General features: G+C 42.4%; 3 protein-coding genes across 5 annotated transcripts; 1 reads left to right on the top strand and 2 right to left on the bottom strand.

Annotated features, from left to right (window-relative positions):
* The first annotated feature begins 3069 nt into the window (after nucleotides 1-3069).
* Nucleotides 3070-12587, top strand: ICA1L (islet cell autoantigen 1 like). Its single transcript, XM_044432149.1, has 7 exons — nucleotides 3070-3217; nucleotides 5808-5969; nucleotides 7907-7946; nucleotides 7982-8029; nucleotides 9903-10101; nucleotides 10641-10766; nucleotides 12459-12587. Exons 1-7 carry the CDS (start codon nucleotides 3070-3072, stop codon nucleotides 12585-12587), a joined length of 852 nt encoding a protein of 283 aa, XP_044288084.1.
* A 33340-nt stretch (nucleotides 12588-45927) lies between these two features.
* On the bottom strand, nucleotides 45928-83030 carry FAM117B (family with sequence similarity 117 member B). 2 transcript variants are annotated; one of them, XM_044432084.1, is made up of 8 exons: nucleotides 82968-83030; nucleotides 65419-65570; nucleotides 62661-62753; nucleotides 60753-60866; nucleotides 59502-59645; nucleotides 57795-58020; nucleotides 56977-57097; nucleotides 45928-50905 (listed from the first exon to the last, which is right to left on the bottom strand). In XM_044432084.1, exons 2-8 carry the CDS (start codon nucleotides 65437-65439, stop codon nucleotides 50587-50589), a joined length of 1038 nt encoding a protein of 345 aa, XP_044288019.1. In that variant the 5' UTR covers nucleotides 65440-65570; nucleotides 82968-83030; the 3' UTR covers nucleotides 45928-50586. The 2 variants fall into 2 exon arrangements, with proteins under 2 accessions (XP_044288019.1, XP_044288020.1); XM_044432085.1 differs by lacking the exon at nucleotides 82968-83030 and adding an exon at nucleotides 82664-82719.
* Nucleotides 83031-94468: 11438 nt separating this feature from the next.
* Nucleotides 94469-211409, bottom strand: BMPR2 (bone morphogenetic protein receptor type 2). Of its 2 annotated transcripts, none has more exons than XM_044431688.1 (13): nucleotides 210414-211409; nucleotides 155458-155631; nucleotides 154097-154273; nucleotides 120477-120587; nucleotides 119237-119328; nucleotides 117644-117874; nucleotides 115977-116091; nucleotides 113904-114064; nucleotides 111358-111505; nucleotides 107628-107764; nucleotides 105995-106167; nucleotides 103541-104820; nucleotides 94469-102532 (listed from the first exon to the last, which is right to left on the bottom strand). In XM_044431688.1, exons 1-13 carry the CDS (start codon nucleotides 210487-210489, stop codon nucleotides 102282-102284), a joined length of 3126 nt encoding a protein of 1041 aa, XP_044287623.1. In that variant the 5' UTR covers nucleotides 210490-211409; the 3' UTR covers nucleotides 94469-102281. The 2 variants fall into 2 exon arrangements, with proteins under 2 accessions (XP_044287623.1, XP_044287624.1); XM_044431689.1 differs by lacking the exon at nucleotides 94469-102532 and adding an exon at nucleotides 102647-103200 and having other exon boundaries at nucleotides 210414-211408.
* Nucleotides 211410-241139: the final 29730 nt, after the last annotated feature.

The raw sequence follows: 241139 nt of genomic DNA, 5'->3' as shown, positions 1-241139 counted from the left end.
CCATTTATTTTATACATGCTCTCCAACCATATTTTAAATGGTGAGGAACTTGACCAATGGGTAACTGGCTCCTCCAGAGGTAACCAAGAATGGGAGTAAGGATAATTAGATGGGAAAGACTGATGATAAGAAGGTGGGAGGATGAGGAAAAATAGGCCTGCCAACATTGTGTTCCCTCAGGCACAGCATTTCCCATGTGGCCGGTTCAGCACTGCATTTGGTATTTCTTCCAGCATAGACAAATGCATGGTCCAGTCAGTTAGGTGTTTTGCTCTATATATTACTGAAAATGAGCTGTTTTCCATTTCATTCTGCCTGATGAAGAGTTCATTTTCCATGCATCTATGAGAGTTATTCTAAAGATACCTCCTCTATTTTGCATCTTACACATAAGTAACTGTCATGAAACTATGTAATGGCAAGCTAAAGAGTGATCAGTGATCCAAAATTTTCAGCTTACAGAGGAGTTACTCCCAATTGCAAATGCAGTTGGCATGTGTGCAAAGACTTAATATATTTAAAAATACTTTTTCCCAAGAAAATACTATTTTAACCTTATGCATATGTAACATTGTATGTGACACATGGAAAGCAAAGGTGCAACAAATACTTGTGAAGAATAGTTGTACTTATGTAATATTCATTGGAAAACCATGACCTCAAGTACTGCCCTTTATATATGGAACCACTTTGCCTGATTTAACACCTGAAGGGGGTTATTGCATATGTGCTTCACTTGTGATACATTGTAAGTTCTGCTGGGAACCATTTGCCTTGAAAGATAGCCCTGTTGATTGCAGTGGTACTTCCTTGTAGGTAAGTACTGTATGTTACAGCATATCACCAATATGCATATTAGAAGCCACCATCTATTAAAATGGATGGGAAAATCTAACCCTTTACACGCCAGTAATTAACAGTGTGATCCTATGCCTATGTGGATAGAAAAAAAGTTCTACAACTCCTAATATGCCCTGGCTGGAGAATGCTGGGAATTGTAGGGCTTTTTTCTGTTTGTACATAGGATCACACTCTTAAGGTTTTAATACTGCACAGGGAATGACTATCACTAAGCCAAGGCTGAGAACATGTAGTTTCCCAGATGTTGTGCTCAATGAACTGAAGGTCTTGCAGCTCTTGCTAGATTTGAGCATATCTCTTACAACTGTCAGAGTTGTATGGTTGCTTCTCTAGGTACATGCACTGCTAATATTATTTGAGATGGAAGTGTTTAATCCTTCCCCTCTTTTCAGTTTTCCCCACTTTTTTGAGTATCAAAGGAGATGGTAACAATTACTGTACATTGATGTGTTTTACGATAGAAATGTTCCCTTTGTTAAAGTTTTTCAAAAGTTAGACTGCACCTCCACAACCATTAGCCAATGTAGTCCATAGTGAAAGATTATGAGAATTGCAGTCCAACATCCTTTGGATGGCCACACATTCTCATCAAAGTCAAAATGTGTTCAGAAAATCACTGGTCTGTTTTAAGCCATTTATTTCAGTTAGAAGACTCTACAAGCAACCTCTGGGGCCTTCCTCCAAATGCCAATTCAGTGGAAGGCTTGAAGGGTGGCGGCATAGGAGTGTTTATTTCTCTGGGGCAGCCCCCTTCTATGCCACAGCCTCACCACTGCATCCTGCCTGGCATGAAACTTGCCATCTTTTTGGTACCAGGTCTCGAGAGACCTTTATGCAGAGGCCTTTAAAGATGAGATACCCAAGGGCTGATTACCCACCCATTATGTTTTTACACAGACATTCCTTGTTTTATGTTTTTAGCCGCTTTAAACTTTATAATGTTAATCTGATTTTGTATTTTATTACAGTTTATTGTTTTATGGATTGTTAGGGGTTACAGAAATGCAATAATACTATACGAACACTTTAAAAAACCAATACAGATTTCTTTTTAATAACTTGGCATGGTGATCCCTCTCCTTTTAATCTCCCACCCTCCCTTCAACGCTGTCTGAAATGTTTTATTTATTTATTTATTTGGAATACTTATATGCTGCCCCATTTGCAAAAGCCTCGGGGCAGCTTCCAATGCAAATAACTATACAAATATATAAAAATCTGGAGACATCCTGGCATAAATATAAAATCAATAAATAAATTCAACAATTAAAATAACATTTAAATAAAAAGGTCTTGGCCTGGAGCCGAAAAACAAATAACAACGGCGCCAGGCGGACCTCTCTGGGGAGCGCATTCCATAAGTGAGGCGCCACCGCAGAGAAGGCCCTCCTCTGGGTACTCACTCTCCTAATATCTTTCACGGAGGGTTCCCGGAGAAGGGCCTCTGCCGTCGATCTCAAGGGGTGGGAGGGCAGATATGGACGCAAGCGCTCCTTTAGATAACCAGGACCCAAGCCGTTAAGGGCTTTATAGGTGATACCCAGCACCTTGAACTGGGCCCGGACTTCAATGGGGAGCCAGTGAAGCTGACGGAGGACTGGGGTTATATGAGAACAACGCCCAGTCCCCGTCAGCAACCTGGCAGCTCTATTTTGCACCATCTGAAGTATCCGGACCGTCTTCAAGGGCATCCCCACGTAGAGCGTTACAGAAGTCTAATCGGAAAGTTACCAATGCATGTGTCACATGTGTTTCAGTTTACGTAGGGTTGATATTTTACTTTCCTTTGAAACGCTTTCAGATTCTACGAACGACAGATTTTAAATGACACCTGAAACCCATTTTACCCTTTCCTAAAAGTTCTTCGCGCCGCCTTTCGATGGTCTCGGATCCCTCCGCGCCGCCTGCCCCGCTGCGCCTGGAAAGAAAAGGCTGGGCGGGCTGCCGGTCGCCACCCGAGCCTTCCTTTTCCTTCCCCCGCAGCGGCGGCGCCGCCTTCCGCGCCTCGGACTTCGCCAGAGAGCGCGGGGAAGGAGCGGGGGCTGGGGACGTTGCTTGAGGCGGACGGGGAAGGCGGCCCCACCGAGAGAGGGCGGCGGGGGGCGGGCAAGGCTCGTTCGTCGCCCTGGCCGCCGCTCGCGCTCTTCGGCTTGCCCCAGAGCCGCTCACAATGTCGCTGCTACCACCGCCGCCGCGCTGAGGCACGAGATGAACTTGTACCGCCCGCCGAGGCCGGCAGCGCCTCTGACAGGTGACGGGCGATGGGCCTGCGGAGGGAGGCGTGGCGGATGGGAAGCGGCGACGGCGGGGGGCGGGGGCGTTGGCTTGGGGAACCGCCTCCCTGCGCGGCAGGATGGTGAGCGGGGAGGGAAGGTGCGCGCCCCGTGACGGTGTCTCTCCCCCTCCCCCCCCGCGCGCAGGCCGTTTGTTTAATGGGGCGGGAGGGAAAGGAGCCGTTGCGCTGCGCGTGGGCTTCCAGCACGGACAAGGCGAGGCGACTGCTGGAAGTGACTTGAATGCTCACGCGCACACGCGCGTTCCCGCCCATGCCTGTGTCCAGACAACACGATGACCCGCAGTCTACGGTCGAGCTGCAGCCTGGGCAATCTTAATGTCTGAAGGCTGTTAAGATAACGACCCGTGACGAACAATCCCATAGTTAACTACTCAGCCCTAAACCAGGAGTCGCCTTCATGTGTTGTTATGACTCGTTAGGACGGCCGGTTCAGGCAATGGAACAATCCACATTTGAGCAACAGCCCTCACTTCAACAGTGAGCCACGCATACTATCTGAATCCAATCTAAACTATCCAAAGGGTAGTATAGTAGTATATGCATCACTGTCATTTCTTCCTTGTCACAAGTTTTCTGCACCAAATAGCTTTCATAAAATGTAGCCCTCAGGCATTATATGCAGTCTGGAGCCATCAACGAAGAGCTAGTTTGTTTTGAATTGCAGCATTTCTCCACTGCCTTTCTGAAAAAAACAGGGTAGATTACGGAATTTTTTTTTAAGTAACAAACAGATCACATTATAGTAAAATGTTGAAAACTGTAACAGTTTTAAAAGCCATTTAAAAAAAAAGTTGTTTCACCTTTGTGTGAAGGAGGGGGGGCAAGCTGAGAAAGCCACCTGTGAAAGGATGTCTATTAGAAAGATGTGTGCACATTCTCCATGTGTTTACATTCTTTGAAGTTGTTTTTGGAAATTGATGTCCGTTGTCTTTTCCCGCACCTCCCACAGCTTCATGCTTTTGCATTGAACCACAGTACCTTTACGGTACAGTCCTATGCATACCGAGACAGAAAAAATACTACAACTCCCAACATCTAGCCAGCCATGGGAGCATTTTTTCCCAGTCTAAATACTCACAAAGTGTAGTAAATCCTATAACTGTGCTGGCACCTTTGCTTTTTTTCATTCCCCCCACCCAAACTGACCAACAAAGTTGCATGTAATGCAAGTCTTCAAGCTGTGCAAGTTTCTCAGTCTCCTCCCTACAGAAGTGCTTTCTTGAGCAAGTATCCGTGTGGAGGATAGTGAGTTGATCCAAACTGTTACGAAGTCACTTACCACAAGACAGCAGGGGACCCGCAGCCTCCCATGTGTAGCTGGAGCACATCTTTCCTCTTACCTAACTACTGCCCGTGCTGGCTTGGACTGATGGGAGAAAATGGCTAAGGGTGCAATTCTGAAGGTGCAGTTCTATGAAGGCTTAAACTGCAAAAAGTTCTTCAAATCCTAGCATGTCCCAGTATGGCTGACAGGACACTGGGGTTTGTAGGATTTTTTCCATCTAAATGTGCATAGGATTGCACCCTTAACCTACTTACCTAAGCCCCAGTGAACTCAGTGGGGCCCCTCTGAGTTCCTATACAAACATGTATAGGATTGCAATGTAGGCTTAATGTGTTTGTGGAACGCCCTAACCTTGCCCTGTTCTGAAATACTGTGTTCAGTTGGGAGGGATGGGGCTAGCTTAATGCTAGAGATAGTTAAGCTATATACATAGTCTTTCCAACCCAAGCATAACCTTTCTTTTGATAATGGGCAGGCATACGTAAGATGATTTAATACAGAAAAAGAAGTACTATGACATTCTGTGGAACATTGTTCCACATTTGCAGAGATTGTAATCTGAAGTAGCTCTTCAATGATGTAATTTCCAAGATGATCACAGTAAACAATGGCATCTATCTGACATGGAAAACTGAGCTGATCAAGTTAAACCAAGCCAGGATATCAAATAGCTGGGCATCACATCCAAAGGCAATCTAGGACTACAGTTTGTAAACTGTGTATTTCCTTTCAACCACTATAATGTTGTTATGTGCTATCAAGTTGTTTCCAACTGATGGTAACCCTATGAATGAATGCCCTTCAAAATGTCCTGTCCTTGATAGTGCTGCCTTGTTCTTGTAAACTCAAGGCTGTGGCTCATCTTCTTCTGCTTTCAATTTTCCCTAGTATGATGGTCTTCTCCATTGATTTTCTCATCCAGCACCGTCTTTCAAATGCATCAATTTTCTTCTTGTCATCTTTCTCCACTGTCTGGCTTTCACAACCATCCATAGTGATCTGAAATATAATAGTGTGGATGACCTTGGCTCTGTTCTTCAGTGAAAACTCTTTACACTTAATAATCTTCTCTAATTCCTTAACTGCTGCTCTTTCAAGTTTCAGTCTTCTAATTTTTTTGGCTGAAGACTCCATTTGAATTGAAGATTCAGCAGAGGTATGCAAATTTTTTCAGTTTCAATTTCTTCATGGTTGATATTAAAATTGTGTATTTTTTCAGCAGTCATGATTTTTACTTTCCCTAATGTTCAGCTGCAGTCCTGCTTTTGCACTTTATTCTTTGATTTTAAAGTACAGGTTGTGGTTTGCAAGTTTGTTTTTGATTGATTGATTGATTGATTTGTATCCTGCCTTTTTCCTACAAAGGGCTCAAGGCAGCTTACAATGACAGTGATTGCTTTACCATTTATGCTGAATTGGTCAAATTATATGGTAACAAACCTTTCATTTTCAAGGTTTTTCACAGCATTCAGATTACCTGCATTGATCTTCTAAAGACGATTTTAAAATACCAACAGAGACGTAAAGGTAACATTGACAAAATGTACTTTAGATACTATTCTGTATTCAGTGATTGGACATTAAAATTTTATCCTTTATTATTCATACTACTTAACATAAGGAGTTATACATACTTTGTCTGCATTTGCAATTACTATCAACCAATTACTATCAAGTAATGACATTAAACAGAATAATCCTGAACCAAATTAAATAAGAAGTTAGATCCATTGAATGGCACAGAACCAGTCTAAATCTAAAAAGGCTATCCATTCTTGGCTCCCAGAATAAATTATTTCTGCTTGGGAACTGGGTAAAACAGTCCCTTTGTTTGTTCTTTTAAATGTTTGAAACATCTAATGGATTGGAATTGAATACTTGGAGAACCCAGTTCCTTTTTTTTTTAGTAATCATAAACCTGTTGACATTTTCTACTTCCAGGTGTGACAAGTAACAAGGACAGGGTAGTTGTGAAAAACAAACAAAGGAAAAAAACATTTCAAACAGGCAGCAGAGAGCACAATGAAAAAATTAGGTTGAACTCAAGTGACTTTTTAATTGTATGGCAATTTGATCTTATCAGATGTCTAGAGTAGTGACCAATTTGCTTTTTGTTGTGTTGATTTTATTTTACGAGGCATTTTTAACCTTTATATTTCTGTGTGAACATACACATTCTGATATGTGCAATATGGCAGCAGAAAAACATTTTGGCAAGTATGCCAAAAAGTCCAAAGTTTTCTTTCGGCATTAGTGCATCACTGAAGAGGTAGGAAAGAAGCCAGTTCCAGTTGTCTGGCTTACAAAATCTCTTGCTTCTGTCCAAATGTATACTACTCATTCCTGCTCCCTGTGACATTTGGCTGTTTATCACATGTGTCAGCCCTCCCCAAAGTCCTCCAAATGTTTCGGACTTCGATTCCTAACAACCCCAGACATTATGGCCAATGCTTAGGGATGTTGGAAGTTGTAGTACAAAGCATCAGGGAACCAGTTTGTGGGAAGGCTTGTCAACGATAATAACATCAATAAATAAACTTTATTGGTTTTAATTTTGTTTGGAATGTGTACTTGGGAGTATAGATCTCTGAAAGATTAGTATTTCTGCTGTGAACACAGGTACAAAGCAGAACATGCATACCTTGCAATGGACTTCATCTAGTTTCATGCAAGTGGATTCTCACAAGAGACCTCCTCTTCCTATCCTCCCAACCCTGAACATTCTCCAAATCTGCCCCAAGGTATACTCCAACACTCTGAAACAGACTTAGGATGGGGGTAGGTTTGCAAGGGAGGAGGAATTTGTTTCATTAGTGCTAGGAGATGGACATCATTGGATACAACCCAATAAAAACAACCAAAAGCAACTGAAAAAATGACTATCATTGCATTATGTTGACTATATTGCATGTTTCTAGAGCCTTTGTTTTTCCTAACAGAGGAGAAATTGACCATTCCACATCAAAGACAATTTTAACACATATTGGATATAGTCCAATGGAAATGTTGATCTTTTGATTGATACTGTGTTCAGTGAGTGAAATAGACCCATTCTTAAACCATCCCCAACAAAATCTGTAGGATATAACTTTGGACCTATTGTGCTCACTATGAGTAAGTCAGAACTTTGTATTATTTAAAGCTGCTACTTCACTCTTTTATTGTGTTACACATTGGGTATGTGGAGAAGATTCCATATTAGTGAGATAAAACTTGCATATCAGGTAAGATTCACTTTTGACAAGAATATCTGTTAGAAACAGTATCAAGCCTTTTTGTTCTGTGTGAAACAGTCATGTGGGTGTGAAAACTTTCATGGACAATTCTCCAGTAAAAGATAATATGTCATCTAGTTTACTGTGTAATGCACTTATGATAAAAAATTTACCATTTCCTGTTCCCATTTAACCTGTATGGATATACTAAAAATGTCAAATGACTAATTTTGCCTATTTTCTTAGTAGCCGTATCTGAACAGGAAGATGAACTAGGGCTCTTCTTAAAGTTTTAAGCAGATGGGGTGAAGCTCAAATTGACAGAATGACTGATGCCACTGGCCAGGCCTTCTCTTGTTCTTCTCAACAAAGGTTTGTTTGGAGTGGTGTTGGGTGAAATCTAATGATGTTTTTCTGCTGATAAACCTGCTTCCCCTGCAGCCTTCTTCATGCCTTCAAGTTCTTCTTGGAAGAATTGCGGGACTCTCTGGAGCAGAGTTCAGGGAGCACAGGAGGAATGCATGAGTGGTTGCACAATCTTGCATTCTTCCCATTGTGTTCAGTGTGATTGTTCTAAAATAATACTCAGCATATGTAGCAAACACTGCAGCAACACCAATGACTGAAATGGGATAGCAGATTTATAAAAGTTGAGTGAAACTACAATTGTTCACTTCAGCATTACTTTAGTACTTGTCATGAAAAGTTAGCTATGCTTAAATGTTGAGAGCAAATTTATAAATAAGAATACTGTGGATTTATTTAACTGTACAATATTCTGGCTTTTTTAAACAAGACATTAAGCATGCAGGGAGACTTGAAACCACAGTAAGTGCATTTTTGTATTTTCTTTCCATCACTGTTAGTGTTCCCACATCCCATATATCTAGCAACAAGCTATTTTTGTAACACTGGACAGATGCTATACTGACTTCTTGTTTCTTTAGATCAGTTCATTCAGCTGAGCATGTTGTATTGAACTCTGCATCGTTTTGAGCCCTAACGCTTAAATTATTTTTCTTGTCAGGGTTACTTTTTCCCAACTCTTTTTCAGTAAAATGTGACATAAAAGATTTGTGATCAGCATCCCTTACAATAACTATTTTACTTTAGTTTTTACCAGTGCTTTTTTTGTAAGAAAAAAGGTGCTGGAACTCATGAAATTATTTACCTTTCTCACATAGTCAATCACTGTACACACACCCACACACGTCAATTGTGTAATGAAACATAACAGTCGCCGCCCACAGTAAGCACTCAGTGCGCGACCACATGAGCAATCACAAGCTGAGCAGCGCCATCACAACCAGCACAGACGAAGTACGCATGCATTGGATTCGACATACGAGCAGCCCGCATGCACCGTTTTAATGATTTTGCTGCTGACCTGCTACGCTCGACAGGGTGATTCAAATCCACATAGACCAAACATCAAATTTTCAAAAGTTATTTTTAAAACTTGGAAAATCTGTTGAAAAAAGGTGCCAGAACTCCATTCCGGTGCGTTCTATGACAAAAAAAGCACTGGTTTTTACTAATTTAAAGGCCCATATGGCTGCTTTGAAGACTGGGGAAGTAGCACCCTGGGAAGAAGATGTTTTAGCTTAGTCAAAAGGTTAAATACTTTCTCTCAGAAAGCCAATTTTCTAATCTTCAAAGGAGCCAAACCAAGTTGCTAAATTAGTAAAAGGAAAGGAGAAAATGGGTTATCCTAGCCATGAATTTCATATGTTGCATCTAATTTGACTTTCCAGTGTCTGAACAATGCTTACTCAACTCAGGTGCAATCCTAGATACAGTGAAGGGGACAATTAATTGTATTTAAGAGATTGGATGCAGGCCATGGGATCATGGGCCACTTCCTAATCACCCTCAGGGAACATTAAAGATTTGCTGCTGTCTGTGGCTGCTACTGTCCATCTCAGATATACCTGTCCATTGAGATTGAGCTGCAATTAAAGTAGTTTTTTTTTAAATAAACAGATTTGTAGATTATAATCTATGTGCTACAAACTTAGTGATTTTCAGTGTGAACAATATTATTTTATATAGGAAGTTTTTGGTTGCAGTTGTGCTTATGTATCCAAACAAACATTACTATTGTGTCACAGAAAGGACAATAAAAGTGTTGATTAGTTGTATCATATTGAAACATATAACAGGAAATTCTAATTGTTCTGTCTGTCCTCTACTGTCACCACATAACGTTGGTGCTTTCACTTCTCTCTCCTCCTTTTATCTTCAGGCTAGCTCTTTGCACTACTTTATCACGCTTTGGACAAGAACATGCAACATTTAGTCAGAGGGCTATGGCTGACACCTTGCTCACAATCACTCGAATGGAGCAGGCATGCATGGAGTACAGAGGGGCTTTGCTGTGGATGAAGGATGCTTCACAAGAATTAAACCCTGACACCTGCAAGCAAATGGAGAAGTTCAGAAAAGTATATATTACCAGTGCAGAGGTGTTGCAGAGCCTGCTTCTTCTGGGGAGAGTATTAGAGGAGAGACTGTATATAAGTCTCAGGCACATGCATGATCCTGAACCCCCTTTCCATTCCCCTCACCACAGTGGAAAGCAAGCCATATAACTGGGGCTCCTGTCTTATTTGGATTTCCCTGGCTATGCAAGATAAAACCTCTTTTGAGTTAAAGTGAAGCAATATGGATTCCTCTTTATATAACAGTAATACTTTTAACTCCTATAGGAATAATGAAATATACCTTCTTGATTAACCACTACATACTTTTGTTTTTCTTTGTGTGAACAGACAATCCTTCAGTCTAGTATGTGACAAGACCAGCACTCCCCTGCTTGGGTATCAGGTCCCAGTACTGACATAAGGGTAGTTGTATCCTCACACTTGTGTTGGGCATAATATTATAGGCAGTTGTGTTTTTATAGAGGTTGCTATGGTGGGACCAGCTAGTATTTTTTTTTATGTGTCCACTTTAAATATAAATTCCACTTTTATTTTTCTAGGTGCAGATGCTAGTAAGAAACACCAAAAACCAGTTTGGTAAGCTGAATATGGATGTTTGTCAGAAGGTGGACCTTCTAGGGGCTAGTCGCTGTAATATGCTGTCACATTGTCTTGCTGTCTATCAGGTATATGCTCCAGTTTCTTAGGGAGAATGTAACATTGATGAAGACTCTCTGAGGTTGAACATATTTGGTTTACTGAGTGTGACTTCCATTTTCATAAGCTGTATATATGAAGATGTATAAGACAGATCAATTGATGGAGGTAGAAAGGATTTCTTAGAGTAGTCATGGTGCACTTCCCCAGCTCACTTCGTAATAAGCACAGTTTTTCTGAGCTCTCTCTGACAAGACAATACTCCCTTAAGGCCTGGGCATAAATTAAATTACCAGAAATATCCTTTGCTACCAGAGTGTATGAGAACTGTAGTTTCCCATACTGCTTGGCCCAGCTAATTAACCTGGGAGGTATTCAGAACTATAATTCTGATGTATCTGAGCTAGAGTATATATTTGAGCAGTACTGGTTTGCTGTTATCACTAATCAAGAGATCCAAAATTTAGTATATGTGTTAATGCACCAATTGTTAGAAATGTCTCAAATAGGGGCATTTGTCTATTTCGCCTTCAAAAGGATAGATTTTCTATATTACCCCAAGATAATAGGCAAATATTCTTAATAACAGTGCAAGGAGCATTTAAGTGGGATGTTGCTGCTAGTCTCCCTCAAAAGTTGCCCTTCATGTGCTGTAGTTAAGCTTTTAGAAGGCCTTGGCAGATGCCAGTTGATGGTTTAAAAAAACCCTAATTGCAGTACATTTTGGGGGTGAAATCACTCCTGGGGAGGGGAGGGTTAACCATCCCCTCCTCACTGCTGTGACCTTAAAAAATTGTCTGATTGCATTGTAATCAGGCTTTTCAAAGGCCTGACTGACAGTAGTGGTGCATTTTAGGGAGTGAGGGCTCTTGTGTGTGCAGTGAGGTCAGGGGTGAGCAAGCATATCAGGGTGAAATCATCTCACTGCTGGCATGTGCTCTTTAAAATGTTTGCCAGAGCCAATTCAATCCTCAAGCTGTGAAATGTTCTCTAGGCCTCTCTTGTTCTTATGTTTTGTTTTCTAGAGTATCTCCACATGCTTTCTTTTTCAAAGTTCCTGCACAGTATCTTATTCAATTAGCATGCCATTTTACCTTGGACCTATTTCCTCTTGTACATCTCCTTTACACCAAAGTTAATTTCACAATCTTCCCAGTTGTTGGTCATATATGGTTATGGCATCCTCCAAACTAATCAAGCAAATTCACTTTGTCCCCTTATAATTGCAGGTACATGGCATGAGCTGTCAAATGCAGTTTATTTTCCAGTTAGGCCTTAGCATGAGTGAGACTGCGCTTCAGCTAGTTTCTTAACAACAGCTGCGAAGACTTGACCCAAACCATCTGCAGCAGAGATCTTGCCAGAAAGCAAGATTAAAGCACAACAAGCTGCACTATGCTTTGCCAGTGCAAACTGGTACTGCATTTCTACCATCTTTCATTTAGATAAGCCATTGCATCATTCACTGGAGACTGATGATCTAGGATCATCTTATGCATATATCTGAAACATGAGTTTGGGTGGGTTTCCTCAAGATGCTTAGTTAGGCCATCAGGTACTTTTTTTACCAAGTCTGCTGCTTCTTCAGAGTCAAATATATGATATCATTTAACCCTTTCATTGTCCATTGCAATGCATCCATGTGGAAAAATATCAATATATATGTTTGCTAAAAATCACATTTATATTATAATCTGTGTATGTTACTTTGCTTCTCTTAGAGGACCTTTTTGCATTTCTGTGAGAAGACTGCTCAAAAGATGTCTGAAATCTATGTAGGCTTTCCATGTTTCCATTCTGGTCATCATGCTGCATCTGAGGTGAAGATATTTTCTTTGATATGCAAATAAAGTGAAATACCAACTCTGGAAACATGGCAGAATTCATTTGGAACTGTGTTTCCAAGTTTGCTTTCAGCTTACCTTAAAACATACTTTTGTAGAATTCATCATGTTACATGCATGTTAAGATTTTCAAGTGTACATTTAAAACAACTTAGGCCAAAAGGGCATATTCTAGAGGAGTGTAAGGCCACTGCCTTCCTATGTCTCTTCAAGACCATCTAGTTGAAAAGCCATCTGATATGCTGCCATCACAATAATGCCTCCCTGTTTCTGCCCTTGTGCCATTTCATTGGTTGTTGCTTTGTGAAGCAGAGGTGTAAAAATGTGAAGCGATCCAAATTTTATGTAAAGTTAGTTATCCTATTTCAGTTATGATAAAATCTGGATCTAGTCCACTAATATATCATGTTTTTCCACATCTACATATAATACCTGTCCACATCTCTACTTGTAACATGTTGTTTGGGCGTCAGCTATATTCATCTCAGAAAGTAGTGTGTGAAGCAGCCCTAACTTATCTTGCATGTATATTAGTAAATGACTAACAGTCTATTTTGGAAAGACAGCAAACCTATTTGGCTGGTGGGGACATGGCTACCATGATATTCTTCCTTGTTCTTTTGAGCTGCTAGCCTTGCCTACATCTGAAGGAAGCTAGTCCAATTTGCAGGGATATATTCTATTGATTAAAACGGTGCTGGAACAATAGCACCTTCAAACAATAAAATTACAATCCTATATTGGAGTTGTTTCAGCAGCACTCAAGACATTTCACCCCAGTGCCAGATACACTGGCAGGACTCCCCTGATACCGTGATGGAACTTCCTGCTGGTGGACCAGTTTCACCAGTGAAGACGCAGAAACAGAATGCCAAGAAAGGCGTAGGGTGATATGGGCATCATTTAAACCAATGCTGGATTTGGTGAGAGAAATTTCCCTCCTTGTGACTTCAGTGGCGGATAAACGCACACTTTTCCAGTGCCAACAATCACCCTGCTCACAGCAACACAACACAACATCAGTTACAGTGTAACGGCCTCCAGTGACAGCACAGTATGGTCACCACACAGGGAGACCAGACACTGCATGGGTAAATCTCACTGGCCCTGTATCCTGAGCACTTGAAACATACAAGAGGGAAGTCTGGTGAGGGGAGCTCTGGTGAATGAGCCGGGGCTGAGTTTGTAGGGTTGCTCCCATTGATTGTCAGGGAAAGGCTGATTGGGTCCTGATGCTGGGTGCTGGCATGTAGATTGTAGTACTTAATGTACTTTGGAGCCATTTCTGCAGGGTTACCTGGGGCTCTTGGGAGCTGTGTGCTTGCTGCCCATGGTATGGCTGTTCACATCTAGGAGGCACACGCAGGAGAAGCTCAGTGTCATTATGGCCACTCCCACTGCAGATTAGCTAACAAGAGTAGGCATCCTCTAGTCTAGATAGAGGATGTGGGCATTGTCTCCATAGTGCCCTGGGAGTGATAAGGAGTCACAATGTTGTCAAGTGCTGGTAGGCTGGGGGTTTTCTTTCCTCTGTCTGGGCTATCCTGGATTGCACAACTATCGGAATGGTAGTTCTGATGTAGTTGCCACATATGAGCATAACTGCCATATAGTATCACTCTAAAAGTGTCCCAAAATAAGTGGATATCTAGTGAGATCCAATTATGATGGGTAAGGACTCTTATGATTGCTTATTGTTTATTGCTTTTAGTTTAAAGAGGCTTTATTTAAATATTCTGGATTACCAAGATTTTTAATTCAAAACCATTTTTTAGTACTTGCAATTTTAAAAGGTTCTAGAGAAAATATTTAGAAAATGCAACAGATTTGGGTCACATGATAAGTTATGCTTGAGTAGAAAAGTTTATAAAATTAATATTTAATTATAATAATCATATTCATTCATTTTAAACAATATTTTAATGAGCAGTTGCAGTCTACTGAAGAATCTAAAGCAAATGCCAAGGGAAATGTTACTTCTACAAACCTGGAAAAGTAAGTTGCATAATCCATCGCTTGCATCTCACATGAGGGTGTGTAGCAGCAGCCAAGGAAGGAGCAGTGCTGGCACCTCTAACCTGGACAGAGGGCTCGAATCTCAGGCCCACAAAGCACAGTTGCCCACCTGGTGTGTCAACCTTGCTCTCCATGATCCCACAGATAGTAGAATACCCATTCCCCTATCACCACCCCTTTTCTTTTTTGCCTCTGATCATTTGGTTCTTTCCCATCTTGAGCATTCCCCTCCACCCATTCTAAAATGTTGAAACCCCTCTCCTTAGCCTTAGCTACTGGGACCAAGAGCTGCAAGAGCGCCTGGGCACCTTTGTACTTGTCTGCTGGAGCAGCACAGGGCCACCAGTGCCACAGACTGTCCCCAGCAAGCCCCACCTGCTGCTGTTGAGGAGCAAAAAGGTGCTCGGCTCCTGGGCACCTTTTGCTCATCAGCTGGAGTGGCATTTGGCCAGCAGCCTAGCTGGGAGAATCTATCAGGCTGGCATCCCCAGATCACTCTAGCTGATGAGTGCCTCAGGAAGAGAGTGGGATGAGACGGTGGCCTTGTGAATGCTCACCACAATCACGCCCATGCCATTGCTGGGATCTGGACTGGAAGCGGGGAGGGAGGGCTCCAAGTGGCCAGAGGGCCACAGAACAAGGCCTTGGCAGCTGCATGTTCAACTGCCCTGCTCTAAATGATGTTAGACTGCAACTTTCATAAGCAGTAGTCTGCATGCGCAGTGGTCAGGAATGATGGGGCCTATAGTCCAACATCATCAGCGGGGTGTAGGTTTCTTTGGAATTTTATTTCTGTTATTTTCTCTTTGCTTCTCTGCAAGAGCCTGAAAACAGTCACTCATGCCCTGGTAACATCCAGGATAGATTACTGCAATGTGCTCTATGAAGGGCTGCCCTTGAAGATGGTCCAGAAATTGCAACTGGTACAAAATCAAGCAGGAAGAAGGGTAACGGGTGTGTCTTTTAGGTTCTGTTTGTTTTTGGTGGAAAAGAGTTTTTGAATTTAGGTTGAAGAGTTTTGCCATGTTTTTCAGGGCAATTTCTATGAAAATGGCCTATGTCACAGCAGCATAATATAGGCCTAACTAAGGAACCTGCAAAATTTCAGAAGGGTAGATGCACAGACTAGGATGTTGTTACCAGGAATGAAAAATGGTTGAAGACTCGCTTGCTTTCTGTTGAGCGGGTGCCAAAGTCAGAGAAAGTATAATAGGGCAGAGATAGATGATGATTATGGAACATACAGTGGCAAAGGATTTGAACACTTAGCATTTTCCAAGCAAGCCCTCAATTTGGCACACTTTTAGGTCTTACATATTCCATCAAAACTCTTTAAACCTTCCTGTTCCTGGAAGAGAGGATGAGCAAACTCCCTCCCGCTAGTATTTTCCTTCTATGGAGAGGCTGGGCTGAAATGAATCAATTTTTGGAATCAAACTGTCTGTTCTCTGAATCCAAATTACGAATAAAGCTATGGTTTGTTTTAAGAGACTCCAGCTTTGATTCTGGCATCTCCCAAGTCTGTTCAAATCAGTCTTAATGTAGTTCTGAATGTTCCAAATTCAAAGCACAGAACTATCAAATATGTGCACATCACTGAAAAAACTGAAATTATCTAAGAGGTTAGCAGGTCATAATCCTTTGCTGGTGGGACTGAAATCTCCAACATTTGGAATGAGGTGTCATTTCTCTTTACAGCAGGGAAGGTGAGCTTTGACACCCCCCCTCCACCACCACCCACTGCATAAGTGCCACTAGTATTTGGAAATTAGTCCACACCAGCATTGCAAAATGATTAGACCATCACCCATCATCAGGGTAGAAAAGTATTTCAAATTACTAGGTGCTGGAAACAAATGTTTAGGTCACTATGTTTTTTCAGCCCTACAAAGACTGTAAATCAGTCTTTGCCACTGTGCATGGCCTGTTTATGCTGCTTCCGCATTGTATAATCTTCCAGTTGTGCTGAACTAAGCATAGATTTATTGTGGGTTAAAGCAACCCAAAGTTAACCAGTTCTTAGGTTAATTGTTGGCTGCTTAATGTACGATTGACCTGTAGTGTGTGGTTTCAGCAATTGATCAAACCAATCAGAGGTTGATTATTCTAACTGGAGCTAGCACATTTTGTGAATATGCTGTGCAAATTGTGGGCTAATTAGCATATGATTTTCTGCTGTTATGTGCAAACTTTTCCACAAAACTACAAATACACAGAGCCTAAAATAATAGGAACTTGGTGCTAAGTTGTATGAAAGCAGAAAGAAAACTTGTTGCCTGAGTTCTTCTAGTGCTAAAACTAGAATAGTAACAACTTTCTGTTCACTTAGTAGAAAACATTCAGAACATTTTTTAAAACAAAGTTTATTCATCTCAGCTACGTACCACAGAATTACCTCATACTTGGCCGATGGATTATGCATGCACCAACTGTTGCGGTATACAGATCCCTTTTTAAAAACTAACCAGATCCTCAGTTGTGCACTCTTAACCACTGCACTACAGTGACTCCATGTACAATTCTTTTGTAAACTAAAGAATTGAAGGGCATGGGATAAAAATCAAATGCATGATTATAGACTCATTAAAATACATGAATGTTAATACACAATTAAACACTTTCATGAGTTAAGTAATCTCAAGGAGAAGAACAAATTGTTACTGCTTTACCACAATTTTTATTTCAGAATTGTCAGATTGTTTGGAAGATTTTGAGAGTGATTTTTCTTTCCTGGAGAATTTACCAAAGCCCAGTTCTTCAAGAACAGATAGTATAACGGACAAATCATATCAAACTCTGTTTGATAGTCCTTATATGAATCTGCCTGTTCAAGGACCAGCTGTAGAGATAGAGTCCCTGGCTAATGCACACAGATTTCTGCCTTCATAACTCCTTGATGTTAGTCTTCATAATGCTGAAGAATTCAGTTGTAAGTAACAGGTTTCTTTTAAGTGCAAACAACCCAAGGTCATATACATCTGTTTGAAGTAAGTGGAAGTACACTGTTCAGAGAGTAAAGTTCTACTGAGCCGGTTGAACTAAAAAAGGGTATTTTCAGGATCAACATTTTAAAATTTAGATTAATACCCACCCAGGCTGCCAAAAACACACATTGGCTTGAGTATCATTTCTAGGGGATTTCCAGTTCAGGCAGTTTATGCAAGCGGACCTTGTTGAATTTAGGCAGCCGCATCATGTGCTCCTAATTATGGCTAGGTTCTTTTTCTAAGAAGCTGAGCGTCAGGAGCTCTATATACCTGAGCAAACATGAGGAAGTTTGTGAGGGTTTGTGAATAACATTTCTTTCATTTTTTGTTACATTGCACAACACAATCTGTCACAGGAAGCAAGATACATCGAGCGGCTGGGTCACTGGAATCCAGATTGCATTCCTAAAGGTGGATTTTCCCCCCTCACCAACCACTTGGAGAACCTGCAATGTGTAGTAGTGTTCATTTTACCCATGGTGGGTTGGTGTGCTGTTTGAACATGGACAACTCTCCCCATTGTGGGTAGCAATGAGTGAGCTGCTCTGCAAAAGTGGCAAAACATTTGCAAGCCACAGCCAATGCCAACCACCTCACTGATGCCCAAGTGGTTTAGTGGGGCAACTGATACCAACTTTTCTCTAGACTTGTCATAATTGGGAGCTGTTTTGGGTCTGTGGCTCCCCCCACTTCCCCTATTTTTTTGTGGGGAGATCACTTTTCATGATCTTTATTTTGTTACCCCTTTCAAAGTACCCAAGCAAAATATTGGAGGGATGTATGTAGTTCACCATCTCTCTCCCCCTCCCTCCCCCACTCTTTTTAAGGTCTTGTGCCCCAAATGTGTGCAAATACACATATTTTAATTAATTAGAATAACAATATTTTGGAAGTTCAATTTGCCACATTTCTGCAGATGCAAAAATTGCAAACTTCACCTGGGTAGTGTCCTGGGTGATACCTTCTGGCAAAATGTAGCAGGTACCAAGCATGGATTTGATCCAGATAGACTTCAAATAGTTTTTTCCCCTCCTTTTTGCCCTTGACTTGACTGCTGTCAAAATGTGAGCTTTTGTTTCAAAGCAAAGAAGTGTGTGATCTTTGCATGTGAAAAGGCAGCACTGGGATTCTCAAGGTTCATGGTGTTCCTCTGATAGGTTGCAGTGCCCTCAACTTTTCAACCATCAGGGAACACAAAAAACCTGAGGAAGATAACTCCCTCCACCCACTTTTCATAAGCAAAGATCACTTATGTCTTTGTTTTGAATTGGCAGCACATTGTTTGAAAATCATCAAGGCAAAGCAAAATGCAGAACCCTTATTTGGAGCCTCTCTGGGCAAATGTCCATCGTTGACCCCAGGGGCATTTTGACAGCAGGGTGCCCCTGCACAAGGACATTACCCAGGGGATGATTCCTATTTTATGCCTACAGAAATGTGCACACCTACACTTCTGGAATTGCTCAATTCCAGCATTTTTCTTAAAACAAATGAACAAAAATAATTGCACATGGTTACACTCCTTTGGAAGACTGTGTTCAGTTCTGGGGAGCTGCTTGACTTAGCCCTTCAGCTAGAAGCCATGGTCAAGAGTGCCTGTTATCGGCTTCAGCTGATTTGCTCACTGCATCCCTTCCTAGCAGGAAATCACCTGAAAACAGTAGTGCATGTGCTGTTAACTCCTAAGCTTGATTTCTGCAATGCACTCTACATAGGGCTACCCTTGTACCTAACTGCAGCTAGCACAAAACATGGCTGTCAGGTTGGTCTCTGGGACATCATGGAAAGACCATATATCACCAATATTACAGCTCTGCAATTGCTGCACATACATTTTTGGATACAGTACGTGTTGGTAATTACCTTCATGGCTTGGGTCCAAAATAGCTCCAAGAATTATTTGCCTCTATATTTCACCTTGTTTGCTAATGTCTTCTGGGAATTATTTGAAGTTTGCTTCTCCAAGATTAATGTCAACTACCCAGAGGACTTTTTCAGTGGTTGCCTCTGAACTATGAAATTGCCTACCAGGGGAGATGCAACGGATCCCAGATTGCTACTTTCAAGCAGGAGTTAAAAGATGCATCTCCCCTGACAGGCCTTCCCAGATTAGTTTCTAGAATTGTTTTTTATATATATATTTGTTTTTAGTCTAAATTTGAATTGTTGTTGTTTTTAATCTCTCGTATGCTGCTCAGAATCTACAGGAATGGTATACCAGAGATGGTATATAGAAATAAATAAATTAGCCCACCCAGTGTACTAATTGGGCTCTTTGGAGGGGCTGTCAGTGGCTGTCAAAATAAAGACAGCTTTTTTGGGTCTCTTTAAAAAAAAAGGCAAAACAAGGAAAAAAGTAACCATAAGCAGAGTTCACTGGGATAACAGCTGACAGGAGGAGGAGAGGGGTGACAACCTACAATGAGCCCCATCATCTTTTGGGCACACCATAGGTTGTTTTTGCAACAACCAGCCCACCATGGCTTATTGACTAAATAAGTTGGCATGATGTACAGACTCATCCAATAACTTAAAAATATGCGGCCTTTGAAAAGTAAAAGAAAGGTAAACCTGACTACCATAATGTACCTGGCTGCTTCTTTCTGAAATCAGCAGTTTAAAGAAAAGCAGGCAAATATATTCCAAGTCTTTTTATCTTGTCTAGGGAAAAAATATAAGTACCCTTATATTCTTTCCAGCATGGGGTAAAAGCATCTAGTGGTAAAGGGAAATTTTTGTATAAAAATGGCACAAGAAGGGAGGAAGCTCTTCTACTTAGCACACTGGTCTTTCACTTTAAACCACTGACTCAACAAATGCATTATATGAAAAATCAGTTCCCAGGAAAAATAACAGAATCACATGTAATATGGATTTCATCTCTGACTGACTTGGGGCACCATCCACTGACTCTATCAGGAACGGCTAATTAACCTAAAGGAACAAGCTTTTAGAGTAGTTAATTTATTTCTCAAGTTTTGCGCATGTCAGTCAAATGAGTAATTCAACTTCCACCCTATTGCAGCTTGGAGAGTAGTGACAGAGGCATGTTAGCGTGGTTCAGTGCTTTTGCAGATCTGGATCCCCTTTCAGATCCAGATGCTGTTGGACACCCAGATGATGACCTCCTCACTGCATGATTAAGGTTAACCCAACCATATCTTTGGATTTTCTGGGCCTTTTTAATGCTAGAAATACTTAAGTTATGAATTACTAAGGGACTGGTCCTACTGTGCCCACCCTCGATGCACTTAAGCCTTTTCCTTAGAGCTTACATGTACTCAATACCCTGAATGAGGCAAAATGGTGATTATATCCACCACTGCTGCATCTTGTACCTCGATTTTCATCTAGCTGACTACCTTCAGTGATGGGGAGGGAAGGAGGCTGGGAGTCTGATAAGAGCAGGTATAAGTGCTGACCCCAGTCCATTCCACTCCTCACTCCCCAGCATGCCCTGTTTACTCCCTTCAGCTCTCATTTGTGACCTCACCAGAGATAGCCAGCATGGTTCTTTCCATGCCAGCTACATACAGGAGCAGACAGGGGTTCAGCCTTTAGAGAACTAGCTCCAAGATTGGAGGATCTGGGAATTGGCTTCCATATGGTCCTATAACCCATTGGACAACATTGGGAGGCTATAGGATTATGCCTGTAATATTTTACAGCATGTTTCAGTTGTGTATATATAGTGGTGAAATCAGGATTTCATGTATAATTTCCTCTTTTGTACATTAATTCAACAGAGGTCAATGAAAGCTATTGACCTACATGTTGCTTTCAAATTCCTAGTAGTCTGCTAGTTTGTCCTAGCGGCATTGTTATGTGCATTATCTTTCTTAATTTGTTGATCAGCATTTTCCTTCATTTGACTCTATTACACCTGTGCTTAGATTTCAGCTAGCACAGGGGACACACATACAATATACCCAAAACTGCATTCATGCTGTACTTATGTGACACCACAGATCTATCAGTGTCTTGCAGTAGTCCAAGTTCAGCTTGCTTAAGGTGCTGCAGCATCTCAATATGGAAAGTGACTGGGAGCAGACACATTTCCCTGCACAGCCTTTCTCTAATCATAATTGCACTTCAGAATTAGTTTCCCCTTGCAAACAGTTCCAAATGTATGTTTACTTTCAAAAAGCCTTATTTCTTAGTAACAGTCTTTTTGCAATTAAATGTAAACATGCATATAACATGTATATTAACTCCTTTTAAAAGTGAGCAACACTTTGAGATGCATTCTATTTTGTGAGTTGAGCTTGAATGTAGAAATTTGTTAGTCTCCACTTTCCAATTCATTTTATCTCATGCAAAGAAGACGACGAAATCTGTCAAGTGGCTGTCAAAACTTAACAGATTTCTTCTGAAACACAGAACCCAATCTCTCAAATAAAATGGGCCACTTTATATGTCATTGGGTTGTAATCATTTGTTTGTCACATTTCCTCACCACAGCAAAAGGATTAGAGAGGATTTCCAGAACCGTGGAGAAGCATGTTGTTATAGTTGACTACTTATAGTGTTGGGTTAAGCCTTTACTCTTCTTAATCTATGGCAGCATTATAGCAAATCCCTTACGTGCAGACAGTAAACAAGTTAGCAATATGGCATCAGTCTCACTTCTGTTGTTTTGATGTCTGGTTCCTTTTTTATTGTGTTCTCAGGCAGAGCAACCCTATACCCCAGTTTCATGGAAAGTGGGAGGATGCACTGCTACTGTGCCAGGGCAGAAACCACTATAACCTATACAATTTTGACTTGGGAGGGGAAACTATCAGAAAATACGTAAATGACATAAAAACAGTATGCACACCCACAATACTGTGGAAAGGCTGCCAATGGATGGTACTGCCTGCATGCCATTTCCCCACACGTCAACAAAGCATGTACAGCCCATTACTTTCACATGCACACAGGATGCAAGACAGAGCTGGGTTTGCACAAAAGGACAACCCATTGTGGCTGACAAGCTGCACTAGATTGTGCAAACCCAGACCACTGCCCATAGGATGAATTAGAAGTGACCCATGGCTTGTTACAGGGGTTGTGCTATCGATTATGTGTTGTTGTAGTGTCTGAACCCAGGCAACTGACCCTCCTGAGGGTATCAGGAAGTGGTGAACTTCCTTTGCTGATCTTGCCACTCTCTCCTGTACCACCACTGGTGCTAGCATCCCCTCAAGTGCCTCAGTGGGACTTTGGGAGTGATCATCACTGGCTTGCTGCCCCATGCCATGATCAGATGTCCTTTTTGCTCAGTGCAACTTTTTTCCCTTTCCCTGTTTCCGCAGCAGAAAACAAAGAAGTGTTTGGCAAAAAGTGCTGCCAAATAGGCAGCTGGCTCCCTCAAAGTGCTCAAATGTGCAGACATTTTTTAAAGTTAAGAGTTCAACAACTAGGGAAGTCAGTAGTTACCCAGGTTGAAAATAGGAGGCCTTGTTCTGGTGAGAAGGGTTGGAGTAAGTTGTGGTCAAAATGCAGCAGGTATCAATCCTGGCCATTGACCCACAGGACCTTTTAAGGGGGACCAGAGTTTGACAGCTTGCTTTCAAACACTTTTTTCCCCAGAAAATGACATGGGATGCTCTTTTGAATGTTCCTGAGCAGCTAAAGTCTCAGCAAAAGTAAAACATGACAGGATTGTAGCGTATACATATCACTCTACCCCCTTTCACTCACAGGAATTGCAATTATATCCCACCTTTCCTCTGTGAGGAACCCTGGACAGCTTACATAGCTCCATTCTATCCTCACAAAAATCACTTTATCTCTGTAAGGCAGATAAAGCTGAAAGTGAGTGACTGGCCCAGAATAGCTCAGTGACCTTCATGGCTGGGTGAGGCCAAGAACTGGATTGCACAGGTCCCCAGTCCGACACTCCACCAGACTACCTCTCCTTTGCCTTTGCCTTTTTTTTACAGCTTGCCCTTTGGCAGCTCTTAAGAGAAAGTGAAAGGGGGGAAAACCTTGGCCCTGTCCAGGGTTCATGCCTAGGGTTGGTGCGTGCTGCTTTCTGACAAAAGTACTCTGCCTCCCACTGCCATTCCCAGAGTTACCAAGCTGAGGGTTCTCAGTATGGCAGTTAGAGAAGGGTGGCTAAAAGTAAATAATCTTTGCACATATTATGCATGAATAAATAATTTTAAAATATTGGCAATCCCTCCAAAGTGTCAGTTGGGCATGCTGGAGGTGTTGTTGGTGGCCGTCCAAACAGCTGTTAAGCCAGACATTGTTGCTAGTTGCGAAGTCGCGTTCAACCCATTGCAACCCCATGGACAACATTCTTCCAGATCTTCCTGTCCTCCACCACTCCCCGGAGTCCACTTAAGCTCACACCAGCTGCTTCAATGACTCCATCTAGCCACCACATCCTCTGCCGTCCCCTTCTTCTTTTGCTGTCAATTGTTCCCAGCATTAGGGTCTTCTCCAGGGAGTCCTTCCTTCTCATTGGATGGCCAAAGTATTTGAGTTTCATCTTCAGTATCTGGCCTTCTAAAGAGCAGTCAGGGTTGATCGCCTCTAAGACTGACTGGTTGAATCTCCTTGCAGTCCAAGGGACTCACAGGAGTCTCCTCCAGCACCACAATTCAAAGACCTCAATTCTTCGGCCCTCAGCCTTCCTTATGGTCCAGCTTTCACATCCGTACATTGCAACTGGGAAAACCATAGCCTTGACTATACACACTTTTGTCGGCAGGGTAATGTCTCTGCTTTTTACTATGCTGTCTAGGTTTGCCATAGCTTTCCTCCCAAGGAGCAAGCGTCTTTTAATGTCTTGGCTGCAATCCCCGTCTGCAGTGATCTTGGAGCCCAGGAAAATAAAATCTGTCACTACTTTCATTTCTTCCCCATCTATTTACCAGGAAGTGATAGGACCGGATGCCATGATCTTAGTTTTCTTTATGTTGAATTTCAAGCCAACTTTTGCATTCTCCTGTTTCACCCGCATCAAGAGGCTCTTTAGTTCCTCTTCATTTTCTGCCATTAGAGTGGTATCATCTGCATATCTGAGGTAGTTGATATTTCTCCCAGTAATCTTAATTCCAACTGGTGATTCATCTAGCCCTCCCATTCTCATGATGTGCTCTGCATATAAGTTAAACAGACAGGGCGACAGTATACAAACTTGCCAAACTCCTTTCTCAATTTTGAACCAATCAGTGGTCCCATGTCCAGTTCTCACTGTTGCTTCTTTACCCACATATGGGTTTCTCAGGGGACAGGTAAGATGGTCTAGTACTCCCATCTTTTTAAGAACTTGCCACAATTTGTTGTGATCCACACAATCAAAACCTTTAGCATAGTCAATGAAGCAGAAGTAGATGTTTTTCTGGAACTTTCTAGTTTTCTCCATGATCCAGCGTACATTGGCAATTTGATCTCTAGTTCCTCTGCCTCTTCGAAACCCTGCCTGTACTTCTGGTAGTTCTCGGTCCACATACCGCTGGAGCCTAGCTTGTAGGATTTTGAGCATAACTTTGCTAGCGTGTGAAATGGGTGCGGTAGTTCTAACATTCATTGGCATTGCCCTTCTTTGGAATTGGAATGTTTACTGACCTTTTCCAATCCTGTGGCCATTGTTGAGTTTCCCAAATTTGCTGGCATATTGAGTGTAGCACTTTTACTGCATCATCTTTTAGGATTTTGAATAGCTCTGCTGGAATATTGTCACCTCCACTAGCTTTGTTGATGCTCAGACTTCCTAAGGCCCATTTGACTTCACATTCCAGGATGTCTAGCTCAAGGTCAGCGACCACCCCATCGTGGTTATCAGGGATGTTAAGCTCTTTCTTGTATAGTTCTGTGTAATCTTGCTAGCTCTTAATCTCTTCTGTCTCCTGCCATTTTTGTCCTTATCATGCCCATTTTGGCATGAAAGGTTCCCTTCATATCTCCAATTTTCTGGAAGAGATCTCTAGTCTTCCCTAGTCTATTGTTTTTTTCTACACTGTTCATTTAAGAAGGCATTCTTATCTCTTCTAGTTATTCTCTGGAATTATGCATTCAGTTGGATGTATCTTTCTCTTTCTCCCTTGCCTTTCGCTTCCCTTCTTTCCTCAGCTATTTGTAAAGCTTCCTCAGACAGCCATTTTGCTTTCTTGCATTTCTTTTTCTTTGGGATGGTTTTAGTTGCTAACTCTTGTACAATGTTGTGAACCTCCGTCCATAGTTCTTCAGACCCTCTGTCTATCAGATCTAATTCCTTAAATCTATTTGTCACCTCTACTGTATATTCATCAGGATATGATTTAGGTCATACCTGAGTGGCCTAGTGCTTTTCCCTACTTTCTTCAATTTAAGCCTCAATTTTGCGACAAGAAGCTCATGATCTGAGCCACAGTCAGCTCCTGGTCTTGTTCTTACTGAGTGTATAGAGCTTCTCCATCTTTGGCTACAGAGCACATATTCAGTCTGGTTTCTGTGTTGACCGTCTGGTGATGTCCATGTGTAGAGTTGTCTCTTGGGTTGTTGGAAAAGAGTGTTTGCTATGACCAGCGTGTTCTCTTGACAAAATTCTGCCAGCCTTTGCCCTGCTTCATTTTGTACTCCAAGGCCAAACTCGCCTGTTATTCCAGTTAACTTTTGGCTTCCTACTTTAGCGTTCCAATCCTCCATGATGATAAGGACATCATATTTATTGTTGTAAGCCGCCCCAAGGCTTCGGCGAATGGGGCGGCATAAAAATGTTTAAATAAATAAATAAATAAATAAATAATCATTTTTGGTGTTATTTCTAGAAGGTGTTGTAGGCCTTCATAGAACTGGTCAGCTTCATCCTCTTCAGCATCAATGGTTGGGACATAGACTGTGATGTTGAATGGTTTTTCTTGGATTCGAATTGAGATCATTCTGTCATTTTGGAGATTTTATCCCAGTACTGCTTTTCCTATTCTTTTATTGACTATGAAGGCTACTCCATTTCTTCTGAGGGATTCTTGCCTGACCGTCCTTTCGGCTTTGACCCAGTTGCTTCATTCTTTCTGGCACTACTAGTACTAGCCCTGTGCTCTTCCCCAGTAGCACATTGGACACCTTCCGACCTGAGGGGCTCATCTTTCAGTGCCATATGGTTTTGCCCTTTAGAACTGTCCATGGGATTTTCATGGCAAGGGTACTGGAGTGGGTTGTCATTTCCTTCTCCAGTGGATCACCTTTTGTCAGAGCTCTCAACTATGACCTGTCCGTCTTGGGTGCCCCTGTACGGCACAGCTCATAGCTTCACTGTGCTACACAAGCCCCTTCACCATGGCAAGGCAGTGATCCATGAAGGGGAAGCCAGACATTACAATCTCTAAAAAAAAAACGGGGGGGGGGGGTGCCGGCAAAAAACAGTGTGCAATTGCAATGAGGACGGCAGCAAGCCTGTGCTAGCTTCTCCTAAGTGTCACTTGGGCAATTGTCGAGTACTGGCATTAGCAAGCACTAAGGCAAACTTTGCAAGAGCAGCAACAGGCCTTTCACCATTTTCTAACTCTTGGCTGTTAAAGGGAGGGGCACAGTTGCCTGGAACTGGATGACAGAACAATCCATTGTGAGTACAACCACTCCTAAAAACCCATAGGTTGTCAGGGCAGCTTAATGCCCTCAAGCCACCCTCTGGATATACATCTGGATTTACACAGCACAATGAGCTACCTCATCCAGTCAATCCATGGCCAGAGCTCCCAGAAAGGGAGAACTGGCATTTGTTTTAATGAAAATAAGTTTCTACATTATGTCTCAGGTATAAAATCTTATTACCAAGTTCTTTCAATGGCCAGCCAGTTTGTACATACTTAATACAAATCAAGAATTTGCAGAATGTGAAGATATTAAGCTAGTTTATACAGCTTCCTCCCCCTCCCTCCCCGGAACACCTGCCGCACCTCACTGCCGCCGCTGCCAGACCTGAGGCGCACTGCCGAGCCGGGGGCCAGCTGATGCCGCTCCCGTGGCCACCGCTGGGCCACCCTGGGGACGGAGGATGCCAGGGCCACGCCAGGGCCACCGTCGACGGTGCGGAGGAGGGCGCCGCCATCTCGCCACCAGGCGGGTTTCTGCGCCCCTCTCTGCTCCCCCACTACTGGCGTCGGTGAGAGCAATGCCGGATTGGGGCGGGGCGCGTGGGCGGGCTCCGGCTTAACCCGCCAGATGCAGCCTGGGGCCAGCGGCCTCTGGCTGGCGGCCAAAGGGCGACGGCCAAAGGGCAGTCGCCGCTGTTTGTGGCCGTTCATGGCCGTGTGGGGCTGGGCTGGCGGGGGGGGGGGGGGGCTAGGTTGGTGGGTGGAATTTTGTATCGGTGGGGTAGATGGGGAGTTTTTTACTGTTTTAAAGTTTTATTGTATTTTAATTTGTTTTTATGGAGTCGTCCCTGGCCATGTCGACGGTTGAGTTTCCTGGGGAGTGTGTGGGCACCGCCATTGGGGTGGTCATGGGCAATGGACGTTACAGTGGTGGGGGCTTAACATGTCCGCGTAGAAGAAGGAGGGACAGATGGTTGACACCTGTCCCTCCTTCTGGTTCTGCCCCCAGCCAGAGGGTTCCAGGTAGTCTTGTCAACTGCCCCTTGGGCCTGATGGTGCTGCTGCTTAATGCCAGGTCGGTCCACAATAAATCTTCCCTCATCCATGACTTGATTGTGGATGAGGGGGCTGACCTGGCTTGCATAACGGAGACCTGGGTGGGAGGGGGGGATGTTGCCCTCTCTCAAATGTGCCCGCCCGGCCAACAGTCTCCCTGCCTCAGCTGACGGAGATCGTCTCAGACCTGGTGATGAGAACCCCCAGGATGTTGGTCTGGCCAGGGCAATTTAATTTATATTGTTAATTTATATTATTCTATTGAAGTTTATTTATGGTTGTGAGCCGCCTCGAGGCTTCGGCGAATGGGGCGGCATAGAAGTCTCCTAAATAAATAAATATTGAAGCTCTTTAGTGACCCTGTAAGAAATGGAATCAAGTTAACCATATGAGGATATTATAGAAGGAATGCTACTATGTGTCTAACTGACCTTACGGCTACTGTGAGGCAGCTATTTCTTCAGAGTCACAAAGGTGAGCAAGATACCTGGCAGAATTGAATCCATTACTCTCATATGAAAACCAGGTGCTTTGCTCTGAACAAGAAAAGCCATTAATCCTGACAAGTGAGCAATAGTTTAATACATATCCTATCTTGACAAGATGCCAGGCAAGCAGTAATCACATCTGGGAATGCAAGTATCTTTATTTTCTATGTACTGTTTAACTATGGTACAACCACAGAATCTAATTTCTTGAAGTCAGTAAAGTCAAAGGAGTGGTCTTATTTCTTTCTCCTCTTGGGCACAGCAAAGAACAAACCAGCCTCAATTTAAGCAGGCTTTTTCTCCTGGCCAATAAATAGGCATATGAAGAACACAACTGGTTGGCTTGGCTTCCATGTTATTTTAACAACCGTAACATGGTAGATAGCAGCTGGAGCCCAGCCTCCCTTAACAGTTACTAAGATAACTTGAGCCTTGAAAGATCAGCACTCATACATTAGGAAAGTGGTTGCCTCTTAGTTTAGGGCTCTAGTTTCTCATCACTGATCACATATAGGCCAGCATGTGATATTCAAGTGCGGTGCGTTTGTAATCTCTTAGCTGCTAGTTATGGGACCCACACATTTGCTTTTTATTAAATAAATAAAAACTTCCATACCCTGGCCAGGAAAGAGTTTTCTTGCTTGCAAAGCTTCTCCAAGGTACTGAGGGAGTCACCAGTTTTTGACTGATGTAGTTCAATTCTAAAATCTGAAGTGTCAAACTTTTTCTTCTTTTGTGCTTCATTATTTCTTCCTGGTTTATGCCAGAAATATATTGTGCAGACTATAGTTCTGCCCGTATTATCCTTGTAATTTGATCTTGCCCAGAGTCATGAAAATGTGGAATTTCAGATATGGCTGCCACCCTCACTACTTCAGCTGACAAGAAATTACTGGTAAATATTTCCCCATAATTCTAAAATTCATAGACTGCTTTGTGTGCAGTTGTGAAATCAATACTAAGCTTAGACTTGGCTCAATTTCTCTAACCATCACTCTCTTCCCTATTTTTTTCAAGTTGAGAAAAGAATGAGGAAATAGCACATTTTATCTCACTTTGTCAATAAGCAATTGCTTTTAGGAGGCAAGAGTATACCATGTTTTAATACAAGGATCATCCAAGCAGAAATATTATGTCCTTTTTCAGTATATGCCTTTTTATTAGACACAATAAAGCTTCTCATATATTAGCATATGTACACTATGGCATATGTAAGTACCACTAATCCTTACAAACTCTCTAAAACAATTTGGTCATTCTTGCATATTGTAGAAGCAGAACAGCAGCAGAGAGAAAGTATCTGGTATAAGCAACTCCAGATCTAAGATGTGGAAACCCAGGTTCTTAAAGAGAGAGGCAGAGTTAAAGGAATGTCCTTCTACAAATTTAAGTGATTGTTACAGGAGGTCACCATCCATTATCTAGTGTGGTTTTGCTGAAAAACAACACAGGGTTAAAAAAACCCTTTAGTGTTTAGAGCTAAATGGAGTGGTTGATGTAAGAAAAGGGCATGTGTTCTTTCAAACTTTATTTGCTGATCTTGCATCACATGTGAACCCATGTTTGGTTCACACCTGCCCCCCCCCCAAGAGGAAAAATGGAAGCAACATGCTATTTCATTTGAAATATTTATTGAAAGTGTGCAAGTCCCATAAAGGTGAGTAAAATGTTTTTGTAAAAAAATTCAATAATTCAATAAAATTTCTTGCAGTTATAGGTCTTACATCAATCATTAAAATAAGAACAATAGAAAAACAAGAAATGCCCAAACACACGGGGTGTGCATTGAGGGTTTTTTTAAAAAAATCTTCCATACTTAAACATCATTGGCCTTTTACAAACATAGCACATAGCCATACAATTTACCAAGTTAGGTGTGGATTTCTCTATAATGTCATTATCCCTAGTACAGTCTCTAGCAGGAGGTGACCCTGGAAGGGCAATTCATCACATGTCAGTGGCAGTCAACTGCTGTGATAAGAGCCACATTAAATGATATTCAGACAGTCTGTGTGCTAGGAAAGCTCATTTAAACATAGCCAAGTACGGCAGTGATGCCAAAACAAGATAATGAAACCTAAAATCAAAGAAAAGAGTCATGCTCTGTAACTAACCGGACACTGAAAGTTACTTTTTATCTGCAAAGGAAATGTAACTTACACAGCTGAGAACTTTCTGGTGCCCCAAATGTATAATAGTTGATTATCCAGTCATAGTTTAATTAGTTTTAATGTGAAATGCTGATGGTCAGCACCAGCTTGAAACTTACTCAAAGATGGTATAGCCAGAACATCTAGTCTAAAACCATACCCCTGTCTCTTCCAGTTGGCCCGCTTGTTTTCACTAAAAACTTACATTGACTATAAACATAGGCATTTAACCAAAGGGAAATTTACTATTCTTTTTCAGATGAGGAGGAAGAATGTCTCCAAAGGAAGCTTTAAAAAAATAGCCAGGTGAATGCCTGCTTTTATATAACCATCTAGGTTCAAGCAAAATGTTAGGCTATGGCAGCATACATGAGAGCTGTTATTGTTTCTGTAATAATCCTAAGGCATTTGAGGCCTAAACTTGAGCATGGGTGCTCAAACTATGGCCCGCGGGATGAATTTGGCCTGCCATGGCCATCCATCCGGCCCGCACCACTGCTTGCCGCCCGTGCCCGCTGTGCAGGCGGGGAAGCAGTGGCTTGCTCACTCGGAGATGCTTGCCGCTGCCTCGCACCCTGAGCAGCAGTCCCTGGCCCCACAGCCATCCTACTACTTAAATCCACTATTGGATGCCCCTAAAGAATTTCCATCCCAGGCTGAATTGCATGATAAGTTTGCTCAGCAACTAAGGACTATGCAGTAGAAGGCAAACACCATTTTTCCATATGAAAGCATTCTGAGCTTCTGCCTCTCCACCTGCACATAAGCTAGCATTTTAAAGCAACATGTGGGTAATCATAGCCTTGCTTGTGACTTTAATAACAAAATACCAAAATAGATTAAGTAAAGAAAACTTTTTGCCTTTTTAAAGAGAGCCTCTCAGTGTGCATTCTAACAGGTTCAGGTGCAAGGAACAGCCTCCTAACTAAATTCACTGTATAATGCTTACATCTGTTGAACCTGCACATAACCAAATACACAGCAGATTCTCAACAGGTTTGAGAGAGAGAATCCTTTATTGGATTGGTTTTTGACATGGCTTTGGTTATCATTTGATTTTGTTGCATTTAAGGGTTGAAGAATCCCTTTTCTTGTTTGCATCACAAAAGGCTGAGTATTTCTAAGTTTCTGAGAAATTTGAAGTAGAGAAGAAAACCTCAATTTTAAAATAAGGGACATTTTTTCCTCTCTGATTGGGAAGACAGAAAGGGCCAGCTGAGTTGTTTCTCCTATGCCAATTGAGAACTATTGTTTCCAATTGCTCCTTGGGTGAGGGAGTAGGCCTGCTAGCCATAGTGACTAATGCCCTGAAGAATTTCCTGTTGCTGATTCTGAGAAAAGCAAGTTGCTTATCTGTAACTGTCCTCCTTCAAGTAGTCACCTGTACATTCACACATAAGGGCTTTTACACCTGCAGAGAGCCTAGTGTCGGGAGGCTCTTATAGCGAAGTGTTTGTTGGGGGGCACGCACACAGTGGTTCAAATGGACATGGTGGGCCAGATAAATGGGCATGGCGGGATGACTCTGGCCCCCAGGCCATAGTTTGAGGACCCATGTCCTTTGGAGAACATCATGGAACTCTGGACTGAGGGGAAGGTGAAAGGGTTCCAGCCCAGTCTGGCCCTGAGCATCCATGGAGAGTAGAGGCATTTGTTGGCAATGATGACAGCAAGTGGGCCAGAGGTTAGTTTGTATGAATGCACAGATGACTGCTCAAAAAACAAGTTACAGATATGCAACCTGCCTTTCTTCTTTGTGGCCTCCGTGCATCACACATACGGGAGACTAGCTAGTTTACTATGTGAAGGAAGGAGGATGCTATCAGGAGGAGGACCACCCTGTCTAAGGTGCATTCTGCCCTCATATGGGCATCCAGTCAATAGTGTTGGTCAGCCATTAAGGGTGTAGACCAAGTGCAAACTGCATACAATCCACAAGGTGAGGATAACTGTGGACCTGGCTAGTGCTCTTGTGGAGTGAGTGCTCATGTGGAGTGAGTCTTGGGTTGCATGGTGAGTTGAAGGCTGCCATCTTGTATGTGAGGCAGATGGTGTTGGAGACCCACTTGGACAGTCTCTGTGAGGAGAGTGGGTCGCTGTTTTTTCCCTGCCAGAGAGGATGAACAGTGGGGGGAAAGTGGTGAAATGGTTCAGTCCTTGATTTGTAAAAGACGAGATCCCTGCTGGTATGGGCTAGATTCCACTGGAGGGATAATAATGGGGTAAAGAAAGCAAGAAGGACAATGTCCTGGCTGAGGTGGCCTGATGAAATGGGACACAGGTTTCTGACAGCTGGGTGAATTCAGCCCTGATTCTGTGAGATGAGGTCCTGGCTGCATGGTGGGTGGAGACCCCCAGGACAGTTGAATGAGGCAGATGAACCATAGCTTTCAGGGCCACCAGGGTATGACGACAATGCAGTTTGCCCTGTCCCTCCTGATCTTGGTGACTGTCTGGTGATCTGGGGGAATGGAGGGAAGTTGTGGAACAGGGTTCTGCTATGTCAGAGGAGAAAGACATCCCCCAGGGAGCTAGTTCCCTGCCCAGTGTTGGAGCAGAACTGGGGGAACATTGCACTGTGGACTGTTGCAGAAAGACCCACTGACAGGGCCCCCCTATCTGTGGTGGTGAACATGGAGGACTACCTCATTCAGCTCCCACTCTGTGTGTCAAGAGTTGTGCGGCTGTGCCCATTACGTAGATTGCTGTGATCTTGATGTTCCTGGCAAGGTACCAATACCATTATGTCTATGACCAGCCAGGTGAAAGGTTTGGACCATGCGCTTCAGATAAAACATCACAGTTGTGTTGACCATGGCAATCTGAACATGGCAGCTGTGTAGGGAGATTTGGAATGAGATCAGTGTCTTGCATACGGGAAACATTTCCAGCAAGTTGATGTGGCACCTGATCTCCCCATGGTCCCAGGACCCCTGGGTTTGCAAGTGGCCATAGTGTGCCCCCCAGCTTGGAGGCATCTATGATGACGACGGCAGTTACAGTTGGTTCTGCAAGAAGGAAGCTGATCCCATTTGTGAGGTTGTGTGGGGCAGTCCACCACAGTAAGCTGCTCTGAGGTTAGGATGTTCATGATGGAGTTACATGGATTACTTCTGTGTGGTAAGCATGGATGAACCACAGCTGCAGAGGTCTCACCTGCAGTTTGGCGAAATGGACTGCTGCTGTTGTGGCTGCTGTGAGGCCAAGAAGCTTCTGTGCAGTGATGACTGCTAGACTGTGTAGTGCTGCTGCCTTGGGTTCTGGCAGAAAGGCTTTTGCTTGTAGTTAAGTTGAGGCAGGCCCCTATGAAAAGCATGGGCTGGCAGGGGAGAACAGATTCTTTGTAATTTAGGCGCAGTTGAAAGGTTTGCAGTCAAGAGCAGGTGGTACAGACTGAGGCTGTAGTTCAGTCACAGATGGGGCCACCAGGAATCAGTCATTGAAACAGGGGAAGTCCTATTCTCTGTGAAGCACATGCCACTGCCAGGCATTTTGTGAAGATCCGGGGGGAGGGGGGGCAGTGGAGAGGCCAAGTGGAAGGACGGATAATGGAAAAATCTCTTCCCCAATCTGGAAGTATAAGAAGTGTCTGCAATTGTGGTCTATGGTGACAAGGGTCTAAGGCAACAAGGCAACTCTAAGGACAATGGGATTGAACCAGTCTTCCTGCTGCAACAGAGGATGTTCTCCAGGGTGACCATCCTGAATTTCTTGGGAGCAATACATCAGTTGATGCCTCTGAGGTCTAGGATTCTTCTGAGTCTCCCATCCTGCTTTGGTGCTGTAAAGTATCAAGAGTAGAACCTTCTCAACTTCTCAACTGGTTGGAATGGACCCTCTTGAAAGCCCTCTGACAGCAGTGTTGGGGACAGGGGTGTGCTTTTGGTTGCACTGAGAGGTGGGGGGGGGTATCAAACTAGATCATGTAACCTCTTTCCATGATGGACAGGACCCACTAGTCTGAAGTTACTGCATCCCATGCAGGAATGAACCAAGCAAGGCACCTGTCAAAGTTGATACGGGAAGGAGGGGTGGTAGAGCCCACTGGTAGGGGTATTCCTCACTTGCACTCGTCCCCTTCTGTGCACTTTGGTGCCTTTCTAAAGCAGAACAGGAAACACCTCTTCTGGGGGGTTGCCTGGGGCCTCAGAGTGGTCAATGTATGGGTACCTCCCCTGTTGCTGAACAGAGGTCCCAAGCTGCTCATGTGGTGGAGGCTGGTTGTTGGAACCCCATCCTCCTGGCTGTGGATCTTTGGAGACAGTCCATTCTCTCATCAGTTTGTGTGCTGAAAAGACCTTCCCCATATAGAAAGGAAGGTCTTCAATGCATGCATGGGATTCTTGTGGCAGTCCAGCTGAGTGGAGCCAGGTGTGCCTGTGAATGGCCACTGTACCCATCATGGCCTTGGCACTGCAGTCCACAAGGTGCCTGGCTGCCTCAATCTGGCACTTTGATAGCTTGGAGGCCTCTGAATGGGAAATGTGTGATGCACCCCAAGCTTATTGGGCAGATACTTGCTCACAGCATCCATTTTCTCTCATAAACAGAGCTAGTACCTATCCTTAACGGCCTCATAATGAGAGACCCTGAGGCCCAGGACAAAGGCAGGTTGTTTACCTATAACTCATTCTTGAAGTGGTCATCTGTGCATTCACACATGTGGGTGCTGTGTCTGCGCAGTGCCTGTTTTCGGAAAGATTCAGCTCTAATGGTTTTTTGGTGGGAACTCTGCTTCCACTCTCCTTGTACAAATAGGCAGAGTCCCCACCATCTCGCCAGTCAGTTGAAGACCGCCCACTCAACCCAGCAGATACCGGCAAAGAAATGTAAGTTGAAGAGAAGATGAAATCGTGAAATATGATCCCAGTCACCAACACCAATGCGGGGCCAGCGGGGGGGGGGGGTTGTGTGAATGCACAGATGACCACTCGAAGAATGATAGTTACCTTTCTTTGCTGTGGTCTCTGTGCATCACACGTTTGATTAGCAAGTTTACGCACCAGGAGGCAGGACAGTGTCACATTTCAGGAATAGTAGGGAGGATGGCACGGCCAGGAAGCAGTACAATTGAAACCTGTGTTACATTGGTCAAAACCGCTTTATGAAAGCTCATAGACTCAATCGTGTATTAGTTTTGCATAAGCAAGTAGAGTAGGAGGTAATTATGGTCCTGATGGAGTGTCCCTTTGAGTGATGGGTAAGAAAAGTTTGCAAGTTAGGAGAATTAGATGATATGATCCCCATTGATAGATGTCACCTTGTCATGCTCAGAGTATTCAATGAACAGAGGCTTGGTTTTTCTAAATGACTTGGTTTGGGACCAAGATGGTTCTCTCAGGCACATTTACTCTGAAAAAAATAGTGTTCCCAGCAGGCCAGTCACTGGAATACTTCAGCTAGGAAAAATGGAATAGGACTCCAGTTCTATTTTGTTGATTTTTGGAACTGGGACCATGATCAAAAGGGACAGTCAGGGGCAGTATAGGTGACGTTCTTGAACCAATGCTAGGTGAACTCAAGAGAAGCATTTGCCAGGAATATTTTCAGTAACAAAGGATGAGATAGTGGGAGGTTTGGAGACGATCAGATAGCACCACAGTTCCAATCCTAAATGGTGCCAGTGAATGACCCAGTGGTGTTATTCCCAAGAGTTGCACGGCAGCCTCTGGGGAACCAAAGTCTTTGGGTTCCGGGGGAAAGAATGGTTGGAAAACTGTTTGGAGAAGCTGAAACTTAATGGAACTGATGGAGGTGGTGCAGCGGGAGTGTAGTTTGTGGCCTAGTTTGACACAACATGCAAACCTGCTCCAGCTTAGCTTGGAGCATACAGCATGATGGAAGAAGATTGAAGCTTCCTTAATGTAACAAGGTAAGGCTGTTAATGGCTGTAATGTATGTAAGACATTCCCATTTTGAACTGTAGGATCACTTGCATTTGCCCTCAACGTATTTTGCAGGACGAATTGTATACACGGATGTAAATTTGTTGGTACCAAGGTAGTTGTCAATGGCGAAGCTGTTGTCGGTATTGATAGTTTGTCAGCGCCAAGGTGGTTATCAATACCAAAAAGGCTGTTGGTACCGAGGAAGTTGTTGGTCCCAAAGTCAGTGTGTAAGGTATGCCATCAATTTCAGAGTGTATGATTTGGAATAGGTGATGAGGGAATCAGGGTGACAGAAGTATTCATCAGTCTGCTCTTCACTTACAATAGTACTGACTAAATTGGATTTAAGTAAACATGGATCTGCTGGGGGAGACCGCTTCTTTCTACTCAGTACTGGGGAGATGCCTGCTCGTGTACCAATCCTGTGGTTGCTAGACTAATTGGAGTATGGTTGAAAAGCTGAAACTTAATGGCATTGATGGAAGAAGGAGATATGCTAATGGGATTGATGTTGCCTCTCTTAATTTATTCACGTAGAACACTGCTCGGCATATTGTCCACTGCTATCTGCTGAATGGTCTGTACCTCCAAGATAGTTTGGAAGGCATGGAGAGCAGTGGACATCATTAGCAACTCTAGACAGTCAATATGCCTATTTCGTGAGTATGCGAGATATCTTAAGTCAGGATTGATACACGGTGGATCTCACATCCAGTCAGGGATGCATCACTATCTAGAGTGGCAGTCGGGTTCGATGGTCAGCACGGTGTCTCTTAGGTCACGTTGGTTTTGACCATCGACCAGGATAGTGTGAGTTGACGATAGCATGGGGGTAGAACTGCGGTTGAACCATAGCTGTAACAGTCTGATCTGCAGCTCGGATTCATATAAAATGGACATTCTCAGGATAGGAAGGGGCAAATGTCCCTGTCTCTATTTGGTAGTCTGGTAGCTCGAGGAGAAACCAAGCACGGCAGCCAAATTCATGAAGAGGGTGTAGTCTCAAACCTAATTCCAGATCTGTGTTCTATAATAAATGGGCAGATCTCTTATATGTTTTATTGAAGCCTTCGGTAGCGTAACAGGGCTGGGGCGGGAGGATGTTGTATGTTGTACTTTGACACCATGAACCTAGGAAGTGTCTATGTGTCAGGTAAAAGCCTTTCGGAAGTCGATTTGTTTTTGTCCCAAGATGTGAAGCAATTGCAATTGTCTTTGAGCAACAGAAGAATATTTTGGAGCATGGTCATTCTGAGTTCAGTAGTTTGGGTCGGTTGACTCCATGTTGGTATAAGATGAGGCAAACGTCCCTGTGTTTATTTGGTACAGCAAGTTTAGAATGGGGCAAATGTCCTTATCCCTATTCAGTACCATGATATAGTTGGAGTAGATACTGTGCATGCAGGTGGGACTGGTGAAAATGGTGCAGTGGTATATAGTTAAATGGACCTATGGGTCAGGTGTGCTGGCCTCCTATTTGGGATAGATTATATCATAATCTATCCTCAAATGAGGGAGGTGAGGCCATGATTGTTAGGGAAGATTTGTGGCATCTGTGGCATTGAGGATACCAGTACAGACGCACTGGTTGGAGAAGGTTTTGGATGCAGTGAGTGCCCATCTCTCTTCGGTTCCGTGAAAGAGTTTGAGTAGAACCCATGCATGCAGGCTGGACTGGCAAAGACAATACAGTTTCACACTCGATTTGTATCTGTGCTGTAGTTAGGAGATCCTATCAATCAGATGTGATGTGCTCCCATGTGGGGAGATGATGTTGCAGTCTACCCCAGAATGTAAGAGGATGGTTTGAAGAAAGGGGAAGTTCATGAGACCCATTAGCAGTAGCATCTGTCAGTGTTGAGGCGCTTCGCAGGTTGTTGGGATCAGCAGGGACAGGTAGGTCGTTGGTTGAATGGTTGGCGACCCATGGGGTACCCTTACTGGTATGGTTGGAAGGTGCGGTATTGACTCTGCCTGTTCCATGGCTACCTATGAGTTCACTGATAAGAGGGTCCCCATCCCATTTTGCGAGCGGTAAGGCACACTTTGTGGATTGACTCCAGCTTCCCATCTGTGTGCATGTGAAAGAGACTGGTGGCATATTTTCCACCCTATGCTTAGTCTCCTGGGGGAGATTGCCAGCTCAGAGCCACGCATGTTGTTTGAGGGTGATTGTACTGACAAGCACCCTGGAGTTGCAGTTGACACGATGCCTCACCATTGCTAGCTGTTGCTTGGAAAGCTGGATTGCCTCCCCGATGAAGAGTCTGGCCAAGTCACTTTGTTGGGCAGGGAGGAATGCAGCAAGTGACTCCATTTTTTTCCACAAAAAGTACTGATAGCGGGCCACAGTGGCCTCATAATTGGAGATTTGAAGTCCAAGGCCCATGGCAGAGTAGATCCGGCAAGACCCCATGTCAATTTTTCATCCCTCACAATCGGTCAGTGTAGTGTTCTCCGGTCTGTCAACCCTGAGTGGATTTGGTGACCACCGAATTAGGATGAGGATGTCACAGTAGAAATGGGATGCCCTGTTCCTTGACCTTATACATTGACTCAAGACGCTGTGAGGTGGGATGTGTCTGGTTTGGTACTTGCCATGGATTCCAACATCACCTGACGTAAGGCCATTATGAATGGCAGAGCCACAGGAACCACGTCCTCTGTCCTGATAATATCACAGACGTTGTCTGAATTCTGCTCCGTATGTTGTTGGATATCAATGGAGTTGGACATACAGACTAGCAGTTCGAAGAAGCGTTCCATACTTTTGCCAGGCAATCCTGGGCTTTGAGTCAATATGACAAGGTCAGGGGATGTCAATGCCTGTTCTGTGTTCTCCGAATCCAATTCTGAAAAGCGGCACTTGAAGAGGATGAACGAGCCAGGGATTCTTCTGGATGAGCAGTAGCGGTCACTGAGGTAGATGGAAGATTCTGAGCTGTTGGTGGTGTTTCGGGGGTCGTCTTTGATGCATTGGTGGTGGTGGTGGACATGGGAATCTGTAGGGGTGGTAGTATTCTCATCGATATCCAGCCCTCTGGTCTGAAACCTCCATATGGAGGTGGCATCCAGTATCGGCTTCTTTGTGGATGTGCAAGGTTGGTGCCGAAAGGAAGAGAAGGCTGGTGTGTCGATCCCGATGAGGGGTCTGGGGATAAATGTCCATAGAGGGTTGGAGGATGGATTGGTTCCTGATGGTCGTGGACTGATTGCAACGCACATTGGGAAGGTACTGGTGAGTGAGCAACTCCCTAATCTCTCCGTCTGATACTGGTTCCAGGGCTTGAGACTCAACTGAGTTGGATCTAGGTCTCAGTGATGCCCATGGAGAGGGGCTCTGTACGCAACTTGGAGATGGTTGCAGTGTTTTCTGGACCGACGGTGGACTGATCGGAGGTACATTTGGTACCAAGGCACTCAGTCCCATCACATGCAGGAATGGTGAGTCCTTGTGAGCATGTTTCTTATGTTTCCTCTCTGCCGTATCCTTTTGGGGATGCTTTGTCTTCATAGTCTCTTTGGTCTCGAGATGTTTTCTTTTCTCCTTTCGCTTTTTAGGAAATTGAGATCATCTGGAGTACTTTTTCTTGGTTTTAGCATTATCCCCTTGTTTGGTATGGGGAGGAGCGTGCTCGGTGGAGGCAGAAGGGCTGGTAGGTGGAGCCACGGTAGCCTCTCTCATCACCATTAAAACTTGGTCCCACAGCAGCTTTTTGAGGCCATTTTCCTGGTTCTTGCGAGCATGACAAGTCAAGGCCTGGCAGTGAACACATTTGACTATGTGATGGCCCTTGCTGAGACAGAGCAGGCAGTGAATGAGGATCAGTAGACAACATTTTCACTCTGCACTAAGTGCACTTTTGGAAGGCTGCTTGCTGCACCATTGAAGAAGTGAAAGGAAAATAGGTTAAGACAGACAATAGTGAGATTTTTATATTAATTTTTTTTTGGTGGGGGTGTTGTGAGGGGAAGGGGGTAAGGGAAAAGGTAGTTTGTGTGGTAAGGATAGGGTGTTGAGGACATAGTATTTAGGATCAAGTTATAAGAAAAGTCTTAAATTGTGAGGGAATGATAGTAAAGAGAATCCGAGGCACAGTGAATGGCAGTCAAAAGCAGACTGGCAAGAGGGCAGGGACGCCACCCATTTGTACGGGGGAGAGGGAGCGGAGTTTCCCCAAAAACCGTTAGACCTGAGAGAAACTTTTCAAAAACAGGCACTGCACAGGCACAGCACCCATGTGTGTGATGCACAGAGACAAAGACGAAGAATGCTGCATAGATCTGCCTTGCTAGGCTGTCCAGACAATGTCTCCCATGGTCAACTGGAACTGAGTGTTTTCTTTAACCTAATGACGAGTTCAGTCTCGGGTGCTGGAAAAGAATGAGACATCCCTCTCCAGCACCTGGTACATCAACTCAACCTTCCTTAGTATTGAAGGATGCCGCAGAGGACTTCCAGGACTGCATCAGCATTTGGAGTAGGAATGGCCACTGGCGCAGAGCCCAGGGCATTGAAAACTGGATTGATGGCCTGGTCCTGCTGCTGCTCAGTTTCTCATCCCAGGTCCATAGCCATACTCAGCATGTGCTCCACAACGCTCCCCCTCTCATCTGAAGGGGATGTTGGGTCCTGTTTGAACACTGTGGTATTCAGGGTCAGCTCTGATGGTCAGCAGGGGCTTGTGCAGTACCTTTTCCTGTGCTTTGATGCAGCAGCCATCTGTTTTGGCTGTTTCAAAGCCTTTCACGCCACATGACTGCTCACAGAGGTGGAAGCACTGCCTTGTCCTTTCTTTGAGGACTCCACTTGCAGGGTCCTCTTCCATAATTCAGGTTTAAGCCAATTGACCTGGTGCTTGTGGTTTTGTTTTGTGATGGCCTGGCAGTGCGCCCAGGTCTCCGCAACATGTCCCTCACCCAGACACATAAGGCAGAGGGATGCCCATCAGATGGGGACATCTTGCTAACGTAACTCAAGTAGTTGCAGAAAGCTGCCACTGACGTAGATGGAAAAGGCAGCGGAGAGGAAGGGGAGAAGGTAGAAAGTCAAGGGCAACTCAGGAGAGGGCGAGGAGCAGTGATAGGAAAGTGGGTAGAACATTTTTCTTTGCAGATTTTGTTTGTTTGAAAAAGAGTGAAATGGATTTTGAAGAGAAGGGAGTGAAGTGAGGGTTGTTTGGAGTAAGGAGTGAGGGGAAAAAACCAAAAGAACGCAAAATGCAAAAGGTAGAGAGAGTGAAACAATTCCCAATCTAGGCAAGATTGCGGTCAAAAAGGAACTGAAGGGATGGGCAGGAGCCCCTCTCCATACTTCCTGGGAACAGGAAGGGGAGGGGCTTCCACTCAAATAAATGCTTAGCTTCCCCACAAGAGGTTCTGTGCAGGTACAAAAGCCCATGTGTGTGAGGCTCAGACACCATGCAGAACAAGAAGGCAGGACATGTGGCAGCAAAATTGGCTGCTGGTCCAAGTTTTATCTGACGTGGAAGATAAAATGATGCTGCATAGGCCTGAGGAAATCTAGGAAGTGAGGGGAGATCATTGCAAGAAGTAGAGAAGTCAGACTTTAACTGTTTGCCTCAAAACAGCAGAAAATCAATAAATCTACATTAGCCTCCTCCTCACTGTATAGCACACAATGGCTGGAAAGGATTTTCCAGTGATAATGACCTGCAAAGTGGTAGTGACCTGGCTGCACTCTTAGAAGAAAAGGTGTGAGTGCTTAAGCACCAGGGGTCCACCCTCCAAGGAGTGAAGAGTTCATAGACAGAGTGGTGGAACTGCAACAGCAAGAGGCACCAGAGATGCAAAAGCAACAGCAGGTTGAAGCACAGATAGAAAATGTCAAGTTGAGGAAAGCCAATGAAAAGGCAACTCCCTGGAGAAGAGGAACAAGGGCAGAAGAATCAGACACTCTGCTTTTGTTGTGCCACTGGAGGAAAGTAATTGCTTTCAGCTGCCAGAGGACACCACCGGTGGACAGCTGGTGGAGGAAGAATTACAAAAGAACCTGGGCAACAGGGAGCAAGATGCAGAGAGACAATTGACCCAGACAGAAGAAAAGACTCCCATGACTGATGCCCAAGTGTGTTGCAAGTACCCATGGACTTGCCAGGAATGTGGGCTTCCTGGAGCTTGGATTGGAGATGTAACTGAGAGATTGCCAATGCTCATAAAGCCCTCAGACACATACCTTTTTTCTAATCCACATGCCAATAAATGAGACTGCCAAAGGGAGCTACAAAGAAACCACATCAGATTTTAAAGCTTTGGAAAAGAAACTAAAGAACCTTGGGGCCCAGAGAGTCTTCTCATCCATCCTCCCAAGTTCTTGGAAGGTAAACAGAAAGGAAAAGGAAAGTATTCCAGGTGAACAACTGGCTATGAAGGTGGTGCCAAAATGAGAGATTCAGATTCTGGGACTACAGTCTACACTACTTGAAAGAAAGGGATGGATTGCACTGCATGAGAGCTGCGGAAAGAATGAACCATGAAGAATTTCATCAGGAGGGCTTTAAACTGAATCCTACTGGGGAGGGCGATGAGGGCTTGGAGGCAACAGAGGATGAAGGCTTATCCACCTTAACAGAGAGAAGAGCTCCAGTTGCACCCCAGAACAGTTCTCTCAATAACAGGAAAGAAGCACACCATAAAGCACATGGGCTTTGGTATCTATACAGCAAGGCCCAGAGTATGGGAAACTAACCGATGAACTTGAACTCTTAATACATGAAGGCAATACAATCTGATAGATATTATTGAAATTTGGTGGGACTCAAGGGTATAACCTATTCAAAAAGAGAAGAAATAGGAAAGGAGATGGAGTTGAATTAAATATTAAAAATGCTTATCCTTGCACAGAAATATAGGAAGATGTACCTAGTAGTCCTGTCAAGAGCATCTGGGTAAAAATTACTGCATCAAGGAGTAAAATGAACATAATAGTTGGAGTCTACTACAGACCACCCAACTGAGGAGAAGATAAGGATGACACTTTTGTTAAGCAAATTTCCAGTATTTCAAAGAAGTGAGAGGAGGTAGTGATGGGCGACTTCAATTACCCGGATATCTGGTGGGAGACAAATTCTGGTAGAAGTGGCCCCTGCAAGAAATTCTTGACATGCATGGTGAATCACTTTTCTTCTACAGGAAGTAGAGGAAGAACTGGAGGATCAGCTATCCTTGATTTAATACTATAACTACTAGAGATGACTCAGTAGATAAAGTGGAAGGTATGGAATCATTGGAGAAAGTGACCACAATGTACTTGAGTTCTTGATTTTAAAGGAAGCAAAAATGGAATGTAGCCATTCACATACTCTGGATTTGGGGAAAGGTAATTTTAATAAATTCAGGACAATGATTATTAGCAAGGTCCTGTGGCAAATGACCCTAAGGAAAAAATAGAGTCCAAGATTAAAAAAAAAAAACCTTTAAAAAGGAAAATGTTAAAGGCACAATTCCTACAAAAACAAAAGATAGCTGACAGAAGAAACCAACGTGGCTCCACAAAAAAAGTTGAGTTAGACTAAAATTGAAAAAGAACATGTATGGGAAGTGGAAGGAAGGCCAGGCAACAAAAGAAGAGCACAGACAGGTGACACAGAAGTGCAAGAAGCAGATCAGGAAGGCTAAAGCAGAGAATGAGCTAGCAAGGGATGCTTAAAAGGTACAAAAAACCTTTTCTGGGGTTTGTGCACAGTAAAATGCAGGGAAAAGAAATGGTGGTTCAGATTCTTAGTGGGGAGGACAAATTGATAATAAACAAAGAAAAGGCCAGAGCAAAATTCCTACTTTTTGGAAAAAGGTCTATTTTTGGAAAAAGTTCATACACCTGGAAAGTTCATTTCCGGGTCTATGAACTGCCCCTACTCACTGGCAGAAATGAAACACAAACTGAAGTGTCAAGATTGAAGTTTGAGATTAAGAAACAAATAGTCAAGGAGCACCTGATTTCTTTGAATAAGTTCAAATCTGATGAACTGCATCCAAGATGGATAAAGGAAGTGGCAGAATAAGTCTTAGAACCACTACCTATTATCTTTGAGAAATCGTGGAGGAGGTGTGAAAGGCCAGAGGACTGGAGGAGGGCTAATGTTGACCCTATCTTCAAAAAGGGCAAAAAAGGAGGATCCTGGGAACTACAGACCAATTAGTCTGGCATCAAATCTCTGGGAAAACTCTGGAGAAGATAATAAAGATGTCAGTCTGTAAGCATCTTGAAGATAATGGAATAATTACTAAATGCCAGCAAGGATTTCTCAAGAACACAATCTTTAACAAGTTAATCTGGTCTCACTTTTTTATCAGGTAACATCTCTTGTGAACTGTGGGAATGCTATGGACATAATATAACCTGACTTCAGCAAAGCTTCTGACAAAGTGCCCATGACACTGTGAGCAGGAAACCAGCTAGAAGTGGGCTAGATTGAACAACTGTCAGGTGGATCCATATTTGGCTCCAGAATCACAGAGTGCCTCTCAATAGCACCTTCTCAGACTGGTGAGAGGTAATGAGTGGGGTACAATGGGATTCATGCCTGGGATTGGTGCTTTTTGACATTTTTATTAGTGACTTGGACAAAGCAGTCCAAGGAATGCTTATTAAATGTGTAGATGACACAAAACTGGGTGAGATAGCTAATACACTAAGTCAAAAACAAAATTCAAAGTAACCTTGGTAGACTAGAGCACTGGGCTGAAAGCAACAGAATGAAATTCAGTAGAGACTAATGTCAAGTTTTATGCCTATGAAAAGGGAACCAAATGCACAGTTACACGATGGGTGATACTTGGCTCAACAACACTGCAAGTAAGAAGGATCTGGGATTTGTAGATCACAACAGGAATGAGTCAACAATGTGATGTGGCTGTAAAAAAAAAAGGCCAACTACTATATTGGGCTGCATTAATGTAAGTATAGCTTCCAAATCACACTGGGTACCAATTTCCCTCTATTCAGCATTAGTTAGGCCTCATCTTGAATACTGTGTCCAGTTCTAGGCACCACACTTCAAGAAAGATGCAAACGAACTGAAAAAAATTCAGAGGAGGGCAACAAGGATGATCTGGGGACTGGAAACAAAGCCCTGAGAAGAGAGATTGAAAGAACTGGGCATGTTCAGCCTTGAAATGACTGAGGGAGATATGATAGCTCTCTTCAAGTATTTGAAAGGCTGTCACACAGAGGAGGGCCAGGATCTCTTCTCAAGCAGCACGGAGTTCAAGACACAGAATAATGGCTTAAGTTACAGGAAGCCAGATTCTGGCTGGACATCAAGAAAAACTTCCTGTTGGAGTACTATGGCAATGGAAACAGTTACCCAGGGAGCTGGGAGTTTCTCCCACACTGGAGGCATTCAAGAGACAGCTGGTCAGCCATCTAAGGGGAATGCTTCAACCTGGTATCTTGTGTTGGACAGGGGGTTGGAGTTAATGGCCCTGTAGGCCCATTCTAGCTCTCCTATATCATCATCAGGAAGATTGGGTGAATCCAGTGATAGGAATCTTTCACTTGCCCATGACTACAGAAGGATCTATTTCCCCAGCCCCCCAGGCCTTTCTCCTTCTTCATCTGAGCTGGGATTAGAAGAAAGCAACCATTCCCTTACTCCCCTCTCCAAGCGATTTCCTAGTTTGGAAACAGTTAAGAAGCGGAAATATATAGAAAGTAAGTGTTTGCCCTACTCCCTCTTTCTCTGTAGCTGCATTTCCGAGAGTACCCAGCCCCTCTCCTGTCCCTTGTGGAGCTGTAAAAAGGGGGAAGTTTTCCCACAGACCTAAGCAGGTTTGAAGGGTGGCAAATGGAAGCTGCACTCCTCTCCAAGCCAAGTTGTGGGCTAAAGAAGTAGCTTAGAGGCTTTGCCTGTGTCCTCCTTCCTCCATCACCCTCTTAATGTGGCAGGGGACCTGGGCATGGCACACACAGACAGATTTGCATCATACTGATCATGTATAAAACATGGCACAAATAGCGTATTTCTCAAAAAGATACATACCCACCACTGATTTGACAAAATTACATCACAATTACCTTTATATACAAACCTGGAAATCATGACAGCTGAAAAGAATGAATTTGGTCTCCGTATTTTGAACCAGCTAAAGCTGGATTTTAATTCTTCGATAAGGTTCCCCTTCTTGTACTTTTAACTTCTTCTAGTAACCTCCTCCTTAACTTCCCAGCTCTTGCAATGGTTGGCTTAATTGCTCTGATGTCACAGAGAAATAAAGGCAAACCAGACCAGGTAGCTAAGCATTAAACCAAACTTCAGAGAACTCCATGCTAAAGAATACTAAGCAACTTACTTGCTGTGGGCAGCCAATACCTTGCTGGTGCAAATCAGTCAAGCAGCTCATTTGCTTTTAAGGGGAAATTTACCAGATAAATATTTGCTGCTTATGGTATGCAATTCAACTTCATTTTTCCATTATTTGTTCAAGTTATAACAACCACGAGAGCAAAGAAACACTGTTCCTTTAAGCTGGAGTGTCAGCTTTTTAATACACACCTGGAGACCAGCCTGAAGTGCCTTGAGGGTCACCGGTCACTCATCTTTGTTCCAGCAGAAGTGAAGGCAGAAAAAAATCACATTAAAGAAGCTTTGCACTGAACATATTTTACTGTAATCAAAGCACCTCTTAGCGCAAGCCATTAAAACAATGAATCATGAGGAATTTTGAGGGCCTAAATTGTTATAAAATTCCAAATTGAAATCTGGCTTTTAAGTACCTAACAGGAACATTAGTAGTTACCAAAAGGTTCCTTCTTCATTGTTGCATGGAAGACATCTCACAGATGTCCAGGAAAAATGGGGGCCACATAACTACACTTTTGAGTATCCCATGGTTCCTTGTCACTTCTATCCATGGCTATAGCTCAAAAGAAAAGTGTACCGATTGATCTTGTTGGGGTAAAAATGAGACACACAGAGAAGCAGAAAATACTGCATTACAATTATTAGTGTTCCATCAAAAGGTATGACCGGTAGATGCAGAGACATAACCTTATCCATGGTGACAAGGTAGGTTTGCTAAAAATCATACGGTGTGTTGGGTTGTCTTCTGCACTGTTACCCAGGAAAAGCCTTTGCAATAAGCACCAATGTTCCATGCTTTGGGTTGGTATGGGGAAGGCATCCCACAGTGGGATATGATAAAACTAATATCCAGTTGAGGTGGGAGCGGAATTTTGGGTGAAGTAATCTCCAGTTTAAGTGCCTGCAGAATTCCCCCTGCAAAGCGTACACCAGCCTGCATGTGTCGATTTCATTACATCCAGAGAAAGAACTTGAATTTGCTCAGGTCACGGCCTTGCACATTTCTGCTAAGGGCATGTTGGCACTTCAGGCCACCAAAGAGGCCGCTGACTTGAGTGTGCTGTGCCCCTGACAGGTTTCACAAGGGAAGATGGCTGAAAGTTGGAATGGGAATTTGAAGACGGCAGATGGGGAGGTGGAGGGCACAAAAAAGCTTTCTGTCCTGAGCAAAAAGCAAGGGCAACCTGGCATGGCAGAGCGTGGAAGCAAGAGGTAGCTCAGCTGCTTGGTTGTGTGGCCTCTGCTTTTGTCGGACACAGTGGGGAGACGACCCCCCCCATGGGATGCCTCTCTTACACCAAGTTGGAGAATAGAAAGATTTCCTGAGGTTACCACAGTCAAGCAACAATAAGTTGCTCTTTGACAGGAGAAGTTAATATGAAAAGCAGGTTTAAACAAAATGCAAGTCTCTCCCCTCCATAAAAGCAGCTCACCTACCCATGTTTCACAAAGCCGGAACATTAGTAAGAAACCTGATGGGGGTCTACAAAAGTCAGATACAACAGATCTATGACATCATTTGAAAGATGACCTAGTTTTTCCTAGGATATTATTTGCCAGCATCCAGCATATTTGCTTCTGACTGAACAAAAGCTCTGCTCTCTTAATCTGAGTGCTGAATGCAACAAAACAGGTAGTCCTGGGACTTGATATGCCAGCAATTAAATCCATGGAATGGGGGTGAAACCATCTTGCTACACTTACTATGTTTGAAAGCAGAGTAACACTGCAGGAACAAAGATACAGTGACAATACAGGACCAAGGTACAAAACAATTAACACTTTGAAAAGTATTCCAGAGGCATAGCCTTGTTAATCCATTGCAGCAAATACAACTAAATCTTGAGGTACCTTAAAGACTAACACATATACTGTAGCATAACCATTTGTGAGTCAAAGCTCACCACTTTGTTTGACAGACCCAGGGGTTGCCTAGCTGTGTAGAAACGTATACCTCGACAACACCGTTTTAAAAACATAATGGAAACAACAAGTAAACACAGGAGATGGTGCATAAAGCAAGCAAAAATGAATGAAAAACCCAAGAAGGTACAACCTACCTCAAACTAATGAAGAAAAGACGGCTGGCACCCGAGTGCTGCCATGCCTAGTCCAAAGTGAGTCACACTGATGCTGCAAATACTTCTGTTCGTTTGAAGGTACCAGGGAAGTGTGACTGTTTCGAGGTAACTTTTTCTTAAATGCATAGGTTTGCCCAGTTCATTCTGATCAATTTTGTATCCACAATCCCACTGATCTGAAATTACTTAGCCCACCTGCCACGAAATTTGCAACTTCAGAGATGTTTTGAAATTCAGCCTCTAAGCAGCTGCTCTAGCACACGCTGTGCTATTGATTTCATCTCAGTAAAAACACTCTTGAAACCAGATGAGTTCAGAACCCTTCACAAGCAATTTAGTAACATCGATTTCTTCCTATTTTTGATCATTACACAATTATAATCTGATAAAAGGATCACAAAAGAAATGAAATGTGTCACATCTGCAGAACAATACTAAGAATCAAACAGTTCTTCGCTTAACATTCTAACAATATTGCTAGTCAAAAAGGAGACTATGCCCACTGAAATAATCTGTGTTTACAAACATCATGCCTGACAAACGCTTACCCTCAACAGACCCACAAAACAGTACTTTGACAAGCAGGAAGAACCATGCATGGCCATTTCAAGATCATATGACTACAGGGTTTATATAGTACAGTGTCAAGACATGACAAGATCAGTATATGTCAAAGGCAATTCAAGATTTTGACAGTGACACAAGAAACCAAGGTCTCCCAAGAGGCACTGATGTGACATTTAGTTGGCAGTTCTGGGGAGAGAGGAAGGGAATACAGTTCTGAAACACAAGACTGAAAACAGCTCGTTATAGTATTTGCAGAATGGCTCTCAAATTTGATTTCCAGACAGGTGATTCTATGCATGTTTTTACCCCACACCCAACAAATATCTACCAATATTGCTTTTCTTTTTAGCCTGATGTTAAGCTTATCTGGGAGAAGGAGGGAAATCGAGTGGATCAAACGAGAGAACACTGGAACGTTTTGATCCTTTGGTCCGAATGGCAGAACTGATGTGGCAAGAAAAGTGTGTTCATGATACTCTCCACAGTGCATTAAACCCCACTCCAGATTCGTAATTTTTTTCTACGAATAGGCCTTGCAGTGTCATTTGCTTGTTTTTCCCTTGCAAATCCTTTGCTAAGAGCTGGTATGTCTTGATTTTTTTCCTTGTTTAAAAGTTTAAACTGGGACCCAAGGCATCAGGAAAAAGTGGTTCCTCCAATTGTAAAGAAGTGCGGGTATCAATTTTCCTTTTGTACCAAAGCTTTTTTAAAAAAGTGCAGGCAGAGATTGAACTTGAGCCTTCTCAAGACTCATGTAACTGTTTTTCCACCACTTCTTTCTTAGATCCCCTACCACGCTAACAGTCGTGGTTGTGGAGATCAAGATACTAGTTAGGACTTGTTTATGGAATTGCCAGCAATTATGATGCAAACAGATGCGATTCTGAAGGCTTAATCACAGCTAACTTCAACAAAATTTTCAAAAGTTAACGAAGCCAAGTTTATCCTTCAGTTTCTTCACTGTGTCCTGACTGCTGCAGCACAGACAGCTGTGGCATGACTTTGTTTGTAGCACGAGAAAGCCGCTCTTGGTCTGTGCTTGCTGTCAGGGAGGCCACAGAAATGGGCTGCAGCAGAGCCGGCGTCATACCAGACGTGACGGTCAGGTTGTGGGCAGCACCCTTGAGCGTAAGATCCTGTGTGGGAAGGAGTGGCTTGAGGATGCTGACAAGGCAGAAAGCGGAGCCACTTTTTGGAATGAAGTTTACTTTGTTCTTGTCAGGACAGTAAAATGCTGGAATCTCATGCAAGGGCTTTGGCCTACAAACAAAGGACATTGTCACCACAAGAGAGAGAGCGATTCCCATTATCTTTAGCTTACCCTAACTTTTCAAGACCAAGGTTTGGACCTGTGAATTGTTAAAGAAACACTGAACATTAAATACATGAAAGGTATGCAAGCGCATTTGTATAACAGGATTGCTTCAGGGATCTGCTTGTCTCATGCCTGTCTTGAAAACTGGAATCCTGAGTGGCAGGATTCAGCTTCTCTTGCTTCAAACTATTCATTTCTGGCTACTTGATTTGTGTTTATAGTTAAGACATAGCACTGGGCACCTACACATATTAACATACACATGCGTACTCACAAAAATACCTTTTGGATACTGTGCCCTCTCCCTAGATCTAGTGTGAGTGTTGAAGACCTGAGGCCTAACTTACTAACAGACAAATATTTGGAGGCACATAAATGTTCTGGATCACTGCCCCAACTAGTAAGTTCTTGCCTCTCCTTTCTGCCTATGTACAGGATCTATCTGGGAAGGAATCTGGGATTTCATACAGAGGAGAACAAAATTTCTTGTCCCTCAGAGTAGAAGGCTGAGATTTGCCTTCTCCAGCTAGTGTCCACCAGATATTTAGGACTTCAGCTTTCCTACATCATGGTCAGCATGGCTAAAGGACAGGAATCCTGGGAGTTGCAAACCAAAATATCTGGGAAGCAGCACACTGAGGGAGGAAGGGTTCCTTAGAGTTTTATGCAGATACACACATGCAGAGGGGGAGGGGGTAGGTTTCATTGAAATAACATCAGACTTCAAAGCTCTAGGGAGGATATTAAGAAACACTGGGGGCCAGATAGTCATCTCAATCCTACCAGTACATGGAAGAGGAACTGTTAGGGAAAGAAAAATCTTTCAAGTGAATGACCAGCTATGGTGATGCCATAAAGGGAGATTTGGATTCTGGGACCACAAGCTAAGCTTCCTGGAAGATGAACTATTGGCAAATGATGGGCTGCACCTCACAAAGAATGGGAAGCAGATGTTTGGCCACTACATGAAAAACTTCATCAGGAGAGCTTTAAACTAAAACCTATAGGGGAAGGAGATGTGTAGCATGGCGCACCATCACCTGGCAAAGACTCATATATTTCAACAGAAAGAAAACCTCAAGCAGGGCCCAACACCAGTCTCCCAAAAAATGTAGGAAGAAAACCAGGGCACAGCGAGAATGAACTTTGATGTTTCTACACCAATGCCCAGAGTGTGGGAAACAAACAACATGAACTTGAGCTCATAGTACATGAGGGCAATTATGATCTTATAGGAATAACTGAAACTTGGTGGGATGACTCACATGACCGGAACTCTACAACTGATAGATACAACTGGTTCAAGAAAAATAGGAAGGACAAAAAGGGAGCTGGAGTTGTACTATCTGTGAGAGACACATATTTGCACAGAAATACAAGAAGAGGAACTTAGTAGCCACACTGAAAGCTTCTGGCTAAATTTAAAGGGAACAAAAAAATAAGAAAAACATAGTTATTGGCATCTATTACCAACCACCTGGTCAAAAAGAGGACAAGGATGCAACCTTCAAAAAGCAACTTGCCAGCATTTCCAAGAATGATGTAGTCACCATGGGGGACTTCAATTTCCCTGATATATGCTGGGAGACAAATTCTGCCAAGGATGGCCCCTTCAAGAGATTCCTGACATGTGTTGCCAACAACTTTCTCCAGCAGAAAGTAGAGGAAGGTACGAGAGGATCAGCTATCCTCAATTTAATAGTAACAGGGATGGCCTGGTACACAAAATAACAGCTGTTGGAACTCTAGGGGAAAGTGACCATGTGATATTTGAATTCTCAATTATAAAGGAGACAAAGCGTAACTAGAGCCAAACAAGCATCCTGTACTTCAAGAAAGCCAACTTTAACGAAATCAGAAAAATGGTAAGTGAAATGTTATGGCAACACATCCTTAAGGGGAAAGGAGTCCAAGAGGGGTAGGAAATCTTGAAAAAGAAGATTCTTCAAGCACAACTACAAACAATTCCATAAGAAAAAAGTGTAGAAGACAGCAGAGGAACCCCACATGGCTGCACAAAAAGTTAAGTGACAGCCTGAAAGAAAACAAGAACATGTACAGGAAGTGGAAGCAGGGCCAGGCCACAAAAGAAGAATAACAACAAATCGCAAGGAATTGCAAGAATAGCATCAGGAAGGCTAAAGCAGAAACTGAATTGAGAATAGCAAGGGATGCTATTGAGAATAGGAATAGGAATTGAGAATAGCAAGGGAAGACAAGAAAGCCTTCTTCAGATACATCCAGAACTAAAGACATGAGAAAGAAAAGGGTGTTCAGCACTTAAAGCAGATGGCAGAATGACAACAGAAGACAAGGAAAAGGCAGAGGAGCTCAATTCCTACTTCACCTCAGTCTTCTCCCACAAGGAAATCTGCAATCAAGAGGAAGTTCAAGCTGGAAGTGAGAGATGGGAGGCCAAGACTGAAAAATGGCCAAGGAATACCTAAATAGAATAAACACTTTTAAATCTCCAGAGCCTGATGAACTCCATTCCAGACTCATAAAAGAGCTAGCGAAGGAACTCTCAGAACCACTGGCTATCATCTTCGATAAATCTTGGAAAACAGGAGATGTGCCAGACAACTGGAGAAGGGTTAATGTCCTCCCTATCTTCAAAAAGGGGAAAAAAGATGAACCTGGGAACTATAGACCAGTTAGTCTGACATCAATCCCTGGAAAAATTCTGGAGCAAATTATTAAAAAATCCATCTGCAAGCATCTTGAAGAAAATGCAGTGATCAATAGAAGCCAGCATGGATTTAACAAAAATAAATCCTGTCAGACTAATTTAATCTCATTTTTTTTACTGTGTTACCTCCCAAATGGACAAAGGGAACACCATGGACATAATCTACCTAGACCTTAGCAAAGCTTTTGACATAGTGCCACACAACACTCTGATAAGCAAATTAGCAAAAACTGGACTGGATAGAAAAACTATTGTTGTTGTTAGTTGCAAAGCTGTGTCTGACCCATCATGACCCCATGGACAACATTCCTCCAGTCCTTCCTGTCCTCCACCATCATGCAAAGTCCACTTAAGCTCACACCGACAGAAAAACTATTAGGTGCATCCAAAATTGTCTGCTAAATCGGACACAAACAATGTTCATCAATCACACCTTCTCAAATTGGATGGAGGTAACTAGTTGGGTGCCACAGGGTTTAGTCATCTAAACATCTCTTCAACATCTTTTATTATTTAGATGAGGAAAGGAAAGATAATCAGATTTGCAGATGATCCAAAATTGGGTGGAACAGCATACATCCTAGAAGACAGAATGAAGATCCAGGGCGAACTTGATAAACTTAAACACTGGGCTCAAAGTAACAGAATGAGATTCAGTAAGGACAAGTGTCAAGTCCTCCACCTAGGAAAAAGAAACCAAAGGCGGGGAATATGTGGCTCAACAGAACTGAAACAGAAAAAGATCTTGGAGTAATTGTGACAATAGGCTAAACATGAGCCAACAATGTGATGCAGCTGCCAAAAGGGCAAATGCTATTTCGGGATGCATTAACAGAAGTATTACTTCCACATCACGAGAAGTAGTCATTCCTCTATACTCTTCAGTACTCAGACCCCACCTGGAATACTGTGTCCAGTTCTGGGCACCAAGATTTAAGAAAGATGCAGAAAAATTAGAAAGGATCCAGAGGAGGGCAACAAAAATGATCCAGGGTTTGGAAAAACTGCCCTATGAGGAAAGACTGAGAGAACTAGGTATGTTCAGCCTTGAGAAGACTGAGTGGGGACATGATATCCCTTTATAAGTACCTCAAAGGCTGTCACAAAGAGGAATGTCAAGATCTCTTCTTGCTGATGCCAGAGTGTAGGACATGGAATAATCAATTCAAGTTGCGACAATCTAGATTCAGGCTGGACATCAGGAAAAGCTTCCTCACTGTCAGAGCTATACGACAGTGAAATCAGCTGCCTAGAGAGGTGGCGGGCTCTCCCAAACTACAGACATCCAAAAAGAAAATGGACAGCCATCTGAGTGGGATGGTGTAACTTGGTGTCCTGCAACAACAGGGGGTTGGACTCGGTGACTTTCAAGGCCCCTTCCAACCCTACTATTCTGATTCTATGACTGTCAAGGAGCCCTTGGTCCAGCAGCTAACTCTTCAAAATGTTCCTAGCTCTGTTCTTATGCAGCTTTGGATGCAGCAAATCTCAAGTGACTGGGACACCTTGTACAGAGAGAAACATTTGTATAAACAAGAAGATTCACAATTTAATTCTATGTTAAGTGCTTTAAGCTTGGCCTAGTAACTATTCTCCCTGTTTTCTTAGCCTTCCCTCCCTCCTGGTGCTTCACTTCAGGACTCCCTTCCATTCTGCTACCCCCTGGTTTTCCTATTTCCTCAGCAAGTCAGCCTTCCATCCACAGTACACCTGCTTGACCCTTGCTGTCCGGCTGTGTTCTTTCCCTCACCCAAACTTCCATTTGGAGGCAACACACACTCTTGTGCTCAGTGCCAGAGGCATTTGCTCTTTGATTTCTCCCTGACAGCTCTGAGAAGTTCTCTTCTGTCCCTTGGGACATTTTAAAATAGCTCTTGATTGTGAAACAGGAACGTATCAATCCAGACAATGAGATGCTTTGTTCTACCCTTCATGCAACTCCTACCTTTGCCCATCCTATGGTTCTTTGTTTTCCTTTCCTCTCACTGAACTTTCTGTGAAACTAAGGTACTATGGGGTTCTTCCTTTTAGGTTTCTTTCCCCTAATTTGTTTTTTTAACATATCTGCAAACCTCCAGGTTTCCCTGAATCTGCTGATACGTCTCAAGTGTGGCTTGTGCAGTTTTAGCTCACAAGCACAGGAAGTCTCCAATCCGCAGTAGAAGGAACAAGCAGGAACACACGTGTTCCAGGTGGTGCCATGTATCCCTTGCAAATCTTTGGAACAAACAAAAGTTCACATTTACAACAGAAGCCCACACTTTGACTTGCATCCTATTTCATTTGGTAAAATGCCTTTGATTCCTTCCCAAATAAGAAAAGGGACAGCTGTTCTGCTGGAAGTCAAGTGGGCCATTAGGCTTCATCCTGCAACTTCAGTGCTTGATCTGGCTTGTGAGGTGGCCTGAAGAGCAATTTGAGTAGCTGTATCTCTGGCAGGCAACAATACTGCTTCACAAGGCTGCTGTAAGCTCCTCTCTCACTATAGCCACCCTGTCTGAAAAATGTGTGTAGACAGAATTACACAGCAGGGGTCTTGCATCCTACTCTCTCAGCCCCACCTTTAATGTGGGGATGAAAACGGACGCTATGGCAGGCTGTTCTCTCAGCTTCAGCCTAGCTATGCACAAACACATGTGGGTTCTCCTGTTCCAGCTGCCCCAATCTTCTGCCCTGCTTCCTGCCCAGCTGCCTCTTGCTCTTCCCCCCTCACTCAGACAGACAACGTTCCATGCCGCCAAACTATTATGGAAGCTATTTGGAGCTTTTTCATTCTTAAGGTTTGTTACTTAAGATTTTTTTTTGCTGCCTGCAAACATTGAGGATAGCATGAGTCTGCTGGTATTGCTCACTTGTGCATTAGAAAATGACCTGAACTGATGATAACATCATGCAGGATCAACAAGTATTTTCAGCCCATGGGCACTTTTCAAATTTCCCTTTTAATGGGTTATGGGCATGAGCACAGAATGGCTACTCTGAAGGTGTATCCTCCCCCTCAGAAAGCACAGGCTGGGGGGGGGGGATACACACACCCCACAGCCCCTATGTCAATAATGGAGTGATGTCTCCATGGATTTCCTCCAAAGGGCAGAGGACTTGCATTCCCCAAGATGGACTGCAAAACAACTCTAAATAAACACTGCACTGCAAGTTGAAAAAATGATAGAGTCAAGTGTATAAGTTGTTCACTATAGTTCTGGCTTTATTGAAACTCACATATTTCTGAAAGAAAAACTACCTAGATTGATTTGTAAAGCAAAGCTCAGGCAGAGGGTCTGCTGAAATAGAAGACTTTCAAGAAATATGAAGTGCAGCAATACTTACAAGCTTTCTTCAAACACTTTCACCTTCTCACAGCCCTCAGGAGGTTCACGTTTGAACATGTAGCTGTTGTTGGGCTTTGGTGAGGTGGCATATTTGGGTAAGGGAGAATTGTTTCCATTTTCTGTAGGGAACAAAATGTCTCTTAAACATACCAAAGAAAAATTAAATCCTTTGCCTTTCCAATTCCTCCCCACAACTACTAGCAGCGATTGATACTTCTAAAAAGCTAAATCAAGTTTGTCCTCTAAGCACAAAACACCCTCTTACTGGTATTCTTCAAACATTTCTGAGGTGTGTGTATACACCCCCCCACACCCTCCTATCACCATGTTATGGCTGTTAACATGGCCTCTAGAGTTTTGGGCACTACAATTCTAAGCTAAGGCACAGTGTTCCATGCTTAAGTACACTGCTCACAGACGTATATCCATTCATTTTTAATGCAGGAATGGTTATTCAGCTTCCTTTCCTCACATAATCAACCTTCTGCTTCCATGTGTACATTTATGTCATATTGCATCAACCCCGTCTTATTACTAGCTAAACCACATCAAGTTTTATGAACGAGTATGGAAATAAGGCAACAAATGGGTAGACTAAAGGTAGGTAAAGGCAGGTATGACTAAAGGCTTGTTTAAAAAAGCAGAGAAACCAGAAGCACAGCTCCGGCAATGAGGAAGAAGTAGCCACCCTCCTTGTTCAGTACTGTAACTCTCCATCCCTAGCTCCTACTTCAAAACAAGGGTCTTGCTCTAAGGCCAAGCTTAGTGCCTGCACTATAATCGAGTCATTCTACAGAGCCCTTTCTGCAGGAATACCTTTATCTCTGGGGTCCACAAGCAGGTCATCGGCAGAGCATGGGCTTTCCTCACTGCCCTCATGAGAGATGGCCAGGAAGGAGCTGGGGGACACGGACTGGGGTCTGCTGCCGCTGTTGCTGCCCTTCTCGGCTCCCCCAGGAGTCTGCGTATCGATGCTGCGGGTGCTGCTGCTGCGCTGCACCAAAGGGGGTGGTGCTCGATGCCCATCTGGAATATCTTGTGGCTGTTAAGTAAGAACATATTATATACTTCTTGCCATGCAGCAGACTACTAATCTTGTCTGGGAAAGAACTATGTTACATGTTAACAGACTTTAGCCCCTTGTATTAATAAAGCTCTTTAGCAGTAGATTATTTTTCAGACTCCAAGAGATGTCCAGGAAAAAACTGGAAGCCAAACTTAAGGAGATTTGGGGTCTGCTCCAGCATTCCAAGAAGAGGAATGAACACACACACTCTTAAGAGGATTTAAAAAGCATGATCCTGTACAAGAAGGGACCAGACTGACTGAAGTAGGATTCCTTATGAATGACCCTTTCTTAATTTTTCCTTGCTTTCCTTTTCCTTAAACAGGTGCTGATTTCAGAAATTTGCATAGACATATATTTGGTCTTGGAAGTATCATGCACATCCAGTGGAAGACATCAGCGATGATGACTGGGTTCACACAACATGACAACCAACCACTGTTCGTTATAGTTGGTTGCTTGCTATTGTGTGAACCCAGTCATGGTGACCAACATTGTGGTCACCTTGCTTCCTTTTCACATGCATTTGCAGCCTCTCAATTTGCTTTATTTTCTGGATTATGACTTCCTCGCTTTGCCTTAGTAAGCAGCAGTGCTTAAGCTGCTCAGTGACTTGGGAGGTGTTTTTCTCTTTCTCCAACACAACAGCACCTATTCTCTGTGTTCCTTTTATTAAAAATCATTCTGCTGACCAGGAATAAATTGGAGGGAATGAATGGAGAAAATGGGATAAAAGCAGGTTCTGTGACAGGAGGTGGAATGGGGGGCAAGAATTGCAGTGGATGAATCTTACAGTGGGGGAAAGATGAAAAGTGTAGCATTAATTCAGTATGTGGGGGTGGTGATATGAGTTATGCCTTGCATTCGGAGGAGGAAGGGAAAGTACATAGCTGACCAATGGATACCAGGACTTTTTTCATAGTTAGGGCACATGTTCTTGGGAAATGATGGCTCATAAAGGAAGACAGGTACAAAACGAACAATCTGGTGTGGTACTTAAAGTGCTCGACTGAGGACCTGGGAGATCTGGGTTCTAGTCCCCACTTAGTCATGGAGATAACTGGGTGACATTCATTCACAGGGTTGTTGTTGTGAGGATAAAAATGAAGCTATGCAAGTCACCTTGGGTTCCTCACAAGGGAGAAAGCCAGGATACAAAGATGTAATCCTCAACATCATCATCAGAACCATAACTGTCCGTCAGGCCCAGTGTGGTACAACAGGAGATAAGACCCCCATCCATGGTAATATTCAACGTGTGCTTGTCATGATACATGAACATGTCCAATGGGTGATATGTTAGTGTCTTCTGCTGCAAAAAATTCTCCACCATTTGCATGATAACTTCAGTACCTTCACTGCTTGCTAGTCTTTCATGCTCAGTACACATGGATAGTGAGAGGAGTTAACTGCCAAAAAAGAGGCACCAATACCTATTTGGTTGGTAGTGTACTTACAATAAGTTGTTCTTCTTTCTCTCCTGTCTCCTTTATGATTATTTCAATCTCTTGATTCAGCCCCTCTATGCTGTTACGGAAACGTGACCCAGTGGACTTGGCGATTGGCATCACTGGGACTAGCATACTCTTTGGAACAGGAGCCTGGAAATCCCCCCCACAAAAAGGTAAAAGGAAAAAAAAAAGATTCCTGTAGTTTACAACAGGAAAACTAGTCATATGATTCCTTCTGAGTTCTTATCCTGTGCAGATGGCAAACTGAAACCCTGCCTGATGGCAAATTTGAGGTGAGCTACTACAATTTATTTTACTTCTCCAGAGGATTTTTTTATGTATGCCCTTTTCTCCTTGAATTCCTTATAGGTTTAAAAAAATACACTGGTATTCTATCAGTTCAACTGCTGACATACTTAACCTATAAAACCTCCAAAGCAAGTTGCTAAGCTGGTTAGGAGGCTGGCCAGGAAGTGAGGACTCAGCATTTAGAATGCTAGCTTTAAAAATCCATAGCTAACTGTTGTTGCATGTCAAATGCTGTACACATCTGTTGGTAAAGGTTCACCCGTGGAACTATGAAAAGGAAATAACATGAAAGAAAGTATCTCACTAGGATCAGCATCTCAAGAAGTTCTAGAACAAACCATGAGCTCCCTTCACTGGCAACCTAGATCCTCCGAGAGCCCAGCCCTAGTGAGCTAAAAACATTATGGATCTGCCCCACCAGCTCAACACTTCCATTCAATTTTCTCCTCAATATGGTGCCATCAATTTGGAGACTTTACTAGTGAGTGATATCAAATGCAGAGAGCCGGTAAGCCCACTGGAGCTGATTTCTGGCCTGCAGTCAGAAGGAGACAATCTCACTGTGCTAGCTGATGACAGCTAGCATGATGCAGGTTTCAAGGCACAGTGTCTGCCAAAGGCTCAAAACTAAACACATATTTGGATGAAGCATTGAGGTGCCATGGCTTGTTTTATCTGCAAAGGTATCACTCTTCAAATCTTAAGTCTTTCTCCCCTACTACAGTTACACTTGAAATGCCATACTCCCAACCTATAAGAGGCAAATCTGAAGCAGCCTGTTCAGCAGGAAAGCCAATTGTCTTTAATTCTGCTAGGATTTTCATCTTCTTTTAGTGCTGGTAAGCACCGGACATTTGATAGAATTCCTTCCTGCCACACAATGGTTGAAATACTTTTAACTTCCCAAGCACTAACCCTTACAAACTTTTTATTGTGTTAGGTTCTTACCTGACATTGGTTAATAGCTGCATGGTTACCGTGGAATGGAGACTGCCGTTCCTTGTCCCGATGATGCCTACTACTGTGCTTACTCCTTTGCAGCTGCTGACGTAGCTTGGCAATCTGAAAGGAAAAACCTTTTAGAGAGCCCCATAAAGCAGAATGGACATTCTGAATAGATATGTCAAAATTTATATTAAGTAATATCAAGTACACTTGCAACATTGCTAATGTTAGCACAAGCTTCTTTCACAGGCATAACACATTTACGCTGTCCAAGGCAGGAACAAGCATGTCTAACGCACCAGCAGCATCATTCACAGACCCACCTCCTACCCTCAGTCTAGGCTGGGAATGGAAGCAGAGCTAAGATCCGCCTTGGCTTTGACAAGTGTGAAGAACCCCACCTTCATTGTCGTGTTGTGCAGACAGAAGGCAGGCTGGGGGCAGCTGGGGATGCTGGAAAATTCCAAAATGGATTCAAATGGCTTTGGACTGCTATGTAGCTGGCCTGCTGGGTCCGCTGCAGACCAGCCTCTTGAGTCATGCAGACTATGTTTCTAATTTTCTGAAGTGGTATACAAATTTAGTTGTACTAAAGTATGAAAGTAACTGGGAAATATGCTAATATGTCTGCCTTTTAAAAAAACTTTTATACATTTCTGATCTCTCTTTGGCCTCCAATGCATAGCATTCTTTTTTGTTTATTTTGCTCACTTGATTGTACCTGGAGATCAGAAAAATACCCCAAATGTTCAACAACAATCAGAATTAAGCAAATTCACATACATTTTCAAAGGTGAAAAATATCTGATTTTGTCTGAACAAAATCTGTATAACCCTAAGAGCATCATCAGTCATTTCCATTCCATATAGGTGGATGGCCCATGTATAATCTGTCACCTCAGTCTAGCTCCAAATGTTACAAAGGTATTGCTGACATTGCTACCTGTGGTGAGCAAGAAGCCATGCTCAGGCAACCTGAGATGGGGCAGGTTTTTTGTGTGGAACAAAATCCCATGACTGCCTTATATCGGCACCATCTGATCAAAGTTTTGCAGTACCTGTGCTTTTAGCAGGGTCTATTTCTTGGGAGTCACTTCTCCCTGTGAAGACAGGCAGCCTCAAAGGCCCTGTGCAGACTGTCAGGATTCCCAGTCACACTAGACACCCTGGTGTGCAAATACTGCAAGTTTGCTTTGACTTATCAGAAATAAGCTACCTTGTTCAGTTACATGATGATTCTAATACTAGAAGTTAAAGAAATGAAAGCTACAACATGGGATTAAAGAACTGTTTTGGGTGATGCTTTTGCAGACATTTTCACAGTTATGACAGTATAATGAAAATGGCAACTCTCATCTGTTTAGCACACCATACTCCACATGACTTATGTCCAGCTCCCTATTACATTTTTCACTTTATCCAACCCTTGCTGCATGATTCTCTTCTTAGTTTTTACACTGGGCCGGCAGAGGTGTCTGTTATCAGATTAAGAGTCAGTGGTTGCCCGTAGCAGCAGGAGTGTTTCAAGAGGACTTCTGCTCTGGGGATCCTCCTGGCAGTTTAGGGAGAGAGGGAATTTTGGAACCCCCCCCCTCCCCTCTGAAGCCTCTTGCTCACTCTGAAAATCTGCTTTGGAGGGCTGGAGGATCTTCCATCACAACATGGGAGGTGACACAAGAGGCTAGAAGGGGAAGAAGAAATCAGCCAAAATTGTTCCCACTTACACCAGCAAGATCCCTCAGTTGGATTAAAAGCCTTCCATGCCCAAAAGGCTACTAAGGGCCTCATCCTGCAAATGCACAAAGAATGAATAGCTGCCACTTTGGTTTACTCAGAAGCAGGGAGTGCATGCATGCATGTGGCAAGCAGGCAGGCATCTTGACACAAGTACAGTTAAATGTAATTCTCAACCTCTTTCAGTTGGTCTGTGCTGCCCCAAGATGCTGAACGCTTATGAGATCCTTTCTTCTTTTCCAAGTATTCTTCAGCCCAAGCACTTTCAGTCTAAAAGAAAGAAAGAGAAAGGAGTAATTACATTTTCTAAAGAGTAAATGTGTTTGAGGTACGCCCAATCAAAATAAATGTTTAAATTAAAAAAAATCAGATCTTAACAAGTCAATTATTAACAAAACTTTGCTTTGGAATAATCTGGCTTAAAATGAAATCTGAATTTAAAATAAATGTATGTTAAAGTACACAAATTCTAGCACCTTAAAACCAAACACACAATAGAAAACATGAGTTAAAGACAGAGTTTGAATATACAACATACCAAATCAGGGCACAATTACCTGACAAACACAGGCAAGAGTTATAAATGCAATGCAACAAAATTATGTATTTTGTTTATCAAAATATCATAATTATTATAAGACTATCAAAAGTCATACATGAGCATTTACTTTTAATCTCACAAGGAGAAACTGCTCTACTACTACCCTCTGATTCTAAAATTTCTGGGTTCTTAATCTATCTTCAAGTGCTCCTGAACAGGATTCCTGCATATGTAAAACTATGCAAAACATAAACCTTAATTTCATAACTGCAGTGTAAGCCGATATAAAGCATACGAGTTGCATATTTAGAGGGGTTTCAACAGGACACATAACAGCTTAATTTTGTGGCAAAAGTGTAATTGTTATAGCAATCAATCAATAAAGAAGCTCCTTAGGAAATAAATGAATTATATTAGAAAACTGATTTAAATCAATTATTTATATGCCTTTTTTCTTAGTTATTGAAATCAATTAACTGACCACACAGAACACAGTTAAACTACAGAGTTTATTCCCACAACCCGGATGGCTTCAAAAGAGTCAAAAATCATGGAGGGCAAAGCTATCAATAGCTACTAATTAGTATGTTTCCCTGTACCAGTCACTGGAGAATGCTAGTGAAGGATGCTTCTGCCCCCATGCCCTGCTTGTCGGTTTCCCAGAGGTATCTGGTTGGTCACTAATGAAATAGCAGGTTGGACTAGATCGCAGCAAGGCTCTTCTATTCTTAATCAAGTCACCTTGTCTAAAACCTTTTGTACAAAAAGAGGATCAGTGAGCTGAAGTGAGAGTCCTCAGTTTTAGCATTCTGACCAGGGACATTTTGAATTTCCACGAATAGTTCTGCTGTTAAATTCAGGTTTTGAAAGCTGGTACATATATGTGGATGTACTGCATACACATACTGCAATATGTCCTCCACTGGGCAATCCTTGGTCAGGTACAGTGGCACCTTGGTTTACGAACGCTTCTGTTTGCGAACAAATTGGTTTGCGAACAGAAAGCTTGGCAAAATTTTGCCTCCGTTCTGAGCTCCGCATCGGGCTACAGCAGAAGCCTAAGATGATGCCGTAGCCAAAAGGGAGAGCATGACATGAGGGGGAGTCATGAGGGAGCACTTGCCTCGGTTGAGGCCTTCCTGGCTGCTCACCACCGCCCTGCTTCCAAGCCGGAGGAAGGTCCCCTTGCAGGCACTCACTTGGCTTCAGCAGGGGGAGCAGGAGGCTGGAGAGGCGGGCACAGCACATCTCCCCCGACTGGGAGAGGGCCATGAGGAGGGAGGCAAGGGCTGCTTTCCATGGGCCGAGGCGAGGTACAGGGCTGCAGCCAGCAGAGCAGGGCACCTCCCACCTCTTCCCACCATGGGGGGAAGAAGCATGGTGGCCACTCAATGGCAGCAGCAGCTTGCCCTGAGAAGGCCGCAGTGGAGGCACGGAAGCCACAGCCCTGCTCCCACTCTGCCTCAGCCCATCTGTCCCCGGGCTTGGCGAGGTGGCCGCGGCTTGGTACACAGCCCAGGGACATGGCTCATGTTTTTGTGGTTTAAAAAAAAATACATATTTATTTAAAACTTTTATATGCTATCCTTTATGTATAACATAAACTATGGTTCAAAATGGATTAACCTTATTTACACTGAACTTTATGGGGAAATTTGACTCGGTTCACGACCAATTTGGTTCATGACCAGAACTGTGTAACGAATTAAGTTTGTGAACCAAGGTACCACTGTACATGTAAAGACACTAATCACACATGTTAAACTGTGGAATTTGCTGCCACAGCAACTGGTGATGGCCACCAATCTGGATAGCTTTAGGAAAGGACTGGATAGATTCATGAGGAGGCAATTGGTGGCTACTTGCCTGGCTGTGTGCTACCTCCTTCACCAGAGGTGGCATGACTGCATATACCAGTTGCTTGGGCAGGCAGAAGTCTTAAGTCCATTCTGTGGGTGGCTGGTTTACCACCCTGTGTAGAAAGCGCTGGACTAGATGGATCTTTGGTCTGAACCAGCACGGCTTTTCTTATGTTCTTATGCCTATTCAATTACATGCAACTGTAAAAATCATCACAGCTCCAGAAAGGGCCACCACATTTACGGATTCCTCAACTGGGCGGAGACAATGTACTTCAAACACGATGTCTGGGTAGATTGCTGCAGCTGTGAGGCAACAGATATTTATTCATCTGCTACCTCCCATGAGCTTTCTCTGAATCTAGCTCACAATGACAGGTTCCCATTTGACTTAATTTTTAAAAACAAACTTTCAGAAGGCAGTGATTTAAACAATTATTATGTGGAGGGAGGCTTTCAAATATCTCAAATACAAAAACTGTATAAAACATCCTCCCTGAAGGGAGACGCTTTCTTAGTGCACATACAAACTTACCTGGGTGGCTTTGTCCCTCATGCAAGGGGTGGCTTGCCCATGATTATCACGGGGCCATTGTCCAGCAAGGTAGGGTGCAGCAAGTATATCCAGTGATGGGGTACGGCGAGCAATACTGGAAGGGCTTGAAGATGGTGGTCGTGGTTTATCAACTAAAAATAATAATAAAACATGGATACATGTCTTCATGAATTAAGCTTAAAACTGGGCAATTGTTGTTTTAAAGGACTTTTATATTTTGAAATCCGTAGCAGGTAAAACATGTAAGGACATTTTGTACATGAACACTTTTGTCCCCTGCAAAATTTGGAAATTGGGAGGGGGCTGTGTAAGAACTCAGGGCAAAAGCATTTTCTCCTTCAGAGGGAGAACAATTTTTTGTACTCACTGGCATCAGCTGTTGCATGGATGGGAAAAAGATTACATTTAACTAGGTTTCAACTGTTAAACAGAGTGGAAAAATCTCCATCTGAGCAGCCAGATGCAAGCAGACAAAAAAGAAACTCATGACTTAAGCCAAGAAATACCATTCATTAGGCATCCTTCTCCCAAGGGCTTTCTTGCATTTAATAGAATAACCTTGGTTTTTTGCAGGTTCTTAAACAGATCTTTATTAAGCAGCCCAACTGTGCAAAAAGGCTCTACATATAAAAAGTTTATCATATATCCATCCTGAAGTACATATACACTAACCATTATGTGACACCATTCAAGCAAACACAGCAAAGTAATACAGTGGATTTTCCCAGCAGCACACATTGCTACTTATGTTTGAACCAGATTTTCTAAATGCTGCTCAGACAGACCATCACACTGTAAGGTTTCCTTGGGCAATAAATGTTACAAGTTGGCTTTATATTTATTTAAACTTGTCAGATTACATTTGATAGCAAAAAAACTGTAGAACCAAAGTAGATTATACATATAACTTTTTACTACTGTCTGCATTAATATCTTACCACTGCTAAACTATTATTATTATTATTTTCTGCCTTTTTCTTAGGACAGATGATCATTTAAAATAGTATATGTTACTTGCCTTGGATTTCTAATTTGCTTCAGCTGCATTTATTTCCATTAAAAATAACACTATTTAAATTAAACCTGGATGTTGATCAGTGAGATATTTTTTTCAGTAAGGGTACATAGGATTGAAGCCTTACCATTTCAGTAAGTGATTTTGCACAGAGTTTTTCCCTAATTCCCAGTGAAGTAAATTCGAAGTGCATCAATTCATGGACTACAGAGGGAACAGAACTCAACAAAAAACAAAACAAAACAAAGCAAAACCCTCCCTTCCACTCAAGGAAGTCTCTGTTAGAGAATTCCACAAGTGGAAGAACAAATTGGATAGGTAGAAAAGCCATAATTCTAAAGTACAAAATGCATGTACACTAAAAGAACAAAGGTTTTGAATTATGCTTTTAGGTCACAGGCAGAGTATTTAGTTGCTATAAACTAGTACAATCTTGTTGTTAGAAAGTTAATCAAACTGGTGATTTAAAATCATTTTTATGTAAATCAATCTAAACTTTGCTGCTAAAATTGCTAATTTTCAATCCATCTGAATGAGAATACTAAAATGTCGGTGGACCTTTCTGAAAAATTAAAAGCTATTTTTTAAATCCAGCTGCATGATTTTATTAAATTGGGATTAAAGAAGTGTTTGTTGCACTAACACACACCAAAGTTCAAATTAGGACAGATAAATGATCAAATAATATTTTAGATTATCTGTCTTTTAGCTAGTCAGTTCATTGCATTTCAAAGTAGCTTAATATAATCCTAATATAGGTGATTGAAATAATGAAGTGTAAGATAAATTAAAATCTAATCCTTATTAGAAATACAATCCATGATTGACATTAAAGGAGCAGAATCAAAATAGCTTCAAATACAGGGTGGGAAGAAATAAATGAATTTAAGAAACAAAATAACTGAATTTTAAATTTTTAACCTGTGGAAGGATTCCATTTTGAAAACAATAGTTTAAAAATCTATGTTAAACACAATGTGTTTACCCAAAGTTTATGATCTCTTGACGTTGAACCCATGAACCAATATCTGACATAATTACTATTTTGCCACTGTACAAAGAATAGCCCATGGGAAAACTATCTGTTTTTGGGATGATGACAAGAATTATAATTATGGAACAGACCAAGTTGTATGTTTATTCTACAGGAGCATAGGACTGTCAAAATGATCAGAAGGCACTAGAAAGTAGTCCATGCTCCAGAAGATATAATCATATATTCTAGGGATGTGAGAGGAATCCAATAAGAAGTAAAAATCTGACAGATTTTCTCAGCTCACCTCACTGATTCCACCCACCCAATATATTCACTTCATTTTTTAAAAAATGGGCAACAATTTGCACAATATTGCTTTTAAAAGTTAGGGAAATTTGTATTCAGGTCTCTGCCCCTCACCCCAGTTTGTGTGAATTACAGAGACGAGACCCAAATTTTGCCCAAAACTGAAACTGACTCCTAGAGAATTCAAGATGGCCAAGATGGGGTATATGCAAATGCAGTGAGAAAAGGATGCTTCCATTACTTCTTACATTAAATGCAACAACAACAACAACACTTGGAATCTAACAAGTCAGGTTGAATTTGCATAATGCATGCAATTTGCACTAACTATGCTTATTTTATATTGTTAATTTGTTTTATATTGTTAATTTATAGTATTTTAATTGATTTATTTGTGAGCCGCTTCGAGGCTTCGGTGAATGGGGCGGCACAGAAATTTTATAAATAAATAAATATGCTAAAAATATGCCATTCCCAGTTCCAAACCTGCACAAATATCTCAAGCAATTTAAATGAAGTTGACCCCCTCTCTGACATAGTCTGTCTTTGAACACAGCATTCAAATTATGAATATTTATGACAAATACATCCTATTTCATGGAGAAAACAGATAGCTCTCCAGCTGCTATAATCTGGGCACTTGCACACCAACCAATTGTCCTCCTGTTCACCATTTTTGATGTGTAGAGAGGGGTCCAGGGAGAGAAAAAAAGAGCCTATCCTTTTGAAATAAAATGTGGATGTTTTGCTTCTCATTGCTATCCTAGTGCACCAAGTTAATGCAGAAGACACAATTAGTGCATCACATATAATATGGACTTTTTCTGAAGTGGTAAAACGTCAATGACATCTATAAGAAAAAGTAAGATGACCCAGTTCACAAGATCAAACATCCTACTATGGCTTATTTAAGCCATAAAACATGGCTTGTTTTAGAGTTACATGAGAGTTGGTTTAACTCTCACATTATTTAAGCTAAGTTCATTGCATGCACCAGTTCAATACATCACTCCAAGTGCTATATAGGTTGTTTGTAGCCTTTACCATGCAATTATGGATTTGTTTGTTTGTGAAAACTATATAAATTGCAAATATGAAACTAGATTACAAATAAATTATTAAATTGGTCTTTTGGGGGGGTACATCTAAATCCTTCACTTTAACACAAATGTAACTATTCACCAAATGATACCAAGCAGAATTAATAGTATCATGATCAGAGCCATTCTTTCTGAAAACAAAAATAATCACCAAAAAATCACTATCACCACAAATGAAAGTCACTATCAAGGGACCTCATTCAGGTAAACACAACAGGACTTTAAACTTTTTCCCCTTTCATAAAATGCTTCCTAAAACCTGAAAGCCCTGAAATCTTGAAAAAACACACAATAGAGCTCTGTTAAAGATACAGGACTTCTCACAGAGCTCTCTGGAATACTGTGATCAAATGGCCAATTTACCAATATTTTCTAACCTAGAAAATAATTTCACATAACTTGTTGCACACAACCCAGAATATTGGCACACCATTACATGTGGAGAAACTACATATTGTACATTTGACACTTTTCCTTTCAGAAAAATACATATACAGGTAAAGCTAGGGCTAAGAAATCCACATCAGCTATGGGTAACTGTAAGAAACTGCATATTTAACCACAAAACCAAAGGTATTTTTTTCTGAATCCATCCGATGTTGTCTTATCTGGTTCCCTAAACTGTTTGGGAATATATCATAAAAGGGATGCTTGCATCCCTTCTAACTGTGTAGTACTTTCATTGTTATTTCTCTTCTTGTGTTGTTACGAGTACTTAGCCCCCCAATCCTTTCCCACAGCTGCTCAGCTGCTAGCTTCACATGATGTGACCTACATAACAAGAGATGCACTTGCTTAAAAGTCAGCAGAGAACAGCTGGGCTGATGAACAATGGCAGTATTTCAGCAACCTCTTAATTTTATTAGGCCTAATTACACAATGGCCAAGGGTTATAAAAGTATTCAGTGCTTTCTTAGCCTGAAATTGTACTCTTGTAGGATAATCAACTTACTTGTCTTCTATTGATGAAGACACCACTTAATTTAGCAAATACAATTGCAAAGACACAATGTTAATCTATAAAAATATGAATATATGTACACAAACACTGTGGAGTAACCAAGAAACTGGTCATAATTTCTATTTATCTGAGTTAGACTGACTAATCTAGAAATTCACATACTTCTTCCTAGATATTTGCAATCAGAGTAACCTCTCTGTAGTTAAAAAACCTATGGACAAAAATACACACTAAATTAAGCCACTGTACTGGCCACTAACACAGGCTTTAAAAAATGTGTATCATTTCATTCTGCCACCAAAATACTCTTTAAAGAGCTCATATACAATACTTCAAATATTCATATACCATAAGTATTTTATGGATAAGCGAACTAGTTAAGCTACTTGTGAATTGATTATTTTTGTATACTTATTTCCAGCTACAACACATAATTGTATAATAACTTATACAGATGATGGAGCATTTATTATCACTTTCTGGAACTAAACTGACCTGATCCACCCCCAACTAATATGCATGTTAGCTTTCTGATTATGTGCTTTGCCAAATTTTGTGATGCAATTTGCTGCTTAATAGCAAACCAAAATGCACAACTTGCCATAAAATATACATGAATGTTTATGCTGATATGGGGCAGTGAGGACAGGCAGAAACAGACATGGACTGGAAATAGTCTGATCTATCCATTCATTCATTACATTTCTATACAGTGAAAGGTCTCTATGCAGTTCACAAAAATCAAGAACTAAAATACAACATAATAAAACATAATATAAAAAGTCAACATATGAAATTTAGAACTAATTGAGACAGCTAAAAACAATTCACACTAGAATATTAGGACTCAGTAAAATAGAGAGTAGAGTGAAATCTTAACTTGGCACCCAAAATATGGCCATGTCATTACTAGTCAGAATGCACTGGGAAGGAAATTCCACAATCGGGGCCACCACTGAGAAGGCCCTCTTCTATTAACTGGCTCCTCCAACAGCCTATCAAAATGGAAGTATTTTGCCAGCCTCCATAGAAAGGGCACCAGCACAGAAAAAAACATGCTTGGCATAGCCAAATTAACATCAGAAAAGCAAGGCATTAAATGCTCCATTATTTTTTTAGTGGAGCAACCCATAATTTTGATGATTTCCAAAGAACAGCAGAGTTCAGTGGACCACCAACAGCCAAGCAGAGTCCAATAATGGATAAAGCACCCATTCTGTTTCAAAGTGTTAGCCTTTTCTACAATTTCAAATTCTCTACATTTTACTAATTCTGAAACATTCCATTCACACCGTAAAATCTGTTTTATTATGAGTTTCTAATAGCTTCAAGATGGAAAGTGTATCTGCCCAAACAAAAAACCTAGAATATACATAAAAGCATTCAAACAAACATATTTAATTGCTCTCTGGCAGCACTGAACACTGGCTGGCATCTAGATGTGTACATAAATATTTATCTCTTTCACTCTACTTTGGAATACACAAAGAGAAATTGTCATTTTGTAGTCAGCTGGGCTACATTAACTGGGCTACATCTGGAAAGCAACAGCTAGACAGGTACACACTTCTATATAAAATTATTGGAAAAGTGTATACAAAATATAAAATTCATAACAGAATACAGCAAAGTATAGTATAGTGACAAAACAAATTTAAAAGCATCACACTCACAACTTACACAGAAAGACAGAGGTTTCTTCTTGTAAACAAACCAACAAGCACAGTCTAATACACATGCCCACACATTCTGATTCTAGTAGTCTTCAGTGACACATTAGGATTAGGCAGACTTCTTCAGAACAAACCTAGAAAGCATAGTACCTGATTATCAGGGCACAAATGCTTAATGTTAGTATATCTATTCATTTAGTAGTAAATAGAATTTATCGTATAATAAAAATACTGTTAAATGTCCCAGTATAAGCAACCATACAGTGGTACCTTGGGTCACGAACTTAATCCGTTCCAGGACTCTGGTCGTGACCCAAATTGGTCATGAGCCAAGTCAAATTTCCCCATAAGGTTCAATGTAAATAAGGTTAATCCATTCTGTAACTATTTTTTTAATCAGAAAAATGTGAAGCAAAGTGACAAAGAACAACAAAGATCGCAGCCATCCACTCCCCCAGCCCCAAGCACGGCCATCTCCCCACCCTCCCCAGCACGACTGCGATTGCACCTGTCATCCCTGAATACGCCAGTCATCCCGGTGCACTGGGGGAGGGGGAGAGATGGGCGCAATCACGGGCCCGCTCAGTGGGGGAGACAGGCATGATTGTGCTGGGGGGGGGGGGAGATGGCTAAGATTGCAGTTGCGCTCGTGCAGGAAAGACGGGCGTGATCTCGGCTGTCTCCCCATTCGGTGGGGAGGGGGAGATGGTAGCAATCACGGTCACCACCCAATGCGGAGTTTGCAGTCTAAGTCAAAATTTTTATGAAATTTTTGTTTGCAACCCGATTTGGCTGTGAACTGAGGTGTTTGTGAGCTGAGGTACCACTGTACTTCCAATAAAAATTTCCAATCAGTTCTGATTTATTTGGTAAAGATAAGACAAATAACCCTGTGGGTTCATTCCATAATCTAATAACAGTATTAATCTGTGCTCAGATTAACGTACAGTCCCCACAGTGCCATTTTTACTGCAATGTTTGTTCACCACCCCATACCTTGTCACAATGTTATATTACTGTTTCATTCCACAATTTTTTATTTTTTGTTGACTTTGCAACTTTCATTCTGATCTTGTAAATTGAAGTTTCAGTTTGTGTCATTTGTGTGCTAATCTGGTAAAAGATACTAACCTCTTCTGTGTGTATCCTATCATGACCTCTTTAAAGGCAGTAATCCAGAACAGTCTTCAACTACCAAAAAACATGCCAGGCTGCTTAAAATGCCAGTGCACAAGACATCCTGACAGCAGAGTGACCATGGAAACTTGTCAAAGTTAGGTTACCATCTAATATCAAAATTGATGGCAACAGTCATTTTTCCTTACTGCTTCTGTGAATGGCAGCTGTCCCACTAAAACAGGGATGTGGAAGCTTCAGCACAGCTGCTCCACAACCAGCCCATGGAGCTTCCTTTGCCCCCCTCAGGGGTGGGACTTGCCTTCCAAGCCTTGCCTCCTGGAGCGCATTCCTTAGTTGCAGACTGGAGATGACTGCAGGAATTCAGATGCAATTCTGTGCCTCTCTCAGTATGGAGATCGGCAAACTGGCAGGACTGTGGAGTGATTTCAGCACACCTGTTCACACCCACTGACAACATCTGGCCCACAGAAGACCCGGTGGAAAGTAATTCAGCCCTCCACCTTATCCTGGATTTGCACTCCTGCACTAAAAATTGAAAAAGCATTGGCTAGGGGTAGCTAGCTGAAACATCTCGTTTATACTTAAAACTTCTACATGTTCTTGACCCATCAATCAGTTTACCTTTCTCAGCACAGGCAAGCAAAGCACCAGTTAGTGATGGAGATACACTGAAAGATACATGGTACCAAGGATTCCATGTGTTGGTTTTAACCTGCTAGTTGGTGTACAAAGAAACCAGCTTTTATTTATTTCAAGCATTTATAAAATATTTACATCTAAAGGTTTTATGTATGAAATTACATTTTTGCATATGCCAGTAATTATTTGCAGTTGCAAATATAACAACTCACAATATGCCATGCAATCCATGTTCAAGTAAGTATCTAGTTCTTTAGGAGACAGATTTTAATTGCCATGAAGTGAAAAGGGAAGCTTTCCATCCTACATCACCTGTCAATTCTTCAGAAGTCTCCAAAACAGATCTATTTTCATTCCACTAGTCCCAGCTTCACTGACTGGCTTCAATGGACCAAACAGCAACCTATTAAAGCATACCTTCCATATTTCTATGAATCAGTGAATGTGGAATCTTGGCAAATCCTATAAGACTTCAAGTATAAAGCAGTAGACTTAGTAAAAGATCAGAGCCAACTTTGCAAAATTAGCTTTAACAAATCAGGACACTTTTTATGGGCCTAAAGTTTTTTATGTGTTTCAAGCCAAAATCCCATAGTGCTAGGAGTATGTGATTTACATGTGTGAGTGGGAGTACTATTTGGATGTTTGTCCAGGAATATGTAGAGTATTCATATCTGTAGTCGACAAAGAAAGCAATGACGAGAAGGTGTTTTCATACTGAATAAGCATTTAGCTTTGCAGACCAGGGAGAAAACTTCTATGTAACAAAAAATCTGTTTAATTTAGAGCACAAAATGAAGAAGGCATGGAAGAAATCAATGTAGCTCTGCAACTGGGGCACAAAAGTTGCACGTTTTACCTCCTAATGAGCTAGCTTCCACAAACAAATAATCACTGATATATCATATTAGGAAAGAAAAAGATGCAGGGCAATGTATGCAATGCTTTCCAAAAACCCAGAAAAGCTGGTATCTATGTCTACTTTCTCAAATGCAAAGGATTTAGGATGTCAGGACTTTAAATCTAGGCAGGGATATAAGTGTTAGCAGGACCGAATGATCACTCAAATGCCAACTTTTGCACCTTGATTTAAACAAATATTTCGTAGGTGTCCAAACAAACTTATCTGCCCTGAATTACATAGATTAACCTTTATGACATAGACTGAAACTCCCACATCACCTTGAGCAGGAGTGACCAGAAAGCAGGTCAAGACTGCTGACAGATCTTGGGGTTATTTGTAGTGGAACAGCAAGAGTTTCGGTTGTTTAACAATAGCAACACCACAATAGTTTCCATCTAAACTAGGATCATGAAATGAAGAAAGGTAATAACAACAGAAATGAACTGGTGTGTAAGCAGACAATGACCTCAGTTCAATTCTGGTTCTGAAAACTGGCGACTTAGAATGGGCTCAGAGGCACCTTATCATTTAATTTTATGACTTTTGTATCTATTCCTGGTTGGTGGGTCCTGGGAGTTGTGTTTTTAAAACATATCTGACAAACCTAAAGTCTGATTTAATGTAACCAAAGGCAGCTATCTAAAACTAGACAAAAATGCACCTTAAATTACTATTAATAGTTTGAGTTAACTTCTTCCATCAAAAAGCAGTAATTGCAGCAATCTCGGTGGACCAGTTATATTGTGTGTTCCCATTATGTTGTGTTAGTCATTTTATTTTAAGCTATGTATAATTTGTTGCTATGGCTGAAGCAGGGGATGTAAATCTAACATTTTTAGTGTTGTGACCCATTATACAGCAAAAGTGCTGGCAGTGGTCAAGAATGTATCACCCTTTAGCTATTTTTAACATGTCTTATAATAAATAAACATGCCCTTACAATGCAGACCTTTCAAAGGAGATAATGCCACCTGGAATTCATGCTCATCCTGATTTCAAAGTATTTAATTATATTCACAAACAGCCTTTAAATAAATGGGATGTCCTTAAACATCAATGCTGTATTATATTAAAATTATTACTAACCAACTTCAATGAAGGCCTCCAAATGCTTAATATTTTCATCAAACACACATCTCACCACCATAGAAGTGCTATAAAACATACAGCATCCAAAATAACACTCTTTTATAAGTGAATACTAGAAGTCCAGAAGCCCCCAGACATCAATTAGCAGAATGTTGTGCTTTCCAGTCACCTAAAGGCCAACCAGGAAGAAATGAGGCAGACCTCACTGAAGATCAATTCCATAAACTAGGTGCCACTAGTAAGAAAACCATGTACTCTATTTCTACCAACACTCAGAAAACATGAGGAAACAGTACAGGGCCTCCACAGCTGATGGAGAGATTCCATTTAGGAAGTTGTGGTCTTCAAAAATATCCTGAGCTCAGAGCATCCAAGGGTTTTGGATTGGGGTCAGTAACCAACTCTAGTGGCAGGCAAAGAATGTGTTTTGCAACTGATGTACACATTCAAATCAGCCTGTGCTGGTTAATACCCTGTATCAGTCATATTGTGAACCAGCTGTACTTTGAGCAGTTTTCTTAGAACATTTCCACACATTCCTGTTGTGTACAGCTGCAATCATTCAGACCACTAGGTCATCTAAGAAAGGGTACAGTGGGTGAGCCAGCCTAAGCTGTTAGATTGTGCAGGGATGGTGGTGCAGCTGTCCAAGTATGAACCTATTCATACATTATGCAGCATAAAAATGCAATAAATAAAACCATGGTCTTGGCCACTGCTTGCATCAAATCATCAAGTAGTACAGGATCCAAAATTATGTCTATGCTGTAAACTTCAGCCTTAGAGTGCAATCTCATTCAGCATACCTATACACCTACTCGTGGACGATGCATTTACTTGGTCTACAGTACCTTTGATTTGTTAGAATTAAGTTTGCTTATTTGCCCTCCTCCATTCCAACACTAACTACAGAAGAGAGCTTGCAAACAAGAGTTGTCTCAGATTCATTTTTCACTGTCTTCCGGATATTTGATCAGCAAACCAATCCAGAAGGATTATATGTTTAATGGCTGGTTAAGCCACCAAAAATAAAGCTAAACATTTTTTAAAATAGCAATCAGACAGTTATTGCTGTAATATTTTGAAAGAGAAAACAGATCTTAAAACAGCTTTTACAGTTAGCCAGAAATTCAAGTAGGCAGTGTAAACAAGAAAAAAAAAATCTGAATCTTGTTTAGATTGGTTTCCTACTTAAGGCAAGCACAAGAATATATTACAGGTCATCCTAGCCTTTTGGCATTGCAGCTTCCAGAAACCTTTTCAGCTGAGCTTATTTTATACCTGAAGTCTGAGTGCTCTGCAGCTCTCCATCCTTCTTACTCCTACCTTTCCTACTTGCTGGTTTGTGTTTTCAAAGAGCTCTGAGCATCTTGACCATACATTTGCCAAACCACCACCACATTTTCCTCCCAAACTGGGTACTGAAGTCTTACTCAGAACAACTGCTGGAACAATCCCCTTACATCTCTACATCTATTAAGGTCTGGAGAAACACCAATAGCCCCCCATGCTTTCTGCTTGATGTGGTGGTCCAGTTGTCACAGGAAATATGGTGAGCAAAAATGTTGAAGTTTAGAAGGAGGCTGAAAAAATCAGCCAGGATATACAACATTTCCCAGAGCAGGTCATCCAAACTCAAGACAATCTTATCTGTCTCAAAACCATGCTGGAAGCAGGACCGAAAGGGATCTAGAAAATCTCAGTTATCCAAGAATCCTTGGCACTGAGTGACTACTATCTAGAACATCTTGCTTAAGATTGAAGACTGGACAGAAATTGTTAAATTGTGCAACACTTACAGGGACTTCTCACTCACATCCTGAAAGCTATCTATGGTTAAAATAGCATTCAATCAGAATGAGTGAGAGTGATTTTATCTACAAAGTATTTCATAAACTGATCCAAGAAAGCCACAAAGAAATTCTGGAGGCAACTGGTCCCTAAGCACTCAGAGCAGCTCTGCTGGATGGCATTGTGTGCACAAAGAGGTATGTTTTCTTTGTCTCTGAAACTGACAGAGACAAGATTCTAAAATAAACTCTAGGTCATTTGGTCTCTTGAATGTTTCAGCAACACTAGGTTGGTTTCCTGTTCAGGTCCAACTCATGAATAAATAAACTTCTTGGTTTTCCAGCTCTCATCTCTGATAGCCTTCTTTTTTTGTCCCATTATATTATGTCTTTTGCTTGTCCTGCTCCAACAGCCTCAGGTTTCCAAATATCTCCTCTTTAAAAGAGTTACAGCTCTGTCCCTTGCTGCACCCTCATACCTGAAATTGTCTTCCAGTATGTCTCAAACCTTCAAGTTCCTCAAAACTCCCCTTTTCTACGAAAACTTTTGGAATATCACTTTAATTGCAAGCCATGAAAACGTAATTATCACATATTCTTTGCCTGCTCATCCTTTCATCCACTCTCATCTCCTCTGATGTTCTCCTGGATATTTTAGATTGCAAGTCATTTCAACACCTGTAGAACCTATTTAATATGGACAGTGCTTAAATATATAAAATGGCAGTATCAACAGGGAGTAACTGCATGCTACCTCCAGGGGCTATATGGCTTGGTACCAATCCAGCTGAAAGACTGTCTTCTGTGTCAAACAAGCCTGCCCAGGCTTTAAGATCTTTGAGGGAGACCCTTTTCTCAGTACCACCACCTTCAAAGGCATATCTGATGAGCCAGTCAATTATTGTAGTTAGGGCAGGGATCTCAAACTCGCAGCCCACAGGCCAATTGCCGGGACAGGCGGGGCACGGGGGAGGGGCCCTGTTGCCTTCAAAGCGCCGGCAGCACCCTGGCCGGCCGTGGGATGAATGGCCCACCACCACCGTGGTGGTGGAATACGTGATGTGGCCCAGCCTCACCCAGACTCTACTTCCAGCGGCCCCCAGGTAAGTTGAGTTTGAGACCCCTGAGTTAGGGGGTTGTACTGAGGATCAAGGAGATCCTGGTTCTAGTCCCCACTGAGCCATGAAGCTCACCAGGTAACAGTGGGTCAGTCATGGGACTCTCAAACTTATCTACCTCACAGGGTTGTTGTTGCTATAAGGATAAAATAAGCTGCTTTGAGTTCCTTGCAAGACGGATGGGATATAAATGCAATGTGAAGATGACAAAAGAAAGGGCCTTCTCCTTGCCAAGGAAGGCTAGGCTGGCTCCTGCTCTGCTGTCCTGTCACTAGACAAAGACTTTGGTTTATAAACTGGACTGTTGGGTTGGGCAGTAGTTTTTTTTTAAACCTGGTTCACATATTACAGTGGCAAAGCATGGGTTGTTTAACCCACAATTTGCAGGAATGCATTTTATGTCCAAACCATTTCCACTTTCTGATCACAGGTTGCGAGTCTATCATCCAAATGTGGACACTTCAAGTTGATTCTGAGTTAAGATACTTCACAACCTGTAATCAAAGATTGTTTACAGAAAGCAGATAAAGCTCCTGCATAACACACCTCCCAACAAACTGCGAGTTAGGGAACAATTTGTCACTCTGATGAAAAAAATTAGCTGACATTTTGATTTTCATGTATTTATTTTATTACTTTTAAGTGCCGATTCTGTTCTTAGGTTTGTTAGCTACCTTGAACACCATTTCCTTGGTGGAAAGGCAGGGTATAAAATAAACAAACAAGGTTCTAAACATTAGATGCTCGGAAATAACAGCAGAAAATATCTATTACCATTGGGTCCTGCTTGTGGGCTTCTTGCTTACACCAAGTTGGCCACTGGCCACAGACCGACAGACTGTCTATCCCAGCTGGGTTCTCATGTACTTTATTCTGTAGCTCATATACAGAAATATGAACTACAAATGTCCTACATTTTAGCTCAGCATGTAGAGTGGACCCAGTTTTATATCTGAATCTTGGTTTGGTTCCAAGATCTAGCTGCATCAATGCAACTAATCAAAGCAACATACCAATAACCCCTAAAATCTCTTGAGCAGCTTTTCAACAGAGTCCCACTGAATATAGGAAGATAAAATACTTAATCCTTTCAAAAAGACACCAGAAATAGTATCTATTTGTGTAAACTATAGTACTGTAGTACTACAGTACAATTTTCAGATTTGCCAAGTTACCATGATAGCTTATGCAGAGTCACACTTACAGGAGAGGTTAAAGCAACAATAGACAAACTTACACATTTGTTCTTGCTCAGAAACTAATAAATTAATCCATGCAAGCTTAGAGGAGAATACTCCTTTAATTCTAGATCTTGTTCTGTGTACCTAAATTTTTGCACATGTGCAATGTTAAACTGAATCTTGGGAACTGTAGACTGGAATATTGTAATGAATCATGCATCATGTTATATAATCCTTCTTGATTAGTTGTTTCTACATGGCAAATAAACATGTTGAATACAAAAGCCATCTAATGTAAGGAGAATATAACATATGCAAGTGTTTCTTTGAACATAACTGGTTTGAGGAAAGAGTTCAAACACCAACCATTCCCTAAGGGGTTAAAGTGATGACATATTTCTTCCAGAAAGAAAAGAGTTAAATCAAATAACTCACTTGTACAAAAATGTCATAGTTAAGATTTAGATTTCACATGCTTTGCAACCTGCAATCTATTGTGAAAATAACGAATTCATAAGACAAAGGTGAGCATTATAAACACGAGTTTTGACCAGTGAGCCAACTAATTATGAAAGCTGACAACAGATGGCACGGTATCAAAATAACAGATGTCATCAAGAATTCAGTCCAAAATGTCAACCCAAAACATACCTCCACCACATAAATTTTAGTGAAGCAATATACACTTTAGCCATTTCAATCTTGCATCTTCATTTTTCTGTCAAACAAGGCATTTTGATAGCTATACTGCTTCATACAGAAAATCTGCATGCAACAAAAACATCACCTGTAAAATTATGTGATTGGCAATTTAATTAAAAAGTAGGTGGAACAATATTATACTTTGCCTTTCTAACAGCACTTTTGTCAAGTGTGTGTGTGTGTGTGTGTGTGTGTGTATATATATATCAATAAAAGGAAGACTTCAGGACACAAAGTTTTCTGAACAATGGACGCAAGAATACATTTCTTGATGGATATGCATCAAATCTGAACAAAGCCCAAGCAGAACTTGAAGTATTTCTGCTGCTTCCTGAGGCAAAGCAGTGTCAGAACTAAAGCTGCCTCAGGGCAAGGTTTCATTACCAAATCATGCTTCGAGACAAAGACATTCTGTAGCTTCTCCAAATAGTGTATTTCAGTTTCATATCTTTACACTCCTGATAAGCCACAAGCAGGCAGTATTGCTGAACAACTGATAGGTCCACCTTCTAATACCAGGGTGTATTTTATCAGAAGTACCAATCACTCTGCTTTCAGGAAAGGCAAGGATGGGCCAGTAAGATGGCCACTGTTCCCTTGCACTTATCCTGAAATGATGTAGCCTTTTCACCAAGGGAGATGCATGCTTTTCCTACAAATAGCTCCAAAACAAACACACACAAGGACATATGAGAGGAAGCAAATGAAGCAGCCTTTTCTAAAATTTGAAGTCTCATTCCATGTGAACTACTACACCTATCCTTCTGAAACTTTGCAGCTTCTTTCCTAAGGACAACTCAAAGCTGTCAGCCATTTTCAGAGCTATGGCCCACTAAGAACATAAGGCTGTTAAGTTTATTCTTTTTGGGACAGCATTAAATTTCAAGACTGTTCTTGCACAAAAATACTCCTTACCTAGAAACCTAAAACTTGGCATGCTTGATACTCTCAAAAAGGGCAGCTATCCAAGTAAATTTCACAATTTTGATACATTTGATACCTGCAAATATGCAAGTCTGGCAAAACAAAAAGAGAGAAAATTTCTGGCCATTGTTAATTTCCTGTACAAGTCAGCATTTCCAAATCTTGGCCCAGGTTCAGTACCCACCGAAGGAAACAGTCTCTGAATTAGTTTGATCAGAATCAGACCAGTTTCCCAAAAACAAATCTGGGAGGTGGTCCACATCTCTACTTTCCAGTTCTTCTGTGGCATATACTCTTAGGAACCTGCTGTTTTCAACAGTTTGATACTATGGCTGTGTACAAAAAAACTACCATTGAGTTCAATGGTGCTTATCCATAAGAGTATATGCAGCCTGATCCGGACAATTTTTCTCATATATCAGGACCAGGGTGAAGTTATCAAATTGTCCATAAGATAGTAATGCTCAGAATGAAGACATTTCAACTGTTTCACCAGTAAGGCATTGCAAGTATACCTAGAATAACTCACAATTTTTTTTCCTAGTCAGCCTACCCATGCATGCCTATTTAGTTATAGGCAAGCAGGGAAGGGGAGAGAAAGAACTTCTCCAATTTACAGATGCTATCCTGCTGGCAACACCTGTTACTTCTGACCAAAGGTGGATGTTCGTAAGCTTGCACTAATGCTAGCATTATACAAAATAAAATTCTCTCTCTCACTATATAAAAAATGCTTGTCTTTTCTTGGCATTCACTGGGCTAACATACAGTTGCCAAGATGTGTCTCATATTTAAATAGGAATGTGCGGGGTTCTCCAGGCATTATTATTGTCTCTGATATCTTATACTGTGGATCTTCACTGTAGGAAGTGGAAGCTCTACTCCACTAACACTCTTTCTCTGGATAGATTGCACAGAATAATACTGAATGAACTAAATGTGTGGTCTTTTGATTCCCTGGGGTTAATATTTAAGTTACACCTGCAAAAAACCATAACCCTGTTTTCTACAGACCTAAAGTCATTCTAGACACAAGGAGACATGACCATGTGAACACTCAAGGCAATTTTCTTAACTTAGGGAGAAGCACTACTGAAATAAAGTTTAAGTACTTCTATACAGAGGTCAATCTTTTACATATCACATAGAACTATAACTCACTTAAGTCAAAACTTCAAAATAATAAGGGCTAGGTATTCTGAAGAATAACTTACATGTTAGGACACATTACCTGGGAGATCTACCACATGTGAAAGTATAATGACACAACTTTGATGGAATTCTCAGGGCTACAAAACTGTTCCCTCTCTCCTGTTCCCCTTCTGCATAATTATGCTAGGCTTGAGAGATAACGGGAGGAAATCCACATCCCCTTTCATGACATAGTAGCTGCCCTTCTTAAGTAAGAACTCTTTCACTACCACCTTCTTTCCACTAGCATTTGTAAAGTTTACCAACACTTGTGAAATTGCATTGAAATCAGACATGTCTAGACATGTCCTTTCACTCCCTTTCCCCTTACTCTTTTCAGACATAACAAGTGTTTCACAGCACTTTACCTCCAGGTTGCTGCCTACCAAACCCCAAAGCCCCCCCCCGCCCCCGCCTTAGGATGTTCGAGAATCATTAGTCCCCAGTAGCGACCAAGTCAAAGCAAGAGAGCAGAATAAGTCACACGATCTACAAATAGTAAGAGGTGAACGAACCTCCTCCCCACAAAAAAGTCCGGAGTATACGGGAGAGCCGGGACGAGAAGCGCCCAAAGTCCTCTGCACCTCGTGGTCAGCTCACAGGCAGGCTCTCCAAGGAAGGCTGAGCGAGCGGGGATTCCGATCTCCCCCGTACAAAAGGCAAGCTCCCCAACACTCCGCATCTGCCAGCTCGGACTTCCCTCCATTACTACCTGGGCGACCAGTCCCCCCCCACCCCGCAAAATCGGATCCTCTCGGTATCCGTCTCCCCTTTCGCGGCCTCTGGATCACCCCGCCCTTCCTGCCCCGGCATCCTCACCTTTACACACAGGCGAGCTGGGGCTCTTCCTTTCCGGAGAGGCCCTGCTCTGCTCCGGAGACCGCCGCCGCTGGCGGTGTCGGATCCTTCCCCCGGCGGCGGCGGCGACAGAGCAGGCGCTGCTCTCGGGCACGGGCGGCGAAACCGGCGACGCACAAGGGGAGGGGGGCGACCGCGGCGGCGGGGGAGGCGGCGGCAGCGGGTGCGGGCGAGGGGGGCTGCCGCGCGCTCCTCCCCCGCCGCCTGCGCGCGTGGGGCTGCCGCGCGCGGAGTTCGTTGACGACGGCGACGGCGACGGCGAGAGCGGGAGGGTTGTCGCGGCGGCACAGCAGGCGCTGCCGCCCACTCCTGCTGGCGTCTGCGTGGCCACGGCCGGGCTGCCGCTGGTGTTACTACTGGTGCTGCCACCACGCGCGCCGGCGCTGCAGCCGTTACCAGGCGTTGGGCTGGCAGTCCGCGAGGAAGGTGGAGGCGGCGGCGGCGGCTGTGGCGGTGTCTGCGCTGCCGCCGCCGCCGCGCGAGGAGTGCCGCCGCCGCCCCTCGTGGGGCTGCCGTGCTGTTTGAGCTGGAAAGGCACCGTAGCCCGCATGGGCTGCAGGCGGCTGCTGTTGGTGCTGGCCGCCCCGCCTGCTGTTCCCGCCGCCGCCGTAGATGCTGCTGCTGCCGCCGCCGCCCCCCCTCCCCCCAGGGAGGTGGCTGGGGTCGGGGAGCCGCTGCGCCTCACGCGCGGGTGAGAAGACATGCTTGTCGGTCGGTCGGTCGGCCGGTCCGTGAGACGCAGGAACGGGTGCCGTGAAGGGGCAAATTTTCGCTTAGGCGAGGGGGAAACAAAACACCCCCCCCCCCGCCTCTCCTCAACGTATCCTCACACACGGGGAGACACTCGTGAGGCTTCTCCAGCCGATGCGATCGCTCCGGCCGCCTCATCAACAATAGTGGCCACACCAGCCTCTCCCATTGGAGGCGCGTCAACTCCTTTCCTGCCGCTACAGTGTCCTGATTGGCTGGGAGGCGTGGCCTGGGTCGCTGGGCTGAATGCGGATGGGCTAAGCTTAAAGGGACAATGCGGGGATTGCGCTCCTCGTGAAGAACGCGGGCGGCGGAGTGACAGGGCGAGGGTCGGGCTCCTTGCATACACTTTCTCGTTGAACCCGTGTGCCAGCCTGCTATCACGCTCTGTGTTTGTGGACACCCACACGTGGGCGCGAAAAACCAGGTAGCATCATTCATTCTGTGGTACTGAGGACACTGCCGGATCCGTTTAAGTAAGAGTCACGCACTGGACACCTCGTGCCATCCTTGTAGTTCAGCGATTGTACAATGGAAGAAAGGAACTTTTTGCATCTGTCCTAGACAGGCAAGTTAAGTCCAGCTTTAAATAGAGGCCCAACCACTCTTTCTCCACCGCAGGGGTATTTAAAAGGCAGTGGAGCGGCAACTACACACGTTTGTTTTCCCAAATTCCAACGTTTTACTCACGATCATAAAGATAAAGGTAAAAGTAAAGGTTTCCCCTTGACGTTAAGTCCCGTCTTGCCTGACTCTAGGGGGCGGTGCTCATCTCTGTCTCCTAGCCGAGGGAGCCAGCGTTTGTCCACAGACAGTCTCCGTGGTCATGTGGCCGGCATGACTAAACACCAAAGTGCAAGGGGAACGCGTGTACCTTTTTATCTACTTGCATTTGCATGCTTTTGAACTGCAAGGTTGACAGGAGCTGGGACAGAGCAACTGGAGCTCATCCCGTTGTGCAGATTCAAACCGGCGACCTTTCGATCAACCAACCCAGCAGCACAGCATTTTAAACCACTGCGCCACCTGCATCCCCAATTCCCAGTATCATAGACACTCCAAAAATGCAACTCTGGCAAATTGTGAGCCTTCTAAAGAGCTTCAGCTATTGGGAGGTGTAGAAATAAAATTAATACTACCAATAAGCATGGGTCCTGATTCTTCATCCTAGGACAGGACATTGGAAGGATCATGTACATTAGGCAAGTGTGTGTATAGATGTGCAACACCTGCAAGAGTTGATTGTGGGTAGGGGCCCAGCATTTTACATAAATGTATGCAGCATCTTGCATATTTGGATGCTCTAACAATAAAATATGTTGCCAATGGACAGAAGATGAGCTGAGCTGTGCAGATTGAGATGGGCATATTTATAGCTTGGAAGTAAAAATTACTAAATTGAAGCTGTTGTACTGTGGTCACATCATGAGAAGTCAAGACTCACTGGGTAAGACAATCATGCTACGGCAGAAGAAGAGAAGGAAGACCAACTATGAGACAGATCAATTCCATAAGGGAAGCCACAGCCTTGAGTTTACAAGGGCCAAGAAAGATGACATTTTGGGGGGCATTTGTTCATGGAGTCAGCATAAGTTGGAGATGGTTTGAGGGCAGGCAACAACAACAAAGTTATGGTTGCTACCTCATGCTGCATTCAGAAATACTTTGGCAAGAGATGGTTAAAACACATTTCTTAAAGTTACATCTCTGTGGAAACTTCCCAGAAGCAAATTTAATGTAGTAGGAAGTGAAAGAAGGTACACAGTATTTCTTCTTGAAAGCTTTTGACAATATTAACATTACTTGTAAGGCTGTAAATAGAACAAAGTTTGAAACAAATTACATGTCCAAGGACAACTCATGATTTTTGTCCAAGCAAGAGTATGAATCTGGATTGCCTGTGCTTGAGTCTCTACAAAGCTGTGCCTCGAAACAGAGCCATTTATTTCATGTTCTCAGTCCACCCTCAAGTAGCTCTAGATGAACACCAGCCTCCATATGTGACAAAGAGCACACAGATGCATGTCCTTGATAACTTTTTTATTTTTAACCTGCCTTGTCATAGAAGTTTGTCAAAGTCACACTGACCTACCAAAATATTTGCCCATTGGCCTATTAAACAAATGCCCTGGGACTATGCTCAGACTTGCTTCTCTGATCTTGGATCACTCCCCTATCAGTTTGCAGTGCACATGCATTTATCATCTAGCTACCAATCAGCCGCCACTGGCTCCTCAGCCAGTTCCTGCCCTTGGAGGGTCCAGCTCTGATCCACTAGTTCCCACCTCCAGAGGCAAAGGACAAGGGTGCAGCTGAGTCACATCTGTGGCAGCAGGCAGCTTTATTGAACAGGGCTTGGGGGCTGCAACTCCACTCCTTCCTCAAAGTTTTCCAACCAACTAATTGCTGAGTAGGGGTCTAATCCTTGCAGTTAGGATCTTTAATCTCTACTTACTTACACAAAGGTATGTTGTGCCTTTCAAAACACGACAGTCCTCCCCAACCTGGTGTCCTCCAGGTATGATAAACTACAGCTCCCATCACTCCCAGGCAACATGGCTGACACATCTGGAAGGCACCAGGTTGGGGAAGACTTCTACAAAGAATCCTAAACCAAGTGCAGAAATAGATCCACCCCCATACTGCCGATGTGTGAGTGCCTAAGGCTACAACCCTTTCCCACAGCAGATATTTGTCTGTGGACTAATTCTCAGGCTAAGGAAGGGGTGTGGGACTAGGAAGCATGAGAGGAATCAAGCCAACAGGTTCAAACCTGATTGAGAAGGAACACAATCCATTTCTCACGCCCCAATTTCAGCTCCTTGTATGCCTCCTGCCACAACAAGAAGGAAAGGAAAGGAAAGCTGCCTACTTGCTGCCACCGCAGCAGCTCATAGCAACTATGTGCACTTTCCCCCGTAACCTTCCAGAAACTCGAGGTAACATCTGAGCCTCATATAACTTGATGGTTTGAGGCAGTGGGCTGCCCAAGACAAGTTAGTGAGCTTCACAGCTGAAGAAGACTTGAATTTCCTTCCAAACCCATCAATACTTGAATCATTGTGTTACAAGTATAAATATCCTGTCCCAATCATTTTCTGCCTCTCTATCAATCAGAAAGATGCATTCTGCTTTAAAGCACCTCTTCAATTCCCGCTTTTCAGCAAAACCTTTCCCACATCACTTCCATGTCATCCATTCCCACATGATAAACCTGTCTAATGCTCCACTTGTCTCGAACTCAGTACCTTGGACTCCACACACACCATCATTCTCTGCCTATGCCCAGTTTGTCCAAAGCTGTCGACTTCATGCTACATGCCACAACAAGTGCAGTTTACACGTGCACACCCCCCTGTCTGGAATAGATACGTTTTTCCATCTTCCCACACAAGCCATGAATGGGCAGTGTGGGAAGATTTGCTTTTTGAATGCAAGCAAGTGTATGTCTGGCATATAAAACAAAGTTGGCGGGGGGGGGGGGACCCAAACTGTTTTTAGGAGGCTTTCTTTTCCTTCCTTCCTTCCTTCCTTCCTTCCTTCCTTCCTTCCTTCCTTCCTTCCTCAGTACATTAATCCATCAATTTCTAAGCTGAAGAAATAAGTGAGAACACTACCCTATGCTTGCTTAGCCAGAAATAAGTGCTTCAGTTCCCAGCCTTACCCAGCCAGCATGTTGGGACTTGTAGGCCTTCATTTCTCTCTACACATGCACAGATTTCCCTATCGTTTCAACAATTCACAACAAATCATATTCAACTATAGCATGTGACCATACATTTCTTTGTGTTTTGATTGGTGTCATGAAAAGCTGGGGCTCTTGTGTGCTGAAGTTTACCACATTGTGTGTGGTTAATCAGTGCTGGTTTGGCATGGAAGAAATGCCATTTTTGCTCCTTTTTTGTTTGCAATGTGCTGAGAAGATTGTGGGAAGCTGAGATCTCAGGAGGTGTCATAACTTTTAAGTGGTTTTGTTTTTAGGATTGTGGTTTAAATCCACAGAAGAGCTGTTTGTGCTGGTAGCAGAAACTGAAAGTGGGCTTGTAACGGACCAAAGAACTGTTTTGACAATTAAGATAGTTCATGACTGCTGTTATAAAGAAACGTGGGAAAGAAGGTAGGAGAAGCAACTCCTATAGATCGTTTTATCTACAGTGCAGTTCTGGCTGCCAAGACAGTGCAGTGACTGTCCTAGAGCAATAACAATTTTCTCATGACACAGAGATTGGAAGAACTTCAAACCCTTATCCATGGCACTGCGCCAATGTTTCTTCACTTTAGTACTACATGATAAACATAGCAGGGGGCAGAGGGTCAAAATCAATCCAGTCCAGTGTCCAGCTTGGCCCTACAATTCCTTGGTTCGATTGATGAGTGTGGAGTGGCGCAGCATGGCCTGAGTGTGGCCTCTGGAGAGTGAACTCTTACACCCACAACAGCTGGGCTTTACTCCCCCAGTTTGGAGCAAACTCCCTGCTTACGGTCACATCACTCATTTCTGCACTATCTCACTAGGTCCATTTCACCACTTTTTGCTACTACAACACTGGACGGAACAATAACCTTTGTGGAGAATGAACTGACTTCAGCGTTCGGGTACTTCATTTTCTACTTTTCTGAAGGACGCTGCCCAAGAGCTAAAGCTACTGCTAGTTCAACTGGTGCACATTCACAGCGATTAGGAGCCAGATCCTTCCAGACACCGACTCCAGCTTTGTTGACGCTCCTTGGTGCTGTGTGAGTTCCTCACTGTGTTTTACAACGTGGCTTTCTTTGCTGCAGCAATGGTTTTACCCAGCAAAGGCCCTAACCTTCCACTACCACTCCAGGGCAAGGGTAGTGGTCATGGCTTCAAGTAGGGAAGGGGGATAAGTGAGGAGGCGTCTTCAGAGGTTTTCATACATATTTATCGGAAGGGAATGGTCCTGGATTTCATCAGATGGGAGGCAAGAAGTAGAGGGTAGGAATGAATCATTTTGTCTACGGGACCAAGGCCAGCCCTACCAGAATGAGGCAGCTGCATTCAGTGACGAGGTGCTGGAGGACAAAATTGTGCTTGCCATACAGCCTGCCCTGCCAGCAAAAATTAGCCTGTACTCCTCAGGTATACAGAGCTTGCTGTCTCCTCAATGGTATTGGAGAGAAGGTCCAGCTGCCAGTCAGGTTGGGTATGGGACTTGGAAAGGGGCCACATTTATTCTTCACCTCAAGCAGAAAAAAGTCTTGAGCCCGCTCTGAATGGAAGAATGTAAATGGTGGGATACCCCCCCCCCCCGGCCCCCCCTGCCCAGGCTCTGAATTGGGACTGGTGCTATTCAGCAAGTTATTTGGAGTTGGTAGTGAAAGGCAAGGTAACCAACATTGCAGACTACGCAATTCCTAGGGCACTTCCTAATGTTGTCACAGTGTTACTGTAAACCAGTGCTAGTACAATGCTTAGAGCTGCTGAGCAAAGGAGAAAAGGGGCACATCACCCCTTTTCTCCTTTGCCAAGGATAGACCTTAATGAGGGTGTACAATCATTGGTTTCCACTGGTGCACCAGCTGTAGTGCTAGCACTGTAATCACATGGGATACTGCTCTTAGATTGCGCATAGTGTCAAGGTTTTCTTTAAACAGAACAGCCAGGGAGATTTAGGGCCAAACAAGGCATTCTGGAATCTCCACACTTCTGCTGCAGTTCTTGTCCATGTTTCTCTGTTGAGGAGAGGGCCTACGATTTTTGCCAGCAGGAGCTGGGGGAAGAAAAGTAGTATGGGGAGGGTGATTTCAAGCAGACAAATGTTGGGAGGGAAAGGGGCTACAGATCTGTCCCCTGTTGATCTCTGGCATGGGTAAGCCCTCCCTTTCCTGCTTTCAGGAACAAAACAAACCCTTTTGGGAAAGTGAGTGCATCTCTCCCACAGAACCTTTATTCAGGCAAAGCAAAATACGTGGAGATAAAACATCCAAATCCTATACAGGAATAAGGATATCACGCACTTAAAAAAGCATTCTTGGGAAGCATTACAGAAGGTAGGCAGAACAAAATATTAGGTCAGTGTGGCGTAATAGCTGAAAAGAAAAACACAAATGCCACGATGACAATGTATCCATCTGTAAATAACCCAGTTTAGAATACTGAGTGCCATTTTTGTCACTTCATGTTTTTAGAAACAGAGCTGAGGAAGACGTGAAATAACAGCTCCACTTAGCTCACTCTTAACCATCTATTGTGTAAAATAAGTAACAGTGGGAGGTGTGGGTTTTAGTTTTAGTTTTTTCATAGATGAACATTTGTTTAAAATCTGCTACTTGCAGATTTGTTGTAAACTGCATTTTATAGAAAGACTGATCATAGATTTCATGTGGAATTGATGGTTCTGTGCAGAATTCTATCAGCACAATATAATCTTCTCTTAAGCAGATACAGATTTAAGACCCCTTGATTGTTATTCTCCAAATAATTTGACACACTATATATTTCCAAGGAAAAATTTGACCCAGCTGTCTCAGATGCCCTTCGCCAAGCAGCGGGGGTCATCCAGCTTTCATCAGCTAGCTTGTGGATAAAATACCTGACATTTTTATCAGGGTGGTTCTTGCCCAGTACCCTATTAATTCTGTCTAATTCCCGTTGAAAATTGTTTCACATCCCACTAATCTGCTAGATCAGTGGTTCTGAGCCCTTTATTGAAAACTAGCCAAATCCTTTGTTTAAAAAAAATCAGTCTGTTTGGAGAAATGCCTATTAGAAAGGCATTTTGGTCTTATGACGGCTAGACATGCGATGGAGTGTGAAAAGATCGTACATTAAAGATAGGAGATGCTAGCCTTCCATTCCAAAGAAACACTATGTGAGCTGAGCTGTGAGACAGATGGGGAGAGCCTCTTTCCACCCGGGGCTGCATCCAGTGTGGAAGGAGCATCCAGGGGCTGCCTGTCCATGGGACTAGGGCTGAAGGCAAAAGGTGCAAAGCCAAACGTATACACACCCCTCCACATATTGTAGCCCACAGTTTTTACTGACAGCACCTAAGCCTTACAAGAGGCATTTCAGTCTTTCAGAATCAGGGGGAAATGCAGGACAAATGCCAGGAAACCCCTAGATCATGGGTCCTCAAACTACGGCCTGCGGGCTGGATGCGGCCCACCACGCCCATTTATCCAGTCCGCCTCAGAGGTTTTGGACTCCCCGTGCCCACCGCTGCCTCCCGCCTCACCACACAGGTAGTGAGGTGGTGGCTTGCTCACTCAGAGATGGTTTTGGACTCACTCGGAGATCTCTGAGCAAGCAAGCTGCCACGCACGCCCAATGCCTCACCGGCCCACGCCTGTCGCCGCCACTGCCTTTCAACTGGCCTCCTGTTGAAAAAGTTTGAGGACCCTGCCCTAGATTATCAGTGGTCAGGGAAAAGGTAGGCCCTGCGAAGGGGACATGGCCATCTGGGGGATGTTGGAGAAATGCGTTGGGACTCCAGGAGGGTCCCCTGGGCCTGAGGTCTTTAAAAATATGGTTTGTAATACTATCAAGAGCCACTGAGAAGACCAAAATTATGTTCTGGCCTTTCTGTCTTTAGATACTGAACACTGATTAAAACAACAGCATTTTTGGTACTGAAGCATCGCCCAAAACCAGCCCCGATCAGTGCTCATCTGCTTGCCTTGAGCTAGCATCCACTTCAAACTCCAAGCTGCACCATGGGACCCGCTTCCAGAAGCCCCTAAGTTTTGGGGACAGAGCCCAGTGATAAAAAGGTGGAGCCAAGCAGTAGGTGGGTAGAATCAATGCATGACTTTAAAATAGCTGCTGCTGCCATCTTGATTTCCCAGGAATGCCTCTGGGCAGCTTGTCCTTTGTGAGTAGTAAGGCCCATTTTTATGGTTGTGTTCAGTGCAGTTTCAAATTTTGAAAAATGATCACAGGCCGCAAAGGCTGCCTGCCACTGAACAAGGCCAAGACAGATCACTCTTATGCAGGCTAGACTCTAGTTGTGTCACTAGCAAAAAAGGAAGGACCAAAGGGTAGGCAGTCTTGTGACCTGTGGATGATTTGACTATAGCTCCCAGAAGCCCAAGCTAGCATGGTCAATGGCCAAGAATCACTGAATTTGTAGTCTAAGAACATGTTCCGCTGGCATGTCAGCATGCAGCCATCCCTTTGCCCTAGAAAGGTGGACTACAGGCTGTGCCAAGTAATGGGTTTTGCAAATGATGGCTGAATGAGGGCATCTTTTATCACACAGGCAGGCATAGGAAAAAGAGATTCTCAAGTATTCATAAAATGTAAAGTGCAATATTGGGAGACCAAGAAGCAAACAGTTGGGCCGCAAAGCTTGGATTCACAGGGCTCTCAATGTGTTCTGTTTGGGACAGGTGGGAGAGAAATGGGAATCTAATGTTTTGTGCAAATGACAAGCCTGGTTGACTAACAGTTGTTTAAGGGTTTCCTCTTGCTCCCTTATTTAGCATGTGAGCTCATCAAGAAAGGAACTATCTTGGGTAAAAAAACCCGCTGAGAACAATAGTCTACTGATACAACATGTACAACAATTGTAGGGCTTTTTCCCTTGAAAACTTAACTTTTAACACAACTGGATATGGAAATAGACCAGAACTCTCATTGGGGTTATTTGATCCTAATCACTCACAGATGATTTAGTCCTTTGCTTTATCTTATGCCTGCATTTGTTACCATTTTTAAGCCGCTTGAGACAAATAGAAATGTATGCAAAAGGGGGTCAAATGTTCAAATGCACAATGTTAGGCAAATAGAAATCTATTTAGACACCTGGAGTAGTGCTCTTAATGGCAAATATCTGGTTCAGATCTTGCCTGAGGCAAGCCGCTGGCTTAGTTCAGACACTACCCCAATCAAAAGCATGAGGTAACTTTGAAGCCTGAATTTTGACAGAACATGGCTGTGGTTAGCACAAATGTTGGATGTGAAGGCTGAGCTAAGCCAATCTCCAAGATCACATGATCACTGGGAAGGTGGGGAGGAGAAATAATGGCTTCTTTCCCCTGCCCACCACATACCAGTTTCTAGGCCTGGATCTCTGTGTGTGTAAGAAGAGCCCCCCCCCCCGCCCCCACCAGCAGGTAATATACACACAGCAGCTGTTAAAAATACTTCTCCCTCTCCAGGTCTGGGCCTGCCAGTTGTGTGCTGTGCAAGTTAATTACCCTCGAGGCACTTCACTTCCTTGAGACTGGCAAGGTGTACTGTGGTGGCTGGCTTCAAAGCCACGTCGGAACCGATGGCTTGTTCTAGGGTGGCTTGTGGCCACCCTCTTCTGTATGTCTTGCTGGGTTAGGCAGATTGCACTGATCAGAGGGAGCTAACGGAGGGAGGGGAGACCTATAGAACAAAGCAGACTGTGAAAATCCATGTATTAAGTCTGTTGGTTGATGGCTTTTCATTGGTGAAACCTTAGCGTGTCCTTGGAAAAGAAACATCAAAGGTAGGGGAGAAAGAGGGATTGACCTGCTTGAGCCTGCCAATATTCTGGAAGAGATTACATGCTTTGAGGTGAAAATACTCTCCTGTGCAGTGTACAGTGGGGTTTTCCTGTTCCCTCTCTGCTTGGGACTTGCAGCCATCTAGGGCTCTATAGCACATCAAGGAAATACCTCAGGAGTAGAGCAACAAAGGCATCCCTTATCCTCCCCCCCCACACACACCACACCTCAAATTCCCCTCCCAAGCATAACTTGGTCACCTCACCTTTGCGGTACATGCATTGCTGATCGCCCATGCTGGACTAATGTTGCACAAATAGACATCACTTTCATGGCAGGCTTGAACCCCATGCCTGAGATTTCCCACATGCTTTTTGGTTAGCCTCAAAGTCCCTCAATCTGCTCCATTGCTTGGATAGTGGTGCAGAAGTTTTCACCCTTCACCATATTGCCCATGAAAGTCCAATAACTCTGGAGGGGAAGGCTGGTGGAACAGAACTCCACGGGCATCTCCTCCTTCTGGCAAAGTTGAGCCTGGGCTTGAAAAGGCTCACAGTCCATTGCCCATCCTCTAGAACAAGAGCAGGAAAAGACAGATCTTTTGGACTGCATCTCTCAGAAGTTCCTGTGCGCATGAGCAATGCTCATCAAAGCTGAAAGTTGAAGTCTAACACATCTGGAGAATGACTGTGATTGTCTGGATAGTTCAGACTCTATACCTGATTTAAAATGATTGAACAGCTGAATGTGTGCTCAGGTTCATGGCATTATCTTGAGCCTCTACCTCCATTAAGGGAGCTACTGGGCTGAAAAGGTGTTACTTTAGGTGTCCGCCTGAAATGACTATTTTTTCTAAAGTACCACCAACAAAATATATCATTACTCACCTATTCACACATGGCTGTGCTCATCATCACATACAGCAAGGAATTGCAATCTTGCAATTTACAAAAGCATCTCACCTGATTTCCTGGAAGTAATTCTTACTCACCGCAGGCACCCATGTGAGTACTATTAATAAACTTGATTTACTACTGGTACAACAACATAGAAAAATGATCAAAAGGACTAGCAGAAGCTGTATGTGGATGATATAGAAATCTGTATCCGGCCACATTTTTTGCAACCTACTCTTCCATTATTGAAGGCAGAAGAAAGAAAACTACTGACAAATAATAAACAAAGAGATTTTCATGCCATGTTTTGAATAGTAAGCAGTGACATCTGCTGGTCAGAGCACTGAGTTGTTTAGTACACAAAAAACAGCACACTTTCATGAAGGTGATTTTTATTAAATGGATTAATGCATCATTTTACAGCAAGCCTCCTCCCCGCCCCACCAAACCTAAAGAATAGGTTTTTAATGTTCTGATCCAATTTCTTTTTATCAATACAGTCTCTTTATATAGGGTCATATATAAATGAAGCATTCTGTTACAAGTATTCATAGAAAACTCTGAAGTGGCTTTCAATAATGTCAGCTTTCATAGAGGCATCCACAGATGCCACCGTGGCATCCAAACCATGATAAAAAAGCGTTAAGTTTCATTCGTAGTCACACTATCTGCAATATGCAACTTAAAAGAGCATAGTAAGGTACTGGGGCAAACTTATACAGAAGTAGTAAAACTGATCATTTATAAATTCAGCAGTGAGAGGCTACATTAACAGAAAGCATTAGCTGTCAAGACAACACCGAGAAGACTAGCGTTCTTGGGCTCCTCTTCCCCTCTAGGTAACTTGCTTTAGAGGTGACTGTTGTGTAGCTTAGTCTTTTTCCCAGTTAGAGAATATTCATGAATTCATAGTTAAACTTCTGCTATCACCACTTAGTGCTGGGCCACTGTCCCAATACAGCATGTAGCTGAAATGGAGTCCTAAATCTGTAGCCACTGACTTGCCTGCCAAGACAACATGTTTCCTCTCGTCTGAAAATGCCAACTAGAAACACAGTTCAGTTGTGGTGTAAGCTACACCAACTAATACAGAACAAAGAGGGGGTTGTCAGTTTCTTTTGCAACCTAAATTTGATTTTTTTCATGGACAAAGTCTAAGTGCTGCAGATGATAAGGATACAGCTCCAAAAATTCCAAAGATACATTATATATTGTCATGTTGGTGCTAAATAGATATTAAATAGTAACAGATGTCCAAAGATCTAGAACAGGAGGGTTACCAAAACAAAATCAAGTGCTTTCAAACCATCTAGAAAATATTGTTACACTGAAGTCATAGAGGAAAGAAAAAACAGTGCACACTTCAGGCACAATTCTATGCAGGTTTAGACAGAAAAAAAGTCTACAACTCCCTACATAGCTGGATGGGGCCTGCTGGGAGTTTTAGGCTGCTTTTCTATCTAAACTAGCAAAAGATTGCACACTTTCCGATTTCTTACTGGATCTTGCATTAATCTGTGTGCTGAGGTTTGAGTTGAGGAGGTGCACTCAATTCAGATGTAATCAAGTTTTTTATCCTCTGCATTTTACTTCTTCTTTAGCCATGGTACATCATGCAATTACTGTACATAAGGCAACCAAGTTTCCAGGCCACTTGGTGCCTATGTAAATGGCAGCCCTACAATTTCATGTCACAATAAATGTGCTAACCTTTAAAGAATCACATGACCCTTTGCTGTTTTGCTCCCATTCAGAATTTTATGAAGTGGCTGTCTAGATGGATCCTCGAAGTGGTCTTGCAATGCAAGCACTATTCAATCAGTCAACTAGGTATGTGTCAGCAGAGCACTGATGAACGGTATTTGATTTCTGTCTTTAAACATTTAGTATGAGTACTCATAGCTCAGGTAGTGTGAGACCAGTCCTCTTAACCAGTGTCGTTCATGAAGTTCAAATTCCAAAGAACAAGGAAGTACAAGCAAGTTGTCTAAAATGGAACTTTAACAAGTTGCCTGTCTGGGTGATGCTTGTAGGACTTTTTTTCTGTCCAGTGATGCATAGGATTATACCCTAAATGATCCTCTTTAACACTGAACAGGATTTTTAAAAAAGGGAATAGGAGAATGGGCTATTGTGTTTTCATTTGTGTTATGGTTTTATTCAAAGAAATGAAAATGTAACAGCCAGAATAAGCCAAAGGTGGCAACCTTAGTGAGTGCTTAAACTGGGGCAGTCATAAAAGACTCTTCAAGTTGAATGTCATGTTGCTCATACATCCAAGTGAAAAATGAGAAATAGCTCCTGCTTGTTCCAGATGTCCTACAGACTAAGAGGCCCAAAAGTACAAAGCAGCAACTGTGAGGTTGTTATTCATTTGTGCACAGGATCCAGAGGGTTTTCCTCAAGGGAACACTTCTCTTTCAGAGATGTCACATTTCATCAGGACTTAAATTGCAAATTGTTGCTGAAAAAATTTCCCTGGCTAGCAAGATCTTTGGAATTGAGGCTGTTTTCTGTAATATGGTTGAGTGAGTGTCAGGAAAGCCATTGGAAAATGTTTCAGACATGCTACAACTTTAATTCTAGTGCTCAGCCTGTACTGGAGATGAAATTGACTCCTCACTTCAGTGCCCCATATAATTTCTCCCTTAACCTCACACAGTTATGAACTTAATCCTTGTCTAGTAGCCACTTTCTCCATTTAAACTGCAGCCTTAAGCTATTTATCTTACTACAGGGAAAAGATATGGGGGTTCTGTATCTTTTCCCCTACAAGAGAAAAGCAAGCCAAGTTAATGATAAGGTTTGAAGTGGATTATTTAATAAGTAGGCTATGGTTCAAAATTAATTTGCAGCTCAAGTCAGATGCAATAAGTAAGTAATGAAAGTAGTACAAGTGACTAAGCCACTCATTTTAGGCTTAGTATTCTGACAGCATATCATACAAAATGTTTCCAAAGATTGCAATAACTTGCGGTGTGTGTTAACTGGAAAATGCACTGAAAGACATACAAAGTATGATCAAAACAAAGGACAAATTATTCTTCCTTATATAGATGGATGGAATAGGTTTTTATGAACTTTATATAAATAGGCATATTACATTGCTTTATTACATCAGGGATAATAATGTGTAAGAATACAACACAAGGAGAAGCCCTTACCAATGCCATTGAAGTGAAAGGACTTGCCACTAATACACCACAAATAACTGCTAGTAGACAGTTTCTTTCACAGATATGCATATGTGATGTTTTCCCATTTTTCCCCTAAACTACAGGCATCAAGGATTAGAAATGATTTGGGGAAACACTGTTGGTACTGCAGAATATGTACACAGACCTGTAACTTTTGCGCTTGTTCACTGAAATAAAAGCAATATGAACTTTCACCACTGAACAGAACAACTTCCTAGATTCAAATGAAATGGCAAAGGCAGCATGAGTTACTACATCTCTTAAATCTAACACAAAATGCATGCTTTTTACACTGATTTTCCATGAATTCAACACTTGATAGCCGTATCTTTTCTTTTCAATCCTTTGCTTGCTTATACAACGTAAACACAACTACAATAGTGCAAACACATAACATGTGCACTATTTCTCTTCCCCTGAATTAGTATGGGTAAATATTTTCCTTTGGGGAAATTTACAGGGCAAAAGATGAGCCTGCCTTACTAGAAAAATAAATATTCTCTGACTTGCTTAGTAATGGAACATAGACACCTTGCTGGTATCCATTTTTAGATATCTGCTCTTTCAAAATGGAAAAAGAATTAATCTTTCAATGAAGTACTTTCTTACTCCAAAACATTAGTGTATAGAAGCCCTTGCTATATACTCATAAATGACTCTTTACTGATAGAGTACTATCAATATAATTTTATGGTAGAGTGTAGACATGCTTTTTCTGATAACTGGGCAAAGATCACTGGGGCTAAATGTCTACGGTGTTAATTATCAGTGCACTGGAGATTATGAATGAAATTAATTCTCTTGAACAGGGATATTCAATCTCTTTCAGCTTGAGGACCACATTCAATTTTGGAAGAACTCTTGGGGAGTGGGGTGTTACAGTCATGGCTGAGCTAAAAGCTGAAGGAGATAGTATCGCAGAGAAAAGGAACAGGGGTGCAAACAATACTTGTACAATGTCACTTAAAGCTCTCACTGCCAGCAACCAAGCCTTAGGAGGGACATTTCAGCCAAAGTCAGGAAACTACCATATGATCTGTTCAAGTGGCAGAAAGGGGGTAACTGAGAAAGCCTGGAGGACTGGACTGGAACCCCAGTCGGGCCCTATTTGGCCCACAGAGCTAAAGCACAAAATCCCTGCACTTGAGCATTCAAAAGATTGCACTGAAGCATGTGGATCTGTGACATCAGTGCAACTGCAAAGTAGCCCAGCGATCATTGTCAGCATATCATTACATACTCCAGTTTTTCTTGCCCTTTCTGTTGAGTTCTAAGTAGCCTCGTCTAATAGTTTGCTAATTTTTGTGGAATTTGGGACGTCCCAGCCAAGGCCTTTGCCAGCAACCTCCCCACTGTGACTGCTCTGGACCACTACTTTTTCATTTTGACTGAGGAGCTTGATGAACACTCCTAGGGGGTCGGGTGGTGGGGGAGAGATTAAAGCCACCCTCTGCCAGTGGTCATAGTCAGCAGCCCGTCTTTTACTTTTGAGCTGTGGGGTGGGGAAGGTTACCAGGGCACCTAAACGATTTGTAGCCTGCACAGAGCAAACAGGCTGCCCACATGTGGTCTTAGAGAGGGGTACAGAACCTCTTTCAGCTCAAGGACTGAATTCCATTTTGGAGACGCTCTCGGGCACTGCACTTCAGTGATGTGTAGAGCTAATGGGGCAAGGCTAAACCAAATCAGCATATCCTAACATAAAGTTCTTACTGTCAGAAACTAAGTCTTAGGAGCGCCATGGGGAGATAGACTGTACCCAAACCATGAAGCAGTTGGCTAGGGAGAATAGGGGTGGTCATGGGAAGGTGCATGGCCATCTGGAGAACCTCGGGGGGAGGGGGCGGGACTTGTTGCCTGGGCATGAGGTTGTACATCCTTGGCCTAGGAGTGCACACTGTGAGATGCTGTCCAACGTTTAGAGAGGAAATGGTGATGATTCTGGCCTTGAACAAAAATACCCAGGCCAGAGATGCTCCTGACCCAAAAGGGAGCTCAAGTGGTTAAGTCCACCTGGAGGCCCTCAATGCTGCAGGCATGGATTGATCCACAAGTTGCTCTCCTGGTGAATCCCCCCTGCTACTGACTTTGCTACCTCCCAGTGTAAACCGCATTCCTGTCAATGGGAAGTGTGACTGGAAAAATTCGGAGCTCATTGGGTGCATAGCTTTTTCTAACTAAAGTACCTTAAGCTTGTCCTTAAGGATGAAGCAACCACTTAGCTGATGCCTACAGCCAGCAGAAGACATAAATTGCCTCTGCCTGAAGCAAAGCAACAAATGAAAGCCCTTTCACAAAGAGATAGCAATGGATATTCTCTATAAGACCCAGGAATGGCCATTATGTTTTGGCAGACAAGGCAGAAAATGTCTCTCTCCTTGCTGGCAGTAAAAATGGCATAGTATTAGTTTGCTTTTTAAAGGTTGCCCAGTCTTACTCCCAGAGTTAGCCCTGAGGCACAGCCTTCTCACTGTGCCTAGAGGTGGGGCTAGTCCTTCCAATGTCTCAAACCTTCGTCGGCTGTTTCCATTTAGAACTTGGCATTGAGGAATTCATAGCTTTAAAGCTGTGAAACAGTTCTCCATAAAATAGCCTCAAAAATATTAACTAGGTACCCAATGCCCCCCACCCCAAGTTTAACATTGTGAAATGACTGAATTTTTGATGTGGAAACTGAATGACACACTAAATGACCCTATTCTAAAACCAAGAAAGAATAAATTATGGTCAGGTCAAAATATATGTACACTGCAAGAGTTTGGGCCCCAGCTTTCTAATAGAATAGGCATGCAATGGCCAGGAAGGGCATGCAAGATCTGCAGTGATACTTAATAATGATGTACGATGACACTGAAGAGAGTAATGTGAGTGGGAAAGTGACAGATTTTTAAAATGAGTAGTGGTCCATGAAGGGCTAAAAAAAGGGGGCTTCTACCATAGGTATCATATGATGCAAACAGAAGTCTTATCTCATGGAAAACTTTAAATATTAATCAAAATTATGATGGATTTTAGATGCTGTCTCCAATATCCTGGTCCAGAATTTCATCTCATTTAGATCACTTTAATTAACTACTTTCATTTGCAAATGAACTGGATTATCCATGTAATACCAACATTCACTCTAATCATCTGTATCTGAGTATCTTTTATGAACTCTAAGCACAGTTTTCAAGACCTAAGAGTGGGAAAAAATTGGGGACTACAGAAGTAAGGAAATAAATTCTTCAGAAGTCTAAAAAAATAAATTAACCAATCTAGCAGAAATGTGCATAAGGAAGTGCTTTAAAAAGTTTGATATGTGTAGACCAAATATCTATTTAAGCCAGCCCTGGATCATGATGAAACAAATCAATCTTGTGTTCAGAACCGTATCATGCTAGGTGCTATTTACTTATATAAATATGCATTTTGAAATGTTACACAAGCCTGAACAACAACTGAGACAAAAGGCTTCATGCTGGGACAAGGATCAGAAAGCAAATATCTAGCAGTTTCTGTCTAGGTAGATGTTTCTACTGTCTTTCAAAAGTGGTACATAATTGGCCAGACATGCACAAATATGCAGTGTTTCATATATTCTGAATGTTTCCCCAAGAAAAAAAATTGATGTTTTCATGGTAGGCATGAGTAGTGTTCTAAAGGGGCAACTGATGCACAGGGCAAGGTTTTGTAAGAAATGCATCTTTTTGATTACACTCTAAAATAACCAATTGCATACCAAAAACCTGATGCAATACTAATCTAGACCATTTGGGAAGTGAAAATAACAGAGGTATAGGAATCCGTGAAAGTCCGTGTTTTAACTCTTCTGCTTAAAAAGCTTTTTTAGCAACCAACCTACAGTGACATTTTAAGATAACTTATCATGATTAGACAAAATTGAACTTTTCAATATGCAACAAAGGCATTCATTAAGGAAAGATGTACATAAACACAAACCATACTTAACAGTCAAATTGTATAAAAGGTAAAATGAAAAGCGGTCAACAGCTGGAGCTACTTAACGTACACAATAGCTGCAATTCTTGCATGCATCTTGGCTTTATGAAAGATACCACAGAGCTCTCTCCAAGGCAGAGCTTTCTTAGGCTGTAAAACCTGCCAATGGGAGGCAGGTTTGTTAAGAATCAGACTTATTGGACTGGTAACTACCTCCACTGGTTGTACAAACTGACCTTTGGTTCCTTTCATTTTGTTCAACACTTGCATCATCCATTAAGAAGAAAACTGAAAACAGCTAATTTGGAAGGATGAAAGAACATTTTTTGTTCTGGTTTATTTTTTTTTTAAGAGCCCTTTTAAGGCAGGGAAAATCATACATTAACTGTGACCTTGGAGCACACATATTGATACAAGCAGCTGCTTCAAGCAGAGTTCACAGTTAAAAGCTCAGGCTGCCAAATTATGAGATTAAAAGATCCCAACACCTTTTAATTCCAAAAGGGAGAGTGTGTTGTAGTGTTGGAACACAAACCAGGTACTGTAGACTATTGCACATTTCAACATAACACAAGTGAAAAATAGAGAGTTCAAAAGATAATACACTCTGTCACACAGAAACATACAAGTGAGCTTGTGCACAGAACCCAAAACATGAATAGCAGACACCACTGTAGCCCATTGGCTTATGTGTTTAGTGACCTTTAGAAACCGGTCCAAACTGATTATCAGCAATACATTTTTTTGTTTTTGTTTTTTAAAAAAAATATTTTGAGACCACAGCATTTGATACATTTATATATAATTCTGTGGTCAAGGACAGACAGATGTAACTTTGCAATACTAAATAAAAAGTGCAAAAATGTTAAAAAAAAGAACAAAATTAAAAATATGGAAGCATAAGCTAAAAAATTGTCTGCATAGCTGAAATCTATTTAAAGCAAGTCCTTGGTAAGGGATGCTGACAGGAGAAAGCAGTTTTTTAAAAAAAAGTCTTCTGCATGTTTAACAGAATGCAACAATGTCATTTTTGTCAGCTTTTAAACAATTCACAGACAGTTCACTCCCGTATCCTTTGACACCATCGTTGTGGCAGTACCTCCTTCTACAAGATAAACAGCTGTGCTGGACTTAGAACTAACCACTCGATCGTTGCCATTGTTGTTGACCTCACAGTCAAGCGGCTCTGTAGATATGACCCATGTTGAGGGGCGCCACCGCTTAAGGGAATATGGTGTTTTCACACGTTTCTTGATCTTTTCTCCTGAGCCGGGTTTGCCATCTAGGGATGACTCGCTTACTAAAAAAGGAAGAAAGCACAAGATGTCATATAGAAAGAAGGAGCACAAAGGCTGAAGCAGTGCAAGGGAAAAGGCAAAAGCAGCAGACGCCAAAGCAGTCTACTTCAACTGACCTCATCTTGGCAACCAGCAACAGTCAAAGAATATGAAAAAACTAAAGTGCAGGTCTAGATTTAGTTGCCTCTTATGTAATGGTGTTATTTCCCTTGGATTTAGAACTGATTTGTAGTTTCCATTAGAGCAACTATTGAACAAACACTGCAAAAAGGAGTGTTCTCTTGCATCTACTCTTGCTGAGAGGAGTATTGCACAATCAGCAAAAAGTCTTCCCTTTGTGCCTTCCAAACATGTTGAGACTGCAGCACCCAAATTCCCATCAATGGCCTTGGAAGTCTGGGAGTTGTGGTCCAAATGCTTCTGAAGGCCACCAGGTAAGGCTGAGCAAAAACAGTACAACTCTAGCCAGACTCTAGCATATTCCAGTATTTTTTAAAATCATCACCACACACTGCTAGCATGTCAAGAAATAAGGTTCTCACCTTGCCTTCCCCATAACATCATTTTCTGTATGCAGATTTTTTTTAAACTGGGAAACTCCAATACTTAACCTGCTACCTGCAGTCTCAAATGCTAGAGCCCAGCCAAAGAAATCCCACGTGATCATATCCTAAGAAAATGAATGAGATGCATAAGCCTGTATCAGTACTTGTTAAAACAGCAATCGGAAAGGCCATTTGAAAATGAGGTCCTGATTCCTCTTTGTGTCTTAAATCTGCTGTAGCAATGAAGATGACGTTGGCAAGCAAGGATCAGAAACTAGGGTTTGAAGCAGATGTAGACTTTGTGCTTTGGGTTGGCGGGATTCTTGAATGAGCCAACAGCACTTACAGCCAAAGCACTGCCCTGAAGGTACAACTAAGGACTGGAATGCGGTACTGTCCAGTCAACATGTTTAATCCTGAGAAACATCAATCAATATTCACCAATAAATTCCCACCAGAACTTACACTGCGTACTACAGCCATCCAAGGTATTTGTTGCTGACAGATCCAGTGAGTTAGGCCTCTGTGCTCTTCTAGTCTGGGTTTGTCCAGAATTTGGTGTCATCCTCTGGTTGCCAAAAGTCGAAACTCCTTGCCCTGGACACGGGTTACTGTTGTTGTTGTTGGCATTTGTTCGGCCGTTATCCAGGGACCGTTCTCTCCTGTCAACTAGACGATCCAGAATGCCTTCATCCTGGCTCACTTGCTGCTCCCTTCTCAATAAGGGTTCGTGTTCGTCGGGGCTTGAGTTGATGTTCAGACGAGTGTCCTCTCCGCTGAACTGGTTCTGCAACATCTCCTGGGCCCTGTGTGCCCCTGAGCCCGTCGCCTGGCCTGATGGCATTGTGCCATTGGCATATTGGGCTGCAGCAGCATGAGCGTTTATTGCATGGCTCCTTCCTGCTACTTCATTGGTGGTAACGGTCACCACATGAGGTTCTGCAGCATTGATAGTGTTCATCTTAGCGACTCCAGTTTCTACTTGCTTCAAGTTTGATTTGTGCTTCCCTCCAAATTTCAGCCGGGGCTCTTTTGTCGAGTTTTTGGTGCTTAAGGGTAGGCTAGTAGGCCTCTTTGGGAGGTTCTGCTGCTTGGGAAGAGGGTAGACCTGAGCAGGCTGGACATCTGGAATCAGACATGCTTGACCATTGCCAGCTTGCGTGAAGTCCTGCTGCCCCGTTGCTTCTACAGCCAGTTTTATCAGTGGGTACAACAAGCTGGAACTAGTGCTGCTGAGCGGATCTGGCCCACTGAACTGCTTCAGGGAATGCTCCATCAGGTTCTCATCAGAGCTCTCCTTTAAGTTCTTGTCGACTTCCTTTGGATCCAGCTTGTTGGTCTCCAAGTCCTCCTCTGTTAGCTGCAGGCAAACAGGAGTTGGCCCAAGTGGCTGCACGCCATTTGCAGCACCAAGGTTTGTTTCACCTGAGTAAGGCATCTCGGATATGGTGGTCATGCCAGTGCTTGGGGTGAGGCCAGTTGTGTTGGTGGTGGTGGTGTTTGTTGACAAGCTTGTGACGCTCGTCTCAGGGCTAGGAATACGGGCTTGTGCTTGCTGCCGCTCGTAGTTAATGGAGTTTCTGTTCTTCTCCCCAAGCGTCAGTGGTGTGCTTGACATGGAAAGCTCAGAGGAAATGTTCTTCACTATGCTGTCAGTGTGGTGAATGGAGTCCTCAATGTAAGATGAGGAAGAGTAATCTTGATATGGTCTGATCTTTGGCACACGCCTATGGTGTGACAGATTTCTTTAAAAAAGAAAGCAAAAACATAGTAGGATTATGGGTGATTATACTATTTCCCCATAAAAGTGTCTGAAGTGTATCACTATTCCAGGAGTTTTGTTCTGTGAATGGCACTAGCCCTATGTTAAATGCCTCAGATTTGTGTTTTTCGGGGATGATATACTCACCATTTTAGCTGACACAGGCCGATTATAATTTTTGTTCATGATTATCCCACTTACAATAAAGTTGTTCTTCCATGCTTTTAAGAAGTGGGAACAGGGATATTACCAGGCATGGCTAGTGCTAGTTTGGCCATGTCTGGAAATATCCTCCGTGATCATGAGACAGTTGCACCTTCTGTGCATGAGACCTGTGGATGTCAGTCCGCCTTTAGAATGATGCAGGCAGTGATCTTTTCCGGATTACTAGGCCACTGGAGTCGGATGTTTGCTCTATCACGACAAGTAGTCTTTTCTCATATTCTTTGAGAACAAAGCCAGGTTTTAAAAAAGTTGTACAGTGTAATGGTTTTATAAATGAAGATTCATTTTGTCAAAATATGTATATTAATTTTTGACTTCACACCATGCCAAAGGTAGGGCAAGAAGGGCCCTTGCAGGTGACTGCTTGGAGTAAGCAGCTATTGCATGTCTGCCTTTATGTGACATGCTTGCAAATCCCCTTTCAGTCTCAGGTTGGGATATTCTATATACAGATACTCTATACATAGAGGGTGAGGGAAAAGAGGAGAATATCCTTTTTTTTAAAAAAAATTAAATGCAGCATCTGTGCAACTGGGGTTCATTTTCCCTGCCCCTTTTCCCCCTAAGAATGTGGGCAGAAGTGCAGGCACATGAGATGACAATTCTGGAACTGATTGCATCACAAAAAATATTCAGTAAGGCCTGTAATGCCTGCACAAACCCTTTCCACAAAGCCATCACAACAACCATGGGGAGATTATCTGCAAGAATAATCAACATTTTCCCAGGCACAAAAACACTGTGATTAGAACACTGGGAGAATATGATATACCTGAGTTCAAGCACAACATCAAGGAAAGGAATGTGAACAGAAAACAACAAGTACGAAGCCAACAGACAGTACACATGGTAAAAATGCCCCTATCATCCCTACTGCACAGGTTTTTAGCAAACAGAGCAAGAATGAGCACTGTATGTTTGGTACTACATACCTCTCATTCTGCATAGCTGTAGACATAGGGTTAACTGTTGGGCTGACAGATTTATTCCTCTCCCAGATCATCATGAGTTCAGCCATCCTCTCTTCCGCACACTGGGCTGTCAGCCGAGCTTCAGCATCTTGATCCCAACAGTCTTCGATTGTCTCTTTTAGTGACCTCACAGCCTGCAGAGTAAAACACATTTCCTGTGCCTTTCTTCAACAGAATGCCAATACCAAACCATCATAAAATTGATTCTTAAATATTCTATATCCTGAAGCGACAGGTAATGTTGCTTATTAAGATTACAAAAAGAGCCATGCTGGATCAAAGCAAAGGGCCATCTAGTTTGCACAGCAGCCACTGAAATGCCTACAGGAAGCCCACATGTTAATTGAGTGCACCAAGCACTGAGAAGCATCTCCTGGAGGTAGCCTAGCACCATCCTGATGCAGAGATCATCAAAGCCCTCTTTTCCATGAATGTGTGTAATCGCCTTTAAAGTGACCTGAGTTGGTGGCTATCGCTGCATCCTGTGAAAGTGAATTCCACAGTTTAACTAGGCACTGTGTGAAAAAGCACTTTTGTCTGTCCTGAAACTCGCACTGTTTGCCCTCATCTGATTCCCTCAAATTCTAACGTTAGAAGAAAAGGAGAAAAGCTCAATACACTTTTTCCAAACTTGACATAACTGGTAGTTTTATCATATACAATGCACCTCTTTCTTTCCTTTTTCCTAAACTAATCCAAGCATTGTAAACATTCATCAGAAGGGAAGAGCTTAAATTCCTCAATCATTTTGGTTGCCCTTTCCTGCAGCATTGTAATTCTAAGACAGCTTTTAACAGCACAATTCTATGTACCTTTACTCAGAGGTAAGCACAAGTGTGTATAGCAAGGGTGGAGAACCACTGGCTGTCCAGAGGTTCTCCATTTGTTTGGTTATTTCCAGTCCTATTGGAAACAAAGCAGCTATAATTATAGAGAATGAGAGTTCTTACATCTGTTTGCTTCTGTTCATTAATTAAGAAACAGAGTAGGCAAAACAGATTTTCATTAAACTAATAAAAAAAATTGCATGATTATTTACTGTATTTTTCACCATGTGTGAGATAATTCCGCCAGCTTTAGATGGGGGTGGGGGGGAATGAAGGGTCAAATCTGGGACATCCTGGGGAAGCAAAGGGCCCTTGGATCTGCCCCCAGAACAACCTGTTTTAATTCCTGCCATTGACAGAAACATCACAAACATTACTTGCCCATGCAACTTTCCCTTCAGCATGCTGGGTGCTGCTGGAGAAGACATGCCACCTAATCAATGAAGGGGTTCATCCACCCATCCTAACCCATTCAGACAGTAGATTCAGGGGTTAGCACTGAGCTCTTAACCTCCTATGATAAAATCTATTTAAAAATATGCAGAGATAATTTAAATATCACAATAATTAAAACTGAACATAGCATGCACCACTGAAATGCATCCTGAAATGTTCAGGAAAATCTTAATGTTGTTCAAAAGCTGCAATAGTAACCCATTGTATCAAGCTCCTGAACAGCAACCTTCTGAACAGAGGCTTACATTTTAAATGTGTCGAATGAAAAAACACAAACAAAAAACCAACAGCATGCATCTAGCTGCTCTCACCAAGCTGTTCTCTTTCCAGGCCTCTGGGAATTTTGGTCGTTGCTTTTCCCTTGAAACAAGGACTTGCATATCTTCAAAAGTGGGGTGGTTTCCAACTTCCGTTTGGAATGCTGTCTGGAATTCTGGAACTGATTCTCCTATTGCAGAGAGCATTGTTTAAAGTGTTGTATAATAAAACAACCAAAAAAGGTGGGCAGGTGAAATAAAATGAAATGACTTGGCTCTGAAATACCAGGGCACAGCAGGAAGGTGTCTGCTGTATTTTCTCCCCTTGTACCAAGACCAGGATTTGGTGGGGAATAGGCATATATGCAGTTTTGGCTGCAGCTTATCCAGCTCTTTATCTGCTTAAACCTATATAGTTGGGTGACTGGAAGTAGTGAACACTTCTCTCAATCTTATCCTCACAACAACATTGTGAGGTAGGTGGGGCTGAGAGTCTGCAACTGGCTCAAAGTCACCCAGTGGGCTCCATGGCTGAGCGGGGACTAGAACCCAGATCCTCTGAGTCCCAGTTCTGCACTTTTAACCACTACACCACTAGCTCTCATTTACAGGTGTTCACTTCCCTGGAAACTACAAGGATGAAGAGTGGCTTAAAAATGTTTGAAAAATAAATCAAGTAAATGAGCTCTCTTTGAAAACGACTTGTTATGTACCACAGCCCTTAACAGGAGGGTTCATTTTTGGGAATCCAAATGGCCTGACAGAGGAGCATTGTGGTATTATTTGGGGATCACAGGACAGGGAAGGTTTAAGAGAAACAAATGGAGATGTGGACACCATTTCTGTTTATCCCCCCCAAATTCCTGATTCTTTCCATGTGTGATGCACAGAGGCCATGATGAAAAAGGCTAAATTTCTCTTCGCCTTACCTAAACCATTCCTTAGAGCACAGGGAAGGTATTAGTCTCATGGTACACACCCCTTCCAAGGCTAATGCCCACCTTTAGAATAGTGTAAGTTGTTACAGAATCAAGTAGACCAGCTTTCCCTTACTTCATTTCCTCCAAACTGATACTCTCAATATTCCACAGATCCCAGAAGCCACCAAGCACAAGTTCTTGGATAGTTTTGTTATGTGTGTATGTATTTAAATTTAGGAAAAATATACTTCTGCATATCTCTGAAGCACATCTTCCCAACCCCTAATATGCAGAAATCACAACCTTATCATTAGGCTGCCAGATTCCACTAGTGACCAGATCACCTAAGCCTGATATTAAAAGGAATAATTTAAAGGAGACACTTAACGATAGAAATTATGAATATCAACTTTCAGAAAAGAAAAAAGTGATTTCAAAATTTATTATATTCACTCCTAAGTCACGTTTATCCCAGTGGTGTTGGAGTAGCTTGTCTATACATGTCAATGGAATCTTACACATTTGCTGAGATAATTGAATAATAATATCTGAGTGCTGCAAACATGTAATGCCCAACCCACAAGCAAATACAACCACAAAAAATCAAGAACATCCTGAGCAACAGAAATTGTAAAAATACTGAAAGGAACCCAGCTCCTTCATCCTCTCCAATAATCCCAACTAGTCTAAGGAGCTCTTTGACTCTGCGTTTTAGATGGCCAAAGATCAGTAACAACCACATAAATATTCTTTTTGCCTCTTCTTTTGCCCAGTGTGGAAATTCCTTCTCTTGGAATCACACATGGAATTTATTCGAAAAACGTAACATGAACTAGATAAGTTTACATGATGTGCATCTCTACAAAAACTTCAAAAGTTTAGAACTCAGACATTAGCTTAATTTCCCCCTCATTATCACACAAGCACCTTGTAACATATTCTGTCCAAAAACCTTCCTTTTTCAAGATGTGGGAGTTTCAGGTGCATATTCACATGGAACCTTCCCATTCTGATTTGCCTTGGAAACAAAATATAAACATACTACAAAGTGCAGAGCTTCCAATCTCCCTGATCTGCTATGTGCACAACAGTTTGTGTATGTGCTACCTACGCTTGTAGGGACTGACTATACTAGAACTGACACCACAGTGCCTCCCAACAAACCTCATGGGGACATGTCGATGGTGTCTATTCAGCTGCACTGCCAGTAAGCATGTAAGCTTTCCTTAATACCTAAAGCTTATCAGGCAGGATTAAGTTATTATGAACCAAGTGTACATATGTCACCATAAAGCACAAAATCACTGTGCAACACTAGATGGCACTGAGATCTCTGTAATGAATAAACAAGAGAGCTGTGTAGGGATGTATGAGGAATCCAATGGGAGAGTGGTTGACAATCTAATGGATTTCCACAATTCAGGCCTGGGTTCTGGTTTGATAACTCTGTGCTGGTGCTGATTCACTGTGGTGCAAATTCACCCAGTGTGCAGACTTCCAGCTCTAGGACAGATAGCAAATTGCATATTTTGGACCACTAATAAAATAAGCACCTGAAAATCATGCAGTTTTAGTGCATTTCTGCAGAATCAGTCAATCAATGCAAACTGATCTTATGCAAATTGGCCACTTCTGCACAAATTAAGCTGGAGCCACATTAATTTGGGGGTGTTTATTTGTGCATTAGTAGTCAAAAATGTGTGCAAATCATGATTCATCTTAGAATGAAGTATGGGAAACCCTCCTCCTCCTCCTACCTCAAAGTCAAAGTGGGCTGGCAATCTGTTGAGATGAAAGAAGTCAGATTTCCATGTTTTGGTACTTTAACTCTAACCTGCATCTTAACTCCAATTCTTAACACTCAAGTATAAGCCTACATTTCAACAACATGCGCAAAGGCACACTCGGGACGTTCTTATGGACCACTCCCATGGCTTTTCCAATTGAGGATAGTTTCAGGCCTCAGCACATGCCTAAAGACCCAGGTTTTCTGAAACTTAACTCTATGCTGAGGCTTAATCCCAAGTTGCAAGCCCAGATACAATGCCTCAACAGCCAGTCAGACAGCATGCACAGAAGTGGCACTCGGAATGCTCTTCCTGACTCCTCGCTTTGTTTGCCGAATCTGGACTATTTTCGGGCCCCTGGACATGCATAAGGACATAGGTTTTCCTAATTGTAACTTGAATCTTAGTCCCAATGCTAACCCCTACACAAAATTACTTTACATTCAGGCAGCATGCATCAAGGGAAACCTCAGGGTGTTCTTGTTGAATGGTCAATCTTTCTGCCCAACTGAGGCTACTTTCAGGCCCCTGAACATGTATAGGAACCTACGTTTTCCCAACTCCAACCCTACCTTGGAGCTTAACCCCAATCCTGACACTTGCACTACTTCCAATTTGCTGTGGCTCAAGTTCAGGCAGCTCCTGGACTTCCATCTGTAAGATGGAACACAAGTTTTAACTGCTAATGAAATTTGCACAAGTTCGTATCTGAAGGTCCTGTAGATCTACCTGATTTGTGCAAATTCCACCGATATGTGCAAATTATGATTTTATGCAAATTGGCCAATTTTGCACAAATCATGCTAGAGCCGTTGTGCATATTTCTTTCCAGCATTTATTTGTGCATATTTCATTAGCAGTTAAACAAGGGTCCATTTCAGAGACAGAAGTCTGCAGGGGGGAAAACCCTGGTTTTCTTCTGATCTTTCTGAGCTAAAAGAAGCTGGATTTCTTCTCTCAGTACATCTCAGGAGCTGGGCTTTACCCCAGAGTTACAGCTTCCCATTTAATAACAATAACACAAGAGCACCAGCAGATATAAGTAGAGTTGGAGAATTTCAGTAATTCTTCTATTACCTGGGAACAGGTCTGTGCATCTCATAAAAATCTCCCAGTAGATTAAACCTAGTGCATACATATCTACTTGCTTCAGAGCAGACTCACAATCCCTCAGGTTCACTGCTCCTTCCAGCACTTCAGGGGCCATATAGCGGATTGTTCCAACCTGCAGAAACATGTTGTGACATTCTTATAGTAGCACAGTATGTATGAAATCCTCTTTAAGCACCTACCTTTTAAAGTAATTCAACAACAAAAAAAAGGTTTTCAGTTATGTTCACTTTCATTCTGAAGATGGCATTAGAACAAACATAAATGCATTTCAAGGCCATCTGCCCACCCCCACCATTTCTATTAACTGCATTTAAAGTAACATTCATGCCCCTTTTATTGTGTCCTCATTCTGAATAGACATCTTTAGCTGCATGCTCTGATACTCAAACAGAATTTTGATGGAACAACCAAGATCAGAAAGAAACAGAGGAATGCTTCATTTAAAAGTCCAGTATTTCCTTGACCTGAGAACTGATAGCAAAGCCCCTCTCATTTGCAGCAGGTGCAGGGCAACAGCTGCACGCAGGGTAAACATCCTTAAAAGAATGTTATTCATTCATTTGTTCTTATACTGGATGACAGGATTAGGTAAGTTATCCCCACCACCCCCACTTAGCAATATGAAACACCAGTAGCTGTTTCTCACCTTAAAAAGAAAAGGGTAATTGCCTCTTACAACATTTTGTATTATGTCTCTACTATTTGGAAAAGATAAATTGGAAAATGGCTTTCTGGGGGGAATTACTATCCTTTAGATCCGTAATTTTCAACCTTTTTACAGTTGGGGACCAGCAAAAATAAAAAAGTTATTTCAGGGACCGCTGGGGCAGAAATAAAAAGCATTATATACATAATATAGTATTTTGGGCATGAATTTTTAAATATAGTACCAATTTTTTTCCTAAAATAACCAGAAACTGCATTAAATTGCTAATAAAACAATAAAATATTGAAATTAAATGTAATTGAATACAACTGAAATTTTTAGAGAGCAATATGTAATTCAAATAAGGCTACTGAAAAAATCTGCTGTTGCTTCTTTTCAAGAATACTTGATCAAAAATTTACAATAGCAAAATATAAAATCAATATAAATGCAATACTATACTCATAGCAAATACAAATTCAAATGCGATATCAACAGCAGAGCAATATAAAATCAAACAAAGTTATTTAATACAATACAATTCATAATGTTAAATACTGAAATACAACAACCCCCGCCACTCAAACCTCCATACACACCAGCACAGACTGGCTGAGAAAATACTCTCAGCACAATCCCACCTCAAGTGTTTCCTTTCCCAGCAGAGAAAGGAAGATGCCGGGTCTCAAGTCCCCGCCCAGAGGGTGACCTGGCATGGCGTGGCTCCCATCGAGCTGCCTTTGCCCTCCCTGGGGAGGACTCTGCAGCGGGAGCACAGCGAGCCCCACACTGGTCCTGGTAAGTGAGAGGTCCCCATCATGCATGCACACGACAGCGGCTCTTTCATGGACTGGCAGAAATGCCAGCAGACTGGTGGCAGTCTGCAGACCAGCGGTTAAAAACCACTGCTTTCGATTACCTTTAAGCTGAAACCAACATTCTCTGGAAATACATTGAGGCCACTTTGCATTTTTCTATACCTTGAGTTAAAAAGTAGAAATATATTATTTCTCAATGTTCCCTTTTCAGATTCAGACACAAATTCACTACCCGAAGAAGGGGTAGAAAAACCTTCATCTCTCAGGTTAAAGAGACAGTCATTGCTGGAGGTGCTGGAAGGTCTGTCAACTTATGCAAGCAAGTTAATGAACAACGGAATCTTGTCACTTCTAGGGCACTGCTACTTCTTTGGCATCCCGTCAGGATCTGACAACCATATGAAGAGTGAACTAACAGACTACATCAATCTAAACTGATAAGCATCTTTCTTATCTCTAAACTCTTCTGTGCCAGTCACTAGAGAGGAAGGGTTGTTGTTGCTAACGTGGTTACTTTCAGGTGTGTTGAGAGGAACTCATTTGGAAACACACAAATCACTTTGGGGCACCTGCAGGACTGTCAGCAGCATCTTCTTAAGAATACTTGCATGCACGAAACTGGCTTTGATGCTGGAAAGGGGAAGGGGAGCTGCTGTCCTTCCAGCCCCTGCATCTATTAGTAATCAACATACCTTCAACTTGGTAGAAGGAGAAACACCCCCCCATACAGCCCTATTAAGATTATATACATTTACTATGTCAGGTATGAAGGACTCACACAACGTTCCTCTTCAGAATATTTATAACCAACAAGCAGGAAAGGATTGGGTTATGTCTGAATATTCAGATGCAAAAGCTGCCTCTTGAAGCATGTGCAAGTCCCCCTTATCAAAGTTTAAAATCAATCAATTCTCTATTCACCAAGTGGGTATATAGCTGTTACATCCAGTCTGTTCAGTTTTCTGAAAATAGTTCTAAAATCCATTTGTCTCCTATAGTGCATGATTAAACGATGTCCAACCTTTGCACCCCCTTTTCAGACTCACCTCACTAATTGCAGCATTGTCCTCCTCACCTGGGCGCACCAGTCTATTTCCTGTCAGCTTCATGGAGAGGCCAAAATCACTTATGACGCATGTTCCATCATTCTTCACCAATACATTACGGCTGTTCAAATCACGGTGGGAGATGGCAGGCTTGTAGTGATCTGTAGGAATTTAGGAACTTACTTTTTTGGAATTCCTAGGGTTTTCCTCCATATAACTCAGAATACAGGTCCTCCAAGAAAGCCACAATTTTCCTTGCATACAGTGAGACTCTATGGGAGTGTTTGCCTACTGTACTGTATAAGTGATCTTTAATATTTAAAAGGTGATAAAATCACCCTCCTTTGTCCCATACAGAAAAGGCCTACCTCAGAAAGCCATAGTAGTATGACTTCTACCACATCATCATTGGCACTTAAATTTTCACCATTTTAAAGAAGTAAATTTTCCTCCTGTGCAAGAGAGGCAAAGTACCCTAGGTGCTTCTGTTCAGGCAATTTAGAAAGATCAACATTGTGTACTGTGCACATATACAGGGAACTGTCCACCCAAAAAAAGAGGAGCAGGATTATGTTTCAAAGATGTCTGTATGCTCTGGAAGAAGGGTTAGAATAAGTTAACATCTTCAGCTTGTGGAGCTGTTATTAATTTCACCTCTTCAGCCAAAGAGTCAAGTTAACTGTAGGAGCTTAGCTGCAGGAACGGCTGAGCTGAGCTTCTGAAGGCAATCTGGTATGTTTCTATAATGTGGAATGGATGACATTCTTTTCCATTTATAAATCATTAAGTTGTAGATTCACTTTCTGTGGTTTTGCTTTCTGTTCTATAATTTCATACTGCTATGTTTTTATTCCCTATGTAAGTTCTATGCATTGATGAAAATTGCTTTGGAAAGGTAATGACTGTTTCAAAAATGAATCAATATGGCAAATTTTACTATTTTACATTCCAGATCTAAGAATTACATAATCAGAATTATTTCAAAATACAATGAACTGAGTGAGCATTACAATGAAGAAATATCTATATTGGTACTGCAGTAAGTAACACAAGTATCTTGCTTTTTTGTTTTACAAAGGAAAGCATGGGCCTAAGTCATCTATACAAAAGTTGCACAGTGAAAATATGGCAAAAAGAGTGGTCCCTATTATTTTTCCTGTAGTGCTAAAAGTTAATTAGCTCCTTCATGTGCCTTGATCCAGGAAATGTGGTTATCTGGCACAGAAACATTGTTTAACACAGGGAAGTGCCTCATCCTGCCTAATCTTGGAAGCTAAGCAAGGTTAAGTCTGATTGAAATCTGGATGGATGACTTAAAAACGTTGTGAACCATCCTGAGAGCTTTGGCTACAGGCAGTATACAGTAAACTGCCTGTAAGATGATGATGATGATAGCAGCTCCAAGTTTCTCTAAAAGTATTCTATACACGTACAGAAAACACCCAAGACATCTTAAAATGCATACATTCTGTTTGTCACCACCTTCTCTGTGCATTTTTCTTAGGCTTCATACTTGTTTTTCATTAATATGTGAAATACTTTGCTTATATACATTCGTTACATGATGTATCTAAGACAATGTATAGGAAATTAAGACACCTCTCAGCATTTACTAGTTCCAAATGCAAAGGCCAATAACATATTATTATTATTATTATTATTATTATTACTATTACTATTACTATTATTATTATTATTATTATATTTAAAACTTTTGCATGCCATTCCTTATGCATGGCATCTCAGGACGGCTTACAATACTCAAAATCAGAATATAATAAAACCATCACATCTATAAATAAATAACCCAGTAACAACAAAAAATTAAATCAAAATCAAAGTGATTGTCAAAACGTTAAAATACTATTTTTTAAAATGAAAATTAAATAAAAAGGTTTTGACCTGGTGCTGAAAAGAATATAAAAGTGTACATTGACAGAACAGTTTATTTCTGGTATAGAAATGTTTGCCCCAATTAAACACACACACAAATCTCTACAAGTCTAAAAATTCTACCACATGACACACAATCCACAATTATCATCTTGAAAACCTGTCTCCTTCTGGCCTTACCTCCTCGAGGTAATTCTGTGTGAAGATATGCCAGGCCTCTAGTTACAGAGTGTGCCAAATGACAGGAGCTCACCCAGTCACTTGCATGAAGGCTCAAATATCTGCTCAATGAACCCTTGAAAGAGAAAAAGGACAGTACACTTCATTAGGTTTATTAGCTAAGTTAGTCCCTTATGAAAGCTTTTAGCTAGCTTATATTTCCAGTATGCCATTTCAGTATTTGTAAACATTGTGGGGCTGCAGTTACTAAGAAGAGAACAAGGCTAATGCATTTGTGGTTACTGTTGATGCTGTCTAAGCATAGCACAAAGAACCCCCCAATATACCTTCGCCTTTCCAGATGCATTTCATGACAGTAAAGGAAATACATATTTCCATGGGGCGAATAATTAAAATCAGGAGACATCAGCTGCAAGCAGATGAGAAGACTCTGTGCCTGTATTGTTTTGCATGCCACTCATGGGACATGCAATGAAGTTTTGCACCAGACCTCTGTGCAAAAGTTCAACCATCAAGCTATTTCATTGTGCAAAAGCACCTATCAGGTTTGCATTATAAAAAAACTATCCTAAACTAGGAACATCCCCTGAAGCATTGTTAAATCAGTTATTACAAAATAAAAGAATATGGCACAACTGCGACTCTGTCTAAAGAAGGCTCCTCACCAAAACTCAGGAACAGGTATGGTGGACATTAGCCAGGAAGCGACTCAGGGGCCAATGGGAATGCTGAAGAAATGGACAGGTCCAGAGCTGAGTACTTCCCTGGTCTGATGAGGCCCAAACTGATTTTTTTTGGCTTTGTTCCAAAATATTATGTATGGCGCAAACCCTGAAAACACTAACTCCTTAGTGATGTTTGGTGATGGCAACATCATGTTTTGAGTATGCTTTTCCCTGGCATGAACTGGGACACTAGACAGGACTGGGGCCAAATAAAGGGTAATTCTAGAGGAAAACCTATTTCAGTCTGCAAAGGATGTGGGACTGCGGCAGAGGTTGACCTTCCAGCAAGACAAAGACATTGAATACACAGCTGAAGTGGACTGGCTTAAAATCAAAACCCAGAAAGTTTTAGAATGACTTAATCAGACGTTAATCCAAATGAAAATTTGTGATAGGATTTAAAAATGCTGTCCCCCAGTGGTCCCTATCCAACCTGACAGGCTGGAGCAGTTTTGTGAGAAGGAATGGGCAAACACTGCAGGATCCAGATGTGAAAACCTGATAAAGACTTACCTAAGAAGATTTGCATCTGTAATTGCTGCCAAAGGTACTTCTGTCAAGCATTCTGTCAACTGGGTAAATACTTAAGAAACTGAGAAGTGCTAGTGTGTTTTTCTTTACCTTTGTGCCACCAAAAAAACTTTACACCTTCACATTTTGCAACATCATGTGGTAAAATGTCAATTCAATCCTTTTTCTTGTTGTAACACAATAAAATCAAAGAGGGCTTAATACTACTTCAAGGCACTGTATATAACCCAACTTCTGGCTTTAACCTGAGGTCTTGCTCTAAAAAGGAATTAAACACTACAAAAGCAGCATGCTGGGGGTTTTGAAAATGTAAAGTCCTACAGAATACTTTAAATCAACTATAACAAAAGTCAATTATTTTTATTTCCCCATAGGTATCTGAATAATAATAGTTTTTAAATTGTAACTTACATTGGGATAATATTCCATCACTAATAAATATTCCATCCGTCCATCTGTGGTGAATCTCTCATCTCCCACAATAAAGCGGGCAATGTTGTCATGTTCCATCAGTGGGATTCTGTAGATGTTTCTCTCATTGATAAAGTTTTGACGATTAGTGAAAGAAAATACTTTTACAGCCACTGGACGTTCATCTAAGGAACCTTTGTATACTGCTCCATATCGTCCTCGACCAATCAGCTGTGAAAATATATTTCAAGTAGCCATTAGCTGAAAATTCACATGAGGTACACTTACTGCATTAATAAGTTGTTTTCAGTGAGCCTAACCATGCTGTTTCTATGTCAAATTACGTCCTTTTCATTTGCAGTGTTGCATTTCAGTCCCACAAGTACTGCCAGGATCCAGTGGCAAGTGCTTCTATGCATGCTCAGGAAAGGGTGCCATTTTTGCTTTCTTGGCTGAACTGAAAGCTGCTCCTGAGGGGCCACCAACCCACAGGAAGAGTTTGTGAGTATAGTAAGAGGGATGGCTCTAGCTTGACATGACATGGAGATGTATTTGAAACTGCTTTCAGTTAATTTTTGATTAGGATTTACCCAGTTTGCACCTTTCAGTCCAAACACAAACCCGAGCGCAATTTGTGGTTGAAGTTCAGAAAAATGTGTGCTTTTGGGAAAAAAATGCCCAAAAATGCTTTATACAGCATTTGAGAAAAATGTATGAGAAAAATTCATATACTGCATTTGAGTATACATATACGGCATTTGAGAAAATGCATATACTGCATTTGAGAAAATACATATACTGCAAAATTAATGGATACATTTGAAGATATGCAGCAATCTTGCATGACAAGAAGAATCCAAAGATCAAAATCTGATACAGAAACAAGAGCTTCCAGATAGAATTGGAGAACTTCAATGAGCTTGAGTTTTGCTTGTACACATATCCCTACATCAGCCATGTGTTTGAATCCCGTGACTGGGATTCTCTTTCTCCCCCTCTTAAACAGCAAGCAAGCTCAGGGCCAATGATTAAGACAACTGTATAATAGTTGGTTTTTTAATTATTTTCCCTACACACCCTTCGTGTTGACAATAGCCCAGGGCTATGAGGGAAAACAGCAGTTTCAGAGGGACAACTTTCCTTGGGAAAATGGTGTAAGGAAAAGGGCTAACTCCCTGCACAATAATTCCAATCTGGGCCAGAGGGCCTTGCAGCTAATTATTCCAAAGGGGGAAAAAAGGAGATGTTGCTAGTGTCAGGTCTCCTTTGACTCTACAAGGCACTGCTTTGTTAAACTAAAATAAACATGTTGCTCCATGAATGAGTTCAACAGAGGCTCACTATAAACTTGTGAATCATGCTTTATTTTTTCTAAATGAGAGCTGTTAATGAACCCAAGTGGAATCTTTCCTTCTTCACTGACAAGTAGCATCTCCATTTATCTAAGCCTAACAGCCTGCTTGATAATGTGGGGACATCTTTAAATACTCACTTGTACTGAGTAATGTGAACAACTGATGCTAACTGACCAGATTATTTATAAATTATGTGAAGCACAAAGACAGCTCTAGAAACTCCAAATTGCAAGTTTACCTCCAAGAGCTTCAGATTATCCAGATCTAATGAGGGTTCTGATGCTGCTGCTTCCATCATGTTCATGCTATGCAGACCTTGTTTACGGTCCCCTGTGAAAGAAGATTCAGATAAAAGTCAAGCCCTGAGTTGCATTACACATTAGAATTGTCTGTTGGTGGTCACATTCATACACGATAAGCTAGGAAACCTGGCTTAATAAGCCACAATGTGAAAGAGCTGTAGGCCAGCACATGAAATCTATTTGCTCCTGCCTTGTTCCTCCCATGATGCAAGTGGGAAAAACCAAGTTTTTATACCAGGGTTTGTTGTTGCATTACAAATACTTGCCTGTTTGGGTGCACAAGCATAATTCTGGATTTGGACAAAACGTGCTTATTTACTCAGTCATGCAGAGAGGGAAGCAAAGCTGCAGTGAATGGGCTATGGGTACCAGCTTATGGCATATTCACACTATGGTCTACTACATCTGTATTCCTTGCTTATGATTATGTATGAATGCTCCCAAATGGTGCTACATATTTTGGCAATGGATAAACCTATCCAGGAGATAACTTTCAGCATCCTTATGAACCATGGGCTATGTGGCTGAGTTTGATGGGAGCTGTAGTCTAACAATGGAAATCCATGGAGTAGAGAAAATAGCATCTTAAAAGAAAACAACAAGAGGATACTAATACAAGGATAATGTTGTACACTTTATCTTTCCTAAGTAATGATGTTCAAGGCATTAGCTGCAATGTCGAAAGTAGCTTGTTAAATCTCTTTATCACATGGAGAGTTTCCTTGCTTTCACCTGTTACCCCTGGCAAGATCTGGTATTGGTATAGTACCTCTCTAAAGTGGATGGGCAGAAAATAGATTTCTACATGTTTTAGTTTTCACTTCTCAGAATTCCTGACCATTAGCCAGGCTGGAAAAAGGGCTTTCTAGGAGCTCAACACCAAAACATCTGTAGATCTACCTTCTGCTCTTCCTTATTCAGAGGGAGGATGTGGTAGGCTGTTCTAGACACTGACATTGGAAATGTAGCCTTTACAGGGAAAAAGATAATTGCATCAAATGAAACTAGCAGCAAATTACTGTCTGCATTCTGATTTCTTGAGGAAATTTTTGAAGAACAAGTTTCAAATAAAAAACCTGTATTGCCAAAACAATAAGGAACTGAATCAAGGGGGGAAAGAAGTGACATGAGCATTATCACAATAACAAACATGGAAAACAACAAGGCTTTCATCACCTGCAAACATTCTGTATCCAAAGAAAAGAGCAACCACCAAAACAGCCAGTACAGACACTGAGGCCAGAGCAATGACAATGGTTTCATCTCGGTGAAGTGAATGAGGTGAACCTGAAAGAAAGAGAACTGTGAGGATCTCTTCATACATCACAAGTTTCTCAGAAGTGATCAAAATATTCCTTTGAAAATGAACACACTGCTCTAGAAACTCACACCCACCAATACTATTTTTAATATTAATTTTCAACTGCCCTTCTTCATGATGTATTTCTACCCAAGTGAACAAGGGAGTTTTCTTTCATCTGAAGGGTTTGAATGATGGAGATATCTGACAACTATCTGACTGAACTTTATCTAGAAGAGGAGATGGTTGATTGGGCTTTTTCTTGTTTTGGGTTCTCTCTCCTTAGGTTCCTTTCCTTTAAGTGAATCAAAGATTCACGGAACATGGTAAAATAAGAAAGGACACAATATATGAGGACAATTAGGGATGGGCTAGCATGTTTTGGCCCTGACTCTACCCCCAGTTTCAGCCATCAGCAATTCAGAAAACCACATGGATAGGACTAATTTGTGGAAGCAACCTTTATTTACACGCTGCACACTACACAATTCCTCATTCACAAGGAAATACGTATTTGCCTTAGTATTGTGAATTAGAAAGTTAAGGGGTGGACAACATCAGCTGTTCTGGCAGCCAAGTCAATATGAGCCAGAGTCTTGCTGTGGCAGGAAAGAAAGGCTTAAATTTGTTCTTGGTGTACCTCCATGTTCATTACCAAGGCTTATTAAGGACAAATGTAGTTTGAAAGCAAGCTACAGTTGTACTTAGCAAGCTTCAATAGTGGCTTAGTGCTGACTTCTTAAGGCAAGCCACCATTTTTTGCTCCCACTCCAATTTGGGGGTGGGGGGAGGCACAGCTATACTGAGGTATGGAGGTGGTTGCATGTGACTCATGGGTCTTGTGTTGCTCATCCTTGGCCTAGGCCAGGGGTCGGCGACCCACAGCTCCGGAGCCACATGTGGCTCTTGAACCCCTCTGCTGCAGCTCTGTTGCTCAAAACAGGCGCTGGCACAGCTGCTCATCTGCTCTGCTCCACTCAGGCGCTAGCTAGTTAAGTAAATCAGCTAGCTAAGTAAATCGCTACATTCCTTTGCTAAACAAGCTTCCTGTAGGCTCTCATGTTACACAAAACACTGCTGAAAAGATTCTCTTTGTCCCAATGTAATCTCCTTCATCTGAATGTTAAAAGCTGTGCTTGGGACCTATCACAATTCACATCACTTGACTGTTTATCTGCTAATCAGTCACTAAACACACCTATATCTGCAACTGGCACTGATTTACTGAGTTTTCCCTCGCTCCAACCATGGATAAATCCAAAGAAAAGTTGCTGAAGAAAACCGAACGTTTAATGGTACATGGGTAGATTCATTTGTTTTTACTGCTGACGAACTTATGGGGTTTGCTGTTTAATCTGGTGCCGATTTACTGAGCTTTCCCCCCCTCCAACCATGGATAAATCCAAAGAAAAGTTGCTGAAGAAAACCGAACGTTTAATGGTACATGGGTAGATTCATTTGTTTTTACTGCTGACGAACTTATGGGGTTTGCTGTTTAATCTGGTGCCGATTTACTGAGCTTTCCCCCCCTCCAACCATGGATAAATCCAAAGAAAGGTTTCTGAAGAAAACCGAACGTTTAATGGTATGTGGGTAGATTCATTTGCTTTTACTGCTGACGAACTTATGGGGTTTGCTGTTTAATCTGGTGCCGATTTACTGAGTCCCACCCCCCCTCCAACCATGGATAAATCCGAAGAAAAGTTTCTGAAGAAAACCGAACGTTTAATGTACATGGGCAGATTCATTTGCTTTTACTGCTGATGAACTTATGGGGTTTGCATGCAGTCCTTTAGCACTGACTTTGACTCTGCAGGAAGTTGTTCTACTCAAATATATGAAAGGAATCCTACTAGTTTATAATGTAAGATTAAAAATAACAGTTTTTAGTGACTGAACAAGAGCTGCAGCTAAATCATAATGAAGATATAGATCTACTTCTTTGTTTTAAGAAGATTCTTATAAAAATTCCAGCAACATTATTACATTGGGAGAGGGATGTTTGTTCAATATTTCACCACGTGATAAGAGGATGAGGGCATACAGAAGCAGATTGCATGTTTGGTTTGCTGCAGGTGGCATGTTTGGTTTGCTGCTAGTGGATAATATAAGTTTGGCTTTTTATTTCATAAATACGAGGACTCAGATAGAGATTGAGTATTTTATTTGAAAGTAACTTTCAACCCAGCGTCTTTTTTTTCGGAGTTCAAACTGTTTTTGTTGCATGCAGAAATAAAAATTTGTTTTCTCTGTAGTTCATTGATTTCATAAATGCAACACACTATAGTTTTATTATACATAGCATAAAGGTAAAAAACTATATATGCAGAGTTATCTTCATTTTAGATGTCAAAAGGGTTTTGCGGCTCCTGGTGTTTTCTTTTCTGTGGGAAATGGGTCCAAATGGCTCTTTGAGTGTTAAAGGTTGCCGACCCCTGGCCTAGGCAGTCTGCATCTTCCACATGCAGACTCCATACGATATACTTCAACATCCCCCAGCACGGAAAGCATGTGACAACAGGTAGATGTACTGATAGAGAATGAACCTCTCTGATGCTCTTCAGGTTTCCAAAAACTAAGAGCTATTGCCACGTCAAACACCTTGCTCTATAAATTACATGCAGAACACGCACTGTCTGTTTCTCAACGTATTCCTCTTCAAAGTAGGAATTTTTGACTCCTTGGAACCAGGAGACTCTTCTGACTAGAGTAAGATTCATTTGCTACTTCTGTCCTCAAAATGGCTTTGCCAGCCTCCAACTCCCTTATCAATCTTTTCCTTCTCCAAATAGTCACTAGCAACTGCTAATATATTTCAGCAACTTTTTATCCCTAACAAATTATTTTTATTCAGCAGTAACTACAATTTTAGGTTCATAAGGATATAGTTCTCCTACTGAGTTTTCTGAATCCTGCACTTAAAGATAGGTGACAACAATGACTGTTAATTTTCCTGGTTTCACCTCTTGGTCACAGGGTGGATGGTAATGTAAAATTGAGGTTAAATCAAGACCACAGTACCCCGTAGCAGGATGACCTTCATCAAAAATGACCCCATTGCTCAAAGCTTCTCTGTATAAAAATGCTCCTAGCTGCAATGTTGGTTTAAATTACATTTAGATTGGACTTACTAAAATCATTAGTGTCTTCATCATTCTTGAATTTGTTAGAACCAAAGGATTTCAAAGATGAAGAAAAATACAATATTACTGGTCTGTAATGGTGCTTTGTAATATATTCCAGTTATGATTTGAAGAATAAAAAATTCAGCTTAAATTTCGTCCTAATCCTGCCATTGTTTAAAATTCTATAGCAATAAGCTGATTTTCTGGTTACAGAATAAATTTAACTGAGCTTTCCACTGCAATGACTTCAATTTTGATCTCGAACTAATCAACTTATTGAGAAAGTTGACTGCTAGAAGCTCTGAGTTCAGCAGGTTTAATTCTAATTGATTTTGTGCTGGAAGTGCAATATATTTGATAGCTATGTTAAGAGAAGCTCAACAAGGAATAAGTATTCGGGCTAAAGTCACAAATTCAAATAATTTTGTTTTCCTTTCAGTCTTTTTCCTAATCTTCATTACTGAGATATACTATATTTGGATCAAAGGGTTATTTTAACTGTAATTAAAATGCAGCAGTTTCATTTTTATTTGCAGATGTGCGAGACTGCAATTCTAGTATTAGCTTAGCCATACATATGTATGAAATATAATATTCAACAGAAGGCAAGGGGCATTTTTACCCATATATGAAGAATTTTGTATTCTTCTACAGCTGTTGTATCAGTTCTGCTTAACACAAATCGTTTTAGGCAGTTTGCTCTTTGGCAAGTAGGATTCAACGCTCCATTATAGCAACCATGACAAGGGACTGTATCAAATGTTCTTTACTATTTGAACTATGGCCAAGGCAGATTACTTACTAGGCCTTGAACTTGTTATTTTTATGGCCTTTTAGGAGTGAGCAGCTTGTCACCTTCCAGATGCTCTGGCCTACAACTCTCATGATCATTCACTGCTGGCTATGCTGGCAAAAGCTGATGGGACTTATAGGTCCAAGCATCTGAAGGGCCACATTTTGTGCACCCCTTCCTTCATCACTGTGCTGCATACCTTTTCCCACTTATTTCCCTGCTTCATAGTCTTGATCATGGTAGCAATCTTTTTTTAAGTTCTAGGAATTTCTAGGAAGTTTTAGTCTTACAGATAAGCTCTTTTAGTGAGTATTCTCCCTGACCACACATGCTCTGAGATCTTTGAAATTTGGCTGTAAAGCATCTTGGCAGATATGTTGCTATGATGTGTGTTCACACATGCATGTGCACATGTACACATCTAAAAGGAGGCTATTTTATTAAACACAGAGTAGAAAATATACACAATAATTACCTAGGGAATTAGCAGGTTGGTATTCCTGCGGGAACTGATCTTTTTATATACCACAACTGAAGCACCTAATCTTAAGTCAGAAACCAAAATGAATAGAGAAGATAACATATACAAGTTTTTAAACATAAAAAATTATTTCCCCAACTATTCTCTATTTTTAATGTAGAGAAATTAGCTCAACGGTCTGCTTGGAGTACAAACTCAGGGTTGCTGTACATTTCTGGCTGAGAACGTGCACATGTGCAATATCAGAATTTTACAGGAAGCTGTAGAGGCCAAGGCTAAACAAATTGGGATCCTTAGTCTTTTTGTGAGAAAGATAAAGAAAAAGGGATCAAAGGTAAAGGGGACTGGCAGAATGGGGAAGGGTAAAAGAGCTTACAGAGATTCTCTAGTGAAGTGTGAGCTGTAACTCCTAGACCTTGCACAAAGTTGTTGTTGTTGTTGTTGCTGCTGCTGCTAGTCACGAAGTTGCGTCTAACCCACTGCGACCCCATGGACAACATTCCTCCAGGCCTTCCTGTCCTCCACCATCCCCTGGAGTCCACCCAAGCCCACACCCACCACCCCAGTGACTCCATCTAGCCACCTCATCCTCTGCCGTCCCCTTCTCCTTTTGCCGGCAATTGTTCCCAGCATTAGGCTCTTCTCCAGGGAATCCTTCCTTCTCATTAGGTGGCCAGAGTATTTGCGTTTCATCTTCAGTATCTGGCCTTCTAAAGAGCAGTCAGGGTTGATCTCTAGGACTGACTGGTTTGATTGCCTTGCAGTCCAAGGGACTCGCAGGAGAGTTCTCCAGCACCACAATTCAAAGGCCACAATTTATACAGTTACCATGGCACAAAGGCAGAGCCTGGCATTCGAAGCCAGGGCAATCACACCAGTTCCCAGAGCCTTGTGTGCCAACTACTTCTTGTTTCCTCCTCCAGTTATTTCTAATGAGCAACTGGAGCCACTAAGTCTTCGAATTACATTGTGTGTCTTGTCTAGATCTCCTGGGGGATTTGGAAAGCACAACAGGCATGAAGAAAGGACAAGAGGACCACCAGAAAGGAAGCCTGGCCAAGATCATCCCCATTGGACAACCAAGGCAAGGTTTGCTTCCAACAAAAATGCTTCCTACAAGGCATCCAGACACAAGCAAGGAGGAGGGCATGAAGGTGAAGGGTACAATTTCGAGCACATGGAATTCCAGAAGCAAGGATGGAGCAGCAATAGACGATATACAGCTTGCCTATGACCTCTACTGCCCCTTGCTCACCCCCATTCAGGGGCAGCAAAATTTTGCATGGGATTTTTGGTTTCGTTAAAAGAAAGCTTGGCAGATTTAGTACTAGGGAGAACTAACAGGGCTAAATGTAGCTTGCAATAAACTTCATTTATTCTTGAAAGTGGAGGTTTGAGAAAATGCCTGTGATTGCTAACAGAAAGAGCCCTGAGCACAGCTGTATATGGGTCACCTCTTCAGCAAAAAGCAAAAGAAAAAAAGGGGGGTTGCCTGGTGTTCCAGGGGTGGGAAAAAGAGTCACATAGTGCTCTTGGAGAACCAGGGAATCTGTGGGTTCAGAGATTTCAGCGATGGATCACCAGAGGCAGCCAGGTAGAAGGCTTGCCACACACCAGACACAGAGAGCACTAAACAGAGAGGGCCAGAAATGTAATTTCAGCAAGGAAATACGGGTCTGAGACCCAATGGGACAGATGTGATTTGTTTTAGTTAAAGCCAACCCAACGGGACAAATACTTTGCCCAATGTTACCTTTGTCCAATGTTAGGGGGCAGACCGTTAGGGACAGAAGCCTCAAAACTTTCACTGACAGCCCAGAATCACTGGGCTGCCATCTGTCTCACCACCGTGCTATCCATGGCACTGATGATCTCTGGTACATCTGACCCCTCCAGATTAGCTGGATTTTTGTCCACATGTGTTTCACCTCCTGCTGCCCCCTCACTGCCACTTGCATCTTTCTGCCTGCGTGTTTTTTCTTTAATGAGCTCAAATGCCCTTCTCTCACTTGTCCATACATCCTTTTTTACAAATAGGAGACTGGATCTTTTAAAGACATACTATCGTGTATCCCAAGCTTTTCAGAATGTGCAGTGTGAATATCAACTTCAGACAGACAGAAAGACAAAAAAAGAGGGAGAAACAACTCTGGCTGAAGTAGGCAATAGGTTCAATAGGGTAGATTCTTCTGCCCAAACCTACTAAAGAAGAGCTAAGTCTAATTAAGAATGGATTCCTCCTGAAATGCTGCATGCAAAAGTGGACATCTCCTCCTAACCATTATGCTTATCTTTGCCTGGAGTATATTACTGCATATGTCCTGATTACCGTGCCTAATCCAATGGCAAGGCACTTCATTTGAGTGTGGTTGATTGCATCATGTTGCTAAATCTTGACCAGAAATTCATGACTACATGGCACAATTGCTGGCTTTGCTCTCTTCATCTATTCCAGCTTCTCTGAACATAAAGTGCCAGGCTGATCTTCTTAGACGTGACCATGCAAGATATGATATACTGAGACAAAAATCTCTCTCAGGTTTTTAAACAAGCAGCACAAGGCTCTTTCTCTCATTAACACCTCCCTCTCATTTATCATCCTCTTTTTCAGTTCCTTCCTTGCAGATAAACATCAGAAGACTTTAAAAGCTTCCTTGTTATCACCAACAAGTTTTCACCTGAACCCACCGCACAGTGTGGTTGCTTCCTTAACATTCTAACCATGAATTTCCTTCAGATTTCTAATGAATTATTAAATAAATGACAGCAATCTATGAGAGCAAGCTTGAACTACTGAGAAGAGTTTAACAAATGTCAAGAGCATAGTAATCACTAGCTGCATTGCCAGTTCTACTTTATCTGTTTTTATGCTAACACTTTTCTACACTCCCCCATCCCACTGTGTTCTGTTGCATATGTGAAATGGCTCAGCAAGACTCCCCGAAGGAGGCAAGGACTGGACTATATCTGAAAAGCATTTAGAAACTTCTGCTGGTCCAAAATGCAGCTGGCTTGGCTGTGCATGGGGTGTACATTTTGGTACATTTTTAATTCAGTTTTGTTTCCCATTTTCCCAGACACGATTTAAATTGCTGGCCATTACCTAAGAAGCTCTAACTATTCTAGAGCAGGATATTTGAGGACAGCCTTTCCCACAGGATCCTGTCCGTGCCCTGAGATCATGATCAGAGGCACTGCTTCACATTGCCATCAGAGGGCCAGTTGAGGGCCTTGAGTTGTGGTGCCTGGTTGCTGACCACAATCAGATGGTGCAGCTAGCCCCCTCTCGGTTGACATTTCATGCATGCCGCCAAGACCCCTCTCTTCTGGCAGTTCTGCTTATCTCCCACCTCCCCTTTGTGTGATATGACCACCTGGCTTCTGTCTAGAGTTTTGTTTAGACTTTATTGCCTTGTTCATATAGTTTGAATTGACATCAAGCCTTGTTATAAAGCATACATAAACCTTCACATTCCACATTTAGCATTAACCACTATATTGAGAGATGTCCTCTAGCAAACTATCTACAAAAGATCAACTCAAAAATTTGCTGGGTACTGGAAAGGCTTGGCCAATGTACATACCACCAGCTTTACCATCTAATACACCCAGTCTTAATTTCAGATCAACTGGGTAAGAAACCTGGTGTGAGAAGAGCTGGAATTTACCGTGTAAAAGGAAGGAGGATTCACATGACAAGCCACACAGTGTCAGCTGTCTGCTCAAGGGTCCACAGTGTGTCTGACAGATAATTGGGCACATTGTGGGCGTTTGCCCACCTCCTGGTCTCTTGTTCCACTCATTAGCTTGAAAAGGGATGCTGTCATGGCAGGCAGTGAGGGAATCTTTTCCCAGACTCTCCCCACAAAGGCTACCTGGGGAAGGCTATCAGAAGCACTCATGGGTTAGCCAGTTGCTAAAAGCAGCAAAGAGATTTGCCACTCTTCCCAAAGCAGCTCACTTGTGGATGGGCCTTGAACTTGACCCACCGTGGGTCATGTCATCTGAGTTCAGATAACTCAACAACTCCTTAACCCAAACTATAAGCCATGGCTTGCCAGGAGGCTTATCAACCCAGAATAAGCCACCCTCACAAAGCTGTCCCAGCTTCATATGACAAGACAGCTCACTGTAGCATATAAGCCAGTAAATGTGGGGTTCTGTGCATGGTTTTATATTGCAGGAATCATTTGTGAAAAGAGGAGGAAAGGGTGCAAGAGAATATTTGGTTTGGCATCCGTTTTCCATGAAAGGGATGGTTGAGATTCCCTTTCTGTGAAGGGGATGGAAGTAAGGTTTAGGAGAGGCAGAGAGAGTGAGCCAGTTCAGATACTGCAGTAAACCAATTTATCATGACACCAATGAGCTGCAGTGAGGCTCAGGCTCACCCCATCTCCAGGAACACCATTGAGGAAATCAGAGGATTTTGCTTCTGCTTCCCTTAACTGCAGTTTGTTATTGTATCAAAGCAAAACAGGGAAACCACGGCCTGTCTGAAACAAGCCAACTTAGCTAAGATTAGCTACGGTTTTTGGAGTTCAGCTGTAATGCTAAACTGTGATTAATCAAAAGCAAACACTTCGGATCTCCTGCTAATGGTTGCAATGGAGGAGGAGGGGATGCATGCGAGCCCAAGGCTTGCTGCAGGTCATTCCCATCACAGCAAACCCTGATTTTTTGTGATTGCTGAACTGATATGTGGGCCAGGGAAAAGGAAATGTTAAAATACTGTTAGCCAACCACAGTCTGCAGAATGACCACAGTGCAAAACTAATAAATAAATGGTTTTGGAATAATTGGTGGCTTTCTGTGCAGTCAAGATGGAAGTCTGCACTTGACTATAGTTATACTTGACACCAACCCAGGGACAAAATAAATAGGAAAGTTTTAGGTCCGCCAGAATGTAAATTAGACACAGCAACTACTTTTACATCAAGGGCTAGATAGCATATTGGGGTGTGCAGGCAGACCTGCTCAAACAAATCCAAATTCCTTGGATGTGGGGGCTTTAAGTTCACCCCCAATGTTGTTGATCACTGGGAAAAGGTTGAACCTTACATTAATCCTCTTTCCAGCCACTGTGCTGTAAATTCCTTGTCAGAATCTTTCCCTAACCAAACACCTGCTTGGTAGCCTTGCAAGGGCCTAATTCTACTGGGAGACAGGCAAACATGGAAACCCATTTCCACACCCGCATTTCCCAGCAGACTCCGCTAAGTTCAAGAGAAGAGCAGTAGTTGTCACTGTAGAAGATGCTGCATTTCAAGCATGGGGAAGGATAAAAAAGAATGGCAGCAACAGCCAAAGCGTGGGTGGAGAAGGGTGAAATTTCCCCATACTGGTGGGGGGAACAGGAAGAGAAAAAACATAGCATTGTTGCTGCAAAATTAGCAGAGGCTGCAAAATGTGAGGAGTCAGCCAAGGAGGAGGCTCATTTTGGAGGCAGATGCCAAGTTTGCCAGCAGGCGCATCTTGACAATCTATTGCAGGCTGTGCGAAAGGCCTTCAAATGCCTTCCATGTTGCCAACCCATTACAAAGGAATATAGGGAAAAAGAAGCAATGGGAAACAAAACCCTTGACTTCAGTAGTCTTATTCTGAGAAAACAGAAGTTCTAAACTTAACCACATACAGTTTACTACAATCAAGCACTAAAGTGGGAAATCCCAAAGAGCACTGTGATGATATCCAAAGCTACCTGGGCTAAGACATTAGTTTGACTCTAGATATATATGCAACAAACACGTGAAAAACACTGGTGCCTCTGCATATATGAAAGCATTGGCTGTACTGAAAAATCTAACTTTGAATACCACAGAAATACCCCTAGAAAAAGAAGAGTTATCAAAAAAGACTGTGCCTGCATGCTTTGAAAATGCTTTTGAGATGTTAACAGGCAGAAGGATGTGGATTTTTTAAAAAAGATTTCATATATTCTGCACTAGAAGAGTGTTGCATGGCAACCTAAGTGGTTACTTCCTTTGTTAATAGCATTGGATTACACAGTGTTTGCAAGTGCTTTCAAATGTAAATTCAATTACATTTCTAATTAATACTTACATTTTTATTAGACTGTTGCTTATTACCTATGAAATATTCTACAGAATCCTTTATTAAACCAACACCTCATCACCAGCAGAGATTAGTACAGCCTGAGAACTGTTCCCCTTCTATCTATCTATCTATCTATCTATCTATCTATCTATCTATTTTATTTAAAATATTTATATGCCGTCCTATTCGCAAAAAAGCCTCAGGATAGCTTACAATGTAAGTTGGATTTAGGTTTTTCCTTCATCAAATTCTTGTCCCCATATCTGTTCCTGCTATCACAGTAAGTCTAAAACTGAATATAGTATTATTTGGTAGATCCCAATACAGTGGCCATGTTTATTATTACCTAGTATATGCACAGCACAACATCCTTTATTAATTTTATTTTATTAATTCTAGTTTTATTCTATATATTCTAGACTATTCTATCTATTCTATTCTATGCACTTCCTATCTAAGAACATCCACAAAATTTATGTTATTTACTACAAAGAACACACTACCATGTAAGAAAAAGCATGAAACACACATATAAACTATCACATGCAATATTACACATGTGTATTTCACTGATAACACACATATTTTACAAACTGCTACTACCATCCAGGTAAAATCATTAATTTTGCTGAGCTTACTCCATCATTACTATTTTAGGCCAAAGCATTTTTTCCGCACTAAACCTCAGTTTAGACAAAATTCTTTTTCTTCTTCTTTAAGTGTAGTTGGCTCTTGAATCTTATAGGGTGTGTGTGTGTGTTTCATCACGGTTAAAATGTTCAAAAAAGTGAAAGATAATGGTATCATAGTTCTTTCAGAAGTTTCAACATTGCCTCTAAATGCATTCATGGACAAAAAGATTTACAATATGGTACTTCTCATTGTGTCAACAACTGCTCCAGGGGTAGCTTCTTAACAGCGGCCAGGCAGCCCTCAAAGCATGGGAGCAGGGGACTGGCTCACTGCATCAGTCAACAGCCTCACTTCTTGGTGTCCTGCCTCTTCTGCAGCTGCTGGAACTGAAAGGGGGTGTCCCTCCAGCATGGCTGTGTGAACTGCTGTTGGCACATAGTCTGGGAGTACTGCTCTCAATTTGCTGGTGTCAAATGCTCCTTCTACACCTGGCCTGTGTCAACTTCATGATGACTAAGTTCAGCCAGTGATGTTGCAGAAGAAACAGGATCTCCTTCAAGAGGTGGGATGTTGGCTGGAGCTGGGCCAGTGCCTTCCACAGTTCCTTCATGGATGTGAGGAGCACTGGAAGGTATGGCATGGCCCTCAGCACCATGTCCTCAACCCAGACAATGTCATAGACCGGATCCACTGGTGGTTCAATGAGCTGCTCTGTCTCCAGTCTGAGCAATGCTGCCATCCAGAGGATCTGCTCAGAGAAATGTCCCGAGTTCTCGGAGGCGGACGGAGGTAAGTTGGTCCTCATGTAGTGATGAATCCAAGTCCACAGCTTTCTCCTCTAGACCTGGAGACAGTGGTTCCTGGTGTGCTGACGAGACAGGCACACAAGGCAGGGCAGCTGAGAGGCTGGAACAGGCATTCTGGACTCCTCCGGGCAGTAGACTGGTGCCCCCACTGCAGGAACCAAGGGTCAATGGGGCCTCTTTCCTCTGGATAGCCATGGTAGTAGTGCAACTGTGGCAGCATCAAATAGGCCTACTGGCCCAGGTTGGCAGCGGAGACTTGGATTACTCCTTGGCCTGTGGCTGTAGGTGCGAGATCATACAGGACAGTATGCAGCTCCATGTGGCGAAGGGTCAGTGGTGGCCTGTTAGTGGCATCACAGGCAGTTGCTCCCAATGCAGGGAGAACAACAGTCTTGTCAGGAAGATCACCAACCGCAGACTGGCTGGAGTATGAGGTGGCAAGTCCCAGATCTCCCCTTTAGAAACAGATTGATTCCCTGTCAGTTCCTTTACCAGGACGAGTTCAGGCATCAAAGGAACTGGTGTTGGCATAGGCAGATGGCGCTGGTGGAGAATAGTGTCTAAGTTACTTCTTGTGTTTGGCGTTCTGTGCCTACACCTTTGCCATCTTCTTGGTCAGCTTCCTCACCTGGCGTTCATCTTCTATGTGCCCAGACATGGGTGTCTGATGGAGCCCATGCAGCTGCTGATGGAGGGTGGGAAGCAGGAACTGTCCATGAGGTGGAGGAGTTGATGGCCAAGACGGTGTGGCTCTAAAGCTTGGCTTGAAGTTGGCCTGTTCAGTTTTTCTAAACCTACAATGTGAATGTGGGTCCACACAGTGCTCCTATCTCAAGCAGAAGAAGCACAATGAGTGCCTTATCTGTGGAAGACAAATGACTCCCACAGCAGACACACTTCCAAAAAGTCACCTTGAGTGACACCAGGAGAAAGAGAAAACAAAAAAAGGAACAAGAGAAAGAATGCGAGAAGGGACGATGACAGAAGGGTTGCCTTTTTTTTAATTTAAGAGGTTCCCCCCCCCCCTTTTTGTGGAGAAGAGTATAACGAGGGATAAAGCGGGGATTTCAGAGAAAGATCATAGAATGCAGCAAGTTACAGAAAGAGATTGATAGAAAGATTGAAGAAAGAGCAGATACAAATGCTGTGAAATAGCAAGAGGAAAGGCCCAAGGTACCCATAATGGAGGGTGGAAGAGGACTGGGGGAAATGATGGGAACTACTCCTAGATATACCAGTAGGAGGAAAGAGAAGGACTCCTGCCAGAATGAGTCTAGCTTAGAAAATCTTCCTGACAATAGGCCCCACGAAGGCAGAGAGTCCATATGTGTGTTTCACAGAGACTACAAAGAAGAACTTGGATATCTGGAACTAGAGATCAGGAATCCTGAGATCTCCGTTTTGCGAATATTTATCCATACAACATCTGGTTTAATTAAAACCAGGTTCTCAAGCCATTACCTTAAAGTTATAACTCAGCTTCTTCTGAAGTCAGTTTCTACTTGTGTTCTGGGATACTTCCTGGCATTTCCCTCAATTTAATAGCGCAAATCACTGCTACTTATGCAGTGCATGACTTGCCAAACATCAAGAAAACTGGAACACACACAGTACAAATTAAATTGAGTTACAAGAAAGAAAGAAAGAAAGAAAGAAAGAAAGAAAGAAAGAAAGAAAGAAAAGGTTAAATTACTCAAAATCTTTACATGCTGCAAAGTTATTTTCATTCCTTGCACCCTTGTTCCTAATGTATCCACCATTATCCCAGCAGTACAAATCTTCAAAATGTGCTAGTGCAGCTGCAAAAAATTGCTACCTCACATTGCTCCAGTTACATATAGCTATAGCAACTCTACTGGGTTGCTTCATATGTAAAGCCAATTCATGATCTCTTAGTACAGCAGAAGGGGAACCAATGTTTCCACTTGACAGCCACTTTCCCTCATATGTAATCTGCTTGGACTACTTGTTTGTAATAGATAGGAACAAAGCCACCTCACACAAACTCTTTCTTCAGATCATTACCATCCTACACCATTTCTTTCTCCATTAAGAATTTTCAAAGATAGTGTAGAATACTGATAAAGGCAGGTTGCTTACCTGTAACTGTCGTTCTTTGAGTGGCCATCTGTGCATTCACACATATGGGTGCTGCGTCTGCACAGTGCCTAAGGCCGGAAAAATTGCAAAGCTTAACTGTTTTTGGCAGGAAAAACTCCGCTCCCCTCCCCCCAGCAATATAAATGAAGTGGAGTGTCCGCCATTTTCCAGTCTACTGAAGACCGGACGTTTGCCCCCTCGCGGAAGCAAGAGCTGCTACAAAAATTCATATAGGTCCATGAATATAGGGAAGCATGGTACCAGAAAAAAAAAAAGAAAGAACCCATTCACCGACATCAAGTGGGGCTGGCAGGTGGGTTGTGTGAATGCACAGATGGCCACTCAAAGAATGACAGTTACAGGTAAGCAACCTGCCTTTCTTCGTCGTGGCCTCTGTGCATCACACATATGGGTGATTAACAAGCTTACCAGACCCGGAGATGGGTGGTGTCGTCATTGAAGAACAGCGGAAAGGTCTGCCCGACCAAAGGAACAGTCACGTCTGGCACAGACATCAAGACAGTAATGCTTGGCAAAGGTGCAAGGCGTAGTCCATGTCACAGCTTTGCATATGTCTTGAATTGGGATCCCAGCAGCAAAGGCAGAGGAGGCTGCTACCGCTCTTGTAGAATGCCCTCTGGGTATAACCAGCAAATCAGTCTTGGCAAGTTGGTATGCCAGCTTGATAGTTTGTACTACCCATTTCGAAATCCTCTGTGAGCTCACAGGGGAACTTTGTCATGGTCTGAATATTTCACAAAGAGGTGGTTAGATTTACAGAGGGATTCCGTACGCAATCTGTAGAAGGCAAGGCAATGACGAACATCGAGAGACTGCAAGGACCATTCGATCAGAGTAGAGGGTGATGGAAAAAAGGCAGGTAATACAATGTCCTGATTGATATGGAATGGTGTAATGACTTTAGGCAAGAATGTCGAATCGGTGCAGAGCACAACTTTTTCTTTGTGAAAGTTCAGATAGGCAGGATCTATCCTAAGTGCACAAAGTTCACTAGCCCTTCTGGCCAAGGTGACAGCCACAAGGAAGGCAGTCTTCCAAGATAGGAGTCGTAAATTGATAGTTGCCAGAGGTTCGAAGGGGGCTCTGGTGAGTGCTTGAAGGACAATGGAGTGGCTCCATGTGGGCATGACAGGACGAACTGGTGGATGAAGATTTTGCAATCCTTTGATGAATCTTCGAATAATGGATTGAGAAAACACCGAGGAGCCTTGCACTGATCCACGGAAGTGGGAGATAGCTGCTGTATAAACCTTGATGGAGGAAGGTTTAAGTCCCGACTGATGTAGTGCCAGAAGAAACTGCAAGATGTTTTCAATAGAGGCTGAGGAAGCGGTAAACGAATTGGATTCTGCGAAGGCGGAGAATCGATGCCATTTAGCTGCATAAGATCTTCATGCTGACTGTCTTAAGGCAGATTGGAGAATATGCTGGATGTCGGGATGGAAAATGCTCGAATCCGTTGTATGGTCTAACGGACCTGAGGGAACAATCGTCGTATTGGGACCATAATTGGCAAGTAAGGCAGACCTTGGTATTGTCGGTACCGAATTGGTATCGTGATTCATTGAATTCGCCAAGTTGTGAGACTCAGTGAGGTTAGGTCTGGATGGCGAACAGCTCTGTCTTGCTGGGTTATCAAATGTGGTATGAGTGGTAGGTGGAGAAAGGTGCTGCCAGATAGTCGGAAGAGAGTGGAGAACCAAGGCTGACGGGGCCACCAAGGCGTGATCAGAATCCCTGTAGCGCTGTCGTGGACAATCTTGGAAACAACCTTTGTCATAAGTGGGATTGAAGGGAAGGTGTAAAAAAGTGTGTTGGACCAACAGATCATTAGGTCATCTCCTGTCGAACCCAGACCGATGCCGGCATGAGAGCAGTATGTGCTGCATACTCTGTTCTTGTGGGTAGCAAACAGATCTCTGTCCGGGTAGCCCCATTGGAGGAAAAGTTGACTGCAAGTCGGCCGATCTAGTTCCCATTCGTGGATCGTTGACATTTGTCTGCTCAAAATATCGGCCTCCTTGTTGTTGGTACCGGCTAGGTGGACTGCCAGGAGAGTTATGTCCCTGGGGATGCACCAGTCCCACAGTTGCATCACCAGGGAAGTGGATCTCGTGCCGCCTTGTTTGCTCACATAAAATACAGCGACAACATTGTTGGATGCAAATTGTACAACATGTCTCTGGACAGTATTCTCAAAGGAGTGAAGAGCTTTGAAGATTGCCAGGAGTTCGAGGTAATTGATGTGCCTGGTAGATTCCTGTCGATCCCAGGTGCCCTGCATTCGAAGTCCGGCACACAAGGCTCCCCACCTGATTAGAGATGCGTCAGTGTAGAGAGTCAGGGTTGGGTGCAGTGGACGGAATGGAACACCCATGTTCAAGTTGTGGGGAACAGCCCACTATGATAAATTCCGGAGGGCAGAAGGTGAATGACAGAGAGGTCGATTGGGCGAGTCTCATTGTGGCTGAAACATTCTGTTGAAAAATAGTTGAAGTGCTCTCATTTGAAGCCTGGCATGGGGAACTGTGGCAACTGAAGCGGCCATGTGACTAAGGAGCTTCTGGATCAAAAGAGCTGGCACAGTCTTGTTCATTTGGATTCGATGGATCCAGGAGCACAGATTGTTCTGTCGGCTAGATGGAAGGAAAGCTCTCGCTAGGGTGGAGTTGAGACATGCTCCAATGAAATCAATGACCTGTGAGGGAATAAGGCATGATTTCTCATGATTAATGCATAGTCCTAAGTTGTCCAGAAGGTCACAAGTTATTCGCAAAGTTGAATTCAAACAAGTCAGAACCGACCTTAAATCATAGGAGACGCCTATGGGATGGATAGATGGAAATATGGAAGTAGGCATCTCTCAAGTCCAGGGAGGTGAACCAATCCTCTCTCCTAAGTAACAAAAGGATATTTTGAAGGGTGGCCATCTGAAATTTCTTAGTTTTGATGAACCTATTAATGTCTCGTGGGTCCAGAATTGGGCGAAGACCACCGTCCCGCTTAGGGACAGTAAAATATCTCAAATAGAATCCGTGGAGCCCTTCAGAGCACGTAAGCTGTCGGATCGTTCCTTTATGAAGTAATTGCTGAACTTCGTCTACGAGAACCAATGAGCGAGGTGTAAATCGGATCGGTCCCGACGGCGGAACGATGTCAAATTCTATTCTATATCCGAGCTGAATAATGGATAAAACCCACCCATCAGATGTGATGGACTCCCAAATGGGGAGTCGACTTTGCAGCTGATCCCCAAAAGGGAGAGGGGAGGGTGGGTTAAGGAGAAGAGGAGAGGTTTGCCCGGCCCATCAACGCTGACGTTTATCCGAATCGAAATGACGGCGGCTTTGTTGGAAGCGCTGTTGTTGGGGCTGCTTCCGACGTTGTTGACGGAGCAGAAACTGTTGCCTGTTTGGGAACTGGGAGTATGGTTGTGATCTGTAGGATGGTCGGGACCAGGACCACTTATGTCGGGCTTGACTCAGAACTTCCATCTGACGAGAAGTCATCCTGGATTCGTGGATGGACTTCAACTTGTGATCCATTTGAGCATGATATAACCCGGAGCCATCAGAGGGCATCTCTTTGATACGGTGCTTGGTCTCTTCCGGAAAGTTACAACTTCAAAGCCATGCATGGTGACAAAAGGAGATGTCATCAACCAGAGCCCTGGAGTCTGAATTGACATGGTGCCTTGCCATGGTTAACTGCTGGATCGAAACCTGCATGGCCTCCTTTATGAATATACGTGCCAGGTCTTTCTGCTCGTCCAGAAGAGAAGCAGTGATATTGTCCTGCTTCTGCATTAAGAAGTACTGGTACCGGCCAGCGTTGCTTTGTAATTTGAAATGCCAAGTCCTGTAGTGGCGTAAACCTGACGAGCCAGCATGTCGATCTTACGACCTTCCTTGTCGTGGGGTGTAGTATGTCCCCTTGATTCAAGACCCTGGGACGATTCCACCACTATCGAGTTTGGCCTCTGATGGCGCAGGAGGAATGGGATATCCTGCTCCCAAACTCGATACATAGCCTCATACCAAAGTGAAGTAGGTTGAGGCTGGTGCGGAAAGTTCCATGGTTCAACCATCGCTTGACAGAGGGTTGTTATCAGGGGCAGAATGATGGCAGCAGATTGTTCTCCCTTAACAATGTCATAGAACTTGTCAGTGCTAGGATCGATGCAATGTTGGGCCTCGATCTCTAGCAATCTGGCAAGTTGTGCCATCAGTTCTCCGAAGGTCATGTAAGGTTCCTCTGGTAAACTGGGACCTTGCATGGAGATGACCACATCGGGCGAAGTTGACGCCACCTCGGAGTCCTCTGAGTCAGTATCATAACATGGTGGACCGCTCGAAGAGGATTCAGCAGGAGAGCTGTGGTGCCCAGACCTCATCAGTCTCGAAGCAGACGCTGTCTCTCTCGGTACTAGGGAGAGAGAATGGTCCCGAACCGACGGATAATACCCGTAAGATGGTAGTCATCCCAGGGCTCATGACAGCAGCTTCCATGACGAGGTTGTTCCTATCCTTCGAGAGGAGAGCTCAAGGTGCGACATTGGCAACGCGCTTGCTGGGAAACTGGTCTTGGGAGAGGTCCAAGCGACGGCAAAGGAGTTGGAGAGCGAGTCGGAGGGGAGTCACAAATTTCTCCATCGGAGATAGACTCTTGTAACAGTGCATCGGGTTGCTTGGGAGACGAGTGAACCGAGCATAGCACCCATCTGGGAGACCCTGGTGGAGTCACCTGCATAGCCACCTGCAGAGCCACACACATAGGCATTGGTACCATAGTGGCCATTGGAACTGATGGTACAGATGAGCCCGAATCACAATGTCGTGGGTGATCGGGCTTCTTAGGCTTATGGGCCGGTTTGTCTGACTTGTCCTTTTTGGGCTTCTTATGGCCCGAAGACTTCTCGGATCCGACGTGCTTTCTCTTCTCCTTTTGTTTGCGAGGAGGAGGTTGCTGAGCCTCCATTACCGGGGCACCATCAGCCAATGGGCGCGGTGGGGGGGCGGTAGAAGCAGAGGCTGGAGTAAGTTTGCTGGCCAATTGATCGGACTGCATGAGGGCCTGGTCCCACAGCAGTTTTCGCAGGTGATTTTCGTGGTTCTTCCTTGCCTGCTTAGTAAAGGCCTGGCAATGGCCGCATTTGTCGGTCCTGTGTCCCCCTCTGAGGCAGAGGAGACTCAGATCGTGTGGGTCGGTCGGAGACTTCTTAGACCCACACTGCCAGCACTTGCGGAAAGCCGCACGCTGTGCCATCGAGAAGGAAGGAGATAGAAAAATAGGTAGGAAGAAAGAGGGGTAATATAACTTCTTTTTGGGGGGGGGTAAAGAGTAAAAACGGAGGAAAACTTTAACAGGAAGGGAAAAACTTGGAATTATACAACTGGTAACAAGTAGAGATCAATTAGACAAATAGTGATGAGGAGATAAAGGCTCGAGGCACAGCGAACGGCGGTCGCAAGAAGACTGGAAAATGGAGGACACTCCACTCCATTTATATTGCTGGGGGGAGGGGAGGGGAGGGGAGTTTTTCCTGCCAAAAACCGTTAAGCTTTGCAATCTTTCTGGCCTTATGCACTGCGCAGGTGCAGTATCCATATGTGTGATGCACAGAGGCCACGACAAAGAATTTTTAGTGGCTTCCCACAACCTGGTGTCCTCCAGTTGTCTTGGAATTCAACTCTCAGCATTCCCAACAATTAGCTGGACTGGGACTGATGGAAACTGAAGTCTAGGACATATAAGGGGCACAAGGTGATTTCAAAAAAGAATTGTAGGGTGCTGATCATCCAATGTTAAGATCATTACCTCCATACAGTCTCACCCAAGCTGCTCCAGCCACACACAAAGGGCTGGCCTAAAGCATTTTGCTGCTTGAGGTGGGGCAGCAAATGGACCGTGTACCCATGCCTGGTTGAGTTATTTCACATAAAACATACATGACATTTGAGCTCATGCTCATGCAGTGCAAACCTAGGCAAGCTGACCCAGAAGCAAGTCCCACTGTATTCAGTGAAGCTGACTCCTACATCTAGTAAGTACGCCTAGGATTGCAGTCTCACGGTACAATACTGTGGATGTCTGTTTAAGCAAAACCCCCACTGAATTCAATGGGTCTTACTTCCAGGTGGATAAGTATAGAATTGCAGCTTTCACATTAAACCAACGATATACAATCCCATATAGATTTGTAAAAAGAGGAAGGAACATCTGGGGAGAGGTAGACTGCTACCACAATATTTGCTTAAATCAAGAGATAGTAAAAAAAATAAGTCCCATTAGTAACTTGGAAAAGGTCTTTTTGTCTTACCCAAAACCACAAAATGCACAGAAGCCCTGACCCCACAAGTTAGCCAGTGTAGTTTAGGAGAAAGCAGTTGAGAGCAATGTGAGGAAACAAAAAGAAATGAGGAAGCCCATCCCTGCAGCAAAAAAGGTGAACACCTCCCACACACAAGTAGATAGTTTCCACAGTGGAAGGATGTAGCCTGTGGGTGTTACTTAGAATGAATGCTTATTCACAGGATAGGTGCTTCTTTTGCTAATTCTTGTATTAAGAAAGAAACTATGTGCTTCATATACAGACACCAAAATTAAGTATACTTTGAACAGTGTTGCCTGAAGTACACAGAACCTATTCCATTATGACTTCTACCACAAAGAGAGCACGCATAAAATAAAAACGCTTTGATTGAGAAAGTAAAATCTGTCTGGATTTTGCAGTAAACCTTTCTAAGTAAGATAGTTAAGATTCATGCTCACAGATGTTTCCTGTAAAATCCATGTGGATTTGGCCATATTTTACAGTGGGAAAATGCTGGTTTGGAATTGATCCAAGACCTTTTTGCTTCAATTTTTAAAATGTGGCAAAAGTCAGAAGATCGCTTATTCAGAATCTGCCTATGGCTGGGTAAATGCAAAATGGCCAAAATGATTAATTATCAAAGGACTATTACTGCTGATGTAACTGCTGCGAAGAAGAGTAGCAGAAGAGTAATTGTTTTGATTTAGCTTAGTGGTGTGGCAGCTACATGCTCTCCATTATTTCACAGATTTCAAACAGGGACACTTCTAGACTGGCTCAAAGGTCACTGAGCAGAGCAAATTGGAAGTACCACAAGCAGAAATATAATTTATTATTAAAGAACTGCATATTTATACCACTGCGAAACACTCTAAAGCAGGCTCCCCCAAGATCTGGATCCATGGGCAAATTTGGAAATTTGAGAAACCATTGTAGGCACTACCACATAAGGCTTAATCTAGAGGATATGACCAGTTTTACAGCTGAGAAATACTGAACCTCTGAAATAACTAATGATCTCTGCCTATAGTCCTCCTTGGTATACCCTGACTGCAAAGATGATTCATATACAGAATTTCTTACCCAATTCCTGTTGCCATTATCCACCCACCTTCTCTGAGAAAGAGGACAGTGGGTACATTGGCCTAAAGTGAGCAAAATATCCCTGGCAACAACTTGTCCTTGTTAATCCAGGAGCAATGCTTGTTCTAACACACTCAAGCAACAAATCAGTTTTTCAAGTGCAAGCCTATCCAAACAAGCTAAACAGTCTGGCTTGTTTGTAATGTACAGTTTTTTGTAATGACCAAAAGCAGTTCCCTCCTGTTTGGAGTAAGCCTGTTTGTTAACCCACATCCAGTCCTTTCCTGATCAGACACCAGTACATGCTACTAACTCATGGAATCTTTTATGGAAAAAGAAGAGGAAGCTGGGTTTCATCAAAATATGGGTAGGACCCAGCCACCAACTCCCAGGTAGCCTCTCTTAAAAGTTTCATTGGGAGAACCTAGGGGAGAAGACATACGTTCACAGGACCCCGCCCCCCCCCCATTCATGGAAATGAGGCAAACTTGTGATATCTAGAACCAGCTTTCCAAGAACCAAGGACTAGAGCAACCACATTTTACAACAGCATCATCCCCAGTGCATCAGACAGCTTCTCTGTCCAAGAAATCCTTGAGAAGATTTGGTGTAGTATAAAACAAGTGTCTTCTTTTTCTCTACATTTCTATGATATGTTAAGAACCCTGGTGTTTGAAAACCTATGACTGAATCCTAATTTAGTATTCTCTAAAACAATCCGCTAGAGAAGGTCCCTCTGGAACATTTTTAGGGTGACATGGGTGGGTGGAGCTGGTGGTGAGTGGGACAGTGGTGCATGATTAGGATCCTTTGGGAAGGACAAGGCTAAAGCTTCTCCTTGTTCAGGATTGCTGAGGGCAAGGGGAACAGAAGTGGAAACCCAACCACACCCATCTATCCTCATGATCCTGATCATGGTAGCTCCTACCCTACTCTTAAGTGGAGAAACAGTGATTTTTCCTGTGGAGATTGTGAGGAGGTTAAAGCCACTCTATTGGCAGCAGGGAAACAGTGATCACAGCTGGCAGGCTTGTGGAAAGAAGGTTTAACCTCCCCCATCCGTTGCTCTTGATCATGACTGCTAACAGGGAGAGGAAGCTTTAATCCCAGACAATAGCCATTTTCCCACTGCTATTAGGAAGACCTGACCCACAAATGATCATGACGAAGACGGCCAGTCTGATCAACTGTGCCGTGGAAAATACAGTGCAGCATCCTGTTGGCCACACAGAGAGTAGCTGACAGCTGCACATGGTCTGTGAGCCCATTCCAGATAAGAAAGAAGGCAGACATCAAACCATGCACAGCAACCCTCACCTTCCCATGATGATAACACTGAAGGTGTGCGATTGTAACAGCGCTCAGTGCCAGACCAAGCCTATTCCACTAGTCTTATGGGAGCTCCAGGCTGAGCTCCTTCCTTCCTGCCAATCTGCCCGCCAGAACTGCTAGGAAATCAAATGTCAAACTCCACTAGTCCTACTATATGACTAGGCAAGACAAGGCATAAGAAGGGAACTTTGAGGCTGGCAGACATTGCAGACCAGTGGGCTTGCTCTTGCAGCTACCGTACTGGACATATGCTTTCCAAGGGCAGCCCAAAGAAATCTGAAATAAACATGACTACTTCAAAGTCCTTCCTATATGCATGTCTTTGAACTCTAATAAGAATGAGACAATTAACTCTATTGGGAAACAGAACATTTCATGTGATCAACTTATTCTGTTTTTTTTTTTTTTTTTTTTCAAAAGAAGCCTGGCATTTTTAAAACTGAGGTACAGTTAGATAAATCAGGTTAGTTACATCTGACCTTCCCTAAAATCTGGCTTATATACTCTCTGGGAGAAAAAAAACAAACACCATACTTCTGTATGTTTAATGAGACTGCATAGTCTTTCACATTTAAGGTATGCTGTCTATAAAGCATGCCGTTTAAGCAGTTAAACACCTTTGCCTCTCCAATATTCATAGTAAGACAAGTCTGGCAAATTTAAACTGTTCATGGGTGCTTATATGCAATGGCAAGGATTGTACAAGCAGGGACTTCCTGAATGCAGATCAGACAGGGAGCCGTCGTCTGCCTTATTGGAGCCTGGGATGTTTCTGTTTACAAATCATGGAGCCAGACCGGGGCACTGGCTTAGAGGCGTGCCGTCTGCTTTCTTGCTACATACAGCCTTTGTCTCACTCTGCTGTGTCAAAGGAAGAACGTCCTTGACTTGTGAGCAGCAAAGGATGGTTTCAATACAATGCACTGGCCTGAAAGCCTCCCTTTTTAACAGCCTTGCTCATAAAGGCTATTTAAAGATTACAGGACAAAGACCTTTCCTAACAATTAAGGAGGAAAAGGGCTTCAGTCCAAGATTATTTTATTCCTACCAAGACAAGCATCAACTATGTATGCATGCATGCATGCATGTATTTATGTGGGTATTTTTACCCCATCCAATACCCAGTGGGTCCCTGGATGGCTTACAACTCAAAACCAATGAATACATATATACCAAATAATACAAATGCAATAATACTATTGTGTTCATACAGAACAAGGAAAATAGGAATGTTAACTTTTGCCCCTTAAAAATACATTGTTTTGTTGTAAACATCTGCACTTGAAGAACATGACCTTAAAATTTCACCGGATTTATATAAATCAGTATATAGACAGGTTGCCTACCATAACTATGGCTCTTCAGGTGGTCAGCTGTGAAAACATACATATGGGTTATATACCTATGTACAGCAGTCATTTGGAACATTCTAGATGGCGTTTCTATAAGGGAGCCTAGTCTACATGTGCTCCAGGCACGGCTTTCATCCCTGTTTCAAGTTTGTCACAGCAGAATAAAGAAGGCAAGGCATCCAAGTGGGGAGGAGGGTGGGTGATATGAATTCACAGATGAGAACTTGAAGAACTGCATTTACAGGTAAGCAACATGTTCTGATTTATGCTCTGTATGACTCACACATGAGAGAATGAAAAGCAAGAGATCTGCTGGAGAAGAGAAATGTCACACTAGAAAAGATGACCACTCTGGCAAACCACATCAGCACAGGCCTTGATATCCAAGTAGTAATGCTCCATGAAGGGAGGCTGAGCCCAGGTCACTGTGTTACACAGTTGCAGAAAAGACAGAGCTCTGAGGAAAGTGACAGAGAGTGCTACAGGTGTAGTCGAATGACCCTGTACTGGGGTCGGGGCAGTGAGCATGCCAGGGGATAGGCAAGAAGTAGGCCTGGTGCTACCCATTTGGTAAAGCACTGTGATGACAATGGGTGACCCCTTCTAGGTCCTGAGTGCTGGGTGAATGCACAAGTACATTTCCTAAAGATGATCATCTATAGCAGGGGTCTCAAACTCAACTTACCTGGGGGCCGCTGGAAGTCGAGGCTGGGCCGCATCAAGTATTCCACCACCGCGGTGGTGGTGGGCTGCTCATCCTGCGGCCGGCCCGGGCGCCGCCGGCGCTTTGAAGGCCGCAGGGCCCCTCCCCCGTGCCCCGCCTGTCCCGGCAATTGGCCCACGGGCTGCGAGTTTGAGACCCTGTTCTATAGGTATAGAATGAAAGTGTGCACTGGCATCTAGGGAATGAAACTTCCCTTCCATTGGGTAAGCGGGGGAGATTCAGGAAGGACAATGAGTAATATGATTATGTTATGTTAGTCGTGAAGTCATGTCCGACCCATCATTTTGTTATTCTTGGGAACTATTCAGTGTATGGCTTCATGTCATAAGACAGGAAGAAGTAATTCTGATCACTTATGGAAGCATCCAGTGAGAAGACTGAGGTTTGTACAAAGTGGGATTTAAGTCCGTGCAATAGTCAACCTGCACTCAAGAGGAGCTTTTAGAAGATGTCCTCCATGGTATGGGCTATGCACTCCTGCTGGTGACTCCAGGAATTTTTTTAGGATTATGTCCTGAAAAAGTTGGCTGGGGAAAAAGGTGAGTGTAAAGTGAGAGGCAGACTTGGTTCCACTGTGGTTTCTGTTAGCTTGAGTCTCAGCTGTTTTACAGACTTGTGAAGTTCAAAATTGATGTAGGATATTCTAGAAAATGATGTTGGCTGCAGAAATGATGATGCAGGTAGTCTCTATCCATATACTCCTGTACTTCCCCAGGTTCATTCAAGCTGGATATTATTTAGGGGGGCTTGGAATCAGCATAGACCTGGGCTTGCCACTGGACTCTATCCTCTGAGCAATCTGTTGTTAGTGGTGGTGGTGGTGTTCAAGTGCCTATGTTTTATAATTGGACTTGGTCTATATCCTGCCCCTTTTCCTCCTGTAAGGATCCCAAGGTGTCTTGCATAGTTCTCTACTCCATTTTTATCCTCACAACAACAACCATAAAGAGGTAGGTAAGGCTGAGAGTGACTGGCCCAAAGTCACCCAGTAAGCTTCAAGGTTGAGTCAATACCAGAACCCTGGTATATCTCTGGTTCCTAGTCCAATCTATTAATCGTTATGCAATACTATCTCTTGCCTAAAATAGACCAAGTTCAATTATAAACCTTAGGCACTTTGGGTTAGAAAGCAAGAAAAAACAAAAACAAACCAAAAAAAAACTTGTTCAGAGGATAGAGTCCAGAGGCAAAACCTGCCATGTGCCAGGCATCCCCTCCCAAGCAAGACAGGCACTTCAGCAATTATTGGAAGAGTCTCTTTTCTACACAGGAGTCAGAGCATTCAGAGATTACACAAGGAGAAGTGTTGACCCCTCTCTGCCCCCACTTACCTAAAACTTTGCTTATGAACCCTTTGGGGCCGGACTCTGGAAGGTGGCGTGCTGTGAAGGTTCATGAGTCTTCTCTCTGCACTCTAACTAGTCCATCCAATTGATGACGGGCCCTTGCATCCATGTCTTGAGGGGCCTCGTGTTCTCCCTCTGAGAATTGTTCCCCCACCCGTCCTTAGTCTGCCTCATTCCCACAGGCAGGGAGGAGACGGGGCTCCAAGGTTGTCTTTGGACTTCTTTGATCCAGAGCTGGCTCAGGCTGGCACGATGGGAGGGTTTAACCAGATGTGGGCCTGTCAGTTGCAACAACAACTCCGTTATCAGAGTGTGAACTCTGAGCCTCATCTGGTTCAGCCATCCCCTTATCCTTCTCAGAGTCTGAGCTATAATTCCCACCAAAACCAGGAAACTCTGATGCTCACCTGGGAATCACATCCAAGCGCACACACATGACAAAACCTAGCTGACTTCGATTTGTCAGTCCCAGAAGAGGGCTGAAAGTGTTGGAACTGGGGGGCATTTGCCCCTTGGCACTTTTCATAGTGTGTGCTGGAGGAAGCTAAGAGAGCTTATTCTCACAATAGGGTCTGAAGGTCTGGTGTTTCCTCTTGGACTGCTTTGTAAAGACTTGGCTGTGGGTACAACCAAGGGTATTCTTTGTGCCTCTGCAAAGTAGAGAAGGCAGCTGGAGCAAATGTTGGTTAACAGCATCTTTCTGCCATAGTGCATGCAATTTATTTTTAAGAAGGGCTTGAAGGCCACTTGCTCCAAAGGGGCAACAAGAAGAAAAACTTAAGAGAAAATAGGAATGGGAAAGGAAAGAGAAAAAAGAAAAGAGAGTTTTGTTCAGCAGCCCAGCATGGGAGAGTAGAAATGTTTAGGGCTTTGCTGTGAGGTGAGAGAAAATTCCAACTATTGCTAGTTGCTCTAGTGGTCAAATAAGAATGGAGTGGCAGGTGGGAGCATGCATGAAGGAAAAGGGTGAGGATCTCGCCTAAAAACTACTTAGTTCTAGAATGTTCTGAGTGACTGTTCTATGCAAACGCATAACCCATATGTGTGAATCACAGACAGCATAAGGAGGATCCATTAAAAGCTATCATTTCATCTCTTCATGTTTTTAATTAGAATTTTCAAATAACATTCTAGTTCACATGTTGTTCTAGACCTGCACATTTTTCTGATTTATTCAATAGACATACTTCACAAACTGCCTATGTTGGTGCAATGGTTCAACAATTCAGTGACAGTGAAAACACAGTTCTTTTGACTCCTCATACAGTACCTGCGGTCTTGCAAATCCAGAACAAACCGAGTCATGTGAGGCAAAACTGCTTCTAACTTTCAGACCTTGTGCAGCCCTAGCAGCCCTTTGATTCTTCATGTTTTATATGGTTATATATGGCCAAGTACTCCAAACCATCCTGATACCCTCCAGATTATGGCAGCTCCCATAATTCCCAACCTATGGCCATTCTGGTTGACAGTTGCAATCCTGTCATCTAGAACATCTAGTCTCTAGATTCTAGATGGTACCAGATTGGGTAGGACTGCTCTAATCTATGAGAATTTCTGCTAAAGTGATCTGTGTTTTGGAGCAGCAGACTAAAGTGGCTATTCCTCTTGGAAATTGTCAAAGAGAAAACACACCCGTATACTAGGTGACCACTTATGTTTCTTTGTTGGATTGCAGCCACTGCATTCAACCACCTCATGGCACAAAGCCTATTTATGTAGAATTTATATATGTAAAACTGCTATTATTTTTAGAGTCATCTGCCATATTGAAAATAAGTCACACTTAGCTAGAGATGTTAAGTTACTGGGCAGTTCAGCTATTAATTAAATAAAGATGCCTGCTTCTTAATATTAATATTTCATCTTTCTAGGAAATATGCCCATTCTATCATACTTTTAAAAACCCTCTGAGAGTTTTGCTAGATCAGGCACTGTCAGTGCTCAGAATTAAATCCGCCAAATTATGGCTCAGGAACAAATGTCCAAATCTGTCTCAAAATGACTTTCAGAAAGCTTGCTTAAAACTATGTTGCACTACTGAAATCACCTCAGTGCAAGGTACCAGTTTTAACGAATGGGAGTGTTTGGCAAAATCTATGTAGGGTACAATCCTATGGCCTCCAAACATTACTTGGGGACCCATATGATTTTTCAGAGCTGCAACTATGAAGAACTGCAACAGTGGAGGTGGGGCTCCAAAGGCTGAGGTGGTCCCCCCCCTCGCCCCGCCACAACTGATGTGGGTGGAAAGAACCATACCGGCTGCCTCTCCGAGGATACAACTGGGCTTTGGAGAAGACAGATGGCATTTCAGCCTTCTTCTCTCCCTGGCACTTTTTCTAGATGGACAAAAATGGTTGCCTTGATAAAATACTCATGAAAAAGCAGTGCCTCTCTCAATGCACTGGATGCAAGCAAGTCTCCAAGTTTGGAGGCTTATAAAACTCTCATATGAGGGGTACTGGATTGTGCCCCCCATCTTCTAAATCATTTCAGCAAGCCTTGACAGACTACTGAATAGATCTGTATACTTTTAAATATTAACTTACTAGGAGTAATATAGAAATGCAAATAAATTATTCAATCTCATCATTTATAAAATAGCTGATACAAATATTTATCCATTCTTCATCTGAAATATTTAGTCAGTGTCTTATTTAGGAAAGCAAGAGCATTAAAAAAAGCAGACCCCATAACTGAGCCAGTGCTGAAAGAAAATGAACGAAACAAAATGGCTCGTGGTTAAAATAATCTTAGTTTCTATAGCAACTCAGCAATGTTCACTTATATGTTTAAAATATTACTTGCAAACATATAAGCAAAGGGCAATCCAAGAAGAGTATAACATAATGCAGGTTAGGTTTAATAGCTAGATCAGAAAAAATGTTCAAAATCATAGCGTTTGAGTATTCTAATGCTATGGATAGATGAATTCTAGATAGCTCAATGTAAATACCTCATCAATTATCATCTCAGGGGCTTTCCAGAGGTTTTGTTGATTTGTTTGATGTTTGCACAATGTGCAAACATACATTTGCTCCTGGGACACAGAGTAATTCATCAGGTTAGTGCTTCTGTTGCTATAATATCACCTTTTCCTGCAGTCTAACCTTAATAATCTTGTTGCTGGAGGAAAATGCATCCTTGCCTCACATCAGATGCAATTGTAAATACTGTATTGAATGCAACCACTTAGTACTATAGTTCCTGTAACTTAATTAGCAATGAGTTCAATGCCCTGCCACCACTAATGCTAAAGTTGAATAGTTCAGGCACAAGCTGCTTGTATAGCTGTCAAAAATAGAAGGAATTCGAGGAAAACCAGTACTTGTTCCTGCAACAATGCGGTATCATTTTATGTACAATTTACTTTTAATTTCTATAATATTTCAAGCTTGGTTCTTTGAAGGCAGCATGTTCATTTCTTTAGTTATGATGTTTCCTATGTATAAATGCAAAACATACAAAGCTTGGCAAATCTATACCCAATTTGTTAGGCTGCAGTGGATGTTACTAGTACTGGATTGGGTCCAACATAAGTAAAATGCTGAGGTCCATGCACCAGTGGAATGAAATCTTCCCTGAAAGACCGGAGGGTCCATCTGGGTGCATGGGTGAGAAAGGAAGGGGAAGTCCTTTCACACAATGCTGAATACATCCCATGGGGCAAACGCTGAGTGTTTTTCATTGTAAACTGCTGTTTTATTTGACTAGATTATTAGACTAGTTTCGTAAAAGTAGTTTATGAACAAGTAAGGGAATTCTTATGAATGTTGCTTGAAAGAAAGAAAAATATTATAGGAAAAATCAGCACCAGACATAAATCTAAGGGAAGTGTGGTGGTGTAAAGGAAAAAGAAGATGTAGTGGTTAGTAGGCATAGTCAAAGCACTGGACTGGGATGCAGGAGATTTTGATTCTAGTCCCCAGTTTTCCATGAAGCTCACTATAACATTGGGCCAGTTACTGAACCTGACCCTCAGCTACCTCACAGGTTGTGAGGATAACATTGAAAGAAGAGAATTATGTATGCCACCTTGCACCCTTTGGAGGAAAAGGCAGAATATAAATATGACAGAGGGAGGGAGAGGGAGAAACAGAGTCAGCCACTATTCAATATATATCATAACAAGCAAATAGTTCATCATGTTAAAACATGGTGTAAATCAGAAATATTGTGTGCATAAATCAGAAATATTTGTTGGCTAAGCTTGTATCTGAAGGGTTGAGTAAAGAAAAGTAACTGGAACCACTTTAACATATAAAGTGTTTTCTTATCTGTGATCATGGTTTAGTTTGGCAAGGATACACTGTAAATAAGACTTTAAAAATCCAGCTATACGAGCAGCAGGAAGCAGGCTCAGACAAGTGTAATAATTTACTTCAGAGACTGAAGCTTCCCTTAGAATTCCATCTTTGTGTTATGAGAAAACATACCATCTTGAGGCAGAAATTAGGCTCTTGCTTTGCATTAGGGCCTCCATAATCCCAGAATATTGGAAAAGCTGCCTGGGACTCATGAGCATCCCAAGCATCTGGAGATGGGCTATTGTAATTCATTAATTCCTTCTGAATATCAGAAGGCACCAACAAATTCAGAAATAGGCTCACACTCCCTGCCTTTCTCTTGGTATAGGTCATCCATTAGGATGACAAAGGCAGTTTCAGTGCCAAACCCAGATCTGAAGCCAGACTGAAATGGATCTAGACTATCTGTTTCATCCCTATATGGAAGGAGTTGTCCAGCTACTACCAAGCTTCATAGTCTTGCCCAGCAAGGGGATGGTAACCACTAGGCTATTGTCCTTTAATTGTGGAATAACAATTAAAACTATAAAGAGAAGCAAATGATCACAACAGCAGTCAGCAGCACAGCTATGCCATCTGCATCTTGCCTTGAATGGAGAAAATATTCCTTTATGAATGGTCAAGTACAAATAGCACCTGCATGTCCCTTCCTCCCGTTTCCATCTTCCCACTCACTCAACTGCTGCAGCATGACCCCTAAAGCAGGATTTTGGCCTATTACAGCTAGAAATAGTAGCTGCCCCAGTACTGCATTTTTTCAATAAGGGAAACTTGCTGCCTTTGAAAAAGCATTTTTAAGCCAGGGAAAAGAGAGCTAGGACTGGCAGCTGCAAGAGTAACATAGCACTCTGCGACTAATGCAGCATCTTATGGTGGCTGCCTGCCTAGTCTCTCAACTTCTCACATTACAGCAGAGATAGAAAAGCTGTGTGCATGTTCATTCTCTCCCTCTACCACTTCAAAGCACAGATACTAAGTTTCATAAAAATAGCTAACATAATCATTAGGTATTCAACAAAACAGACTCCTTCTCTTGCTGTGCAGAACACTACCAAAACTTGTTCTGAGTGATTACAATATGAAATGTAAGTTCAAGCCAACTGTTAATACTTAGCATGGGTTTGTTACAGGATATTCAGGATAAAGATTAACAATGCAGGAAGCATATCTGAGAACTCCATCCCTAAAGTCACTAATGTACATTGGATCAATGTGCAAGCTGAAGTGCATTTCCTGTATATTATTAACTCTGAAAAGTCCACCTTCCACAAAATATTCAGAAATATATTGATCTTGGTCTTCTCAGGTGAAGTTCCCATAATATCAATTTCTTTCAATGCCAAATGAGCTAAAATAACAATAAGCAATATGGAGAATACAATTTGAGCTTTCCATCACACATTTAAAATTTTAACTGGTGTCATTAAGGTGTCCAGTAACTGCAGGCTAATGTTAGTAATCATCCCTTTCAAATAGCAAACTTAGTGACCCTAAGCTTACCAGTAGAACACCCAGCCACAAACAAGGTGATTATTACTCTGGGACACCCACAAGTATGTAGAAAAATATTAACGTGCAAATTAAAATTACCAAATAGGTCGATGAGGGCTTTAGGACTGGGAGACTGTCTACCGATCAGAGCTTGGTCTGCTAACATTTCATTGAAAAATACGTAACAACATTTGGAAGGGCTCTCTATACCGCGTTTATTGACTTTAAGTCAGTATTGGATATGGTTATGAGAAAAAATTGGAGCAACCACATTGCTAGATGACTTCTAACTTTGATATGCAGCTTATACTTCAATACAAGCTTGAAGATTAAAGGTAGTGGGACATCTAATTGATCAGACCCAAACTTTCAAAGGAGTAAAGCAAGGCTGTATGCTTGCTCCCATGCTATTTAACTTTTACATTAGTTCATTTCTTAATAACCTGGATATTCCCACCCTCCAAAATTAGCAAACAAGCCTTTGCCTATACTCTTAGGTCATCAACTTGTTCTTACAGAGTATCAAATATTTCTCTCTTTCCCCAATCAGAAAGGGAACTGTAAGTATTTGACTCAGTAAATTTTGCCTAAACCTTCATTTCCCGGATTCAGTCTGCTTTATCCAGTCACTTCTGCCAACATCATTCCTATCTTGTAGATGAGGTTACTTACTGAACGCAGGAAAACTACATTAACATGAATGCTTCAGGCAGTAAGCTTTTTGGAACACGGATCATCAAAAGGCAGCATAAACAACCCTTGTTCTTATTTTTTACATAGACCTTCAGACATTTTATTAAAGCGCAAGTCTTCCCCACTGTTTGCAATCCTCTAGCTTATAGTATGTAACAAGTTTGAAAAAAGCAACATCACAGAGTGGGGCAATTCATAACCTTCTTAACAATGAGTTGAGTCAACTCAACTCACTGATGCAGCAAATTGCTTATCTAGATTGTTTTTATGGCTAGGGAATGTCCTTATGCCTTTCCCCCATGAAGGGACACAAGGCCTGGGACCAATCTTCCGGCACATTTACCAACCAGCCTCCTGGTTTACTGCAAAGCTAAAATAAAACCACATGACAATGTTGGTCCTGCCTTCATAACAAATATTCTGTGTAAACTTTGCCAAGATGCGTAAGAATTACAGGCTGTGATAACAGACTGCATAATTACAGGTAATCAAAAATCAGCAAAGCAAAACTAAATGTTAATATGCAAATACAACCCCCATTGCCTAGTGCAATTCTCTACTGCTCTGATTATGTAAATTCTCTTGTGCAATGGCTTCACGGGAGTCTGTATTTAAAGTATTAGACTCGTATATCAATGGTAAAGTAGTATTACAAAATGTTACACAGAATACATGATCTGCAAGCACAGCCTTAATTCTTTTTAGGACAAAGCACTATACATGTTTGATAGATAACTTAAGACTAGTAGAGAAAACATACTATTTTAATTTCTTAATTAAACCAAAGCATAATTATTCTTAACAATAATGATCACACAGCTGGAAGCATTCTGACTCACTGATGGGCTTTTCACCAGTAGGATTTGGTGGAAAGTTTTCTGTGAAGTTGACATTGCACAGGTTGGTACTACAGCAGCAGAAGCGGTATGTCCCATTCTGAACCAAGGAAGGGGTGGTGGTTACTATGCACTCTTCAGAGTGACACTCTTGGGGGTCTCCTATATGAGACCAACATCCTGAAAAGAAGGAGCAAATGATATAGATCAATTGATTGCATGGCCATTATATTCAGCTTACATTTGCTCCTCAACTTTACACTCTTATCAGATTGCCTCTCATCTACATAAACCCACCTGCCTTTAAATATCAATGAGGGACATTTTTCTCTGAATTTCTTTTTCAAGCAGGGCCTTTTCTACTGGGTCTATGAGCAGAGCCCACTAAAGATGTAGCTCCAGACCTTCTGGATCCCTTCTCCATGAAACATACAAGGCAACAACCTTAAGGAAACCCACTTTTAAGTATTTCTGTTTCTAAAATGGACTTTGTGTGACTTGAACCATACACTCTAGCCAACTATAAAATGTTATAGACATTGATTTCATTACTGAGACATGTATTTATTACTGATATTTTAATGCTGGAAATGTATTTCATTTTATTGATTATCAAAAATCAGTACCAGCAGGTTTTTCTAATGCAGGACTGTTCGTAGATTTCTTTGTAATCAAAAGATAGTTTGAAAGCTTATTTTACTTCAGATTGAAGTAAGAGAATATACAATGTTCCAATGTGTGCTGGTAACCAGCAAACAGAATGTGCAGCATTACAAGAGCAATCTCTCTAAAGAGCAATTTTTTGTCCCATGGTTTATGTTTTGGAGTGAGGGTAGTTCCATACCATACAAATCCTGCTAGTTTGTTTAGACCAGCCACCATCAGAATACCTGCAATAAAAACTGCCATCAGACTAAAGGCTTATCAAGTCTAGTTTTTTGTTTGCACAGGGGCTGATCGGATGCCCATGGAAAGGTCACAGTGCCCTATTAGATGTCTGTGGAAAGGAGTATCAATGCAACAGCATCTTCTAGTTTATGTTCCCCAGCAACTGGCATACAGAAGCATACTGTCTCTGATAATAGAGTCATCAGGCCTGGCAGGCATTGTTAGGCTTCTCTTCTATAATTAAAAAAAAAAAAAAAACCTTTCCAGGTTGATAGCGATCTCTACATCTTGTCATGTGATGAATCACGGCCAATTACCCGCAGATCTGTTCGTCTTCTCCATAAGTTTCAGTGTAAAGAACAAGTGGCAAAATCCACAAGAAACTGTTATCTGGCCATAAGAACTGAGGTCATCACAAAGAGAGCATGTTTAACTACAATAGAACAATAATCAGTGATGATATTATTAACTATTACCTTGTTTAACCAGATGTATGTCTCCTTCTCGTGTTTTCTCCCAGAGACCATAACAGGTGTTACCTTTCATACACAAAACTGTACCATTCTCTTGAGAAATTCGACTTTCACTAATCCCATGATCATTTTGGTAAGGGTCCCTAAAAGCACATGTTGTTTCTTCACTCTGGGCAGCTGAAGAAGAAAATAAAATCAGGTAAGTTCAAATATTAGATTAAGGCAGTATTCAAATTTCGACATAATTGAAAAACTTGGAAGAGCAATTTCAGAGTTTGGGAACATTGCATTTGTGAAAGTGGTAACGAATTCCCTTTTGTAAGAACATAAGAAAACCCATGCTGGATCAGACCCCAAGTCCACCTAGTCCAGCACTCTGTACACATGGTGGCAAACCAGCCATCGTGGGTGTCTGTCAGATGTAAGCACAGTCCATTTTTGTGCTTATAGAAAAGCTTTTCTCTGCAATTCCTGTTTCCCCTTTTGTGAAAATGCTGTGCTGGGCCAAACCCTCTTCCATCATCAGCATGCCAGCTACCACTATGCACACATGTACTGCACACATGTACTGGGCCAAACCAAAAATCTTATTTGCAGAACCACTGCCAACAAAGTGACTCTAAGTTAATATTGCTGAGAGGGGAAAAAAGAAAAAACAGTGGAAGTGGCCTGCAGCAGGATCGCGAGCCTAGCTATTTTTTGAAGTATTCATAAATGCTTTAAAAATTCAGCAAGGGAGACTGGATAAGAACACATACACTCCCAGGCCAAATTATCAGTAAATCTTAGATCATCATCATAATTAGTCTTCCCAGTGAGCATACATTTCCCCTGAGCTAAAATATTAAATGATCAAAAATCTTAAGATCCCAGAAATTCAAAGGAATTTCTGCCCATTTCTTTTTTTGATTTGCTCCATAAATTAGGCCATAGCTCATTCTAACAACTTTACATCATGATTTCATTAGGAAAGAAGAAAAGCTGTTCAGAATAAAAGAACTGAATACCCCTTATAAGAGCACAAAGAATTTAAATTGCATGCACCTCTCAAAGCAACATTCCTGTCTATAGCATTTTCAGATTTCTCATATATGTGTTAGTTGGATGGCAGAGCTTGACAGTATTCAGTAACTGATAATACTGATCCATAAGTGAAGAACAGATAATACTGATCCATAGGTGAATGCCCCAATGAAATAGTGAAAGAAGAGATAACATGGAAGCTATGTTATTTTTTGCCTTAAACTCAAATTTTGCCACTTCTTGTGTGTGTGGGGGAACAAGCCATACTGTGGAAAAAGTTCCACATTCATATGACACACCTATTAACCATGGCTAGTTACCCATTATGGGTTGCTATGCTGTAGAAAGCCAGTCACTGAAAGATAGGCATTGCTGCACTGACTGGGGTCACATCACCACAATCCATTCTGAATAAAGAACCACTACGGGTTGCCACATTGTCTGAACTCAGCCTGCCTCCTGCAGGGTAGTTTGTTTTTGCACAACAAGACACCCTGATAATCCATGGCTTTTTCCTATTTTCTGGGTTTGCAGAAGTCATGATGGGGTTGTGTACCAGTCAAATCCAAGAGAATCATTTGATTCTGAGTTGCAGGAAGAGCAGGTTGCTTACCTGTAACTGATGTTCTTCGAGTGGCCATCTGTGCAGTCACACATATGGGTTCTGCGCCTGTGCAGTGCCTTTGGCCAGAAGATTAACAGCTAATGGTTTGGTGAGAAACTTCGCTCCCCCTCCCCCCTAGTAGTATATAAGGAGCGGAATGTTCGCCGTTTTCCAGTCTTTGACAGACCGGACGTTCGCTCCCTAACAAAAAGTTGTAAAGAACTAAAACAACAGGAAAAGTTTTGTCGGTATGGAATAAAACAAAACCTCTTGGTGGTACAACAAGCAGAGAAAAAATAGCTTGGTACCGGAAAAAATTGGACCACCCATGACACCAAGCGGGGCCGGTGGGTGGGTAGTGTGACTGCACAGATGGCCACTCGAAGAACATCAGTTACAGGTAAGCAACCTGTTCTACTTTGTTGTGGCCTCTGTGCATCACACATATGGGTAGAATAACAAGCTTACCCGAAATGGCGGAGGGAGGTATCATCAACGAAGAATAGATGAAAGAACAGCTCTGCCGAAAGAACAGTCCTGTCTAGCACGAACATCCAAACTATAATGTCTTGCAAAAGTACATGGAGTAGCCCAGGTAGCAGCTCTGCAGACATCCTCAATCGGGACTCCTGACACAAAGGCTGAAGAGGCAGCTACAGCCCTAGTGGAGTGACCCCTTGGAGTTTTCGGTAAGTCTATCTTGGCTAACTGATAAGACAGAGTAATAGTGTTAACTATCCATTTAGATAGTCTCTGAGGAGTAACAGGGAAGCCTCAGTTTTGTTCTGAATATCTAAAGAAGAGTCTAGAATGACGAAAAGACTCAGTCCTTGATCTGTAAAAGGCTAGGCAATGACAAACATCTAGCGTATGCAGAGACCTCTAGACTGGATTCGAAGGAGCTGGAAAAAATGCAGGCAAGATAATTTCCTGATCCATGTGGAAAGAGGTAGCCACCTTTGGGAGAAAGGATGGATCCATTCTTAACACTACTTTCTCCATATGAAAGTTCAAAAATGGAGGATCTACTCTTAGGGCACAGAGTTCACTAGCTCTACGGGCTGAAGTAACTGCTTAAGAAAGGCAGTTTTCCAAGAGACAAGACGTAGATCAATTGTTGCCAGGGGCTCAAAAGGAGGCCGTGTTAGTGCCTGTAGTACCACTGAGAGACTCCAAGTGGGCATAAACGGCCTAATTGTTGGATGGAGATTGCAAAGTCCTTTGAGGAATCTCTTAATCAGCGGCTGAGAGAAAATGGAAAACCCCTGCACAGTCCTGCGGTAATAGGAGATTGCTGCCGTATACACCTTTATGGAGGAAGGTTTAAGACCAGAACGGTGAAGCTCGAAGAGGAACTGGAGGATCTGATCTATACATGCGGAGGGCGCTGAACATGAATGAGATTCGGCAAAACTAGAGAATCTACGCCACTTTGCCGCATACGATTTCCGAGTGGATGGTCTTAATGCAGAGTCGAGAATATATTGTATATCGAGATGCAAAGCTTGCGAATCCGACAGCATATTCACTGGATCCAATGAGGCAGAGGCGGTAGGCGAATTCACAGTCTGGACCTGTGTGTTGGTGGTAGGAACGGAATGAGGAAGGACTGCAGATGGGATCGGTACCGTGCCAGCGTGCAATGTCATCGAATTCGCCAGGCAGTCAGTTTCAGCAACGATAGGTCCAGGTGTTGGATCGATCCCTCCCGCAGAGTTATAAGATAAGGGACGGGAGCAAGTTGAAGGTATTCCTCCCAAGAAATACGAAGAAGTGTTGAGAACCATGGTGAGCCATGGTTGAGAACCAAGGAGTGATCAGTAGCCCTGTGGCCCCATCATGAATCACCTTTGGTAGTACTCTCATGATGAGGGGAATTGGGGGGAAAGCGTAAAAGGTCATATCGCTCCGGGGAATCATAAAGGCATCCCCGGACGACCCCTGCCCGATTCCCACCCTTGAACAAAAATTCTCGCACACCCTGTTTTGTCGGGTGGCAAACAGATCTATATCTGGGAGGCCCCATCGCTGGAATAGCATATCGCAGCTCTGATGGTCCAGCTCCCATTCGTGTGACTGTGACATGTGTCTGCTCAAGAGATCTGCTTCCACCTTGTCCGTGCCCGCGAGCTGTACTGCAATAAGAGTGATGTCTCTTGGTATGCACCACTCCCAGCTTCACATCGACAAACAGGCTAATTTTGGGGAACTTGTCCCCCCTTGCTTGTTTAAGTAAAAAACTGTGTCTATGTTGTCCGAGGTTACCTGGACAACCTGACAGTGAAGCACGTCCTTGAATGACTGTAGTGCTTTGAACACGGCGAGAAGTTCCAGGAAACTGATATGGTTCCTGGAGTCCTGGTAATTCCAAACCCCCTGGGTGTTTAGACCGGAGCACAGTGCTCCCCATCCGAGAAGGGATGCATTGGTACTGAGATTCACTGTCGGATACCGAGGCCGAAATGGGACTCCAATGTTTAGGTTGCTTGACTCTGTCCACCATAGTAGAGACTGAAGAACAGAGGACAGGAGTCGAATCCGCTTCGTAGGCGGATCTTTTTGCGGTTGAAACCTCCCATTGAAGGACAATTGGAGGGAGTGCAGCTTGAGTTTGGCATATGGGATTACGGCGATGGACGCTGCCATATGTCCCAACAGTCTTTGAACAGATCGGGCAGAAACAATTCCTTCTCGTTGAATTCGGCGAATGTGTCGAGCGATAGCACGTTGTCCGTCTCAAGGGAAGAAGGTCTTCGCCACTGTAGAATCCAGTCGGGCTCCAGTAAAGTTGATCGTCTGTGTAGGGAGAAGAGAAGATTTCTGACGATTAATGCAGAGTCCAAGGTCTTGCAATAAGTCACAGGTCATATTTACAGTGGAGCTAAGTCCTTCCCTAGTTTGGGAAACCAACAGTCAATCATCGAGGTATGGGTATATCTGAATTCCACGTAGTCAAAGGTATGCACAGACGGGAGCCATACACTTCGTGAATACCCTCGGTGCAGTGGCCAGTCCAAACGGCAGCACCTTGAATTCGTAGATTTCAGAGGTTACCACAAAACGGAGGAAGTGCCTATGTCGTGGATGTATCGAAACATGAAAATAGGCATCCTTCAAGTCCAGCGAGGCGAACCAATCCCCTCTTCCCGGCAACAGGAGGATATTTTGAAGTGTAGTCATCTGAAACTTCTTTGGTGTTATAAATTTATTTATAGCTCTCAAGTCCAATATCAGCTGAACCCCTCCATCTCATTTCAGAACTGTAAAATATCTAGAATAGAATCCGTGGAGTCCTTCTGATGAAGATAAGTGATGAACGGCTCCTTTAGACAGGAGCTGGTAAATTTCGTCCAACAATACCGGGGAGCATGGCGTAAACTGGATAGGACTCAATGATGGAACAACGTCGAATTCAATTCTGTATCCGTGCTGGATGATGGATAACAACCACCCATCAAATGTAATGGACTCCCAAACGGGGAGTCGGCTTTTCAGTCAGTCCCCAAATGAGAGGGGGAAGGGTGGGGTTGGAAGGGGAGGAAAGGTTCGCCCGTCCCATCAGCGCTGGCGTTTATCTCCGTCAAAGCGGCGGCGGCCTTGCTGGAAACGATGAGGTGGTTGCTTGCGGTGCTGCTGGCGATGCTGTGGCTGTTGGCGGGGTGGATATTGCTGCCTATACTGAGGCCGAGTCCACGACCACTTACGTCGATGGGGTGGTTGTAGTTCCATGCGTCAGGCAGTCATCCTCAACTCGTGGATCCTCTTCAACTTGTGATCGGTTCTAGCATTGAAGAGGCCGGATCCATCAAAGGGCATCTCCTCAATCCTCCTTTTCATCTCCTCGGAAAAGTTGCAGTTACGCAACCATGCATGTCTCCGAAGAGAGATGGCACTGACGAGAGCCCTTGAGTCCATATCTATGTGGTGTCTGGCGGTGGATAGTTGTTGCACGGTGACCTGCATTGCCTCCTTTCCGAACACCCTCGCTAAGTCACCTTGATTATCGGGGAGGGTGGCGATGATGTTGTCCAGGTGCTGCATTATAAAGTATTGATAACGCGCCAGGGTCGCCTCATAGTTAGAAATTCTTAGGCCCAGACCTGAAGCTGCATAGACCTGGCGCGCGAGGGAGTCGATCTTTCTTCCCTCTTTGTCCCGGGGCGCTGTATGATCCCGTGCCTCCTGACCCTGAGACAATTCTACCACCACCGAATTTGGCTTGGGGTGGTGGAGGAGGAACGGAATGTCCCCTTCACGAACTCGATACATCGCCTCATATTTTCTAGAGGTCGGTTGAGACTGCACTGGAAGGTCCCACGGTTGGGTCATCGGTTGTCGGAGGGTCGTAATAAGTGGCAAAGTGATGGAGGTCGATTGTTCTCCCTGCACGACATCGTAGAAATGATCAGTGCTAGGCCCCAGTTGTTGGTTCGCTTCAATCTCCAATGACTTCACCAGCCTGGACATCAGTTTGGCAAACGTGATGTGCGGCTCTTCCGGTGATGCCGGACCTTGTGAAGTGACTGCGGCATCAGGTGAAGTCAAATTGACCTCAGACTCGTCTGAGTCCACCCAATATGGATGCGGGACACTGGAGGAGGAACCCCCTGGTGACTGGGATCTCTCGCTTTCTCGAGACGGTGCATGCCCGGCGCCCCTTGAAGCTGTAGAGTGGGATGGGTCCGGATGTTCAGTTGGGGGGGAGCGAGCTCTAGCAGCCGGGTAGTATCTGACGGAAGGATAGTCGAGCCATCTCGGTGCAGACAAGTACCAGGAATGGTACCAGTCATCAGAGTGGGGTTCCGAAGAGCGGCTCCTCCGATCTCTTGGTGGGGACAATCCAGCACCCGGGTCGAACACAACAGGTGGCATAGGAGTTGGAGATCGAGCCCTCGGCAGAGAGTCTTGGATCTCGCCATCAGAGATCAAACTGCAAGGTGGATCTTGGTGTAGCTCTGATCCCATACGACGCGGGGAGGCTGGAGGGGTGACTCCCATCGCCGCTTGAATAGTCGGACCCGATGGTGTCGGTACCGGGGCTGCAGTCAGTACCGAAGAGGCGGCTGAACCGGAGCGTCAATGTTTCGAATGCTCAGGCCTCTTTGGTTTCTTTGCCGATTTCTTGGCCTTATCTTTCTTGGCCCTTTTGTGCACAGGCAGATTCTCAGGAGCACTGTGCTTCCTCTTTTCCTTCTGTTTCTTGGGAGGAGAAACAGGCCGCTCCCTGATGGCGGAAGCACCTTCGCCCAAAGGGTGTAAGGGCAGAGCAGTAGAGGAAGGGGCCAGACGTAGCAGTAGTTCAGTAGAGGCCTAACGGCGATCTGGTGGGGCCGAGATTGTAGCGGGCTTAGCCACCAGCCGATCGGATTGTAGGAGGGCTTGGTCCCACAGGAGTTTCTGTAAACGGTTCTCCCTGTTCTTCCTGGCCTGTTTCGAGAAGGCCAGGCAATGGACACACTTGTCCGTCCTGTGACCCTCCCCCAAACAGAGGAGGCACAGGTCGTACGGGTCCGCAGTGGGCATTTTAGAGCCACACTCTCCGCACTTGAGGAACGCCGCTCGTTGAGCCATCACGGAAAAGAAGAAAAGAGGATAGTAAAGCGGGAATAGATAATATTTTTGTTGTTGTTGTTGTTGTTTATTATAGGAACAAGAAAACGAGAGAAAAAACAAAGCGAAAAACTGGAGCAATACATTAAGGTAAGAAGGGAACACTAACTTGGAAGGAACAAGAGAAAAAGATTTGAACAAGAGAGCACGAGGCACAATCTAAGCGAGAGCGAAGCGGCACAAGACACAATGAATGGCGGTTGCAAAGAATGGAAAATGGCGGACACTCCACTCCTTATATACTACTAGGGGGGAGGGGGAGCGGAGTTTCTCGCCAAACTGTTAGCTGTTAATCTTCTGGCCAAAGGCACTGCGCAGGCGCAGAACCCCATATGTGCGATGCACAGAGGCCACGACGAAGAAACAGTGAGAGGGCTGCTCAGCAAGACTGGCAAAGCCCCTTGCAACTCTCTTCTCAGCTGTCACCAATTACTGCCACTGATGGCCAAGTGGCACCTTGGAATGACCATCACTGGCCCTATAAAAATGAGGGCAAGAGAAATGTGTGCAACTGAGAAACAATTATTTTTTTGTTAGTTTTGATCTCGTGCAGGTGCATGTTTACCACTGCCTGAAATATGGCATGAGTATCTGCAGTAAAAGAGCAGGAGGAAACATCCATGGACATCCACAAAGTACAGATTATACTGTATAGATTAATTCCACTCACTTGACAGTTGTTAATTGGCAAGTTGTCAGTAGAAAAGCAAAATGAAGGGGTTCTTTTTTTACTGAAAGAGAGTGGCAAGTATGTCTCCCCCTTAGCATTGTGGTCCTCTGGTTTTTAACTATTGTCCTGAAAGTTCCCAGCACCCTTCATGTTTTCCACACTCTCCTGAATGGCTAGGTATCTCAGAAAGGGCAAATCTACATCTTCTTTTTCACAAGCACCTTCTTTTGACTGCTGCCAAATCAGTGTCCTAAAAAAAAACCTCTCTTGCAAATTTGAGTATTTTTAGGCAACAAAGAAATATATAAAGAGTTCATAGTTATGTCTTTCCCTGTTCAAAAAGTAAAAGAGGTGTTTTAAGTGTAGTAAGCCAATGATGGTTGTTCCATAGTGCTACCTAGGGATCAATGAAGCAGCTGTCATGGACATGGGTCTCAAGGGAAAATGAAGTGTGCAAGTGAAAATAGGAGCAGAGCTGGAGCAAGGAGGGAGACACGTGACACATTTTGTTGTTCCTGACCCTAGGATACTGACTGGAGGTCCAAGGGAGAACAATCCACATTAGGCCTAACTATCCGCTCACACTGCATTGATTATTTGAAGGGTGGGCTGCTGCACCATGTGAACTCAATCACTAACAGACCATAATGTTGGTATATTAGTACTTGTGTCTTGATGTAAATTTTTTCCATAAAATGTAATGATTGACATTTAATACCACAAAGAAACATTATGATTGTGATATGTTTTAGAACTACCCCCATCAACAACATGCAAGCTCATTAACAAAGCTACCTGCTTATTTGTACATGTCTTCTATTTTCTCTATTCAGAAAGACCTCACCTTTTTTCAAGCCTAACTACTTCTTGAGAATTAGGTCATTCAGTAATTCATTTTTTCCTTCTTCTATTATGCAGTTGCTCTCTATATCCTCATTGCTAAACCCCACCAAAATACTACCCCCAAAATTCAAAGCTGCCCTTAGCCATTTAGATTACCAAATATGAAATAATTATTTATTTAAGCAGTATACAGACAGTGATATCTTAAGATGCCCTTACAATCCAGGGGACCTATTTTGTACTGGCTGCCTAACTTTGGAATGCCTTCTCTAAAGGTATACCAGCACACAACTGTTGCATACTACAAACTTTACTGCACCAGGTTTTGGCCTTCTTTCCTTGGGCATCTTAGAGAAAATTTCACTAGAAATGTAGCCAGATTTTATTCTGCTTTAACTGATTGCTATATTCCATTGTGGGTTTTGTTTGATTATTTTATTATGTTCATATGTTTGCATGAATAGTTTTCTACTGTTTCTGTACACAGCCTTGGAATCCTTTCGATGAGCAGTTAAAAATATAATAAATAAATAAAATTCTATGGAGCTTCCTTCTTATTGCTACATTGACACAACATCTAATGCTACAGAAACGCATTTAAGTAGATTCAAACCAGATCTGCATAATTAGCACAAACTATGATTGATGGTTCTGTGGTCTCTCAATCCAGGTATCCTATCAAATTAGTTTTCTTATGGTTTAACATGCTCAATACCCTGGAGCACAATGAGGGTTGTTAAAAAGGACTACAAAAGTCTTTCAATGTTGTTCCAGACCAGTAGGAAGAAGGCTTTATTACTCAGCATGGTCACTATCTTATTACCCCCACTCCTGTAAGAACTCACTGCCTATCTTTGCTGCAGTGATGTCAGTCATCCAGGGTTTTCCCCAATGTATAGCTGAACAGTGTTGATCAGAGATTATGGTGGAGCAAGGGCAACTGTATGATGCACATCCAGGTCACTAAAAATAGTATGCTGGCCCAATATGTCTAAGTTGTATCTGTGACACCACTGTTGCTCTTAGATTATGCATCACTTACATTTAAAAAGCAAAAGTTGTCCAGCCCAGGATAACAGTGTACAAAAATAGCCATGAGAATACATGATAGCACCAATGTTCTGTAGCCTATTAGCTCTTTATGCCACACAATATTCAGTATGCTATACATAATTAAACAATTCTGCAAAAATCATATACTGTCTTTCCATCATTACTGAAACACAGGTACCAGGCAGAAATTTTCTTGACTACTAAGGTTATGCATTCTTTTCTTTGTCAGATATCTTGGAAGACAAAGGAGCTAGCATGTGTTGATTTGAACAACAACTGAAGTTGCATATATACAATTTTATTCTCAGGAACAGATGCTTTGAGCCTGGAATTCTCAGCTGTCTTGCATTTTCTGATCCTTGGCATGGGACTTTCACAGAAACAAAGACAGGATATTTCTTTCCTGAGTGACAAAGGATGATGCAATTTTGAATCCAAACTTAAGTACTACTTTGGTGACCTATAAGAAGGAAAAGAAACAATACATTCCTAGATGTGCCTTTTTGTGCTCCTTCTGACATCTTGACTGGACTAAAATTGTTCCCACAGATTAAAAAAGAGAAAAATAATGCCTGATGAAAGTTATTTTTTCAGATTATCTCCAATATGCTGTTATCTATAAGGCCAGTTCAGACATTCTGAAGTATCATTTACATCCTGATAATCTTTGGGAACACTTCAGCATGGAGAATTGAGCATAGCTCCTCCATGGAAGAGGCCTCTTAAAAGTGATTTCCATAATAGCAGAAGCATGCTCTTCAGTCACCACAATAAGGCAAACTGTTTCTGGGAGATTGTGGCTGAATCCCTAGATCAGTCATTAGGTTCTCAAAGAAATGCATTCTCAGATAAGTCAAGATATGTCATGCAGAAAAAAGTCTGGATGTCTGAACTAACCCACATTGTTAACCACTTTGCAGCCAAAACTAAAGAGCAAAAGAATAGATTAACTAGCACCATGATGGCAAAGCTCTTTAAGCCTGAAGGCCAAATTCAATTTTTTCAAAGTTCTCAGGAGCCACCTTGGAGTGGTCTGTAGGGCCAAAGGCGAAGAGGCAAGGCCAAAAACAAAAGGGCCAAAAAGCAAAAAAATAAAACAGAAAATGTTTGCTTAAAAATCTTGGTGCCAGTAGTTAAGCTTTAGGAAAAGCACTTCAATCTCTTAGAAAGATGTGGGGGAGAAGTCACAAAAGTAGGGAAGCCATCAAACAAGTGGTGGTTCAAGGAAAGGGGCAGGCCAGAGGAACAGGGTATGGGGAACCTCATATTTGGCTGCTGAGCCTGAGTTTTCCTATAATTAACTATTTTATAACTAAGCCATGTCTAATAAATGTCTTTCCAACCTTTTATTGAAGATCCAACAAATCTCTAAGCAACTGACTTCATTGCATAATACCTCTTAAAGCTACCATATTGCCACCTGTACTGATTTCACAAGCTTGAACGAACAAGAACTCCCTCTTCTTTACATCCACAAATGGACCTCTATTTGTGCAATGGACCTTTCTTTCATTCTCTTCCCCCTGCACACCATTTTCACACATGTCTCAAATCTGCTCTGGAGGGCTCCCCAATGTGCCGAAGTAAATTTGGGGAAGGAGAGGTTTGCTTCTGTCATTATGCCACTGAAATTTGTCCTTGACAAATGACAAAGTATTGCCATTTTAATCACTTCCTTTAAGAAAAATATGTCTGATTCTCTCAGCTTTTCCTCCTATTGTGGGTTTCTAACACACATAATCTTGATAGCTATACTGACTTTTAGCAGATCAACAACATTCTTGATTTTATGTGACTAGAAATGAGTATCAGTTCAAATTCTTAGCATAACCAAAAGAGCACCACCCTGACTTCCTGAATCTTAGAAACAATGTTTCCGTTAATACAATTTAAAATAGCTTTAGTCTCTTGGGTCACCATACCACATTCCTGATTAGTGCTCAATTTCCTATCTGCTATGGGATCCAAATCACTGAGAAAAGCATCACTCTGAAACTGTACCACCCTTTCATGTAAAGGTTTTTCAAATATCCACTATTTATATTTTTAGAACCCAGAAAGCTTGCACAATTTTGCGGCATTTTGGTTAGTCCTGATAAAGGTATTACCAACATGTGATTAGGGAGGGGGGGTTCCCTCACAGATCACTATCTTTGTTTTTTAAATGTACTTTATCTGAGTTCACAGATGACCACTCAAAGAATCTCAGATATACACAAACAGCCTGCCCTCCTTCTTCATAGTAACCGTGATGCCATGCCAGAATCGAAGAAAGGACTGCTCTGCTAAAAGTGACATTGGTGTAAGGCTGGATATCCAGACAGTAATGCTCCATGAAGGTAGAGGGCTGAGCTCAGGTCACTGTTACATGAAAAGACAGAGCTCTGAGGAAAGTGACAGAGAGTGCTACAGGTGTAGCTGAATGACCCTGTACTGGGGTCGGGGTAGTGAGCATGCCAGGGGATAGGCAAGAAGTAGACCTCATGCTACCCATTTGGTGAAGCACTGTGATGACAATGGGTGACCCATCTGGGTCCTGAAGATTTGTGGGAGCTATCTAACATTGACCAGAATACTCCCATACTCTCTAACAGAGTTACTGAAAACTGAAGGCAATCAATTCAAGGAGGCACTGGAGACTGATGCAGAGAACAGCCCATGAAGAGGTCACCAATATGGTATCCACGGATATGCACAAAACTTTTTCAAAAATACCTTAAATCCATTTGTTAAGTACATGGATGATGTATGAAATGTGTACAACTTTCCAGCATGCATAGATAGATGACAACAAATATAAGTATTCATTTGAAGGTGTGGTCCAAATACCATCCATTCAAATATGAAAGGCACTCTAGAGTCCTCAATCCATTGCATTTTATGAGGTGTTTATTCTTTCTATTATTTTATTATCAATCCTCTTCTAAGGCATGAAGAAATGGTGGATACACTGACTATTTGTTAATCTCCATGTAGAAGGTAAATCTATTTATTTAAAACTTTTGTATGCTGTCCCTTATGCATGGCATTTCGGGATGGCTTACAATAGTAAAACAAACACAATAAAACAACATCTCAGTATAATAAATAACAAAAAATATGTAAGTTAAATAAAAAGCGAACCTCTCCAGGAAGCGCAGTCCACAATCTGGGCGCCACCACAGAGAAGGTCCTCCTCTGAGATGTCCTTTTTACCCCTTCAGGGAGGGTTCTCAGAGCAGGGCCTCTCCCACAGATCTTAAAAGGTGTGAGGGCATATAAGGAAGGAGATGTTCCTTCAGGTATCCTGATCCCAAGCTGTTTATGGCTTTATAGGTCAAAACCAGCACCTGGAATTGGACCCAGACTTCAACTGGACGCCAGTGGACCTGATAGAGGTTCAGTGTTACATGAGAATAACAACCGGTCCCTGTGAGCAACCTGGCTGCTCTATTCTGTACCAGCTGAAGTATCCAGACCATTTTCAAGGCGGCCCCACGTAGAGCGCGTTACAGTAATCCAACCAGGAGGTTACCAGAGCATGAATCACCGTTGCTAGGCAGTGTTTGTCCAGGTAAGGACGCAGCTGATGGACCAGCTGGAGCTGTAGGAAAGCACTCCTTGCCACTGCTGCCACCTGGATTTCCAGCGACAGCTCTGGGTCAAGGAGTACTCCCAAGCTATGGTCCCTGTCCTTTAGAGACTAGGCATGCACATGGTGGGCATGTCATTAAGTGGAGCCGGCTGGAGCCAGGGGTAAGACTAGATGGCCCGGGAGGCCCCTTCTGAATCACTCTGTTTCTAAGTTTCTACCCCGTCCAGGACAAAGTCAAAATCACTTACCTGAAAACTCAATCCCCCTACCAACAGGACTTCCATCTTATCTGGATTGAGGCTCAGTTTATTGGCCCTCATCCAACCCATTACCCTGGCCAGGAACCAGTTCAGTACATCCACTGCCTCACCTGGAGTAGATGTAAATGAGAGGTAAAGCTGGGTGTCATCAGCACACTGGTGACTCTGCAGCCCACACCTCCTGATGACCTCTCCCAGCGGTTTCATGTAGATGTTAAACAGCAAAGGGGTCAAAATAGAGCCCTGTGGAACCCCATGGCAAAGCTGCCATGGTGCAGAGCTATAGACCCCCAGCATCACCTTCTGGAATCAGCTGGCCAGGTAGGAGTGGAACCACCACCATGCAGCACCTCCAGCTCCTAATCTGGCCAGTCTATCCAAAATGATACCATGGTCGATGGTATTGAAAGCTGCTGAGAGGTCCAGGAGAACCAACAGGGATGTACTCCCCCTGTCCCTCTCCCTGCACAGGTCATTGTACAGGGTGACCAGGACAGATTCAGTACCATAACCGGGTCTGAAGCCAGGCTGAAATGGGTCCAGATAATCCATTTCATCCAAGAGAGCTTGGAGTTGTCCCGCCACCACCCGCTCTAGCACCTTGCCCAAAAACGGGATGTTGGCCACTGGTCTAAAATTAGCAGCCACCTCTGGGTCCAAAGATGCCTTCTTCAGGATAGGCTGGATCACTGCCTCCTTCAAGGGGGCAGGTACCCTGTCCTCCCTCAGCGAGGCGTTGAGAACCTCCTGGACTCAGGGGCCAAACCTGTGACTGGCTTCTTTAAGTAGCCAAGAGGGGCAAGGGGCAAGAAGGCAGGTGGTAGAACATACCATTACAAGCACCTTGTCCACATCATCAGGCTGCAATAACTGAAACTCATCCAATAATGATAGACCAGAAAGCGCTCTGGACACCTCCCGTACTGGAACCATATCAACTGTGGAGTCCAGATCGTGGTGAATCTCAGCGGTTTTTTTCCTTAAAGTGCTGGGCAAAGTCATCACAGCTGGCTGCTGAAGGTGCGACCACATCATTTTCCTGGCCAGAGTGTATTAGGCCTCGCACCACTCAGAAAAGCTCCACTGGACGGCACTGTGAGGAAGCAATGGAAGTAGAGAAGAACTGCCTCTTCGCCGCCCTCACCGCCACAGCATAGGCTTGATAATGAGCACATAAGTGTGTTCGGTCAGATTTATCCAGAGATTTCCCCCACCTACACTCTAATCGTCTCCCAGCCTGCTTCATCGCCCACAACTCAGGCGTATTCCACAGTGCCGAGTGGGTTCTGCTAGGCGGGAGAGGACGCTTAGGAACAATCGTGTTGATGCCCTGATCATCTCCCTATTCCATGAATCGACCAGGACATCAACAGGAGCACCAGCTTTATCAGCCGGAAAATCCCCCAGAGCCCTCAGGAATCCATCTGGATCCATCCAGCTCCGGGGGTGGACAATCTTAATAGGGTATATCCTTCTTTCCGAAAAGGAAGTATACATCAGTAAATATTAAAGATGGCTGCAGTACAAAATGTATTTATTTAAGACTCCCCCTTCAAAATCACACAATTATCAAACACTGCCAAAGTAAAAAGTTTAAAAAGAAGTATTAGCATTATTGCACCACTAGCTATTAATCAAATTAGACAACCCCTTATGGAAAAGACACTGTAGTGTCCATTAGACCTGAAACAAAAGGCTTTGCTGAATATAAACAACCCAAGATATCCCCATTTGGTCTACCTGCCAAAATGATTCTTTTCAGCACTTGGTGAAGACTGCCTTATTTTCAGGTATTCAATGGCATAGGATGGGTCTTTATCAGGTCTTTCAACAGGTCCAGTTTTTACTGAAATTGTTTTAGTTGTGTAAACTATTTCAAATTCTGTATATTTGGATTTTGTGCTATACTTTATTATACCTGTATTTGTATTATTTATTTTTTAATATTGAACTTCTGTTACGAACTACAATGAACCATCAAGAGAATTCCAGCTATTGGGTAGTACAGAAATGAAATAATATCCATAGATATGACAGGAAGACATCAAAGTGGCAATCCACTGGGTAAACATAATATTGCTTTCAAATTCCTGAATATGTCCATGGGTCAAAAAAGTTTGGAGATATGGTATATAACATTTCCATAACTAAGCATTCTGAAGATGCACGTAGTGTTTCAAAGCAGTCTCCCTCATACAGAGGGTGAAGAATGCAGAAGAGTATAGAGTTCTGAATTTCTTTTAGCAAATAAAGCTGTATACATCCCAAAGCTCAATTATAGGTCCAAGGTTGCTAACTTTTTGGAAGACTGGAATGTTTCTGAAGAAGCAACTGGTGGCCCTTTTGGCATGAGATTTTTTTCTACTTTTTTTTCTTCAGGACAGTAGTAATCTCTTCTTAGAATACAAGTAGGGTGATTAAAATGAAAGATACCAGTAGGGTTTCTTTCATGGGAAGTCTATTTTAAATACAAGAAATAACCTCGGCCACTGATAAAAAGTACTCACTTGTCAGTGGTGATGAACAAGACATGGGAAAAGGATTGGGGCTGATCTAGTGGAACAGAGCCAATGCTTGAGATTGCACAACAGAATTTTTTTTAAAAAAAAGATCTGAATTGATTAGGGAGTTCACCATCAGTTGACTGATGGCATTTGTTCTGCAAAAGTCTTTTTGACTGAAATGGTTGGCACTGAGGTGGCCATGGCATTGCCAGTAAAGATATGTACAGATGAGAACTAGAATCTCATTCACATCTGGGTGAATGTCTTCATTTGGTAGATGCAGTCAAAACTGCCATCTATGGATGCACTAAAAAGACCTTCACTGCTGAATGGTAGTTCCTACAGTCTTGATCTGGTGGAGCCCTGAAGTGCAAAGCCAGGCAGGGTATGTCACAGAGGTAAGACCCGTCTTAGCCTTCCAGATATAGTCAGTCATTTAGTGGTCCATTTTGATTTACTGGCCTGCTAGCCTGTAAACTTCAGTTTAGAAAATCTTTGCAAGGGTTTTTATTTATTTATTTAGAAAATTTCTATGCCGCCCCATTCACCGAAGCCTCGGGGCGGCTCACAAAACATTAAACTATAATACATTAAAAATATAAAACGAATTAACAATATAAAATAAGTCGCCCTGGCCAAAGAATAAAATAAGGAAATAATATTAGCAATTAAAATGATGTTTGAATAAAAAGGTCTTCGCCTGGCGCCAAGAAACAAATAACGACGGCGCCAGGCGGACCTCTCTGGAGAGCGCATTGCATAGATTGGGTGCCACCGCAGAGAAAGCCCTCCTCCGAGTACCTACCCTCCTAATTTCCTTCACGGAGGGTTCCCGGAGAAGGGCCTCTCCCGCAGATCTCAAGGGGCGGGCGTATATGGATGTAAGCGCTCGTTCAGGTAGCCAGGACCCAAACCGTTTAGGGCTTTATAGGTCATCACCAACACCTTGAATTGGGTCCGGACTTCAATGGGAAGCCAGTGAAGCTGATGGAGGACTGGAGTCATGTGAACATAACGCCCAGTCCCCATCAGCAGCCTGGCAGCTCTATTTTGAACCAATTGAAGTATCTGGACCGTCTTCAAGGGTAGCCCCACGTAGAGCGTGTTACAGAAGTCAAGACGGGAAGTCACCAACGACATCTTTTTGACATCTTCTAGGAGACAGTCAAAGAAAGTTGCTGCTTTTTCACATAGTAACTCTTTGTAGGTTGCCACTCATGCTCCACAGTGATAAAGTTGCAGTGAAAAAAATCCTATATCCCAATAGTTATCTCTGAATTCAAAGGGGTACACAGTGAAACAATTATCTTCTATGCAAATGTTTTAACTAGGATGGGGTTTGACGTGGGCTGTTTGAAGAAGAAGAAGCAGACTCTATGTAAGTTTTTTTAAAAAATCTAGATCTGGGTTTTGCCTAGGATCATTTAATTACATGTAGTAGTCTTGGTAGTGGCTGACCACAACAGCATGCACTTGATAAAACAGAGCTGAAGTTGGCTTCTTGCAAATGGATGACAGGGCACTATGCAGAGGCCAGTTAAGTGCAGCCATGTCTGGTGCCTGGAGGGATTGTTCCCACAACGAAGCCCAAGGGCGGACTGTTCTCATGCTTCTGCCTTGCTTTGCAAAAGACTGTTGGTGGGTGCAGGTTACCAAGACAAAGAAGCCAGTTGGAATGTCTGTCAGTTAATGGCACCTTCCTGCTAGAGTGGGCATGAGAGAGAGAGAGAGAGAGAGAGAGGGATGGACGGACGGACGGACGGATTTTGGAGGATGATTGAGGCAAAAGAATGTTCCAAATACTGTTGGTCACTCCAGTGATCAAAAAGGAACAGAGAATCAGGCAGAAGACATGGCAGGGTGTGACAGAAGAGGTGGGAGATGCTCCCATCTAAACACTGTTTGGCTCTAGAATGTGCTGAAGGACCATTCTATGCAGGTGCATGACTCCTATGTGTGAGTCAGTCACAAAGACCACAAGGCCTGAGCAATATCCCACTTTCTCCCTAGCTAAGCCTGCCTAATGGACAAAAATTACTCCAAATGGGAAGTCTGGATTTATCCTTTAGAACCCATCTCCAAATGCATTTAACACCTAATATGAAGTAGCTGACAGTGAAGATATCATACCTGGTTGACTTTTTATACCCAGATAAACGACCATTTACAGCAATTGCTTTTAATTCTAAAACACTTTAAGAAATGTGTAAAATGTGCAGTAGGTCAAAAGATTGGGTTAAATTCAAACCACATTTTACTTTTCTATTTAAACATGTTTTATGTAAGAAAAAGAAAAGATTATTATTCTAGATGATAATGGTGCACAATCTATTTTTATAAAATTACTCTGACTTCTATATCTAGAAGGCACTGGAGCAAATAATTAAAAGAATTATCAAAATAATTGAAACAGTTAATTTTCAACCATCTTGAAAAGGATGGCACACTTCTAGCAAAGTCAAAATTAGCCGCCTTCCCTTTCTATGGGTAGTTTGCCTTCTCTCTTCCAAGGACAGACATTATATACCAGGGCTGCACAACCTGTAATCCACCAAACTGAACACAGCATTCTAATCATGCACTGATGCCTGAAAGGTACTTGACAGACGGTTCCCTTATTTTTCAGTCCCAGAAAGACAGCTGTAACAGGAGGATTAAGGAAATTCCTGGAGGGCTGCCATATATTAATGCATTTTTCTCCAAGTTTGAATGTTGACATGTAAAAATGATAAATCTAGTCCACTTTCAAGGGCTGCTACCATTATCAAAATCTTCCATCTACAGAAAACAAAATCTATTTAGAGAAATTACAAAAAAAGCCGCCAGTTTTCACAACACATTTGGCTGCTAATTAACTTGGCTGAAATAGACCTGCAGAACTTCTGACCTCCTAAGCCAAACACATCCTAGAAGCCACTTTATGGCAGCCTACAAGGGGCTTGCTACACTCTTCTTTTTGGTGTCTGAGACTGCAGAAAGGGACAGTCACACAGTACACGGGAGTCCATGTTTGACAGGATGGATTCCAGTTTATGTAGGCTTGAACAAAGAGATTATTCTTTTTCATGCTTTTCTCTGTCTTACACAAAACTACTTAATGTTTTTCTAGAATACAAATGCATAAAGTAAGTGAAGCCAGTCAGTCATATCCTCTAGACATACGTTAATGAATGCACATAAATTTTACTTACAATCTGTATCTTAAATAGATCTTATCACATAACTGCCCTTCTGAGGAAAAGGAGCTGTGCTCATTGGTAATATCAATTTGCAGAAGCCAAGTCCCTATTTTTAAGGTTTACAGAAAAATTATAAACAAGTCATGGCAGTTCCAAATTTCTCACCATAAAATCTCAAATTACTTCATATAGTACTTAACAACTAATAGCTTTCAAATGGCAGTTATAAAATCCAAGCTAGATTATTGTTTCAGGTTTCAAAAATGATTCATTAATATTGAAACAGTGCCTCTTTGTTTTCAAGTTTACAGGAAAACAGCATGTTGTAGAATCCATTGTGAGTGCTTCCAGGAATCCTAAATACTACCTATTAAGCTACTAGTGTAAAACTGAGAGTGTCTCCAGATAGCCATGATGTTAAGTGCAAATAAAATCCAATGTAGCATTTAGTTTTTTGTTTTTTTTTAAATCCAATTGTGTTACCCTTGTGTTTCCTTTTGCGACGTGCTTAAAGAAAAAAGGTGATTAAGATTTTGGCTTCATAATGATTCAGGATCAATAGAATGCTATAAATAAATAAATAAATAAATATCCTGATTATTTTGTTTTCATATTTGACAGAGCTTAACTTCACAAATACAGTGGTGCCTCAGTTCATGACCAAATCAGGTCACAAACAAAAATGTAAAAAATTTTTTACTCAGGTCGCAAACTCCGCATCAGGTGATGATCGGGAATGCGCCCGTCTCCCCCCCAGCACACTCCAAATCACATCCATCTCCCCCCCAGTGCGCCCGCAATCATGCCCATCTATGGCCGCAATCACGATCACGCTCATGCAGGGAACACAGGCATGATCACAGTCGTGCAGGGGGAGGGGGGGAAGATGGCCGTGCTCGGGGAGGGGGGGGGAATGGCCGTGATCTTTGTTGCTCTTTGTCACTTTGCTTCAAATTTTTGTGAGTAAAAAAAATAGGTAAAGAGCAGATTAACCTTATTTACATTGAATCTTGTGGGGATATTTGTCTTGGTTCATGACCTATTTGGGTCACGACCAGAGTCATGGAACGGATTGTGAGCCAAGGTACCACTGTAGTTACTTGACAGTTGTAAAGTTGTGTGTTCAGCTTGCTTGAAATTGCCCTCAACCTAGACCCAACCTCTAACTGAGGTGCACTTCCTCTAGGTTGTATTCATGATAGATGGAATCTACTCTGAATAGGACAAACACTGGATACTATCCTCTGCATTTGCCTAGTGCTTATTATTCACTAGAACAAACTGGAATTCAAAATGCCCAGCATAGTTAGTGGCCTCAAAGGAGTCTTGCAATGAAAATTAAATTCTCATCTACCACATGGTTGATCAAAGAGAAGTAAAGTCACTAAGGTTGGGAGCACAGAAACAGTTGCTGGCCCTCCACTCATGATCATTATTTGGTGAGCTTCTATGGAACTTGAACAGAGCCTCTTCCAACAAGAACTATTTTAATCTAAATTAACAGTACAGTGGTAAAAATACCTTAGTATGTATAAAACCACTTGAAAACATAAAAGATAATTTAATATGAATTAAGTCACACTAATTTATCAGTTATTTTCAAACACTGTTTAAACTCCATTGCTTAATTTAGATATGGTGACAGCCTACTGTTTCACAACCATGCTAAAATGTAATGAGGATCTGAGCCGCCCAGTAGCTGCATAACATTTATCAGAACTGGAAGAAACCAAATATCCTATCTTTGTCCTGGACTAGAGTTCATGGGTTTTTTCTAGATTGGCTTCTGCTTATCAGAGCTGCACTTGCACTGAACACAGGAAATGATACGTCAATAGGCAGAAGTAAAACACTACTGCCTTTCAGTCTGAGAGGATTTTTAAAGCATAAAAAATCTTAGACTGTAAAAATAGTTGTCATTACAGGATAAAACTATAACGTCCTCTTTTGGTATCTTGTCTACAATGAGTTATAAATATCATTTTTAATGAGGTTAGCTAGAGACCTATATCTTCCCCCACTCCACCATGGTGTCCTTTGGAAGATTGTACTGCTCCAGTCACCCTTTGCACTTCCATGTCATGATATGCCATTATAGGTGTTCCTGCTGCTGGAAAGTCAGTGGTTTGCAGCCGTTTCAAAAAATTATGGAAAATATGATTGTGGGAAGTATAATGGTGGCTTGCATGAATAATAGTCTCCTATACTGTGCTGTGGAGATGGTGCTCACATTCCCTTTACTGGATGCTACTCATAGGTCTTCACAACCAAGTGCACCATTAGTATCTGCTTTTTGTTTCACCATGCCATGCCATCTTGGCTACCCAGAAACCTCTTCTTCCATTTCCTCCAAAACATAAGACACAGCTTTAGTAAATTAATATGAAATCACCAATACCCTCAAATATAGCTTCCAGAACACAGAAACAGGGATATTGCTACAAGTATCTGGTTTGTGCATTAACACTCTGCTTACTAGAAATTAAAGATCCACAGAAAGGGCCCACTACTTTTTGCTAGCCTTAGAAGACAACTAGTTAGACTGGGCTAACTAGAACTTATTTATAGCCCACTTTTCTTCCATTGTGGAATTCATGGTAGCTACATGCAGTTCCCAGGTGGTCTTTCCTCCAAGCTTAGGCCAGCCCCAGCCCTACTTAAGCTTCAACATGAAGGATACCTTCTGTGCCTTCAGACCATACTCTGAGCACATATGACTTGGCTCCTCTGCCATGCTACCCTTCCGAAGTGCTAAGAGGCCCTCAAAAATACAACACAATATGGAAAATTCTCCAGCCTCCTTCCGAACTAAGACCTGGGGTGGATTATCCCCACAGATGCACTGTACTTCTGGGATGCTTCAAATGTGTTGGAAGTGCAGCATGACAGTCTAGCTTTACTCCACTTCTCTCAAGCTTGGCAATGAGAAAGGGAATTACTATTCCATCTGGATAAGTTAATTGATGCTGTTATACATAAGAATTGTGCAAACGTTGACTTATCTTAGTAGCCAGCCAAAATTTTGTGATCACTAGCTTGTACAGTTTGCCCAAATTCTGTTTGTGTCCCTGAGGACTTACAGAAGGGTCTAATTTCATTCTTTGTGCTGCGCTTTAAAAAGACAGAGAAAAAGGGAAATGTAAGCACTGTGTATACTGCTTTCCTAATTCTCTTCACAACTCAGTAATGAGAATTTTATTCCCTCCTTGCAAGTTCTCTGTGATTCACAGAAGACAAGGAGAGGAATGTTAGCACAAAATGAGAATGCTCTTTTAATTCCAAGTCTTTCCACACTGGGGAGGGGGGTTTCATTTTGTACTTATCATAAGAGACATGGATCCCCAAAGCTGAAGATACAGTTGCCACTAGCAACAAGCATGATAACTGTATTTGTTGGCTTCTATATATAAATCTTCCTGTTTGGAGCTTACTTTTGCATAGGATTTCTTTGTGTATGAATTGTTAACAATTACAAGTTTATCATTCCCAAAAAGCATCCAATAAACTATGGGAAAGAGTGCCTGAATATTATGAATACCATTGTTTATCTGATGCAAATATGCCTTTTTCCCCTTGGAATATGTTCACCCTGCATTAAACACCTCCTCTAAATCTAGCAATTTTCAGTGCCATCTACTATCACAAAAGTTGAGCTTCTTTCATTATTGGCAAATATTTTGGGCAGAATCCATGGGGGCACTCCTACCAATTCCATTATGCAAGAGGTCCCCATCACTTGTGCAATAGCAATTTAGTGCTTCTGTAGCAACCCAAAATGAACAGAACCATTCATTTCTGGAAGCAGACAGGTTGGCAAATGTCAAATAAAGGAGACCCAACTTGCATCCTTTCAGAAATTAGTATTTCATGGTTTCCCTAGGAAGCATTAAATCCCCCTTATATGGGCAGTGGGTCCCACTTATACAACAGAATTGATAGGACCCGTGGCAGGAGGGAAAAAAATGGTGGATGCATTAAGTACTCTATTGGATTCCTCCCTGTGAGTGCATATCAGAGTAAAAAATCAATGCAGTTTTAGAAGTGTTTAGAAGAACTGTTCACTCCTTTTATTGTTCTTATTGGTTACTGTTGAAAGTTTTAGTTTTATGATTATGTCTATTATGTTTATGCACCTGTCTGAAGACCCATAGTTGCAGGGCTGAATTTAATTACCATACAGTGGAAAATCACTTTAAAAATTATCAGCTGAGCTATTAAGTTTCATAAAACATATAAAGCATTATGTTTTAGAGTAAAATCTTAAAGAATTGTGCTAAATGAAGAAACTAAAGACGAATCCCTTTCTGAAGTTTTACAGAGCATTATGTCAGTTCTTACATTGAGGTCCTTTGTTCTACAGCAAATGCAACTGGGTGGCAGAATCTTAAGACCTTGTGGTATGTGTGACCATGGTTTATACATAATTTGGGACCTAGAATGTTTTGCATCCAAGCATGGGTAGGATTCTTGTCACTCAAAGAAAAAAGAACTCTCTGGCCTAGTTCACATGATCACTACAGTCTACTGGCTGCTTTTTAATCTCAGAGTTGTTTAACCTCACAACAGGCATTCTTGAATGGCACAATAAACTACAGTGGCAATGCTCCACAGGCCACATATGCTGCAACCCACTGTGGCTTAAATAAAACCACAGCTGACTGCAGTGATCATGTGATAGCTACTTAGTCAATAACTACTTAGTTACAGTGTCCCAGATATTTCAAACACTACCTGAAGTGGCTTGACCTAAAATGGCATACATCTGGAAGGCCATAATTGAAAGAACCTCTACAAAGTACTGCCATCCACCTCTATGGTTCTCTTTAAAGGGAATATGCATATCGTTTTTCATATAATGCATACATTTGCATTCAGTACAGGTTCACATGTATCCCATGCAGTTAGGATGTTCTTTTTTGGCTCTGGTGCCCCAATTATGGAATACCTTCTCAAGAAAAGTCTACCCAGAGTCAACAATATCTTTTATATAACAGGTGAACATCTTTTTATACAGAGGGCATAATAATTTAAACATTTTAGTTTTATGTTTTACCTTTACACTCGGTTGTTGATTTATCTGGTATTTTAGCTTTATTGTCACTAACTGTGCTGGAATCTATTTAATAAAATAAACAACTCATTATTAGTCACAAATCATATTAAAAGGGATAAATTAAATGAAGTGCATTTATATTTGTATTTGTAACATTATCAGGAAGTCACTAACTGACAGGATACTTTCTTATAGCAAAAGTTTTCAAATGTTACACTTCAATAAAAAGAATTTCAACTTAAAAATCAAACTAAATTCTGCCTAAGTTAGCCAAACTGCAACCGCTCCTAATTTACTTCTTCTGATGAACAGCTATATTCTTCAAGTCTGGGAAAGTGTTTCACAGAAATGATTAACTAGTTTGCATTTCAATCCTTCTGTTTCTCAGAAGCACTAAATTACAATTTTAAGAGATTCAACCAGAAATTATCAAATGAAGCAGAACTGTTTTATTTCTCTGCATCTGTACATGAGATAATAGCTAACTTTGACTCGAGAGAGGGAAAAGTCTCTAACATGAACTGATGGCATCACTGCACCTGGAACTATAGATGGGTTCAACATCTGAATGCTGCTCTTATCTCTTTTTTATGGATTATGTTGACAACAGCTAATGGGCTTGAGTCAATGGTACTGAAACATTTTAGTAGGTGTAGCTTTAAAAATTACAGTGCATTTATTCTTCTCTAACTATAAACAAAATGGTTTCCATTTTGAAATTGACCAAGTCAACCACAAAATAAAGATTCCCTCCAAAATTACTGGAAAAGAACTGTCAAGTTAACAGAGTACACAAATGAACAGCTAACAACAACTTTAACTGCCTTTGTATTCTCCCAGTCTGGCAACTTTCCTGGGTAAGGTCCTTGAGCAGGTGGAAGTGACCAAATGGGGTTCGGGCTGGGTTCTGTCATGGAAACTGTTCTGGCCACCCTGTAAAGCAGGGGTCTCAAACTCGCGGCCTGTGGGCCAATTGCCGAGACGGGTGGGGCGTAGGGAGGGGCCCTGCGGCCTTCAAAGCACCTCCGGGAGTGACACAGGATGAGCGGCCCACCACCACCGCAGTGGTGGAATACTTGATGCGGCCCAACCTCACCCAGACTCTACTTCCGGCGGCCCCCAGGTAAGTTGAGTTTGAGACCCCTGCTGTAAATTGACCTATGCCAGGAGAGAAAATGAATCAGTGTAATCCTACTGATACTCCTGGATTTCTTGGGAGGCTTTCAATACTGTTGAATGATATCTGTCTCAGCAACTATCTGAGCTGGGAGTGGGGGGGGTATTGTATTGCAATAGTTCCACTCTTACATGGATAGCCAGTTCCAGAAGGTGGTGCTTCGGCAATACTGCTTGGCTTCATGGACTCCTGAGGCCTAGCAGAGAGTTCATCAGGGGTCCATTTTGTCCTCCATGCTATAATATGTACATGACACTACATACAGAGTTAGGTCGTACAGGCTGAGGAATGCACTGTCACCAGTATGTAGCTTTACTTCTCCTTTTCATCTCCAGCTGGTGAAGCTGCGGACGACCTAAACTGGTGTCTGGATGCAGCAATGAACTGGATGAGGACTAACAAGCAGAAGCTGAATCCAAACAAGTTTGTGATGCTGCTAGTGCATGTTTCATCTGACAGATATTCAACCTGCTCTTGTTGGAGTTCCTCCTTGAAGGAGGAGCTTCATAGCCTGGGGGGGTCCGCTAGGAATCATCTTTGTCATTTGAGACTCAAGTTGCCCCAGCAACATGGAGTGCCTTCTACTAGTCTCAGCTGATGGCCAAGCTATGGGCCTATCTGGACTTTGATATTCTGGTTTCAGTAACCCATACTCTGGTAATATTTGGTAAATTAGATTATTACAATCCACTGTACATGGGACTGCCTTCAAAGACTGTTCAGAAGCTGTTGCTTGCAGAAAATGTGGCAACCAAACTAACAAATGAGAACAGAGGGTCAGAACATAGAACTTGCTTTTATTTCATCAGCTGCCTATCTGCTCCTGAGCTCAATTCAGGAGTCTGGTTTTAGCCTAGAAAGCCTTACACAGATTGGGACCACAAACCTTGATGGAACACCTCATTGAACTGAAATAGCCTTCTTAATGTTGGTCCCCTATGGAGTTATCTCCCCACTATGTCTCACTTGGTGTAATTTTGTCATGCGTTTGCCACCAAGTTAAGACAGCCCTCTGTGCTGAAGTGTTTAAGGGTTACTTAATGGTTGGATGGAGGCACCCATGTCAGTGTTTTCAACAGCTCTATTCTCTATTCAGTATTGTTTTGTGCTTTTAAAAAAATCATTCACTTTTTAAAAGTCTGCATTGTGGAAAAATTATACCTGTTTTACTGCATTATAGTCTTATTTTAAGCACTGCTGTAAACTGTCCAGACAGCTTTCACTATTAAACTATATAGAAATGAAATAAACAATAAAGGAAGAAACAAACTGCCAGCATCTTGTAATAGTTAGAGCACTGGACACAAGAGAACTGGGTTCTAGTCCCCACTCAGCCATGAAGCTCACTGAGTGACTTTGGGCCTGTCACGGACTCTCAGCCTGACCCACCTCGGAGGGGAGGAGAGGAGAGGAGAGGAGAGGAGAGGAGAGGAGAGGAGAAACTTGTAAGGCACTTTGAATTCTTTGGAAGAGGAAGAAAGGTGGGATATAAATGCAATAAGTACTACTACTAGAGGCAGAGCCTCTGACCAGCTCAGTGAAATTAAAGCAGGATGAAAAAGCCTATACCTATTCAAAGAAGCCATACCTACAGCAAACAGAAGAACCTGGAGCATTCAGCTTAATTTAGGAAATGGAAGGGAATTTTTCCTTTTGCAGGTGGAGGGCAGATATGTAGAGATGGAAAAAAAGTGATCCCCATTCCTACCACTGATAGCAATTGAGCCAATGAAAAAAAAAAATGACTGAATTATTAAATAAAACAAAAGAGTAGATTGCCACTTACAAAGGAACTTCATCACTGATCAATTGCCTGGTATCCCAAACCCAGAATGGGACAGTTAATGACAAAAAATAAATTTATACTTTCATTTCAAATTTGTGCAATATAAAAAGAAACTAACCAACTACTAGCGTATGCCAGAAATTCTGATTTAATGTCTGCATTCAATGTCTAGCAGCCATTTTTCACAATTTTACTTATTTTACCTCTTAATGTAGCATACTTATCAGAAACAAATGAACAAAAAAGGCATACACAGTACACAAAAATAGAAGTGTTCTTCAAAATTCTTCTATTCAAGCCAACTTGAGTGGCATGAAGCTTAGATTACAAGCAAACCTTAAACAATAGGCTGTCCAACTGCCTCTGGCGATCTCCAGCTAACAAGAATCAAGTTTACTACCCAGAAAACAGAGGGACTCCTGTTCTGCTCCAGCTCTTTCATGGAGAGCAGCATGAATCTATTAAGCAATCTGCTGCTATACAAAAAGCAACATTGTTTATCAACACTCAGTTCTTGTGATAGCAGTTTATCCTGTTTCAATAACTTTCACTAGCTTAAATGAGATGAGAATACACTGAATTTGAATAGAGATGCTTTCCCTCACATCTGAAGCATATGTTCATTAGTGAATAATACCCTGTTAAATGCACAGTTTTCTACTGAACTCACGATGTCCCTAAATTGTTTTGATGTCCCTAAATTGTTTTAATATGCTTAAACAACATGAACAAAAATAATTTCAGAAAACATAATGCCCTGTGAACAAAGTACAGTGGAAGAAAAAAAGCATGCACAGATGCATTTTAAAGTAAGTAAATGCAAAATGCATATTACCTGTTTTGGCATTTATGAATGCCACAGAATTTTTTATTATAACCTCCAAACTGTTATGATAAAAATTGAAACACTCATATAAGGTGTACATCACACTAACAGTGCATTACAATTAATCCTCCACAAACAACAACTTGGGTAAAACTTCCCCTTCTGTTCCAACCGGCTGAAGAGAAAACCTTCTTAAAGATGTTCTCTTAACACCAATTCACAACTCTTTTTACCAGAAAGCCACTTTTTAAAGCTTTAGCCTTCTAATTTGCAAAACAAATCAGCTAACATAAACAAATGCCATCTCTTGCAGCTGCCTAACACTACACTGTAGCCAATTATGCTTTTTTCAGTCACTGAAAGCCTAGAAAAAAGGCAAGAGAAGACAGAGAGGAGAGCATGCAGCCGTATCTAAGTAACAAACACTTCAAGCTATTCAGTGTCAGTTCAATGCACATTAAAATCACACAGCTCCTGCCACTATTTGGTTATCTTCATACTGACTAGGTTTCAGAATACAATTTTACATCAGTTGCTCCATCCAAACATTAGACAAGAACTTTCTTATACTACAAATGCCCTTTTAAGTCACAGATGTTAATGGGTCCTGTCTGTTTTAATTTTAGCTTATTTTTGTTTATATTTTTAATAATGAGATGTGCATTCTTAGTGAGCTTTCTTATATATATCATTCTCCTGGTTTCATTGTATGGCATCTAATATATATTTCAGAGTCTGAAAAACTGGCCCATTAATAAACTTGTTCTAAGGCTGGAAAGATCTGTTACAATTATTTCACTCTACACTGCTTTTTAGTGAGATGCAAAGTATTAGCTATCACTTATGTAATACTTGCATAAAATGTTTTCTTTAAGAAAGCAGGGGATTTTAAATTCTATGTCAAGCAGGTACAGATGCACAGGATGCAATGTTGAAGTTTACTCAAATATTTTTAGTTTAACAAACAAACAAACAAACACACTCCTCTGTTCTACAATTTTAAAAAGTATATTGCATATTTTGACAAAAATAATTTATTTTCATGAATAGAGAAATGCATGTTTTATTTTTCATTTCTACTTCATATCTGAACTTTCTTTAGAAAAAATTTAAGCATTAAAAATGTGTTCAGGCATATTTGTACATCTGGAACATAATCACATTCCTGTTCACAACACAAAAGGAAAATAAAAGTGTGGTCATTCCATGTAATAAACATTGGTATTGGAATTACTGGTATAACAACTATATCCATTATAGCAATAGAAATGCTACTTTGTAAAAGGGCATTAATATATATCTATATGTTAGTTAAAATCAGAGCACACAGCAAAACCATCTTAGCTAAAACCAGAGCACACAGCAAAACAAGAGCAGAAAATAGTTTCTTACTCTTTCCACCCACAACTGTTTTTGTTGCTTCTCAGAGAAAAATGCTGAGGCTTCATCCAAGATACTCTTAATAGAATTCTGACAACTCCCTTCCATTATAGATGCATAAACATATTCTGTTTCATATAAAATGATACATAAACATTCTCAGAACCAACCACACATGAATCCTGCCATCCATGTCCTAACACAAGTCATCTACCATGGTGGCCAAACCTGCTTTTGTCTCAATACTGAACACAAATCGCATGGGATTCAGAGGCAAAGTGGTTCTCCTTTTGCAACCAGCTTGTGCATGATTTTCTGCTGTCTTTTGTAAATCCTGATGTTGTACCTATTTTTACATCTTTTTACAGCTTTACATAGGGTACAGATACAAATAATTGAAATAATATGAAGTGCTGTTTAGCTGCTGTTAACCACTAAATGTCTAAACAGCCTGGATTAATTCTGTCTGAATGAAAAAAATGCCTCTCCCCAGGTGAGCCCATCAATTGATGGTACTCTGATGAAGCTTTATTTCACATATATCAACAGACGCTGACACCCAACTAAATTTGGTGTATGGACTTTTCTCTTATGGGCCAAAAATTTTGGACTTTCATAAAACTGGCACTTTCAGGTTCATCCACACAGGCATTTAAATGAGGAAAAACATATTTTTTAAACTAGAAAAGTTGCTTCTGATTTGATATAATTCTATCAGATTGTGTAGATGTTTCTTAGCCCTTGGCAAAAGCTGGTATTTTGTTTCTTCTGGGCTAACAAATGCACTAAATTATCATGGGCAGAGCAAAAGTGAGCTACCGGCCTCTGTAGTCTGATTTGCAAGGCTGTTTTCACTACCATCTCAATGTTAATGTTTTCTCTTAAGCCAGAATGACCATTATGCACTTTTAACCTGTTTAGTAATATACAGAATATAAACCTTCAGATTCCTACATTAGTCAATAGTTCTCCGTCTGATGTCAGTGAACTTTTGAACCATATTTTTCATGACTCACTCATTTAATATTGCAGCCTGTTTATGACCCAGAACCAGTTATAAGACTCACTCTAAAATAAAAGGTATCTTTCATGGCTGTATAGCACCTTCTTGACATAACTACTTTTTAATTTGTATTCCTCCCTTTCTCCAAGAAGTGGTAATCCTTCCACCGCCACTGTGTGGTAGATCCCACTAAGATAGTGACATAACAGCTAAATGGAGGTGAATTCCCCATATTGAAACCCAACAGTCAGGACAGTGCACCTTATTGCCCCTATGTTTGACATGTGTGTAAAAGGAAGGAAGACAAATCTCAGTACTGTTACCACCATCAGAATGAAGTACACTTAACAGAGTTTTCTTATGAGTTGTAGTGCCAATACTCTTTCAGCTACCAAGATGACAGCATTATTAGTTTCTCAACCTGCATTAGAAAGAGGCTATGTATCCAGACACAGTGGTCAAATTTCAGTACTAATAACTTGGTGTATATCCCGTAAGAGAGATAAAAGCTCTATGCATATTTATTTCACTCCTAACACTGATAGTCCCTAATTAGATGGGCAACTAGTTCATATAACACTTTATATTTACAATTCAAACATTAGGCAATCATACCCTCAGCACCCTTCAATTCTTTCAGTGGGTGAAATTCAATGTTGCACAAATGTTGAACTAAAGAAGCAGTATTGCCCTAACAAACAGCATTGTAAAGCATACATTCACACCATAGTTCACATTAACTAGGGTGTGTAAGTTTTTCCAGCTGCAGTTAAGTTAAATGTTGCAAGAATAGATGGCCTCCAGACACTTAAGAACTATGGCTGAAGCAAATGCTGCCCTTGTAAATGTTAACATTACGAAAGAGTACTTAGAGCAGTCATGGTGGCATGCATTACTCACAAGTATCATTGAGTTCAGTGGGTCTTACTTCCTGCCAGATAAGTGGAAACAGGATTGCAGCCTATTTGTTAGAGACCATCGTTTAGAGTAGTAGTCCAAATGAGTAGCCAAGATTCAGTTCTATCAATGTTCAATTCTAATCTAATCTTTACTAAGACCTTGTTTGGATTTGGAAATGTACAAAGAAAATGGAGCTGTGCTCAGGAAGCATTTAAGACAGCATGAGAATGAAACATACAACCTGTCCTTTTATAGAAGCCTTCCCACCAGAGTTTACAAAAGTTGTAAACTTCATTACAAAGTTTGCAGTTGGGTAAAAGATGTTAGGCTCTTTTAAAAAGCAGGTTCCTTCAAAGTGCCCTTGCTTTGCAGAAGAATGTTAAACTATTACAACTATTACAACTATTTCTATAAGCTGCCCAGAGACGACAGTGATGGACAGCCCATAAATTTCATAAATAAATAAATAGTTCTGCAACTTTGTACACATGCTGCAAAAAGATAGCATCTAGGTTACTATATCTAACAGAAAACTAACCTCAAAAATAGTTGTTAAATAGAATTTGTCATGCTAGCAGAGCTCTGCTATTACAAGAGGACAGTCTCCCTTCCCCCTGCAGCCATGTGTTGCCTCAAAATTTGCTCTGGAAGATTCTGCAACATTCCAGAGCAGATCAGAACATTTGGGGAGTGGGAAACTGACCCGCCCCCTTGGTTTCACTTACAGAACCATTTCATCATTCAAGCCCAACCTAAAAAAATTCAATCATTGACATTATAAAATTATAACAGAAATTGATAAAGTTTTGTATTTAGAAACCTTTTTCTTGCTTCACTGGTAGCAGCTAATCCTGAAAGGCCTGGATTGGCTTAATTAATATCTAGCTAATTCACCCTGGCCTTCTCCTTCCCCGATATCTATCCACAAATCCCTTCAAACCCCATATCTGATTTTCACTGGCTCAAACTTCCATGTTTGGCTCAAGCGCCCATCCTGAGTCCCTGCTACCAACACTACTGCTGATTCTCAGCTCCTTCCTGCAAACCTCTACCCTTTGCCCTATTAGATGGCAGGGCTATAGAGAAATATGTTGTTTCTCTATAGGAGAAACAGGAGCCCAACCCTACCACTTATGATTATGCACAAACACAGTAGCTACATGTGATAATTGATACTCAGAACATTCCCTGCAATAACACTGTCAGGATTTCCTACTTCCAGAAGGGTGGCTGTTTGCCTGCTGCAGCAAAATCTTAACGATTAATAGGGATTATGGGACAAGCTTTTGTAGAATGCAGACTCCTTCATCTTATGCCTGAAGTGTATTCCTGAGTCACAGGTACATACATGCATATGCATAATTGTTGCATGGGCTGTAAACAATGAGGTCAGGAGGAAACAAAATGCTTACAGCACTTGAGTTGTATTTCCAGCCACATTTTATTTTGCCACTGTTCTTTTAGCTGAATTTATTACTACATTCTTGTTTTTACTATGTTGCATAAGCTGCCCAAGAATAGTTTTTGATGTGTAAATTATACTTCCTTGAAGTCAAATAGATAAGAGCTACAACCACTGAACACTAAATGCATATGCTTGGTTCAAGGCCTCAAAAGTTAGATGTGATGTGGCTGCTGCAAAGAAGATACTTCAAGGAGTAAATATTCCATATCTTGGCTGCAATATTTGTAAACAGTCACACAGAAACCCTCCCAATACATCACTGAAGTTTCTTTAAATGCCTGTGGAGAGAAGTGGGATTTACCATATAATCTGCTTAATCCATAAACTTGCAGATTACAAAAACGGTTGTACTGTGGAAGCTACATTAACTATGTAATATCTGAAACTCACATAAATGACCAGTTATGATACATCAGATATGACTTAGATCTGTGAGAAGTGATCATGTGATTACCGGTGGCATCAACTGTCCACTTGTCAGAAAGAACTAGCAAGAGATAAGTACCAGGGTTAAACAACACACTGTGGCTAATCATAGTTAACAATCCCCTAAAACAGATTTTTAAGGGGTACATATTCAAAACAGTGGCCACATGCACTATGGCTCTCAAGCTGTTCTGAATAGGCCCAAAATGTAGATCAATGCATGACAGTACATAGTTCCATTTGCATGGAAAATGTAAATAAACATTAAACAAACATGTTTTAACAGGTGTCCTTGTGCAAGGAGAACAAATACAACCTGACCACAATGCTGCAATCAAGAAAGGGGTACAGAGGGCATGAGAAGCTGCTAGAAGTGAAAACACAAGAGAGAACATGAATCTAGAATCTTGGCAGCAACCCCTTTTTACTGCAAGGGATGTATATGATAATCAGGTTTTTGTCTAGCACAGACAAGTCTTAGGCAAAATAATTTATAAAACATTTCCATATAATCTCAAGTTATATTTGAAGACCACATCCTTGCCACTTGAAAAAGATCACCAAATGAATACTTCATATGTGAAGTTTAAACAATTATATATTTTTGTGCTGAAGAGTTTTCAGAAACACAAACTAATGCATTAATCATTGTTCAGGATAAAAAAATTAAGTAAAATATGATTTCAGAATTTTAAGCATCTGCCAATGCCAATTATTAATTTTAAAAAGGTAACTGTGGTGACCTTTAAATTAACTTGCTTCTGGAAAAGGAGCTCTCTTCTACAAAATGAAGCTCAGCCTTCAGTCTGCATTTCCCTTACTGCTGCGCAGCCTCATTTCTTCTTGCAATCGAAATGTCAGTTTTAAGCGCTACATTTGGCTGAATGTTTTGTGGAATCAAGAAGCTTTTCTGCTGGGTCAACTAAAACAGTTTTTGAACATGCCTAAAGGACCTGGCAAACAATACTGACATTAGGCTAATGAAGCAGAAGAACAACAGGATCAGCAATAGCATGAAAAAGGAATTGTAGTAATTCTGCTTCAGTCATAGCAGTTAAGATAGCACAACTCTTCCATGACACCACCACACTGATATTGTACACCAAAACCAAATTGGAAGATGCTTCCTCTTCGTTAGCTCATGTGAATGGCATTTTCCTCTTGGTTCAGTCATCAACTTTTTAACAGCACCAACTTAAGGGCTATAGCAAAAATTACAATATAAGCATATATTTTCAAATCTATAAATACACATTTTAAAACCACAGGGAGGGGAAGATTGATGATCTATTATTTATTCAAATTATAAGTCACCCTATACTTGAAGCTCTTAAGGGAAAATACACTAAAAAAACCAAACATGATAAAAAGAAATACAGTGGTACCTTGGCTCATGAACTTAATCCATTTCATGACTCTGGTTGTGACCCAAACTGGTTGTGACTCAAGCCAAATTTCCCCATAAGATTCAATGTAAATAAGGTTAATCCATTCTGGCCCCTCCAAATGTGGTTGTGAGCCAATTTTTGGCCATGAGCCAAGTCAAATTTCCCCACAAGGTTCAATGTAAATAAGGTTAATCCCTTCTGTAACTATTTTTTTAATCAGAAAAATTTGAAATAAAGTGACAAAGAACAACAAAGTACTGTACAGTACAGTGGAGAACACTAACCTAGGTGGAGGGAGGTTATTGTTTTGAGAGAGTCCCCCTCCATAAAGACATCAGGGAAATCTCTTTCAGGGGTTTACTTTCTTCTTTCTCTCTTAGCTGCAGGGTCAATTTTGGTGAAAAATCTGTCTATAGACACTTGTTTTTTCCTGCGCTGCATAACCCTCCAGAAATGAGAGACCACGTTGTTGTTCATCAGATTCAACACTCTGGGGTGGTGCTTCTCAAAGAAATCCTGGCACTCATTCCATTTTCTCATAATGGATTGTATAACATCACTGCTAACCTCCTCCCTGTCTTCCTTTTCCTCAGTGGAATCCTCCTCAGCAAGTGCCTTCTGCTGCTCACTCTGGAGTTCAGCAAGTTCTTCTGTCATCAGCTCCTCTATGTCTTCCCTGCACAAATGCAACTGTGATCATGGCCACCTCCCCACTGGGGGGGGGGGGGGAGATGGCTGAGATTGCACCCATCTTCCCTGCAGGAGCGCGCCTGTGATCATGCATGTCTTCCCTGCACGAATGCTATGGCGCGATCGTGGCCATCTCCCCACTCAGGGCGGTGGGGTGGGGAGATGGCCGTGATCTTGGTTGCCACCCAATGCCGGGTTCGCGACCCAAGTCAAAATTTTCATGAAATTTTTGTTCGTGACCCAATTTGGTTGTGAACAAGGCGTTCATGAGCCGAGGCACCACTGTACATATTCAGTAACTTAAAACAAACAGATGATGGCACAGCAATACACATCTTACTGTATTGCTGAAGTGGTCTTGAGGGTTGCTACGAAGAAGCTGTCCAACTCTAAGACTACTCCTGCCACATCAAGAAAGGTATAGGAAATGCAAAGCCCTTTTTTCATGGACACACACAATTATCCAATGAAGCACTGACACACCTTTAGAACTGCTAACATCCTGTGCCATTTTTAAAAACTCTCTCAGACTTGTGAACATGGCTAACATTATCTCCAGCAGGATGATGAAATAACTAGCTGTCATGTTCCAATCTGTGGGAAATTTTGGCAGGCACCCAGTAGACCAAGTCCTACAGTCTTTTTCTGTATACAAAGGCAATTCTATAAATACACCAAATAGAGTTAATCCAGCCCTAATTTATTTTGTCATTTTAAAATATCTTGTTAAATGGAAGCTGGATTACATTTTTTAATCACTACTTGCACACTCCTGCTTCTAGAGTAGTCAATATGTAACAGTTTGCTGCCAACCCACTTCTCCTACAATGTTTTGGATAGCTGGCCTGAACAGAGAGGAACTGTAAATAACTAAGCTTAACATCCCTCAGCTTGGATAAGGTGGGCAGCCTAAAATAAGGATAAAATGCAATATTCCAATTCATTCTGATATACACTCCAATGACTGTTCTAGATTTGGTTTGGCAAGAATATATGCAGCCACTACCTATTTGACACAGGAGTCAGAAGATAATTTATAAATGTTTTCTTCTCTTGAACTGGTTGACTTTACATGCTTGAGAGGCTCAGACAGCACAATGTGCTCATATTGTATGTTTAGAACAAAGACATAAGTGTTATTTCAAAAGCAAAAAGGATGCATAACAGTTTCCTATATTTTTTCTTGCCTCTGAATATAGTGTGTCAGAGTGAGAAAATTCCAGAGAAGCCAATAATTAATCCAACAATTCATGAGTAATACAACAAGCAAAACTACCATGGCACATTTAAAGAAATGTGTGCACACACAAACCCTAAAACTGGATGAAAGGTCTGGCTCAGTTTAAAACATGAAAGTTAAGTAACATTTAACATAGCATCCCAAAATGTAATTTATTGGCCTGTTTAATCAAATCAAATCAAACAGTCAATACCAGTTTGTTCAATTAATGAGTTATAATGACAGGAAGATACTTTGAAGTGTTTTTGGAATTTTTCTTTTGCACCTTCACTGTTAGTACTTCTAAATAACTTTGAATGGATGATGTATTGTCAAGTTTTCCTTATGTTACTGTATGTTTTTTTTCTCGTTCTGCTGTAGCCCCTTACAAATTAATATATGTTATGCTATGTTACTCTCACATAACACCGGTTCTCTGCCAGCTCCACTGGCTTCCAGTTGAAGTCTGGGACCAATACAAGGTGCTGGTTTTGACCTATAAAGCCCTAAACGGCTTGGGACCAGGATATCTGAAGGAATGTCTCCTTCCTTATATGCCCTCACGCCCCTTAAAATCTATGGGAGAAGCCCTATTCTGGGAACTCTCTCTAAGAAAGGTAAAAAGGTCATCAACTTGGAGTAGGGTCTTCTCTGCTGTGGCGCCCAGACTCTGGAATGTACTCCCCAGAGAGGTACACCTGGCACCAAGTTTATACTCTTTTCAGCACCAGGCCAAAACCTTTTTATTTAAAAAGTATTTTAAAATGTAATAGTTTTTAAGTTTAGTTGCTCTGTTTGCTTTGTGATTTATTGTTTTTTTCTGTTTTATTTACTGAAATTGTTTTAATTGTCTTTTCAAATATTGTAAGCCATCCTGAGATCTTGTATAATAGGACTGCATACAAAAGCTTTTAATAAATAAATAAATAAATAAATCCAGCTTCATCCAAATGGTATTGCTCCCTTGTTAGAAGGTTCTTTGATCCAGCAAAGCCTTTTATCAACAGAGTGGAACGTGGGGCCATTTGTGGCAATCACCCACCCCACTGAAGCCCTTAATGCACATACCCCAAAATCTGTCCCATAGGACTGGAAGACCCCGGGAGATGGTATCAAGAGAAAGGGTGTTCATAGACAATAGCCTCCCTTCTCATTCTCCACTGGATCAAAAAGTGGAAGGAAACTAACTGGCCACATCATAGTGATCGTGCCTTTAGCTCTATTTAATCCATCATCATTTACAGAAACATCCAATATAAACTATCTGCCGTATGTGACGGAAGTGCAGAGGTTCCTGGTTACAGGATCACAATCTAGATACATTACTGCTCTAGCATTATTTTAATATTTTTAGACAGAAATTTATTTCAGCATTTGTAGACTGTATTTTATCCTATGTTTTGGGTAACAATGAAAAGCAAAGAATCAAGCCTACTTTGAAGTATTAACGTATTTCATTATTGCATAGGATACTAAATGAAAATAAGGTTGAAATCTTATACACATTTGTTTGGGAGTAAAATACAAGAGGGACTTACCTATAAGTAAACATGCATAGAATTGCACTGCAAGACAACTAAATACTCAAGAGAACACAAAGAATTTATTAACTGTTAGGAGGCCTGGTTCTTCAGTAAGGTGCCTATTCACATCATTTTCCTAACTCTACCATACCATGTCTATCAATGCCAAATGAGAGAAATAATAAACAAAGAGCTTAGTAAATAGCAAACCTACAACTTTTTTTCTGTTGGAATGTAAACAGAACTATGAATTCTGAGGAGTGAACAACTTGTCCTCCGAAGATCAGTCACCAAAGAGGCTCATTTATTCAATCATAAGTTGTTCTAATGTAGTATTCTGTTTTATATTATTATTACCATGCGCAAAAGCTAAGAAGCCAGGAGAAAAACAGAGGTACATACATAGTATACTATCAATGCTACACCTGTTTGCTCTGGGGAGTTCCTGGGGGGAGGGGGGAGTTAAAGAGGCAAACTGCATGATGAAGAGTAGACAGTTTAAAAAATGAAATTGTAAAATGGGGAAGAAAATAACAGAGTATTTTTTAAAATAGTTGTATCTCAGGACACAGCTTTTAATCACTTGGGTAAACTAAGCTAAGAAGTGAGGTGCTTTGTGGAGAGATTCAACCAGTTCCCAGCATACATCTATAGCTCTAAAAAATTCACTCTATAGCACATTTTAAAATGTGATCTAGAGAATCAAATGCATACTTGTAGAGAAGTGAACTGAAAGACCTATTGAGCGCTGCTTTTATGAACATTGCTACTCAAAGAGTGTTAACCTAAAGCCAATGTTTTCTCATCCAATATTGTTTTGTATGAAATACCAATATGAAATGACAGAACAGAAACAAGCAATTCTTTAAAGCCACTTTGTTCTACCAACTGTAACCTTGAAACAAATGCTGTAATTAGGAAGACACAAATTATAACCTGATACAAAGCATTCCTATTCAAAACCTCATATATAGAAATGACAAACTTTCTGAATTAATTTTTAAAACATTTCAATATAGCTATTGGTTAGTTTTCCAAAAGCTTCAACATTAACATTAGTTAGTATATGCTCCCAAACTGTCTGCCATAAATATTTTCCAGATGTGAAAGGTAAGTTAGAACCCTTTTTAATATTGCATATGAATGAAGAAGCAACTGGATTTCAAGAGGCAATCAGCAGCAACAGCAGCAACTGAGATTTTGGACAGCTGGTATCATGAAAAGCAGTGGGTTGGTCCTTCTGTCGGTCCTTTACAACTATTTGCATTCCTGGACTTTCCAAATGATTTCTAGTCTTCCAGAGCTGCACCTCTATCTCACTACAACTGTGTTTGGTGGATTGGAACCAGCAAGTGGCCCAGAAAGACGGACTGTACAGACCAACAGGGATGCAGGTGTTCCTTCCCAATTTCCTCTCTCCCTGCAGTACCCTATGCTTCTGAACCTTTGCTCTGGAGGGCTTGGAGCCCCCTTTGAAACAGTGGAGTTGCTGGGAGTCACCAGGGAAGACAGATCAGCAAAAATAATTTTCCCCTTTGCCCTGCCAGAGGGAGTGCTCTGCGCATGGTGAACTCTTTCCAGCTGCCCTGTGTTCTCTCCTAGACACTAAGCATTCTTGTTTATCTATCAACACCAGTAACTGATCACTGCACACTTGAATTTGTTTGGGGAAAAGAAGAGAACATGTTAAAGGCTACATGACTACAAAAATGAAATGGTGATTCCAAACAGCAGGTTAAAGAGCTCAGGAAATGGAAAAGAAAATGCTCTGGTTCCAACAAAATGATTTCAGTTTAATAAGCCATGGTTTGTTTATTAAGTCGTGAACAAGTATTGTGCCTGCACACTACTACATCACCCTTCTTCTCCAAGCTGGTGTCGATGCTGCCATCACGGTTCATACAAACCACAATTTCCTTTTACAATTGAGCCAGGATAAAAAGTATGCATTCATTCAAGCTCAGGGCTTATGTAACAAGCATACATTTGTAGTCTATTAAAAAAAATCATACCCTGGAGTTCCAGGGCATGACCTAGCTGACATAAACTGATTGTACAACCCACTGATTTGAAGTGAGTTAAGTAAATGCTATTCAAATAACTCAGTGTGCCTTAAAAGTGATTGAGTTTGGTTAGGTCATGCCCTTACAATTTAAAACTGCTCATAGGATCTATGGTATATGCAGTCCCCCATTCCTACTTTTGACACCCAGAGGAAAACCTGTAGTGGCTGTGGCCACCATGCCACACCTCCAAAACTCTATGCCCCACATGCCCAACTTCAGACAACATATAATTCACTTGTGGATTCCTTAGTACAAGATGTATGAATTGCTATGATTCTTAGAATAGGATGTTAGACCTATCTGCTCTGCCTGGACAGGCAAGCTGTGCCCTCTGAATGCTTTGGACTACAACTATCATAATACCCAAGCACTGGAAAGGTTGGCTAGGATTTATGGGAATAATAACCCAAAACACCTGAGGGCGTTATGATGCCCAATCGTGATCCATATTTTTATTTATCAATTACTATCACTTGAAGGGATGCAGGTGGCGCAGTGGCTTAAACTGCTGTGCTGGTTGATCAAAAGGTTGCCGGTTCGAATCTGCACAATGGCGTGAGTCCCTGTTGCTCCGTCCCAGCTCCTGCAAGCCTTGCAGTTAGAAAGCATGCAAATGCAAGTAGATAAAATGTGCCACTTCGGTGGGCAGGTAACAGCATTCTGTACACTTCGGTGTTTAGTCATGCCGGCCACATGACCACGGAGACTGTCTGTGGACAAACGCTGGCTCCCTCGGCTAGGAAACGGAGATGAGCACTGCCCCCTAGAGTCAGACATGACTGGACTTTAATGTCAAGGGGAAACCGTTACCTTTACCGTTATCACTTAAGATCACTGTAATTAAAACCTCCAAATTGTGAATATTTATACATATGAACACTACAAACATGGCTCATTTTGTTTTTTGTTTATGGTCAATGGTGGTGGTGATGAAGACGACGACGACAACAACAACTAGAAGCTGGTGACCAAAAGCTGGGAATGATTAACTTTTCATTCTGTGCTTATGAACTATTGCTACTGATACAGCTTAGTTCTGCTGGAAGACTACAGAACTACATGGATACTCTTGACCCCCTTTTTAAAACTTCTATACTAAGGAATGCATTCTGACTTCATGTACCATGTTTTAATTCATGAGGAATGCACTAGTACTTGTGGCATTTGAATTTTTTGAGGCAGATGTGAGCAATGATTGAATTGAAGTGCCATCTTATGCATGTTTACAAGGAAAAAAGGTTCTACAATTCCCAGCATGGCTGGCTGGGGAATGCTGAGAGTTGTAGGGCACTTTTCTGTCTCAAGATTGTACTCTTTGGGCACAATCCTATGGGAATAACCATAATCCGAAACTCAGGGGACTATGGGCATTCTCCAGAGGGGAGAACTACGGAGTCAAAGTCCTGAGATCCTATCACTTTGCAAAGCACTTAGATGGCTGATTTCAGGCATCTAATTGTAGAGCTTTGAAATGAGAGTGAAGGAGGGTAAGGTACTGCCAGGATTTGCTGTATCTTAATGGCATCAGTCTCTTCCCCTCTCTTGGAACAGTCCCAAAAGCCCTTCTCCAAGGTCACTCTTACAAGCAGCATGGTTCTTTCTGCACCAGTGAAGCGGGATATCTGAGTACAGACTCCCAGCTATGAGGCTGGAATAATTTTCCAACATCATATCTGGGGATCCAAAATATCCTATGTCCACATCTAGACACTGTCTACTGGGCATAGGATTGTGCTGCCCATCTATGCTGCCTGACCCTAACGTTGCCAGAACACCACAGTCTGGTATTTCACCTTTAGAACTCTATAAAACATTGAATTAAGAATGCCTACAGGAACAAAACTTGCAAAAATTCTCAGAAATAAGTTCTTTTGACATCAGTATTCACTTCCAAGTAAGCTTGCTGAAGATATAATGGGTGTCAAGACACTAATGAAATTTCTACAAATTTCAAATTCATGCATATACAGATACATTTGAATATACACAACTACACTCTATGTAGTTTTAAGAACCAAAATAGGCAACGTAGGCACATTAGGCAAGATTTCTCTTCCTTTCCTCCAAAAGAAAAGTAGCCTGCAGCTTAATTTCTGCTTGTTTCAATTTTTCAGCAAAGATTACTTTGATGTTAATAATATGAGAAAAGTCTTTCACATTTTCTGCTAAAGTTGCTGTGCAGGAAAAATAATTATTATCTGACATTTCATATCTTCTCTGATGAAGCCTGGGACATCACAATAGCAGTACTCCCATGAACTAAGAAACTGGTTCTGCTTCAGTTCAACATGCATAATTTTGGTTTGAGCAGTGATTTATAGGACTATGGAAGGTTCTGATATTTGAAATGCATCTTGATAAATTTTTTGGCACCTGCTAACTCAATTATAAAAAGGAACTTTCAGTGAAGCTTCCTTAATAGTTAAGTCTCTTGCCCTCAAAGTACCATGTTAGGCTGTATAATGTTGTCTTGAACTGTTCAAGTGCCTTAAGAAGCCTTCATTTTACAGTAAGTGAATATGTGCCAAAGAAAATCTGCCTCAGGAAATCACTAGTACCTTCAAGGTGTAGCTATACAACTTGAGTTAAAGAAAATTTCACAATTTCTGACACAGAAACTCGATTTTACTGCAAGGCTACTCAAGGCTACTCAAGTTAACCAGTCTTAACTTTAGCAAAGTGTACTGAAATGGAGTAACTTTGGCAAAGGTGACTTAACAATGACACTGACAGCCAGTGCTGTGTAGTAGTTGAAACTCAGGAGATCTAGGTTCTAGTCCCCACTTAGCCATGTAACTCACTCTCAGCTCAACAGAGTTGCTGTTGTGAGATAAGACTGAGAGAACGAGGAGAATTATGTAAGCCACTCTGAGTTCTTTGAAAGAAAGAAAAGCAGGATAAAAATGGAATACATGAATTTACTGGATTGGCCCTTTATAAATGGAAGAGTTCCTTCAATTCATAGAGGCATCCAACGTAGGCTTACCACTGAAGAAAAGCAAAAAAAAAAAAAAAAAAGGGGGGGGGTGCTATTTTTACTGATTCTGCCTTCCTCAAGTGCTACTCCTTATGCTCTTACCCTTTGGAACAGCTTTGCAGGAGGCACACAAAGCTGGCTATCTCACCCCTTCCCTCCAAGCACAAGCAGAATTTTATTGAGTTCAACAAAGTATACGTATTGGATCCAACTCAATATGTATACTTTACAAACATCTCTTCTAGGATGAACTCAATCTAGGGTAAATCCAATCCCAGTTTACCCAAGTGAAGGAACTGTTGCAAATGTTTGTAAAATGTAAGAAATTATATCTGAGAAAAGTTAGTTACCTAGTTGCATTTACATTTTCTAAGTTTCATTAACTTCTTGGTACATTCAGATGTAAGCAAAAAAGGCCAAAATCCATAAGCCAAGAAGTTTGGATTACTATTGCATACAAACCAAGACAAATTGTGACTATTGGCCATTCTAAATCAAAAAAGGTAGGCTGAAAAAACTCTTCACTGGAGACCTAAAAGTTAGGTTTTGAAGTATATTCCCTAAGGATTTGAAATATATTTCCCCATGCTGAAATAATGCAAGTCAATCCTAGAACTGGGAGTGTGAGTGTCTCCTTCCTATTCTATTAGGTCCATGGTATTCAAACTGTGTTCCCTGGAATCCCAGGGTCTATGAGAATCATCCAGGGGTTCCACATTACAGTTTACTCTTTTGAATACAGTGAAATTGTAAGATTTTCATTGCTTCGCTTCTTTTAAAAGAGAGAAGTCTGTGCCAAGCTAAGGACTTAATTTGAATTCAGAGCCTTTTTACACATGCCACCCTTAAAAGCATATAGATTATTTTTAAAGCTGAAGTGGTTTCATTTAAGTAGATTTAGACTGCAATGAATAACCATCACACAGGCTTTATAAAGTATTTGAAACCACTACTTCCAGAATCCGCTGTTTAGGTCACTCCATGGGAATCTTGAACATCCACTCAATCAGATGCCTGCAATTCCAGGCAGCCATCTTTCTCCCTGCTTACTCCTTAGTAAATAACTTGCCCCTTTTCAGATAATCCCTTGCTGCTTGAACTACACCTGCTGACATATACATTTTCTCTTGCTTGCTGCAGTATATTTTTTTAAAAAGCTCACTTTCTCACTTATTACAAACCTTTGCATTCAGGCTCAGGTTTTTCTACACAGTCAGAGTTTGACTGATGGGACTCTGAGTGAATCAGACACTGACTCTTCAGTGCAATCAAATGTAATATCCTGGTGGCTTCTTAGCCAATCCCAGCCACAAAGCAAATTCAAACAGAGTAGAATAAGGAAGAAAGAGATTTGCTGTTTAAACATAGATAATCATTTCAATTTGTATGGGGTTGAATTTTCATGTGTGAAAAGTCTCTCAATTTATGCAATGGAATAGATTTAGTGAAAGATAACTGAAAAACTCATTAAAGAATTTTAATTTATGAGATTTGCCTTTCACTATGGACATTTGGTTAAAAACCAGAAAACTTAAACAAAACTTTGAACAAACAGAAGAACATGAAAATTCTTCAGCATCATCTATAATTGTTTTACCATCTATTTGACATGTAAATGCCTGAACTGCCTATTAAAAAACAAAAATTACATGGTGATTCTTTAAAAAAATGCTGAAAGCCACTTACGTTTTGGATTTACTTGGACTAGAAATGAAGACCAGCCAATTGAAATATGTGTAAAACTAAAGCCTTTGACTGTATGGATCACAAGAAGCTATGATGGCACTAAAAGAAATGAGGATGCCTCAGCACCTTAATTGTCCTGATGCATAACCTGTATCACGGACAAGAAGCTAGAGTTAGAATAGAATATGGAGAAACAAAATGGTTTCCCATCAGTAGAGATGTCAGGCAAGGATGCATTTTATTTCCTTATCTGTACAGAGAGGGTAAAATAAAATGGATCAGAATCAGATGAAGGAATGGAAATTAGCAGAAGAAACATCACTAATTTAAGATATGCAGATAATACCATACTACTGGCAGAAGGCAGTAATGACTTGAAACAACTCCTGATAAAAGAGAAAGAAGAAAGTGCAAAAGCAGAATCACAGCTGAACATCAGAAAAACAAAAATCATGTCACACAGAATAATTACAGAATGTTACTGTTAATGATTGTGAAAGATTTCACATACCACGATTCAGTCATCAATTAGAAGGGAGACTGAAGCCAAGAAATCTGAAGACAACCAGGGCAGCAATGAAGGAAATAGAAAAGATCATCAAATGTAAGGAGGTTTTACGGAGAACAAGGACAAGATCATCCAAACTATTGTATTCCCAATCACTATGTACGGGTGTGAAAGCTGGACAGTGAAGAAAACTGACAGGAAGAAAACTGGTGCTGGAGAGGAGCTTGCAAATACCCTGGGCAGACGAAAGACAAAAAGGGTGTTCTGGATCAAATCAAGCCAGAGTTTTCCTAGAAGCAAAAATGACAAAACATAGACTGGCACACTTCAAATATATCACAAGAAGGCAAAGACAAATCATGTTGGGGGAAGTCAAAGGCAAGACGGAAGGGAAGGCCAAATATGAGATGGACTGAATCCATAAAGGAAGCCACAGCCTTGAACTTGGGAGAGCTGAATGGAACTGTCATGGAGAGGACCTCTTGGAGGGCTTTCATTTGTAGGGTCACCGTAACTTGGAGATGACTTTATGGCAGATAACAACTGGATAATTGAGCCAGTGTCTCTCTAAAACAGGCCAGGAAACTTATTTTTGACCAAATGATTTCACAGAAATCCACTTGTAAACCTTGTATAGTCCATGACAACCTGTTCAAGTCATTTTCTTCTTCTTTCAGGCACAGAAACCTGATGTTTCAAGGATCTGGCTCCTGCATGCACTGACTAAAAGTACAGTGGTACCTCGGCTCACGAACGCCTCAGTTCACGAGCAAATCAGGTTGTGAACAAAAATTTCTTAAAAATTTTGAATTGGGTGGCAAACTCCACATTGGTTGGCGGCTGCGATTGCAGCCATCTCCCACCCTCCCCGAGTGGGGAGATGGCCACGATCCTGCTGGGGGCAGTGGGGAGATGGCCGTGATCATGCCCATCTTTCCTGCAGGAGCGCAACTGAGATCTTGGCCATCTCCCCCCCCCCCCCCCCCAAATCGCGCCTGCCTCCCCTCCCCAGCACACTGGCATTCGCGCTAGTCCCCCCTCCCCAGCATGCCCATGATTGCGCCCGTCTCTCCCCCTCCAACAAGCCAGGATGACGAGCACGTGCAGGGATGAGGGGCGCAACTGTGGTCATGTTGGGGAGGCAGGGAAATGGCTGCGATCTTTGTTGTTCTTTGTCACTTTGCTTCACATCTTTCTAAATTAAAAAAAAGTTACAGAACGGATTAATCTTATTTACATTGAAACTTATGGGGAAATTTAACTTGGCTCATTACCAATTTGGGTCACAACAGATTAAGTTTGTGAGTCAAGGTATCACTGTACTTCTTCCCACCCCACTCACATCTCAGTCATGTGATTCAGTGGGGGAATCTCCATGTTACACTGACTCTCTAAGGGAATCCAGAAAGTGTGTGTGTGTGTGGGGGGGGGGTTTAAAAGAAAATACATTAAATAGTAGGCAAGAAAAGACAATCCAGAAAAAGAAGATGCTCCAAACCATTACTAATCCTGGGCAGTAAATTGTAATTGCACCTGGGACACTTTTCCAGATATCTAATGTACCCCTGGGCCCAAAAAGCTTGCTTAGCCTGATGCATAAGAACTTTTGATTTTGTGTTTTAGACTGCAAGCCTAAAGACAGGGATTCTCTTATCTGTGTAACCTGTTCAGGGGAGCTGAAGAGTAGGGCAAAAATATATTAGAAACACAGAAACAGAGCGAGTTAGAAGGGACCTCCCGGGCCATCTAGTCTGACCTCTGGCACCAGCCAGCTCATGACATGCCCACCATGTGGACATCCAGCCTATCCTTGAACACCCGCACCGATGGGATCTCAACAACCTCTCGTGGAAGCCCATTCCACACCCTCAGGGTCCTGACTGTCAGGAAGTGCTTCCTGGCATCCAAATGGAAACTTGGATCCCTAAGCTTTGCTCCGTTGGAGCGTGTCCTGCCTTCCTCTGCAGGGGAGAACAGGTCTCTACCCATCTCCATGTGACATCCCCTCACATACCTGTATGTCGCCAACATATCCCCTCTGAGTCTCCTCTTCTCCAGGCTGAAGAGACCCAGTTCCCTCAGTCTCGCCTCATACGGCATCCCCTGCAAACCGGCCACCAACCTTGTGGCCCTACGCTGCACTAACTCCAACCTGGCTATATCCTTTCTGTAATGAGGGGCCCAAAACTGAACACAATACTCCAGTTGCGGGCACACCAGAGTCGTGTAGAGTGGTAGTAATACCTCTCTTGATCTAGAAGCCGCACTTCTAGCTATGCAACCAAGGGTGGCGTTCTCCCTCTTGACCACCGCATCACACTGCTGACTCATGTTTAGCCTGCAGTCAACCAGCACCCCGAGGTCCCTTTCACAAGTGCCGCTTTCCAGCCACTTGTCACCTAACCTGTACTTATGACACCCATTCCTATGCCCCAAGTGCAAGACCTTGCACTTATCCACATTGAACGCCATCCTGTTGTCTCCTGCCCACTTCCATAGTCTGTCCAGATCCTTTTGGATCTGGAGTACCTGCTCCTCAGTTGTGGCCACTGCTCCAGTTTTAGTGTCGTCTGCGAATTTGATCAGCAGACTGTTCACCCCTTCTTCCATGTCATTAATGAAAATATTAAACAGGATCGGCCCCAGGACAGAGCCCTGGGGGACCCTGCTTGTCACTGGCCACCATCCCGATGATTCCCCGCTAATGGTTACCTTCTGCTTTCGGTCAGTCAACCATGCCCTAATCCACCCGACAGTGCTTTGGTGTATCCCAAAACTCCTCAGTTTCTCCACCAGGATATCATGGGGCACTTTGTCAAAGGCCTTGCTGAAATCCAGGTATACCACATCCACTGCATCCCCTCCATCTAGCCATCTTGAAACCTTGTCATAGAATTCCACAAGGTTTGTCTGGCAGGACCTATTTTTGTGGAAGTCGTGTTGTGTGGAGGGCAGACCAAGCCAAAAATTGTAATCATCTTGCCCTTCTCTATGCCAACAGAAGGGCAGAGATGAAAGGCAATATGGCAGGTTAGTTTATGCTGTTTGGAGTTACAAAATGAACACAAATGTCTAAGGTTCCAACCCAAATATTCACAACAGAGCTGCTTTTCTTGAATTGCATAATGTGGATTTTTTGTAATTTGACACAAATTATGATGTAGAAATGGTGTCCAATTTTTAAAAATCAACAATACATACTTCTCTCATACCCTATAGTGTCTAAATACACATTCTGGGAGGGATTTGCACATTTTCAGAAGTAAAAATCTGTGCAAAATGGACAGATGACTGAACAAAAGGTATCTGACCATCTGTGAAATGCGGACAGAACAGGTTTTACACTGTGTGTACATTCCTATTTGTAGAAGCACCAAACACCACTGAATATTAATATTCCACCAACAGTTTATCCAAACAAATGCTGGTTGGAGAATTACTGTCGAGGTGCCCCAGGCATCTCTGAGTAGAATATTTGCGACCCCCACATCACCTTGCGAGATTATGGCTGGTTAGCTGTTGCTGCATGAAGGCACCCCAAGTTCCTTCAAGCAGTTATATCCAACCTCCTTGCCTGCCTTCTCTACTGCAGAAGTGGAAAAGATGTTACAAGGATGTTCTTGCTAGGCCCCCTGTGACCAAGACTCTCCAGGTGCCTTGGTCATGCTGCTGCCAAACAGCTCTACACTTCCCCTCAATTTTCAAACTGGAGAGCTGGGAGAAATCACTACACCACCACCAGATGTTCTTTACCCACCTTTGTGACTTCAAAGCTGGCAAAATGACTGCCTCCTCCTCATGCTCAAAAGCAGTAACATATTCATCCACAGCAAGTGGATTTGACAAAGCCTAGTTGTCTGTATTAATACTCTATGACACATAATGTTGTGTGAATAAGATGCTTGCTCAAACTCCATTCACCTCATTGCCAAAGAATGTTGTATCCACCCTGTTTTCTCTATTCATTTGCAGGTTTACTTTTTCTAAATTTTCATGTATGATTTGACATGTGAGGTTTTTTTTTGTTTTGTGTTTAACTGGGAAAATGTAACCTCTAGAGTACAGAAAACACAACTGTACAATTTAAAACAAGATTAGCAGCATATGCTCTGCTCCCCACAAATCTCTCACCATTCAACAGACATGTACAAACATGACTTCAGAAATAATACCATTTATCAAAATGGGAAAAAATATTTCAGAGTCATAAATCAAAACATTCTGAAACCAAAGCAGACACCTCAATTATTTCTATCAGATACCTTTTATTTTTGCCTTAAATCATAAACAGATTTCCACAAAGGACAAGTCACAAAACAGCAACACACAGGTGAGAACTATTGTCTGCATTCCATAGTGACAGAATGAATAACAGGGTTGCAAAAAGAGCAACTACATGATGCTGTAAAACTAACCACAGTTAGTGTATTAAAGCACATTATATTGCCCCAGGTGACCTCATCAAATCACACGGCTTTCAGTAACAGCTGAACAACACCCTGTTGTACATCTTTCCCAGAACTTTCTACCTCCATCCAATCCTGCCTCCAAGTGTCTCTTAAATATCTACATGTATGCTTTGCCATCACTTCTAGTTCACTACAGCCAAACTTTTCATTTGACATATATTTGACATACTCCCCTTACTAGTTGACAAACCTATCCACCTTGAACATGTACAGAGCCCTAGTTTCGTCTTCTCTCCTCTCTCCTTCAACTTACATATTCAGTCTGTTTACAAAAATGACACTTCCTTGTTTACATTACATAAAAATGATCCATCTCTCATGCTGACTACAACTTTCTCCACTTTGGCTTTCTCATGTTCCATTATGGTCCCTTTACATCTCTCCAGGACTCTACTACCAAACTCATTTACCTTTCATTGCTTTATGTCCTTCTTCAAATCTCCACACTGGTATCATCTCCACTCTTTGATCCTGTTTAAGTTTCTCAACATTTCTTTCAATGACCTCCATGTGGTTGCCCCTCTTTATGCCTTCATTTCTCTGTCCCAACACTTATTTGCCTATGACTTTCATGCATTTCACACCATCACCCTCAGCTTCAAAGGTCTCCTATCAGATGACTATGCTCTTTCTCCAGAGAACTAGCTGTCAGAATGACCACCAGTTTGCATGATACAGCAGTAACCCATGGGTTAACTAGGGGCATGATTTGCCCACAATTAACCCATAATTTGCTACAGGCATATAGTAGCACCATTTTGAATATTCAGGCCCTAATCAGACCAACTGGAATTTGCTTCATAATGTGCAAACTTGGACACTATGGATTAAACAACTCAAACTTAACCTACATTTTAGCTCTTATGTTAAGTCTATGTTGTTTAACCCATGATTAACCCATAGCTTCTGGATTTAACAGTCATGCAGCTCCTTTATTGGGCCAATCAGAAGTCATATATTGAACATGACACTGACACATGCCAGGTGTGCATAAGCAAGGCCATTGCCTCTATGCTACTTCCTTTAAACCCCTCTGCAAATATTTCTTCCATGAAGCATTTCACAATAACCCCCTGTCCCTGCATCCCACTGAAACTAAGCCTAAGTAAATGCAACTGGGGTAGTCATGCATTCTTCCCTCCCTCTTGCCTTCCTTGTGTTCAATTCTAGAGTGCAGGTCCTTAGGGCAGGGACCTGCTATTTCATTCTTTGCAAGATATATTAAGTATAATATAGTACCAGCCAAGTACAAGGCACTATACAAATTAAGATAATGATGATAGTAATGAGCAAACTCCTCCACATTTCCCATGAGGTATGCTGGTTATCTTTATTCACCCCCAACATGTCATTATTTAGAATGTGTAGCACACATTTTTACATACATTATGATTTGAAACAGAACATTCTCGGTCATTTTGAACCAACTGTAAAGAACAAGTCACTAATATTTCAATTTACAGGTGAAGAACTGAATCTTAAAGGTTGGAAATTGCTGAAGGCCTTAGAGTGAAGCCAAGGGATGAGCAGATGTTTTGATCTAGGTCCTAAATTTCTGCTAATTTCCATAACTGCAACCTACATCAACTACAAATGCTTACTAAATTTCTGAAAATTTGAAATTTTATTCTTAGAAATAACAATGTTACTTTTACAAAAGTAATCTGGACTTTACTTTTACAAAAGTAAAAATGAAATTGACATTAGGTTGAGGAACTCTGATCTCTATACATAGCATGATCCAAGAAAATAGGAGGCTAGAAGCAGTTTCAGTATGTAAGAGAAAGCTGTTGGGAAGAGAAAAAATAATTCCTGGTTGCCAAGAACTAGCAAAAAAAGCCACTACTTGTCACTCCTGACCAGATTTTTTCTGAATACAAGGTACCACAAAAACCAACAGTTTGAATTTAGGAAAAAGTATTTCCAGTTTTAAAAGGCATCAACCAACTTAATCTTTTATCTGAAAAAGGAAATCTGCTGATATGAAAACTAAAGCACATCCCTCTACTTCATAAGGCACTACCAAGTACGCTGCCCATTCCTACGCTCAATTTCAGTATATAATAGCAATGTTTGAAGTCCATGTATTCTAATTAATGCTTTAATCTAGTCCAATTAATAAGTGTGTTATTTTCAACTCCCTGGCTCCATTTTTGAGACAATGCATGAACTAGGAAAGTGTGCATATCTATATTTGACAGACTATAAGTTAAAGGCTTGATAGGAAGTACTGACATTAAGATCCATCATTTCATGCCTCAAACCCGAGAAACAGCTTCTGAAGGCAGGTAATGACATTACATTGTAAAACCTGGGTAGGTCTTGACCTGGACAGTGCCTAGCTATGTAACTGCTTGGGAAACTCCATTTTTTTTCAGGAAAAAAGCAAGGTATGTGCAATATGCATGCACAAAGATCCACCTATGAGATCAAGCATGATGTTGGACATACAGGAAGACTTCACTGTAAAATTTCAATTTACTCCTAAACACCCTAAGGTCTACTAAAACCTGTTATATATTGAGTTTAAAGATCAGGGTACACATTTTGCAGTGTCATTAATTGCTGTGAATTACTAGAAGCATTCACATTCACTACCTATTTGCATAGCCAAGAACAAACAAATATAGGAAAAACAGGATTTTTGCGTAGCACTTTAGTTTTGTTCAGAATTATTTCCCTTCTAACTGTATTCAGAGATATTCTGATAAAACATATATTCAGATATTAGACTCAGCATATCTGCTCAATTTAGGAGCCAGCTTCTATTACTACAGAATTTTACTGCAAATTAATTCCTAGATATTGTGAATGTCAGAATAGCTCTGCAGGGTAACACAAAAAGCATCTTTGCAGGATATAAATCTAGACTAAAAGCTTAGGTAGTGATTAGTTTGTTCAGCACAGTTCTTGAACTGTGCAAGTTTTTACAGAGAGATAGATATGTAGATGTCAAGAATTCTTCCAGTGCAGGAGGAAGACTAGATTGCCTTTGGGTAGTTTCCATATCTATAATTAATGGTAGGTGCACTGGCAAATAAAGATTTCAGTTAACTGTCTACTGCCATCCAGCAGACAATGAACAGAATTGGACAACATGCCACAGGCACCATACTGCATATGGAACCCCTGCCCAAGAGTTATATTGTGCAAACCCATCAAGCATGGATTATGCAAGGGTTGAATAAGTGTTGAATAACACTTGCATACCCTAAAATAGATCATACAGAGCATGATGCTAATGGTCAGTTTCTAAATACATCTAATAAATAAACAAATAATTATTAAATATCATGGGTTCTGTGAGGTTTGCTTAGTTCTCATATAACTCACACTTCAGGGGTTCATACAGCACAGCAATCCCCAAATGAGGACTGAACGTTCAAAATGGTGGCTTCACACACCCTGCACATACCACAGCCTCATTGTGGGCTTTGGTATCATGAGAACAACCCTTTAGTTTACTCATCCCTACCAGGCACAGACCAAGACAATTATCATTTTCTTTTATGCATGTTAAAAGGAATGAATTGCATACATTTTGCAAGTAACTAAACCACAGAAAAGCCATGTAGTAGAATATTCTATTATACTTCTCAATTTTGAATGTAGGTATCTGAGTTTCAAACGTTTATTCTTCAAAGGAAATGACTTACAGAACTACAAGAGACAAACAGGGTGGGTATCACTCTCAAGTACCAGTAACATAGCCAAAGGTCAGTCTACCACAAGCAAATGCTCCATATCTGTAATTGAAGTTCAATATTTTTCAATGATCTTTTAAAATCTAGAACAAATAAATAGCTACCATGTCCAGCATGTTTAAGAAATAAATGTGCAGCACAAGCATAGATCTTGCTGAGGAGCATGATTCACATTCACAGAGAACCACTTTAATTTCATGGACTAAAAAGGATTAAAAGAGAATACATGATTTTCTTTTTTTTAAAAAAACAAGGATTCTATAATCTTTGCTTGCAGGTATTTCCTCATGTATATAAGTAATTCTAAACTCTTTGTTAAATGCACTAAATTATTAGGCCTGTCCTTTCAATATAACCCTGTTGAAATTTTTCTAAAGCATCTGCTCCTCTAAAAATGAATTGCCAATTAGAGAAATTGAGGTAAGTGCAAGTAACTTGCTAACTCAAGGTCTCAGAAACAGACACACTTTTTGGTTTCTGACAGTGCAAGCCTATGCATACCTACTCAGAAATAAGTCTTACTGAGGACAATGGGATTTTTTACCAAATAAATGTGCACAGGAAGCAATCTAAACATTGAGATGAAAACCAGTATTAAGAAAAACAACAAACAAAGTATAAGAAAGTCCTAGCACTTCAGAATGCTTGTGCATACAAATCATGTATGAAGCAGAATTCCCATCCCTTCTTAAGATATCCAGTATATATGATTAATAGTGAACAAAGCTCTCAATAAAACTGCTCAAGGTGCAGACAGTTTACACAAGATGCATATAATTGTATGCAACATGCTAAACAGAATTCAGTATCAATATTCCTACTTAAATTGAGTTAGCTATTAAATTACAGATATTGGCAAATTATTTAATACCCTCAAAGCATATACACCTTTGCATGTATCTAGAACATATTACATACTAGCATAATGAAGTGCCACTGATCATATTGACGCTTGTAAATAAAAACTACACGTTTACGTATGTATGCGTATATGTACGATTTTAAAGCCTATATTAAAAATGTATGTAAAATGTACATTATATATTCCAATTCTGTTATTAGAGTGGTCTTTTTAAAATGCAAATGGTGACAATTATTAGATTTAAAATATTCAACTTATCTAGAGCTTGTGCAAGATGAAATCCACATTTGAGAATTAAAACCGTTTCTAAGACAATGCAGGCATTTTAAAAACAAACCCGAATATTGGCCAGCCGCACCCCCTTTCGTACACCACGCAACGTGGATGTGAGCAGAAAAACTGGTTAAGTGAAATTATTTAAATATACAGTTTTATGTAGCCTTCATTGGAACTGAAATGGTTTAAATCCAGGTAATCCGGCTTAATTTGTTTGCAGATCATGCTGTTATGTTACACCCACTGGCTACTTACCAGCCGCAGTGCTGAGCAGTAAGGTGGCACTGGAGAAGAGGAGCACCAGCAAAAGGTGCTGCAGCAAGGCAGTCATATTTTGAGAAACCCAGAAGGGTGAGTGATGTGTATAATTAAACAAAATGCCGACAGGAGGAAATCTCCTGTCTCCGAAGAGTCTTAACCTCTTAGTTTACAATCCAATCTGAAAGGGCAAATGGCAGATGAGAGGAGCTGCCTGAGCATTTACTCCATTACACGAATCTGTCTTCATGTTTCAGGGCTTGGCTCCCTCTTGTTCGCTTCAATCTGGAGACGGGAGTTTTGGTTCTCAAACCAATATGCATATTCCTTTTCCCAAGCAGATGTTCATGGTTATAATACTGAAAACCCTATTATTTCCCACGCGTCTTCACAATATCAAAAGACCACTCAGGTTTCAAATAAGTCATATCCAGAGGCGGTGAGGACAAAAAAATCGATTGTCATGTGTAAGCTGCGTCTTCAATGCCCCCACAAGGCAGACAGGGGCAGGAGGTTTAAAGGCTGAGGTTTAAGAAAACCAAAACAAAAATCCAAATGTCTCAGCTGTATCTTTTTTAAGGGAGTTATTTTCAGTTACTTAACGTTTAAAAATAACAAGGCGTCGTCTTCACAAGGATTTTTAACGGCGTTTTGCTCCATTACGTGTTTTCAGTCTCAAATTATAATCTGAAATGTTAAGAATCTATTCCCTTGCCTCACACACACATTCTCTCTCTCTCTCTCACACACACACACACCCAACAGACACACCGAGAAGAAAACAACTCCCAACTAAACGGCGAAGCAGAAAGAACTGCTTCTTGGCGTTTCTGAGGCGGCGGCGACAGCAGCAAATCAGGGCTCCGCCGTTCCTGGCTCGATCAGAAGAGAGGCCTTTCCCCCTCCCCAGTCCTGGAGGATATGGCTTGCCCTCTGCTCGCCACTCTCACTCCCTGCTTGACCGCAGGGAAAGGAGGGCACCGATCCCGCCCGCTCCCCTCACTTTACAATACCGGCCCCCCACCACCACCACCGCCCGCCCCCCTCAGCCGCAAGAGGCTGCCCCTTTCCCATAAAAGAGATCTCGGCGCCGGCCAAGTCCGTCCTCCCTGGCTCGCTTCCTTCCCCACACGCCGATGGCCCGGTCTCCCCCGCCCCGCTTTTCCGCCCTTCGCCACCGCTCGCCGCCCTTCGCCCGCTGTGCAAGGCGGGCGCGCGGACGAAGGGAGCGCGCGGGGGAAGTGCTCAGAGCTCCGCGCGCCGCCTCCCAGTCTCCGGTGGCCGCTGGGCTCGCGCGTCGCCTCCCAGTCCCCGGTGGCTGCTGGGCTCGCGCGGCTAGAAGCGGCTCCCCTTCCCTCAGACCAGACACAAAGGGGAGTCGCCGCTAAACTGCCAGTCTGAGCGGCCGGCCCGTGGGCGCCACGAAGCCCCGCCCCGCCCTCCTTCCCTCCCTCCCTGCCTCTCCCCCGCCCATCGGCTCCTTCGGGCTCGAGCTCGACCCCGCACCCCGCGAAGGCCTCCCCAGCCCGTGCGCGCCTGCCACTGAGCCAGCCAGGCGCGGCCCGCTTCCTGGGTGGAAGCCTGGCATCATAGAGACCACGCTGGAGCTCTAGCTAGAGAGGTTCCCTGAGCCGGCCCGTCCTCGCGGCGCCTGCTCCGTGTCTCGCGTGTGGGGGTTCAGAAGAGAAGGTGTTGACAGAGTTTTCTGCGCCCCTCCCGCACCGCCATGTTGTGAAGAATTGTGCGTTTGCCAGATCGGTGGTGTGGTGAAAAACTGCGTGGGAAGGACAGGAGGAGCGGCTCGTTCTGTGCTTATGGCTTTTTCTTCCTTTCTTTCCTCTCCCTTCTCCCATTGGGAGCAAAGCGCCGTCTGCAGCCCCGGTGTATGAGTAGCTCGCTTTGAGCAGGTAACTGCCTTTCCTTCAAGACAACTGCCGATCTTTCACGCACTTTTACTCAGAAGTCTCAACTTCTTCGTTGAAACTTCGTTGAGACTTACTTTTGGAGTCACTTGAGCCTAACATGTTTAGCGATTAGAAGTGAGTTACACGCAGAGGTGCATTGTTCATCCCATCCCATTCATGCATCCGCCTTTGCATCTGTTCGCACAAACAATAAGGTTGATGGTCGCCCGAGTAAAAGAGAAAAAGCACTCACGAGAAATAATCAGAAATGCGAACAACGACAAGCAAATAGAACACCCCCACTTTGCTTTAGTGAGTTTGAGGTAGGGGACACAATAACTACAGATTAAGGGGAGTAAAACCTGAGAAAAGCAAGCAAATAATCGAAAGTGTGTGTTCCTTTTAGGAAGTTTAAAAGATTCAAAGATGTTTTCCCATGCAGGAAGTGCAAATTCAGGTTTGATTCAGGTTTTCAAAGCAAAATTATGCCCTCGATCAATGCCTACCCATTAGGGCATTTGGGGGACACGGGACAGGGGAGGGACACCTAGTAAGCCTAGTCGGGCAAATTTCTCAGGGTCAGGTTGTATGTCTCCAACTGTGAGTTGTGTACCAGACAAAAAATGAGCATGGCTGGAAAGCATTACAGCAGCAAAGAGCCGTGGATGTTTTCTAACATCTCCCTTGGGGCCTATTCTAAGAATATGTCCATATTAGCACATGATTGCTGGGAAAAGTTTCAGGCTCCAGTCCATGGCGAAGTAGTTGCGAGACCAAGGTGCCTTCCGGTTGGCTGTAAGTGCAAAAGCTTAAAACCAGAGCAGTTACAGCCACAAGGTACTTCGGAATTAATTTCAGCAAGTGCCAGGGATGCAGACGTGACAACAGCTAAGGCCGAGAGACAGTGGCTTGCCCAAATGAAGTCAGATTTGAACTGGAATTTCTGACTGAAACTCTCAGCCGTTATTAGTCTACAGCAGCTTGCTATGTGTAAACTTCCTGACATGAGGGGAAGAAACATGAAGAGCAAATGCTTTTCTTAGTGGGAAAGGGAGAGGTCCCCTCTAAAATTAAGCATTGTTGAACCAACCTTAATATTCTTATTCTCGTCATCATAAAGCAGGTTAAGGGTTTCCAGACCACTCAAACAAATTACCTATTCTCAGAATGCCTTTCATGTATCTTACCACATCAGCTAACTAATATCACTTTTCTGCATTATTTACTCTTACCTAGATGTAGTGGCAACATTTCCAAAAATTTTAGGAAGACAAATTTTCATACCTATTTGCAATTTTCCTTTGCAAGCACTTTCTTAAACAAGAGATGCACAGTACTGAGAGTCCCTTTGAAACTGTTGGCTCACAGTTCTAAAGTTTTGAAACAAAGCACAGTCCTGATTATGGTTATCAGCAGCAACTTAGAACTTATCTATTCTGCAGATAATAAAACCTTCTCTGTGTACTGCAGCCTCCAACATTGATAAAACAATGGGCTTTGATTAAACAATAGGGAAAATTCTGTCAGGCTTTTCAACCAGCAGAAACCAGATACTTGTAGCTTAAGAAAGTAAGGTCACACAGGCAGGGAGGGTGTAAGGATATTATAGCAATATAATTCAGTGTGGTACTGCTATATTTTCTGTTTTGTTCTGCTGCTAAGCCAACAAAGATCAAATAGGAAGACACAGGTTAATAGGCATTTCCTAAAATGCTTATCTAAGTATGTATACTGGAGTGTTCATACCTGGGGTCACAATACATGCGATTAATTACAGTGAGGAGTTGCACAGTTTGATGGAACCACAATTTCCCCTTTCATTGTTTACCAGGGTCAGCAGATACGGTCTTTGACTAGCCATATTTCAGGGACAATGTTCACTATGAACAGTACCGTTAGATTTCAGGTCAAGATCAAACCTGGGGGTGCGGGGAGGGGAAAGCCAGGCTCTAGGGCTAAATCTACCCCTCACCCCCATCCCCCTACTCACAGCTTCTCAAGTGCCTACATTCCCTTCTTTCAACCATCATTTAGTGGTTCCGAGTGTTTGTGCAGGCTTTCCTAAGGCTACCGTGGTCTGGTATTTTGGGCTTCACCTGTGTGCGCCTGATCCTACCCACCACTGGAACATGGTCTCCTAAGAGTTTCCCTGAAACTGAACTCAGTCCTCAGCCTGAAAGAGGTTCCCCATCTCTGCCTAACAGGCCCCATATGATTGCTTGGGCTGCCTGTTTATTGCCTCAGCTGGCATTTTCCATTCCCACTTCCCTGCCCTCCCAATGGACTGCCTCATTTTTCATGGTAGCACTGAGCTACAAAGGACCTCCTCTCCACCTGAGTGAGGTGGCTGATTTGGGGTTTCACAAAATGACAGCTCATTGTTAGTCATTATTGTATTTTTATTGCAAACGAATGGCAGACTTGCTAGTGGGAATCTCTGCCTCCATTGCCAAAATAACTTGGCCAGCATGGGTATTATGCTTAATTGTGGGGAGGGGGCCCCATTTGCTGCTCTGCTTAAAGCAGACAAATGCCTTTGCCTGGTCCTAGTAGCACAGATCCTTGGCCAGTGGGGAGAAGGATGCTGTGAGGTTTTTGTTGTTGTTGTGGGGGTGGTTTCCAATCAAAACATGCCTAAAATAACGTAGAATACAATTGGTACCTAAGAAGCTGCCATATATGGAGTCACTCCATTGATCTTTCTACACTCCACATTGTAGACACACCCTGGTAGGGCCTCTCTGAGGTTTCTGTTGGGGTTCTTTCTAGCCCTACCTGGAGAGTGATTGCCAGGGATTGCAAAGCATGCATGGTACCATTGAGCTACAGTGGTTTGCACCAGATGGTCTTCACAGGATTTATAATATGACGCTGACTGCAATCCAAAACACATTTGCTGAAGAACAACTATAAATGAATTTGGAAGGATGCACTTTTGAGTAAACATGGATTGCTCTGTCAGTGCACCTGCTGGAAAGTGCCAGATAAGTAATATGAACTGCATGTAGGTGTGATTGTAATGTGCTTTTGTTAAAGAATTTTTTAAAAATAGTAAGCACTGATTTTGTAAGGGGTTTAAAATTTCAAAAGTGTGTTTTAAGTGACTAATCATAATATTCTTATATAAAAATGTGTTGGTACAGGACAGAATGTTACTGGGGGAAAAAGCTGACAGGTCTTTGAGTATGATGGAATAACTCAGGGAATATTTTAGAATATTGCTGAACATGGACATTAATAAGACTTTTTTACATTTAGAAGAAACATATCAGTTTGTGATTTAATTAAGGGTTTTATTTTTATTTTAGGGCAGACATATATTTATCTGACGTCCAAAAATATTCATTCAAGGAAAAGCAGATTTATTTCACCATAACATCTAAATAGCCACAATTATCTCAGTTCAGTGTATAGTTTAATGATCTGCTGTGCTTCTACCTGATAGTTCTAAAGAGAAATATGTTGTGTAGTGCTGTACCCTGTAGGGAAATAACAGCCTAATGCTTGCCTGAATCTCTTGGCTGGTTCACTATAATGTGGGAAGTAATCCTTCTTCATATGATAACTGTCAGTGAAAACATCATTTGGTAATTCATTAAGTCCAAATGACCTTATCAAAAAGAAAGATGTCATAGGACCCATTTAAGTTTGCCTCTCAGGAAAATTTTGTTTTGTCCATCAGTATATCAATTACTCATCCACATTTTAAGTTTGATCAGCAATTAGTACCAATCATGAGATGAGAGGGAACCAAGAGCAATAACTGGGCGTATATTAGGGTGTTGTTATTAGCTGTTGTTATTTTCATTTCTATAGTACCTCATAGTCAAAGCTCTCTGGGCAGCTTCCACAATGTATAAAACAAAACAATAAAATACAAATAACATAAAACAATGATAACATAACTTTAAATTATTTTAAAATATGTTTAAAATAAGGCTATATGTTATTCTAACTGGACTTTATAATAAGTTAGGCTAAAGCTAGGGATTATTTTGATCAGCAAGTGGTACCATTCATGGGGATAGAGGACCTATTTTCAAAAGCATTTCTAAAGCTTAAATAATTGAAACAACAACTCTCCTCTTTGGTTTGTGAGATGAAATTAAATTGAGAGAAAAATTTGCAATTCTGTGGGGGAAGTCAGATGCTTCACGAAAGAGCAAATGAAAGTTCAATATATATGCAGAGTTCACTTCAAGTCTTTGCTGTTTACTAAACCCCAACAAGTAACTTAGCAATATCAAATATATATACGTATTCAAAGTACAGCCTGATCCTATGTGTATTTACTTGGAATTCAATGGGGATTACCCACAAGGAAGTGCACATAGCATTGTAGCCTTAGCTGCCCTGTCAGTTTACCATGATGCCTGGGGACTACCGTCTGTCGTTTTATCAGTGTGTTCATAGGGTGGCATGTGCACAAAAAGATGGAAGTCATAAGCAAACCCCTTCAACATCTGCTAGGAGAACTCAAGCCCAATTACACAAAATTCATCAAAGATGCAAATTGCCTACTCTGCCTAAACATTCTTAATTTGCATGTTCAGGCAGCCCGTAGCTTCTCCTGGATCTGATTTTTTAAAGCGCAGAGAGCAAGTAGGTAAGGTGCCGAGGGGGACAGAATAAGTTGTACAGTTCAAGGAAGGGCAGTATGAAGTAAAGCAAGGTAAAAGGCAGGATTTGAGAGGTAAACATCAGTTGAAGCTAATGTTAGTCCAATTTAACACCCTTGTATTTCAGTGAGTTCACTCTAAAGAGGACTAACTTTGCCTACAGCCCCATGTGGATATGTAGATGTAAAATTACATGTCAATTCAGAAAGAAACCCTGGAATGCCAAAGAAAGAGATATCAAGGAATTCCTATACCTACTGCTATATCTTCCTGAGCAAGTGTTCCAGGTACCGCTATCATATTAAGTTAAGCAGGTAACAAGAAGCGAGTGGACCTTCTTAATAGTGGCACCCCATTTATGGAACACCAGAACCCTACGCACCATCCTGGAGATCCTAGTTGGGAGCAAGATGGATGGTGGGTTTGGGCATGAGTTCCCACAGAATAGTGGCTGCATCCCAAGTGCTGATTAGGAATCGGAACATGAGGAATGTCTCATGTCCTCCATGTCTCCATGAATCCATGGAGGACATGGATTAGCTCCAGGTTCTGGGATGCAGCAGGAGGAGGAGATTATCCAGTGGCCAGACGCTTCTCCATGCCATGCAGTCCCTGGGAATGGCTCATAAGTACAGCCGCAGGAATTCTCAGATGAGCTGGATCCTGTAGCAAGGAACCAGTGGAGGCAAGAGGCCCAGTGAGATGAGCAGCATGCGGAGAGGAGGTATGTTCCTGACAGGATGGGGTGCAGGATGTGAGATTAAGATTGAGGAGACTTCTGTAAACTGCCTTGAGTTCCTTGGAGGGAAAAAAGGCAAGATACACATATAATCAATATTAATATTAACAATAAATAAATAAATTAGAAGCGTTCCTAGAGGTAATCACTAGATTAGGTTCAACAAACTGCTCTGTACATGCTTAGAAAACGATTCTGGGTGATTTGTTCTTGGAAGTAATAAAGAACATTGACAAGGAAAATGGACTGTGGCTGATATTTGTTCAATGGAGGAACCTTGGCTCCCAACACCTAGCCCCATAGGGTATCTAACATCTATTTTCCTGCACTTCATTGAACAGGTTTATATATAGGAACAGCAAATCATGGGTTCATTAATGCAAGATTTGCCAGGGACATGTCCCACTACAATTTTCAATAGTGAACTTCTGATGCACCTGTTCAGCAGTTACTTTGTGATATGTGAATCCAGAAGCTATTATTTAATCCTGGGTTAAGCAATTTGAAGTTAACCTAGAATTAGTTACTAACTTTGGGTTGTTTAACCCAGGATTGACCCACAGTGTCCAGGTTTGCACAATATGGAGCAACCTCCAATCATGACAATTAGAGATTTTTTTAAATGGCAGCACTATGTACCTTAGTGATTCATGGGTTAATTAGATAATCCACAATTTGCCAGCATTATGTGCAAAAAGGACCCTTTCTCAGATGGATAGTTGCTGTATGGATGGAAGCTAAATTTAGTTGCCTTTAGTCTACTCAGTTCTACAAATTTTTTGGATGTTCTCAGCTTTAAAAAAGCTTCCATGTCACAAAAGCTACACAGAGCTGGTAATTGGAAGAAGGGATGTTTCATACCATATGTGATTATGCTTCAAAGTGCCCCCCTCGTAAGTTGATTCCTCATAATAGGGATATTTTGGGTGACCAGTGATTATTTTCTCCTTCCATGCTGGATGTTCATGGCAAAGATGGAACCTTAAATCATTGGTCTGCCTGCCACCCCATCTGCTGCACTGATGGGCCCAAACTATGCAGACCACCCAGTCTGACTAAACTGTGGCCAAACCTCTCTCTGTTTGACAAGTGCTTTTTTTCTTTGTCTGCATCACTAGGCCTCTTACAAAATCACTGTGCCAAGCCACTGTGGAGCATGTTTTACCAATGAAGTGTTTTATCTATCTTTTTCAAACCAAAGACCTCTCATAAAATATCCTCAGCATCAAAGAGTCATGATCCCACTCCACCCCCAGAAAAATAAGATTGTACACCACATCTAAGCCTTACCCCAAAATTGTATGCATTAAGAAATAGTTCAGGATATATTGTGATGACTTCCATATGGTTTGCACACCATATATTTTTCCATACAATCAGCCTAGCTTCACAAGTAGCATTGTTGCCTTCAGACGAGTCTGGTCCTAACTATTTATGGGTTAAACAACCCATAAATTGTAATTACATGTGAACCAGGCTTACTACAGACAGTTTCTTTAAAAAAAGTCAGATGCTGAGATATATCTCTCCAAGATAACACCCAGCATGCAGGGATTTGGTACTCATTATGAAATATCTGAAAGAATCCAAAACTGGTCTTGATTCTGGAGTTCTTGGTTCTACAAAATTTGGGCAAATTACAAAGTAGGACAATTAGTCCCATTTTCCTTTCAATCTGGGCCAATACAGAAAAATACCTACTGCCTTTTATTGCAACATCTGCACCAGATATAATTGGCCAAATTGCAAAATACAGAAGTACAGCTGGCTAGACAGCCAAGAAAGCATGAGCATTCTGCCAGAACGCCTTGCAATCTTGTTGTCTTGAAACATGGGCATTCTTATCAGGTCTTCATGACCTCCAGTCAGCTGTAGTGGAATTTCAGAAGCCAAATGTGTCAAAATAATCAGCTACTGTCTTTTTCCACAGATATCAGCAGTTAGAGGGCTGTTTCTTTGGCAGTGTGCAGCTGGCAACTTCTGGGGAAGAATGGAAGCAGCTACCCCCAATGCCACAATAACACTAGCCTCAATCTGGTTTCACTAGCTTGATAACAGTATGAATGTAGCAAAGGTGTAGAATGGACTCAATTCAACATTGCCTTAAGCAAGAAAGACCTTCTGTTCCTTTTCTTATAGTATAGTACAGCCTTCCCCAACCTGGTTGCCTTCAGAGGCATTTGGACCACAACTCTCAGAATTTCCATCCAGCAGGGCCTTTGATTGGGAATTCTGGATGTTACAGTCCAAATGTGTGTGGAAGGCACAAGATTGGGGAAGGCTGGTGTAGTGGAAAGTCCCAGGTTCAAATTCCAACTCTGTCATGAAATTCACTGAAGCTCACATGAAGATCACTGGCCGAGCCAATCACTGTCTGTCCATATGTTCTACCTTATAGAAGTGTTGTGAGAATTCAAGGGGAAGGAAAGTGGGAAATTCCAAAAGGATAGGAATATGGTTCAGTTCTGGCATCCTCAGCTGGAACTCCAGGAATACTGGAGGTGACTGAGAACTTGGAAGGACAAAGCAGGGCCAGAGGTAAAGGCAAGTCAGAAACAAAAAAGGACTGAGAACTGACAAGGCATGGCAGGCCCAGACACAAAGGCAAGAGCAAGCAAGGGTCAGTACCTGGCAAGGCATGGTAGGACCAGGACCAAGACAAAGGCAGAAAAAGGAACAGGCAGGAATCAAGAAATAAAGGAAGACAATGAAGACTAGAGGCAGAAGCCAGATCAGAAAAGCAATACAATCACCACCACAAAGAGACATGCTACTTTGGTAAAGCTGGGCAGTATCACTTGATTACTGCAACAGTTTGTGTGTATGGATGTGCTGCCACAGGCTGAAGTTTTATATCTTCTTACATCATTTCAAGGACAATGCTTTGCAATCGAGTCAGTTCACACATTGACCTGTGCATTATCAAGTGTACTGCACTAAAGGCAGACATGGCATGCATATGGATCATTTCAACCATCACTGGAAGGTATCCAGTTATACAGGTAATTCCAAAATTAAGGGAAAATAGCACATAGCACTCACTGAAAGTAGGACATAAAGTGAAGAAAGCAATAGGTGTCAGAATAGTCTAGGAAAAACAGAATAAGATTAAGTGAGTTTTAAATTAAGAGTTATTTCTATTGAACACAATTAGTAGACTATTTGGAACAGTGGTTTACAATTTCAACAAAAATTGAAAAAACTCAATTTTTCAGCTGAGTTTGAACTGACATTTAGAGTTCAGTTCGGAGCTGCTAAACAAAAACAAAACTCAAAACCAGACATTTGAATAACCCTAACCTTAATGACATTGGCTTGCACACTGAAAACCACAAGCTGAAGAAAGTTCATTGAAGGGAACTTTCCCTTTCTTTCTCACCCTATACCACCGAAAATGTCTGTGTGGGATAGGTGGTGGGGCCGCCAGAGGAGGGGAAATGCACAAAGTTGAGTGAAAGACCACATGCAAGGCGAGTGTCTTTCAACAGATTTGAAGGCAAACCAAGACCCTGTTCTCTCTGAAGTAGGAAACAATTCTTTTAGTTGAACCTTATCACCCAATTTTCCTATTGAGTCCAAACTTTACAGTGTGTCCCTCAATCAGAGTTAATTGCTCAGTATAGCAGCAGCCCCTGTGGTATTTGGCAACTGCTGGTATGCCAGTTAATCAAGGGCTTTAACTTAACCACAGGATAGGGAGGCTTCATATCCTGCCCTCGTATGTGTTGGATATTTAGGGTTATGCCATGGACAAGCCTCTTGCAACCAGGCACCCTCCAGCTCCCATCACTCACAGCCAGCATGCTGCCATCCATCTAATCAACCCAACTACATTAATTTAAATCAACCCTCTTTGATGAGGTAATTAATACATGGTGCTTTCCTGAAGAAAGAAAACTGGTGGCAAGGAGAAGACAATATATACTGGTTCTTCTGTTCCATGATCATACTGGAAATGTTGTTTTGGTCATGACAGGGTCAGTATCATTGAAGGGTTGATAGCATAGCTGGGTATGAATCCATATCCCCTTTGCATTCCACATGGGACACACAATTTACCAGACACACTGGTGCTCCAGCAACATAGCAGTCATTACATCCCAGAAGGATGAAATGGGAGGTTCAAAGGACACTAAGATGATTGTGGAGTAGGGCCATCTCAAGATGTTTGCTGCCATTCCACATACAAAAGCTGACTGGACTGGCACTTGAGTCCTTCTTGCTGAAGGCAGCAGGGCAACTTGGTGCGGGGAGATACAGGGAAGGCTGCATGGCCCGCAACTCTCCCCTCTGGCATCTTGCTGCTACCTCCAAGACCTAAAACCTGAGGTGACCAGCTCACTTTGCTTAACGATAGGGCTGGCCCTGCTGCAGAGTATTGGCACCTACTGGTAGGCTAGGCTGCTGTGAGATACTATTTGCCCCTCATCCCACACACAATTAACCTGAAAGGTGTGAAAAGCAGAGAATACGGTTAGCTGTTCCTCATGCTTTGCAGCACTGCTGGTCCCTCTAGTGCAGGCAGAGTTGAAAAGAGTCTAAAGAGCTGCCAGAAGCAAAAACACAGAGGCTGGAACATGGGTCAAGGAGCACACAATCATGCTCCTTATTGTCAGCAGCCTTCGTATGCACATTATTGAAAACAGATGTTGTGCTAGGAAAAGGCAGCTCCCTGCACAGAGGAGGAAAAACACAGAAACTGTAGAATGACAAGGAAAGCTCAAGGAAAATACTGACTCTGGCAGTGAATGCAAGTTCTTCCTTGCTTTCTTTTGCATACATTATCACAGAGTTACATAAAATTAAATGCCATATCCTTGATTAGCAAAGCTCAGTGCTTATCATACCATATGGCAAGGGTTGCAAAATCAAGATTAAGAAACTACAGAACATTTCACATATTTCCATAGGGGAGGATTAATCCATGGAGCTGGAAATTGAGAATGCCTAATACAGGCAACTTGCAGACGTGCCCCAGTGTTGCAGTCTTCTCCAACCTGGCACCCTCCAGTTGTATTGGATGGCAGCCCCCTTGATGGGGGTGGGCAGGGCACTGGCATAAGCAGCCTCTTTCTGCATGTGCTCACCAGCAAAGGCTTTTTAGAGGGTTGCTTGGATCCCAGCTTCTCTTCCATGAATGGAACAGAATCCCAGTTGCAAGCAGGACTTTCCTGTTCTCTGCAGTCGCAGAAATGATGCTCCTGATAGTTGCTCCTGATCCCAAGGGGGATCCTTGGGAATGGTTCAGTACAGTGAACTACTGATGGGTGGGGGTGGGGGGAGTCAGATGGGGGGAAGTCAGCAGAAATCACCTCCCCTTGCACTATGGGAACAGCAATCCGAGCTGGTGTGTGAAATGGCCCCTTTATGATTGGGGCCAAATCCTACTGTTTTGAGGAAAGAGGGAGATATGTACCTCCCTCTGTCAGCAGGTAGCCCGGTCATGTTACCCAGTGGCCACAGAAATAACTCAGAGCCTTATATCATTTTAAAGCAAATGAATTGCTTGTGCCATAATAAACTTGTTGGTCTTTTAAGGTGCCTTAAAACTCTTGGCTGCTTTTCCACAAGTCTTCTTCATTCATATTCATCCATCTCTAACCAGGTCACTGCTTATGAATCCAAGAGAGTGGAATCAAAGTGCTTCCTCCCTGTGATGTTCATCACATTATCTTCCATTTCTATCTGATACCTTATTTCCATAAAGCAAGCTTGCGAGATAAATGTGCCATCCAATTAAGAGTCCCTCCATTTACAGGAACAACTCAGTCTGAGAGAGATTTAGCATTTGGACTGGAAGTGAAATTCACAGGCCAGCATGCCTTCACATTGCTTTCTTTAACAAGGTGAGTGCTTTTTGCTCTTTCTCTGATGGCTATTATGCCCATTAACATCCCCAACTTGTGCTTTATAAGCAATATACTGTCCACTGGCCATTTTTAAAGGGATGAGTGACTCTAAAATAGCATGATACAGAATATACCGAACATAATCTATTCTCTAACGACCAACCTAAGACCCAAGGAAGTCCTTGCAAAATCTGTCAGATGATATCAAATTGGAACATTTTCCACGCAAATAATTGGATGAAGAATACATTTGGGAAACAGCTGAAGAAAGACATTTCCGAAGGTACAAAAGTGATTTTTTCACCCATTCTCAAGAGAAAAGACACCATCCTGGATTTGAAAGTTTAAGGCAGGCTCTGTGTATCTGCATCTATGTAACCTGCTGTGGCAACGGGTCATGTTAGCTGGAGTTGATGGGAATTGGGATCCAGCAACATTTTTAGGACCTCTAGTTATCGGTGGTGGCAGTGACAGCCATGGTGGTGTTGGCTCTGTGTCCTGTCTCAATTGGAAGATTCCTGGAGGGTGGAAGTGTTAGAGGCCCCAACAGAAGACTGCAGGGCCCATGCCGGAGAAGGAGCCTGGATCCTTGGGGAATCTCACTGAGGTCCAAGCTCATCAGGAAGATGGGGAGTCTGCCTCAGAGGAGGCGGCTGAGTGGCCCCTGAGTCCCAGGGAGCACCCATGCCAGAGGAGGCAGACCCGAGTCAGAGCACCTCAACAAAACACCAGAGTGGAGCGGAGGTCTTTGTGGGAGAAGTGGGAGTCCTCGTGAGTAGAGAAGGCCCTCATGTCTAGAAATGAAGTGAGTGACTGGAGCGGGGCTCTTGTGACGGGAGGGAGGTTAAGGAAATGCCAGGTGAAAAGCTCTGCAGAGGCATCCAGCGTTGCTGAAAAAGATGTTTGTGTGTGTGACCCCACATAAAGTGCCAGCCTGTGGGCCCGACCTTCTGTTCGGACACCCCTCGGTAAGGGACCTTGGCCTGGATTTGTCTGTGGTCTTCGCACAGCATCCTTTATAGGTACTGCCTGGCTTGTTATTTGTTGCTCTGGATCAGACTCTGCCTGGGGACTGTGGTTCGAATTACCCCCTATTGTTCTCCAGTCACTAATTCACTGCCCACCCCCACCAGCCCTTCCTGAGCACCTGAGCAGAAAAGGGCACTGAGATTTTTAACCTATTCACACAAGGTACACCTGGAGGGGGGCTTTCTTCCTCCCACTACAGTCCCCTGCACTAGAGTCTGTGTTATTTAGGAGGGTCATCTGGCATTTCAATGATTTGCGGGGGGGGGGTGCACAGGTGACTTAGAGGGAGTGGAGGGGTTGTGTACAGTTCTTTGCGAAAGCAGTCTTTGGGTTGTGATGATTTGGATTTGACAGAAAGTTGCCCTTTAGGAGTGATATTTTCTGCTCATTGCTAAAAGAAAGAAATTTCAAGAAGGTCACCGAGATCTGCCATCCAGGTAAATCTTAGGTATGGGTCCACCTTACATCAATGGTCACTGGTTTGTTACTTTGTCAGACAGAACCACTCTGAAAAGTGCTGTTGGATCCAAATTTAACTATATTTAGAGTTAACTGCTCGAGCTTAATAGGATTTAAGTTACTCATTAACTTAGACTAAAGGTAAGTTCTATCCATCCAGCAGTTGACTCTAGGTATGCCTAAATCTGGTTCCAATCACTGTGTTACAGACCCTTGTTCCTCCCTTGTTAATTGCAGGAATTCCACAATGGTTGAATTTTAGCAGCACTATTAGCTGATTAGTTGCCCCAGGGAAAGCTACACTGAACCATAACACCATCTCATTTGCTTCTTGAAAAAGCATTAGATGCAATCAGGGAGGTCAAATAACCACACTGAATTATTGTCAGGAAGATACACACTGAGGACTTGGTCCTGAGTCTTCTAGAAGAGGTGCTGGAGAGCTTTGGCACCACTTCCAATCCTTGCCCAAAGGAGTGAACGGCACTGGAACGGCAGATTGGATCTTGTCCCTTACATAGCCCTGGTTCACCCATAATGCTGACACACAGATTATTGTCCTCCCCGTGGCTTGCCTGACAGACAGTGGAACAACCCTTTTCCCCACCTCTGGATTGTGCACTCCCTCCTCCTTTGCACGGCCTGCTCCTTTGGGAAACATGCCAATTTTTTCTACTTATCCAATACCCTGGCCACTGCTTCTCTTTCTCACACAGCTCCTCTCAGTCCCCAGTGTCTCCTTATGACCCATAGCCTCTTTAAGTCTTCCAGAACTAGAACTGTTTCAAACAGGCCTCCTTTTTTCCTTTTGCTCCTGCTAGTCCCTGTTTCTGAAGCTCATTGGTAAAGCCTGTGTCTTCCTTGTCCAGGTATCATTCCTGGCCTTTCTACTTCAGAAAGGCTTTAACATTGCTCACCTGGAGAATGGCCTAAGCCGGAGGCCATTGTGGCCTGACTTGCTTGCCTTACATCAGGATCATTTATGCCTAACTCCTCCTTGCTTCCGTCTCCAGCACACTCAGTTTAGTGATTGTGCTCCTTCTCACCACACAGCCATGGATCCCACTGGGTGACTTTGGGCCAGTCACAGACTCTCAGCCTGACCTAACTCACAGGGTTGTTGTTGTGAGGATAAGATTGAGAGCAGCAGGAGGAGAATGGTGTAAGCTGTCTTGAGTTCTTTGGAAGAAAAAGGTGGGATATTAATATAATAAACAGACAAGCAAACAGTCCAATACCTCTGAAGAATATCAGGTGAGGAAGGCTGTTATAGCTGGAGGATTTGCTATCACACATTTCACAGAATTCCTCTGAAGGGGCATTTGGCCCTGAAACTTCAGCCCAGTTGCTCAAACTGGTTTTAACCTCTAGATTGTCGGCTACTGTTCCTTGTTTTGAGGGCTTATGGAAGGCACAAAACTATGTAATATTCCAACAAACCATACTTTCCACTAGAACAGCAGACCTGAAATGTATCCCAGTTTGGCCTCCCTGAAACTCTGCGAGGCTGGACTATGGGAGCTTGATCATGGTGGAGTGAGGATTTAGACCCCACTGAGCCATGGCCTAGTTCCAGTTTTCCAGCCTCTGTGGTCCAGTGCCCAATGACGCCATGCTAATCAATGTGTCATACAGTGTCTCTTATCAGCCTTCTTCATTCATGCTTCAGGGCAGCCTTCCCCAACATGGCACCCTCCAGATGTGTTGGACTACAACTCCCATCATAACCAATGCAGAGCATGGCAGTTATATTCCACCCCAGCCAGAGGACAGAGGGCTGGCCTAGGGCATTTATTGCCCAAGGCAGAAAACAAGATAGCACGACCTCCCATTTCATGTACAAAAACTGAATGGACTGGCAGCTGAATTTCTCATCAGTGTTGGCTGTGGGACGGCCATCCTCCACCACACCTGAAGGGCACAAGGTAGACCACGTGCCCCACAGCTCCCTCCTCCCAACCAAGCTGCCACCTCCCAGATTTGCCACCTGAGGTGATCACCTCATTCTGCCTAGTGCTGGGGCTGGCCCTGGCGAGGAGCACCAGGTTAGGGAAGGCCACTTTGGAACATTTGATGACAGGAACACGCAGGCAGCAAAAAAGCATAAACAGCCACCTCAATGATGCCAGCAACCTTGGTTTTTTTTAAACACCAAACTTACATAACAGCATGGCAAATACGGGGGAAACGGGCCACTCTCTTTTTCTAGTCTCCCCACCCTTCATAGCTTTATCCAAAGGCTGAGTTTCTGGAAAGGCAACCTGCAATAGCTCCCTCTGCTGGTCGATTTAATAGAGCGTTGGCAAGCAGCAGCCACTTGGCTCTGAATGTTTTTTACTATGAAACCTTCGTAAAATTCTTGGCTGCATGGCATGATTCCGCTGCACATCACAGTTACTTTATTCTGAAGAGCCTTTCTTAGGGGAGGAGATGTAATAATAGCAGCACTGTGGTTCACAGAAATTGAAAATGCCTTGCCTGGATTAAGATGGTTACAGAATTCAGGCATGATCGCTGAGGACAGCATGTTCCATCTCACTGGTCTGCATTATAAACAGATTACAGGACATGTGCGTGGAATGAACAAAAAATGAATCTCTTTCCCTTTAGAAATATCAGTAACATTAGTAGGCAGGAGGTGGCCCAGTTCTATACATCAGCAGGATACAGCCAATAATGTACAGTATAGCAGATCAGGCTGTATTCTATGTTTGGTAAGTGGGTCAGAGGCAGGTCTAGAAACATGAAGCTCTGGGGAAAAAATAAGACATTTGCAAGGAACTGTTTCCCCCCAATTCATCAATTTGTGTGTGTGTGAGCTGGGGATTCAGGAGAAATGTAGATGCACCCAAAGATGCACCCAAAAACAAGACCAGGAGCAGACTGCAGTAGTGACCATCAGCTCTTCATTTCAAAGATTAGAATCAAGCTCAAAAAGATCACCAACAGAAACACAAAGCCAAGATATAACTTAAGTAACATCCCTGAAGAATTTAATGTCCACATTAGGAACAGATTTGCATTGCTCAACTTAATTGACCATGAGCCAGAAGAACTGTGGATGGAAACCAGAGACATTATTAGAGAAGAGGACAAATCCGTGCAGCAACAAGAAAGAAAAGGTCTATATGGATGACAGAGGAAACAGTCGCAGTTGCAAAAGACAGGCAAGAAGCAAAAGGCACCAGGAATAGGGTCAGAATTCTGAATGCAACTTTTCAGTTGCACATCACATCACTTACCACATAAAACTAAGAACAATTGTTATAATAATCAGTGCAAAGAAATAGAAGAGAGCGACAAAAGGGGAAAAACAAAGGAAGATCCAAGAAATCAAAGGGAAATTTAAACCTAGGTTAAGAATGCTAAAAGACAAGGGAAGCATACTATCAGGAGAAAATAAAGAGAAGGTGGAAAGAATATGCAGAAGAACTATGCAGAAGAGACAAAAGGATGTTAGACTTCATCAGAGAGGAATCCTATAAAGAAGACCCTGCAATATTAGAAAGAGGAGTGAAAGACACTCTGAAAGCACTCACAACGAATAAAGCACCTGGCATAAATTGGATACTAACAAAACAATTTCAAGCCGCAGAAAATGAACCAAACCAAATCCTAACAAAAAGATGTCAACACATACTAAAAACAAAACCATGACCCACAGACTGGAAATGTTCCATATATTCCACTCCCAAAAAAGGAGAAGCAAAAGAGTGCAGCAACCATAAGACCTTTGCATTAATCTCAAAGAGCTGATGCTCTAGTTGCAAAACAGAATGGAGTGAGAAATGCCAGACATCCAAGCTGGATTCCAAAAAGGAAGAGGCACCAGAAATCAGATTGTAAATATTGGCTACTGGAGCACGCCAAATAATTTTTCTAAAAAAATAAAATAAAAATGCTTTACAGACTATAGCAAAGCCTTTGACTCTGTGGATCAAAAAAAAAAAAAAAAAGCTTTGGACACTCCTGAAAGAAATGAGGGTGCCTCAGCATTTGATTGTCCTGATGCCTGACCTGCATCACAGAAAAGAAGCTACAGTTAGAATACAGAGGAACAAAATGGCTTCCCAGAGATAGAAGTGTTAGACAAGGATGTGTTTTATGCCCCTATCTGTTCAGTCCATACACAGAACATATCATAAGGAAAGCTGGGCTAGAATCAGGAAGGAGTGAAAATTGGCAGAAGAAGCATCACTAATTTAAGATATGCAGATAATACCATATTACTGGCAGAAAGCAACAATGACTTGAAACAACTCCTGATAAAAGTGAAAGAAGAAAGTGCAAAAGCAGAATCACAGCTCAACATCAGAAAAACAAAAATCACGTCACACAGAAGTATTACAGAACTTGACTGTTAATATTGTGAAAGATTGTGAAAGATGGAAGGGAGACTGAAGCCAAGAAATCTGAAGACAACCAGGGCAGCAATGAAGGAAATAGAAAAGATCATCAAGTGTAAGGAGGTTTTACAGAGAACAAGGACAAGATCATCCAAACTATTGTATTCCCAATCACTATGTACGGGTGTGAAAGCTGGACAGTGAAGAAAACTGACAGGAAGAAAACTGGTGCTGGAGAGGAGCTTTGCAAATACCCTGGCAGATGGGAAACAAAAAGGGTGTTCTGGATCAAATCAAGCCAGAGCTTTCCTAGAAGCCAAAATGACAAAACATAGGCTGGCAAACTTCAAACATATCATGTGAAGGCAAGACTCCCTGGAAAAGGCAATCATGTTATGGAAAGTCAAAGGCAGAAGATGAAAGGGAAGACCAAATGTGAGATGGACTGAATCCATAAAGGAAACCACAGCCTTGAACTTGTATGAGCAAAATCTATAGGATATTTTGGAGGGCTTTTATTCATAATGTCTCCATAGGTCAAAGGTGATTTAACTGCACACAATAAACACAGCATCAGCAGCACCTCAAAATATCTTTAACTGAAAAGGGGAGCATGGGCCAGAGTTCCCATAGGACTAGAGGACTGCGAGTGTCACAGGAACACCAATGGGCTCAAGTTATCTAATGAAAACTTGCTCAACCCAACCCAGGACAGACGCCCTCCAATGAAGGGCAGCCACTGACGAAACAATGATACCGTGTTTCCCCAAAAATAGGACCTACCCCGAAAATAAGACCTAGTCTTATTTAGGGGTAGGTCCTATAATATAAGCCCTACCCCAAAAGTAAGACCTATCACCAAAAATTATTGGTAATAGGTCTTACTTTTTTTGCTTACTTGCAGAGTGCCAGCGGAGTGCAGAGGGTGCAGCGGGAGGATGCAGAGCGGCTTAAGCTGATGCTTCCTCTATAGTCCTGGCTCCTGTGAAGGGCGGAGTGATATCAAATGCCCTCCGCCTGGCACAGGAGCCGGCACTATAGAGGAAGCATCGGCTCATGCCGCTCTGCTTCCTCCGCTGCCTGTGACAGTACCCATAGCAGGCGCTGGAGAGGATCGGTGTATACGGCTTTTGGCAGCAATTGGAGTGCGGAGCAGGGGCAGAAGCATGCGCAGCAGAAGCGTGCACAGCAGAAGGGTGCACAGCAGAAAAGTACAAGCGGAAGGGTGTAAAATGTACATTTTGTACATTGAAAAATAAGATCTACCCAAAAATAAGACCTAATGTGTTTTTTTGAGCAAAAAAAAATACAGTGTCTTATTTTCAGGGAAACACGGTACAAGAACCACCACAAGTGCACAACAGCTCGGGTTTGAATCAATTCTCCCTTGCTTACAAAAACAGATTACTGAATCAACTATATCTAAACAAGAGTGTGTATTTATATTTACAGAAAAATGAACAAAGAACATAATGCATTAAAAAAGGGAGCAATTTTTATTTATTTGTTTGTTTGTTTGTTTAAACATTCATATGTCACCTATTTTGCCATGGCATCTTACCCCTGTGCGAAAACCTCTTTAGTTACCTTCACACCCAGTCAAGTTCGCATTAGGAGTGAACCTGCAGGGAACAAGTTATATACAAGGGGAATGTGTGGTCAGATATTGCTGAATTCCCAGTCCTATTAGCATGGCCAATGACCTGAGATGATGGAACTTGGGGTCCAAGGACATATAAAGGGCCGGTTGCCCACCCCTGAACTTAACTACTGGAAATTCAGTTCTGAACACGTCCTGGGAATGGTAATTGTTCCAGTGTCCATGGAAAGAGCAGCGTTCTGAGAATGCCTTAGAGACAATCTGATTAAAAGGTTAAAAGGCATGAGGTTAAAAGTGCTGTTCACAGCACACAAGGGGGAAATTAATAGCCGGTTCACCCTTCCCCTATTTTGGTGGTGACTCTCACACGTAAGAGGGGAGGTTGAAATGTGTCCTCCCTCTCAGCAGTCAGTCCCTTTGACTGCTTTTGGCCTAAGAAGGAAAGCTCCCCCTCTGTACCAGAAGGGCAGCTGTGCAGGGTGGCTTCCATGGTCTGGGAGGAAAGAATAAACTTCCCTTCTTTGCAAGCTGCAGTCCTAGTGAACGACCTCCTCACCTGCTAAGCAGCTAAACAGGGACCTGCCCCATCCTCTTTGGCTCTCAGAAGTCCAGCAACACATTCCTTAGCCCACTGAATTCAATAGGGATAGCAGCTTTCTTCCGCATCTGGTCCTTCAGAAGTCTCGGAGCACAACTTCTGAAATTCTTAACTACTGTCCATGCTGGATGGCACTGAGAAGTGCTGAAGTCCCAATTGTTTGGCGAGCACCAGACTGGAGACAGTGAGGCATGCAAGTGCAGCAAAGCCAAAATTGTATTTCCAGTGATCGCAGCAGTCTTGCACACAGGCTGTTGCATAGAATGTGGTCTGCCTGAGTACCCTTGTCTCATGGCAAGCAATTGCTCCAGCTCGGAGAAAATACCTCTGTGTGTGTGTTGTTTCCTGCCCAGAGGCTTTCATGGGATTCCAGACTGCACGTGAAAAGGGCCCTGGTTGAGGAACCAGCTTCCGAGAAAGGCTTCTTGGCATCAGTGTTATGCTGTTCCTGGCACCAGCTGAAGATCTTCTTGTTTCCTCAGGAATGTTTTGATCTTTGTTGTCTAAGTCCTCTGCTGTATTTTAAATCTTTGTACCAGTGCTAAGTTTTACTCTAGTTTTTGCTTCTATTTTATACTACTGTTTTATACTTCGATACTGTATGTTATGTCGTAATTTATGGTTGTAATTGCTGTGAACCACCCTGGGAAAGACAGCTATTGGACAATAAAGAAACATTGACTACAAAATGCATTAATTATAGGTCACAGTATAAACAGTGGTTCACACGCAGACTCAGACCTATTTTATATTTTCAGATATATACATGAGCTAGCAAGCCATCCTAATCATCGAATTAACTCACTGCTTAGTCCCACATCATATAATCATAGTCCAGTCTCCAGCACGGCATGATTGGAGCATTCCCAGCCACCAAAACCCTCCTCTCAGCTTCTGCAAGCTCCTTTCCCAAACCTCTAGAACTGCAAGTGGACTGTGTCGCATGGCAACACCAGAACACATTCCCACATGAACCTGAGATGTTGCTTCCTTTCATCCATATTTGCAACCAGGAGAGCAAAGGGGAGCTGCAGATGATGCACCTGGATCCTACGGCAGTTTTGTTCAAAGATCATTGTTCAGGGTAGGGGTAACAACCAGGTGCCTACAGGCACCAATGTGCGTTGGATTCTTGGAACCGACCAATATGCCTTACCTATCCCACTTAAACACACACAGTTGCTTGCTCACAGCTGGGAATTGCTGAGAAATAGGCTTCTGATCATGTGGGGAACAGATGGTTCAAAGAGGTTCTGTAGTGAGATGGAGCTCTGCTTTGTACTCGTTGATTTGGGTCAGGTTACTTGTCCTTCACCACTCCTCCCAGTTTGTGGTAGTACCGAGGACAGTCTCCTGTCTTGCCAAATGTGCCCCTAGGCCCAAAAGTATGCCTACCATGGCTCAGAGTTATGACCCTCCAGTTGTTTTGGCCTACAGCTTGCCTACCCTTGGCTTCCAGGGAGCCGGCACTCCACTTCTCCACTTCTCCACAGGCTGTTCTGATCAAGTGGGGAGGAGAATGGGGCAGGAGAAACCATATTGTCCCAGAAGGGGAGCCCTTTCTGCTCTTAGTACCTTTAGTGCTAGCCCTGGATCTCCCAAAAGCCCCCATTGAGGAGGAGGAGAAAGGCAGTGAATTTTGAAGCTTATGTGTATTTCAGATCTATGTAGAAATCCTGCTTACCCAAGTAAATGTGCTACATGGACCTGAAACGCATCCTGACATCAAGGCTATCTGTTCAGCTTTGCTCATTTTGTTTTTATGAAAAAGATCTCCATGTGTGGAGTGTGTATGATTCTTCCCCACAGGCTTCCTCTTTGAAGGAGTCTGTTATCCTTTCACCTCTTCCAGCACCTCTTTATTTTATCCTTTATTTTATCAGATAGCATGTTCCTTGTTTGTCTTTCAGCCTTCCTAATCTAAGTTTGAATTACCCTTTGATTTCTTAGCCCTTCTGGAAGAAGTCTTTGTTTTATCTCCTTGGTTGTTCTCTTCTATTTCTTTGCACTGGCCATTGTAGTAGTTCTTTTTGTCTCTACGTGATAGTCGTGGCTGAAAAGCTGCATTCAGAATTCCGACTGTTTCTGTCACCTTGCTTTTGTTTCTTGCCAGTCCTTAGCAATTGTGAGTGTTTCTTCTGCCATCCATCTAGGTTTTCACCCCTGCCTTTTTTTGCTGTAGGAATGGTCTTTCTGCAATCTTCCCTAATAATGTCTCTGATTTATGTCCGCAGTTCATAAGGTTAAGGAAGTGTGAGGAGTCTGTTTTGGAGCCAGGGTTCCATGGGACTCCCTTGGCTCAGCTCCACAGACTCCAGTCCACTTTGATGCAGCCACGAGACTAAGTTCCTGGTGAGTGTGCCCAAGTGTCCATGTGGCTCCTACCAGGGATCAAGCCCTGCCCGATCACTGTGCAAGTAGCATCGCTCTTCCATGTGCTGTGCGGCAGCTTTTATTTGCACTGCACTTTTGTTGGCACATATTGCAGAAGGAGGTTCTTTGCACAACATTCACCAGGAATGGAGCCCGGTACACACACTACACAACTGGCATCCCTCTTCCATATCACATGCAGAGACCTTTGTTTGTGCTGGTACCCTTGGCATGGAAGAAGTTGCCAGTTATACAACCTTTGTTCCATGAGCATTTGAGGACTTTCTCTTGATTCAGTTCTCTTTCCAAGAGGAAATCCATGAATGTGGGGGGAATGGATTCCACAGAGCCTCAGCATATCCCTGCTAAAGATCCACAGGTAACTGAGTGCAGTAATGGAAATCTGTTATTTTTGTGGACTTAACATTTCCAAAGAATTCGCATCATATTTTAGCAGTATGCTTCTGTTAGTAATCTTTTTAAAACTTTACTCTGATAATATTAAAAATCAGGAGTTAAGGGCTACTATCACAACCTACTCCTGGTCTTGTTTTGTCAGTGGGAATATAGTTTCTCCATCTCCTATATCTAATTATTGATTTCTATATTGCCCATTTAGTTATGTCCACGTGTACAGTTGTCTGATCAGTTACCTGAAATTTGTATTTGCAATAAATGGAAGATTGACTTCACAGAATGCTGAGTTGTTTCTGACCCTAGGCCACATTTTCCCACATTATTTGATTCTGCTGTCTTTTCTACCTTTGTGTTCCAGTCACCATGTCTTGTTTTGGTGAGTTGTCAGTTTATCAAACCTGTAAAAAAGTTTTTGATTTCTTCTTTAGCATCTGTTGTAGGAGCTTAGTTTTGAATGATGGCTATGCTGGTGGGTTTTCCACAAATTCTGGTTGATTCTGTTCGGTTGGATTTTGCACTAGAGCTTCTTACTGCCTGTGCTACATCTTGCCTTAATATCGGAGCCATACCCTTTCTTCTGAGTTTATCATTTCCAGAGTAAAACACTTGGGGTTTATCTGACTGAAAATGTCCCATTGCAGTTCACTTAGTTCACTCACACCAAGTGCTGCAATGTTTAACTGTTCCATTTCTTGCCTTCCGGTTCCCAGTTTGCCTTGATTCATACTACTTGCATTCCACATTCCAGCTGTATGTGTTGTGCAGCTTTGGACTTTCCTTTCACCTCTGTTCACGTCAGCCACTAGACTGCCTTGCTGCTGTGATCTAGTAGCATCATTAGTGACAGGAGTATTTGGATTTGTCCTTCACTCGTCCTCAGAGAGCTTCAGCTGTAGGTAGTATACAAATGAAATGAATGAATATCTGGTTTCTTTTGGATGATTTCATTGTAGGTTTTTCAAGGTAAGTATATTCAGAAGTGGCTTGTCATTACTTTCTTCTGTTCAGTATTAACCAGAGTTAGATTGAGTGTCACTGCATTTCCTTTGAAAGATCCTCCTTCAGCTATTCAGATCTATTTTTGTGATAGCCATTAAGGTCCACAAACCCTACAAATACTAAAAAAATTAAAAGCCCAGAAAATGCAAGCTGCAGGTTTTCAGATGACTGAAGCAAGCTCTTCATTGCTTTGATTCCACCAAATTAAGGTTGAGTCAGTCTGAATGTAAGCATATCCTTCCTGACCATCTTATTAAATAGTTGGTCTGTTTAAGGGCTCAGTTGTGCAGCATATATCTTTTAAAAATGAAGTTAAGTTGTCTGGATGGTGACACAGGACAGTCTGTCTCAGAGGCTGATTGAGCATTATGTTATGAAAAGAAGTGCAGAAGCCCTTCTGTTCTTGCATTCTAATCCTACATAAATGAATTCACTGTTTGATGTTTCCTCTTGAAAAGGAATTCTAATCTGTTAAATCTCCTCTTGCAGAGATGCTGTTGTTCCTTCATTCATTCTGCTGCCCTTTTATCTTCTTCCATTCTACAATATTATTTTTGGCATGATGGGATGATTGGTAGTCAAGGTGTGACACAGCATTGATTGATGTACTTGAATTTTTTGCTTTGGTTTGGAAGTGCTTTTTAATACTGTCCCCCCCCACCCCTGTTTGTCTCTTCAAATTGCTGTAGCACAGCCTAGCATAAATTTCAGTTCCAAATTCTGTTTCACTCTAAGCACAGTGAGAAAAATCGGTTCAGCCAGCTATGGTATATTTTGGAAGACTCAACTTATTCCTTGGTTTAATAGTTGAAGTCAGGTTTACTGTGATATCTTCTGTAGATCCAACTGTACATGCAAAGCAGAGGCTTTTCCATGGCCTTGCTTTTAACTGCAGTGCTGAATCTGTCTATCCATTAGCACAACCCCTCTGAAAAGCTTGTCGCTAAAAATAATGCAACACTTGGGCAACAAAACTTGGCAAAATAATCTTATTTTGAAATAAGGTATGGTATGCTTAAAGACCAGGCTAGGATTGAAACCCCTTGTAGATTTTAATCTAGATTTTGTGAATCTGCTGAAAAACCTGGAGATATGTTAAACAGAGATTAAAATAAGGGGTTTAAGAAACTGGCAATTTGCTTGGCAAAAGTTGAGATTGGTGAACCAATCATCCATCCATCCCATATCTATATTGCCCAATAGCTACAGTTCTCGGGGCACTTCACAAACTGGTACGGATTATCATAAAACCTCTGATTAATTCTAGAATATAGGGAGCTATTGCGAGACACCTGGGGAAGAGTTTCCCTGAGGCAGACTGCCTGAGGAAGAGTCATCTGGAAGTATCTTTGTGAGCAGCAGCAACTTTGCCTCCTGGCTTTTCTGGTAACCAGTACAAAAGCAAAACTGCACCAAACACAAAACCGAACAAAACCAACCAACCAACAAGCCAGATGGGTCTTTTTCTGGTTGGCTGGCTATACATCCTGTGGATTATCTTTGCTGATCAGTTGCCATAGAAGCTCTGTAGAAGCAACCACCTCCCCCCAACCCCACCTCCATACAGCCTCCATTGCCCATAGCAGGCCACCCAAATCCACCACTCTAGATTGACACAAATGTCTCATCCTCTGTACCACCAGCAGTACCTAGAGCTGGGTTGCCACCATATGCAAAATACATGCTACCGCATTTTGCTGCAGGATCTGCATTTAGAGCAGCTCCCAGCACCCTGAGGTCTCCTAGTTTCGCTGGACTTCAGCCCTCATCAGCCTCAGAGCGCATGGTCAAGAATGCTGGAAGCTGTAGTTCAAAACAGCTGGTGTGTACAAGGCTGAAGAAGGCTGCTCTAGTGTGGTATTGCAAAATAATGAAGAAAGATGCTGGATGCAATGTCTTCAAAATCACTTCACTTTTGACCTCCATGGTGACATACACAGTGGGAGCTCATGAAAAAGGCTCAGGCCAGTGATGAGGCATACAGGGGGAGTGGGGAGACATAAAAAGTGAGGAAACTGCATGGACTTTACCATCAGCATTCATATGTGGCCCAAAACACAGCTATCAAGACTGCCAAAAGAGAGTTTAGTCAGCTCACTTCATAACTTGTGTACTCTTTTGGGAAAATTTGGATAAATCCTGTCTGAAAAGCATTACTTCTGTGTGCTTTTGCATTGTGGGATCAAATCCTGTACTCCTTCTCAAAACAAAGCTAAGTCACTGTTTAAAATGGCATTGGAATTCAGTTTACCAGGAAGTATTCAGAATGTCTAGAGTCTAGATAAGGGTCTGAGCTTATAATGAATAGTTTCTCAGTAGCTTGAATTTACATGTCTAAGCAGATCTGGAGATGGGTTCAAGTTACTCAACTAAAGTGTCAATACAGTGTAATTAGAAATATTGTAATCTCATTGTCACTGTATGATTGACTGACATTCCTTTATCTGTTCTGTATGTGATGACCTCAGAACCTTATTGTAATGTCTGCATTCAGTCATCAATTGCCCTGTACCTGTGACTTGACTGGGAGGATATAAATGCCCTGTAATGGTGTTGAAGCTTTGCAGCAGAGTTTACCTCTGCCAACCCGGTAATGGATTATCGTGAGTGTACCACAGGCACCTGGATAATGCAATCAAGCCAAGATGGTCTGGACACTTGATCTTTCCAATGAAAGCGAGTTTTATTTCCTCTTCTCAAATTGAGATTCCAGGATTCTGACAACTCCTTCTTGTCGAACGGATCCAGGATAATTTTAAAAAACAAAACGTCCCACCATTAACCCTTGGTTAGCCCAAATTTTGTTGTTCTTTAGCAAACTCGTGTCCGAACCATCGTGACCCCATGGGCAACATTGCACGGACAAGTGTGTTCACTGCCAGGCCTTGACTCGTCAGGCTCGCAAGAACCAGGAAAACCGGCTGAAAACGCTGCACTGGGTCCACCTGGCCTCTGCAGAGAACGCTCCTCCCCGGACAAAACAAGGGGACTACCGAGCAGCAATTCATAACTGATTTTCTTCCCTTTTTCTCAGATAAAGCCGTGTCACAATAATAAAGGTAGATTCATGTAAGAGTTTTATTTGTTCATTGTATGCATAACACTTCAAAGTAACACTCTCGATGGCTACTTGTTGTAGTTGTTAGTTGGGAAGTCGTGTCCGACCCATCACGATCCCATGGACAACATTCCTCTAGGCCTTGCCGTCCTCCACCATCCCCCAGAGTCCACTTAAGCTCAGGCCGACTGCTTCAGTCACGCCGTCTCGCCACCTCATTGTCTGCCGTCCCCTTCTTCTTTTACCATCAATTGTTCCCAGCATTAGGCTCTTCTACAGTGAGTCCTTCCTTCTCCTTAGGTGGCCAGAGTATTTGCGTTACATCTTCAGGATCATCCCTGCCTTTCGATTCCCTACTTTCCTCAGCTATTTGTACAGCTTCCTCAGACAGCCATTTTGCTTTCTTGCATTTCTTTTTCTTTGGGATGGTTTTAGTTGCTACCTCTTGTACAGTGTTGCGAACCTCCGCCCATAGTTCTTCAGGCACTCTGTCTATCAGATCTAATTCCTTAAATCTACTTGTCACCTCTACTGTATATTCATCAGGAATGTGATTTAGGTCATACCTGAGTGGCCTAGTGCTTTTCCCCGTTTACTTCAATTTAAGTCTAACTTTTGCAACAAGAAGCTCATGATCTGAGCCACAGTCAGCTCCTGCCCTTGTTTTTACTGAGTGTATAGAGCTTCTCCATCTTGGGCTGCAGAGCACATGGTCAATCTGATTTCTGTGATGACCGTTTCGATATACAGCTAAGTAATAAATGTATCAGCTAGGACATCCTTACATCCATTCTATGTGTTCTGTCAATGATTACGTGAAATATGTACAGAAACGTTCAATTTGTCATTAAATTCTTTGGCCGGTCTTCCATTTACATAGCTGGTTACCTAGCTGGTAGCCAGCGATATCCAGTCGCCCACAATCTTCAATGGAGATGTTCAGCCGAGATTGCTCGCTTGCTACCTTTTCAGTAGTGGAAGGATGGAAGGGAAAAGGGGGCACAAAACCAGAGAAGGAAGAAAGGAGGCAAGGGGAAGGGGAAGGGGATGGTGAAAAGGAGGGGATGTGGAAGTTGGATTAGCTTGTGGCCTCTACAATGGTTTTCTGTCAGGAGGGAGAGGGAAAACCGTATAAGACAAAGACGGAGGGCAGCAAAAGAGAGGGCGAAAGGGCAGGCAGCCCAGGTCTCCGCTGGGCGTGCTTGTTGAATTCATCGTCCCAGGGAGATGGCCCATGATGGCTTCCACGCTCTCCTCCTTCCCAGTGTGGTGCCTCGGCTCAGAGGCAGGGCGGGGCCCTTGCAGTCATGGCACGGAAGAGGTCGGTCAGTCAGTCTCCCGTCTCCTGAGGCCCGGGCAGAGGCCCCTCCGGCCGTGGTGATTCCTGTGCCGCAGTGCTGGTCTCTGGGAGATGCCACCAGGGGGTTTGCAGCCCTGCCCATGCGCAGGTGTGCCGCTCCCCTCCACCCTCACTGGACTGGCGAAGCTGGCTTCCAATAGGAGCGGTTGAACACGCTCGCCAGCACGTACTGCATCTGGAGAGGAGCATCGAGTCAGAGTTCTGTTTGGATCTGTGCCTCTGTGACCCCGGCTGAACTTCCCTGAGCGCCAAGCTCCTTGCCCCACGTTCCACAGGTGCCCCTGCCCCCGTCCGCCTCCCTGTGGGGGTACGAGAGCTTCAAGGACCGGGAGGGGGGGAGGAATGAGGAGGTGCCCAAGGTTGCTGGCAAGCGCAGGCCTACACCGTGCCCGTGGATCAACAGCCCAGCCCATGGCGTGAGCCCCAGAGGCCGTGTGAGGTGGGAAGTCCCCATGGGGCCAAGTGACCCTGGCTGCTGGAGCAAGAGGCCCGTGCCCCATGCCTTTGCTCTCGCCCTCCCCACAGCGGCCCTTCCCGGCTGAGCCAAGGCCACGGCCACGGGGAGCTCCTCACCTCGACAGTGGGCTGTGCGGCTGCGCAGTTAAGGAGGCTGATGCAGCTGCGATTGGCCAGGGCCTTGGCCTTGGGGCCGCCACACGCAAGGCAGATGTCGAAGTGCTGCGGGGTGGAAACACCCGGTTGCATTGCCCGGAGCCGCAAGGGACTCTCCAGCCAGCCTGAGCCAGGCCGGGCGGCCCGGGCCGGCCCATCCAAGAGCGAGCTTCCGAGGAGGGCAGGGAACCACCCGGGGCCTCTGCCCAAGGCGTTGCCTGCCGAGAGAGGAAGGCCTGCTGCGAAGCTGCCGTACAGGCTCCTTCCTGTCGGTGCCGGCCTTCGAGGGAAGCTCGCTTGGCCACCCTGCTGCTTTCAAGGCACTCACCCCCAGCAGATACAGAAGGTGCTGGTTCGAGGGGCGTGACCGGACGAAGCCCCTCAGGAGGATTTGGAAGGCCTCCTCCACCTTCCAGATCTGCATCTGCAAGGCAAGAGAGAGCCAGTCAGTGGTCGTTCTCCTCCCAGGTTTCCTTCCTCCTCGCCTGGAAGCACACGCTTCCACCAGCCCCGCCTGGATCAGGGAGCAGGGTTTACCTCAGTACAGTTGCCCCCGGGCCCTGCGTCGAACCTCAGGATCGCGCGGACGCAGGTCCTCAGGATCTCGGCCTGCCGCCCTGCCGCCATCGCATTCCCAGGTTTGCTGATGGGAGAGAGGGCGGGGTGGCGGAGGTGAGATGGGGAGCGGGCCCCACCGTGCCCCCCCCCGCCTTTGTGCTCCCACTGGCACGAGAACAGGGAAGCCCAGGCCTGCAGGGGGG

The sequence above is a fragment of the Varanus komodoensis genome, unplaced genomic scaffold (assembly GCF_004798865.1).
Source record: "Varanus komodoensis strain SLA01 unplaced genomic scaffold, ASM479886v1 scaffold23, whole genome shotgun sequence".
NCBI classification, from domain to species: domain Eukaryota; kingdom Metazoa; phylum Chordata; class Lepidosauria; order Squamata; family Varanidae; genus Varanus; species Varanus komodoensis.
The sequence above is the reverse complement of the archived record's forward strand: the minus strand, read 5'-3'. Positions and strand labels throughout refer to the sequence as shown.

Excerpts from the sequence above, each read along its gene's own strand:
- ICA1L (XM_044432149.1), top strand. The coding sequence starts at position 3,070 with ATGAACTTGTACCGCCCGCCGAGGCCGGCAGCGCCTCTGACAGGTGAC. Across the intron at positions 7,947-7,981 it reads GAACTAGGGCTCTTCTTAAA|AATGACTGATGCCACTGGCC; the intron begins GTTTTAAGCAGA and ends TCAAATTGACAG. Across the intron at positions 8,030-9,902 it reads TCTTGTTCTTCTCAACAAAG|GCTAGCTCTTTGCACTACTT; the intron begins GTTTGTTTGGAG and ends TTTTATCTTCAG.
- FAM117B (XM_044432084.1), bottom strand. The coding sequence starts at position 65,439 with ATGAGGGACAAAGCCACCCAG. Across the intron at positions 62,754-65,418 it reads TGAGGGACAAAGCCACCCAG|ACTGAAAGTGCTTGGGCTGA; the intron begins GTAAGTTTGTAT and ends TCTTTCTTTTAG. Across the intron at positions 57,098-57,794 it reads TGTGGACCCCAGAGATAAAG|AAAATGGAAACAATTCTCCC; the intron begins GTATTCCTGCAG and ends TGTTCCCTACAG.
- BMPR2 (XM_044431688.1), bottom strand. The coding sequence starts at position 210,489 with ATGACTGCCTTGCTGCAGCACCTTTTGCTGGTGCTCCTCTTCTCCAGT. Across the intron at positions 155,632-210,413 it reads ACTGCTCAGCACTGCGGCTG|CTGCCCAGAGTGAAGAAACA; the intron begins GTAAGTAGCCAG and ends TTTCTTCTTCAG. Across the intron at positions 154,274-155,457 it reads CATACATCTGGTTAAACAAG|GATGTTGGTCTCATATAGGA; the intron begins GTAATAGTTAAT and ends CCTTCTTTTCAG.